This window comes from Thermobia domestica, chromosome 4 (assembly GCF_964235325.1).
Source record: "Thermobia domestica chromosome 4, izTheDome1.hap1.1, whole genome shotgun sequence".
NCBI lineage: Eukaryota > Metazoa > Arthropoda > Insecta > Zygentoma > Lepismatidae > Thermobia > Thermobia domestica.
Genome location: NC_137457.1, coordinates 299,038,946 through 299,284,254, shown reverse-complemented (window position 1 = coordinate 299,284,254; position 245,309 = coordinate 299,038,946). Strand labels below are relative to the sequence as shown.

The following is a 245,309-nucleotide window of genomic DNA, read 5'->3' as shown; positions in this document are numbered from 1 at the left end:
TCACTTACTAGTTCTAAGTGTATCGCCTTCACGGAAAAACATACAAATAATGCTATATATCCCTTGTACGTTTTCTGACCGCGTCCTTGCATGTTTTTTAATGTCACTGGACCAGCAAAGTCCACTCCACATACCTGAAAGGGCCGACCTGGGTTAACACGTGGAGAGGGCAAATTGCCCATAAGCTGATTCTGCAGCTTGACGATGACAGGTGACGCACTGCTTGATTATATGTCGCACTAAACCTCTACCTCTAATAATCCAAAAACGCTGCTGTAGAACTGCCAGCAATAACTGAGGGCCAGCATGTAAATTATTGCGGTGTTCTTGTTCTACAATAAGTCTTGTAAGCACATGATTACGTGGAAGCAAGACTGGATGCTTTGAGTTGAAATTTAAATTTGCGTGTTGCAACCTGCCACCCACTCTGAGAATATTGTGGTCATCGAGAAAAGGGTTGAGGCACACAAGACGACTTTTCGTAGGCGCAAAGGTTTTCCTTCCTTCAAACACTTTATTTCTTGCTGAAATTCATCTTGTTGAGCAAGCCTTATCAAGTAGTGAGTTGCTTGTCGCAGTTCAACTGTAGATAACACTCGACTTAGTTTACTATGGCTTCCTAACTTGCAATTGAAAATAAACCTTTTGCACCAGGCTACAACTCTCTGAAGCCTAATGAATGATGAGAATTTAGCAATAAAACTGATGTCACTTGTAGTGTGCAACACAACAACACTACCTTTCTGCTCACCCTTCACCGCTTCAATGTCACATTCCTGATTCTCGCTGGTTGGCAACACTGTGCTGTATAGCCAACTTGGTCCTGACCACCACAATGGATGCGTGACGAGATCTGACGGGTTAATTCCTCTCGAAGCACAGTCAGCAGGATTTTCGCTTCCTAAAACGTGATGCCACCCAATATTTTCAGACTGCTGAATTTCTGCAATGCGATTACTCACAAATGTTTTCCATTTACTGGGTGGAGACGCAATCCATGCAAGCACAATAGTTGAATCTGAATATGCATGCATGCTGTCAAAGTTCATACGTAACGAGTTCACTACCATGTTCATTAAGCGTGTTAGGAGAATAGCTCCACAGAGCTCCAGTCTGGAAAGAGTTAATCTTTTTACAGGGGCCACTCTTGTTTTCGCACATACGAGTTTTACTGTAACACCTTGGTCGACACATAAGCAACGCAAATACACAACGGATGAATAAGCAGCCTCAGATGCATCTGAAAATCCTATTAATTGCAATTGCACAGCATTTCTTGGTACCATACACCTGTCTATCTTAATCCTTTGGAGTATGGGAAACTCTTCACAATATTTTCTCCATGCACTTGGTATTTTACTGGGCAAAACTTCGTCCCAATCAAGCTGCAATTTCTACAGTGTTTGTATTAACAACCTCCCTTTGATAGTTGTTTGGCTGAGCCATCCTAATGGATCATACAGTTCCGCAATTTCTGAAAGTAGTACTCTTTTCGTTAACACTGAGTAGTTTCGAGGTACCGTTACATAGAACGAGAACTGGTCAAGCGATGGACACCACTGAATTCCTAATGTATTAATCACATCATTCTCACTGAAATGGAATGCCAAACTACTTTCACGAAGATGAGGTGGGATATGTTCTAGTACTTTTACATTGTTTGAAGCCCATTTTCGCAGCTTAAATCCACCTTTCGATAGAAGCTGTGTTAATTGAGTGTATAGTTCCAATGCTTCTTCGGTTGACCGTACACTTGTTACACAATCATCGACGAAAAAATCACTAAGCACAGTTTTTGCGGCAAGAGGAAATGCTTCCTCTTCGTCAGTAACCAACTGCTGTAATCACTTCACCGCAAGATACGGGGCACATGCTGTTCCGTAGGTCACGGTCACTAATCTGAAATCACGAATCGGTTCTTCGGAGCTTTCTCTCCACACGATTCGTTGATAGTCAGTATGCTCTGTACACACCCTTACCTGCCGATACATTTTAGCAACATCACCACATAAGGCTATGAGATGCAATCTAAAACGAAGTACAATAGAAATCAGATCATCCTGTAACTTAGGTCCTATCATCCTCCCGTCAAACACGACACGTAAACTAGTTGTTGTACTGTCTTTCAATACAAAATGATGCGGAAGGTAGTTGGGGTCACATTGATAATTGTGTGCTGTATCAGATGGCACTAATTCCATATGTCGGAGAGACCAATATTCATTCATGAAATCACAATATTGTTTTTGTAGTTCTGGTGACCGTGTTAACTTTCTTTCAATGCTGATTAGCCTTTTGATTGCATTTCTCTGGAAGCACCTAAGTTAGGTTCGTTGTTACGAAACGGCAACTGAACGATGTAAACGATGTACCTTCCATCACTGTCACGCTTGTGAGTTGCTGCAAAATGATTTTCACACGCATTTTCTTCGGGGGACAAATGTTTTGCCGACGGCAACTCTTCAATTTCCCAAAAGTTTCTCAAAATTGAATCTAATGTGCACGACACAAAGTGGGATAACACATGTGATGGGCTAGGATTAGTTTTGATGGGACCTGTTAGTACCCATCCAAGCACAGTTTCTATTGCTACTGGTGTGTCTCTAGAACCAACACGCCTACCACTACTTAACAGATGACCGTACACGTCAGCTCCAAGAAGTAATTCAATTTTTCCTGGGACATGAAACATAGGGTCGCCTAGTTCCAGTCCCTTTATGTGTGACCACTGATCTACGTTTGTCACGACACTTTTCGGAATGTTAGACGTAACTACAGGCACGACGATGGCACTAGTTGCTAACTGAAAATTCTTGAAGAATTAAAATCTTATTGCGTTTCAATTTTTTTTACCAAAAAAATCACAAGTTCAAGCAGATCTTCCCTGCTACCAAACGAAATTAATATTAAGGACAATTATATGTACAAAAATTTTCAGAATGAACGACTTAAACATTAATAATGTTGTTATTGTCCTTTTTAAGGTTTCTTGACACGTCTAGGTGGATTTGGTCACATACACATTTACATTGTATATCAATTGACGACATAATGAAAGTTGTATCTGGAGAAACCAGTTCATTCTCGACATGATTTAGGCATTCTTGTTTCGAATAATACCTAACATTTTTGTCAATACACTGAAGAAAACCCATTTTAATTACTGTGTTCGAATTTTCACGGGCCTCTTCAACTCGGAAAGATCTATGCCTACTGGTAACAAGAGGTAACGCGTTGATCACTGGTATGTCATCTGTGTAATTTCGAAATACTCTAATCCTGGAATCCAATAAATACAATAATGATAAAATTTTACCAACTGACATCCAATCGTTCCTGCAATATGACTCTAATACGAAGAGCTCCTCCGTAGCTAAGCGGTTAGCGTACGCGCCTTTGGCGTGGGAGACCCGGGTTCGATTCCCGGCGGGAGCTCATGTGGTTCGGATTCCACGTTAATCAGTAGGTCCACGTCTCATATAGCCTCGCTGCTGAAAGGGACGCTAAACTAAAAATCAACTCAACTCAACTCTAATACGAAGTCTTCATTGAAATGTATCAATACATTTATTTCGACTTCAATCGTTATAGTTCTTAATATGGATGATTTTTCTGCATGCGCATACTTCACCGCAAAATTACTAGTGTGAACAGAAATGTCATCACTTCGTCTATACATATTTAACAACATAAAAAGTATCTTCCTAGGCGTTTGCGCCAGTAGCGTGGAAAATGAAAGTATCGAATAGCAAAATTCCTCTGACGCTAAGAAGAATCCTGGGAGTTTAGTATGGATGTAATCAACTGTAACAACAGGATTCTTTTGAGCATTCGTTGCTATCACATTCATTTCTTGCCTACACAAATTGTTTCATGGTAGGTAAAAAAAAATCTTGACACATGACTAACTTGTAAGTCAAGTTTCTCACATGTCACATGCACAAGAATTACGTCCCAGTGTTCAACAGGCACATTTAGTGCCTTTAGCACACGCAGAGATTCCGTTGTTATGTCCAAAAGTTTTCTTAATGAAGATGCACACACTTCACTCACTTTCGGTATACCGAAAAGTCTTTTCAGAGTTTGATTTACTATTTCCCTTTTGTCTTCATATCGGTTTTATAACAGAGTACACGCCACTTCGTAATTTTGACCGGTTACAGGAATCGACTGAATGAGGCTTGCTGCCTCACCCCTCACAGAAGCCCTTAAATACTGTAGCTTCTGAGCACCTGTCAATGTTTGGTTATTATGTACTGATGCACTAAATAAGTCCCAGAATGACATCCATTCATGAATCTCACCACTGAAGTAAGGAAGTTCTAACTTCGGGAGTTTTACATCAGATTTAGCATCACTAGAGTTTGTACCATTGCTTGCCTCTTTTAAGTTCAATAATTTGCTCAACATTGATTCTAATTTATCCTGTATTTCAGTAATTTCCTTGTCAAACGCTTCATAGTTCGATTCATCACACACAGTTTCCAATTCATTCACCAGTTCACTACATTTTGTGTCCTGTTCTTTGCATTTTTCAATGTAAAATGACACGTTGAAGACTTGGTTGTGAATTTGAGTCGCTGCTTTCCCCTGAAGTCGGGTCACTTCTCTTTTTACGACTGCCTTTTTTTTTAACGAAATTGTTTTATTGTGAACACACGAAAAGACAAAGGACACGACACGATAAGAAATACTACTTACACTAAATACGAACGGAACACGGGAAGAGAAAAGTTCGATTCACACCACTACAAATCCGGAGGACCTTGGATTGTTTTCATTGCTAGTTCTTTATACGGTCTGGCGTGGACCACTGTACGTAATGCACACACAATAATTGATAGACAACGATGAGAATTTATTTACAAAGGATCAAGACAACAAAAGAGATGTATACTTAAGTTGATTTTGGTAAGATCACTTGAATTTACACGAACACACACACCGTTATACACACTGAATGTGACCTACATTTCAAACAGAAACTACAAGGGCAACAACCTCCAGCGGGAAGACACCTCCCATGCCATGCCATCTATTGAGGCAAACGACAACTACTTGAATTTACAGTTTTTTTAAGAACCAAACACACACTTTTAATAAATAGTAGGCCCTGTCTCTTATACGCTCAGTGATGGAAAAAGTCATGAAACTCCAATCAATAATAATAATAAGAAGAATGTATTTTTCATGTAGTAACAAAAATATGAATGACTTTCCCCTTCCTACTATTATTAGTAGTAGAAATATTATTGTCTAACCAGCTCATTTACTTTCTTGATCAAGCCGAACTATCCGTTTGTATTTTGCAAACACTGCAGTTCATACATTTGTCTTGAGTGTTCTCGGTGCTCACTAAGCAATAATTGCTTACCAGTGAAATTCAAAACTTTTTTTTTCGAGTTTTTACTTTCTTTTCTGCTGCTTTTCTAAAAAACTGGACAACACAAGACAGTATTGTCAAAATGCACATGTATAATTTGCTCCTCCCCGTGGGGAGTGGGAGTGATACATCACTAGCCAATCGTATTTATGACAAGCGGAAGGATACAAATATTGTTTATCGGAGTTTAGAGCTTACGCTGAACAGCGTATAGGTATATTGACGCTCATATTACTTGTAATTTATTTTCTTCCTTTCTTAGAATCTCCTTAGCATCTAATAATCGATTATAGTGTTCAATACATTTTGCACAGTTGTTTTTCGTTAATAATAATATGAAAAAAAAAAAAAAACCTGCCTTGGTTTTCGTTTCAAGAATCAACCATTTCCTAAATGAAAAGCAAAACATATACAGTCGAAATGGCGCCACGAGGAAGTATTATTACGTATGCCTGCCTTGTTTGTTATTGAGTCTTATACTAGTTTTATATGATTGTTTTCAGTAAAATTCTACTTCTAGTGATAAAAGAGTACATGCAGCAAGAAGTCAGCGTGCTGTAGTTGCACTGGTTTTGTTTGTGGTCTTTTAGAAGTATGGCAGAATTTTTAATCAACATTGTAAGGCTAGAAAACAATAAATAATTTATAGAAGTAACAGAAATTTTCTCTTATCATTCGATTTTGTAAGACATTTCGGACAAGCAGTAGTGCAAATATTCTCCCTAATCATGCCAGTATATAATTCCTAGCAATTGAATCCCTGAAATAAATAAATAAATATATAAAAGTTTTATACAGGATGTTTCAAAACAACATCGACAACGTTTCAGAGGTGATTCCTGACACCAAGATAAGATAAAAAGTATGGACAAACCTGGGTGTAGAAATCCGTCATTCCGGAGTTATAGGGTGCCGAAAACATGAAATTTAAATGTCCATAGCTCCAAACTACGGAACCTAACGTAGTCAGGTCAAGACTTCACTTAGGAACTAATGCGTGCGCTATCCAAAGGTATGTGTTTGAGAATCCTGCGGTACTCGCAATTTTTATGGAGGGAGTTTGGCTACGGGCATATAATTTGAAGTACTCAGAAGTACTCACCAACTACTTCTATAAAAATTGTTGTGGAAGTACCGCAGGATTCTAAAACTTGGATATTTCTATAGGGCACATACTAGTTTCTAAGTGAAGTCTTGACCCGACTACGGTAGGTCCCATAGTATTGGAGCTATGAACCTTTAAATTTCATTTCTTCGTGTTTTCGGCAGCCTATAACTCCGAAAGGAAGCATTTGTGCATCCTTGTTGGTCCACACTTTTTGTCTTATCTTGGTGTCAGGAATCACCTCCCAAACTTTGTCGGTGTTGTTTTGAAACACCCTGTATAATCAAAGCTTTTTACTCGCCCAAGCACTCACAGCGTTGCGCACCCACTGACGACGCTACCGTTCACAGGGTGACGTTCGATTTTTAAACGTGAATTAGTGCAGGTATGGATTTTTTCGAATATGCGGAAGATGTGGATTCTTCTAAACAGTGTGTGCGATTCAGTTCGTTTATGGTCGTCGATCAATTGTGCGGTCCGTTAATGAGGCGATTGGCATAAGTACGAAATGTATTCATTACATAGTCAGTTACAAAGAAACAGGGATATCAGAAGGTGATTACTGTATGAGTTCCATTGGGTGCATACGGACACACGCATGGTCATGTGTTTTTTGCAGAATTTGTTCTAGGAGCAGAGGGGTGTCACTCTTGGATCAAATATTAGCAGAAGACAAATCATGGAGCTACTACTTAACTCGGAAACTAAGCGCATTAGCCAACAATCGTATCTATGCTATGTGGTCTAAAAAATTATTTTCTCAGATTGCAAGATCCATTTCAACTTCTTTTTACAGAAAATTACACTTTTTGAGCGACGATAGAAGTATAGCGATCATGAAAAAAATCTAATTTCAGATTTCCAGGGATTTACACTATCATAATCTCTCTACGTCGAAAAGGAGATTTTTCGATGTATGTACATGCCTGAAAGAACGACGAACACAGCAGCGTCAGTATCAAGATGGCCGCTCCACTGTCCACATGCACCGCGTTAGAACAGTGTTCGATGATCCGGTTTTTAAGCAGTGAAGGTGTGAAACCCAATTCAAATTCATCGCAGGATGGCAGCAAAGTATGGTGATTCGTATTTGTCCCTGCAGCAAGTATACGAGTGGTGTAGGAAGTTTAAAAGTGGCGTAATATCTGTGGAGGATGCTTCTCGACCGGGACAGGCTCACCGCGCAGTGACTGACGAAAACATTGCGTTAGCGGAACACTTGAAAAGGAAAACAGGCGTATTACGCTGAACGAAATCGCCTCAATCATGAATATTAGCTTTGGTTCAGTTCAACACACAGTGCATAGTGTTCTGCATTTTAATAAGGTGTCTGCAAGATGGATCCCACGTCAGTTGACTGCTGAATTGAAAGATCGTCGCGTCAACGCCTGTGAAGGTCTTTTCCATCGTTTCAACGCCGAGGGTGATGCGTTTCTGCACATGATTGTTACAGGCGATGAGACCTGGTTTTCATTATTACCAACCAGAAACCAAAAACGCAAGGAATGGCGGCATATCTCCGACGAAACCAAAAAAGAAAAAAGAAAACCCTGCACTCAACCATCAGTAGGAAAGGTCATGCTCACTCTTCTGAGATGCAAAGGGAGTAATTTTGGAACAGTACATGGAAAAAGGAGTGACAGTAACCAGTGCCTCGTATTGAAACCTGCCAAAAAATCAACTTCGCCCTGCAATCTGGCGTAAACAACGAGAACTTCTGTTCCTCAAGTGTCCTGCTACTGCATGACAACGCCCAACCACATACTGACCATTTGGCGTTGAGACTACCGATGACATCAAATTTAAGTCTCATTTATCCACCCTATCCACGAGACCTTGCCCCCAGTGACTTTCATCGGTTTGGACCACTCAAAGAAGCAATGGAAGGCAAGCATTTCAATAGTGATGAAGAGTTGAAAGATGCGGTGGATGAGTGGCTACAATCTCGACCAAAAGAAGTCTTCTAACGTGGTATCCATGCACTTCCGAAGTGGTGAAATACTTGCATTGAACGTCAAGGGGACTACGTTAAAGATTTCCGTTTCGTTGTTACACTTTTAAATGTATTGCACTTTTATGGTTTTCTTTCATAAATCAATATTTCATTAATAACTCCATTAAGCCATTTTTCTGGGACACACACACTGTTAAGAGCATGAGGCAGGTGGGAGGTGCTTTCAATACCCATCTCATTCTCTCACCACAGGAATGTACAAGATATGCAAATGATATGTAAATGTAAATACTTAATAAAATTTAGATTAGCCAAAATAAATATAAAAAAATAAAAATATAATTTAGTATCGGTAGAGCCAAATTATAATAAAATTTAGAATCTACATTCCTGTAAACATGAGTTCTATTTTAACGTCCCATTGCCCCGTTAGGGACAGTAATGCTGCTTGAAGTACTAACTTTAGGTCAGATACTATCTTACTATTAAGATAATGTGAATTTATCATCAAATTGCATTAGTTAACTCTGGCAGACACAACAAATCCTGGAATGCCTGAAAGGTAAATAAAATTTTTCTTAAAAAAATTACAAGTTATTTTGTACTCACCCTGCGGCTAAGTATTCAATTAAAAACTCCACACACTTTCTAGAAAATGCACACATATTTATTTTTAATTTCACTAATGAACACACAATAACACCACACGCAATATATAGATATATATACACACTAGATATTCAATAGATATATATTTTTTTATCAACTTGATAACTGCTTAAATTAGTTTCTTTTTATAAAAAAAATAATAATAGAGATCTCTCTCAAATTCAAATGTTCACTGTCACTAAACCGTTTAAACAAGACATTTCATTTGTCGTCACTGTAATCACACTTCACTACAGATGATTCTCCTGGAGAGGTCCTATTATCCTTCTTCGGGAGTCACTGTCTTTAGATTTTGTCTTCTATTGAGAATAAAGTTTCAGTTTCAGAGAAACTGCTGATAAAACACATTGGCATCTTTAACTCAGTCTTATACCTTGTGTTTAAATAAATAACATTGCACTGATGTCAAATTGAAGTTCAGCAATGCAAACATAGTGTTTTACTATTGGTATGCTAAACTGATATTCGTTAACTTTCAAACACTTTCAGCTGTAAAGTTGTCATAAAGATTATTCATTTGAGAACCAAATAAAATGTGGTTCTTCAGAATTAATATCTTTTTATAACAGATGTCCAAGTGACCTGTGCTCCATTATTTACTGCTGAAGTTATGTATGTATGAAGATATGACTTCAACTCTCAGTTTCTTAAAAAAAAAAAAAAATGTCTGACATTGGCGACTGTCGATCTTCAACTAACTGAATGTTTTACTCTCATTTGCTTTTGTTACACACACCAAAGCTAGTTTTTACCAAAACTCGCCTCCTTCGCGGGCTACAAAGGTTTTTTTTTCATTGTCAGAGGATAGCGGGACTTTCTTTCACAATAAGGGTTGCTTGCGAGAGGCCTGACAGGTGTATCCCTCTAGCGGTTACTGTTTCTTTTTCGAATGTAAACAACCTCTCTCAGTGACCGATATCCTTTTCTGTTTGCATTTATAATTAATGATATTATCGTTTAATGAATTACAATTGACATGTAACAAAAGTTGAAAACCAATATTTAAATATCCTATTTTACATTTATAAACTTGGGTGGAGTTGTCATTGTTAAAAAGCAGAAAAAATACCAAATAACTTGTTGGTGGTAGACAATTGTCTTCTGCTACCCTTCATCACACTCCAAGGCATGCCGGGAGTGCCAGAATCAACATACTGAGTTTAAAATTAAGCAAAGAATAGCAAACTGCCAAAATAGCTATTCTATAAAGAAAATAAGGTAAGGATCGCGATTCTACATACTAATATAACTATATCGGATCTGTCCAAGAATTGTTATAGGTTGGAATTTATATTCAAAAATATATTTCATATATCAGTCCTTCTGGTAACCTTGGAACAATATGAAAATTGAATTGATGAAGGTTCGCTGACTAGGCACCCAGATCCGTTGAACCACCCCCACCGGAGAGGTAGCGGTTCCATTAAAAGTGTAAAAATCGCGGTCAGTGAAACAATTTCTCACGTATTGTATTCGAAAATTCGTATCTAGGTGTGTATAGTTTAACAAAAGATTGCTCAGCGACTTTCTGTCGCCAATTTTGTTTTGTCCATCCTTAGAGTTTCTTTCCTTTTCTTACAATATATTTCTATAATAGTTATAACACATTGAAAGAATCTTGTTTATAGTATTTTCTAGTTACTATAGGTTGGCAATATTTGGTACTCTAAAGGTCACTAACCTCTATCTCCCTGAAGTGTCAAAAATCATACAGAACTTTCCACAAATATATATTAAAAAAAAGTTTTCTGTTATGCTACTAAACTTAATGAAATTTAAAATAAAATAAAATAATATCAGAATGATTAGCTTGAAATCTAATGTATATAAAATAACTATACTAATTAAATATATATATATATATATATATATATATATATATATATATATATATTAAATCTGAATATAAGATTTAGATTGCTTATGCAAATTTTATGAATAATAAAAATAAAATAAATAAAATATCTCTGTTAAGCTTGCTCATAACAAATCCCCCTTTGGGAAGGTTGGGATATACTTGTGAAAAGATATCACAACGTTCTCCCTTATGCTAATTAAACATGAATAGAGTTACCTAGAGTGAATAATATATATGACACTTGGATTAGAATTAATAAAAATACAACTATCCTAGCAAATTTATGCGTATTTTTCTACCTATCTATCTATAGACTTGTATGAAAAACTATATTACTAACAATACTATATATATAGAAATATGCTTTAACCTAATATGATTATATGTGTGAATATAATAATATAAATACTAATTAATTAATATCTATGTATCCCATGATACGTTGGAGTTCCCATCTTGAGAATTTATGTTTCTGCATTCTCCTTTCCAGGTGTATTTTCTCGCATGTTATATTTTTTTTTTAATAGAAAAGCATTTCTCTTAATTATCTCCTTGCCTGTGTTGAGGTCTGCAAGTGTATAGACATTGGTGTCTGTCTTGTGGACTACTTTCCAGGGGCCACTATATAAGACCATTAACTTTTTGGACACCCCTGCCAAGGCATCTGATTTTGGAAAGAGACGAACGAGTACAAGGTCTCCAATATTATACTCTACAAGCCGATGATGCTTGTCGAAGTATGCTTTTCTTGCTTCCGCCTTTTTCTTCAAGTTTTTCTGCGCAATTTCCACGTAATACTTGGTTTCAGCAGATCTGTCCACTTCCGGTACCTCAAACAGACGAGCTATATCACTTGTTTGTGAGATGTTTAGATGTAGCTCATAGGGAGAAAATCCCGTACTTAAATGTTTTGCTGTATTTAAGCACCTTTCCACTTTAGTAAGTAATCGTGGCCACTCTTTTTGGTTATGAGAGCAATATTTACGTAGCATACGGACTGTAGACTTTACAGCTGTTTCCGCAATTTCTCCCTGAGGAAAGTAAGCACTACTCATAACATGCTTAATTCCTAATTCTTTCATTGCATTTTTCCACTGTGTGGACTGGATCTGGGTCCCTCTATCCGTAATGAGCATTTCTGCATTTGGGCATAGTTTGAGAAAATCTCTCAATTTTTGTAATGCAATGGATGTAGTTGCTCTCTTACAAGCATAAAGACTTATTAATTTTGAAAACACATCTAAAAATACTAATATGTATTGGTAACCACCATATCCTTTAATGATTGGACCGCAGAAATCACACTCAGAAAGACGCCTGGCTTCTCTGCTATAACTGAATGCATAGGACCTCTATAATAACAAGTAGGAGGGTTTGCTTTCTGGCATATGGAGCATGAGTCACAATATTTCCTAATTACAGTGCGCATCTTTGGTCAAAAGTAACTCTCTGTCAACTGAGGCACAAGTTTGCTAGCTGAAAGATGTCCACTTTGTTCGTGATAGTAATTTAATAAAGGTTTGACTAAGACTTCCGGGATACATATGCGTATGCCCATGTTATCTTACATAGCCTACCATTCAATATTTCATACCGGTGGCTTTTCCCACAAACTTTACCATTCTTTTCTCCATTTTCTACTTGTCTTTTAATGGGACCTAGAAATGAATCTGAAGTTTGTAGTTCAGGTAACATGCTAATTAAACTTCTCATTTCACATGGAATCTCTTCTAAGATACCCATTAATGATTCTTTCAAAACTGGTTTGGCTTCAATGTCAAACTCAACATTACTATGTGGTGGATATCTTGAATGATAATCAGCCATATTATCTTGGGACCTTACATGCTGAAAACTGAAGTCTAAATTCGCTAATGAGAGTGCCCATCTTAAAATTCTCTGATTGGTGAGTCTACATAGTAAAATAAACCTTAAGGCCCCGTGGTCTGAACGTATTATGAATTTATTTCCTATCAAATAGTGTTGAAATTTTTTCTACCCCATCAACCAGTGCCAAAAGTTCCTTCTCCGTCGTCGTATAGTGTTTCTGAGGGCCAGAAAATATTCTCGAGGACATTCCTATCACTCTTTTCTCTCCATCATCATCTATTTGATACAACAAATTGGAACTCGCTCGATCAGACGCATCTACTTCTAAAATAAATTCTTTGTTAGATAGTGGCTTTTTAAGCACTACTTTCTCTTGAAATACTTCTTTAATTTTATTTAGAGCTTCCTGATGCTGTGAACTCCATTTAAACTTAACATTTTTCTTTAGCAACTCATAAAGAGGATACAAGACATCCGAATATTTTGCACTGAAACATCTGTAAAATCCTAAATAACCTAACAGCTTACGTAACTCTTTTACATTCTTAGGTGGTCTAAAATCAATTACTTTCTTAATTTTATTCTCATCCTTACCAATTCCTTCTTGAGACAATTCAAAACCAAGTATCTTAATTTTTGGTTGCGCGAACTCACATTTTTTTTAGCCGGAGTGTAACTCCTCCTTCTTTCAATAAGGTCAACACCTGGTCCAAATGAGACAGGTGCTCTTCGAAGCTAGTAGATACTATAATTGTATCATCAACATAAGTATTACAGAATGATTTGACATCATTTCCTAGAATTTGATCAAGTGCTCTGATGCACGATGACACTGGTTTTTGTTCCAAATGGTAGTTTCATGAAACAATACGATATACCTTCATATACGAAGCCTAAAAATTGTTGGTCTTTTTCCCTGACTTTCACGTTTACAAAGAATTCAACTATATCGAGTTTACTGAAATAATTCTTATTACTAAGTGATTGCAAGATGTCAAGAGGGACCAATGGTTTGTCGGTCTGTCCTTTTATAACTTGCGAAAGCCTCCTCCCATTCACACATAGACGAATCTGTCCATTTGGTTTCTCTACAACAAGTGGATGACTATAGCTACTAGGTGATTTTTTAATTATCTTCCACGCGAGCCATCTGTGAATTTCATTTCGAATTTGATTCTGAAATTTCATGGGAAAATTGTACATTTTTGACCTAATGGGTGTGGGATCAATTATTTCAATACAATGTTCATACCCTTTGATTGTTCCAGGTCTCTCGTCAAATATATCACGATGTTTGATTAATAAAGAAGCTAACATGGCCTTTTGATCATTATTAAGTTCTACATAAGCGTTTACATGTTCGTGGATTTCTTCTACAGTGGTTTTCGTATCCACCTGTAACCATTCTGAGGGTGACAATACTCTTTCTTGCAGTTCCTTGATTGTTGGAAACTTTCTAAGCTTCAACTGTGGCTTGGGGTCAGTCTCATTTAGCTGCTCCCTTGAATTGCCATAAACCATTTGCTGCAATTCATCATGTCTCTCTAATTCACTAAAATTCTCTACCGTGATTGCATTATCAGCATCACAATTAATTGTCTCCTCTATATATCTCAATACTAAATCTTGGTTATCTACTTCCACGTCTCGAAAATTTATTTCTACAGTGTGTGGCTTGTGTAATACTAATAATCCTCTAGAATAATCTAACACAGCATGTGCTTCTACAAAGAACTGAGATCCAAGGATTAAATCACGATTAAGGTTTTTCACTATGATCCCTACTGTGTGAAATAGTTTCCCATTAATGTACAATGCTAATAGAGTTTGCCCCAATATAACAGCTACCTTTCTACCAAACGCAGAAGTAACTTTCATATTGTTACTTTTCAAAAAAGGAGGTGCGGGATTACTGTCCTTAACTGTGTTCCAAAGATTTTCACTCAATGCTGAGATGGATGATCCACTGTCTAGCAATGCATTGATTGACTGCGCATAAATCATTACATTAATTTCCGGTAAATGTATAATATTGTTTCGAGTCACAGGCTCGTCTCGAATATCAAGCAAATCATCAAATATCCCGTTTGCTTGTTCAAATACTGGTTTACTAATTAACACACTTTTACCATCTTTTAATACTAACTTAACTGAGTTATTTTCTATGTCACTACTTTGATCAAAATATTTCTTTTCTATTATCTTTGCACAAGTGACACAATTTTCTTTTTCTTCTAATGACCTATCTTCTAAAATCTTCAATGAAATTTCTTTTTCATTGTGTATCATACTACCATTATTACTGTTTTGACTGTCATCGAGCACGCACTGGGGTTGGACCACTAGTTGAATACTGCGTTCTTTATTTCGGATGTCAAGTATCAACTCTTCCTCAGTGCATGCTGGAAATTCTCATTGTTCATTGAGATTGTTTTCCCTTGCACTGGTTGTATTTCCTTGTGCTGTGTAAGTGTTGGAAGTTTGTCTGCTGTCATATGTTTCTAATACTTGAATTTGTTCTGTGTCATCATATGTGTTCCTGTTATTATTATTACTACTACGGCTGTAAAAATTCCTTGTATTTACACCCCGTGTACCTCTCTGTGGTCTCGTGTTTTGATGAGGCGCGTTTTGAGAATTGTGTCTGTTATTTCTGGTGGATTGATTTTCAGTATTTCGGCCACGCCCCCTTGAGGTCTCTTCATTTGCATTTGAATTTCTTTCAGTCCTTTCTACGCGACCTCTTGCATTTCTAGAATAAGGACCACGGTTTTGTCTGTGAACACGATTATTCCGTTGTGGCTGAGTGGTCTCGTGTTGTTCACGTGTGACCTCTAGCATATTAATGCTCCTCCTCTGAAGAACATTAATCCTATCCTGGTATGAATACTGAACTTCCGTCACAAGCGTGAGTAATTCTGAAATAGTTTCTGGTTTTGCGGCTATTATAATTCTGAAAAGAGAAGGCGAAAGTTGGCGCGGAAGAACCTTTGACAGGATTTTCTCTTCAAGGGGAGGGTCTAAGACCGCATTTAAGTGTAGCAAGTGGAGCAAGTACTCCGATGCGCTTTTGTGTACTTTTGGATTGAATTGACTTGTCAATATGTTTGCTCTTAAAGCAGCTAATCTCTCTTGGTTCAAATATGTGGCTTTAAATGCTGTTATAAAGTCTGAATATGTAACAATCTTGCTTCTCATGACTTTAAACCATTGCAAGGCACTACCTTTTAATGTGCGAGAGATGAAGGACAGACGTGCTTCAGTGTTGAAACCAGTTAAAAATAATTATCAAGGTCAACAAGGAAGCTATAAGTCTGGGCTTCATCTTCTAATCCTTGAAAACATGGCAACTTTAAATCTCTATGTAAAAAGGAATTCATAGCCGTTGCCAAGGCAACCTGACTATCCATCTGAGTTAATGACTGTGCAGGTGGTGAGCTTATTGGTTGGAACGTATTATCACCTACTGCCCTTGAGCACGATGGCAATTCTTGTTCTAATTGAAAGGTTACACTGTCTGACCTATTGCCATTGCCTGTATTTTCATTATTGAGATGCATTCCCCTACATTCTTCACCTTGTGTCTTATCTTGTAACCTGCTTATTGAATTACATAATTCTTGCACTTTCTTGTTGGTAACATTATCTAATGCAATAAGTTTTCCTTCTAAATTTTGCACTTTTTCTATTACATCTTGCTTGAACACTGTATTGGCCTCACTAATTTTTTTCTCTATGTCTTCTTGCAAACTGATCTGTCCTGCGATTACATTTTCTAACTTATCTTCAAATTCTGATCTAGTGTGAACTATTTCAATTTGAATAGTGTTATTTTTCTCTTCTAATGTGACTAATTTTGAACCTATTTCCGTCCTAACACTTACAATTGAATTTTCAGTGGCCTGAATTCTATCGTTTACCTTTCCTAATGCGCCATCTACTTGATTCACTGTCTTCTCAAGATCATTATGTAACTGTTGCTTTGTATTTTCGAGAGCTTTAGATAGTCTTTCTTCTAAATACTTGTGAGCATTTTCAAAATCCCTACGCGCATTTCTAATTTCTGTATTTGTATTCTCTAATTTTTCTTCAACCTGCAAAAGTTTACTTTCTATTTCTTTTTGGCAAGCGTTCGTTTGATCTAACTTATGATTTGTGCTATCAATTTTCTGTTCTGTTTCCTTCTGTGAAGCAACTATCGTTAATTTTATAAATTCCATTAGATTTCTCATTTCCTCACTATTTACTCCTAATGGTGGTACTACAGGATTACTTGGCCTAGCTTTCTCTTTATCTCCTTTCCCTTCTTGACTACGTTCTACTTTATCACCTTCTGATTGCCTAACTTCTAATGTTTCTCTCCTATCACCTATTGATACTTCACCTATTTCTTGGACATTTATTATGTCTTGCTCTGAAGGACTCAACCTTTGTGCATAATCTAAGAATACCAGATTTTCATCCATCTTTCTCTTTTGTGACCGAGTCAATACCATTAACTTTCTCTAAAATTTCTCAAAATTTATCTCTAAAACTCGATTTTTAAAATTCTAAAAATTATTTCCCCCTTTATTGTTTAAATCTAAAACATAACTTTTGTATTAATGAGCTTCATACTTAATTATGTAACAATTCTTGGACCAGATATGGGAAAATATATTCGCGAACAGTTAATTTTGACTTGTGATTATAAATTCTCATTTGCAATAAATGACAGATGCAGCATTTAGTCTAGCAACACGCTGGAGAGGTTTTATGTAACACAATGACCAGCGTGATCAAGCCCCACGCTGGGCGCCAAATTCTTGTTAAGAGCATGAGGCAGGTGGGAGATGCTTTCAATACCCATCTCATTCTCTCACCACAGGAATGTACAAGATATGCAAATGATATGTAAATGTAAATAATTAATAAAATTTAGATTAGCCAAAATAAATATAAAAAAATAAAAATATAATTTAGTGTCGGTAGAGCCAAATTATAATAAAATTAAGAATCTACATTCCTGTAAACATGAGTTCTATTTTAACGTCCCATTGCCCCGTTAGGGACAGTAATATTGCTTGAAGTACTGACTTTAGGTCAGATACTATCTTACTATTAAGATAATGTGAATTTATCATCAAATTGCATTAGTTAACTCTGGCAGACACAACAAATCCTGGAATGCCTGAAAGGTAAATAAAATTTTTCTTAAAAAAATTACAAGTTATTTTGTACTCACCCTGCGGCTAAGTATTCAATTAAAAACTCCACACACTTTCTAGAAAATGCACACATATTTATTTTTAATTTCACTAATGAACACACAATAACACCATACGCAATATATAGATATATATACACACTAGATATTCAATAGATATATATTTTTTTATCAACTTGATAACTGCTTAAATTAGTTTCTTTTTATAAAAAAATAATAATAGAGATCTCTCTCAAATTCAAATGTTCACTGTCACTAAACCGTTTAAACAAGACATTTCATTTGTCGTCACTGTAATCACACTTCACTACAGATGATTCTCCTGGAGAGGTCCTATTATCCTTCTTCTTCGGGAGTCACTGTCTTTAGATTTTGTCTTCTATTGAGAATAAAGTTTCAGTTTCAGAGAAACTGCTGATAAAACACATTGGCATCTTTAACTCAGTCTTATACCTTGTGTTTAAATAAATAACATTGCACTGATGTCAAATTGAAGTTCAGCAATGCAAACATAGTGTTTTACTATTGGTATGCTAAACTGATATTCGTTAACTTTCAAACACTTTCAGCTGTAAAGTTGTCATAAAGATTATTCATTTGAGAACCAAATAAAATGTGGTTCTTCAGAATTAATATCTTTTTATAACAGATGTCCAAGTGACCTGTGCTCCATTATTTACTGCTGAAGTTATGTATGTATGAAGATATGACTTCAACTCTCAGTTTCTTAAAAAAAAAAAAAAAATATTGTCTGACATTGGCGACTGTCGATCTTCAACTAACTGAATGTTTTACTCTCATTTGCTTTTGTTACACACACCAAAGCTAGTTTTTACCAAAACTCGCCTCCTTCGCGGGCTACAAAGGTTTTTTTTTCATTGTCAGAGGATAGCGGGACTTTCTTTCACAATAAGGGTTGCTTGCGAGAGGCCTCACAGGTGTATTCCTCTAGCGGTTACTGTTTCTTTTTCGAATGTAAACAACCTCTCTCAGTGACCGATATCCTTTTCTGTTTACATTTATAATTAATGATATTATCGTTTAATGAATTACAATTGACATGTAACAAAAGTTGAAAACCAATATTTAAATATCCTATTTTACATTTATAAACTTGGGTGGAGTTGTCATTGTTAAAAAGCAGAAAAAATACCAAATAACTTGTTGGTGGTAGACAATTGTCTTCTGCTACCCTTCATCACACTCCAAGGCATGCCGGGAGTGCCAGAATCAACATACTGAGTTTAAAATTAAGCAAAGAATAGCAAACTGCCAAAATAGCTATTCTATAAAGAAAATAAGGTAAGGATCGCGATTCTACATACTAATATAACTATATCGGATCTGTCCAAGAATTGTTATAGGTTGGAATTTATATTCAAAAATATATTTCATATATCAGTCCTTCTGGTAACCTTGGAACAATATGAAAATTGAATTGATGAAGGTTCGCTGACTAGGCACCCAGATCCGTTGAACCACCCCCACCGGAGAGGTAGCGGTTCCATTAAAAGTGTAAAAATCGCGGTCAGTGAAACAATTTCTCACGTATTGTATTCGAAAATTCGTATCTAGGTGTGTATAGTTTAACAAAAGATTGCTCAGCGACTTTCTGTCGCCAATTTTGTTTTGTCCATCCTTAGAGTTTCTTTCCTTTTCTTACAATATATTTCTATAATAGTTATAACACATTGAAAGAATCTTGTTTATAGTATTTTCTAGTTACTATAGGTTGGCAATATTTGGTACTCTAAAGGTCACTAACCTCTATCTCCCTGAAGTGTCAAAAATCATACAGAACTTTCCACAAATATATATTAAAAAAAAGTTTTTTGTTATGCCACTAAACTTAATGAAATTTAAAATAAAATAAAATAATATAGAATGATTAGCTTGAAACCTAATGTATATAAAATAACTATACTAATTAAATATATATATATATATATTAAATCTGAATATAAGATTTAGATTGCTTATGCAATAATAAAAATAAAATAAATAAAATATCTCTGTTAAGCTTGCTCATAACAACACACACAAAAAAATAAGGGTTTGAACTAAAGCTATTTAGGGAAGACAACGGATAAATAATTTGACTGCGAGAAAAAGAAATCTGTTTGTATTTACAATTTAGTGACTATCCCTTAACGAGCCTAGCAAGCAGAAGAAAGAAAAACTAGCCCGTAAAACTCTTGATTTTCTTTTAACAATAAAATAGTCAAACGATAAAGAAATAGAATAAAAATAATAAAATTGTAAATTATCAGAAATGTGTAGTCACTATTGCAGATACAAACATTTCTATTAAGCATACAAGACGTAGATAAGAAAATTTCTGAAGCCCGAATAAAATACTAAATTTAGAAAAAAGAAAAGTTTCAAGTGGGAACCGAACTCCGTTCTTGAGCTGTGAAACTAACTTTACTCTCAAAGTAACAGGATTTCTTCCATCAGGTGACCTATTCTTATCTTCACTTTTCTTGTTGTTTGTTGTCTAGCATGTCGTAACTTTTATTTTGCTCTCGTCTTTCTTCATCTTGAATTTGCTGTTAACTAGTTGTTGCATACCGTTTAAACCTACGAGGGTCATTTAACTTAAACTGGCAACACTGCTACGATTGGCGTGTCGTGTGGGCAGGAGACAAATGACGAACGTAGTGTGCTCCGTGGATGTGTACGAGTCAGTTCAACCTTGCTGCGGTCCCATACTACGATGTGTGTGGCGAGTAGACATTGTTAAAGTGATTATTGTGTGAAATACCGCCCTAACGCAATGTTCACGCGTGCAGAAGCGCGTGTGTTTATGAAATTCCAGGTGGCACGAGGTCGAAATGCTAGGACAATTCACAGAGGATTAGTAGAGGCCTGTGGTGAAGCTGCTCTACCGTATCGGACAGTGGCGAGATGGGTTGCAGCATTTCGGGCGGGACGACAGTCAACAGACAAAATGCACGGGGGAGGGCATATGCGAACGGCTACGGACGAAATTCATCTTGCAAGACTACGGACACTGCTTGACGGTGATCGGCGCTGGACTTGTAGTGAATTGGCGCAGGAGCTTTCCGGTTCAGTGTTCCGCATGCTAACACAAGATCTTGGCATGCGGAAAATTGCAGCCTGATGGGTACCCCATGCTCTGACAGAGGTTCAAAAGTGGCATAGGTGGGAATGTGTGCGCGCCTACACCTTAAAAGTTACAATGAGGAAGGTGATGACTTCTTGCACAGCATTATTGCAAGTGAAGAAACGTGGGGAAGATCCTACGAGCCTGAATTGAAACGTCAGTCGAGTGAATGGCGCCACCCAGAATCTCCACGACCGAAAAAGCTTAGACAAGAGCCAACAAACGTGGAGGTGATGATGATAATGTCATACGACCACGAAGGTATTATCCTGTCACATCATGTTCCACTGGGCGTTACCGTCAATGCTGCATACTATGCTTCATACCTCAGTCACCATTTGCGACCAGCATTGCGGCGTAAAAGTCCACACCTCCTGAAGTCTGGACCAATTCTCCTACACGACAATGACAGATGAAATACAGCCCATCCAGTACAGACTCTGTTACGACGATGGGGTTGGGAGGTACTGGAGCACCCACCACACTCGCCAAATATGAGCTCCTGCGATTTTGATCTTTTCCCCAAAATGAAAGAACCTCTCACGGGCAAACGTTTCAGAGATATTCCCAGAATTGTTCGTGTCTTAGGGCGCACGGTCAACACTCTCTCACAAAGTGGGGCTTTGACAGGTATTCAATGGTTATCAGATATCTGGCGAAGGGTTCAACAGGTTATCGGAGACTACATCGAAAGACTGTAAACTTCTTGAGATGAGTGATACACTACATTCTATTTCACAACTATGTTGCCACTTCGAGTTAAATGACTCTCGTATCTCTAATTTTTTCTTACTGTCTGCCAACATTACAATATCGACCGCAAATCTAAGGTGTGTATTTTCTGCCCATGAACAGTTATTTCTATGCTGTGAATGTCTTTGATTTGTTTCATTACTTCTTCAACGTAAAGATAAAACAAAATTGGTGAAAATTAGCATTCTTCTCTAAACCCTTTCTCAATTGCTGCTTCTCTCTCCTTCTACTTCAATTGTTGTCTATTGTTCTTTGTACAGGTTAGATATTATTCTTCGCTCCTTATAGTTTATTCCGACTCCACTCAGAATTTTGAACATTTTGTTCCATTCTACATTATCAAACACTTTTTTTTTCAAGTCCACAAATGCTAAGTAAGTTTCTCTTTCTACTCGAATTCTTTCTTCTAGCAATGCTCTTAATGCAAGTATTGCCTCTCTTGTTTCAGTTCCCTTTCTGAAACCTAACTAATCATCTGCTAATACTTATTCTATCTTGGATTCCAACCTTATATAGATTATTCTTATCAAGGGTTTTGAAGCATATGTAAGCAAGATTATCGTTCTGTGGTTCTCGCATTTCTCAGCACCTACTCTTTTTGGTATTACCATTATTTTGCTTTTCTGGAAGTAAGGGGCACCCGTCCTTCTTCACAAATGCTGTTAATCTATGTAATCTGTTCAGAACTGCCTGTCTCGCATATTGTATAATTGCTGCTGGTGTCTCATCTACACTTGGATCATCTCCATGTTTTGGATCGTGTAATGCTTTGTCGTACTCGGATCTGAGTATGAAGTCATCTCTTCTCTCTTCTACTTCCTCTGTTTTCTAATTCTTGTAATTACTTGTCGCTTCCATACAGCCTTTCTTAATATTTCTTCCATGTTTTCACTTTATCTTGAGCTCCAATCATGTATCTTCCTTCTTTGTATTTTAGTACATTGATCTTTGGTCTCCGTGGTTTGAAGTTCCTCTTAATCTTTTTATAAGCCACATACTTTTTCTGTGTTCATATTCTTTTCTTTTCCTTCACATTATTATTTTAACCGCGGCTCCTGGACAAGTCTGCATTTTCAAATTATCTGACTTCTTATTTTTTATACTGCTTCCTTAAACTCATTGTTGTTGATATTCCCTTAAACTCATTGTTGTTGACAATTTCCTTTGTTCATCCACTAAATCCAGAATTACCTTGATGATCCATTCTTTCCTTGCTAGTTTGGTTCGTGACCTAACACTTCCTTTACTACCGTCATTTTTTTACGACCTTGTTAATTTCTTCCTTTGTTAGTTCTTGTGCTATCTTACCTACTGTCTTTTTCGCGTAACTTTCTTGAATATCTCTGTTCTTCAGCTTGCTTGCAATTTCTATTTTTCTTTTTCCCAACTTCTTAAATTTTAACTTATTCTTCATTATGTTACACTGTCTACATCTGCCCCTATCTTCAAGAATTCTTTATTTATTTCTTAACCTCTCCTTTTCCTAACGAGTATACAGAAGGTTGGTCCACATTTATGGAAACAAATTTGTGTCCCTTACGCTAGGGCGTAAAGCCGTATTTTCACTAACGGTTGTGCTCGATACGACCACCCCTGACTATAAACTATAACCGACACCGAAGTTTCCATTGGAGTAGGCTTCTGTTCAGACAAATTTCATCAAGAGAGCGTTAATTTTTACGTCTCGTGCAAGTCTATACAGGAGAAACTTCCCTTTATGGCAAAAACCTGTAACCACCATGAAGCCACGGGGAAAACTTTCGCGGCACGTGCGGACCCAATTGGCATGGTCCTTGGCATCCTTTGGATAATAGTAAATGGCTCGAACCTGCTTGGAGTTTGACAAATAGATCCAGGCCTCGTCTAACATGACCACATAATTCCATTTGTCACCCGCTAAAGACCGTTCATACAGCCGTTTGCAATGGACCCTGAGTTCCCGGATGTGTTTGGCTGTGAGTGTGTGAGCACGTGGCTTATGCTTCACTTGGGGACGTAGATCGTAGCTGATTATCCTCTCCGCAGTTGATATGGATCTTCTAACATTCCTAGCAATGTATCTTTGTGGCGGCGGATTCTCCTGGGTCACCAACTTCTGCACTTGTCGAACCACATTCATTGTACATTTGGGACGGGGGTGTTGTTTTCGTGCCACTGTGCGCACACCCGCTCCTCTGGCTGTGCATTTTTGTTGTGTTTGAGTACATTGGCAATACCCTTCTTGGAAATGGTGAAACCCTTGGACGAACAGTTTCTTAATTGCACTGTAGTTGTATCCGATGTCGGTGAGAGCGGTGATGTACCCCTCCCAGAATGGGGTCACTTTTGAGGGCATTTTTACACTCGGAGCACTTTACTTCCTGCTACCGAATTCTCCATACAACTGGTTTCTGATTGCTCTGCTGTGCTTACTTTACTGTCTATGCGATTCTAGCGCCCCTGGCGGACGTTCCACTTCGTTTCCATAAATTGTGGACCGACCTTATGTATTGTAAAGTTTTCTGTGTTTTTAGGTTAGAGCTAAAAGATGGTACACGGGAGTTTGGACTTTCCGATCACCTTTTATTATAAAGTTTCCTCTTAAATACAAAATACTACAAGTTCCTCTAATTATTTGGAGCTTTGTTGGTGAAGTAAAAGGAGCCCAATGACCGTGCGTCTTAGGGTGTGTTGGATAGGTACCTCTCAATGACCGAGCGTGTAAGAAAGGTACCTCTCAATGACCAGGCATCTTAGAGAGTTGGTGGTTTGATCAACCGGGCGAAATTCATGTCTTCTGTGGTGTACTGTTTTCTTTTAATCCTAAATTATCGGCTACCTTCGTTGATCTCCGTCACTTGCCAACGGTTGGCGATCAAATTCATGTAAGCTTATTACTTTGTCGTCTGTGGAATGTTTACATCTAGCACGTGGTGTAGAAACACATGAACTTTACAATGTAATCTATCTGTTATTCCTGTGGATCACCTGGCATTCTCCACATATAAATCCTGTGGTTATGTTCCTTGAACAAAGTACATGCTACGTAATAGCTTGTTCTTTGTGCAAAATTCCATCAGTCTTTCTCCTCTTTCGCTGCGCTTTCCTAGTCCGTCCCATGTACATCTTTTCCTACGATCTCATTCCGATTTCCTATTAGACTAAGATTCTTTTTTCCTTTTCCGGCTTTCATGACTTGTACAGTATCTTCATAAACTCACCTTACTTCATTATAGTGAGCTGCCATTGGCATATATGCCTGGATGATAGTTGTATCCCTTGGTTTGGTAGCTAGTTTTACTATGATTCTGTTGTTTATTATCTTAGTGTTATAATTTACATTACCATAATATAGTTTTATAGTATGATGTAACAAGCCGAGGTGAGCCGAACTCAAAAGTTCGTGACGTGCAAAGTTGTCGAACATAGGCTCTGCAGCAGAGTCGAGTCTATTCCTATAGTGTGCTTTATTCCGTAGATGATGGGCTAATTGCCTATCAAATTTGATTCAGATCCAGCCAGTAGTTACGATCATGTAAAGTACCTCATACGAGCCGAGACGAGTCCGTTCCTGGTAGAGTCAGGTGGTCCTGCGTACCGCAGTCGCTAGCGCTCTCACCTTTGGTGCGAGCGGTCCCGGCTTTGATTCCCGGTGAGATACTCGGTCGAAAAAGTGTAAAAGCTTTTTCAAGCCAACCATCCTGAGTTTTCCTCATTCACACCAGGCAAATGGCAGGATGGTACCTCATATAATGGTCCAGACCGCTTCCTTCATTATTCATTTCTTCTTTCCCATTTCCCCGGGGAACACCTGTCCGCTTATTTATAATGAATAGTTTATATATTGGTCGTCACCTTCCTAATTCGACAGACTCCTCTAAGCTACTGTGTTTTTGCCATAAAGGGTCTCTCCTAGTAAGATAGTGAAATCGGCCCTTGATCCCAATTCGGTCGCTATTGACCCAAAAGGCTACCCTTGACCTAAAACTGCCTCAAAAAAGATTGACCCCCTTACCGAATTATCGTATCATACATGCTCAAAATTGAATATTTTTAAATTTTGGTGGGGGTGGTCGAAAAATTTTGAGTTTCACATTGTAGATATTATCTAGATGTAAATGTGCATTTTTTTCAAAAGCATCGATGTGTATTTTCTTTATTTTTTGCGTGATGAAATTTTCATTTTTTGGGGGGGGGGAACACGCTGATTTTTTGGTTAAGTAATTTGTTATACCCTTAGGTACAACATATATTTGTTTCGAAGCCTGAAGGTGATGGCAACATTGTCAAAAAGAAATAAAACTGAAAACAAATGTGTTTTCTGCACAATTTTCCCGAGTCCGTTGAAGTGAAAGTACTGTTGCGGAGATTTATTTGGTGTTTCTGTTCCGAAATGGACACAATTGAAGCAGCCGAAGAACGACAAAAGCGAAAGAGACTCAAGAGAAATGAAAATTGTGAACTTTGGCAAAGGATTATTTGAAGGGGCCCTAAAATGGAGAAAAAAAATTGTGCGAAAAACACGTTTGTTTTCAGTTTATTTCCTTTTGACAATGTTGCCATCACTTTCAGGCCCCGAAAAAAAATATATGTTGTACCTAAGGACATAATTTTTTTTAACAAAAAGATCAGCGACGTGTGCCCCCAAAAAACTTTTTCTACAATTTTTTGAAATTGTCAACACGCAAAAAAATAAAGAAAATACACATCGATGCTTTTGAAAAAAATTGCACATTTACATCTAGATAGTATCTACAATCTGTGAAACTTTCAAAATTTTTCGCCCACCCTCACCAAAATTTAAAAATATTCAATTCTGAGCATGTAGAGACGATAATTCGATAAGGGGAGGGAGTTAGGGGATCAAAAACTTTTTGAAGTAGTTTTAGCTCAAGGGTAACCTTTTGGATCAAGGACCGATTTCACTATCTTACTAGGAAAGACCCTTTTGAATAGTCTATACCCCTTAAGCAAAGTAACATAAACACTTATCTCGAGGTAGATTATATCTATCTTCAAAAATTCAATCAAATGGTCATTTGTTTCCCGTGAAGCGATCCCACACAAGATTACTTTCATTTTTAGCTTTTGACGTAAGCATACGGGAGCTTATTGTAACTCGAGGTGTATATGTGGTATTTTATTTCTCGGTAACTACTGGCCGGATCTGTATCAAACTTAGTGGGCAAGTAGCTGCCATGGTCTAAGGAATGAAGTTCGCTATATTTGGTGGTCAGGCTCGGCCAAGAATAAGATTATATTTTGGGGGCTTTCGGCATCTATGGCCATGTTAGTTCCCCAAATATATAATTCCTAATCCTTTTCTTATTGAGTTGTACTTATTTTTTCAGATGTTCACGTGAATAGAATCATCTCTAAAACGTTGTAAGTCACGAACATAAATAAATGGAGATTGGAGCCATTATTTCTTATGGCTCAAACCTCCATTTATTTATGTTCGTGACTGTACAAAGGATACTAGGAAAGCTATGCAATACACTATTTATGTATTTTTTTCAAAATAATTTTCACTACATTCAATACATCTCTCCATACTCCGAAACAAATCGTTAAACCAGATCTGCCAAGTTTCAACAGGGTGTAAGGTACACTCGTCCCAAGCCTTCAACACACCGTAATCAATGGAAAAACATGGGAACAGTGCAAAGTCGCAGAGAGCAAGATCTGGAATCTAAGGAGGGTGCTCAAAAAGTTTCACTCCTATAATGGTCAATCGGTGCAGACTTTCGTGTGGTGAGCTGGAGCAGTGTCATGATGGAGGAACCAGGCGTCCATTCTTGAATTTACTTGTAGATTCGATGACTTTAAACACTGTTCAGTGTACCACTTAGCTGTGACTGTTTTTTGTGTGTCCAGAACGACACGCTCCACAATTCCACTCAATTTGAAAAATACACCTATCATTTTCTTCTTTACTGACGGTATTTTCTGACATCCATAGGTGTATCCTCATCATCAAAGACCCAACTTTGTTCTGAGTCTTATCGGCACATCATGATAGTACAACCAAGCCTCGTCATCTGTCACGGTGTTGTTCACATATCGAGATTGTCGCTTATCAAACATTTGCAGCATCTTCCGGCACCATGTCACATGTTGTGTCATCTGCTCTTCAGTGAGACTATGTGGCACCCACAGACAACGAAGTTTCTTCACGAGCAAATGATTATGCAGAATTGAACGAATTGCTGGTGCATTTAGAGACCTAAGGTATCCTCAATCTGCTGGTAGGTCACTAGCGCGTCTTCATGAAGCATTTTGCTAACAGCAGTAATGTTTTCCTCCGTTACTGACGTTCGTGGCCTTCCCGCCTTCTCAGCGTCCTCCAGTGTGAAATTTCCCCTTTGGAATTCTCTATACTACCTGAATATAATCGTACGATATGGACAGACATCACCCAGTGCAAGGTCATTGCTTTTAAGCACTGGTCTACGTTTAAACCATGTGCGAAGTTATACAGCGAAACTGCTCGTATCTCATTTCATGACAAAGATGACATAGTAAGCACTTTAGACTGTAACTGCTAAAGAACTCAGCCGATCGACTTGGCGCTCCAATAACTGTGCAAGTATGAACATGTCTCAGCATACACCAAGAAGCAGAGTCTGCGACTCTTGGTTGCGTCGTACTGCAAAACTTTCCTAATACCCTTTGTAAAAAACAGTGAAATGTTGTGTACTCTCTTTCACAAAAATTTCTTTACAGAAAAAACTATATATGTTTATTTATATATATTTATTAGTTATCACAATATACAAGCAAATATAAACATGTTGTAGTATTGCTTTTGGTTCTTTTATACATATATATCTTATCCATACAACATTTATTTTTATTAATACACTAGAACGGATTCTTCGATTTTCATTTATTTTACTTATAGAAAAAAAATAGCACCAATGTAGTGTATATGAGTTTTTCGTAAAATTTCTCAAATTATTATATTTTGTTACTATTTTTTTTAAATATATATAAGATGGAATACTTACTTTCTCATGTATTAAAAATGCTACAATAAATAAATAACAGCTATGTCACAATATTGATTAAACTTCTTGAATTATCTACAGAAGATTACATTGATTAACCTCTATATATATATTTCAAATGTTAAGCTTACCATATATCTATATTATTTATATCTATTTATACGTACCATGTTGTCTTTTTCGTTAAATATTTTGTTTTTTTCTATACATTATTAAATATCACGATTATTTTGATGCTGTTCACATTGCACTGCCACTTAAAACATCTTTATATATAAAAAAAAGATATCCCGTTACTTATTCATTATAGATGGTAACAAACGTTTTCATACATACATAACATCAAAATAAAAACTTCATTGTTCATAGAATTAATTCATCATTCTACCTAGCAACCTAAGGTCTACATTTTTTTAAAATACTCAATATTCAAATATATTTTCTTTACATACGTATATATATGAATACGGGTAGTTTGAACTGAGAGCCATTTAAACAGAAGAATCTATTGTTCTGTATTGAAATACCATATATATATATATATATATATATATATATATATATAAACATTATTAACTCTGAGAGCTTTCTACGAGGGTAAGTCACAAATTAATGGCAATTTTGACCTAACTCTTCTTACATAGTTCATGCTGACCCCTGTCTTCGTTTATTTTATTGTTATGCCGTTGTGATCATGCTGTAAAAGTTTGATCTTAATTCCTCCATTTGTCTTCCTTTCGTTGCAGATAGATCATAGCTGCTCCATTAGAAGTTTACACCAAAGAGGAAACAACGAGCAGTGATCCGGTTTTTGTAGTCGAAAAGTAAATCAGAAAATGCAATCCATCAAAGACTTTCGGCACAATACAGGGACAGTATCTTGCCGCAACAGAGTCTACGAATAGATTGAAAAAATTCAAAAATGATCGCACAAGGAAGGACCCGGACGACCATCTGAGGAAACGATTACAAATAATAATAACACTGAGCGTGCACGTGACATGTTTCTGTTAGACAGACGAATGACTATTAATTACGTGGCACATTGTCTGGAAATTAGTCATGGTTCCTGATACACCTTCCGACTACAAAAACCGAATCATTGGTCGTTGTTCCTCTTTGGTGCAAACTTCTAATGAAGCAGCCATGATCTATCGCAACAAAAAGAAGACAAATGAAGGAATTAGGACCAAGCTTTCATTGCATGGCCACAACAGCATAACAATAAAATAAACGAAGACAGAGGTCAGCATGAACTATGTAAGAAGTCATGTCAAAATTACGGATAATTTTTGACTTACCCTCGTATTACTAATTTATTATTTTATGTAACAATAAAAAAACTATTTTCATTTTTACTTAATGGATTCTGTTATACTATTGTTTTATGTAAAAAAAAGTATTTCAAAAACGATTACTGTTTCCTATGTAGTTAATATCTATTAAATTTCTGTTACTTTTGGAACGGTTGTAAAACACCACCAAGAGAATTTAAAAAAAGTCGAATATGAATTTTTTTAATTAATATTTGTAATACAATTGTGCTAAATACATAAATATACTCTTGTTCCTTATAGTATCCATTTGCATATCTCATATAATTAATTTCTCATTCAAATCGAATTGTGCTTAGAGTTAAGAAATTTCACAACATGAATAAATTAACATTTAAAATAATAGAAAAAACAACTTTTAGACTCATTAAGGAGCATGTTTTGAATTGTATTTATTTGTTCGTTGAAGATCGGAGGCTATATCAGACATGAACTTACCGATATAGTTCAAGGTTGAATCTGAACTACTGTAATGCATTCAAATTGTTTTTCATACACTTCCAGCGGGAATCGAACCCGGGACCACGTATATCAATGGCAAACGCGCTAGCAACTAGACCAGCGACAATGGCCAATTCATACTCTTGCATGTTGAACTAATATACGTATACTTTTAAAAAATAAGAATTTACGATGTGTATAATTTAGATTACGAACAAATGAATGTGGCCGTCACGTACCGCAGCACTATCACACGTTACAGTCTCTGAGCACACAAGTTCTTCCCAGAAACCATTTGTTTAGTTAGGTCAAAGTATTGTGCGAATGAGTAAATGTACAACACAAAGCTATAAGAGAAACATAGGATAAAGTGAGACCAAAACTAGATATCGCGGCTTCGTGAGAGTGTGTGCCTGAGTTTCATTTTTTTCGGGCCTGATGGCAATGCACCTGTTAAATGGAAGGAGTAGAACATATCCTTTTAATGAAAATTAAGGATGTGCAAATTCAGTTTAAAAAAAAAAAAAGCTTCAGGAATGCGCTGGAAGGATAATATAAAGCAGAATCTTCCGATATCGGTAGCGTCTATTTTAACTGGTGAATTGTATTAGGTTAAAATAGGATTTAATGCAAACTTTATTTTTTAAGCGGTTAACTTTCAAGGTTTTTGAACTATCAAGTGAAGTTGCGGCTGATAATTGTTTCGTTGAATTATTAATAGCATCAGAGATATGTTAAAATAACCAGGCTACCAAAAGTTTATAACTCTTTCTTAACTGAATACATTGTTTTCAAACAAATGGTCAAGTTTTCCTCAACATTTGCATTATCATCAAACATAGTTATTTACATTGTTCTGCCCTGTATGTTTACAATGTTGCCGAAGAAAATAGTTGCATTTCCTGGATATACAGAATTTGTTTTCTGTCACTCGTATTGTAAAATAATCATTTATCTTCAGTTCATTAGCGATTCTAGTTTCCCTTAAAACGCACTAAATAAGATAGAACCATCGAAAAACATTTTTAATTTAAATAATACATCGACTTGGATATCTGGGACGTATTTCGACGAGAGACGCTTATTGCACCAAAGAGATCAGGTCAATAATTGCCATAGCCAAAGAAGCATTCACCAAGGAAAGACCACTCTTGAACAGCACGCTTAATACTGAAATAAGGAAGAAGTTAGTTGGAGTATTGGACTGTATGGGCATTACGGAAGCTACAGAAGAAATATTTAGAGCGTTTCAAAATGTGGTGTTGGAGGAAGATGGAGAAGACAAAATGGACAGAGAGTGTAACAAACGAAGATGTTTTAAAACGGATAGGAGAGAAGAAGACGCTTTCGGGCAGCATTTTTCGTAGGAAGACCAATTGGATTGGACATATCTTGCGAAGAAATTGTCTTTTTCATACCGCCATAGAAGAAAAGGTGGAAGGAAAGAGAGAGAAGAACACAAGTGATCGATGATTTTAAAATATAAGAAAATATTGGCAGTTAAAAGAGGAAGCTTAAGCCCAGGAAATGTGAAACAAACATTTCCAGACCTAAACCTAAAATTTAAAATAAAAAAAAAAAAAAATATATTAGTCCCAGGATCTGCCAAAGGGCAATAGACTTGAAGCTAAACCTCACAGCAATTACCATTATCGCCACAAATTAAACAAAAAATTCGATATCTCGCATTTTGGCATTCTTCTTCTACAATTTTGTATAACAAAATGAATACACTTCCAACGTTCATTAGGTGAAACACAAAATGATTATTTTACCATTTTTTGGAAAATATAAATATTTTAAGAAGCTTATGGAAGGATTTTGAATTTAGCTACATATACCAGCGTAGCATAAATCTAATTTTGCCACTATACTCGGAATATATATCTCGTTCATGTCGATTTTCTTCCATACCTAAAAACAAGCAATAAAGGACTGAACTGCCATTCATCAGACATGACAAGAGTGGATAAAAGTTTGGAAAATGCTTCGTCTAATAGCTAGCAACAAGCTCAATGCAAGATCATCTTACAAGAACAGACCCCGCTCCCCCCTCCAATAAAAAAAAAACAAAAAAACTATGCCATAAGTCTCGGGTCCTTTTTCGTTAGTTTTAAACAATGCCATCAACAATATTCTAAATTCTAAAGGAAGCGTTTTATTCGTCACATTAACATTTTTCTCATCTTAAAGAATCATTTTCCAAAATGCATAACTTATTAACACCCTGTATATTATCAATTATTTATAGACTTGCGTTTGAAAGTATAAATGAAGAACTAGTTCCCACCATGCATAATGAAAATTATTCGCAAATAGGAACATCATACCACAATAAATTCTTTTACAGTTTGTGTATTTTTTTCTTTTAAAAATGATCTACACTTTCTAATGAAAATACCGCTTATTGTTGTGTCTTGTACATCATACCAACCAAAAAAACACCAAATTATTTTTTTCTTTTTCTTTTGGAAGACACAACATTGTACCCTGTCGCGTTTTGTGTCGTTTTTCTATATGCCACTGCTGACAGGCAATATTGAGGTAAGAAGTTGTGCTTTATATTTGTTGATTTTTTTTTAAATAAAAAAAATCAACGATTTGATAAATGAAGCTAACTGTACACAGTATGTAGCCAAAAAGAAAAAAAAACAGACAATAAAATTTGTTGACACAGGAAGATTGGTAACGACTGGTATCATTTTGTAGTCTTAAATTTATCGCAGTGCACTAATGTCCTTAAGTACAAAGAGTATTCTAAAGAATATATATACAGGATGTTTCAAAATGAAAATCGGAGTTTTAAGGCTTTATAGTATTTATTACATTTAACGTAAAATTATAAACAATACATTAAATGAAAGAGCAAATCAAACAGTTTTGTACGCACACATGAACACGTACTGTTTCCTCTATCTGTCGCTAGAAAGCGCTAGTAGCAAAGATGGCGATTAGTAAGCAGAAAACTTTTTGCGTTTTACCTTTTGCAAAGACTGAATCTGTAGTTACAGTGCAACTTGCTTTCCATATTAATTTCAATTGCAATCCACCAAGTGATGATAACATCCGTAGATGGTATCATTAGTTTGAAAATATCGGCTGTCTGTGCAAAAGGAAGAGTATGGGACTACCAAGAGTGACGGAAGAACGTGTTGAACGAGTGAGAGAGTCTTTCACGCGTATCCTCAAGAAATAAATTTGAAGGGCTAGTCGTGAATTGGTAATTTCAGTGATGTCTGTGTGGAGAATTTTAAGGAGACGCTTACAACTACGTCCTTATCATTTACAGTTGTTGCAACAATTACACTAAACACACTGATCAGGATTGGGAAGAATTCACCTATCGACACGCGATGTATGCCGTGTGACGGACGAATGGTGCTCACATTCAACACTTGCAGCAAAAACTGATTGAGTTGCTCTTTCATTTAATGTATTATTTATAATTGTAAGTTAAATTTAATAAATACTACAGTCTTAAAACTCCGATATTCATTTTGAAACATCCTATATATATATATATATATATATATATATATATATATATATATATATATATATATATATATATATATATAATCTGATATTCTTTTAAATAGAAATGATGGTGAGGCCCGAACTGAGAATAACAGAACAATAAATCAACCCACTATGGAATGAAAATAATCACCTTTAGTCGAACTGTGTATGCATGATTGTAGGATTATGATATTGAAGTAGAAACTAGTTTGCACCAGGAAATTCGTACGAACTGTACTGCCGTAACAACAACTTTTATAAGCCGAAGTTGGCAAGCGTATCGTACACGATTTGTACTGAACGTTATCTAAATAAATTTCAAGTTATTGACCTGCGTTACTAAACTCTCATATACACTGAATATGTCTGGGCGGAACTGGTCTCGCATATTGACATCTGCTGTGTCACCAAACGCATAATACGAACGTAAGACTACGAGAATTATTCTACTTTTTTTTTAAATTTCATAATAGATACGGTTCAGAAACGGGGGGGGGGAAATTATTATTCTTATTGAGGTATTTATAGTATTTTCTATAATGGAAAGAATTCTATTTTTGTCCAAATTCAGCGAGTTTTCGTTAACAAGCCAGAATGTTCTATTATATATAATTTTGAGGAAAAAGTAAAGTAAAAAACCGGCTTTTGTGCCAGTGTTGAAAGTAGCCATTATCTTCAATACTAGTGCTATTAGGTTATAAGATAGTCCTGAAACTTGACTGTGCGAACTATTACAGGCAATTTGAAACAAACAAAGAATAAACTTGTAGTAAATTTAGTCCCCTTAACAGTACAACATGCTAAAAGATAATCATGGGATTATTTGAAATTCTCACTTTAAACAAGTGACGGATTTGCTTTCAGTTTCAACAAAATTGACTAAAATTAAAAACTGACAGTGACAATACTATTAATCATATGTTTTAAAATTCATCCCTACGCTTTCGCGTAATGCGGAGATTGTCAATATGGAAAAGATCGGTTATGTATGGTATCGGCAGGGACTGGTAGTGTTGACACCATCTAAATGACTGTGTCTTAACGTCTCATGCATTATTAGTATATTTAGGTTATGATGATGATGATGATTCTGCGTTTAACGCCCCTTTCAACAGCGAGGCTATATGAGACGGGACCTATTGATTAACATGGAATTCGAATCACATTAGCTCCCGCCGGGGATCGATCTCGGGTCTCCCACGTCACAGGCGCGTACGCTAACCGCTTGGCCACGAAGGAACTCTATATTTAGGTTATGTCTGTTCTTTTTACAGTATTGTGATTAGGTGACTGGCGTGCGATGAGCCTGTGTACGCGTAAGCTTGTCTAATATCGTAAATCGGAAAGAAGACAAGCCGCTAGAAGCACGTGCATGTTCACCAAATTGTAAACAGATAGTAATTACTATTCGGATTCATGTTAAAAGAAAACTAAAGACATTAGTGCACTGCACATAAAGAAGAAAAAAGTATTAACCATTCTGTTGTAGTATATTGGCAAAAGCACACCCTGTAATAATGTTAGTAACATGTTTGGAAAATTAAATTCCCGCCTCGACACACTGTTCCAAAATAATACAACTTTATACAGTTGTTTTATTTAATTTTTTAATAAAGAAATCCCTGGTTTATTTACCACAAAAAAGTATTTCCAATTTATTCCATTCCTAAATTCAACACTGCTGTTTAAAAAAAACTACAAATACAAAAAAGTACTAAATGCTTTTACTTTCTTAGATTTATTATAGTGTTTTTCTTATATATTTATTTACAAGGACATAATGTAGCTAAATTGTTTAGAAATAAAGATATATATTCCCTTAATATATTTATATATATTATATATAAGTGTGTGTGTGTATTTTTGAATATATATATATTTATATATAATTGTAACGCTATTACTAGAAATCACCACCCAACTTGTCTACGCACATACTTTTATTTATTTTTTTCTTTATACAGATAGGAAAAAGTGAAAAATGGTGGTCGATTGGCAAAAGGTGCTAAATTAATTATTAGGATGAAAGAGGAACTTGATAAATTCTGATCGCGGTGTCTGGAAATCCATCATCATTAACAACACTCATTTTCCTTCATTTGTTTCATTCAAAATTTACACTATAGTTGTTGTATTAAACACAGTTTCATGTGAAATTTTTAAGAAATACTGTACTTGGCAATATGAAGAGAAAATAATGACAATTTTCACATAACGCTTAACAAATATTTCTTTGAAAGGGGTTTAAAGGAGCGCTGATTACCAACAGATGGCAGCACTCATCCCTTCTTTCCACCGTATTTTGTACGGAATCAGGAATAGTAGTACGGTTAGGCTTTGAAATATTGCGAATGATTATGTATAACATGGAGGTGTGTTATAAATATACATACAAGCCACGTTAATTAACGACTATCCATCTCTCCGTTAAACGTCTTCTGTTCACAAATGTTGGTCAATATTTTAATGTCAAGTCTTGTTATAAAGATCTGAAGAAGAATAAAAATACAGCTGTGTTTTGGTACATATCCTCCAATTGATGAAGACTTTTCAAAGTGAGATGGGTGACTTAAAAAAAAAATGTCTATACAGAGCTCAACAAACTTTGAACAAAAAGTTTTACTTAATCTTCCTATCTTCACTTTTTTTTTTTTTTTTTTTTTTGATAACCTTCGTATCACATACACATACATTGCACGCTACTTTCATAAACCACCTCATTAATTTGCAGGAACATAATACTAGCACCTTGTACCAAATAAGCACCGAAACATTTAATAATACAGGTGAATTTTTATACTTATATATACACAAGGTGTAACGAAAATACAGCGACAAACTTTTGACAAGTGATCGCTTAGACCAAACTGAGTAAGAGGTTTAATATAGATCAAAAAATGGATTCTTCGATAACTCTCCATAAAGTCTATACCCATACCCACCCCTTGATTCTTAGAAACGACTGAATATACAGATAAACGTCGACACCATTGAAACACAAAATTTCTATCTGACTGACCTGCCAATAATGGCAAAACACCAGTAATAATTATTATGAGCCAATACAATTTTACTTTAACTGTAGATCTTCCCAAAATTTTAGATAGAAAGAGAATCGATAACACATTGTTAGGAAAGTTCTGACAAATGTAACATTCTGATGTTATCTGCCATTCTGGTTTCGAAATTAAAAACGAAAATCTTTTAAAGGATATTTTACTCAACATAGTTGAAATATTTGAAGTTATTATGTGCACTTTGCTTTAAAAAGCCACCATAAAATAATGTCGACGTTCGTTCATCCTTTTCGTCGCTTTTCAGATTCTGAAGATGGGTAGGCATACCACTGGACATTTTGTACTAGAATGATTTCAATCCATGTTTTTTGATCTTTTTTCTCCATTTGGTCTAAGAAATCAATTCTAAAAGTTTCCTGGTATGCTCACTTTACACCTTGTCTATTTTTTTCTTTTATTCAACACGAAGAAGAAGGCTAGAGCTACAAGAGAACTACGTTTGAATAGTGAAAACCTACATTTGCCTTGCTCAACACGGCTTAAGAGCTCGGAGAAACTACACTCCCAGGAACGGATAACCGTGCTCTTTTGGTTATAAGATTACGGTGGGTACAGAATGGTTGAAGCTACGCTGGTTGGCAGATAACATTTATATATGTTCCTGCCAAGCTTAGGAAAAGCTGCTATTTTTAATTCTTTTTTTTTTCAGTTTAAAAAAAATTAAAAGAATAATATTTCAAAAATTACAATGTACAGTATCTATACACATACGGTTGCATAGGAATCGTATTATGAATAACAGTATTGCAACCATAGTATATAACGTATACTGTTACCATGAAAGTATGCATGGTGGAAATTGTTCTCATTTACAGATTGAAATTTATGAAGAAAAAAAAAACCCTTTCATAAACCAATGCTGAAATGAAGACAGTGACAAATTAACTAACTCTTTTTTTTAATTCTCTATTTGTTACGATTCTCACGTAATAAATGACTCTAAAAGAAATATTGGCTATTTAATACCAGAAACTCCTTACAAATAGTTTTAAAACGACCTTCAAATAAATAATTAATCAAAAACCGACCAATATTAGTGTTGAATCCATAGTCTTCCGGGTCGCTGAGATGAATAGTGACACGGCCGATTCCGTCTAAGTTCAAGTTCAGGCTCCCAGAGATGAGAAGGGGGAGCAGAAGATAAATGACCAAGATTAGTGTCGAATCCATAGCTTTTAGAGCCACTAAGCTGATAGCCCAGATAACATTTAAATCCAAGTTTAGTCAAGAACGTGCATTTTAGATGGCCTGAAAATCGACTGGAGCTGAACCGAAAGGAATGTCTGCTTGTTCACATCATTGGTTTCGGATACTTCTAAGTTACTGTCGCGGAAAGCCCATAGGCTATCTACAATTTTTCACCAGGTACTTGGTACAGATTAAGAACAGATGTACCAATCCAAAAAACATTACATACATCCTACCTTTTCGATAAAATCAATCCTTAGTACCTCCAAAAAATGGTATTTTATAAGCAGGGTTACATTCCTCAGTGCCGATTTACTTTAGGAAGGCGTAATTGTTACTGCTATAAACTCAGCGTGTTCTGGGCAAATCAAGAGGGACCACAGGCTATACACAATATGTCCCGGCCAATGCTTGATATTAAGATACTAGTATTTTGCACAAATAAGAAAAGATGTATTATTAATTCATAACGAAAAAAAAAAATACTTCTTACCTTCAGAGCGAAGACAGAACTCCATATTTAAAAGCACTTTCATAATTAATTTTACATTAAGAAAAATTAGATGAGTAGCATTATTGGATATGCAAATGGATATTGAACAATCGTTACGTACTTTTTAAAAATAATACAACTAAATAAATCTTGTTATAAAAGGATATTAAACAATTCTACTTAATTTTCTCTAACTTCTGATTTTAGAGCAATATACATGCAACGAATTACTTCAAAGAGAATTTAAAGGAAGCAAGCTTTGCCTCTCCCATACGAAACTGCATATTAATATAATCGTCGAAAAAACAAAATAGCATATTTTGTATACAGATTATAAATAAAATAAACTATTTTCTTTTTGCTACAGACTGTAAAAAAACTCGCAAGAAAAATCACATACCTGCCCTACATGTTATTCTTAACAGTAACTTCGGAATGAATGACTTAAACTTAGATCTCTACAATCTATAAAAAATAGTACTCCAATTATTGTTCCATTCCTTCCGAAACTGTTGGTCAACAAGCATGTATGGGACAAACATTCACTTTTGTCGACGAGTGTACATAAATTACAGTAATACTGATCTGCACTACACTTGTACTTCTTTGATTAATGTGCAAAAATAAACAAGAAAAAAAACTAGCGGTCTACTTTTGTTTTTTGTTTTTTAAAAATTAACTGGCCAGAACTCAAGAAAGAAAACATTCATGAAATGCATCTACTGGTGCGATTATTCTGAAAAATTATTACAAATATCCAACGTTAAGTGAATACAAAAATTATAATCACATACAACAACAACTGTTTCGTCCGTTAATGTTAATTCATTGACAAATATTCAACCTCTTCCTGATTACATAACAATAGCGTTTGGCCTAAACACTACTGCATCAAAACAAGTAAATATCTACAAAAAGACTGTACACAACTATTAGGCCAGTCACTTTATCATTGTCCTTAAATTTTCGAATTCTTATAGTAGTCTCCTATATTTAGCACAAGGAGCGGGGTTGTGTTCAACATTGTTTGAAAGATTCACATACAATTCGTAAACGTATTACGTAAAATTGTTAACACATTATAGAAAATCTATAGGTTATTTCAGCAATTTCACTGCACTAAATGTTAGTTAACACAATATTTTACACAATACAACCCCGCTGCATTACTAACGTATACAACACCGGGTTATCAAGACCCGGTTAACTATATTAAATACTTTATACTTACAAATAACGTGAAACGAAAAAAACAAAAAATGGCATGTCATCTCTAGTGCTAACAACATACAAAAATTACGTGCTACGTGAAGAACTCCTTAGGCCCGCTATGCACTATGAGATAAATCCTAGGAAATATCTTAGGACAAATGTTACGACATACAGTGAAACTTGCTTAAACCGGAACTTGAATAAGACGGAAATCTGTCTATAGCGGATATTTTTCAAAGTCCCGGTAGCTCTTATGGGAATTCATTTACAAATAGTTTCTGTAAAACGGAATCTTCCGTAACGCGGAAACGGAAAGCAAAAATAGTCCCAGGAAACCTTTGAAGCTTGCATAAAACGGAATCTCTTTTTCGCAGTGGAAGGCTGCAACATCTTACTTTTCATCTATCTTGTGCGTGTCTTATTTGGAGGTGAAGAGATCAATATGGAATGCCACTTAATGGAACAAGTGAACCCTCCTCCATTAGTTCTTGCCTTTAAATAATGCATCACAAAATACCGCTATAGATTTCACCTCGTTTTCCTATGACGATCTTTTGCTGTTCGGAAGTACTGAAGCAGATGATTGACAGGTTATTATTCATGTACCATTTTTTTCTATATGCATTTGCTTTCAATCCTCCACCTGTGAACTTCACCTGGTCTTAAAATAATGCTGGAGTCCACAAGTGTTTGTGTTTGCGGCTCTCCAAAATCTGAGAACCTTCATTTACAGCTGGTGATTGTTCACAGTTCACTAAATTTTCTCACGCAAATGCATCTCGATCATAATGACAGAAAGTTGTCATCAAAAACAGAACTAGAGGGGGAGTGGAGCGAGAGACAAGTACATTTCTACAGTGTTCTGAATTTGTATTCAGTATCGTGTTTTTTCTTCTGTGGTTAAAACAAGCTGTTTTTTTATAGTTTTTATTTTAGCCATACACACAATGGCTAAAAGACATGTGACTCTCACTTTGGATGATGAAGTACAAATCATTGAATCCAAGGAAAAGGACAAAATTTCGGTGAAAGAAATCATGTGTCGTTTTAAGTGCGGAAAAACACAAATTTATGATACACTTAAAAACAAGGACAAAATTCTGAAGTGCTGGATGGAAGGGAATGGCGACGTGAAGCGGGTAGGAAAAGTAACGGGCAACGATAAAATAAACGAACTGGTATGGGAGTGGTTTGTAAGTGCCAGATCGACAAACTTGCCAATTTCTGATCCTATCTTACAAGCTCAAGCTCTCTCGATCGCCAAATCTTTGGGGAAAGTTGATTTTGAAGCATTGTCGGGGTGGTTGGACAGTTTTAAGTCTAGGCATAATGTTGTGTGGAGAGAAGTTTGTGGTGAGTCAAAAGATGTCGATCCGAAAGCAATTGAAGAGTGGATCCCCAAGGTGCGTAAACTGACACAAAACTATGAACCAAAAGACATTTTTAATGGTGATAAAACTGGTCTATTCTTTCGGGCACTTCCGAGCAAGTCGTTCGCATTGCATGGGGAGAAATGTACAGGGAGGGGGGAAATGTCGAAACAAAGACTCACTGTGTTTTTATGCGCGAACATGACAGGAGATATGGAAAATCCTCTTGTGATTGGGAAATCTGCAAAACCTCGTTGCTTTAAAAATTTAAATGTTAAATGTCTGCCAGTTGTGTGGCGAAACAACAACAATAGTGCTTGGATGACAAGTACCATTCTGGAAGAATGATTAAATTCTTTCAACGCGAAGATGAAGAAAGAAAATCGTCATGTTCTGTTATTCTTGGACAATGCCCCATGTCATTCGCATATAAAATTGTCCAACGTTACTATAGCTTGGTTTCCTGCGAATACTACAAGTGTGTCACAACCTAAGGACCAAGGTGTAATTTTCACCGTTAAAAGTCACTACAGGCGATTGGTGCTGGAATCTCTAGTAAGTAACATGTCAGCAAGCAATTCTGCAAGCCAGTTAGTGAAATCGGTGTCTGTACTTGATGCTGTAAATTAGATTGCTGTTTCTGCTAAAAGAATTAGAAAGGAAACCATAGCTAAATGTTTTATGAAAGCTGGGTTTACTGAAAATTCTTCTTCTGAAAGTTCTGACATACCAGAAATAACGGAGACTGCTGAAGCTGTTAAACTCTTGTGTCAACAAAATGGACAACCGGATGACGGAACATCTTACATTTCAAGTGATCAAGATGTAGGAACTTATCCTACGATTGAATCGAATGCGGGTCTCTTGCATGGACCTGAAACTGAAGAAGAAAAAGACGACAATGTCACCGAAGTTGAAGAAATCAGGGAACCTAAAATTGGTTCTTTAAGAGAAGCTCTTCATTATGTTGAAGACCTCATTGAATTTGCGACTGACTCAAATTATTCAGACCTTCTAGAACCATTCTATTTTGCCAGGGAAGTGTTGCAAAAAAAAAAAAAAAAAAAAAAAAAGTCACAAAGAACAAAACAACTTACCTTGAAAGAAATGTGGAAAATATGTGAATAAGCATAGAGGGAAAAATGATGTTGGTAAACTGCAACTAAATATAGTTTGTGTAACTTTCTAAACTGCATCTTGAGTTTCAGTAGATTTTCTTGCTTTTATTTGAAGTGTTAACATCATTTCAAGTGTTTTAGTGCTGTGAGAATATTAAGTGTTGTGTGTCCTGAAAACTACAAAAAATACAGAATATTTTGCGTGTGTGTGTGTGTGAGTATGTGTGCAGAGTATGAAAGACTGCATTTTGGAGTTCCAGAGCAAATATAAAGGAAACTATGAGACAATTTCCATCTGTCTTATTTTTGTAGCTATTTATTTTCAGATTTGTATAAAACGGAAATCTGTCCAAAACGGAAACAAAACTTGAACCCGTCACTTTCCGCTTTATACAAGTTTCGCTGTATTTCGTAGGAAATCCTATCCTTTTGTGCCATACACGTGAAGATTTTTCCTGTTTGAACGAATGACGTTGCGAAACGTTGATTCATAGTGCATTGTGTTAAAAAAGAATGGCACCTACAGTTGAACAAGCATAAACAACACTATTAATTATAACTCCAGCTCATGATTCCCTCTTAAATATCGTGCACAGATCACTTCGCATCGTGGATAAATATGGTGGCTGGCGGGGAGAAAACAAATTTGTTATCACTTTCTCTCACCTGATGTCGCTTAAAACGAAATCTTATGAATTTTCGTTCCGAAATAGAGCGTGCTTTAAACAAGAGAAGTATCATAGGATCGTTCAGAACATAGGAAATGACATGCGATCTGATGTCGTACACGTTGAGATTTTGACTGTAGGAAAAATTGTAAGAGATTTCCTAGGATCTATCCTATAGTGTACAGCAGGCCTTACTGCATATATCTTCTACAAAATAACTACTCAATTCATTTCTTCTAACGTCAATTCAAAAAGATATTTTCCTTCTGATAAATAACAGTGCGTATAAATAGTGAATGGATAATACTATTTAAATGGAAAATTTTGTTGAGATGATTAGAGTTCAAAGCTCTTCACTATTAAGACATATCTTCAGCACAACATGCGATTGATATCACAAGCATAGGAACCAAAATGAGATCTCATATATTAAAGATGAAAATCCTGTTCACTAAGAATTCTTAAACATTACAATTTTGTCACTGTCATACTCTTGAAGACCAACATTATACAGCTTTTTATTAATCTAAATTCAGCACCGCAATTTGGAGAAGGGGGAGAAAGAAGATATATAAAAATGATCGAAAATAACCATTATCAGTGTTGAATCCATGTCAGTGAGATGAACAGTGACACTTCCGATGCTGTGCTTCGCAACGTGGGGAAGGGGGAGAGATATAAAATAATTGAAAATGACCTATTAGTGCCGAATCCATAGTTTTCGGGTCACTGAGATGAACAGTGACACTTTCGATGCCGTTTAAATCTATATTCAGCCACGCAACACGGGGGATGAGAAGGGATGGAAATATAAAAATCATCGAAAATAACTGATATCAGAGAGCGCTTTAGGAATAGTAAAAAGTGACTGACTAACGGAAGATATTACTATTTTTTCTTAATTTAACCCAGCGAAGTGGGTAAATGATGCTAGTATCTAATAAAAGCCGAACAGCAATTTACTACTAATCAGGATTTGAAATACTCGAGTATTCAACTCTTTTTCACCAATTTGGTCCCAAATGATTATTATTTATTCCCTAAGCTCAACACACATCCGTGTAGCCGAAATCTTTTTATTCATACGGAAATGAAATCTAAGTTTTACGTCCCACCGTTATGCCGACTGACCTAAAGGAGACGATGATGATGAGAAATTAATGAAATAGTAGAATGAAGAAAGTGGGAGAGCCCGAGAAAACCCACGCACACGGTGTTTGTCCACCACAAAGCTCACCCGGCGCGAGCTGCGATCGAACCAAGAACCCTATGCACCACAGAGGTGAACGCTCTACCACTGAGCCACCGCGATCTCTGCGCTGAATATCGATATGAAAGAAAGCCTTAATAAAACCATCATTATCATAAAGCTGCGTTGTTAAGGTAAGTAGAGGAATTATGTAGAAAATAAAAATGCAAACAACCTCCTGCAGCATTTGGAACGCAGCTTTATCGTGGTTAAATGATGAGTGTCTTTTTCTTTGGTAAGGAAGGGAGGACTGAAGTCGATTCTCATTGGAAGAACATACGATTCGGCTTCCACACTGAATTATAGAGCCACGTCTTATATAGCTTCGATACTCTGAAGAGTCATTAAACTCCAAACAAACACAACCATTTGCAAGTATTCCGCTGAGATACGAATTTCTGAACGTTTTTCGTACGTATTTACTTTCCGAGTGAATTGACTCTCTACAAAATTTAGTTTTCTCAATTTTAAGAAATGGATTATCAACTCAAGCTAACAATAAATCTGCTTCTTCTTCTAAAAACAAAACAAAATTGAACTACTTCCATTAAATGAAACAATTTAAATACTGAGAACACCATGTTATAGAATTGTTCTTTTATACATAACACATTACCTTTGTCATACACAACAATTTGAACAATTAGAAATTGGCCAAAAATTGGTCAAAAAAATGAAGTAACAATGCTACCTGATATCCAGTATACAAATGATATACGAGGAACAATCAAAAAGTTCCCGGAATTTCGTTCTAGTTCTTTATTACCCACAATATAAGAAAACAATTTACTTAATTGTCTTCAAAGTAGGCACCTTCGGAGCATATACACTTGCTCCTGCCTTTACTGGAAACACAGACAAAAGTACTCTTTTGGTATCTTTCGGAGTTCAGCCATCGCATTGGTTTTCATCTCTTCTACGGTAGCGAAATGGGCACCTTTGAAGCCAATTTATAACTTTGGGAAGAGCCAAACATCCGATTCTACTAAACTGTTTTTAAGGCTATCCAAAGTTTCAGAACCAGATATCGCCAATTTGTACATGCACTTGATGTTTGCGCGTTGCTCGAACTGTGACACTGTGCCAAGTGATTACCACACACTCCCCCGTTCAGCTACCCTACTCGTACACTGCCTGTTATAACCTGTTCACAATTTTCAAATTCATAACTAGTCAATCTAAGGAGTGTACTGGATAAGATTAATTGTGATTGCTTCACAAGTGCTAAAACTACAACATTCCGGGAACTTTTCGAGTGCTCCTCGTATATAATCCAGATAAAAATATATTAAACTGCACATGAACGTGTCTACTTAAAAAAATTCTCATATATTGCAATCAAAACTTGTAACTTACATCAGGAACACACAAAATGATGAACATAGAAGTATATAATAGTCTCATTCCCAGATGACAAGCTTTCGTAAGTTTAAAACTAGTTTAGTACTGTGGTAACTAATGCACGTCCTACCAACAGTTATGCTTTTTTTAATTTACCGCCCCACAAATGTCAAAAAGAAAGTACCTAATGAATAGGCCGGCATCGCTTTGAAAAAATGAACACACATTTTACATGAGGAAGCTATATCCGAGTAAGGAAAGCGTCCTGATTAATATGTGTCTTTTGGTAATTCATTTAGAAACTAGGATCTCCGAAAAGGTATTTTTGTTTCTGTTTTTTCTCCTCCAGATTTTTGAAAAGGTATAAACTAAAATGAAACTTCTAATTTTAGGTCTCACCATTATGTCCTATAGGGTAAGGGAGACGGGAGGATTAATGAAAGCGAGTGATTATGGAAGAAATTGATGGACTGGGAATGCGGGAGGAAACGGAATAACTCCGAGAAAACCAACGAACACGATGTTGTCCATTACAAACTCACTTAACCGAGAGTCGAACATCGAAAGGTATACATTTTCAACTAGCCCATATATAATACAGGGTGTATCAAAAAGAACTTTACAACTTTGAAAACTCATATTGATTGATTCGTTTATCTTACAGCCATAGTTTCTGTGTCATTTTGTAGCAAAATACATCAAGTTTTGACTCACGTAGTACACTAGTTCAGAAACAAGCCACTGCAAGCGCTAGCACCAGTTGCAGCAAAGATGGCTGCCTTTACTAGTAACGAGCGTGCTAGTTGTGTGTTTTGGTTTGAAGAATCCAAATCTGCGACAACTGTGCAACGTAATTATCGTACAAAGTATGATACAAAGATCCTCCCAGTAGGCCTACTATTTATCAGTGGCATAAGTGTTTTATTGAAATTAGATGTTCGGTTAAGACACAACAAATCTTCAGGTCGTCCCCGTACGTGTGAAGACGTTGTACAGCACGAGAGACTTTATATGGAATGTGTGCCGCATCGCCAATGGAAGCCACATTGAACCTCTTTAGGTATAAAATAAAAAAAAATAATGTATTTTGCTACAAAATGACACCAAAACATTGTCTGTAAGCTAAATAAATAAATCAATATGAGTTTTCAAAGTTGAATATGAGTGTCTCTTTTTTGATATACCCTGTATATGATAAATGTAGGAAATAAACGATTCCTTCATGAAATGAAATTCATCCTTCAGTTTTACAGTTTCGCCAACTAAGCTAAACGAGATTGTGATAAGAATAATGAATGAAATGGTGGAATGAAGAAAGTGAGAGGAAACGGGAGAACCCCGAGAAAACCCATGGACATGGTGTTTGTCCACCACAAAGTCCACACGGCGCGAGCTGGGATCGAACTAAAGACCCCAAGCACCGGAGGTGAACGCTCTACCACTGAGCCACCGCGCCCCCTAGCACAAACTGAGATCAAATTAGATATCCCACGTACCAGAGATTGAATAATTTATTATATATTTGCAGCTTAATTTTGTTTCTTTAGTGATTTAAGAATAAATTGAAACAAAACGAATGACATAGTATCCCATTTTAACGTTTACAGCTTTGAGATTCGCCGTGCAAGGATTAAAATCTTTCAAAAATAAACTTCGTAGGCCATAGCTTCTAAATGAAACCAATACACGTATATATATATATATATATATATATATATATATAAGGACTTATTCTTCACTTTTGTCTATATTATGACGTGGTATATTTCACAAGCACGTTTTACATACCCGGTATACTTATCGAATAAGATACTAGTTGAACACCTAACACTCGAATAATAAACAACTTTTTCACCGATTTAAAACTTATACATTAATCAACAACCTCTTATTAACTTTTCTTCCTCACTAATGGTAAAATGTACGTTGCTCTCAATCTAACTTAAAAAGTGTTCGCAAAATAACGAACAATTCAGGCGTGTTTTAAAATTTCAGTCTTTTGAAAAAATCTGAAATGTACACTTCATATTACGTCTGTAGAAAGATGAATTGCTGGTACTGCCACTCTAGTAATATTAAAAATGTACCCTCGGCAATAGTACGACATGTAAACAGCACTTTATATATATATTTAAAAAGTATTGAGCATATTATAGAAATATTTTAATGACAGATTATCACAAGAAAATATCTAACCTCGCGGACACAGTACACAATCCCTTTACATTACATTCACTATCATGCACAATTAACGTACAAATTTTATGTTATGTATTAACCAAAATCAAATGCTTACAATTATTTTTCTTTAATAAAAAACACTATAGCTATAAATGCACGTTGAAATGTTTGTGTGTGTGTGTATATATATATAAGCAATTTTTACTAACTGTATTTCACAATATCGAATATTTATAATTCTAAATACAAATATATAATTGCCAGCAAGGTTCGACACGTGACTTTGGAAAGAAATATAGACTTCCTCTTATATATTAACTTGTACAGTCACCAGCAAAAGTACGCAACTTTTTCTCTTTATTTGTTGTTCTTTCATCAATAATCTCGACAGAAATGGATCATTCTCAATACACAATACTTATCTTTAGTAATACTCTTCACATAATTGGGTGGGAGTAGTTGTTAATGGTATATGAATTCTGGATATTTAATTAGGATTACCACAGTAAACACAACTTTCTTTGATACAGAGAAATCATTCTTTGCAAATTAACGACAAATGTTCTTAAAATGGTCCATTTTTTTCATTTTTTTTTTTTTCCTGTGACTACAAGTTACCTTTGGAAGACAACGATTTAAAAATATGCAACGACAAATAAATGCATCAGAAGAAAATGATCAATGGATGTTGGTTGAATTATGTAGCATTAAAAAAAAATTTTTTTTGAACAGTAAAATTTTCCCCACAAGTGTAGCCTACTTAAAAAAATAAAGAAAAAAAAAAACGATCAAAGTAGTCAATAGTTTTAATGGCAATTTTCGTCATTTATTTATTTATTTACATACTTCACATTTAATTGCCTCAGAGCAACCAAGGCTTTTAAAATCTTCGGAACCATTGACCAACATCGTTATGAGTAAAGATATGAAAAAATGAAACGAGAAAAAGAGATTATAGGAAATAGATGCTTGTCAATCTAAAAATAGTGAAATTTTTCCAATTGCAATATATATATATATATATATATATATATAAACTTAATGCAGGATGCCTTACCAGTACGGAACGTAAATGAATAATACGACTGGTAAATTTATACCATTTTAGATTGAAAACCACCTATTTTCCACAACTTTGCTCTTTTTCCATTTTCTCGAAATCTTTATTCATATCAAAATTGGCCTGTGGCCCCGATATATATATATATATATATATATATATATATATATATATATATATATGGGGTATACAAAAACAGAAAGCTGCCACTTTTATACGATAGTAATGAAATTTTCAAAACAATTAAAGTTCTCAAGTTTGGGGATATCATTTCACCCCGTCCACTGAAATCATTTTAAAAATTGATCTAGATGCATACTACTACCAAGTTCCACGCAGTTTCGAAGTTACGTAAAATATCCAATTACGTAAAACAAAGGTTATAAAAATATTCAAATTCAATAAAATGATACATAACTACGTATATATCGTGCATCTGTTAAAACAACTGTATTTTTAAGAAATGTAATAGCACAAAAGTGTTAACATTACGAAGGAGTAAGGAAAAATGACTGGAATCAAGAAATTGGCTGGGTGGGTAGGTAAAAATAATGAGGAAGTATCGTAAAACGTAACGAAAAGAAAACCTAAATTATCAAACTGGAATCATATTAAAATGCACTTTGTTTCAGTAACGCAATAAGCTGTTATTAAACTTAAGAAAAAAGTACTAATTTAATGAACACACTATAGAACCTACGTTACCTTTCTTGTTTGAAATCAGAATGTTCTACAACAAAGTAACTCATAATAACAAAAATATCTTTTCAAAAAATAGTATTAGTTTAACTTCCTGAAGATGCAAAAATATGGAACGTTTATAGAAAATATATTATTAAACGTAGATGTATATTGTTAATATTGTTTTTAGGAAGTGATTTATTAGTGAAAACTCGTTTTTCCACAAAATCTGTAGATGTTTTAAATTGTTGTTTTCAGTAGTACTAAATTTTTTCAACGAATTCACATGAAAAGGAATTGCCCTTGTTTACTCGAAAACTTAACAAGCTATTGCTGTTAATGTGTTACATAAATGATAATATATATATATATAAGTGTTAAAACACAGAATAAAAGCACTGAAATTGCTCTTGATCACTCGTACTGTAGATATTCAGAGATAGTGAAACAAGTATTTACATGTTTGGAGGTGAAACAAAGGAACATCTGCTTACATGTCTCAATTGAAACACAATTTCGTTTTTTCTAGAAATGATACTTCAATTCTTTACTTAAACGAGTACAATTATTCGAGTAATTTTGATCTATAATGTTACCTGAGAAGTTCACGGTAATCACAAAAACAGTACTTAGCAATTTGATACATGTTTTGTTAGTAGGTCAGAAGAATGGATCAATTTGAATACTTCTCTATTTAGTAACCAAGATGAAATCATTGTGAGCTACCAAAAACCATACTCAAAATCGTTCATTGTTTCTAGATTATTGTCAAAAACACTTTATCTATTAAAGCGTGGTACAAACTTAATGGCATTTGAAGGCGGTGCTCTGAGTTCCCTTTAAACGCCATTAGAACAATGCAGTGTTGCCAACTCTTTGTACAATGCACGTAAGTCTATCCTGTCACCTGTTCATCTGTTGGCGCTGTAATGTGTGTTCAAACGTATCATAATAACGTTGTGTCAGCAATCATTTCGCTCACTTACACCATACGCCGTCAAATTTGACCCACACTTTTAGTACATAATTCACAAGTGGCCGCCGCTTCACAGAACCACATGAAAATTATGAACTCTCACATAATTGCCTATATATATACACACATTTTAAAACATTAAGAAGGAATAAATATTTCAACATAATCAAGTAGAAAACATATTAAAGAGAAAGCTAACAAAATAATATTTCTTTCTTTTTTATATTAATATCTATAAACAGACGTTTCACATCAAAACTTTTTTATATTAAAAAATGTCTTCTTTGTATTAACGGTAACATATATATTTTATATATTAATATGACAACGTTAGACGACATAAGCCGATACAGAAAACAAGCTAACTACGGCCTTAATGAAATCTTAGTTATACGCTAAATATTAGAAATTATAGAAAGCATAAATTAAGTACTACTGTTACTAAGGTAAGCCAATTTAGTAGTAACACTAAAATTTCCTTAATGAATGCAGTACGCCTGATTTTATGAAGTACCTGTTGCTTCGAATGGCCGCATGAATTTAGTTTATTGCTTCTCATTGAGTGGAATCACATTTTTCAAAACAACAATGGCCACTAACAAGTCATAAAGGTGGTTATTGAGCTGTAGTAACTACTTACATCTTTAGATCGAAGTTACAATCTTTTCTAAAATAAAGTTTAGGGAAATTAAATAGCCCAAACTTCAGGCTCTTCGCTCTTAACTCACCTCACTGGCTGTTTTGAATTAATGAATAACTTAAAAGACAATGGATATATATATATATATATATATATTTACAGGATGTATCAAAAGACTTTACAACTTCGAAAACTCCTATTGATTGATTCATCTATCTTACAGATATGGTTTTGGTGTCATTTTGTAGCAAAATATATATGAAGTTTTGACTCATGTAGTACACTAGTTCAGAAACAAGCCACCGCAAGTGCTAGCGGCAGTTGGAGCAAAGATTGCTGCCTTTACTGGCAACAAGCGTGCTAGCTGTGTGTTTTGTTTTGAAGAATCCAAGTCTGCGACAACGGTGCAAAGTAATTTTTGTTCAAAGTATGGTAAAAATCTTCCCAGTAGGCCTACTATTTATTAATGGCATAAGATGTTTTATTGAAATTGGATGTTCGGTAAGACACAAAAAAAAAAAAAAAAAAAAAAAATCTTCAGGTCATCCCCGTACGTCTGAAGACGTTGTAGAAAAAGTGAGACTTTAGATGGGATGTGTGCCTTATCGCCAATGGAAGCTACATTGAACCACTTTAGGTATAAGGTTAAAAAAAAGTATGTAATTTGCTACAAAATGAGATTAAAACCATGCCTGTAACATAAATGAATCAATCAATATGAGTTTTTAGTTGTAGTATCTATAAAATGTTATTAAAACAAAGTAATAATTGTTTCCAAATCTTTCCATATAGATAAAAAATTTGGATTTGCAATGTATGACACTATAATACAGGGCACTCAAATTTACAAACCACATAAAAGATCCTGCAAACAATTATTAGTTTACGTAACAACATTTTGCAAATACTATCTGACATACTTCCTACTAGGTGTGGCTAAAATTTTCTGAAATCCGAATCTCGGAAACTTATTTCCAGGAATCGGAAATTTCACGTTCTGGATTTCGGAAAAATTCCGGAATTTAAAAAAACTCCGCATTTAGGAAAAATTCCAGGATTTTTCCGAAATCGGAATTTTTCGAAATCCGAAATTGTTCCGAATTCTGGATTTTTTCTGAAATCAGAATTTTCCGAATTTAGGAATTTTTACGATTTTATTTTCCGGACATCGGAAAGTAAAAATTCCGGAACTAGCCATCCCTACTTCCTACATTTTTTTATATTTATCACTGTCCTTAAGTTATTGAATAACTTTTAGAAAGTAGGGTGAGTTTACGACCGAAAAGTCCTACCCGTAACGCAATTCGATTTATTTTCGGATCATGCTTAAATTCCAAGTTCAGATTGTACAGGAATTAACGAAATTTTATGACTTGTATGTTCATTAACAAATACATATCCCATATTTCTGAATCTCTTGTATGTCAGTTTAATGTGGTGGGTTTGGTTACGGAATAACTAAGATTTCATTGTATTAGTTCCGTAACTAATCACACAACACAGTTAAACTTTGGTTTATAAAGCACTTAATTCTAAACATTACACATACTGTATATATATAATATTTGTTTCAACGTTACCGCAGTATGAATTAAAATATGTTCTACACAATACCTGAATGAGAAGTATCACCATCTGGATTATCATTGACCGATCTTTTGGTCTTCCTCACCTGAGCATACATGGCACGCGGACTGTCAAGCAGTGTGTTTTCTTGTCTTGAAGTACCATCACTATCGTTCCTTTCTACAAAATCATGTAAATCACCACTATTACCATCACCACCTAAATCTATCTCTGTAAATTCTGATTCCACAGTTGGCAGTGCTTCAGCGACACGTGTCGCGGAGGAGGGTCCTCCCTTCTTTACTTTTTCGTAACCAGGCACGGTTTCTGTATCCGAGTCTTTGTTCCCGTCTTCATTATGAAGTCTTTCGTACGGAGGGTTGTTATACGAATCGTGCGGTGAGGGCGAACCAAAATATTTAACACTTTCATAGTTGGGATCATCCACATCTTGATCGTTGCTGCTATGATGCAGTGTCTCATAGCTTGGTTCATCGTTACCACTACCTGTTCGATTCATATCAGCTAACACTTCATAATTGGGTTCACTATTTGCTTCATGCAGCTGCCGATTAAGTGAACGAACCGTCTCGTAGTCTTGGTACACTGACGTTACAAAATTTCGCTCTTCCACATTGGACACTTTTTCATAATTAGGATCACTATCAGTTTCTGCTGCGCCACCGCTTCCGGATTTAACAACCTCATAACCAGGTTCTTGCAAGCTATCACTATATACAGGTTTCTTTGGTTTGAGTTCTTCGTACGTGGGGTCGGAATCTAAAGAATTACTATTTCGCTGCAACATGGACTTCACGATCTCATATCCTGGATCATAGCTACTTAATTCTTCCTGTTTTACGCTCTCATATCCTGGTTCATTTTCTTCTACATCGCCTCTTAATCTACTCCCTGCACTCGACACTATATCGGTCTTTCGCTTCACAACTTCATAACCCGGATCACACTCATCGCTCCCGCCTTTCACACTTTCAGTTACAACGCTGCCTGGTACAGTTTCATAGCCCGCGCTTCTACTTTTTCTAGTAACTACGTTATCAAAAGTTTCGTCCACTAGGTCATGGTCAGAACTCGACAAAGAAGTGGAGTCTTTTATTTCATTGGAGTCAGTACTAGGTTTCCGCTTCGGTCTCACTCCCAATACTTCAGGTGGGCGTTCTTCTGGCAGTTCACTGTTTAACCACATGTCCACAGAGTGTCTTTGGAAATTTTCGTCACCGAACGCGTACGGAGATACCATTACCGGTTGGTGGGAGGTCGGTCGCCTACCGTCAGGTGTAGGATCAAGTGTCCACCCACCGCTGCCACCAGATAACTCTAACGGATTCAAACCCGATTCGCTTTGCTTCGACGATGATGCCGATGAATTTGTACTCTTTTTCTTGTTTACTTTGGCATACATCTCCTCGACACATTTTGAGGTAGATGGCGGATCCTCGCCACTTCGAGACAACTTCCGTGTTTTATCTACCACCGAGTAAAGTTCAGCTGCCTCACTGGATGGGGGAGGTGGCAGAGGGGAGTTGGCTTGGCGTTTCTCTGGTTTAGGCGAACCAAGATTGGCGACTGAACTGGTAGCACTCGAGGATGACGCTGAAAAAGGAAGCATCAGTAAGTATGGCTGCACTGACACTTTTAATGTCTATTCAAGAGTAACACAATATTCTTACATCATTTTAGCCCTCTTACCGAAAAGAATTTTGATGAGATTCAAAATACTGGAAGAATTTAGTCTTATGGTTTTTTTTTTTTTTTTTTTTTTTTTGTTTTTTTTTTTTTAAGAATTTATTATACAATATTGCCTTTTCTACGTACAATATTTTTCAAGAGCTTGTTATTTACTTTAAATTCATAGTAGTCTCACCCATAGTTAGAAAGTTCTGTTATTACAGGAAAAACAACATATATACATTCCTTTTATTTTATACTAACTTTTCTCCACTAATAGCACTACAGCCGATTAAAAAGTGGGAGGTTTCATTGAGTATTATTGATAATAATTGTATTGTCAACTGTTATATCATTTCAATACACAACAAAACAGAGTAATTACAAACTCTGTAATTAAATCAGAATAAAGTAATGACAAACTGTTTTCAAAACCATTTTATATTATTGAATAAACAGGTTTCTATCTGCAATATATTTTTTATTTTATTTTTTTTTTATTTTTATTTTTTTGTTTTATTAGCATTAAAAATGAGGGAAGTTTTATTGAGTCACCCTGTACATCTGTACTTGGATTTCCTCCGCTGAAAGAAAGATAGCAATGAATTTTCACAAAACCATTAATGCAAGGAAATTTGCTCGTAGATATTACGCACTTAGATTTCTGCCATTTTAATTTGGTCAAGCACTACATGCATATTTATTTTATTAGAATAAATTGAAACAAGGGAATTTTAAAGTGGGCATAGAAAACGCGTTACTTACCAGAAAAATAATGGAAACATCATCAGGGAAACACTAAAAGACTAAAATGAGGTACAGTATGAACTCTTTCGCTGAATATTTCACAAGATAGGAAGGCAAAGTAGTGTGAAAAACACGTCAAGAGAATTAAAGAACACAAGACTAGCTTTGAGGTAGCTTAGGTGGGCGACTTTTCGGAATTTGAATGCTGTACAGCGACTTCTCAGTTCTTTAATTTCGTTCCCTTTGTTCCTACTTCACGTTCTTCTTATCTAACGAAATACTTATCGAAAGCGTTTATAGTGCACTTCTTAAAGAAACTCATTAGGTGATGATGTTCCAACTGTTGTACTGACTTTTTACTATATAGTACATATAATGACTAGAGTAGTATTTACCCTGCCGTGAATGTGCCTGTGCCACGTGTTTCAAGCTATCCACACTTGGAGGTTGTGGCGGATGGTGAAAATTTTCTCCCGGGGGTTGAATTTGGGCATACGTCTCACTGCCACTTGTATACACTGGGGCAGGGTCCTCAATAGCAGCATACATCTCATCTAAGGAACAACAAAACTCAAGTCAATATAGCTCTAATATTAATACAATGAACGTGACGTTGTTCTTAGTAAAATGAACCTTTGATTTATTATTAAGACACACCACAGTGATACATAGATTTCTTATATAATAAATAAATAAATAAATATACAGGATGTCCAAGAAGTTTTTATTTATTTATTAAGTGTTTAATGATATCTCAGGACGCAGTGGAAATAATACTGCTGTGTGGGAGTAAAGGTTAGTCACATTGGAATGTCGCCAACGAGTTCACTCGCGACTACCTTTGTGTCTCATGCCATCGTAGGACGATTTTCAGAAATTCAAAAAGAACATTGCGTGCGAAGCAATCGGCTCGATTATGACGCCGTCTACTCATCAATTAGCGATTTCGACTATAAACATATGTGAAGATCATATTGAACAAATGTGATTTTGCCTCTGATGCGGGGCTGTTTGCATGCCCTGTACAATAATTATTTAGAATTACGGATTATGAATATGCACACGAAGGGAAGCATATGGAAGTGGATTCCTTGCCATTGATCGATACATCCCTTGCCTCCTCCTTCGCGAAACCGACTTGCTCATTGTAATAAAAAGACTTGTTTTATCTCATGAAAAGGGCAAGTTAAAGATTGTTTCACAGTTAAATCAATGAGTTTGGCCTTATTTTCGTAGAATCTGGCATTTCTCCATTAGACAAACACTACTTACCATTCTATACACTGACCTCCTTTGTATTTGGCAAATTTACCACATTTTCAGTTATAATTCTGTGGTAGTACCAATCTTAGATTTTATTTTCAAGTTTATTTATTTATGACTTCTTTTACGTGGCGAAGTTAAGGCTCTGCAGCCTTCTCCGAACACTTAACCACGTGCATACATTCTTTTTTTATTATTAAAAAAAGCACCAATATATAGAAAATATTAACAATTACAAAAGAAAAGTACTGAAGCACATTAATTGAGGTAGACTGTTCCAGAGGCGTGTAGTACTTACTATGAAGGATTTTGAGTATGAATCAGAATTGTGACTGGGTATAGAGAGCAAGAAATTATCTTGTGATCTTGTGCTTCTAGTATGAAAGTCTGATAAATATAAAAATCTACGGGCTAGATACGATGGTTCTAACGTAGTATTTTGTACAATAGGGTAAGATTATGTAAATTTCTTCTTCCAACTAACGTCAGCCATGACAGTTTTTTATAAAAGGATGTGAGATGTTCCCTGTAAGTTACATTGAAAATAAATCTAATGCAGGCATTTTGCACTCTTTGCAAGCGCCTGGATTGATTTTCTGTTAGATCAGAATAGACTGAGTCGCAATAGTCAAGATGTGGAAACACCAGTACCTTGACAAGTTTGATCTTCAGAGACATTGGTAAGAAATTTCTTAGTTGATTTAACGTATGCAGGGCACCAAATGCTCTCTTACAAACTCCATTTATTTGATCTGACCAGGAGAGATTTTGATTTAGTATGACTCCCAAATTTTTGACAGTTGTGGAGAATGGAATAACAGTATTGGACAATTTTATATTTGGGAGCTGATAGATATTAATAGAAGAGAGAATTTTTGGAGAGCCAAATAAGATGCACTGTGATTTTGTTGCATTTAATTTTAACCCATGAGCCGTAGACCAGTCGCTGATTTTGTTTAACTCAGTATTTATTTTCTCAATCGCATTATTAATATCTTGTTGGGGAAAAGAAGCATATAACTGAAAATCATCAGCGTAAATATGGTATTTACAATAGGTGAGAATTTTAGGGAGATTATTAATGTAAAGGGCAAAGAGAAGGGGACCTAGTACGCTACCCTGCAGCACTCCACTGTTGATACAATGCCATGTCGATATATGATCCTGATTGATCACTACTCTTTGTTTACGTTCGTCAAGGTAAGAATGAAACCATTTAACCACTGGTTCAGAAAAATTAAACAATAATGAAAATTTCTGAAGTAATATGTCAAAATCAATTGTTTGAAATGCCTTACTATAGTCAAGTAGAGTAAGGAGCGTTAGTTTTCTGTTATCAACAGCCCATCTTATATCCTCCGTTACGTTTACTAGTGCAGTGCATGTGCTATGATTACTTCGAAAACTACATTGAAATGTATCTAATAAATTATTTGTTGTTAAGTATTCCCGAATTTGATCATTTACAATATATTCAAAAACTTTTGAAAGCACGGGAAGGACACTGATAGGACGATAGTCTGCGATATTGTCAGCGTTGTTCTTTTTTGGAAGTGGGCGGTTAAATCGGTTAAGCGGGGAAGTTAAATCTGATTTTCATTTTTCGTTTATGAAATAAGAAAATACGGAAATGAGTTTACTTGTAAACAATTGTATCTGAAGAATTATATCACGATGTAACTGTTATACAATCATGTCTGTGAATTTGTCTTATGCGCTCATGACAGCTTTACTTACATAACTGAACTCATTACGAAAAGCTGGCACAAACAATACTTCTTTCTTTCTAAATTCCGAAATTTGTTCTGGAACTTCTAGAACCCGGACTTGGAATATTTTTATTACTGCACATGGCTTTATGCCACGTCCACGAGCTTTTAGATTATCAACCTCAGCAAATATCCTGATATAAAATATTAGGTAATTTCAAGAAAGAGGAGTTCCGAAAGATCTGGGAGTTCATGCAGTTTAGGTAGTTCATGGGGTTGGTTAAACATCTAAGTCTATAGTCATCATAGACATAAGGAAAAGTTCTCTACTCCTTTCAAGTTTAACACCACCGAAACAGTGGGTGTTCAGCATAACCACTATACGACTAGTAAAGGACTACTTATCATCAATAGTCTGTCTCCGAGGTAATAATTCATCACCAACAAGAACTATCAGAAATATGTTTGTGCTAGGCTTTCCAACTGCATAAGACAATTCATTCATAGACACATAAATTTACATTCAAAATTAAATTCTATTAAAACTCTTTTTAAATTTGATATGAAATTTAACTATTGTACATCTCGCTATACACCCTCAAATTAGAACCTAGAATTAGAACAATCTCATATATCAACAATTCTACGCTTTCGAACTTACTAAGTTCATATCTCTATGTTGATTCCACAAACAAAATATTCGACTTTGTACATTTTTACACCGAATTAGAACTGTTACCAGTATGTCGGAAGGCTCTGGAGAAGGCAGGCAAGAGTAGGAAGGACTGGCAATAGGAAGCAACTTGTCCAAAACAAACTAAGTCGTGACGTTTAATACCATATATGTATTTTTACTTTAAAAAATTAAATAAATAAATAAAATAAAACAATGTGGAATGATATTCACTTTCCTTAGGACTATGGACTGTGTAAATGTATTACTGACTGGTAGCCGCGACACCTACTGGACCCGGTGCAGGTATGCTACCAACAACCACTAATTCATTCACCAGACCAATCGTCCCCGGAAAATGGAACTCAAATTTAGCTCAAAGAAAACGGTCCCAGAGTATCTTCCATCACAACTCGAAGTCCGGCATCCAGGCCTGCAGTCTGCTATCCGCAACACGTCGTGAGAAAGGTAACGAACCACAAACTACCAACACAGGATATCAACCTTTCAGCTGAGTTGGTAATGATAACTACTGAAACTGAAAATTTAAGTGTATAATGGCGCTACCAGAAAAAAAAAAATCCACAATAACTTCCAATACAGAATTTTAGCGCAACGGAAAGAAAAAATATAAAAATAAAATAAATAAAGAAACGAAAGCTCAAACTGGAAGAAAGAAAAAAAAACTTCACAGTATTCAGTCGTCTCTTACGTCGGTCGCACCAAGAAAATTTTTATACTTGTGAAATCTTACTTTCCTCTGAAAGTTAAAATACTTCTGATACTGCTCATGTATTTTGCACCTTGACTACATAGCTAGGTTTTACTGTATATATTTTCTAGATTAATACACATTTTTACATTCCCAATTCTACTTAAAAGGAAAATTGTTAGATTACAACTTCTACATTTTATTGAAGAAGCATTTTATGAGTTTATACAAATGCTACAACTATATCTTGAACAGTATTGAAAGGAAATTAAAGAAAAAGAAATAAAAATAATAATAATAATAATAATATTGATGGTTCTACAGGTTGATATTTGATTTCATTGTTTACAGGAAATCTGGCAACATGTATTTAATGTTACATTCTTCTAGTGTAACCGAAATCTTTAACTGAATCAAAATATTTTTTAAGGAATAAAAAAAGCAAACTTGAGAATCAATAACACTAATGACTGACATTAAACAGATATCAGTATACGTAATCATTCATTTATATATATATATATATATATATATATATATATATATATATATATATATATATATATATATATATATATATATATATATATATATATATATATATATATATACAAGTGATTGGTGCTCCATCCGCAAAGCAAAATTATAGCAGTCATCTCGAAAGGTGATGCTCAGTATTTTCGAGGACTACCACGGCGTTATCACACCTGATCACCAGGAAATATTATTGCGACCTATTTATGTTACAGAGTGCTATCAAACAGAAGCCTTCGTGCTCGAATGATGGGAAAAGAAGTCCGGATTTTACCAGACAATGTGACCGTCCATTTTGATATTGTTGCGCTATGAATCTCATCTACCTTATTCTTCGGACTTGCCAAGAAGAGAGTTCTCGCTCTTTCCCCTCCTTTAGTCTGTGCTTCATGGCAAGTATTCCCGTGACGATAAACATGTGATTACTGAGGTGGAACATTTCTTTAACACCCAAATATCGATTTCTACAAACAGGATATCCGGAAGATGATCCATCACTGGAAGAAGCTTCTCACTTTGGGTGGACGAGGAGGATTAAGTATAACACGAATGTTCGTACACATGGTTCCCTTTCTTTGTAGTATTAGTACGAACTTCATCGCCATCTCTTATAATAGTTTAGATTACATTAAATTTACATAAGGAGCTTTAAAAAAATGTTCAAAAATGTATTCTTTTTGCTGTAAGTTTGTTACTTGACAATGTGACTAACAGTATCTAATAGACAAATTTCACTGTACTGACCATAGGTCGATTCCTTTCGTATTGTTATTATAACACAAAGTATTCTATACTATATACCATTACGTAAAAGATAAGAATTAAATTAAATTTTCCCATTCTCACAAAGTAATTAGGGGAAAAAAACACTAGTTATAGACAATTTATCAATGTCGTTATACAATCACCAAAATAATTTGCCAAATTGGGTAAATCTCTGAACAGTTACTTTTGACCTTACCTTACGCGAATTACAAATTGCATAAACGGTAGCTAGTTCAATATATTGCACAGCCTGGCCATACAGCTCTATTTCAAAAGTCGTATTCTCACAATAGCATGTACAACAGTTGTGTATTTTGGTTTGGAATTAGGATTTTACACAGTTGTAGATTTTGATTTTTGCAGTAGGCAGAAAGTGATTTCAGAACTGAGTAGCAGCAGAAAAGAAAGAAAGAAAAAAAAGGAAAAAAGAGACAGACACACAAAGTAAAGTGAATGAAATGAAATATTTTGGTTTAACGTCCCACGATTATGCTCTAAAGGCTAAGGGAGACGAATGATTAAGGCACGTGAAAGATGATGGAATGAGAATGTGGGAGAAACGAGAGTATCCCGAGAAAACTCATGGACACAATGTTATTCACCACAAACTTACTTAGTCGGACAGGGACCCCATACACCAGAGGTAAGCGCTCTACCACTGAGCCAAAGACAAGAAAAGAAAAGAGAAGCAAGCAAGCAAGAAAGAAAGAAAGCAAACAAGAACGAAAGAAAGCAAGACAGAAAGAACGAAAGAAAGCAAGACAGAAAGAAAGCAAGACAGAAAGAAAGCAAGAAATCAAGAAAGAAAGAAAGAAAGAAAGAAAGAAAGAAAGAAAGAAAGAAAAAAGAAAGAAAGAAAGAAAGAAAGCAAAGAAAGAAAAAAAGAATGAAAGAAAGCAAGCAAGAAATCAAGCAAGAAAGCAAGCAAGAAAGCCAGAAAGAAAGAAAACAAGAAAGCAAACAAGAAAGAAAGAAAGAAAGAAAGAAAGAAAGAAGAATGCAATGTACTTTATTTTAGATTTGGAGTCGCAGTTGTTATACCCATAGGATTGTCTTCTTTTGTACAGAACATATTCATGTGTAAATAGCGGAATAAATATAATTAAAATATCATCTCTAACTTGTTTGGATCTGAATGTACGTTATCTTTTAGACTGGATTTCACGTCAATAAAAATTAGATTTCTGGAACTATTTTCCACCCACCACAATTTGTTTAACTCAATTCCAACTATTGGAAAAAAGACAGATCTTTTCAAAGAGGGGTGAATAGCTTTTTATATATATACACAAGACTTACATTCTTATTTAAACAATACAGAACAATTAAGACATACCTGAATCATCAGAAACGGTTGCATAATGCGGATCAGAAATTTCCTGTGTTCTGCTTCGCGCAGTTGAACCTCGAGTCTGCGCTTTGATCTCAGCCAGAGGTTCTCTTACACTAATGCTTGTGTATCCTTCTGAAAATTTTATAAATTTTATTAAAATGATAAATAATTTATCCTATGCAAGTACAATTCACAAATAAAATAATCTTTCCTGAATGAGAGAAATTATATATCAAGTAATGTTAATTGACCAGACATCACACACACAAAAGTAGAGATGCATTTTTTTTCAAATCCTTCTTCGATGGATATGGACAAAAATTAGAGATTCACACGTGTTGAAGAAGGCTAGGTGAGAATTATCTTAAGAAATGAATAGAAATTATTACCATCTGATCGTGAACAGAATGTAGAAACCAAAAGGATGGGCAAATGCTACTTCACTTTCATAGAAAGTCCAGAAGAGATCACGAAATCAACGATAAATCTTGGATTTACAATGGCAACTGTACTACTAAAATTCAATATATGAAACGTGGACCTAAAGTTTGAGGAAGAATCTGAACCACCGTAATGCGTCCAAAAGTTTAAGGCTCTTCTATAGGGAATCGAAACTGATACCACGCGCATCACAGGCGCACGCGTAGCCAGTAAACCAGCGGGAAGGGCTAAGTTTATGGAATGAAAAGAAAAGGCAGAAAATAGAATACTACCCCCCCTCCCCCAAAGTGAAAAAGATGTAATCTATAAGGGAGTATAACACGAAATCGAGTTAAGGACCCTTCGTACTAACGCAATCGTTTCCAACTGGCCGATATCTGGCATAGAAACATGGTATTGTGATTGGAGAAAGGGCTGTGAGAAATATGTGGAGCAAAGGAGGGATAGTATCATAGGTCCATTAACAGTGTCTGCAAAACCATTCACAGACCATCGATGTTCTTAACTGCGTATCATCACAGCAGCAGCTTTCTACGCCATATTTGATGTTTGTTCCTTGTTCTCTACGTGTGGTTTAATGAAAAACTGAGTAGAAAATGTGACGTCACAGGCCATTCACTTGGAAATAACTGCACATGAATGTTCTACCACTATTTGTAAGTCCCTGTGCCCCTATTGTTAGAAGTATACAACTCCTTCTGGAAAAGTGGATAGTAATTTGAACATGATTGCATATACAGGATGTGTGAAAAGTCACAAAGGGGTTATTATAACTGTGAATAACTTTTTTAAAAAAGTTATTATTAGATTCCATTGATATTTCACAGACTTAAAGGACCAAGGATGCAGATTGTTTACACTTATGTATGGAATATAATCTCAGATAAGTGTCCGCCATTATGGGCCTCGCAGACACCTGCAATGTGTAGCACATGATTCATGATAAGAGTTCAACACTTCTGGTCCGAATGCCCGTATTTCTGCACGCATATTGTCATTTGTGGCAATTTGAAGGACAAAACGTAAGTGAACAAACCACAAACAATACAGAAACTCAAGGACAATGTTGTGCAGAAATAGGGCACTTGGACCAGAAGTGTTGACCCTTGTCATGAATAATGTGCTAAATAGGACCCGTATCTGTGAGACCCATAATGGCGGAGACCTACGTGAGATTATAATCCACACATACGTGTAAACAATCTCCCATCCTTGGTCTTGAAGTCTGTGAAATATCAATGGAAACTAATGATAAATAAATAAATAAATAAATAATAATAATAATAATAATAAAAAGAATAGTTATTCACAGTTATAGCCCCTTCGTGACTTTTGATCCACCCTGTATACCCAAAGAACAGAAAAACAGTTACAAACATCTCACAATAGTTTTAAGTTCCATTACAGTATATAAAGTAACTATACATAAATAACTTCCTGTACGATGGTTAAGTTAGAGAGTCGTTGACTGAAAGATATCTAGGTTAAAAGTCTTCGAGTAGACTAGTATAAAGATACGAAAAGAATCACTAGTACCCTTGAAAGAAGTCACAACCGGTAAAAATCAAAATTTTGTCGGTACAAAATAAGAGAAGAGAACTTACCCAATGTAATATTTAATTAGTATCATTCAGGTAAGTTCTCTTCCTTTAGCTTGTACCGAGAAAATTATAATTTTTATCGTTTGTGACTTTCCGTAAAGCCTACTGAAACCATATAAAGGAATATCTGAGAAAGGTAGATTGCTGAAATAGGGTACGATTTACTGGTGGGCATTTCTTTCTCCGGGATTGCACATGCCGAATCCGAAGTCATAGAGTTAATTAACTAATTTTAAAACAAATACTGCACTTGAAGAGTCACCTTATATTTGTTGTCGAAATTAATTAAAAACTTACTGTTAGAATCTTGTGAATCGCCACTGAAGTTGGTTTGCTGATTAGGGAACACAGGAGGCGGTGTATCTCTGGGAATCGGCGGTGTCATATAAGGGAGATCCTGATTGGCAGAGATACCACCGGCAATTGCAGTGGCTGCTGGGATATCAGGAACCGAGGAAGGACTGTCATCATCATTCGATTCTATGCTACCAGGTAGAGCAGCAACTGAAGTTGGGGATACTAAGGAATTATGGGAAGAGGATTTCCGAGTGCCACGTGATCTTGGGGGCGGTACAGGATTATTTGATTGAGAGGACATTGGTCGTGGGGAATCTTCGCTGGTGCTTACGCCACTCGACATTGACTGATGCAGGCTAGTCACATCTTCTGTCCTAAAGTAATAAAGAGCACAAGATATAAGTATACGTAGGATTGATAACTATTAGAAACAGAACGTAAAAATGTGCAGGATTATGATCAATTTTGTCAAAATATTTACAAAAATATCATCTTGCATGCCATTCTGTTACAGAGAACACACAATTTCTTTAGCAAAAACCAGTAAAAATTTGAATCCAGGAAAAGTACATTTAAAAAATTGTAGTACGTCAAAATATCTCAATATATCAAATATAGACTGATTTTTTTTTTTTTTTTTTTTTTTTTTTTTTTTTTTTCTGAGTGCTATGATTATAGTCCAGCTTCCTGTTGAAAACGTGCGACCAAGCATCGAACAATGAACTCTGATAATGATGTTCACACATTACATGATTTTTGCATGCTGTTTTTGTTAAAATAATATCGACACAATTTTTGAAAAGCTAACCAGTATTTAAGTTTTTTCAACATCAATTCCGAAACTATACTGTGCAAATACCACTAAGAGAAACTGATATAAATTAAAGTCACATACATTATAGTCTGTTTTTACACACAAATCAGTGGCATGACATATATATATATAATCGCAATACATGCACCAGAACATGCAACTAGAATAACACCATGCATTGTATTGAGATTATGATCAGTATTTGAAAAAGATGTGTATTTGTTTGAAAATTGTCGGAAGTGGGGTCTTGAAGTGCAGCCGTGTAGACTAAGGTCAACATGCAGACAGTGATAAATGTAAAGAGCTATAAACATTTTTAAAAAAATTTAAAATCAAACGAACATGACTATCCAGTGCTTCAGAAAGCAACTGAAACTAGCGGCGAGGGGATATAAAAATATTAATTATTACGTAAGTCTCAGGAAATAATAGTATTCTGAAAAAATCAAAATATGTATTCGATATTGGTCTATGACGAATCTATAACTTACAATGTGATCAAAAACTTTTTTTTTTATTGAATCCTAAGTCTAACTTTCATCTTTCAAATAAAATAAACCATATATAATTTAAATATTACTACTAACATTATAATTGCAGTGACTTTCTAGATTCCACTAATTCCCTCATATTCGCCGTATGAATTCGTTTAATAACTGCATACGCACTAATAAGAAACGTTTATGCTAGCGAAACTGCATACCCTCCTTCATCTAATCTTATCAGTAACTTCAGAAAGAATAGATCAATTTGAGTTCAAGTTTCTTTAACATGCGGTAGATATAATTCTCTACAGGTTACTGGAAACTCCATTTAAATAGCGAATTGGTTCATGAATTATTAGTTAAGCGAAAATATATATATAGGGAAATGACATCCAGTTTTACTGGAGACTGTAAGGTGATTCAGTAATAGAGCATTCATCTCTGGTGGAAGGGGTCCGTGGTTCGATCTCAGGTTAAATGAGTATTTGGTGAACAACATCGTAATCGTGATTCGTTGTTTTATACTTTCACGATGAGAGTTCAACATTTCTATCTACGGTTTTTACGTTATATGTCATGTGGTTTAAATTCTCAACCAATGATAATTTTCGCTGATCTTGTTGTCGGTCTTCTCAGAGTCAAAACAAATGATCATCGGTTGAGAATCAAAAACACATGACACGTATCCTAAAAACCTTACAGAGAAATGTTAAATCGTATTCGTGAGTTTTCTCGGACTTTTCCCATTTTCTACCGTATTCTCATTCCATAAATTTTTGTATTATCATTTCCCTTTAGCCTAAGAACATATCTGGGGGGAAGAAATTTTTCTAAAACAATTTTTGGATCTGTAATGTTCTATCTGCAGTGAACTACCGTCGCTTGAAGCAAATTTGAAATCGCTGAGTGCGAGCATTACGGGGAGGTCTTAAATTGTCAAGTTTGCTCTTTAACTTAGTGCAATTTCTTTATTCCCTATTAGATTGCTTTCACAACTAAAGAACTTTTTGTTAGCGAAATACTCTGCTATTTAAAACCATGAAATGAAAAGTTTTATTTTCCATATATATATATATATATATATATATATATATAAAACATAACAACAACAATATGTTATCCTTCTTTTGTGTAATGTTGCAAATGTATAACTGAAACATCCATTCGAGTGGCTTTCTAGTCACTACAACAGACTTGATGAAGAAAAGCCATATCCTTCACTTCTTCCACGATGTCGTTGCTCCACTACCTACATAATTAAACTTTTCGATATTGATGTTACTTCATACCTACAACATAATAGTATGCTAGTCATTTGACTAATGTGAGCTTTCCAACTGCGCAAAAAGTCGTCCTTCATTGATTTTTAAGCAAATCTACTTGACTCATTTGACCAGTATGAGTTTCTCAATTGTGAGAATGTCGTCCTTCACGGATTTTTAAAGCAAATCTTTATTAAAATTGTTTTACGAAAATGTCATTAAAGTGCAAATCCAAAATTTGAGAGTTCATACGTCGAGAACCAAAAGCCTGCACAAAACCTGCCATAATATTTCAAAAATTGTATACCAGGTTAAAGTCCATCATATGCCAAATTTGATTCAGATATATTTTTTTTTGGGGGGGGGGGGTTAAAATAATGTTTTCGAAAATGTAACTCTCACTTTGAAGATGTTAACTCGGGAATGAAAAGCCTACACACTATAATACTTGATATTGGTACTAAGGTTGTCAAAGTCTACCATCATACAAAGTTTGATTTACATGTGGTGATTTCGGTTGAATTCGTACGATATACAGGGTGACCCATAATTTTGTATACGATGGTTGACTGATTGTAGTATTTGTAATTCTGGACAAAATGTTTCGATATGGCAACACTGTGTAGCCTGAGAGTGGGGATAACGGTCCACAATGTCATACCAATGGCGAGAGTTGCTGAACGAAACACTCCCGAACCGATGGATCGGTCGATGTGGATCTGAGGAGTGGCCAGCTCGATCTCCAGATTTAACACCACCTGACCTTTTCTTATGGGGTGTTTTAAAGGACAAGGTGTATCAACATCACATACGCAATTTGGCCGAACTACGGGAAGCTATCACAGAAGGGTTCCATAGGATACCACTACGGGTCTGTCAAACTGCTTGTGCCAACGATGCTCTTCGTCTACAAGCTTGTATCGATTTGGATGATGTATTAGTGGACCATGGCATGGAGAACAGAGATTAAAATTCTTGTAAGGAAAGGTATGAGAGTAATGAGTTTATGTTCAATTTTATATGAGAGTAATGAGTTTATGTTCAATTTTATATGAGAGTAATGAATTTATGTTCAATTTTATATGAGAGTAATGAATTTTATGTTCAATTTTATATGAGAGTAATGAGTTTATGTTCAATTTTATATGAGAGTAATGAATTTATGTTCAATTTTATATGAGAGTAATGAATTTTATGTTCAATTTTATATGAGAGTAATGAGTTTATGTTCAATTTTATATGAGAGTAATGAATTTTATGTTCAATTTTATATGAGAGTAATGAGTTTATGTTCAATTTTATATGAGAGTAATGAGTTTATGTTCAATTTTATATGAGAGTAATGAGTTTATGTTCAATTTTATATGAGAGTAATGAATTTATGTTCAATTTTATATGAGAGTAATGAGTTTATGTTCAATTTTATATGAGAGTAATGAGTTTATGTTCAATTTTATATGAGAGTAATGAGTTTATGTTCAATTTTATATGAGGGTAATGAGTTTATGTTCAATTTTATATGAGAGTAATGAGTTTATGTTCAATTTTATGTTCAAGTTATGTTGCTAGTTTCTATACCGCAATCTTTGAAACTTCACATACATAATTATGGGCTACCCTGTATAATATTCTGGATTTTTCACGAAAAAATTAATAAAGGACGAAAACATAACGTGTTTTAGATCAGTTTATCAGAATGTGTTCCCCAGTGGCAACCTGATACCTAACTTTCCGAACGCACATTTGTTTTACTGCTAGTTTACACGTATATGTGCACTCATGTCCAAAATAATTGTCGCATATCTATAACTGTCTTTTTGTAAGAATATAATTTGATAATGATGTTACAGGGTACTTTTAATACTGATACTATGTGTATAATCGGGAAATGTATATTTGTGGTAAATTTCATAAGAAAAGAATTATAAATACGAAAATTAGAATGAGTAAAACAAAATGTTATTGAATGAAGAAGAAAGCTGTATTTTCGTTTTATTGTTCTTATTTACTGCTCTTTTGACATTAGATGTGCCACATACATGTCTTTGCCGATTATACACATACTAACATTATAAGAAATACTGGGCGAATTCGTTATCAAATTATATTCCTAGAACATACTTATAGACTTGCGACAATAATTTTGGACATGAGTGTACATTGTTTTCAGCGAAATATCATTGGTTTTACTGAAAATATTATTGCAATTTCTGCATTCGCAAGCCAGTTGCAATATGCTTGGCTGTCAGTACAGATGAAAATTGTATACAGAAAAGCCAAATCTGCTAACAGCTCAAAATTGTGTTTTCAGAAGGGAATTAATTACAAACAAAGGATAGAGAGAAAGGGAGGATGCTAAACATACAAAAACTGGGAATCTGTACTAGAAACTTTATTTGGTCAATGGAGAAGCAGAAAATTATCAAGTGGACGCAAAATTATCATACGGAAAGAGCATACAACAATTCCAAACAACAATTTGCAAGCACGCTTGCTAAATCATGCTTTCAGTTAGATAAACTGTCCTGCATGAAACGAAAGGACAGCAGCCAAACCACGAAAATACACTAATCATCATCTGCGATTTCACCGCCACGGTTCAAACTCACCTGGCTATCATAGGCTGGGATCCACTCTCGTCTTTGGTAATACCTATGTCCCAAGCTCTTCCGAAACTGTGTGGTGTATTCCATCTCGAACAGTTCAAAGATGATTCCATACCCATACCAAGACTAAGAATGCTAGACAGAAATACGGAAGCTTCAGCATAATAGACCCAGTCCCAACTACACTAGCAAGCATCAGATAATAAAAGAACTTTCGAGAGAAAAAAGAATGGGCCGATTCTAATTCTACATTGTGTAGTCCACTTTCAAGATAAGTATGCAGATTTGGATCAAAACTATAATAATTAATCTTCAAGCCTTCGTATGAGACATATACCGTATTAGCCCCATATAGTCGCACTCTGAAATTTGAAACAACGTGGTAAAAAGACGATACCCGAACATAAACCGAGAGGAAGAAATTAAAATATAGGCAATTGTTTACCGACATATTCAGGAAAATAAAATTAGATAACTAAATGTTTTATTTTATGGCAGGCTTGATAATCGTTTGTCCTTTAAACGATCGCTCATACTGGTGACAAACCGGAAGTTCCATTTCAGTAGAAATGAATACCGGTGAGGCTTCGAGAATAACGAACGCAACCTTAACGGTAAATTCACAGAGTATGTTATCAAGAATGCCGGTAGCTTCAACAGTGCTACTAACTAACTAACTCTATGGCCTGCGGAATCAATGCTGCGTTCACAAAAGCTCTCCATTGATTTCTGTCCTTAGCCAACTGGATCCAGTTTCTGCGAGATCCATCTTAATATTGTCCTCCCATCTACGCATACGTCTTCCTCATGGTCGTTTTCCGATTGGATTTCCGGTTAAAACTTTGAAAGCGTTCTTAATTTCTTTCATTCTGGCTACATGACCTGCCCACCTGAGCCTCCCAGACTTGATGATTCTAACAATGTTCGGTAAACGGTATAAATTATGCAATTCTTCGTTATGAACTTTCCACCATTTCCCATTCCCGTTACTCTTGGGTCCGAATATTCGTCTTAGGATCTTGTTTTTAAATATTTTCAGTCTCCGTTCAACAGTAGTAGCATTGTTGTTTCAACAATGCTACAGTGCGTAACATTACGATATCTACAGTGAAGCAAGTGTCTACAGGGTGGTCCAGAAGTGGGCGTACCCTTCCCCTTTAGTTTTAACAGTATAGTGTCAGTTATGGTAGAATGTCTGTACACAGTTACCTTGAAGTTTTAAGAGTCTTAAGAGTCATAAACATTGGTATAATCACCATCCATCGCTGAATTCTGCGCCAAGTTCTCGTAGATATTTTGCAGATATACTCCGGAGTCACGAGGGTGAAGCTGTATTCCACAGCTGCTCGTAATTCCTGCGTTGTGTGATATCGAGTGTTTTTACTTGTTGCTTTATGAAAACCCAAAAGAGCATAGTCTAGTGTAGTCAGACCAGGATTTCTTGGAGGCCAGACAAAGGGAGCTGGTGAAGATGCACAACCTCCTCTAATCCAGCGGCCTGGAAACGTCTGATTCAGGTAATTACGCACGTGAATCGTGAAGTGCGCTGGTGCTTCCGGACCACTCTTAAGACTCATAAGAGTTCAAGGTAACTGTGTACAGACATTCTACCATAATTAACACTATACTGCTAGACACTACACGCCACTTCTGGACCACCCTGTACAATGTCATTGTTGTATTATAGCATACGATACGACGAAGTGTTATAACTTTTGTTTAAGTTTGCGAATATAAGATGCATCCTTATTTTTTTTTAATTGAAATTTGAAGTGTGTGCCTTATATTTGGGCTAGTACGGTACCTAATGACTAGAACACACAACATTTAAAGGAAGCCATTGTTAATGTAAGCCGCTTGAAAAAATAGTTATTTTATCGATAAACGCAAAAGATATCACCCTACTCTTTTCTTCACTGTTACGAATTAATGAATTAATGAAACCAATCGTTTCCAACTGGATGCGTGTGACTTCACAGTTTAATGCTAGGATTTTTAGTAAATTACTCACACAGAGTATGGAAAAGGCAGCAAACCTAGTTTTGATACAAGACAGTAGTGATAAGGCATATAAAGTGTGGTCGATGGTTTTGCGGATTACATTCCTCGTGGATTCATGAATAATTGAACACTGTCAACTTGCTTTATTCCATTCCATCGCCTCTAGATCACAAAATATCGCTTGCAAACGGAACTGACTACACTGATTGATTTTACAGTTCTAGAAAAGAGTTCATACTTAAACATATTTTTTAATCAGGAAAAGCATTTTCCGATTATCCTCAGCATATCTGAATTATTGTTCGATATTATTATTATTACTATTTCCATTGAAATGGGGGTGAAGAGAACTAGTATTTTTGGGATGGTGCTAATAAAAATTTTAGCAATATATCTTTCGCATTTAGCTTTAACAACGAGCTTCCGAATTTCAAAACAGTCTTATTCTACCTCTTACGTTTAGAAAAGATTAGCGTGACAGAAATGTCAAACTTCACAGAACCAATAGTGGTTCTCCTTAGCTCCAGATCTGACGAAGCCGCGAAGTTACTTTAAAAAACTGAGAATTAAGAATCGGCTCATTACAAAGGAAGTTAAAAATACAGAAAGCACCCTTCAACTTAACAACTTAAAAAACAATTTTTAAAAAAATAATAGACAAAATAGCTGTTAGCACTTACAAAGAAAGAGGGAAAAAAAGATGTTTAATACCCATATAAAAGTATCATCAAAATTTCCACACGAAGAGGAAAAAAAACAACAACGAAGAGTACAAGTTTTTTGATAAAAAAAAAGTAATTGTTTATTCTTGTTCAATATGTGCTCACTCACCTTCGAAAGACCCTAGATATAGTTGCATTCTCTTCTTTTTGAAGTTTGTGATGTAAGAAGCATTACTGAGAGAAAAGCTATTTTTCTTTCCTCCAAAAAGGAGATTTAAAAAAAAAAAATGAAAATTTGAAACATTTTAATGTTATTTTATTGTAACTCTACCAAAAAGTGAACTGTAGGTGTTATCACTCTCCAAAGCACAACGTGAAATGCAGATTTTTCATCTGCGAATTCCAAACGGTAGATAAGGTGGAAAATTGATCAATCACATACAAAGTATAACAATTATAATATACGAATGCAGTTTCAAAATGTCCCGATGCAATGGTTAAAAATTTAAATTTAATGCTGGTTAATGTTATTAATTTCTATCCCTTGCCCGTTACTAAGCGTACTATTTTGGACCTGTAACTACACGAACACGGGATAATTATTGTACATCAATATATTTTTTTCTATATGTATCGATTCTGCTGTCACTTCGCTTTGTAATTAAAACAAGAATTTTAGGGAAAATAATAATAAAAAAAAATGGATCGAAAGATTGCGATCTTGGCCCATAATTAATTTTTGGATCAGGGGCCACAAAAAAAAAAAAAAAAGTTTTGAACGGCCTCTAAATCGAGTTTTCGTATTTTCTACGGAATAAGCATACCATACCGAGTTAAGTGATAGTTTGGGTTTGAAAATGAAATGAAATCTTTGAGCTTTACGTCCTACGGTTATGCCGGTTAGGCTGAAGGAGGCGGTGATGATGAGTAATGAATGAAATGGTGGAATGAAGAAAGTGGGAGGAAACGGGAGAACCCCGAGGAAACCCACGCACACGGTGTTTGCCCACCACAAAGTTCACTTGGCGGGGGCTGGGATCGAACCCAGTGGTGAACGCTCTACCACTGAGCCTCCGCGGCCCCTTAGTTTGGGTTTGGCTACACTATATGTAGTTCTCCAGATATCAGGCGTACAAGAAAATTTTTGATTGAAATATATTGGATCTTTTGATCCAAAACACTTCAATGAGAAGTTATAGGTTGCCGTTCTTCCCCTCCCACTTCATTTACATCTTTACGCGATCTAACAATTTCAACAGCTACGGCTTTCAATCGAAGATCTTATGTGCATCGAAACCCAATATTTTGGAAAAGTGCGAAGATGATTTACGAAGAAGCAGAAGTGGATACAGCTGGTATAGATTAATAACTTCGATTTGACATGGGTCATAAACATTTTTCATTATATACGAGGTCTGTCCAGAAAGAAACCAAATTTTGGAAAAAAAAATCAACGAAAATATCCTCGACTTTCTGCTTGCCAGCGCCGTGCAACGGGATTCTTCCCAAGCATTTCAACGGTAATTACATCATCTTGCCTTGTGGCATTGTGAGACTACGAGCGTTAGAATGAAGTTATGTTTCGTACTTGTAGCGATTTGGCGGTATTACGAAAACGAAGATTTTGAAAGCTCAACATGTGTGCATCAAATTCTATTTCAAACTAGGCAAGACATTTACAGAAGCTTGGAAATATTGCAGAAAATGCACGGGGAAAAATGTATATGTGGTACCCAGTGTTATAAAGGGTTTCAGCGTTTTAAAGAAAGAACATTCATCGAAGACGAGGCAAAACCTGGACGTCCATCAGCATCATGTGGTGGTGTTCTCGTTCAGAAACTGTTCGATGTTATACGGAAAAATAGTCTTTTGACCGTTAGCGAAATAGGTGAGGAAGTAGAAAGTCAGTAAATCGTCCAGTCATGTGATCTTAGCTGAAAAATCAAACATGCATCGTGTTGCTGCACAATTCACTCCACTGTTGCTAACAAATGAACAAAAAAAACACACACATCTGGAAATCTGTGAAGATAATCGTGCCAATGAAAATGACAGCTTGTTGAAAAACATTAAAACAGGTGACGAAATTTGGATCTATGGCTATGACGTTGAAACAAAGACATAATCATCCCAATGGGTGGGGAAATCTCCGCCGATACTCAGAAAAAGCACAGCAAAGTCGCTTAAACACTGAAGTAATTTTTTTTTATTTTCTTTAATTTTCGAGGTGTTGTTCATTATGAATACGTTCCATGTGATCAAACCCCCCAACAAAAAGTTGAGTTGATTTTGAATTTAACGTCCCTTTCAGCAGCGAGGCTATATGAGACGTGGACCTCTGATTAACGTGGAATCCGAACCACATGACCTCCCGCCGGGAATCGAACCCGGGTCTCCCACGCCAAAGGCGCGTATGCTAACCGCTTACCCCCAACAAAAAGTATTACTCACAAGTGGTGATATGTTTGAGGAAAGCTGTGAAGAAGGGACTGGAAATTTAGAAAACTGTATGCTGCATTATTACAATGCTCTTAGCCATTCCATGCTCTTCATTACAGAGATTTTGGCGAAGAATAATACGAACTACATCCCAAACACTCTACTCGTGTAATCTGGCATCTGCAGACTTCTTTCTATTTCACAACTTGAAATTCATTCTAAAAGGTCGGCGTTTTTAATTTATAGCAGAAATGATATTATATTAATATATATAAATCACTACAGGACCTCCAAGCTACTCCTAAAAAGTGTGTTCCAGCAGTGAAAGAAGAGCTGGAGATGATGGCTGAACTAACAATAGAGGGAATTATTTTGAAGGAAATATATCTGAATAACTTCCACAAACGATAAGTAGCATTACATAGAGTGGCGCAGGAAAGCGGGAGATTTTGAATGTACGATTAGTAACATTGTAGCGTCAGCATTTGTTCGAGATCAATGCGACATTACTGAAAAGGTTTTACCATTCAATAATGATGGAGCATTGTAGTGGTATAGAACATGTATTTACTGAAAGGCGAGTCACTTTACGTAACGGTAACATTTCATGGCTTTCGGGATCCCCTGAACTCAGTGTTTGTCGTACCTTTTGTGGTGAATCTGTTAAGACATCTCGAAAAAAAAGTGCATAGAAAACTTTCTGCAATCAAAGGTAAACTATGAGACTAAAGAAGAAATTACTAGCATTTCTCGAAACATGAAGCATCGAGTATTACACAGGAGTCTGTACAGCGAAATGGAACACATCTTTCTGATATAGTTTTCAAGAAATAAAGTGACATGTAAATATCGAGTTAACGAAGTCACTAATAGCATACTCTGTACATGCATCTCCATTATTAAATGCATATTTTCCTGTCCTTATTAATGATTTATACGTAAATTCAAATCTTCTCGTTTCTCTGTGCCATCCTAAATTTTAAAACTTCAGTTTCTTTCTGGATAGATTTTCCATCTCGGGATCTCTAAAATTTCTTGGGAAAAATGGGACAACAGTTCGATGTAAACGACTAAGTTAATGCAGCTGTACCAGTTGAGGCTTCAATAATTTATTGTATTAACAATTGATTTCCTTATGGAGTTCTCCATTATTAATAATAAATTAAAAGTTTCATATGCGCATGAAGCTTCTACCTATATAGCTTGTAACATAATATAATATATGATTATTAGTTACCGGTAAAGTAATATGTGGATTAATATTTTGAGTATTTTCTTATGCACAGAGAAAGCTTTTTCGATCCTTGTATTTTTTTTTTGTTGTTGTTAGTGCTTCGGTGGCATTTTCGGGTACAAGTGATGGGTTTCCTTTATAGGCGCTCATAGTTGTGCTGGAATGTACCCTGGGAGGAATAACAATTTTACTGTCCGCTACTGTGGTTATGTAGGGTACTGTTATAGCCTAATTACTGCATTCTTAATTGAATTGGGATTAATATATATAATAACTTCGAATGTTGTTTAAGTGATTAAACATATGAAAGTGGGAAAAGTCGTCGAATATATGTCATTGCCGGTAACTTTTGCAAGCTTAACGTTTGAAACCATTAAATTTTTGCCATATTACCAGACATGCTGTTACGAGTTACAACGAGATAGCTGCTTACGGGGAAGAATAGTAAATACATTTGATTGGTCAGTAACTTAACATTTAATCGGGTCAAAATAGTGGTTTGCTTTTAAAAATTAAATATATCATTTTGTTGAATTGTTTTATATGTAATTTTGTTCAACAACCATTTGAACGTTAAATATATTGTTCAATCTAAATTGATTGATAGTCAAGTATTATTTTACAAAAATTTCTATCCTATTATTAATGTTGCAATACATTACATGGATTTCAGTAGCGACTATATTTGAATGTTACGTATCCTTTTCCATATTCAATGTGGTAGTACCTATCACTAGAATTCAGTTGTGGGGAACCGGCTTTTGAGTTGTCCTTTCCCACCCGTACGGATGCGCCATTTTTCGAAGATTTAGGAAGAATAGAAAAGAATCTCGAAAGTAATCAAAATACAAAGTGGCGTAACGCAAATATGGTTACAAGCTGCATTAATGTATCTGTCATTTATATCTAATTATTGTGCCTTGGGAAAAAAAAAATACCGACCCGAGATGCATACCACATGAAGTGTTTATTGCCCGTATTGAATCGAAGCTCTCAATCCATACCCACTGTATCTACTCTTCAGTTCCCTCTTAAGCACCACTACACCAAGAGTACATCAATCCGAATACGTCCTCTTAATGAACTGTGATAGCGTGCACACACACACCAAACTGTGTAACTCATCAATCAAATAAAGTGAAAAACTACAATAATAATAATACAATTTTAAAATACGCATTGGCCACTAATAAAGGTAGAAAATAGTTCGACCTGCCTCTCACAGTTCTGCAATTCGCCTGTCCGCTCACAAAAATTAACCGCGTTTGCGTTTACCTTGCTGTCTCTAATGCTTCAGGCTTCCAACGAAGGTAGCATTTGCTTGGTGCTACTACGAAAAATTAAACCAAGATTAGAATGGCTAGCTCTGGAAAGTACATTTTTTAGTCGTTGTTTTCCGGTTTAATTAATGCCTCTCTTTCCAACAGAAGTCTATATGAGATGAGCGGTTTGATGTGGGATCCAAATCATAAAGGTTTCCATCTAGAATCGACCCCGGATTTCTCGCACCAATGCCGGCAATGCAAATCTACAAAAAAAGTGGAGACTTTTGCTCTAACGCCCATCAGTATGTTTTACTTTTTGTCTTTTCAAACTGAGTCTACGGAACAAGAAAAATACAGTGCACAAGTGCAAATGCTTTGTGGGAGTAAAAATAAGAGAAAGTTCCTACACTGTTTAAGCAGAAAGTAGAAACAGAAATTATCTACAAATGTGCTCTACAGTATCACCACCACCAACTTCTATATAATTATACTCAAGAACTGAATTATTACACAGTAAAGTGAATGTTGTCTTACCTAATAGATCCTCTTCTCTCCCCATACTCCTGCGAAAGGTCACAATTCTCGGTGTCTGTCTCCATGTCTTCGTCAGTTTTTACCTGCGCGTACGGATTTTCACCTGAAATATTCAATTTTAGTGTTACTACAAAAATAATGCAAATCCTTTACTCCATGCTACAACGAATCTATCATCAGGTATTCAACTACCTGGATCACCTGTAAACAAATTTCAAGACTTTTTCTAAGTAACGAAAAAGTCTTGATTTGTCTTTTATCAGAAGGTGCTGAGTCTTGTAACGATTACGCGGAATTACCCAGCTGGTTATCCTGAAAATAATCTGCAATTACGAAGTCAGTCATCTAGGGTTTTTTTTATTATTATTTATTTATTTATTTTTTTATTCTTGAATTTTCTTCTGGTAGTTTAGTGCTTTACATCTCTTAGGATAAAGAAACTCAAGCATGGTCAGATAAAAATTAAAATAAGAGGTACTATATTAACACTGAAGACCTAATAGGGTTGCCAACTGGCCGGTTTTTCATCGGCCTGGCCGGAAATATTGCTGTTATTTTGATTAAAGCCGGTGACCGGTACAAACTTCTTACCAGCCCCTTTATGACCGGTTTTTTCAAATTCGTATCTAGTTCGAAACAATTTCATCTAGTTAGAAGTATAAATTTAAAAAGTAACTTTCATTCCGTAAATCCAAAACTGTCACCTTTCACCATCTATCAATTATTAATACATTTTGTTCATGTATTTAGATAATTTTAAAGAGATAACAGGGACTGTATCAGGGAAAATTTGAAATTTACTTGTAAGGAATTTTATACATTTATTGAGAGTGAAAAAGGACTTCGTAAAGCAATTTCCTGTAGTTGAAGTATACGTTTAAAGAATAAATTTCATTTTCCAAATCCAAAGTTGTCACGTAAAGATTAATATACTTTGGTTCATCTGTTTCGATAATTTTAAAGTGGCAAGTTACTGATAAATACAATAAAATGACTAATACCGACTTCAGTTTCTCATTTTTAGCACAATGTATCTATTAAGCTTATTAGTGAATGTACTAAGAATATGCAGAATGCAGGTGTTAATGCACTTTTGTTCACGATAGTACATTTCCTTCCCATAGATTGGTCCGAACAGAGATACTTTACACTTAAACCTATATCATAGGGAATTTTGATGGGGTGTCGGTTTTTTTATGCTCCAGTGTTGGCAACCCTAAGACCTAAATGTACAAATTAGCATTTGAATCTCGAATAGCTTGTCAACAGAGTGTATAGAAAAAGGAGAGTAGAAAAGATAGGGAATAGTACACAAAGTGTTACAAAAATTTCTCACAATATTTTGCGAATAGATCTCTCCCATCAAAATAAGCAAAAAGTTCATATGGACCAGTGGTCGAAAGTGCACAGTTTCGTAGTTCTAGGGTGCCGAAAACGTGAAAAAATTAACTTTAAAAGGTCCACAGTTCCACTACTGATCTGATCGTAGTCCGGTCAAGACATCACTGAGGAACTGGTATGTGAACTATCCAAATATTCATCTTTCAGAACGTCCGGTACTTGCACAATCATTTTTAGAGAGGCTGTTTGGGAGTACTTGATCACTCTCCATATACTTCTTTAAAAATTGGTGTGCAAGTACTGGAGCATTCTTAAACATGGATATTTGGATAGTTCACATACCAGTTCCTCAGTGATGTCTTGACCCGACTACGATAGCTCCCATAGTAGTGGAGCCATGGAGTTTTAAAATTCACTCGTTTCAGTTTTCGGCACCCTAGAACTCCGTAACTATCCACTTTTGAGCACAAGTCCACATGAACTTTTTTTTTTCTTTCTTATTTTGATGTGAGGAATCTGTCCCCAAAATATTGTGACACATTTTTTTAACACCCTGTGGAAAGACATATTCTGGCCAACTTTGTTTATAAGCACAATAAACATTTTACACTGCTCCAAAGAACTCAAAAACTTAAAGTTTTCTGAGATAGTTGTTAATAAATTAAATATCAATCGTGTATCTTGTAATTGCATTTTTTCATTTTATATTTTTAAGGTATGAAGAATGGGACGTATATTAGTATGATCCGAATTAGTACTCGAGTTTTTACCCGAGATGCTTTGTAAGCAGAAGCAGCTAAAGGCAGTGAGTTAGTCGCTAGGCTACAGAAGTGTTCCCTCCCGACTGTGTATAATCTTTAGTCAAATACAGACAATAAATATAATCATAGTTAGATATCGGATTTTTACGCAAATGCATATTGCTTATATGTATCTCTGTTAAACTTAGTAGGGATTACTATCAACAATAATATAGCTTGAATTTGAAGTTTTATAGTGCATATAATTGCGTATTTCAAAGGTTAATGCATATATTAGTGCTTAAGAGCATCTTTAGCATATTCTATAAGTTACTTTTATTTCAGACATATGCTTATAGTATGCAACAAATCCAGTTTTAGTTTGCATTTTCAATGCATTTAAACGTCTATGCTACAGAATGGCTTTTTGCTTGGGACGAGGGAAGAATGTCTGGTTTATGGAGGACCAATATTGTTAGCGCCAATCAGCAGAGCAAAAACGCTTACGATTGCCAAGACATTAAGAGAAATTTGATAAAGAATTATTCTAATATCGTGTCGAGATCAACTCAGAAACAAGAGACGCGAGGAATTGTGCTCTGTAAATGCTTACTTCTAGTTGATGAAGTTCAAGCACGAGCTCCAGTCGGTTCCTCGTAAATTTGGGCGCTCTGTGGAAAAGAAATTGACGGACGTTCTTGCAGAAAATCCGACTACAAAGCAATTGAAGCAACGGAAAAATACTTTCAAGAGTTAAGTTTCAACTTGCCAGAAAATATACAGATGGTGATCAGAAAAATGGAAACACCTGAACGAAATTGCAACTTAACAGATTAATATGGTGTCGGGCCACCTTTCGCCTTCAGAACAGCCTTGATGCGACGTGGGATGGAGGCATAGAGGTCGTGAATGGTAGCAAGTGGAATTTTACACCATTCCTCGTGCAGGGCATCGGCCAGTTCTGTGAGAGAGGATGGATGTGGAAATCGTCGCCGGAGTCGTGTTTCCAAGACGGACCACAGATGTTCAATTATGTTGAGATCTGGGGATTGGGCGGGCCAGGGGAGGTGTTGAACTTCATCCCGATGTTACTCAAACCACACTGCAACAACGCCAGCTGTGTGAATGAGTGCATTATCATCCTGGAAGATGGCGTCATTGTCCGGGAACAACATCCGGACCATAGGATGCAAGTGGTCTCCTAAAATTGCGACATAATCGTTGGCAGTGATTCGTCCGCTAAGTGTGACCACAGGACCCAATGAAAACCATGATATGGCGGCCCACAGCATCACCGAGCCGCCGCCATGTTTCACAGTTGGGCGGAGACACTGCAGATCATAAGCTTCTTTGGGCGTTCTCCACACATAAACACGGCCCGTGGTTGGGAATAGGGTGAAGGATGACTCATCCGACCATATCACACGTTTCCAGTCCTCAACGGTCCAAGTTGCATGGTCGCGGCACCATTTGCGGCGTGCAAAAGCGTTATGGTCCCTGATGAGCGGTTTGGCCCGTGCAACACGACCCCGTAAGTTCATGTCATGTAATTCGCGGCGGACTGTGATTGTCAAAACAGGGTGGGGGAGGTGCTGATTGAGTTCCTCCGTCACTTGCTCCGCAGTGACACGACGGTTCTGCGTGACAATGCGCTTTAATACCCAGCGTGACCTGTCACTCATGATTTTCTTCCGCCCACTGTTCCGCTTCCCCGATGTGGTTTTCCCGTGTGTTGTGTAGGCCGTCATCACCTTCGACACCGTCCCACGCGACACACCTAACACAGTATCCACTGCCGTCACACTCACTCCACATAACCGCGCACCAACAATTTGCCCTCTGAAAATCTGAGAGGTCTCCCATTTTACACTACCTCCGTCTGCTGCAGCCACTGGACACTGCTGTTCCACTGCGCCTGACGTAGTATGGAGATCGACCTAACACACCACCACCAGCGGTCCGGCGCTGCGGGCGCCACGACACCACTGCCAACCCATACATCTGACGTGTTGCCAACTACAGGTGTTTCCATTTCTCTGATCACCATCTGTAGATACTGAACTTCCTCTTGTCTATAGATATTGTCCAATCTGTTGATATTGAGAGACCATTTTCTGGCTACAAACGTTACTAACTGACACCAAAGAATGTAGAGAAGCATGTCGTGATATGTGAGACTAATTAAAGCAAGGAGTAAATCCTTATTTTTTTTAAGTGAAAACATGTAGGAAAGTACGGCTCGTATTAATTCATGTAAAGTAAACGTACTCTAAAATATACAATTGCAAAGAGAAATTAGAATTCATGTTCTCATATCGTTGTGTCTATTTTAATTTCATAATATATGTGTGTTTTAAAAAGTCAGGAGTATATCAACCGTAAATATTATGAAAATAAATCTTGAAACGAAGTCCCTAAGGTGAAGTACATTTTTGATGTAATATTTCACTTACTAAACTTTGTCAGAACTTTGCTACATGTTTGAAAATGCTCTTCTTTATTGCATTGTTAGTGCATACTAATTGCATATTTTAACACATTTAACAGCATAGCTGCATGCATGTTTCATGAACATTAAGTGACAAAAAATCTGATGTCTAGTCAGGGGCGGACCTAGGACGGACTTCTGGGGGGCAGTGGGTTGTAATACTGCTACTTAGAGGTACTTTTAAGAGCTCTAAACTCTGGAATGGGTTTTATTTATATATAATTTTTTTTAAAAAAACTTTCCTCTTCTGGGGGGAGGCGGGTGGCGATCGCCCCTCTGGATCCGCCACTGTGTCTAGTCATAGATTACAACAGAGAAAGAGGAGGGGCAACTTTTGTTGTTACTGTTGTTGTTGTTCTCGGCCATTCAATAGTGGTAATCTCAAGTGTAGATCAAGCGCTATTATATAACTATTCAAAGGACTCTAAAAACTGGAAGATCTAAATTCAAGAACGCTTTGGAATTTTTCGTAGAACATACAATGGAACTACTGCCGAAAAAAAGTCATTACACACTTCTCTACAGGCTCTTCTGTAATAACTTTGGATTGTATTCATCATTCTTTGTCGAGGTTTACATTATTTGTATGGCAAAGAGAACTATACTCAATTAGATCATTTCATTTGGAAATCGTGTATAGGGAGGTTCTGCATTTTCACTGGTGACTCTATGTGTTGCAGTATATGATATACCGTAAATATTGAACGATTAAGAATAGCAAATACATCCTACTTTGGACATTTCAAGTTCTTTAACTATTAGTGAATAGTACAGTAAAAATTGCAATAACTTAGTCGTAAGTAACGACTATTTATTTACAAATTTATTCTAACTGTATTTACATTCCACAAAGAGCAACATAAATATTTCACTTACTCTTCTTCACACGATCATATGGATGCTCCACTTTCAAAGGTGAATATTGGCTTGTATTGTCCCCACTCTGTCTACTGGATCCTGGCGACGATCTCGCTTTTCCGGGATTGCCCTGGCCAGGAGTAGCGGGAATGCCTGGAGCAGGACGTTTCTTGCCAGGACGAGAAGAGGGAGGCCGGACTGATTCTTGAAGAAATATAAAAATACATGTGAATCGTATTTCGTACACTGAACTCAAGCTAAAATTCTCTTCTCACGATTATATTAATGCAAAATTCTTATAACAAAACATTAAGACTACGAAAAGAATATACATTAATAGTACAAGTGACATTGTGGAGCCTCCTTTTTACAAGAAAAGATTGGAAATTACCGAAACTATGAGCAACGGAACAGCGATACAGGATACATCATTGATAAGTTCATATAAAACCTGATTAGTATTATTAGTTTCTTATTTGTAAAGATTAGATGTATAAGATTTGCAGACGATACGGCGCTTGTTGCAGAATCTGAAAAGAAAATCAATAGGATATTAGAAAACTTGAGGAAGGGCTTTGAAGAATATGGGATGAAAATAAATGTTAGAAAGACAAAAGCCATGGTGATTGGAACGAAGGGATAAGTGTCAAATATAAAAGTGGGAGGGGAGAAAATAGAACAAGTGAATAGTTTTGATATCTGGGTAGTATTCTTAGTAAGGACATAAAGTGCAAATGTGAAATAAAAGCAAGGATAGGAATGGCGAAAGAAGTCTTTAGGAGGAAGAAAATTCTGTTTTGTGGGATCTTGAATAGAGAGTTGAGGAAAAGACTCATAAAATGCTTCGTGTGGAGTGTTGTACTGTATGGGGTGGAGACGTGGACATTACGTAAAAGTGATGAAAAACGTCTGGAAGCATTCGAAATGTGAGTGTGGGGAAGGATGGAAAGAATTAGTTGAGTCGAGCGGAAAACGAATGAGTGGGTGTTAGAAATGGTGGGGGAGAAAAGAACACTTTTAGATGATATTGAGAAGAGGAAGAAGAACTGGTTGGACATTGGCTAAGAAGGAAGAGGGACGTGCTAGAGGTTATGATGGCAGGAAAGAGAGGGAGAGGGTGAACGAGGCTACAATTGATGGACAATATAAAAACAGAAAAATCATACGTGAAGACGAAGAGGTTAGCGGAAGACCGTGGAGGATGGAAGCTTCTCAGTTGCAAAAAGTGACCTGCCAATAAGGGCAGAATGATGATGATTTGTAAAACGGTATCTTAAAATATTACTCTACCAACTGTACGCCTATCTACGTATTCAAATTACACGTCTTAACCTTTCCCAAATTACAAATCGATATTCAAACAACGTAACCTAACATAAGTTTCAATCGACAAACGGTAAATTATGTCCATAAAAGGTTTCCAAAACAATGAAGTGATTGTCTATAAGAAAAGAAAAAGTACGATTCTTTCACAAAAGAAGACGTGTCAAGATTAGATAAAAATAATTAAATTTGTAGTCTGTCCAAGTTAAATAAATAAAAATTACATGTTAATTAACTGTGGCTTTAAGAAACGGAGGCAGTTACTTTGGGTTACATGCGTAGGATCGAAACTGCGTAGCATCGAAACTGCGTACGACCGAAACTGCGTACGATCGAAACTGCGTACGATCGAAACTGCGTACGATCGAAACTGCGTACGATCGAAACTAAAACCGGCGTAGGATCGAAAACAGATAAGGTCTTATGATCGAACAATAAAAAAACAATTATTTTATAATCACAGAATATTAAGTAATAGTATTTTTTTGAAGTTATATGGGGAAAAATCGGAGTAGGATCAAAACTGTATACGACCGAAACTGCGTACGGTCGAAACTGCGTAGCGTCGAAACTGCGTACGATCGAACTGCGTAGCGTCGAAACTGCGTAGGATCGAAACTGCGTAGGATCGAAACTGCGTACGGTCGAAACTGCGTACGATCGAAAGTGCATAGATACGAAACTGAGAAATAAAATAGTGACAAATATAATTAAATAATCATACAGGGGTGTACCCAGGAAGTTTTTCTTGGGGGACTATGACTTATTCAGGAGGACCAAAAAAGCTAAGTCTTGTCTCAGCAGGGAGAAAGGAGAATCCTCCCCCCAAAAGCCACTACTTCTGATCAAGTTGGCAAATTCCTTGTTCAGAAGATTGCCGTTAAGTTCAATTGACTTAGCTTAACATTTTCTTAGTTACCTAGTTGCTGTGAATTGTCACTTCTTTTATAGACTTTGCAGGTGGCACAATCGAAGGTTCATGTAATTAGTTCAAGTTTTTGCTAGTTTGGGCTTCGTCCCAAATTTACTAACTTCCAGGGTTGTTTTGTTTAAAACAAAATATTTAAAACAAATGATTAAAACTTTTTTTTAACAATTGATTTTGTTTAAAACAAATTTTGTTTATGTTTTAAACATTTTGTTTTAAACACGTTTATTTTGAAGACTTGTCTTAAACATATGTTTATTTGCATTTTATTTTATGTTCGTAAAAAAAAGAAATCTTCCAGAGCAAGAGAACTGTCCAAAAGTGCTCCCCAATCAGAAGACTATTTTATTCCCATGTGAATGGTTTGATTTCTCGTGGCTACAGCAGGTCAATGTGGTGATCTACAATTTATTTTGTCTCTTTTCCCCCTTATTTTTAACGTATATTGTATTGTTTAAATGCTTCTCAGTTAACTTGCGAGAAAGTGTCGTAGTCGAAGGTTGGACTACTTATAGAACTGATATTAAAAAATAAATAAAATAATTATCACGGAAACAAACTGTTGTGTTGTATTCATTGCGACGTTGAGGTTCTGAAATTAAAATATCGCAAGCATTCGTTTGTACAGTACATGTTAGTTCTGTCTCCGTACAACATGGAATCGTTTAACATGGATTATGCGTGAAGAAAAGAAGGACATGATTTGATACAAATTTATTAGAGTAACTCAAACTCAATCAGGTAAGTAAACGATCAAACGAGTTAGTCACAAAACGTGTAAGAAAGAAATGGGTGGTTTAGTTCCAAGAACGAAAATCATTATAAAAAATGCAATGCTTGGTAAAAATGGAAACCCAAACAAATGGTAAAAATGTTGATCCGAAAATTGCTTCTGATGAATCTAACGTCAGTGGTGTGGCTGAGATGCAACTGGAAACTTCAGGTAACAACTAATTTTGTATCAACAATATCTTTTTCATTATATTATGAAAATTTTATTTCGTACCTCTTCCCCACCACAGTTCTAAATTTTCTTTGAAACTTTACAACTTGGCATAGCTTGTATGAAGAGACCAGGTGAGAAACGCAAGGTATGGCAGTCGATCACGTAACTAACCAAGTGTGATACTTATTATAACGTTAGTGCTGAACGTCAAGGTCTGGGACAATTTGATCTCAATTTGTTTGTTTGTATGTATGTACCACGCTACAGGGTGCAATATTCAGTCTTTTAACATTAATTTTTGAGGATAGAGACACGAGGCGTCGGAATTTGCTGTATAGATTTTGACTGCGATCCCACGTAAAATTTCAAAATTAGTGGGTCAGATCCCACTTTAAACAAAAAGCCCTGTCTAATATAGCCTTGCTACTGATGCAAGATGTAATCAATCAAACTAAACAAACTAATTTTATATGTTTCGAACAAACTTGGGTTGCAGGATAAATTTGGCTTCAACTCAACATTTAGAGCACAAGGGACCCAAGTTCATTTTCAGAAAGGTTCACTTTTGCTCAGCAAACGTAATATCTTCGTAGCATAGGGTATGAAATAAATGAAACAAAAACCACGGGAAAGCGTGTGGACTAGAGTTTCATAGGACAACCGCTAGACAAGGGCGTTGACGGAATGGGGAGGAGAGCTAATTTTCCCTTCCCCCTCCTTGCTCATACATTTAAGATATTAACATTATACTTGTATTGTGTATGTTGCAGCGTTGGAATGATTAACAAGTCAAGCTCCGAATGTCATAGTCAATGATGCATAATTACGTTACATAAATGCAGAATGTGTCCAAAAGAATACATCGACGTAAAATGTCATATTTTCACAACCACGAATCCGAGATGAAAGAAAGAAAAACTACCTGAAAAAAAGGAATCTAGAATTTTGTATGATTGCCGCTAGATAGGGGCGTTCGTTTAGAAATCATCCGTCTTCTACCCTGAATTTCAGATTTTTGGGGCAGTAATGCAGATTTAGAAACATTTTGCTTAGCAAAGTCCAACATTTAAAAATTGAAGTCCTTGCACCGAATAAATACGGATTTTGATCATTGGCCGTAAGGAGCTATAGGCCTATATTGCTTTCTTGTATAATTTTTTTACCCAAGGATTTCAAAGGTGGCTCTACTTTCGAGTTTCGGGCCTGCTTAAAATTCAGGAAATTGGACCTAAGCAACTTCCCAGTTTTAATCATCTGTATGTTCTTCGTATTTATTCGGTGTAATTACCTCAGGCTTATTCTGTTGGACTTTGCTTATCAAAAGATTTCTAAAACTGTCTTACCGTCCCCAAAATCTGAAATGCAGGGTGCGGATGAGGGTGGTTGCCCTCCTGTTCCACTGACGCCCTTACTAGCGGCTGTCATATGAAACTATCCCACGCCTTTTCGCATGGTTTTAGTTACATTTGTTTTGGATTCTTGACTGCGAAGTATTATTTTTTGAAATAGAATTCATTTGCTGAGGAAAACTGAAGTTTATTGAAAATGGATTTGGATCTATTGTACTCTGAACGCCCCAAATATTACCTTTCGTCAATAAATTTTTGACTCAAAAAACAACCAATTACATAGACTTGCAGAAAATATAAAGTTAGCACAATATGAAGTGTGCTTCAAACATTACTTTTCGAAAACGTAGCCCTATTATTATAAAAATAATTTTATTAGCACCAGTGTTATGAAGTAGTAATCAAATTTTGCAACAAAAATCTCACCCGCCTCCACGAAACGCTAGCTTAGCCCCTAAAGGCATAACTACAAAACTTTTAGAAGCGGTAACTCGAAATGATTTTCTTTATGGTTAAAATAACCGCACAACAGCATTTCTGGTAAAATTCTAGCCCTCATGTAACATGACACCATTTGCATTTGAAATTTCGAATACTAAGCACAGATGTTCGCCATGATGCTTGATAGCACCATCTGATGTGTCAGACCACTTCCAAGATTCATCATTCTCCCTCAACCCGTTGTCAACGCACAAGGATGGTGAGGACTTTTGTTTTGCCATGTATATTGATAGATTGTGTGAAATCTCTATAGTTGGTAAATTTTAAAATCTACCTTAAAAGCTTACTATATCCAAGAAAATACTTACTGTATGAGAGTCACTGGCAAGAGGATGTAATAAAAGGGGTCGTTATATGAAATAAGTTGAAAATTACTAATCTATACGGAAATGTTCTGTACCCAACACTGTGTAGTCTTAAAGAGAATAAAATAAATGAAAAGATCGGTTGAAAGAGCAAAAAGTCTTAATAAATACGTGATTACACGATTTTGAAATATGTTTAAAATAATATTTTAAACTGTTCAAAATGTTTAAAACATGTACTTTTACTTTTTTGTGTGTTTTTTAAAACATCTTTAAAACATTTTAAACACTTTTTTCATGTTTTAAACACGCGTTTTGTTCTTTTTTTTTAAAAAAAAAACTGTATTTTTTCCAACCCTGCTAACTTTTGACCAAGTTGGAAAATTAGAATGCGTTGCTGCCAATATTTACTTAAAAGACTTCCGTTTCTTTCAATTGACATTTGGATTAGCATTTTCTTACTTACCCAGTTGCTGTGATTTTCAATTTCTTTATGAACTTGGCAATTGGCAAAATTAAATGTTTATATAATCAGTTTAGTTTTAAGTAGGTGGGAATTTGTCGCCAGATACAAAATTTCTCATCCTACGGCCTCGCGCCTCATAAACCTACTAACATACCAAAATTCCTAGTTTTTATTCCGATTTCAATTACGGTACCTAAAATATGAGATTTTGTACATCCAAAAAGTCTATTTAAATTACACAGTTTTTTGTCTCTTTAAAGCTGCTAAAAATGGAAAATATTCACTTTTGGAAATTTTCTATATAGTCCCAGGAGGCTAAAAACTTTGCCAAATTTAATCCTTGTAGTTCTACTGGAAGTGCCTATACTGTAAAAAATCGTTGTATTATTTCAACGACATGCCTCATCCGATTCTGGAAGCCTCATCCTTGACTTACACAACGCACTATAAAAAGTTTCACTTGGATAATTGGGGACACTACAATTCCGGTCTTACAGTATACCATATTACATAATTTTAAGGATAATAGTGACTTTCTAGGAAAAATGATATACTTTTTAAAATTACATGCTTAATTTGAGAGATATCATCATGATACTAGCTGAATATATTATTGGTGGGCCAAAGATTACTTTAAAATTGTTTGCTTCTGAGTGGTAGCAATGTTGCCAGCTACAGAAAATGTTAATTGTAATTGTTTGTAAAAAATTTGGGAAGTTTATCCTTTCCCCCCTATTATTTCAGTGTCCTTGGCTATATTCAAACCAACGTACAACTGTCTGGAATAATTCTTGGCCTACAAAACGCACCATAGAGGAGCACGATTGAATAATTAGGGAAGACGGTGAACCACCATGTATGCTGATTTTTGCTTCTGACGCGTAAGAAGTGCCAAAATTTGATGTGTATTATGAGAGAGTTTTTTTCTTTCTCTCTTTGTATGGCAGCCAGCGACTTCAGGTTTTTACTGTACCTTGTCAACATACCAGAAAATTCTTTTTAGGTGACTTGAACCCCTGTGGCTTCGGTGTTCCCAGCTAGAAAAAATCATGAAATTCGGCTAGGGATTTTTTTTTTTAAATTTCACTCCTACATTTCTTCAATAATCCCTCCCGTTAGCAACACTGCAATCTAACTTACACCAAAAAATAGCCATGTCCCTCTTCTAAAATACAAGACGTAAACGATATCAATCGGGATAACAGTGTTTGGGCAATAAATCATTAACTGAAAGTCTACCAAAAACCCCAAAATCGATTTTGTCCCGAAAGGGTTAATGAGATATGCGCGCCAAAGATTTCGGGCTCTAATTTAACGTGAGCCCCCTCCCCCCCCCCCCCCCCCCAAAGTTTCTGGGCTGGTCCAGAGAATGAATGGCCTACATAGTACTGTCTACGGGCTGGATAGGCTACCAAATTTCAGCTTTCGTTCTCCCATAGTTAATGTGATATAGGCGCCGAAAATTTGGGGGCTAACTTCACCAGAGCCTCCCAACTTTCTGGGCTAGTCGAGATAAAGATCGATGGGCTAACAAATTTCATCTTTTGGGCCAATATAGTTAATAAGGTGTGAAAATCAAAGTTTTGGGGCGTTAACTTAACGTGAGCCCTTAACTTTTTGGGCAAGTTGAGATAATGAGTGTACCAGGTACTAAACTTCATGGGCCTTCCAACCCATTATTATTTAGCATTTGGGGCACTCAAGGAACACAGATACAGGGTCTCCAAATGTGAAAATGAAAATGCAATCTTTAAGTTTTATGTCCGACTGTCATCCTGGGTAGACTAAAGGAGACGCAGATGATGAGAATAAATGGAATGGTGAAATGAAAGAGTTGTGGGAAAGGGAAACTCCAAGAAAACCCTCACACACGGTGTTTGTTCACCACAAACCCCACTTTGCGCAAGTTGGTATAAAACCAGGGCCCCGCAGCATGTGTGAACCCTCTGCCACTAAGCCACTGCGGCCCGGAAGTCCTCGAGACGAGACACATAGGCGTATACCTAACGTGTAATTTGTTCGTAGCGGGAATTTCTGTTATGGTATAGTTAATTACATACAATGAAAAACCGAAAATGTGATGTGGACAATCGCGAACAAGCAATAAACAATCTGCGTGATTTGTTTTAGATTTCGTAAAATAGGTTCTGCCAGATTTACGCTTATCGACTGTAATCGTTTATTTATTTATTTATTTATTTGGGAGGGAAGCAAAGTATAATACATTTCAGTCATTACACATGCAAAGAGATGTTTTATGGTAATTGTTTTTTGCTGAAATATAACTTCGGTATCTTTTATACGTGTTTAGGAGCTGAGATATTTATCTAATAATTATAAGGAAGATACTTTTTTTTTTTTTTTTTTTTACGAAGATACAAGTTTTTCACCTTCGTACAACAATTCATGTTTAATAGGCGTATAGAAGGGGCTCATGCCCAAAACATTGGGACTCCATTTCTGGGGCCCCATGTTGGGGGCCCGGTTCCTGACCACCACTGTGCTGAGGGGAATCGGATCTTTCCAACGTCACCATCTGTATGCAACAACTCCATGCTGAAACGAGAAATAGAGTGGACTCAAGCCCAACATTTCGGAACCACATTTTCTGGAGCTTCGAGGCCAGGGCCCAATTTCTGACATTACCGCTTTCGTTAATCGACCCCGACCTTTCAAACGCTAACACTATAGTACAACACCATGTTAAATAGGCAAATAAAAGAGACCTGAACCCAAACTTTTGGGATCTCATTTCTGGAGTCTCAGGTCCCGGAGCTTTCCAACACCACAATATGTATCCAATAACTCCATGCTTAAAAGAAAAATATAATGAAGCCAAGCTCAAAATTTCGGGACACCATTTTTGGACCTTTGAGACAAGGGCCCAATTTCTGACGTTAACACTGTGCTCAGACGACCCGAACATTTAAAAACTTCACCACCCACCCACATACAATACCATGTTTAATAGGCGTATAGAAAGAACCCGCGCCCAAAACTTCGGGACCCCATTTTTCTGGAGCCTCATGGCTGGGGCCCGGTTTCTGATATCACCACTGTGCTCGGGAGACCCGGACTTTTCCAATGCCACCATCTGCATCCACTAACTCCATGTCTAACACGGCTTCCCCATTGTAGGAGGATTTTGACGAATTTTCTGCAGGTTCTTTACAACTATTTACAACGTTTCAAACTATTCATAAGAAATGAAATTTCAATACATTAGAAACTATGTTCTTTTAAAATGTTCAAAATGGATGACAGCATTGATTTCCAGTAATAGTTGTAAACTTTCGTAATTTTATTCTCTATTTGAATAGTAGTTTAATTTCGAATCTTTTACGGTTAAAAATATTTTTGTGAAATGTAACGGAATACATTGAAATGCTCCTACCCCCACGGGTACGTGTTCCAATTATAAATCGATTTGAGGTTCAGCGTACAAATGAGAAACTCCCAAAGCGAAGTACAATATTGTAACGTTGTTGACATACATATGAATAACTGGTGATTAGGTCGTTAAGCTGTACATAAAATCATATAAATTTTCATTCATATTACGCAGACAAGTACACACAGAACAGCATATGAATCTTTATCTGACTTTTGTTTCTCTAACTTTCTGATAGCCTTTAGAAATAATATCTTTACAATCGAAATATTCGTTAAACATTATTATTATTATTATCCTTCAATATTCATTATACATCATATTCTTCATTACTTTAAATTCTTCATATTACATAACTATTTTACATTATATTCCGTCGAAGCTGTTTCAAAGTTAGTATTACACTTCTGACATAGTCATCATTACAAATCATAATTGATTCTCAATCCATACGCCTGTAACTTGTCCATCCTACCTGCAGTGTGGATCCTACGCAGTTTCGATCCTACGCAGTTTCGACGCTACGCAGTTTCGACCGTACGCAGTTTCGATCGTACGCAGTTTCGACGCTACGCAGTTTCGACCTACGCAGTTTCGATCCTACGCAGTTTCGACGCTACGCAGTTTCGACCGTACGCAGTTTCGATCCTACGCAGTTTAGGTCGTGTGGAGTCCATGAATATAACCCTAATTTATAGCTGCACAGGTTAAACAAATTAAAGAGAGAGAAAAAAAATATATTTTTTGAGCGCATGATTAAAACTTAAATTATTTCAGGGCAACTGCGTAGGATCGAAACTGCGTACGGTCGAAACTGCGTAGCGTCGAAACTGCGTAGCGTCGAAACTGCGTACGATCGAAACTGCGTAGGATCGAAACAGGTTTTGAGCTGAATTTTTCGATCGTACGCAGTTTCGATGCTACGCAGTTTCGATCCTACGCCGCATTCCCGTTACTTTAGCTGGAAAGCAAAGTACTTATTTTCTCTCCTTTCCTCTTTTCTTACCTGGAAGAGGAAATTAAACAAGCATCAGTTAAAATTATATTCTTAAATGTGTGAGAAAAATACACGACTGGACCAGGAATCCAACACTGGTCTCCGGCTTACTACATTAATGCGCTAACTACTACGCTACCTAGTCTGCTCCCTGAGCAACCATACAGTCTAACTCGAAGTCGATGTTTTGCCACTCATAAGCTTATCAGAAAAGCTGTGATCTTTTGTCCGCTCCCATCTTAACTGAAAACTGTTCCGACTCACCTGGATCCAAATAAAATAAAATAAATAAATAAATATAAGTAGAAGGATCTTTGTAGTTTAAATTTTCATTATTATTATATTATTATTAAGTAGTCTGTTATCTGGCAGGTTCTGGGACTAATGATTTTTTTTTAAGGTTTAGGCGTGGAAATGTTTCTTCCACGTTTCTCAATCTTCCCAATTCCCAAGATTTACTTCTACTTTTCAAGTCATTGATCAGTTGTGTTCTTCTTCCTACTCCTCGTTTTCCTTCCGTCTTTACCTCTATGGCGGTGTGACGAAGACGACAACTTTGTAAAATGTGTCCAATCCAACTGGTCTTCCACGAAAAGTGCTCGCTAAAAGCGCCCTCTTCTCCCCTATCAGTTTTTAAAACATTTTGATTTGTTACTCTCTCTGTCCATGTTATCTTCTCCATCTTCCTGTAACGCTACATTTCGAAGTTCTCTAAATATTTCTTCTCTAACTTCCGTAACGCCCAAGCCTCTGAACCATACAGTCCAATACTTGTTATATAGCACTTGACCAACTTCTTTCTTAGTCCAATATTAAGCCTGATAGTTAAGAGTGATCGTGATGCTTCTTTGGCTATGGCAATTCAAGTTTTTATTACACATGGGATTTTTTATAAAAAAATAATACAGCAATATGAAATTATCTTCTAGTCGACATACAAGGTTTGACAATGAAGTTCTAGAACTGACTCGTTTACTGCTAATGACAGAAAGTTCCTTAACATGTGAGATTAATGCTTCTCTTCTATTCTGTTTGATATTCTTCTTTTGCAGATCTGATAAACGGAGTATCTATGCCCTTCTAAGAACATATCATCGAAGACACTCTGGTTCCCATTCGTCGCCTGTAACAATGTGTTTCAGTAATGAAGTATCTGACTCAATTGATTCAAGGAGCTCTGTGCAGCACTCGACTGAACTTGTTGCGCCAAAGAATGAGACACAAGTCTTCCATTTTCTCGTTTTCTTTCAGGTTCTGCCGAATCGTTTCATGGTTAGTGTGCAACGCATCTTCCATCATCCAGACAGTCTGACTGCAGGGGGTGGCAAACACGTTCCACATTATTCTTTCAACGACTGGTTGACGGACATCCACTTCTGGAGTCATCAAAAATGCCTTCATGTAGATCACGAGGTCGGGCATATCAATCAAACACACGACCGAGATATAGCGCATTCTTGCAGTAAACAGTTCTGATTGTCTCGTAAGTCTTTGTTGCTGATTTCCATAATTTACAACAAAACTTAAAATCCATGACAATGCGAAATAAGATATCCTGGGTGACCGATATTTAGAAGAAGATTATCATAGCGTTAATCTCACATGATAAACCATTTTCTGTTATTAGCAGTTACGCAATATCATCCACCATCAGTCCTGGAACTTCATTGGCAAACTTTGTATTAACGTGGAAGATATACTGTATATACAACAAGCGTGGAAAACTCCTTAAGGTGGTAAAGAGGATGTTAAATAAATACTACTACTGTAGATGGTCTAAATGAGAGAAAAGTTATTGATATTTGTTCGGCTATTGGACTGGGCAATAAGAACTGAGTATAAACTAACTGTATGTCAAATATTGGAAAGCAAGTTTTCAGTGGAATTACGTAGAAACAAAACGTAACTGTGGTTGCTAAGGTAAAACTAAAGGAAAACTAACATAAAATCTTTACTTTGTGCGTACAGTGCTTAGTTTAATCAGCACTATAGTTTTCACTGTTCTTGATGCAAGCTGAGGAGACTTCAAGTGGTTTGTGGAAGTTGAAGACCCTTAAATAGTATTTGGTGATGTCACTGGAGCACAGTCGGATCTTTCCATATGTCGTCTGCCAGATGTCAGTATGTAGCTAGCATTATATACGTAAATGTCAACTAACAGCACTTGTTCTCTACTTTGCCAATAATAATGTTTCCACACTGGTTCTTTGTGTAAACATATAAGCCTAAGTCATACTTTTAACAACTGATTTTCGAAATTCTGTTCTTACCTTGAAGAGCTGCATTGTCTCCGACTGTTGCATAGAGCTCAGAACTCGTGTCTCCACTAGGTCCATTAGCTTCCCAGTGAGCTTCGCCATCGACAGGAATTGTAGTTTCACAATTTGGAACTGGAATAGCTGGCAGACTCCTGTTTGCAGTTGAAGCCCTGCGAAAATAGTTTATACATGCTATATTATGCCTAAAGATTGAAAAGAGAAATATTCTTGGTGATATAATGGATATATAATATATATATAATTTCATTAAAGACAATTATATTTAGTCAGACAAACTAACCGTAGTGTATTGCTTTTTAGACCAGAGAATTAAGCTGTGGCTGGTCTTGTTGGTACTTGGATAGGTTTTATACATAAACAGATTACATTCACCTAGTGTAGTAAGGACAACTGGGAGCTACCTGCAACAAAAAGCAGCGGACTCCAGTCAAGGAAGCCAACAGCTGTGATGGGATTAGCCATGTGCTTACTACACATTTCCTACTTGCAAATCTTCTAGTGATCGCCTTACTTTTTGCAAAAAGAAAGAAAAAAAACTTTTCGCTTCTATTGCAGTTTTTACACTACAGCGATACACGTTACAACCGGAAGTGGTTGATTGAATACAAGGTGTGATCAAAAAATACGGTAAATAATTTTATTAGAAACAAAGTAATAAGTTTACATAGAATTTGATTTAATCTCCTTTAAAGTACTGTCCTTGGCTAGCAACGCATTTATCCCAATGTTCAATCTATTACTGGAAGCATTTGTGGAAGGGCGTTCAATTGCTCTGTCGTGGCTCTCTCAATGTCAGGAATGGTGTCAAAACGTTTTCCTTTAAGCATGGTTTTAATTTTTGGGAAGAACCAGAAGTCGCATGGTGCTATATCTGAAGAGCACAACGAATGTGGACAGACAGGAATATTTTTCAGTCAAAAACTTGCGGATCAAAAGCAAGGCGTGGCACGGTGAGTTTTCGTGGTGAGCGAGGAAGTCATGTTTAAATGCTTTTCACAGACCCATACGAGTATTTAGTTCTTCGGAAAGCTCCCGAATAGTCAATCGTCTGTTTGAACAAATCATCTGTCCCATTTTTTGCACGTTTCCATCTGTTTTTGACGTCGAAGGATGTCTTGAACGTTGCTCGTTTTTAACCGACTCCTCGCCGGTTTTGAGCCGCTCATGACACTTGTAAACAGTCTTCAATGCCACCGCTTCATCACCATAAACCGATTTTGATATTTCGTGAGCTTCTTTGGCACTTCTTTTTGTAGCTTAGAACAAACCATAATGTTGGCGCGCAACAGACACTTTTACACGTCCTCATTCTTCTACCTCTGGAAGCCAACTAACATGTCACAACTAGTTGAAACTTGACATTGACTGTACCAAAGGTTTAGGCTACGGGGCTTACTAGTTGAAATAGATACAACATCGCTAGATGGCATTGTGCAACTACATTCATCGTACTTTTTGACCACACCTTGTATAAGGTTATAAGATAAGATGGTATCTATTCTTAGAATGCTAAATCGCTTCCAAAAAACACCCTCTTGCTATCCACTACGAGTTTTGCTGTATAGTGATCAGCGTTGAAACTCGAAATGGTTCATTTCTCCACTTCCGGTTTGAATATCAAGTCCACCAACGAATTCTATTCCTAATTTTTGACCCTCTACATTTAGGGCAAAAATTAATGGAGATCCATCAAGTAGGGGTCTGAGAGTTTTTGTCTCCCGGGCGGACAGACACACAGACAGATGGGGTAAATATATAAAGGAGTTTTTGTAGCTCAAAGTCCTTAAAAATTGTCATGAAACTTTAGAACAATACACGGTAGCACAAAAGTCTGTTTACCCATACATAAGAATCAAGTTTCATTGGAAGAGTCTCATCGTGGACACACTACAACAAAGTGGACCTCACTATCGACAAAAGAATAATAGATGCAATGTTACTGAGGTCACATGACAATCTGACCAATCCTACACGGTCAGAGATATCACTTACAGGGTTGCTACTGATCTGGAGAAATCTATTTCCCTGACTTCTCTCTGATCTTTGGCAGGAAATTCCCTGACTTTCATGACAGGTGTCGGATGACGTTGATATACGAGAATAAATAACGGTGAATATTTATATATGAGAACATTTATTCTATAGAGACAAATAGTAATCAATTGCTCATACGTACATTCCACTTACCACACACAAAAATCTGAGTAACATTTCATACTGTGATCATTAATGGTTGGCTAAGCTGAAATTGGTGTGCAATTAATGTTATAAAAAACATATTTTATAAAATTTCCCGGACTTTCCCTGATTCCCAGTCTTTTCCCTTGAGTTTCCCTGTCCTGCACCATTTTCCCTGAGTTTTCCCTGACTTCCCTGATCAGTAGGAACCCTGACTTAGCACGAACTACATTTATATCTTAATATGTCTTTCTTTGGGTAAGAGTGTAAATGTATTTAGTTACGACGTTGTTTGAGATGAATCATATTCTAAAGGAAGGTGATAAATGGCTGGTATGGTAAAAGAGGGAGAGGAAGAAGGAAAATGCCATTAATACGAATTTAGAGAAAGAAATGTTTATGTTGAAAATCTGTTAACTAGAAGCAAGACCGAAACATCTATGTCTTATATTTGCAACTGTACTTCAGGTTAATCAAGTGTCTAATTTTCGAGTTATCTAAAGTAACAAAGTTTCTAACTATACACGGGTCTCCCTTCAATCGTAGATAAGAAAAGGTAAAAATACGGAATTTCAAATCGATTAGTGTCGGTTATAATCCAAAATGTCGACTTGGATAATACAACAGCCTGACGTTCGATTTAAGATGAGTTTGCTTCTTGTTTATATTATGATAAATTATCACTATTCCAAAAGCGTTTTAATTGTGTTTGGTTGTTAGTGTTAATTTTAATTGTCAATTCCACTATAAATATCTTTTAGACTGGAAGTCAAGAATAGTTTAGTATTACTAACAAATTTTTCTTAACTTTTACTATTGGGATTATCATGACTAAGACGAAAAGAAAGGAGGAAGTAAAAAGAAGAGTTACTAAGGATACAATACAATCAAATAAAGCAAATTACATACAATCAATTAGCACCATCGGTAAATCACAAATAGAGTGGCAATAATTTACAAATAACAGCATTCGGTAAGAAAGCCTGTTGTAACTATGTATTTCGACAATCTTTTTCGTTTTAATTTTATTTTAGCTAGAAGAACAGTAATACTTCATAACAGCAAGTAAAAGATGACGCTTCATACCAATGCACTGCTACAAATCGCAAAACAGTAGCACTTTCGAAAGACACGTCCTCCGCTTCATACAAAATGGTTTGTTTACTTCGAACAACCACCTCTATTCTTTAACTTTCACACACGTGCTTACCTTTGTAGCCTTTCTTCAGATGACAGAAGTCAGTTGAAGATGAGAGCCGTCCTCGAAAATGTTACTATTCTGTGATTTATGGCGAAAAGTATGAATATTATATTTTACTTGCTATTGCGACTATTATCACTGCTCGCGGTCTATATTACTATAGTAATATTTCTAGTTTACTGTACAGGTTATTCGGTTTATACTGGACCAAACTGGAAACACCACTGCCATCTTGGTACTGACGCTCGAACGACGAATCTAGTGTATTTGAAGTTAGGTAGATGGATATCGCCAAATGGCGGTTCAATTAAACCATTACTAATAACGCTATATCATGGATCTTTCTCATGCTCGTTTTTCCTACATACACTCGGGAGAATGGATTCACACTCGGGGTAACTACTGCAAAAGCTACTGTAACCTGTCATACAAACCATGAACCCTGACGAAACAGTCGCCCACAAAAAGCACCAGCGGAGTAATATAAATAGTCCTGAAGGGAATCCGCCGATTGATTTGTCAGAGAAATCCACTGACCGAGCCAGCGATTTGATTTGGCACTTTCAACTGTGAATTCGTAAGTGGATCCAGCTGAGGTGCGTCCGTAAGACCTATTCCCGCGCCACATTGAAGAACGAAAAACGAACTGCAGGAAATTGTATGAAAAGTCTGGAGGAGTTAAAATGATAGACAATCGTCACAAAACATACATCCATATCACTCCTCGTAGTAATATTCGGGTTCAGATACCATGACAACGATTTTAAGAACCGATGCAACTTCGTTCACCACAGAAGAGGAAGTTTTCAATGTCGGTTTACGGTTGTTACGGGATTCTGTTATGCAAAGAAGTTGTTGATACGCGAAGTTCATGAAAATATGAAAGTGAATGAAGCATACTTTCAGGAATTCATTACGACACTGGTCTTTCGGATCGACATCCCACAATTGTACGGTGCAAACGCAAACCAACTAAGAATCCACATAAAGAAGGCCAGGTGTCTACTAAAATTCCAAACTGAAATTTCGTGACTTTTTCGTGACCTTTCCTTTACCAAACCATAAAATTTCGTAACATTCAAAAACTAATAACAGCGTCTATATTTTTCAGCACTTATCTTTACCTTATCTCTACTTTCAAAGGTTGTTCCCTGAAGCGATAAAAACTTGGCTGTCTTGTCACAGTTGAATAAACTGGTTAAATACATAGGTGGTTTCGGCGATGCGATGCGATTTGCATCGCCACTGCTCAATGATGCCAGCTAAAGGACAGTCTTAAGAGCAAATTTGAAGTGAATTAGGCCGAATTTTCATGCATGCGATAGAAGCGTGTTTGCTTGCGATTTGGTAGCCTCTAAAGCCGAGAATAGACATTTTTGGTGGTGAATTTTACGTTGCATAAATTAAAATTTTCCAGTCTGTACTTATATTCGTACAGATAAAAAAAAAAATCGTGACTATACAGCTAAATTTCGTGAGTTTCATGACCGTTTTCTAATTTCGTGACTTTTTCATGACTTTGGTGACCGATAGACTCCCTGAAGGCTTCAAATTATACATCCAGAACATCTCTTGAGTTTTTATCAGAATATGGGACAGAAATCAAGAATTTACGTCATTCAATTTCAAGATATTATTGTGAAGAGAATTTAATACCAATCCAGTAAGTATTAGTCTCTGAAAAGCTTGCAGGAAACAGTGGGACCGAATTCCCTTACCATGCTTCGCCAAAGCTAGCTCCAATGGAAACTGCGATGGTGGCCGATAGTTCACAGTGCTAGCTGTCCACCAGAATATCATCTGTGATGACAAAGATTCATGTAAGGTGAGTACCGTTCAAAATCGATTCGATATAAACCGAACAACCTTCTGTTAAGAAACTTCTCAAATAACGCGAATAACAACTACAGAAACATGTTCATAAGCAGGAGTAGGACGAAATACGTAGGCATAATTGTAAAGAAAAAATAAAAGTTCTCTATTGAATCTGGAAAAGAACCCCATACAGCTTTAATTAATGTGGATGGTATTTAACGTGCCTTTAGTGATGTTTAAGTGGTATATCTACTTCTTATCATTTCAGGATCAGGTGGTTAGGATGTGTGACTATGCCGGCCATTAGAATCTAAAACACACTTATTACAGCAAATAAACCCATTAACAAAATATAGTTCTACAATATGTTTGCTAAAGATTTTTCTCTAACCTACTTGTGGTACTCGTAACAAGATGAAATTCCAAGTGAATAAAGATACATGTTTACATGTGACATAGTGCACGTTGTAGATCTGAACTCGTCATGATTTTGTTTTATAGGCAACGAGATACAGAAAAGTGTAAGCATGAAGCCGGTGAAATACAGTGCAGTTATCAAGGTGGCAATTTTATTGAAAAGTCATAAATACTGGCAGCTGCAATTCAAAGTCTGCACGCGTAGGGAGTCTGCTATTCCATATCGACCGTAAGAGCACGATCGAAAAGACGAAGAGCTGCCGAGTAACAATTAGTAGAGTAGCTGACGGTGTCAATGTGAGTGTAAAGTTAGAGACAATAAAAAAAGCAATCCAGGGGCATTCGCATATAATGCGGATAGGATTAGCATATGGGCCCCCATTTGCTTTCATCTTTTCATCTGCTTCCATGAACTTTTAACCATATACAACACTAGCAGCGTTCACCCCGCTTCGCTGCGGTCACCCCGGAACGCAATAAACTTTGTTACTTAGATAATTTTTACTTTTTCGCTTTCAAGTGATATGATAAAAACCATAGAAGATTGCAGTAAATCTTAACATTATATCGCCTGTCATTTATGTTAACCCGCCCCGCTTCGCTGCGGTCATCCCGGTGCTGGCATATTGTAAAAGTGTCTGTAAAAATAAGCAAATCAATTAAAAAATTTTAAACAGAAGATTCAAGCTATTTTCCGCTGTATATCGCCTGTCATTTATGTTAACCCGCCGAGTGACATGGTCATGCGGGTTGCATATAAATACGTTTATTTTTACCTATGATGAACTAATAACAAAGGATTTGTACGTTATGGACACTTGAATGGTCAATTATCTCAAGACACTGGTAATTAAAAATTAAAGTGATATGATAAAAACCATCTAGGGTCCAAATCCTAATAACCCCCCAAAAATGAAAGAAATTGGTTCAGCCGTATTAGCGTGATGAGCGGACAAAATATTGTACGTTCTCTTTTATATATATAGATACACAGGATTAGACATAAGCTCATCACCGAAGTTCATCTAAATAGCGGCAGCATTATACCTCCCCATCCTCTAAATGACACATATCCAACACTCTGCTATGAAGATTATGCTAACTAGGCTGGATTTTTTTCTATTTTTTTAATTTGCTTTGAGCAAGTTGCGGAAAAGTCATTGGGTTAGAGTAGTTTGCATGCGAAACTGCAGATATTTTTGGTCAACTCCTTTCCCTGCCTCAAGGAGACCAAAGTTATCACCAGTTAACGTCAGGCAATAAACACGTCACGGGTCTCCCTCACCCTCTTTTTTCTTTTAAACTTCTATACCAAGGAAACTGCTTTCTAAGGTAGGGCTTGTAAGCTTTAATGTTTTTAATGTGATTTTTTAAAACTAATTTTCACGCTATGAAGCGACGATGTATAAACATCATGTATAAAAATGTAGTTTTGTGTAAGTTTTCTTGATTTCTTTTGGAGATTTGTACTTTCTACTTGTTTTCAGCGACCTATTATTATTATTATTATTATTATTATTATTATTATTATTATTAATGGCATGTCATTTCTCCATCTAAATTTGAAAAAAAAATGTTTAGTGACTCTTATTTGGATCGTTCTTGCAGCTTTTCGTTAATTTTGAATCCACTCTGTAATGTTCTGAAATCACCACGAGGAGGTGGCTACACTCGAGTTCAGCTTATCCACCCTCCCCTGTTTTTATTCATTCTTCTGTTCAAGTTAGCTAGCTTGTTCGTCTTCACATGACAAAGCTTCATTTCAAATACTGGCATATGCCAAGGAGAAGTCAGTTTTGCTTGGTTGTGATATTTTCTCGAATCCTAACACTGCCTTCGAAGCCTCCGTTACTACAAGCACGATTGTGTCAACATCTTGAGTATGGCATGGACATAACACAATGTTGTTATAATCTGCCTGCAGCATTGCGTTCTTGATTTTTTTTTTTTTTTTTTTTTTTTTTACAAATTAGTTCGTCGTTATCAATTTGGTCAGCGATGGTTCATTATCTGGATGGAAACCAATTAATCATGTAGTAACTGATTGATGTAAAGTTTGATTTCGGGGACGATGAACTCCTGTTAAGTTCTTTTTTTTTTTTTTTTTTTTTTTATCGGCATTTCTTGATATGATTCGATCTCAATGTCCTATTGTCAATGCTTTTGACCGTTCCAGGATGAGCGAAAAATCAATTAATACGTACGGATGAGTGGACAAATTATTTCATGTCTTCTGGACGAAACAGGCCAATTCAATGAGTTTCCATAAGTGCCAGAATGTCCACAGTGCGATGAGTGTAACTTAATTTCGAACCACACAGGAGCATAGACTTGAACCACGTACTAAACCAGCCAAAGTAAAAGTCCTTAAGGCACAAGGTATTCACGTAAAGATACCGTCCAATGAGATTGTACAATTGATCTAGGGGTTTTCATCAGCAGGTTTGGCGAACATGTGCCACTAGAGACAGTTCAATATATGATTAGTATATATTGTTGGTCGTTGGTCGGTAATCAAATCTTTGAAATCAGCATTGCTTTGACAAATTGGACTTCAATCGGTTGGAAAGAAATCAGAAGTAATTTTCACAGGAAGTCAATCTTTTTCCAATCGGACTAGACAGTGCCTTAAAAAGCAGTTTGGCAAAGCACCATCGAAGTGTTCAACTAGTGGCGGAGAGAGAGTTCTAATTCGTCTATATGAAAGAGAGACACAATCCTCTGCAACTCCTTCCCTAACTTTTCATCCACACATGACATTACTCTACTAAATTTACCTGTATTGTCCATTCCAAAAGATAACAGCTTTGTCTCACACAACTACCAAAAGGGCAATTCAGGACGGTGGTTGTTAGTTGTTGCCAGATGTCCGATGTTATTAGGTAGAAGAAGAAACAAGAAAGAAAAAAGGAAGCAAGTGAGAAATAAAAACATAGCGTTATTACTTTTTGTGATAAATTAAATAAAAGAAATTGGAGAAAAGGGGACGTTTGGCAACTTCCGCTCTTTCTAATCAAGGGTCGCCTATAGTTTTCTTAGATTTTTGGCCTATTGACAAAGGACAGAGCCATGTGGATGTTCCGTGCATTTACATGAATGGGGGTTCTCTTGTTCTAAAACCGTCTATATTTACATTAGTTCTATCGCATCCAATGCTAGTTATAAAAAGTCTGTTCCACTTTATTCACGAAACTGGAGAATTACTTTCTCCTAGTATGTCTCCATGCCCTAAAAATGGAACAATCCGTTCAAGATATTTTGAGTCGGGTTCCTGTACTAACAAATAGTGCTCTTCTTGTATCTCTCTTCTGTAAAATTTGTTTCTAACTTCCTCCTGTATTCGTGGGAGACCCGGATTCGATTCCCGGCCGGAGCTCATGTGGTTCGGATTCTACCTTAATCAGTAGGTCCCGTCTCATACAGCCTCGATGCTGAAAGGGACGTTAAACTCAAAATCAGCTCAATTCCTCCTGTATTTGTGGGTCACGTAAGAGCTCTTTCGTGGCTAAGCGGTTAGCGTACGCGCCTTTGGCATAGGAGACCCGGGTTCGATTCCCGGCGGGAGCTCATGTGGTTCGGATTCCACGTTAATCAGTAGGTCCACGTCTCATATAGCCTCGCTGCTGAACGGGACGCTAAACTAAAATCAACTCGTGGGTCACCTTTCCATCCATTAAAACCCGCCAAGTTTATATTTCGTACCAACGTCTTTCTTCAAATTACACACTAGTTTGTCCTTCTCCGACGATTTTTCGATTTATCTACTACGTTAGAACCGTCTTCCAAAGTGACAACGACGGTATCCTGAAGAGCTGTTGATCTGTCTGAGATTCCTACACGAAAAGCAGCATCAGATACGTGAGACAGTGTCAAGGGAGCTTGTGAAGAAATATTCTTTTTGTATCCAGGTCCAGCTTCTAATTAAAATCAAGTAATAATATTTGATTCACCCTGTTTAACCTCTCCTCACTCGTGAGATCAACGATGTTGGGTTTGTCACACGTTATATTACGTTCGCTCTTCGCTTCTCATTCTTCAAAATTCTTAAACGCAGTGAAAATTCAACAAAGGCGCTTCCAATACAAAAACTTCAGAAAAATTCAATAAACTAACAACGATTCGTGGTTATATTTATTCCATTTCATTACAATATTGAATCGTTAACAACAATCTATATATTAAAATACTAGGTTTATATGTTTGTGGTCAAGAAGAGTTTATATGTTTGTGACCAATGCTTTTGACAATATCTGAGAAACCATAAGCTCTAGAAAGATGCCGTTTTCACTGATCGATTCCAAATTTTGTGTAGATTGTTCACTTCTAACAGAATGTTTTTAAAAATTGCCGTTATTTCTCTATTACATTTTTAGGGGTGCACTGGAAGTATTGAAATTTTAAAAAGTAAAGCGCCATATCCTACGAGTTATACATTCCAATACCACATATTTATATACGGAGTTAGTATATCTCTCCGGTGTTTGTTTCATGGCCAAATGATAATGAAAAACAAAGGATAATCATTTCTCTAGCCTAAGAATCTTTATTGTTTGGAGTGTTTTGTCCAATGAACACCACATATTACTGATATTATAATTAATTGTGTGGCTAGTGTATTTGTTTATTACATACTGTATGCAAGAAGAAAGAAAACACTGATCATACATGAATTAGAAACTCCAACCGAAAGTAGGCCCAAATCTTGCAACGGTTCAAGATATTGAAAAAATAATCGAAAAAATTTTCCTTTAATTATGATACCCCTTGCCGATTTTTATCAAGACGTCTTTCATTTGTGTCTGTAAAAAACATATACAGATGTTGTGAGGAATGACAAGGAGATTCATGCTCATATGTGCATGATGCGCTGTGTAGAGAGCGCAGGTTCAGCTAGTAATAATTTAAAAAGTCACACTTTTTTTATTTTAAATTTATGATAAACAACATGTTCTACCTTAATTTTTCTTTTATTCAGTGCTTAATAAGAAAATTGCGGCCCGTGACATGCTTGTCTACCTTCGGCAGCTGAAAACCTTGACCTTCTTGAGGCAGGGAAAGGAGTTAACCAAAAAATCTGCAATTTTGCATGCAAACTATTATAACCGAATGGCATCTTTTCTGCAACTTGCTCAAACGAAATTAAAAGAAAAAATCTAACCTCCCCTAATGCTCACAGTCTTGGAACCACCAAAAAAATAGTAATTACAGATTTTCTAGCAGAAAGGACTTATAATAATTGGTACATCATTACCAATACATACAGCTGCCACCCCCCTCCATAAAAGGAAGGGGTATGTCCATGTCTAAATATGTCTATGCATTATAAAACATTGCTCCTGACCACAATTCTCATGTTACAGTAATGGATGCACTGCCCTACGGTTAAGTCATTTTTAATCATCTCCTGATTTACCCGAATCTGCGTCGCCTTAATTTCACAATGTTTTTTTCTCTAAAGATACTTTTGAAAGGAAAGCACTTCGCAGATGACCGACTATTCGGGTGTAGTAACAACTGCATTTCCAAAACGCAGAATTCTACAAAACAGTCATTTTACTTACAGATTCCTGTAATTCCTAAATCTTCTTTAAACTTTCCAAGTTTTCGACTCTCCCCTGGCGTCTTAGTCACGAAGGTTAAAAACAGGAAGAAAAATAATAGAAACATCAAGGAATAAAAATGGAACGGACTTACCAAGGGAAGGCCTGTGTTGTATGGAAACACGTTGTCAAGTACGTCGGTAATATCCAGATGAAAATGATGCCACTTCTACCTGATGGAGATTACCAACGTACTTGACAACGTGTTTCCGTAAACACAGGTCTTCCTTTGGTAAGTCTGCCCCATTTCTATTCCTTGATGTTCCTATTCTTTTCCTTCCTGTTTTTAACCTCCGTGACCAAGACTCCAGGGAGAGTCGAAAGCTTGGAAATTTAAAGAAAATTCAACAATTACAGGAAATTGTTAGTAAAATGATAGTTAGAATTCCTGAGTGTGGTTTTACATTGTCTGAAGTTTACAAAATATGTTTCTGCAATTCCATAAAACAATGTGAAGTCTGTGGTTCTGAGTAACAGTCATTCAGAGAAGGACTAATGTAGCCACGCCAACTTACGTACTACTTCTTCCACCAGCTTATGATATGAGAGGGAATATCTTTATTGAATGCCTCTCGTAATAGATCAACACAAAAGTAAATTATTGACCCAATTTATCTTCTGTCCTTCTAGGTTAAGAGTTCACAACTTCATTCAAATGATTTCCCACTAGCCCTATGATGCCAGAATTTGTCATAAATGTATGTATTCTTCCTGTTTATTATTTTGTACAAGTCGAATGAATACACAAATTTCTACATCTACATATATTGGGTATAGGCCTCTATATACATCTACATAGGGTGACTCTATTGATATTCAAAATAATAAAGGTATTTCGCGAAACAAAAAAAAAAAAAAGCAAAACTAGCATGCATTTATCATGTTCATGCAAACGTGGTTTATCTAACTACAATAAGAAAGGGTGAAATCATGCAACAACTACACCACCTCTTGCTGGCAGGACCAATGTCAGTGCACTTTCCATCCACAGCAATTTGACCATCTGCCACCACAGCGGGGGCACTCGCATCATGTTTATAATTAGCTGCCTCTTCAGGATTCGTTATTTTCACTCGGCCTTCAACACCTAACAGGTCATTCCTGTGTCAGAAACGATAATACATCAATACACACATACATATACACATAGTACATTTGCACAAGAAGCAAAATTAACAAATATGCACAGCACTATACAATAATAATTCAAGCCACATAAAGCAATACGCTGTACATTATTGAATAATACGAAACTAATACAGTATTTTAAATAAACATATTTGGTAAGGATGATGCAATGTCTAAATAGTAATGGTAATTTCTAGCGTCTCTGTTGTATCAGCACGGCAACCTTAATTGTGAAGCCATGATACATTGTAGAAGACTGCAATTTGTGTACCTATAATCTGAACTACCACTGAACTTCGTTACTGATTCTTGTGGAATATTTAACCTTTAGACGCATGGACCGTACACTTCTATACATCTGATGATAAGCTTTCCCGCGAGACAGGTAACACACCGGAGTCTGAAAAGATACGTTCAATACAAAAGGCCTCAACTGTGAGGCAAGACGGTGCACTTGCGCCACGACAATATCGCGCCTGAATACAGTTCATACGACAGTGCTGTTATGCAACGGGGGGGCTGGAAAATTCTTTCGCACCCACCGAACAGCCTGAATCTGACCCTGTTTGATTTCAATCTTTTCCCCAAAATAAGAGAACATCTGCGTGGTAAACGATTAACATCATTCCATTTGACTCAATACCGCAAGATATTGTAGGAGAGCCAAAGGAACAAAGCCAGAAACTTTGAATCAACTGGAGATAAGGATTTCTTCCCATTAATTAAGAGTCTGCTCAGGTACAAATGGTTTGCAACCAAGATTGTTACTTCTAGCAAACTGAACAAGATTATACAGGTACATATCTTTTTCCGACCAGTTTACGAGTTGCGTCTTTAAGGAAGAAAGAAAGAAAAAAACAGTAGACTGATATTGACGGGTATGTTTCTCACCGTTCTCATAATGGAAATATCTATCTATCTATCTATTTATATACAGGGTGTTTGAAAACAACACAGACGTTTGGAAGGTGATTCCTGACACCAAGATAAGACAAAAAGTATAGACCATCGTGGGTGCACTTCCTATCGGAGTTATAGGCTGCCAAAAACATGAAAAAATGAAGTGTAAAGGTTCATAGCTCCAAAACTATGAGACTTGCCGTAGTCGGGTCAAGACTTCACTTAGAAACTAATATGTGCCCTATCCAAAAATCCACGTTTCAGAATCCTAAGGTACTCACGAAGCAATTTTTATAGGGGGAGTTTGGCTACGGTCACATAATTTGAAGTACTCTCAACTGCCTCTATAAAAATTGTTGCAGAAGTAACGCAGGATTCTTAAACATGGATTTTTGGATAGGGTTCCATACTAGTTCCTAAGTGGAGTCTTGACCCGACTACGATAGGTTCCATAGTTTTGGAACTATGGACCTTCAAACTTCATTTTTTCAACTTTTTGGCAGCCTATAACCCCGAAAGGAGGCATTTATGCACCCACGATGATCTATACTTTTTGTCTTATCTTGGTGCCACGAATCACCTCCCAAACGTTGTAGGTGTTGTTTTGAAACACCCTATATATATATATAACCCTATATAACAAACTCGTGCGTAACTTCTCACGGGTGTCGCCAGAAATAGCAGAAGGAGCCATCGCATGCACGAGGTTGATGGACGATAGTTTGGACGCCTTCTGTACGTCTGCATTACAGGATCGCGAGAGGGGAAGAAATTGACAAATATAACTATGTACTCAATTTCACCTTTTTTTTTTTTTTTCACTTATGATCGTTGCTAATTTGTTACAATGGGAATTTAAAGACGTACCGTGTCGGCAAAAGTGACAAGGTGAATTCCGATTATCAGATTAACACCTTAGAACCTCGCCACGGTATCCTTCGTCCTTATGGGAGATAGACAAATCTAGTATGGCTGCATCAAGACAAAAAATACCTCTCACTCGACAGTTCTCTTCCTTCAACAAATGACAGAAGAAACTAGTATCGGAGCCACTCTCTTCACCCACATTCCAGTGAAATATCTGGATGTCTTACTGATGAACTATTCGGTTTTCCCAAACGGGCCTTGGTACAGTGGAAATCCCAGCACCATTGATGACCTGCGGAAAGTGTGAAGACGAGTAATTGTGACTGGACAAGTCTACACTGTGTGCCAGCCTCTTCTGATAGAAGGATAACCACAACAGTGCAGTGTCATCACATGCATCATCATCAGGAGAGCACCATGAGATCTGAGATAGGTGCATGTCAAATCGTCATTATAAATCGAAAATAACCTCTTTATACGTTTTCTTTGGCTAATCATTTTATAATTCAGCACAAAATATAAAGGCGTTTTAGTAAGTTAAAATACTGTTCCCTAATTTCTTTGTACGAAGAATTTTTATGTCCTAACATTTCATTACTAACTTCATCATGCTCACAAATACGGTTGACTGAGTAATTTGATGCAGAGAACACTGCAGTTGCCATCTCCCTCGTAACAACTCTCTTCGGCCTCGGTGCAGTAAGATATTTGGAGGACCTCATTTATACATATGGTTTCCTGTTTGGATCTGCAGGACATTCTCTCCTCGGGAACACTTCTGCAGCAATGGCTGGCCTTCAACTTCTGGGATCATGAATGGAAAATCTTTAAAAATTCCACCTTATAAAACAAATTTTTATTCGAAATCTTTTACAGTACGCACTATAAGGCAATGGGTTTAATTCTGGATCCAATTTAAAACACTATTTTACTATTTAAAAGGAAATTAAAACATTTTCTTGAGGCAGATTACCAGTTATCAGTATATCACCTAAGTTATTCCCCTGTGCATTTTCTTCTGTTTTATTTTTCTTTATTTATAATGTTCTTTCTATGTATTTTGTACATTTTCACTTGTATTTTGTCATTCTCTCACGAATTATTACACGGTGAAATGTAAGAAAAGGTAAAGGGCTTTAACTTCGTCATTTAAAGTAAGCTAATCAAGAAGTAAATAAAGTAATTGATTAATTAATTAATGAAACCAAGTCAACTTATTAGACCTGCCGACTTTAACAAAAACATATAAAGTTTTAACGCTTACCACACCGATATATTGAAGAGTAATTTCTAGCTATTCTGCATTCAAGGTCCCAGCCTAAGCTGGCTATCTGCAGGATATTGTGCACTGTACAATGCAAGATGATCTAATTGTTTTAATATTTAAATGATGTTTTACTTTTTTTGAACTTTTAGTACGATGTGCTACCGTATACATATGGAAAATTCTCTCTATCGGTATGTCTTTGTAAGACATATTACCTGCCGAAATTACCGGCCTTGGTTCGAAAAAAAGTTTTCTTCATACCTACTAATCGTAGTTCAATGAAACCCGTGGCAAGTAAGACTATATAGTAGTATTCTTCGAGGTATCATTTGAGTTTAACGTCCCTTTCAGCAGCGAGACTATATGAGACGGGATCTACTGATTAACGTGGAATCCGAACTACATGAGCTCCCGCTGGGTATCGAACCCGGGTCTGCCATCGAGGTACCTACCTTTTGTGCAGGTACCTAAATCTGCGGTCCAGATAAAATTTGTCAGAATTTTTTAACAAATGTCCTTCGAGAATTATTTCTACATAAGAAATAAAACCCTTTTACGTGCAAAACTATTGGTCAATTCTTGTGTATTAAAATGGATTTATTAAAGGTCTTTAGCATCTATTCTCCAGTAACAGTATGTCTTGATCACTGAAAAACTACAGGCGATATGGCATACCACCGCACACAATCTCACTTCGACCACTGATTCAAACGCTTGATTTAATCTGAAGGCAATGACGTACGAATTATGAATTTAAGGCAATTACGGTATGAACACCAGGTTCATTTTATTTTATTTTTACGGTAGTAAATGCTAAAAGAGTAAAGTTGTGCCCCTTAAAAAAAACCTCCATAATAACACAAAATTCTTGGTGACTATTAATATTGTTCAATCCATACATGTCACACGAAGGAAAGAATTTCCCACAAGTTCTAAAATACCCCCCCCCCCAAATTTTCAAGATACATAAGTACAGTGGCGGATCGAGAAAGTAAAAAGTAAGGGAGGATGCAGCCAGAACCCAGACTATGATAGGTTTATCATGAGTTTACAATTTTTGATGGGTCCTTCAGAAGTTTCCAACCTAACTCTCTCCGAATGGATATTATGGCTAGATTGGGCGTTGACATTGTGGATCTCAAGTATTGTTTTACACACTGTACAACAGAAAAACTGAAACTATCTGATGTTTCAAAAATTTTACAATAAAGAATAAAAAGCAACGCTTACTATAAACTTTATAATATATATATATATATATATATATATATATATATATATATATATATATATATATGGCCGGATTTAAGTGGGTGCACCGGTGCACGTTCACCACCACTCCTTCGTTGTAAATATACACTATCTAAAATCAGAAGCTAGTAGTGAAAATAGCAACATTTTCCGAAACTTTCTGCCGTTATGTTTCCGTTTGGGGCTTAAAAGGAAGACGAGTTTTGCAAAAGCAATAGTTTAAGTCGGTTTTCTGAAGGTTGAAGGAAAAGGATTCAACAAGCAAAACAATATAACATTTATCAAATAGGGGAAGAAAACAGAATCCAGGGGGAATTTTTTTTTTTCCTACATATCACTTGCGACCCTGGTTAAAATACTCCCACCTCCCCCGTTCTATCGTCGCATGGCACTTTGTCCAGTTTCAGTGTGATTGATTATTTTGATAGTTATTGGTACACCCCACTCAGAAAATCCTGGATCCGACCCTATATTTTATATATATATATATATATAGCTTAAATTATTTTTGTCGTTCAAAAACTGGGGGGCTTTGGCTAGATCCCTTCTGAAATCAAGGAGATTGTATAAAGCACTACTGTACTGCTAAGCGATTGTAGCCACTTGAAAGCACAGGAAAAAAATAAAGATACGGTGAATATCAAGGTTAATTTTGTACCTGCGGACGAGACACGTCAGTTTAAACACAAGAAATCACATCTATATGCCATAAACATACATCCGATAAACGTTTTCAAGAAAAAAGTGTTAACAACAAAATCCGCTGTTTCACAGTTCAGCGAACTTGTAGTAACAACGAAAATATTTTTTTCTCTCTTTCTTTTTCAACGATAAATTGCCGAAGGAAATCACACGATAAAACACTTATACCCATTCTTAATCAGAACGGAAGATTAATTTTAATGTTGCGTTAACTGTACACTGCACAAACGAGTTAAAGGCATTTTCGATCATAAACTTTTAAGTTATTACGACTGTAGCTCAAGTCTCCCCAACACAAGCACACAACACATTAAAGGAAGAAAGAAAAAAAAAAGAAAGAAAAAAGTGACACATATGCGATATAAACAAGGCTTAATTTGCTTGATAGGAAGAAAGAGGCTTGGTGTCCTGTGCCACAGAAGACCAGAGTAAATGGAAGTTGTACGAGTAATCCCAAACCATTTTATGTAATCTAGAATGCAACGGCTAATAAAGAACGATGAAACCGACGATTAGCCAATCAATATGTCCGAAACACATTTCCCACATACCCCCAAAATGGCTATGTTACTATTCGCGTAACTTCCACATACCCTGCACAAAACAAAGGAGTGGAAAAAAAAAAAGCCAATTCTTTGAGAAAAAAAAATCTGCCAATTAACAAAGTTATAAATCAAACTACGAAAAAAACGCTGCACAACCAATTTGGCCTACACTGCTCTAATGAAATTTCAAGGCTACCCTCTTAATTTGCAAAAGCAAAAAGTACTAGAAATAAAAACGTTTATCTTCTTATAGTGCGTAAGTTTTAAAATATACATAACGAAGATGAAGTCTTGTCAACGCTTCCTAGACCTAATGAACCATGGTCACGGTAGATAATTATATTTGCCACAGATCACTTCGCGAAGGCATCAACCTGTTTTTCCAAATTATTTAATTTATTGTTCTTTCATAGGTATACTTACCACTCGGTGGACCGAGTGGTAAGTACGAGGAGTGATCAGAAACTAAGTTACAAATCCTGCAGTGAAATGTGTATATTATTTCATACAACCAATACAGCCAACAGGTAATACATACATTAAGTTATTTTTCGACAGTCTCCATATCGGTCAAGGCATTTCTCGCATCGTGGGATGAGTTTCAGGATTCTCTTCTGGTAAAAATCCTGTTCTTGTGTGTTCAGCCACGTTGTTACGAAGTGTTTCACCTCCTCGTCTGAAGCAAAGCGACGGTCTCCTAGCCTAGTCCTAGGTGCTCCTTCAAGTGCGGGAACAGGTGAAAGTCGCTTGGAGCGAGGTCCGGGCTGTAGGGAGGATGGTCACTGATATCCCAACGAAACTGCTTTAACAGTGTGGTGGTCTTCTGAGACATGCTGACAAGACATTACTGTCTCTCCGTAAATCTCTACCAGCTGCCGGTGAATTTCAGCCGCGGTTACACGTTTCGCCCACAGAAACCGAATAACTGAGCACACTTCTTCGCGAGACCAGTTTTCCTAACGAGTCGCCATTTGTGTTTAACTACAACTAGTGCCGTAGGTGGTGGGTGGCTGGAACTCTGCACAGTTGCCAACTCTATGTATTAAAATTACCGCACACTCCTCCCCTGCACATTCTTATATAACAGACGAAACTCCTGAAATACGGCCTTGTAACTTTAGTTTCTGATTGGTATACCTACCTCCTATCGTACTAAAGGGGAAAAAAAAACTCCCTCGTATACCTAACCAAAGGAAAAAAAACACAATAAATAGAAAAATTTGGAGGAAATAGCATATTTTTCCTAAGAGATCGGTGGTAAATATATACGAAGATATTTCCAAAAGTTTCCGACTTGACACTGAAATATCTCGCCACTACGTAGTAATGAGCCATGAGCCAGTTCATTGGAGGTAGTAATATGAATCGATCATTGAGTGTTGAGTTCACACAACACATGATAATGCTCCAGTGCACACGGTTCTTGTTGTCAAGGCTGCAGTGCTAAATCTGGACAGTAGGGTGGGTGTTAAGTATTCTCGAAGCTATAGTCTTTCACAATAACCGAGTTTTGTTTCACATTTTGCGGTAAATTCGAAACTGTGTCAATTCAATACTGAAACCGGTAGTAGGAAATGTGTAACTTTCAGCTGCAATAGGGGGAATCTTTACGGTTACGAGATGGAATCTGTTCTACAGATGCTAAATTCATATCAAAACAGGAAGTTATGCTACTTCTTGCTACTTCCGGTTTCACTACAAGAGTAAGGAATAAAATGAAATATATTACTGGGGTCCTGAATCCATTCGTAAAAAAGCCGTTTTTGGTCCATGGAGAACAATATCACAACTGGACGGGTTAGTAGAACTGTACCACTTACAGTTGATATAGGAAAATAAAGTCGGTGATGAAAGTTATTTTTGTAGTACTGAATCAATATTAAAATAACTTATTGCTATCTATTACTGTTTTTTCACTATTTCGAACTGGGAATCACAATTTTTTTTACCACTTCCGTTTTGGACAGAGGAATATAGGTCGAAATTAAACTTACTCATGGATAGCTGAACCCATACCAAAAAGCCGCTTCTTGCTAGCTCGTACCATTTGTGCTTTATGCAGTTCAATATTGAAACCGGAAATGGATTTCTACCACTTCCGGGTTTAGTAGAGATATAACGGTGGAGATGGAATCCTTTCAACGGTGAATCGATTACTCAAAAAAAAAAGAAAGAAAGAAAAAAAGAACGCTTCTTCATGTAACTTGTTATTGTTGCTCTGACACCTGTCAACAGACGAACATAACCGTTCTGTAAGACTTCAAGGAGACAGTGCCAGCCATGGCAGTGGTCGAATGCTCAGCTCTAAGGTCGCATGGAGTTTCTGTAGTGACCGCGACGACTCGTAGAGCCTGGATCCTACACCAATCATAGAACTGCTTTGCCTCACGTGTGATGCATCGGAGGAATTCGGTACGATTCGTGGAATTACCTTCCGAACGCACACTTGAGAAAACGTCAAACAGCAGAAGTGCACGAACAATGTTGGCAAAATTAGAAGATATGGGGAACAAACGATAAAAACACACACACACACTTAAAGAACTGTATAACACGAACACTAACAATTGTAAGAATTAAGCGATAACAATAATAATAGCAAAAATATAAAACAACAACAAAAATGAAAATGAAACCTAGTGGCAGTCCAACAACACTGTACCCTCGGAGATGTTCTCTGTTTAGCATGAGAAATGACACTGGCAAAATTTTATGGCTGGAGGTTGACGACCCGGATTCTATTAGCTCGTGAAATGATAGACCCAGGTCAAGCTTCATGACTCCGTGCGATCACAATAGTTCGAACCAAGCTCACGCCAAACGGAAATGGTGTGGAGGACAAACACCGTGTGCGTAGATTTTTCAATTTCATCCCACTTTCTTCATTTCCATTATTATCTCCTTCGCTTTGATGTGTGATCGTGAATGTTAATCTATATAAAAGACTTCCATACTTATGCATAGTTCGGAAGCCTAAAAACAAATTTGCATTGATACTACCCAACACACCTTGGGAAGAGTAAGAGCATAAAAAGTCAATTTTTGACATGTATTTAACTACTTCGTATCTATCTCCTATATGTATAAAAATGAAAGTGACTATGTTGATCTCGATCAAATTTTCAACATAGATTAGATTCGGGCCTGGGATGTTTTTTATTATTTCACTTTGACGGTGCAACTTAGGGGAGGAGGAAGGGGGAAATATTTTAAAATGATCGAAAATGACTTACATTAGTACCGAATCCATAGTTTTCGGGGTCGCTGAGATGAATAGTGACACTTCTAATGCCGTTTAAATAGAAATTCAGTCTTACAACTTGGGGAGGGGAATATATATATATATAAATATATATATATATATATATATATATATATATATATATATATATATATATATATATATATATATTATCGAAAATGATCAATATTGGTATCGAATTCATACTTTTTGGAATCGCTGAGACGAACAGTGACACTTCCGCTGCCGTTTGAATTGAAATTCAGTCTCGCAACTTGAGGAAGGGGAAGGAGGAGGTCACCTAAAGTGACCGATATTAGTATTAATTACATAGTTTTCGGGGTCGCTGAGATGAATAGTGACATTTCCGATGCCGTTTAAATCCAAATGTATACTTTTATGTCCAAATGAAACGTACTCTCCCCGTACAAAGGACAGATACTTGGCAAGTTGATGATAATAACTTTTTTCACAAAATCGTTAGACATACATACCTCAGTACGTTGAACATATCTATCAGGTAGGGGGCGCGGTGGCTCAGTAGTAGAGCGTTCACCTAGGGTGCTTGGAGTCCCTGGTTCGATCCCAGCTCGCGCCGTGAGGACCTTGTGGTGGACAAACACCGTGCTCGTGGATTATCTCGGGGTTATCCCGTTCCCCTTACTTTCTTCATTCCACCATTTCACTCATCTCTCATCATCACCGTCACCTATCTGGCATAACTGTTGGACGTAAAACTTAATTTCATTTCATTTCATAACTATCAGGTAATCACTTAATTTATTTATTCAAGATAAGGAACGCTACCCATTAGAATACAGGGAAAGTGAAAGATTACAGGAATAAAGATTATGAGATTTTCTTAAGAAGTGTTTGACGTTATACGTGAAGAATGATTGATGACACCAGGCACCGTGACTCAAAGGATACGTGCTCGGAGGCATTTACTGTAAATATTTTTCTGCTTTTACACTTACTCAATATATCTACGAAAACCTGTTGACGACGAAGGGGACGTACTAACGTTATTAGAAAATTTACTGCATTCCTTTAGCTGGCTGCGTCAAAGATTTACTTTGCGCACAGTACGGATCTGAAATACAAATACATGGTAAAAGAGAAAAAAGAAAGTCCTGCTTGTTTGGCAGGCATTTAAAATTATTTTTGAATTGGCGGCATTTAATCAGATTTAGATTGTTTAGCCCTTTGTTTTAAAATAAAAACTTTCTTTAAAAAATAAAATATTAACAACCTCGAAAAATGTGCTAAAATTACAAAAATACTTTTTAAAAAACGTTAAAAAAAAGAAAATAATTATTACTAACCAGGGTTGCACCCAGAATTTTTGGTTGGGAGGGGCCTAAATTTTTGTAGGAATCCAACACGTCTATATATTATACCGGTGTTATTCAGCATCCGAAATATATGTAATTGTTAATTTCTGCCACCTATGCTCTTAGAAAATCTGACAGAACTAGATTATTTTTATAAGGATAACTAACTAACTATGGCCTATGGAAGTCGGTGGTTCAATGCCGAATTCACAAAAGCTCTCCACTGACTTCTATCCTTAGCTAACTGCATTTAGTTTCTACTTTGGATTCCAATCTCTGCGAGATCCATCTTAATATTGTCCTCCCATCTGCGCCTAGGTCTTCCTAATGGTCGTTTTCCAATTGGTCTTCCAGTCAAGACTTTGAAAGCGTTTCTACTTTCTTCCTTTCTAGCTACATGACCTGCCCACCTAAGCCTCCTAGACTTGACGAACCTAACAATGTTGGGTAAACCGTATAAATTATGTAGTTCCTCGTTATAAAGTTTCCGCCATTCCTCATTCCCGTTCCTCTTGGGTCAGAATATTCTTCTCAGGATCTTGTTTTCAAATACTTTCAGTCTATGTTCTTTCCTCAGACTAAGCGACCATGTTTCGCTACCATACAGAACAACAGGCATGATTATCGTTTTGTATATTTTAAGCTTCAGATTCCTCGATAGAATTCGCGACGACAAGAGATTTTGAACTGAATAATAACACGAATTCCCTGCTTTTAGTCGACATTTAATTTCTTCGTGAATATGATTTTCCTCTGTTAATATTTTTATAAGGATAGGAAGATGTAAAATCAAATCTTTAGGATACATCAATCATTTCTCTGTGAAACAAGTATAATTATGTTACGAAAGTGTACAAAAGTTAGTCGAGTTACGAAGTTTTGGGAGGTCCGGACGCGATGGACCCTCCCTTGGGTACGCCCCTGCTACAAACTATAAAAATTCTGAAGTTTGTGCCAAGCCAAACAAAATATAAAACAAATGAAATCGTTCAGTTTTGCGTCCACAGTTATGCTGTCTACATTAAAAGAGACTAATGATGATGACAAGTGAAGTAGTGGAATGAAGAAAGTGGGAGGTAACAGGAAAACCATGAGAAAACCCTACACACGCGATACTCGTTCACCACGCTCTGACGCGAACTGGAATCGAACAAGAGAACCCACGAACCAGAGGTGAACGCTCTAAGATTGAGCCACCATTGCCACGCCAAGCATATTAATATCTAATGTAAAGTTACAGTTTTAATGTTAATTTTAGGCTAGTACACACTTCAAAATTTGTTACAGATAATAGTAATGAATTATTAGGTTGTCTAAAAAGTCCTGAGCCTTTTGACTTCCAAATTTGAGAATGTAAATTTTGTGATTTATACAGAACATTATAAAACCACATAATGCATCAATTTATTCGATAGCCTTTTGCCACTTTTCTGGTATCATAACAATGTCGCTACAGAATTTCTGTGCTTTCTGGTCAAAAAATTATGAAATGTGATTTTCACAGTCCGCTTTTGAACTAAGACCAATAATAGTCCGACATTACCAGGTCCGGACTATATGATAAATGCATTAAAACCTTCCAGCCAAGTTCTCTCAATTTATGATGGGTCGGTAAAGAGGTATGTGGTCTTGCGCTGTCAACACGGTATATGACACGCTTTCTGTTAGTCAATTCCGGCCATTTCTTTCGAATTGCTAGGTAAGGTCGCGCCGGTTGTCGACAGCACCGAGTCTACATATCGTTCTGCCCGGTGGCGGCAACACCTGAATCTCAATGTCCTTCTAATCCACCAAATGAACAGCTTAGCTGTCCTGGGCGTCAGTTTGGGATTTGCTACATACTGTAGATTTCTCCTAGCTTTGATCCTTTTTTTACACATTGTTGTCGTAAGTAATCCACTTTTCATTACTTATGATCAACAGCTTCAGAAATGGCTCGAGTTCTTTTCGTTTCAGTAGAGGTTCACAGATAGATATTCGATCGAGTAAATGTTTTTTGATTCAGATCACGTGGCACCAGAAAGGTTGAGTTCATTTTTGTAGTCAGCTTTATCCAAATGATTTAACATGATTTGGTGATGGAAGTTTATTTAGGTCATTGGCTGTGTCATGGTTGCTTATATACCGGTCTTAGTCGACTCTTGCAGAATTATCATCCACTTTTGCTGTAATTGTTCGCCCACTGCAAGAAGCATATTGGATATCGAGATTTCCGGAGCGAAAGCGACTGAAATATATTTTGGCTATTGTTTTTGGTAACTTATCTTGCCAATAAACACTATTTATCACGGGACTACACAGCATTTGTGCCTTTATTGAAATAATATTGTAAAACTAGCGCAGTTTCGCGAAAGGTTCTTCCATCTTCACGGCGCACTACTTTACGTCTGATTACTAGAATCCTACAACTGTGACAATATATGAGGTTATATGCGAAAACTGATGGCAGAGCGAACTCCTTGCGACGAATCGAACTTTTGTGTTTTTCGCCGTGCAGACAACTAAAAGGATTTCAACAGTTCATATAGAAATATGCTTGTCTGTACAGCTACGTATTTTTGTGTCTTGTCTGTGTAAAGGGACGCGTACCGCCAACCCGGCGTTAAACATGTTGAACTGTTAAGGAAAGTAAGTTACTGTTACCCAGTGGTGTCCACCCCCCCTTATGTCTATGACGCACCCCCCCCCCAATTGTCTATCCGTAGGTGTTCTTCCATGAAAAAAATCTTCTTTTCGATTAATTTTACCCCCCCCCCTCATCAAACATATTTATATAGATTTTAACCCCCCCAAATATTTCAATGGCGCAGTTTGCGTCATAGCCCCCCCTTGTGGGCACCCCTGCTGTTACCGGGCTCCAGTATTAAGTTAACAACATGGATGACGCTGTATGGTTCGTCACGGTTGTGTATCATCTCATGGTGCGGTCACATTGCGCGTTTTTAAGCTTGATCTCACCGTTTCACCATAAGTATGATTGTCATCGCAATAACTCGCCGAACAACGTGTTATCTACCATAAACTCAAATGGATCAAGGCACCAGAGGTTAAGACCTACAAAGAACCACCGTGCCGCCTCAAGTTCACTATATTCATAACAAAGGTGAAGAAGAATATCGTGGTAGTAAACTTTATAAAAAATTATTCGTGTAGCTATATTTGGAAATACCATTTCTCAAACAAAAGTTACTTCTACTATCAAGTTACTTCTTGCAAATATATATTAAGAAGACACCTACCTTTGCTATTCAAGGAGAACCGTATTCTCCTTTCTCCTTCTAGAGTATACAAGATTTGATCAAAAAATGCGGTGAATGTAGTTGCACAGTGCCATCTATCGATGCTGCATCAATAGCCCGGTAGCCTAAACCTTTGGTACAATCAGTATCGAGTTTCAACGAGTTGTTACATGTTAGTTTGCTTCTACAGGCAAAAGAGTAAGGGCTTGTTAAGAATGTCTGTCGCGCGCCAACATTGTTTTTTCTAAGTAGCAAACGAGTGCCAAAGCAGCTCATGAAATATCAAAATCAGTGTATGGCGATGAAGCGGTGGCATTTGAACACGGTATACAAATGATTCAAAAGCGGCAAAGAGTCGGCTGAAAACGCGCAACGATCGAGACATCCTTCGACGTCGAAAACATGCAAAAAGTGGCACAAACGATTTGTTCAAACAGGCGAATGACTATTTGAGAGCTTTCCGAAGAACTAAACATCTCGTATGGGGCGATGAAATACATTTTAACCACAGATTAAATGGGCAAATGGCTTTCTTCTTCGCCACGAAAACGCGCCATGCCACACCCTGCTTTTGATCCGCGAGCTTTTGGCTGAAAAAAGTGTTCCTGTCGGTCCACATCCGCTTTACTCACCAGATTTAGTACCATGTGACTTGTGGCTCTTCCCAAAAATTAAAACTGTGCTTAAAACACATTTTGACACCATTCCTGACATTGAGAAGACCAGACAGATCAGCTCAACGCCCTCCCATAAGAAGCCTTCCAGAAATGTTTCCAGTCATAGATTCAACGTTGGGATAAGTGTGTTGCTAGCTAAGGACATCACTTTGAAGGAGATTAAATTAAATTCCATGTAAGCTTATTACTTTGCTTCTAATAAAATGATTCACCGTATTTTTTGATCACACTTTGTAGCATGTTCTTGTTTGGCCTAATACCTTGTATCAGTTATGAAAGACAATCAAAAAAGAGAAGCAGTGATTAACACAAGTCTGCTGCGATCTTCTGAACCTTACAAACAACGAAAAATCAGACTCCCAACTCACATCAACAAATGGAGAAGACTATCCAGAATCACCTACACCATCTCAAGTAGAGAAGTCGACTGAAACTTCAGGTGTGAAAGTACTTTAAGAAATTAATATAAGATCAACCACATCACGCCAACATGATCACTCATAGGTTATCTACCCGACTCACCACTAACAGAATTGTAACTCTCAACATCAAATTAATAGTATTATACAAATATCATAAAATATCTGAAAACACGAAAAAATCTTTTCAATATATCGTGCCACTTAATTATATATCATTAAAATGTATAATATAAATATAATACTTTTGGAGAAAAAGAACATGCAACATGGAAAGTTCTGTGTGCTAAACGAAAGTTTTTAGAATATTTTTCTACACTTCTTTTTTTTTAAAAAAAAAAAAAAAAACTAAACTTTTAGTGATGTGCAAGTGAGTTTGAAAAACTCTCCGAAAAGTGAACGAACATCTGCTGATTTAATCATATAAAAGAAAATTCCAAGGACTTCACACACGTAATGTAAAATAATTTCATGCGTAAGAAGCAGTACCGGTAATTAAAATTGAAAACATACCTTAACATTTTAACAATCTGCATTTCGAATTAAATGTGTTGGCGTGTTTCGTCGTTATCGATCCCTTACGATTTGGATCTGGTTCACCAACCTTTCCAATTCTGCGTATTCGCTCTTTTATAGCTAGTCATCCAACAATATTTTCTGATTCATACAATACCAATATATGCATTAGATCTTATAACATTTCTAGTTGGCGTGTCACACACAATATCTCTATGTTAACAAAAAAGTGTGTAAAGCCATATTATCACAAAACTTGCACAATCGTTTCATGCAATGTAAGTAAAATCAGTTAAGACGAGGATGATGTTTCTAGCAGTCAGGACATGAGAGGGAAAACTCACTTTGCCGATGAAGTTTTTTTAAGAACTTTTTACGAGGTTTCTTTGAAGTTTACTTTAGCGAGTGTAGTTCCTACTCTATCGAACGCAACGAATTGCGAAGTCTGGGCTCTACACGAATCATAGAATTGCTTTTCCCTCATCGGAAGAATTCCGTACGATTCCTGTAGCTGCCTTCCGAACACACACTTCGGGAAAAGTGAAACAGTACAAATGTACCAACAACGTTGCCAAACTTAGAGGATATGAAGCGACAAAATATCAGCACTTAACGAACTATAAGATAAAACACTAGAGCCTGTCGATTTCCGGCGTGCCCTCGGAAAATATGCGAAGCATACTTCGGCCCCACCCCGGCCAACCTCTGACGGAGGAAACCCTCCCATTGCGTAGGGAAAAGAAGTGAATGACCTCAGCCATATTGCCAACTTGTCATTCAGTCGGTTGGTCTCGACGAGTGAAGATTGTAGGCTACTTAGAATGGCTAACAAGACAGAGCACAGCGAAGTCCATGAAATAATTCATTGTGGCAACGCTTCCGCATTCAACAATTGAAAGATTTCGGCCGCAACAAATTGTCCCTTCTCTTTCGAGGGAGGTACAGGAAAACGCTTGGGGTTGTGCAAGTTATGTTTTTCGTGTGTATATTAGACATTTGCTAACTTGGATGTTTGATTTCATATTTACTAGAAATGTAAGTTTATAGGCAATAAACAAATGTGAGATTAAAAAAAAAGTTGGTAGTTCTTTTAGTTGGTAACTCTCAGTAGGATTTAGAAACTGTTCTAGAAGCTTCATAAGTTTGGCGACCTGGTTTAGGTGAACTAGTGTTACCCACGAGATTTGAAAAAAATGAAATGAATTTTTTAAGTTTTACGTCCCACGGTTATGCCGGTTAGGCTAAAGGAGACGGTGGTGATGAGAGATGAAAGAAATGGTGGAATGAAGAAAGTGGGAGGAAACGGGAGAACCCCGAGAAAACCCAAGCACACAGTGTTTGTCCACCACAAAGTTCACTGGGAGCAGGGTTTGAACCCGAGACCCCTAGCACCAGAGGTGAACGCTCTACCACTGAGCCACCGCGGCCCGCCCATGAGATTTGAGACACTTCTCGTCTTGTCTCGAAAACGACATGAGAAATGTCATTGTCTCGTTTTGAATTAAAAAAAAATACTTCTCGTGTCGTTTGCAAGACGAAGACATTTCCCTTCTCGTGGGCAACACCACACACGAGTTCGCAGCTAGAATTGAATCCACGCCTCCGGCGTCGAACGTGCGTACACTAACCATCTAATCAGGAGGAAGCCCCCTCGATAACATGAGATCGGTATTTCTGTCACTCAAAGAACAGGTGAAAACATGATAAGCAAAAGCTGAAGTACCACATTCCTTCTTATCAGACTGATAAACACGTATGAGAAGTGTTTATGCTGTTTCGATATGTACGTATTTGAGAAATCAATGTACTCCTTATGTCCTACCATTATCTGTGTAGTACAAGACAATTATATTTTTAAAAAAGAAGAAAGAAAAGAGGTATTTACAACATTATGAAGATACGCTTAAACCTTCAAACAGCCTTCGGGAATTATTTCTTATGCTTAATAGAAACAATGGGTTATTTTGATTTCAGATCAAAAAGTAACCTTGACGAAAAGAAAAAAGTTTTGTCAATATATACTGAAATTAAACGCAAGAAGTAATTGCTAACAACTCGAAACTTTTTCTCAGTACCTGGCAATGTAGTGAGAAATTGGGGGAAAATATGAAGGGTGAAAGAATCTTTTAGGAACAAAACAAGTGCATTTTGTTCACCTTTTTTTCAATATAAAGAGTTAACAAAAATATCAATTAAATATTTGGTAAAAGTAGGAGGTGCACATCACAAGTACGCCCGTTTCGTTATTATTTCCAAGAAATACAGGGAACTAATCTCTGTCTATTTCTCAACAAACTCTCCCTATTTACTGATACACGATTGTCATCGCTCCGTCAATTTTGTGTATAGCGTGTGACACACACATCTTTGTTTCACACAACGATCTTATAAAATAGAGGATCTTGAAGCCATACGTCACAGTTTCGCCACCCCTACTCTGCCCATTCCACCCAATAGGATCACAATGTTTTGAGCCAACAATCATGGCAGAAAGGAAAGTAGCCAATCAGACGATGGCAGAAAGGAGAGTAGCCAATCAGACGTGCCGATGCTCGGTTGTTTTTTGGCTTCATCGATTTAATAGGATGAAGATACATATGGGCAGATCCTCTATTTATAATATCCTTGGTTTCACATACTGGAAAACAGCACTTCCCAGGGATGATCTATTGACAAAATTGTTTCTACGAAGAGAATCCTTAAGGTTTGGTAACAACCAGAAGTCGCTCGGGGCTAAATCTGGTGAGTAGGGTGGATGACAATTCAATTTGGTGCATTATGTATAATTCAATAGACTGCGAATCATTTCTCTACGAATTTATCAGACAGGTTAAAGAGCTGAATTTATCAGGTTGATTGGTTGGATTGGCAGCGTCCGCTTCAGCACCGGGGTTATATGAGTTAAGGACTAACAGTTTAAGGTGAAATCCGAACCACCGTAATCAGGGTTCGAATCTTTTTTTTTTTTTTTTTTTTTTACGAGAGGTGGTAATTATTCTAGATATGAAATGGGGCTAAATATTTCGTTGGCAAAGTAGAAATTATTTAGAAATTGAATTTCTGGGCTTTCAGTATCTAAGGCCATTTAGCTCGTCACGTATGAGGGATGATGTCTCGGGGCGATCAAACTATCCGAAGAAAGGGAAGGAAGTGGCCTGAGATTTGTATGTTAGGTACCATCCCGACATTTACCTGGTGATTGAGGAAAATCCAGGAAAAACTCACTCAGGATGGCTGGCTGGCTTGTAAAGCTTTTTCTACAATTTTCAACCGACAGCACCCACCGGAATCGAATTCGGGACCGCTCGCACCAAAGGCGAGAACATTAGTGACTACGCCACGCAGGGCCTAGAAATTATTTTTTGAGCCGAGGAAAACTTCATGAGGGGGAAAATCCCCTCATCCCCCGTTGAATCGAACCCGACGTAATGCAATCAAATTTCACGATTTTTCCATCATGAATCGAACCAGGGACACTGTGCAGTGTGCACCAAACGCGCACGCTATCGTTACTAGACCAATGAGAAGAGCGCAAGCTGAAATTAGTTTTTAAAGCTGTGTACATTATTCACGTAAGTAATTATCCTTGAATTTTTTGCTCTTTATAATTTTAAAGGTTTACACAGAGAACACCCATAAAACTCACAACTACAGCATTTCATCCTATGAAGACAATAATTCTCAAAGCATAATAACAGCACAAGGAAAGCATTTCCGCCTTTCGGATGCAAAGTACAATACACTGCTATGCAAATTCCCATTCTCTTGCATTCATTGAATCTTTTGTTTTGCAGTTATTGAAGCAGAAGTGAGGAAACAGGGTCGAATGCTTTAGCCTTGGAACTCTACCTCTCTTCTCTAATGAACTTCGTTTCCAAGCTAATCCCACCGGAAATCTGTAGACGCACAGACAACAGTGAGAAAGCAACTAACGCACTCCTTTCGAAATTAGCACAGAACTTCCGAAATTTAATCAACCTAACTGAATGTGGCTCCTCTATTTAAAAGTCTTGCTGCATCCAGTTAAGTCAAATAAGCACCATAACCTAAATGTAAGTGCAAAAGCTTGGATGTTACAACTTTAACCAACACCTGCATGGAATAGTGTTTACCCTCGTGACTCAAAGATTTCGCGTTCGACTTCTTGCAACTGGTCGAGCTCCTTCGTGGCTAAGCGGTCAACGTAAACGCCGTGGGAGACCCGGGTTGGATTCCCGGCGGGAGCTCATGTGGTTTGGATTACATGTTAACCCTACAGTGTATTTTTTTTTTTTTGTATTTAAGTGAAATAATATACATGCATATGATAAGACACTTCTAATTAATATCCGAATAGAAAAATGTCCTAAAGTAATTTTTCGTTCTAAAACATAAAAATACTTTGTATCATTTATGATACATTATGCATCAACAGTTCATATTCCTCTCTCGTACAAAATCAAATTACAGCATACGTAAAAAAATGAACTTGAATTTTTGCAACTTCGAAACTATTCTTTGTCCTTCAGAGTAGACGGTCCATAAACTCTTCTATTCTCACCTTCGCTAGACACGCACACGACTTCTTTCTCTCTGTACTGAAGCAACATTTTCCTGACATCTACCGGATATATGGTGAACTATGTGCTCAGGAGAAATATCAGATACGATACAATATGTATTTTTGATACAGCTCACGACCTGAACACTAATACTAGCCATAATTTATTTTGTGTCAAATACGATACAATATGCATTGTAGGGTTAATCAGTAGGTCTCGTCTCATATAAACTCGCTGCTGAACCAGACACTAAACTCAAAATCAACTCAACTCTTGTGACTGGTCATCTCGATATCTTTTTGATAGAACTCACAAACAGTAGTTTCATCTGCGGCTAATCTTTTACCGTAATCCTCACTACCACAAAATAGAAAATGAAAAAAATATTTAGTTTAACGTACCACGATTATATGTGCATTAGGCTAAGGGATACGATTAAAGCAAGTGAATGATAATGGAAGAACTGGTGGAATCCGAGAAAATCCACGGACACAATGTTACTCACCACAAACTTACCTGGCAAGGGATCAAACCAGGGGCCACACAACCAGAGGTAAGTGCTCTTCCATTGAGCGACCATGCCCCCCTCCAAACACACACAAAATAGAGAAGAAAAATAATAGATAAAGTGGGTCGTTAATGGAGTGTTTCTCTCTTCCATAAAAATTTCGAAGTTCAATTCCAGCCCACGTTAGAATGTGAAAGACAAAACCGTATCCGTTTATTTTCTTAGCACTCTCATTTCTTGTTCCACGTTCTATTTGCCATCTCTTTCCCAAATTCTTTCATTATTCGCCTACATTAATAATTCGCCAATTTGCTTTCTATCGGCCATAAAATTATCGTGGAGGAAATCTGTGTCCACAGAAATTCAATAATGTTCAAGTCAGGAGACAAAGCGGGCCACACAAACTACTGAACAGGCCAAAGGAGGTTCAAATGGTTGATTGGAATTTAATTAATGTTTGTTTTCAGCACCGAGGCTGTATGAGGCATGGAACTAGAGTTTAAGATGGAGCTCGAACACGTAATGCATTCAAATTCCAAAGTCTATCGATGGGAATCGAACCCGCAACCTTATTCTTCCGCGCCAAACGCTCGCGCGCTAGGCAGTACATCAACGGGAAATTTGGTCCAGAGAAAGTATTGCAATTCATCCTGATGTTCATGGCAAGTCTGGACCGTTGTGGCTCTATGCATTGGTACAGTGTCACCTTAGAACCACTGGGTCATTCTTAGGGAATATTTGCACTCTACGATCTACGTCGTCACCTAAAATGTCCACAAATCACTGACAATAATCAGTGATGCCAACTAGGGATGTCCAGAACAGGTTCCTGGTGGAACCGGTTTTCGGCTCTGAAAGGGTCCGATTCTAAAAGATCCGGTTCCGAAAACGGTTTTTCAGATCCACATCTGGAACCGGTGAACCGGATTTTCGGATCTAGGTCTAGAATCGGTTCTGAAAACCGGATCTCCAAGAACAGGTTCCGCCGGAACCGGAACTTTGTGGCCATCCCTACGCTAAACTCCAGTTGCTGGCAGGCTGTGAACAGTGCACTAGATGAAATGGTTGAAGCGACAGGCAGGTGTCCAGGCGGCGGCGGCTTGTCTCATTTGACCAAAAAAACTGGGTAACTGGCTAACTCAGTGGCTGAACAGGAAAACTGACAAACTCATTTGGCTAAAAACCCACTGGTGGACCAATTTTTTTTCTGGAGGGCACAAGCGCATGATCCTCTTTGCAGTGTTTTCAAGGTGAACTTTGTGCCTCCTTTACGGGTCTTTGGGGACTTTCGGATCCAGGTCTGGAACCGGTTCCTAAGATCCGGTTCTGAAAACGGGTTTTCTGATCCAAGTCTAGAATCGGTTCCTAAGATCCGGTTTCGGAACCGGGTTTTCTGATCCAGGTCTGGAACCGGTTTCTGAGATCCAGTTCTGGAACCGGGTTTTCTTATCCAGTTCTGAAACCGGTTCCAACCTCCAGATCTCGCGGGAACCGGAACCTTGTGGCCATCCCTAATGCCAACTTCAAACGTTATAAAATTCTATCCAGAGTGTCAGAAATTCCCATTTTGCCCTTGAATTTTCCATGCTTTAAATTTTCAAAATTTATAAAATATGAGAAGTGAAGCTATTGAATATCACTCACTTTCTTCAATATATGAGTAAATTCTGACTTTCTAGGTTAATCAAACAGTTTATGAATAAGTAATTAAAAGAAGAGAATTGAAAATGTTTAGGAAAACAAGTATATTTTCTTGTTTGAAATTAATATTTGCATTTACGCATTTGTGTCGAAATCTTCGATGGAACGTAAAAGAACTAGATAAAACAAGTTTCATTCTCCAATAATTTCGAAGTGGAACGTTTTAGATGTTTGTTTCTCGTTTAGTATTATTTTAAAGTAGAAGAGTTGTTAATAAGTTCCACGTACTTACTTTGTTTAAATTCCCAGTAACTGTATAAATCGCTTTCATACTAGCATGCATTTTACAAAATTAAATGAAATGAAATTTTAAGTTTTACGACCTATGGTTATGCCGGCTGGGCTAAAGGTAACAGTGATAATGAGAAATGAATGAAATGGTGGAATGAAGAAAGTGGAAGGAAACCGAAGAACTCCGAAAAAAAACTCACACACACATGGTGTTTGTCCACCACAAATCTCACTTGGTGAGAGCTAGGATCGAACCAAAGACCCCATGCACCATGGACCAAAGGATCTACCACTGAGCCATCGTGGCCCCCTTACAATTTACAGTAACAAAAATGTGTCAATTAGCAATGACTTCACGTTTATTGAAGACTCATTAGTTCCCCCAATCACGTTTATTGAAGACTCATTAGTTCCCCCTAATCAAGTTTATTGAAGACTCATTAGTTACCCTAAATCACGTTTACTGACGACTCATTAGTTCCCCAATCACGTTTATTGAAGACTCATCAGTTCCCCTAAATCACATTTATTGAAGACTTATTAGTTACCCTAAATCACGTTTATTGAAGACTCATTAATTCCCCCAATCACTTTTATTGAAGACTTATTAGTTACCCCAATAACGTTTATTGAAGACTCAGTTCCCTCAATCACGTTTATTGAACTCATTAATTCCCCTAAATCACGTTTATTGAAGACTCATCAGTTCCCCTAAATCACGTTTATTGAAGACTCATCAGTTCCCCCAATAACGTTTATTGAAGACTCATTAGTTCCCCCAATAACGTTTATTGAAGACTCATTAATACCCCCAATCACGTTTATTGAAGGCTCATTAGTTACCCCAATAACGTTTATTGAAGACATTAGTTCCCCAATCCCGTTTATTGAAGACTCTTAGTTCCCATAAATCACGTTTATTGAAGACTCATCAGTTCCCCTAAATCACGTTTAATGAAGACTAATTAGTTCCCCCAATCACGTTTATTGAAGACTCACTAGTTCCCCCCAATCACGTTTATTGAAGACTCATTAATACCCCCCAATCACGTTTATTGAAGACTTATTAGTTACCTCAATCATGTTTATTGAAGACTCATTAGTTCCCCCAATCATGTTTATTGAAGACTCATTAGTCCCCCCAATGAGTAGGCGTAGATGAAGTAAATGTATGAAAAATCCTATATATGCTGGCACTTTCTATAAAGTTCCCTTTATCCCTATTGGAGAAATTAATATTAAAACATCCTACAAAATGGGATTTCCCCCCCGGGTTGGCATCACTGGCAGTAATGCATCCTGTAAACTTAACAGAGATCTCTAGTCTATGCACTGCACTGTTTTTTTTTTGTTTGTTTGTTTGTTTTTTGTTTTTTGTTTTTTTTTTTTTCCTCAGACGCGCCTCTTCGGTTTCGGCACCTGAAGATTTGAACCGAAACGGGCTATCATCATTACAATATCAGTCTTCAACCTTTATTTCATCATTCATATTTATTTCAGGAACGGGGACAAGGACAAGGTTGGATTTGACAAACCACAACGTTGAACAAGAAAACAAGAAAACGTGGCCTCGATTACCACAAACGTGGCTGAACCCTCCTCAAACGAAGTTTCGACTCGGAGGTTTTTAACACTTTAAAGTCAGGTTGGTACAATCCGCAGCAAAAAACCTGTAACATGAGCATGTAAGTTTATTGTGAAACTACGCTTAACAGCGCAGGGAATCAATATAACGTCTAAGAGGCACGAATCACGCCAGGATAAACATCGGCGTCCTCCCCTGCACACTTATTTTGGAGCAAAAGACTTCGTCGTTTCACAATGAACTTATATGCTCATGTTGCAGGCTTTTTGCTGCGAACTGTATCTTTACCGTTAAGAACGACTATTTTTGAGGGACCAATGCACACATCTGACTGTCAAAATCTATTTCAATCCAAGCATCACAACTATAGATATACCACATTGAGTTGACATCTTGTCTTCCGTTCTGAGCGCTGCTGTCGACTGAAGGAATTCCACTCCCTTTCGCTATGGCTCTCTCGCTTAGCAACAGTTGAACCCTTATTGGCTCAACGCGTGGGCGTGTCGAGAATGAACTTTGGTTCGTATTTTTGCCACGGTTCAAGACATTTTGGTAGCACTATAGCCACATCGAATCTCGCTCAGAATGCAAATAAATACAGTACTCAATCGCGCTCTATTTCCTTGTATTTGTAGTTATTCTATTTTTTTTTTTTTTTAATGAAGTGAAGATTGGAACTAAATAAATTTCAACTGCGTAAATGAAATGAAATAAAATTTTATTGTTATTAAATTATTGGAGCATTTACAATAGTTTTTTAAATTCTTTTTTCAGGGTGTCTGCTATAATTCCAAAATGAAATTTCGTGACTTTTCTTTACCAAACAATACAATTTCACAACATTCTCAAAAGAAAATTTGGGTGCGAATTAGGCCGTACTTTCATGCATGCGATAGAAGCACGCTTTGCTTGCGATTTGGTAATGTCTAAAGACGACCATACGCATTTTTGGTAGTAAATTTGACGCTTTATAGAACAAAATTTTCCAGTGTATACTTATATTTGTACACATAAAAAAAAATCGTGACCTAAAACCTGAATTTCATTACTTTTTCTTGACTTTCATGACCGTTTTCTGATTTCGTGACTTTCTCATGACTTTCGTCACTTTCGTGACCGATAGACACCCTGTTTTTAGTTTCAATCACAAAGATTAAAATATGTAGAAGTTCCACGGGATTCCACTCACATTTTCCCGACTTAAAATTATTCTTTATTTATAAGTTATGAAACAAGAAGTACTTGCTCCCGCTTGTTCCATTTTGTTTAATTCAAGCTTTTCTGTGGTGATACAAAAATCTGACTTTGGGCGCGCATTATAAGCTTTATTTTTATTTGATGTAAAATCACTCAATAAAATGTAGTGATAAATTTATTTTGTTATTAATACACCTAAAATTGATAATCACCACCCTCAGAAACCCCACAATTTCGATTTTTGTTGAACTCGAATTATTTTTAGACCGCCATATTGGATCCAGTATCTTATGTTGTGAAAAAGTGATATGAAATTCAAAATCAGTTACCTCGGAAATCCCGCAATATCAATTTTTATTTAAATCAACTTACATGAGTCAACAAACAAATTTGAACTTTTTGACTGCTGCATGGACGAAAGTAGTCATTTTAACTAAACCAACCCCTCCTGAACACGAAAATGGCAATAAAAAGTTCCTAAAACGTGAATTTTTGTGTGACAGAAGCGAACTGGATTCTGGCTTATAAAACTACAAATGAATTAGTTTTGTTATCTCACAATTTCAATTACGTCATTAATATACTTATTTAACTTTGAAATCTGATTAGAAAATGAATCCGTTTTGCAGATAAGATAACACGAAATGTAATAACCTAATTTTGCTTTCGTAAAATTATTCACAGACTTAAATGCAACTCATTAAGAACTCTATCTTTGATAGTTGCTTAAACTTGGTTTCATGTACTAAATGAAAAGTTTTAAATTACATTTTTTTAAATCAATATTTAAATTTTTATTCAAGCGTTTTTGAAAAATTATAATTTTTACAACTATAAAAAATCTCTGAATTAATTTTTATATAATGTCTGTAGCGGTACGAACCAAAATATACAGCTAATATAAAATATAGAAATGATGAATGTATTTAAAATTTACAGTTCTTCCTTTTTCTTGCTGCGCTTCACCTTCTAGAAAAACCAGCAGTAGTAGCCCATCATGGGAGGATTACATCAATATTGATACATTCACTCCATTTTAAAATGCCATGATGAAATTATTCTTTTCGCTCATAGTCCGTAAGTCTTGGGAAAAGATCTGGCTGAAAATGTATGAAGTGAATTTTCAGCCGAGTTGTCCTGTTTACTGAACAAGTACCAGGCAATAGTTCTTTTGAATTTACTGAAGAAACATCTTTAGCACTCTGATACGTTTTCCCTCATAGGCCAGTTCTTTTACAATATAATGCTACTGAATTTCCCTACTGTCTCAGAACCCAAGAAAACAACTACATTTTCTCAATTATCCCTGTAATAGTAGTAATATAGGAATGACTTTTAAAATTTCTACAAATTTACCAACAGCATTTATAATAATGATCCATATCCATAGACATATCATCATGTGTTTCCTTCCTGTCTACCGAATATGCCAGTGGTATTGATGGTTTAGTTCCCGTTGTATAATAATAGCTTAGTTTAAAAAGAGATGATGAAAATCTTTATTTTTCAGGGGTTTATTGGGAATTTTGTGCCTAGATCAACCATCTATATCTATACAAGTAAAGGACTCTTCCTTGCATAGCACCCCGAAAATTATTCATGTCGGTTTCTTAAAACAATATTATTAATAACTTTTAGTGAAAGAATCCAGTAAATTCCACTTCAGCTTGATGCTTAGTGTCTGGAGGCAACATACCATCACCATCTGCAACACTACCAAAACTGAAGTGGCTGAAATTTATTAGTACTGCCGGTTTCAAAACTGATTTCCATAGAGCACAAACTGTAAAATATAACGAGAAACTGTATTCAGCAATCTATTCAATGCCCCTCAAAAAGATTTCATGTTCTCGGCTAACCCTTTATTCAAACAAATTGGTAGAAATAAATCATTCCCGGTTTCCATGTGTATCGACATAGAACAAAAACGATAACAGATAGCGATAACTGGTCTCTTGTAATCGGTTTAGCGTCTCAAGAGAATATACAATCACCACATGCAGCACAATACCGAAACCGGAAGTGGTACAAATTTACTATTAATAGTACTTCTGGTTTGAATTTTACTGATTTCTACATGGCACAAACGGTTAGAGATATCGAGAAGCGATTTTTTGCAACCAATTCAGCGTCCCAAGAATGGGTTCCATTTTTCCATTAATCTCTTATTCAAAGCGGAAGTTATAGAAATTAGTCATTTCCGGTTTCAACTTTCTGCCGTAAAACAAAAACGGTAAAAATAACAAGTGGTTTTTGCAATCGGTTTAGCGTCCTAAGAACACATAACACTAGTTAACAAAGGTTTTGTTACATAAAAGGAAATACCTGTTCTTAAAGGAACTTTTTGCGCTGAATTCGAATATGCACTCGGTTTTTCTCCATCACGTACGATTTTCCCGTAACAGAGGGGGAAATCCCTCAAAAATTTCCCTTTTCGTTTATTTTACACCCCAAGATCTTGTCCCCTTGCATATACTAACATAGAAATTATACCTAAGTATACTTTGATTCATATTTAACAAACTCTCCAAGTTCCGTAATAATCGCTTTATTCTTTCTAGAGAAATAAATATGTTTGTATGTATACTGTGTGTACTGTTTATTGCACCTTATAGTAATGCTTTCAGATCTCTTAAGTTGAGGTAAAACGTTTTGCTTTATTACCACAAACACATATATAAAATATAATACAATATAATTTACAAGTGTGACAATTTACAATAAACAACAATACAAATGTACCAAAAGGTCATGAAAAACAATCAAAACTATCACAATATATGAAACTTCCATTGGGTTACAAAAACGTACACTACTTCCTTCTTTTGTAAGAAATGTTGCATTCTCTAACAAGACCCCAACAATAGTCCCCCATCATTGAAGGATCCCATCGTTCCTGGTACCTTTTCTCCATTGCCATTATATCTTGGTGGAATCTTTCCCCCTGTTCGTCGCTGAGAGCACCTAGGTTAGCACGAAAGAAGCTGAGGTGGGAGTGCAAAAAGTGGATTTTTAAAGACATCCTACAACCCAACTCTTTGTATTTCTGTATCATGTCCTGTACGATTTCTGTGTAACTCTCAGCTTTGTTATTGCCCAGAAAGTTGCGCACAACGCACTTAAATGCTGTCCAGGCAGCTAGCTCAGCATTGTTTAACTTGCTGTCAAAGCTATCATCAAGCATTAATTTCCTAATTTGGGGACCAATAAACACTCCCGCTGAAATCTTAGCATCACTCAGGTTAGGGAACTTATCTCGCAAATACTTGAAACCTTCACCAGATGTGTCCATGGCTTTGACAAAGTTTTTCATAAGTCCTAACTTGATATGAAGTGGCGGTAGTAATATCTTATTAGGATCTACCAAAGGAGCGTATTTGACGTTGCATTCTCCAGGTACGTAATTCACTCTAGGTTCCCATTCCTTCACTTCATAATGTTTGTCATCAGCTCGGCTATCCCATAAACATAAAAAAAAAAATTGGTACTTCCTGTAACCGCACTGCAGTCCTAATAAAATACCAACTACCTTGAGATCACAACATATTTGCCAACAATGGTCCTTGTAATTTATAAGATTTAGAGAAGTTGACATGGTGTCATAGGATTCCTTAATCTTCACTGAGTGCGCAAGTGGTATAGAAGGTTTTTTATTTCCATTATGTAAAAGGACACCTTTAAGGCTGACCTTTGACGCGTCGATAAATAACCTCCATTCTTCTGGAACGTAAGGAATTCCTAGCTCCGCCATCAACCCATTTATATCCGTACATACGCACACATTATCTTGCATTGAGAAATAGCTTGAAAATTGAACATGCCTTTTCCTGTACACTGATATGTTCGTTTCTGCATCCAATAAGTTCCACTGCTGGAGCCTTGATCCCAGAAGTTCCGCTTCTTGTTTTGTCAGGTGCAAATCACGGACTAGGTCATTAAGTTCACATTGCCGGATGAAATGTGGCTCGCGAACAGTCAGGGATGAACGTTGGATCCTTGGATGTACATGTTGATGTCGATGGTTCATCAAGGTCATGATCATCATCAGAGTCTTTTGGCCATATCTCTTCCCAGTTGGTAGGGGGCTCGGGAAGTGGAAGTTCATCCCCGTGCGGAATAGGTCTAATTGCGGATTTAACGTTGGGATAACTTATTGTGTATGTACTTTTTTTAGAATGTCCCTTAACTACTGTGAGACAAAAATAACAATCATCCAGATGGTTGGTGGGTTCTTTCCACACCATTGGTACAGCAAATTTCATGAACCTCCGTTTCCCTTTGGCCCATGCAAGTAAAGTGACGTAGCACGACGCACAAATTATGTTGGGTGCCCAAGTTTTGTCCTGATCTCCCACACGACATCCGAAATATATATAATATGCTAGTTTCACCGATGGCGTAATGGATCTACACTGTCCTTTAACTACAAACTGGCCACACACATAACAAAAACTATTTGGTGAGTTAACACACGAACGCCGTCCTCTTGACGCCATTGTACTGATCACAAACTAAACTTCTGGTCTTAGTTGGGTATAATGCCGTTAAGATCAAACATGAAAGCACTCTTAGCAGCAAAGACGACTTTGAAAGTGAAGTAGTGTTAAACCACACGTCAATATAAAAATGTACAAAACTCCCTCACCATGTCAAGAACACAAGAAGGAAAGAAATGCGCGGGGGGAGGGGGAAACGATACCGGGAGGGGGGAAAGTGTGTTGTTGACTATTGTAAATATTCATTTTTATGTCTGAGTTTGTAGTAATAAAGCAAATCGTTTTTACCCCAACTCAGGAGATCTGAAAGCATTACTATCAGGTGCAATAAACAGTGTACACAGTATACATACAAATATATTTATTTCTTTAGAAAGAACAAAGCGATTTTTACGAAACTTTTAGGGTTTATTAAATATAAATCAAGGTATACTTAGGTATAATTTCTATGTTACTATATGTAAGGGGACAGGAGCTAGGGGAATAAAATATCTGAAAAAGGGAAATTTTTGAGGGAATTTCCCGAAAATCCCTCTGTTACGGGAAAACTGTACGTGATGGAGAGAAACCGAGTGCATATTCGAATTCAGCGCAAAAAGTTCCTTTAAGATCAGGTGATTTTTCTCATGTAACAAACAAAAAGTTTAAATTTGTTAACTAGTAAGGCTTTTAATATGTTAATTTGTATCAGCTTCTTAACTCTGTTAGTACTGCACGTACAGTCTTAAATACATATCGAATGATATATGCCAAATTAATTTTGAACTTCCAGAACAGGCTGCAAGTGGACTATCTAGATAGAAAGTCGAATATATGACTTGTACGAGTGCTAGTGTAAAACAGATACACTATCTATATTTCATAATTGTCATTCTCAGATTTAAAAAAAAAAAAAAAAAATACACCTTTCAGAAATTACTGCACATTGCATTATAATGAATACACAATGAAACAACTGTATTTTGAAGATAATTATATTATTCCTCTTATAGATACCGGAAGGACTTTTAAGTACTTAAAAACCTTTCGGAATCGACGTAATATTTGCAATTAATTCAATAGGACATTCCATTTGATAACTTATCTCTACGCTCTTTCTTTCAATGTAATTTCTAACAGGGACTTCAAGGACGATACTTATTTTCTAAATTTATACTTTAGTAAAGTATTATTCGCAATGATCTGTGTTTTAAAAAGCGAAAGAAATATCACTTACACACGCACTTTGGAAAGTTACCTCAGGGCGGATATGTTAATATGCATTTTCTATGCACTATACGCAGCATATTAAATCTAAGGGCACTTATTAGCTGAAACATCCCACGGTTATGGCCTGTACGCTGAAGGAGACGCATAATTAATGAAAGCGAGTTATAATCAAAGAATTAGTGGAAGAGAATGTGAGAGGAAACTGGATTATCTCCAGAGCATCCATGGGCACCATGCTGTTCACCACGAACCCTCATGTCTGAGGAACAAACCCAGTAGTAAGTCACATATCCTTTAAATACATATTAAGTCACCATACTCCCTGGTTTGATTTAGGATTTAGATTTCTGGGCTCTCGGCATCTATGGCCATGTTAGCTTGTCACTAGGATTAAAATTAGGATATAGATTTCTGGGCTCTCGGCATCTATGGCCATGTTAGCCCATCACTAGGATTAGGATTAGGAATTAGATTTCTGGGCTCTCGGCATCTATGACCATGTTAGCCTATCACTAGGATTAGGATTAGGAATTCGATTTCTGAGATCTCGGCATCTATGGCCATGTTAGCCTATCACTAGGATTAGGATTAGGAATTAGATTTCTGGGCTCTCGGCATCTATGGCCATGTTAGCCTATCACTAGGATTTGGATTAGGAATTAGATTTCTGGGATCTCGGCATCTATGGCCATGTTAGCCTATCACTAGGATTAGGATTAGGAATTAAATTTCTGGGCTTTCGGCATCTATCGCCATGTTAGCCTATCACTAGGATTAGGATTAGGAATTCGATTTCTGGGCTCTTGGCATCTATAGCCATGTTAGCCCATCACTAGGATTAGGATTAGGAATTCGATTTCTGGGCTCTCGGCATCTATGGCCATGTTAGTCCATCACTAGGATTAGGATTAGGAATTAGATTTCTGGGCTCTTCGCATCTATGGACATTTAGCCCGTCAAATATGAGGGATGACGTCCCTCGGCGAGCACACTAGGAACAAAGGAAGCGGCCTGGGACCTATTAGTTAGGTACCACCCCGACATTTGCCTGGTGTGAATGAGGAAAACCCAGGAAAACTTCATTCAGGGTGGCTGCCCTGAAAAAGCTTTTACACTTTTCCGACCGAGTGCTGGTTTCTTTTATTCGTAAACACAGGGTTTGACGACTTGGTTCCATGACTGATGCTGAAACTCTGTAACTATTAATGACAAAAAATCGTTTATCACATGAGATTAATACTATGATATTTTTCTTTCATAGGACATAAGAAGATTTGGTATAAAGAGCACAAATGCCTCGGTCATCAAAAACACAGACTTAATCAGCTCTGTCTAATACTCTTCCCTCTGAGGTTTTTTTCCCTTTCAGCCAAAGAATGAGGCACAAATCTTTCCTTTTTCCCAGATATTCTCTCAGAATGGGTCGAATTGTTTCGTGATTGGTGTGTGGCACTTCCTCCACCATGTGCATATAGTTATGCAACAGTCTGACCCAGTGATGTAATGCTAGAATTTTTGGTAGGTATACGCTCGATCGTTTTCAAAAGTATAGCGTATACGCAAGACTACTTGGCGTATACACACTCCAATATATATTCATTCTTTCGTAAATTTAAGGTGAGTGTACGGTGGACTATACAAATTTTAGGTGGGTATACGCCGTATACTCCCGTATACGCCCCATTACATCCCTGGTCTGACCACAGCAAGTCGTAAGTACGATCTACATTATCTTCTGAACGACTGGTTGATGGACGTCTTCTTCCGAGGTAACCTGAAACGCCTTCATGTACATCATAAAATCGATTCGGAACCATTCGAACACACGATCACGAGATGGGTAATTCTCGCGGTAAGTAGTTCCGATAACCTAAGAAGTCTCTGTTACTGATTTCCCTAACTTAAAGCAAAATTTCATGTTCGGTTCTGGGAACCAAGGTGTATGGACAAATGAAGGTTCTGAGTTACCGTACCGTTTATAAATCCTACTGTGAGTGAGCTACCAACCAAGAGAACTACCAACTTAAAAAAAAAAAAAAAATGCCTATGAACTTACATGAAATCAAACTATCCAAGGCAACGAATGTCTAATATACACACGAAAAACAACGTGCACAACCTCACGCGTATACAATGAACTGTGAGATTGGATAATGAAGATAGGAAGAGATAAGCTGATGAACTGGACAGGGGGCTTACCTATTTATGAATTATAGCAGAGAATTTTGGATAGCGTAGACAAGATGAAATTGAAAAAGGCCCTTACAAGGACCAAATATGGCGGAACGTGATTGGTTGGAAAATGGACACGAGGACCTACGGGATTGGCTGAAGGCTTCATAAGAATGATTATATATATATATATATATATTTGTGTGTATGTGTGTCTTCATTTATGTTCTAGAGCAGCGTTTTCCAACCGGTGTGCCCTGAATAGGCCGCTGGTGTGCCGCGAGGAATCGAAACAAAATTATTAATTTTATAGCAATCAAAATGGAAAAGGTAGGGAAAAATGTATATTTGTATTTCACATTACTATGAACCTCTACTATGAATCTACAATTTTAAGTTTTATACCAGGTTACTGTTCTGTACATTTCTAATGTTGAAAAAAAAAAAAAAGTTATCATTGTTATGACCATTATTGCTTCTTTGTTATTGCAGACTATTTCGTAACTTGAAAATTATAAATATCATTCAATCCTTTCGACAAATTACCTACATTTGTGTTTTAAAAGTAAAAGAGATTTATTTGTTCGTTCGTTATTTAGTGATCTTCCTTCTTAGTAAAAGGTTGAATACAGTTTTTAAAAAGAAAGCGTATTTTTAGAAACCTGAGTCCAATATTTCATTGCAATTGTTTTCTATTTTTAAATTAGAATGTAAAATAAGCATAATGATTTACCACGGGGAAAAACCAATGATAGAGCTCTCTTCTCTGTAAGAAGGAGATCAATAATCACAGAAAAATACCACTGTGTTTTATATTTACAAATAATATCTATAACTGTGCCGCGAGAATCCAAGTAACACCCATAGTGTGCAGCAAGTTGAAAAAGGTTGGGAAACGCTGTTCTAGAGTGTCTATATAGTGAAGAATATGTTAGATATCCAAAGCTGTAACATTTTAGAGTTTAAAATACAGTGTGTGTTGAAGCTTAGGTCAGTGTTTCTTTTGTTACATTAATATCACATGATAATTTACTGTAATTAACAATTACACAGTACCAGCATGTCCTGGAATTTTGTCAAACTTTGTATTTCTATCTCGAAATAATACTATTAGTCTCATGCATAAATTATTAGGCGAAGAGGTAACTATTACTATAAAAAGTTTCACTCTCTCCTCTAATTTCTGTTTTCAAGATAATCAATCTGCGAGATCACACATCAAGAAACAAGATATTACTTCCTTATTGAACCCATAATTTATGAACGTAATCATATATGTACTTCAAATACGTACGAACCAGCGACTAAGAGTTCCAGCAACAGCTGCTGAATATAATCTCTAACCTTATGTATATATGTATAAAGACTCCCTTGTTGGTGTTACTCATAAAGATCACATACGCTGAACAAGCAGTTTGCTATTTGCAAAAACAGATTCTCATAGTAGATAATTGCTTCAGCTGTTGCGGAATAAACATAAAACAGACAACAGTAGTAGCAGCAAAAAAAAGTTTTAGGATATCAACTTCTTTACCCTGTAGTCTTGTGTAGTTATACTGCCTAATTGAGATATAGCTGGAGAAGTTCTCTTTTAGTTCTACCCGATTTCTAGAACTACGAATTTTGCTCTTTAAATAAATTTTATTATTACTATTTTAATCAGGGTGTCTACTAAAATTCCAAAATAAAATTTCGTGACTTTTTCGTGACCTTTTCTTTACCAAATGATAAAATTTCATGACTTTCTCAAGAGTGAATTTGGGTGCGAATTAGGACGAATTTTCATGCATGCGATAGAAGCGTGCTTTGCTTGCGATTTGGTAGCGTCTGAAGTCGACTGTAGACATTCTTACTGGTGATTTTTGATGTGTTATTGAAAAAAAATTCCAATCTGTACTTATATTTGTACAAATTAAAAAATCGTGACCCAAAAGCTAAATTTCTTGACCTCCATGACCGTTTTCTGATTTCGTGACATTCGTGACCGATAGACACCCTTGACTTGACTTGATTTTGAGTTTAACGTCCCGTTCAGCAGCGAGGTTATATGAGACGTGGACCTACTGATTAACGTGGAATCCGAACCACATGAGATCCCGCCGGGAATCGAACCCGGGCCTCCCACGCCCCGATAGACACCCTGTTAATGGAGTAAATTACATAAGGCGGAACGGATTAAGACTTGGGTATAATGTTTTATAGAAATATAAAATTTAGCTATCATATTAATGATATAGTTCCAGGGACTAGAAGAATAAATAGGGTTTATTTTCAGACAATGGCCTGAGTTTAAAAATGCCAGCTCAATGTATATTTATACAAGATGCAAGATCACAACTAGAGTTTGTTACAGTTATTTGGAATAGTATAACATTGGCAAACAAAACTGAAAAAAAATGAAATGAGATCTTTGAGTTTTACGTCCCACGGTTATGCCGGTTAGGCTAAAGGAGATGGTGATGATGAGTAATGAATGAACTGGTGGAATGAAGAAAGTGGGAGGAAACAGAAGAACCCCGAGGAAACCCACGCACACGGTTATTTGTCCACTACAAAGTTCACTTGGCGAGGGCTGGGATCGAACTCGGGACCCCAAGCACCAGAGGTGAACGCTCTACCATGAACCACTGCGGCAAACAAAATTGAGTCAGTCCAAAAATGTTTTATTAGGCTACTATGCCATAAAATGAATAGAAATTACTACTCACGTAGTCATAAATACTAGAATCAATTTTAAGGATTACAGGCATTAAATGACTGTAGAAAACTTGTTGAAAGAGACTTTATTAAAAAAATATACTAGATAATAGATATCATAGTGAATACTGCTTGCATAACATAGGTATGAGTACCAATGTGTAATACGAGAAACGGACCAACACTAGTTCCTTTGAATTCAAAATAGGAAGAATGTCCAATTCTTTTAATTTAGTTTAATTTATTTTTATCAGTACAGAAGCATAAATTTTAAAGTTCGACAAATGTTATTTGCAGTATTTTTGACGGTGTATTTATCTCGAGACTGAAAATATTTGGTATTAATTTGACAAGGAATTATTGTTTAAACCGATATCATTTTATTATTATTTTTTAATGCTTCAGTAGGTAGGTTATATTGTATGCAATATATGTTTTAATTTTGTTTGGTTAGGTGTTGTATTTTTGCCATTGGGCTGTTCATGACACAAAAATAAACACTGTATTATTATTATTATTATTATTATTATTATTATTATTATTATTATTATTATTATTATTATTAATGTGGTTAATCATCTGGTTTGACCTCAAAATAAAAATAGGGTACGTCTCTACTGTGGGATAAAAGCTTAAGTTGACCCAAAGACTGAGGAAGGATGTTTTATGGTTGAGCTAAAGCAAGTTGAGAAGGCTGGATTATTATTATTATCAGGTTTCATCCGATGTTTTCCTTCTTATCCTGAATCTTGTTTAATACTCATTACCTTATTCTTGATCCGTCATTTCCAACTGAATGCCCTGTTACCATTGCTGCCCAGGGGATGAGACGTAGGTGTACTGGTGTTCCCACGAGATTGAAAAAAAATTCTTGAATGGTGAGCAATAATAGGTCACCTAAGTCTGAGATCTCAAAGACCTTTTCAGTGTTACAACCTCTGTAAGGGTCACACATATGGACATTACGCAAAAATGATTATAAACAACTTGAAGTTTTCGAAATGTGGGTGTGGAGCAGAATGGAGAGAACTAGCTGGATCGAGCGGAAAACGAATGAGAGGGTGATAGAAATGGTGAAGGGAAAAGAACAGCTTTAATTATTATTAAGAAGAGGAAGAGAAGGAACTGTATCATGAGTGACGTGCCAGAAGATATGGTGGCAGGAAAGAGAGGGAGGGGGCGAAGGAGATACAATTAATAGACGATATCAATACAGAAAAATCGTACGTGGAAGACCGTGGAGCTTAGAAGCTTCTCATTGAGTTGCGGCAAGTGACCTGCTAATAATGGCAAATATCTGATGATGATGATGATTCAAAGTACAAAGTGATTGTACGAACACAATGAAGAAGATAATAAACATTTGAAGATACGCAAGCCATTACAGAATATAGTCTAATAATAAATATAGTTTGAATTTTATGTCACACCTTTCATGGCTGTCTTGTGACGCGGTAGGATTCAGATAACTTCTAGATGACCTTAACAAAAAAAAAAAAAAAATCAGAGCATATATTTAGTACATAAATTTACAAAACAAGAGAAGAAAATTCTAAGCGAGACGAGAAATCATACTTCTTGTCTGATTGGCAAGACTACTTGTGGCGTCACAGTTTCTTAGACCCCTTCTGATGAGTAAACATAGTGAAGGGAAGAAGCAAGCAGGTAACCTAGCATTGATAAAACACAGTTGTGACCAGGGATGTTATAAAATAGAGGATCTGCCCTTACAACAAAATCTTGAAGTCATACGTCACAGTTTTGTCACCCCTACTCTACTCTGCCCACTCCGTCCAATAAGATCGCAATGTTTCGAGCCAACAATCATGGCGGAAACGAAAGTAGCCAATCAGACTTCTCGGTTGATTTTTGGCTTCATTGATTTAATAGAATGAAGATACATATGGGCAGATCCTCTACTTTATAACATCCTTGGTTGTGACTGGCAAACAGGAATGTATATAATGAGACGATTGTTTTGTCGTCATAAAATAAATAGCAGTGTAGCGTGTAGGCCTACACCGCGTGAAGGAGCTTGGTTTGGATGCCGTGATATTTTCCCAATACTGAACGGAAGTTGTAGTACATTTCTACCACTCTCTGTTTAAGTAGAGAGATTAAAGTGGAAACGGAACTTACTCTTAGGACGCTTAATTGATTATAGAAAATTTTCTCTCATTATCTACGAGGTATATGCCAAAAAGAGGCCGATATAAAAAAAAAAAAATGATACATAAATTAGTGGTGGGTACAAAAACCGGTTTTTCGGTGTTTGGTTTTTAGAAAAACCGAAACCGGTTTCGGTTTTCTTAAAAACCGGTTCGGTTTTTCATCGGATTCGGTTCCGGTTTTTTTTGCCAAATTTGTTCTATTTCTGACCAGAATAGTGTTTTGTTGTTCTCCGGAAACCGAATCTGTTTCCACAGAAATAGACTTATGTTTTCCAAAAGTTTTCACCGAAACCAGTTTCGGTGAAAACAGAACCGGTTTTGAAGAAAACCGAAACCGGTTTCGGTGAAAAAACCGAACCCATCCCTAATATAAATACATACATTTGCTATTTTTGGACGTAGTCACCATGAACCCTCACACTTTTCTGGTAGTGTGGTACAAGCTTTCGTATATCCTGTCTGTAAAAATTGCTGCTTGAGAGTGCAGCCGATCCATGAATAACTAATATCATGAGTACTTCACTGTCGTTCAAATGCTTCAATACAAGACACCTTTTCATATGAAAAGAAAGAAAGAAATCGCTGGAGGCAAGTTCGGGGCTGTAAGATGACTGAATAGTCCCCATCGAAATCTTTGAATTGTCCCAACGTACAAGCAGCTGTGTGTGGGCAGGCGTTGTCATGGATCAGAAGAATTACATCAAGCCCGTATCCACGGAGTCACGGTGCCCCCCCCCCCCCTACATTTTTGAGCTGGCTACAGGCTTGTTGTAATTGTTCGCCCTTGTTCAAAGAGTTCCACAAGAATCACACCCTTTTGGTTTCACCGTTGCTATGATTTTGTGAACCGATTATGTATTAATTTCTTCGCTTTATAAAAACCAGAGTTCCGCCATTACGCTGACTGCTGTTCGACTCCCCAGTCATAGGCGCCGACTTTGGGGAGGCAGGACACTTTTGCCCCCCAATATTTATAGATGGGGTCCTCGCCCCTCCAATATAATTCAGTCGAAGAAGAATTAGCAAAGAGCAGCAATAATTTCTATCGTAAACTTCGTCGTGGCTTTAATTCAATATTAGAAACAGCCTTTTTATTCGATAGAAAATGCCGTTTTCAAAACGGTGCTTTTAATAGATCACTGAGGCTTCAACCAACACTCTGGCAGCACTGATATGAAAAGTAAAGATCAATGTGGTGCGCAAAGTTGCAGTGAAGTTCTCAAATTTTGAACTTGAATTTGTTTTAATGCCTTTAAACGAATTTGACTTAGGTCGTGAATTTCGCAGCAGAGTAGTGGACCGAGATATGGGGCAGGTGAGGGGGCCCTTCTTCAAACAGTTGATAGAAAATAGCTGTATATGATGATATATTTGTTCATCGTTTGCCCCCCTCCCCCTTAATATTTTCTTTAAGTCTGCGCCTATGTCCTCAGTGATGTATGATATCCAGATTACATCCCTTGTCTCATGTGAGAAAAGATCATTCCCACCCTCACTCCATCGGGCCAAAAATTCACGTGCAGTTGTCATTCTTTTCTCTTTATGAACGTCTGTCAGCATTTTCGTCACCCATCTCGTACACGGATTGTGATAACCAGCTTGCCAGTTACAATTCGATCCACTATTTTCGCAAACAATTCTAAAAACTCTTCGGCGAGCTCAATTATTGTGAACTGGAAATTGGATCGCACTTTCTCGTTAACATGTTCCAGCAGATAGTCCGACTGAACACTAGGTCTTTCGTTACGCTCATTGTCATGAACATTTGGACGTCCTTCCCGAAACTCTGCATCATTGCCTAACCTTCCCTTCATTCATTACTGCAGTCCGTAAATGACACACAATTCCAGATGGACGTCAACTGAATTCTGTCTCTTGCCGTTCAGAGATTGTATAATAGATCTCACTTCACATCTGGTGTTTTGTGTTACGGCAGCCATTTCACCTTACCGCTACTCGCACGTACGCAACTTCATTCGGGCTACACTAACTCTTGAGGCAAGCACAAAATACTAGGGCATGTTCCTGCGCATATACACAAATTTATCAGAATTGCCAACCCCGCGTTTAAAATTATCGGCCGTTTATCGACATGTGCCTCGTATTAAGGTTTCTAATCTATGGTGATCAAAGTTAAAACCGGAACTGGTTGATTTATGTCTCTGCCGATTTGATTAGAGATTAAGAGGGAAAATAGTACCTATTCTTAAAATGGTAAGTCACTTATCGTCTTCGCTCTATGTAGATTATATAAACCAGAAGTCATAGTGGATTTCTACCAGTTCCAGTTTTAGTAGAGAGTTAAGGATAGAAATAAAATGTATTCTTGCAAGGCTTAATCGATTGCAGGAAAATTCTTCTACCCATTACCGTTGTTACCCTATAGTGGTCATCGTTTAAAACTGGAAATGGTTCATTTCCTGACATTTCTGGTTTTAAGTGAGAAATTACAGTTAAAATGGAATACACCCTCCATTCCAAAAGAAACCCAACTTTTGAAAACAAATAGTACCACTAGTGCCATCTGTTGTAATATTTTACCGGTAGATGGCGTAGTCCCTCATTGACAACTGGCATAAATGTCATGACATTTGGATGCACGGCAACAAAGTTCTTGCGTTTCAACTGTCAGTGTGTTGTGTACATCGGTCGGAAAATGAGTTTCAAACAACGAGCTGCAATTGAGTTTTGTGTTAAACTGGGTAAAACTTTTAGTGAAACGCACCAAATGCTACAAAATGCATATGGTGATGGGTGTCTATCCCGTACGCAAGTTTACGAGTGGTTCAGGCGATTCAAATCGGGTAGAGAGACGCTGGATGATGACGAAAGATCAGGCCGTCTCAGAACCGGATTATCGGAAGAAAACATCGAAAAAGTGGGTGAATTCATCAAACATAACAAAAAATCGTCGGTGAAAGTTATTGAAATGGAATTAGGCATTCCTCAAACAACCGCATACCTCATTTTGACCGAAGTTTTGGGCCTTAAGAAGGTTAATTCGCGGTTTGTACCACACAAACTCACCGAAGACCAAAAAGTTGATCGAATTGCGCATTGCAAAGACATCGTTAAAAGTGCTCGGCAGGATCGAAACTTCTTGAAATCGATTGTAACTGGTGACGAGACGTGGTGTTTTGAATATGAGCCCGAAACAAAGCGGCAAAGTGCTGAATGGAGAGCGCCGGATGAAGGAACACCCAAAAAAAGTCGCTTGGTGAAGTCAAAAGTTAAGGTGATGCTGATTTGTTTTTACGATTCAAAAGGAATTATCCACAAAGAATTTGTTCAGCCCGGCCAGACAGTCACTGGAGAGTTTTACTTGGGCGTCATGAAGCGTTTGCTGGCAAGAATTCGTCGTATTCGGCCCGAATATCGCGAAATCGGCAGTTGGACTCTTTTGGACGATAATGCACCATCACATCGTTCGCGACTTGTAACTGAATTTTTGGTCAAAAATCACATTATTCGGTTGCATCGTCCGCCCTATTCACCAGATCTCGCTCCGTGCGATTTCTATCTGTTCCCGAAACTGCATTTGGCGATGAAAGGAAAGTGGCACGCATCGATTGATGCTATTGAGAAGGCGACGACCGCCGTCCTAAAGACCATTCCAATAAAGGACATGGAGAAGTCGTTTGACAACTTGTTGGAGCGTGCAAATATGTGTATCGATGCAGAAGGGGAATACATTGATTAATAAAAATGATTTGTTCCAAAATGTACATTGCTTTTTTGTTTTTTTAAAACGTTCGGTTTCTTTTGGAATGGAGGGTGTATATTCTTGGGAGGCTTAATTGATTGCAGAAAACCATATCTCGATATCTGTTACAGTTTTTACTCTATAACGATTAACGTTAAAATCAAAACTGGTTAATTTCTGCTCTTATTTATTTTCAAAACCTTTCGTATTGTGTATTTGTGTGCCCAACGCTTATGACGTCACAAACCGCGCAACCAAATTTCTAGTCTACAAGAAAATGTTTTGAAATACAGTGAATGTAAAAAGTATTCATACACCTCATAAAATGGTAACATGTAACTTATCCCGGTGAGAAAACACCACATGAATTGAAAATTTGTATTTTATTTCTTCAAGTGTAGGAAACATAACACAAAAATACACTGATAAGAAACAAATTAGGACTGCAGATAAAAAAGAAGCTACTATTCGTGCAGGAAATTCAAAAAGGTAGTGAAAAGAAAGAAATATCAATCAACAAAAAGTATTCATACATTTCACTTAGTGCCTTTGTTTTGGTCAAATTGGGCCACTTTAGTACTTCGTAGGAGATCCTTTTGCTGCTTTAATAGCTTTAATACGCTTTGTCATTGACATTACCAAAGCCTTGGTCTTTGATGAGAAAATTTTCTGCCATTCCTCTTGCAGAGCATTTTGCAAGTCTTGTTTATTCTAAATCGGTCGTTTTCTAATCTGTTTGTCAAGGTAGTCCCATAGACGCTCAATGGGATTAGTGTAGGGGGATTGGGGAGGTGTTAGCATGTACTTTGGCATATTGTACGAGATGCAAAGGCGCGTGTTTAAAGCGGAATGCTTTGGATCTTTGTCCTGCATGAATATGAAGTTTTGTCTAATGTCCATTTGTCAGCAGATGAATGGGGATTCGATTTTAAAATATCAGTGTAAAGATAATGGTTCATAATACCATCTATAGAGTGCAAGGACCCTACACTAGATGCACTCATACACCCCCAAACCATGATAGAACCACCACCATGTTTCACTGTAGGTTTCAGGTTTTGTTTTCGAAACTCTGTATTCCTTTGCCTCCACACCATGGTTCGTCCATCGGATGCAAAAATGTTGAATTTGCTTTCATCCGTAAATATCACACGGTTCCAGAATTATTGTGGTGTATTTCGGTGTTCTTTGGCAAATGTTAACCTTTTCTTCCTATTGACTTCACTCACAAAATATTTTCTTCGGGCTACCGAACCATGAAAGCCACGCTTTTTCAAGTAATCGCGAATCGTAGAATGTGAGACATGCACTTTAAGTTCGTTATGAAGCTGACTTGCAAGCTCTGACACACTCAGACACAAATGCTTTTTATTTATTGAACTATCAATGACTGACAACACGTATTTAATTTGACTGGACGACCTGTTCTATGTGCATTTTTCAACGTTTTTCTCTGTCCTATTCTATCAATAATACTATGAATAGTCCCTCTAGGCTTACCAACAATGCTTGTGATTTCAGAAAGTGAATTACACTGGTTATGCAGACGAATTATAATTCTTCGTTCCTCTTCTGTAGTTTCACGAGCCTTATGCCCCATACTACCGCACTTCCAAACTCCGCGATAATGTTGTGAACTAGAATGCACTCCACGGGAATGTAGAACAAACTAGAGTGCCTTTATAGGCCTGACATTCGTTTCTGTACACGGAGAGTGAGGTATTCCTGTGAGAGTTGTGGTACTGTATGAATACTTTTTGCACATTAATTTTCAGACTTTTCCATTTTTGTCCCTGTAAACCAAGGTCAAAATAGCATTTGTTGTTTATACTTCCCCCAAGTCTTCCTTCCCGGAACACCTTTTTCTAATTGCCCAGTGAGTTGGATCTACATATCATGGAAGCGGGACAAAATCACATTTTTTTTTACAAAAATATTGCCTGTATGAATACTTTTTACACTCACTGTAGTTCTTAGTTTACTTAACAGCATTTTGTACATGCTCCCTGGTTCACCTTTTACATTTCTGTTATTCTTTATCGTATTTAAGGTAAAAAGAAAAAAAAGTCAGAAACAGTTTAGCGAAGAACTTTAAGCAGAGTGGCGTGGGTCCATAAAAACTTGACCCATGACACACTGACCCACCACCCACCGTAATCCACTCTGACGCACCCATAGAGACCTGCACGGGCCGAATTTTTCGGCCCGAGCATAATCCAGCCCGAATGTACCTAGGTCCGGCCCAGCCCGGGCCCGAAAAGTTTTGGAGATTTTCGGCCGTAGCCCGGCCCGGCCAGATAAGTTTTTTTTAATTCTTGGCCCAGGCCCGACCCGGGCCCGATAAATTTTAGAAGTTTTTGGCCCGACTCCGGCCCGATAATTTTTTTTAAATTTAGCTCGAGCCCCAATCTTTCTCAAAATTTAGTATTAAACTTGACCTAACCCTCAGAAACATTTTCTAAACTCTGGTTCACAACCTGATGCTTGCCTCCGGAATGGTACCATTCATTGCCTCCTAGAACTTTGCCTGATATCGAGAGAACAAAAACTCCATTTTCTGTAACAAAAATCTAACTTAATTGATTTTTAGCATATAGTGACGATGGCAATATTGTTTAGCGACAGGCAAAACTTTCCCATCCCTTCTTGTCATATTTTGGGTTCAGTGAAGGTCAAGGTCAGAGCTCAATTTACCGCGCAATGCCTGCAATCCTCTATAGTGAAAGTGGAGCCGCTAAGCAACACAAACTGTAAATAGCTATTGCATTCTTTGTAACATTTTTCACGGGCACACTTCTTCAACGTTTGGCTTTATTCCAATTATCGTTTAACGAAAGTCAATAATTTAAAGAATTGCAATTAATCGGCCCCAGCCCGGCCCGACCTGAAGAAATAACAGAGTCGGCCCGCCCAAGCCCGGCCCGTGCAGGTCTCTACGCAGCCACCAAAATCCATCAACTCTGGCCCATGATCCACGCCCTTCTCTCCACTGACTATAGAGTTTACACTTGTAATAAAACAAGACTGTGAAAGTATTACTAATCGGAGTTTGTATTTCTCCGCTCAATCACTCGAGCCGCTCTGTTACAATACCGGTGGATCTGACCTTTACGATATAAAATGGTACGCGTAAAGTATTTGCCATGGGCCAAATTATTCAATTATCATCATATGTAATTAATTCCTTGTTCAATTACAGATACGTTCAGTGGAAAATAGGATGAAATTTAAAAGTCTCAAATCAAGATAAAGTAGGCGGAAAAAAGTGTAAAATTCGACTGTCTCGAAAGCCAAGTAGTAAGTCCTATATTGCTATTATCACAATTACAAATATCAATATCCAAAAGTGCCTAAGTTCTTTTTTCACTTAGATATACTCATCTCAGATAAGTACATAGAAACAAATGAAAAATGAAGAAAAATGAAAGCCTTGAAACTAAATCGTTGACAAATTCACCAGTGTTGAGAAAATGTTGTCTACAATGCATTGAGCAGCGTGGGTCGGTGGGTCATGGTGGGCTGCAGTGGGTTACGATCTGTTGACCCACAACCCACTCGCAAATCTTGACCCACTCTATCTCTGACGTTAAGATATTCTTTAAGATCTCTTATGGGACGCAAATCGACTACTTTAGTCAATCTCAAACAGAAGTGGGATTTCTAAAGAACAAGCCCCATAGTTTCATAAGCATTTACTTCAGTTTATTTATAGCAACGTCAAAGCAAGAGTTTACAACCAAAAGAACGCATACTTCACGACCAGTCGAGTGCAAGCTTTTGTTCAAGTTTTACTCATTTACCCTAAAGCATTTATTAAGAAATAAAGTGGGGAAAAAATGCGACTTCGCATGTTTTTGTTCATCTAGCAAGCTGAAAAGTACTTCAACTTGAGGCAGTGGCACGAAATAGGAAAAGAGCTTTCTTCCCTTAGCTAAAACCGGAAGTCACACCCAGAACCCCTCTTCAGAACTTTAAGGTGTGGCTTAACAATTCGGTCTCCAGACGACCCAAATTAGGCTCAAGGAAGATATATTCTACAAACGGTACTTTTTTTTTTTCTTTTCAATTGTTTCTTTGCTTTTATTCAATGTTATCCATGCATTTAGCAAAACGAACATGACTTCTTGACAGTAAAATATAGGTAAAAGGTAAAAACGATTGCCATCACTTACAGAAGAATTACATGGCTGAGATGCTTAAGATTCACCTTCAACCATCAAAGGAATGAAGCAAGGGAAATCCACAACAGATGGGGAGGAAATGGGACAAAAATAAACATACATCACGTCAAACCAGAATAACTGGTAACTGTACTTCAGGATCTTCACAATATTCATTCTCTTCCTCAGACAAATGTTGCTAACAAAGCGCAGAGACTGCGTTCGACTCCCGGTTCAGGAACAGTATTTTTGATACTAATTAAATTCATGAGCAGGGGCAGGTTGCGCCTATGTCATTTTTGGGGGAAGCTTAATTTTTAAATTGAAAAAGCAGCAATCAAACCTTAAGTACATTATAATGATGGTTTTAAGAATGCTAAATTCAATAAAATTTAGTCTAACAAGCAAAAACAGAAAAAAAAATCTTGGCCATCTTTCTTTTGTCACAGCCAACTTTGACCGCCTCTACTACTTTTCTTTAGGGGGGGGGGTAATCTGGAGAAGTTGTACGCATGAACTTGGGGGAAGATAGGCACCACTCCTCATGAGGCAATTTCGGAATTAACTTAAGAAGTAGGGAGCTCAGAGCTAAAATCTAGACATAATGACGACAGGCCGTAAGTGTTGTCTTTGCATCATCCAGTTGAATATGCGCCATCTTGAAACTATAGCGCTAGGCGTTCATGTTGCAAGCCACTTCCTCTGCATTTTCACAACACGCATACAAACTCTACTAATACATACTTATTGATACTTTTACGATGATTAAATGAATTCAGTTTTATAATTAAAGAACTCGTTTTTTTCGGTGGGGTGGGGGAGGGGATTCGGTCTATCTTTAATAAACCGTAATTGTTTTCACGATCATTTTGTCAGTTACTCAGGGCCGGATCTACGGGGGTACTACGCGTTCGCAGGAGGCGCCAGATGAAGGGGCGCCAAACTGGAAAAGGAATTTTGTGTTTTAAATGTAAATATTTATTAGATAATTTTTTTTTCAAATAGCAATTTTGTACAGACTGAGATACAGATAAAATACATCAAAAGGACAATAAAGTCGATTCTTTTCGTGGTTGGTTGTAAAAGCTCCTTTACAAATGAAATGGATCTGTACATCAATGAACACCAATTCCACACTCACAAGTAATGCTAGTTTGAGGAAAATTTCCCGCGGCGAAGGTAGAATTGGGAAAGATTTTTTAAAGAGGGAAAAAAGGAAGTTTTCGCTAATATGAGATCAAATGTAGGGAAATTTAACTTTTCAATAGATGTTATATTAAGCACTACGGGCTACGGCAGTACGACTAAAGACGGCGGCATTTTTTACACAATCCCTCCATATGCACAAAATACAAATGCAACAGACTCTTCTTTCCTCTTCCAACAACCCTCCCGCGACCTTGCTAGAGGATGTCATTACCAAAATATGTCTGAAATAGGAATGAATCAACAAACGAAAAGAAGTCAACTGCACTGTTGCTTATGAACTGGGTGGCATTATCACAGTAGAAAGAGATGTCTTCAAGGGTGCTCCGCCCTATCGTAAACCATGTCCGCGCATAGTAGACCTATTTTGGTTCAATGACCACAATTAATGGTTGAGAAATGTCAGCATAAATGAAATTACATTATCGACCTTCAAGAGACTAAGCTTTTGTTGTCTATTGCTCCAAGAATGGGAGCGAATACTACGAAAAGACAAGCGGTATAAATTGAATTTTTGATAAATTGAATTTTAACGCTGGCTCACAATCGCCTCCACTACTTAATGCTCACTTTGTTAATGTCTATTAGTCCATTTGTCACTCGTCAAAATTTTCGTTTCTATCCTGAGTCGTTTTGTTTTGTTTCTTTTATTTATACTTTTAGACATTTTAGTAAAATTCAGGAAGTGTACAACTTCTTTTCAGCATCAAATTACCGCTGGGGCATTCTAACTAAACATTCATCAGCATTGACAGTAAAACCTATCAACAGCACTCGCTGGGAGAGTAAAATTGAAACCATATTACCCTGAAGATATTATCCAGAGTAAATTTATGAAACAGCGTATGAAGCCTCCCAAGACAGACAGACACAGGCAGACAGACAGATAGACACACACACACTCTCTCTCACTCACTCTCTCTCTCTCTCTCTCTCAGTAGAAACACTGCTTTGGGAATTTTGAGAATTGCTAGAAACTTGCAGAGTTTCGTTTCTTCGCTGTAGAGTCACCTGGCATTAGATACTGTTTAAATTAATGCGTTAGTAAAATGTCACCTCCGGTCTACAGAGTTCAATTAATCTCATCAAAAGTGTTCAAGGGTTTATTCAAATAATAATAATAATAATAATAATAATAATAATAATAATAATAATAATAATAATAATAATAATAATAATAATAATAATGTCTGTTGATGGAATGAATGGTGCAATTATAGACGCAGCAGAGTTTGCACACGAAATCGGAGTCAAACTCAATTTCGCCCAAGAAACATGAGAAAACAATTATCTCATGAAAGTGAGGATAAACTTATTAAAACAGAAAAAACATCTTTCAAAGTCAACTTTCTTAATGTTATGCTTAACAAAACAATCACTTCACTGAAAAAAGTTTCCAAATTATGGAAAACCATAATAAATGCATTGAATTTCTATACCAAATACACCATCCGGAAACATGGGGTAAAGAGGCTTTGAAAAAAAGCATGTATGAATCGTGAAAGTATGTTGAGTAATGAAGAGGAACGTGATATTGACGGAAATGATCTCTACAACGAGCTCCAAATATTTGCATCTATATTCACCTCCTCTACCTTTCGTGTCAAAGCCTTGTTCTTCATCATAAAAAATGACTGTGTGGATTCATTTCCAAACATTTTTGTAAGCTTAAGAATATTCCTCACTCTCCAAATGTTAGTGGCCAGTGGTGAACGGAATTTTTCTAACCTAAAATTAATAAATAACTATTTGAGATCAACTATTTATAATCTCAAGCACGATTAGATGAACTAGCTTTGATGACCATTAAAAAGACATATTCAGTGAAATGGATACGAAGTAATGAGATTTTGCCAAATTGAAAGCCAGAAAAGTGTCTTTACAACATGGACTTTCCAGTAACAAAAAAAAACGAAAATTACTTGTCAAAGTGCATCTTAAGTATGTATCTTAGTTGTGTCTTGTGCTTATCTATTAATTATTAAAATTGAAACTTTGTTTAGTACTCACCCACAGTCAATTAGATATAAATTCGCCATTTTTCGTTAATATTTACAGTGAGACTATAGATACTGCAGAAATTTGCGATTGTAACAATTATTTGAAGAATTTTTGTCCATTACAAATTTATACTTTTTTATTATAATTTAGGTAGGGGCGCCGAAATATTGTCTGCTTACACTTAAGAAATGTCTAGAATCGGCCTTGCAGTTACTGCACTAGTTTCCGGTATTTTAAAAGCTGTTTAATCATGAAAATAAGTTGGCACATATTGATCTTATTGAGGTACTATAAATGAAAAGTAATCAATATATTGTATTGGATATTAACACTGAAAGGATATTTGAGGATATTATCCATATACAAGTGATAAATTTTTATGAAAGGATTTCGAAGCGTACTTCTCTAGCAACTGAGAGATCCTGTGCTAGAATCCCGAAACTCCGAGTGTTTCTCAGACCCAAGAAGCGAATGCTGAATATTACCTCTAGCATATCTTCTTTCTAGCGAGGACACGATAGCTCATAGGTAGAATGCTCACCTCTCGTGCGAGGAATTCCAGATTCGATCCCTGGCCATGTCAGCATGAGCCCCCCCCCTCCAGCTCACGAAAATGCATACGTAATATAGCAAACCACGTACCACACGTAGGTTAATATAACAACCATGGTCTGGGCCCCCTAAAATAAAACGAAGATAGCCTGTAGAGTCGTTTTGACATATGATTATCGTCATACTAAAGGCCTGATTACTGCAGGAAACATGTTAGTCGAACTCTTTAGTATGGCACTAATCATGCGCCAGAACGACCCTGCATAGGCCCAGCAGGTTTACTTCTTTCAAAACAATCCTTTCCGTTTCCATGGTCATGTTCCCAGTTTAAAATGACATGAAATTTCTAGTTTTACGATATGACATCTATACCTAAACGTTAAAGGTGACAGACGATTAATGGACTGAATGATCATGTAAGATTTAGTGTAATGAGAATGTAGAAGAAAACGAAAGGACCTGAGAAAACCCACGGGCATAAAGTTATCCACAAATCAATTTGGCCTAGGAAAGAACTGGGGACCGCAAGCACCGAGATAAGCGCTCTAAGCCACCGCGACCATTTAGTGTTTAAAAAAAATGTATATGGAGCACTGTGAATAAAAATAAATAAGGGTACTTACTTTGGTGAAGTTTTCTTGCAGCCACAGACGCATGCTGCTATAACAGCTACAAAAGCCACTGTGCTCCCAGCAACCACAGCCCACAACCAAGTCTCTGGTCCATCCGAGTCTCCAACCATCCTCAATCCACAGCCCGGGAAGGCTGCACCTCACCCGGGATCATCGTGCACTAGAAAGCAAAAAGGAACGAAATATATTCAACCATATCTGAAATGTATTCTATAATAATAAAAATAACGGGTTTATTAAAATCTTAATTATAATGGGCAAACGTCAAAGCCTGATGAGTATGTAATAATAAACATTCATACCAATACATGTTGCTACCTACGCTATTGGGGTGTTTAATTGTGAAGACAATTTGCAGATTTAAAACTATTAAAATGACCGCGGATTAAAATGCAGATTCTCGGGAATGGTCCGGAAGTGAACATCACGAAGTTGTTCCTTCATTATTTTGGATTAAACCATACTTACAGGGACCCAAAGTCCTTGTGAGTATGATACAAAAGATCCTGTTGTTATGATTTAATCCCCAATGCAGATCAACCCAAGACTGGTAGGCCACACACGACGACGGACGAGGCAACAACTGTAGCAGTGTTGGCATTATTCAGTAAAAGTGCCAAGAGAACTAATCGTGAAAATGGTGTTAGTCGCACCTGAATCATGCGCATGTTTTGCCTTGAATACGTGGCACCTTCATAAACAGAAGATGATCCAGATTGTCGTCCGGAATTTGCTCAAAGGGTCAGAGAGCAGCTACGACTGAACTCCACATTTGCCTCTGATGTGTTGTTTATGATGAGGCAAAAAAAAAAAAAAAAATTAAGTGTAGAGTGAGACTGACGAACAAAACATGCGCTAGTGGTCGGATTGTATTGTGGATTGGTGTGACGCATCCGCAGGTGTTCCCGGCAAGATGAAGTGTGGTGTGGCGTGCCGTATGGGAAACTCGCGTTCTGTCCACTCTTCATCGACATGACTCTAACGGTGATGGATTATAGGAATGTTCGAAGATGATATCTTACCATTACTGCTGTCGGAGGATGGGTCATAAGTTTTTTACCTGCACGATGGCGCCTCACCCTATTACGGTACATGTGTCCGTGAGCACCTTGATAAGCAGTTTCGCAATACGTGGATTGGTCGGCAAGGTGCTATGAAACGGCCATCTCATTATTCTGACATGACCCCACTATTACTTGTGGGGTCATGTGAAGTTCGTTGTGTATGCGGTGAAAATTAGAGATGTTTAGCGTCTCAAGGAGCGAATCGTGGACGCATGTTACAACATTAAAGCTAACACTTTACGCAAGGTTTTGTATAACCGGAAACTCAAAATGCATCTGACAATCGACTGGAATGGGGAACACATTGAACACGATCTGTAAAAGTAAGTGCTCACCGGTATATAACCAAACTCACTTGTTGGGAACAAAGAAACAGTCATAACTTCGCGATGGTTCGTGTTAAAGCAAAAGTAATAATGTTATTCAATTTCTACGAAAATTTGCTATTACAATGATGTATCACATACTATGGTTTCAATGTAAGACAATTGCGTAAAATTCAATATGACGGACGTCATTATGATGTGTTGTCAAACATTTCCCTTATCCTTATTCACCAACATTGCTACTTTAGTTATATGTTACAGCGTTTACAACTTGTTAGGGTGTGTCCATACTTTTGGACTACCCTGTATAAGTAGTACCGGTATATGCAACATGGAATCGAACCAATTACTGAGTTTTACAAGTGAGTGCTTTTATGAAATAGCGTATCTCATAAAACAAGAAACAGCTCGCAGTAGTAGTTGGATTGGGTCTAAGAAACACACTACAAAACAACCACGAAGCACAGCTATCTTTTTTACAACATTCGAAGTATTTCGAGTGGCAGAATTCGTGGAAGTTCAAACGGATGATTGCCATGTTTTCTTTGTAATGTAAAGGTCTGCTATGAATGAACTCTGAAATCTTGTACGTCCAGACTAACAACTATCGTCACTACGGTCTATAATTATCAAAATATTTCAGCCTGTTTCTCCACAAAATATATTATTACGTATTTACGTCGTGCGTGTTCCTTTAAATGCTATTTAAAGAAAAACAGCACATTGTATAAATAGCCCACAGAATAAATATTACTGTATGACATTCAGCCTTTCCTTTCCCATTTAAAAGTCGGAGAGTTATGCTCAGAAAAATCTAAAATTTTATACGTACGAAACCCGTTCGGAAAGTAACCTCCGATGGGTTAAAAAAAAGAAACACCAAAGTAAAGAAGAATAATTTATTATATGCATTTGAAAACTACTCATTGCTCTATTTTTCAACATAACTAAACTAACTAACTAACTCTATGGCTTATGAAACCCGGTGGTTCAATGCCGCGTTCACAAAAGCTCTCCACTGACTTCTATCCTTAGTAAATTGGATCCGGTTTCTACTTTGTATTCCAATCTCTGCCAGATCCATCTTATTATTGTCCTCCCATCTGCGCCTAGGTCTTCCTAATGGTCGTTTTCCGATTGGTCTTCCAGTCAAGACTTTGAAAGCGTTTCTACTTTCTTCCATTCTAGCTACATGACCCGCCCACCTAAGCCTCCTAGACTTGACGACCCTAACAATGTTGGGTAAACCATATAAATTCTGTAGTTCCTCGTTATGAAGTTTCCGCCATTCCCCATTCCCGTTCCTCTTAGGTCCGAATATTCGTCTCAGGATCTTGTTCTCAAATACTTTTAGTCTATGTTCTTCCCTCAGAGTAAGTGACCATGTTTCGCAGCCATAGTTTCCATAAACATTCAGGTAATTATCATATCTCTACACTAACTTAGAAATTCCATCAGCATAAAATCTCCCGCCTGTGTCTTGAGCCAGCCTAACCTCCATGCCATATAATACAATCCTGGAAATTTGTGGAAATTTATCGGGAAGGCCCGAGGTTGTGAAACGTCGATTTTCACGAACTGTTCCATCAATCTTATGAACGAATTCATCAGTGACTCCTGATGGCCTGCCACTCCTCTCTTTGTCAAGAATGTTGGTTCGTCCACTTTTAAATGAACGAACCCGTTCACAAACAACCCCTCCACTTATCACACTTGGTCCGTGCACGGCAAACCTCGCATTTGGCGGGGTTTTCTATTGCAGTACACAATTTGAACTAGTGACCAGACTACCTTTACTCTACCACAACTGGATGCAGACTGATTGATCTACCGCGCATGTCTGTGCAAAATTGGTAGCGCTACCCCCCACTACTTCACGCATAGTGAACAATCGGAGGTTACTTTTCGAAAGCGCCTCGTATAAAAGATTAATTGTTAAGACTTACTAATGCTGTGAACAGTAATTTTTAAAATGAATGTATCGTTAAATAGCATTCAGGTATGACGAGTCTCGAAAACGAGACGAGAACATTTTTAATTCAAGAATTCGAGATTTTTTTCGTCTTGTGGACAAGTTACACGACTCAAGTATTGGATTTCAAACAGTTTTTAGTGTTACATGACTAATGATAGGGGAAAAATGGTAAATTATTTTCTTTATTTTTCATAAATCAATATCTTATTACCCTTGGACAGTGTATTTTTTTTCTCGGAAATATCAAGAACAGGTAGTTAGTTTATTCTTGGGGTTCAGTTGTTTTCGGACAATTTACTCATAAACGACTCATTCGAATTTGTTCATATTTCATAATTGTCTCACTAACATCCCTACAATATGAAATACATCATTTCTGAATAATAAAAATGCACTAGGATTCGTTTAATCTCTAAGGTAAGTTTTTGTCTTCGGGCAATTTTGTCGTACCCTAGTCGGCTCAAGACTTCACTTACAAACTAGTATGTGCCCTATCCAAATATCCAAGTTTCACAATCCCGCGGTACTTCCGAAACAATTTTTATAGACGTGGTTGGTGAGTACTTAAATCATATGCCCATAGCCAAAGTTCCTGTATAAAAATTGTTTCGTGAGTACCTTAGGATTCTGAAACATGAATTTTTAGATAGAGAACATATTAGTTTCTAAATGAAGTCTTGAGCAGGGTTGGAACGTGCTTAAAACATGAAAAAGGTGTTCAAAATGATTTAAACATGTTTTTAAAACACATACGAAAAAACATGTTTTAAACATTTTAAACAGTTTAAAACATGATTTTAAAGATATTTTAAAATGTGTAATAACGTGTTTAGTAAGACTTTTTTGCTCTTGCAACCGATCTTTTCATTTATTTTATTTTCGTTAACACTACACTCTGTTGGGTACACAACATTTCAGTATAGATTAGTAATTAACTTATTTTATATCACGACCCCTATTTACTACACCCTCTTGCCAATAACTCTCGGGGTAAGTACTTTCTTGGTTGTAATAAGCATTTTAGGTAATTTTAAAATCTACCTACAATAGAAATTTCACACAATCTACCAATATACATGGCAAAACAAAAGTCCTCACCATCCTTGTGTTTTGAGAACGGGTTGAGGGAGAATGATGAAACTTGGAAGTGGTCTGACATATCAGATGGTGCTATCAAGCATCATAGCGGACATCTTTGATTGGTGTTTGAAATTTCAAATGCAAAGGGAGATGAGATCAAATGCATGATGAGATTTTAGTTGCAAAATGTGATTACTATTTCAGAACACTGATGCTAATAAAATTATTTTAAAATAATACATTTTTGAAAAGTAATGTTTGAAGCACACTTCATGTTGTGCTAACTTTAGAATATTTTCTGCAAGCCTATGTAATTGGTTGTCTTTTGAGTCAATAATTTATTGAAGAAAGGTAATATTTAGGGCGTTCAGAACACAATCGATTCAAATCCATTTTCAATATAAAGTTCAGTTTTGCTCTGCACATGAATTCTATTTTAAAACGTAATATCTTCACAGTCAAGAGTCCAAAACAAATGTAACTAAAACCATGAGAAAGGATGTGGGATACTTTCATATGACAACCGCAAGACAGAGGCTTCAGTGGGACAGGAGGGCAACCGCCCCCATCCCTACTCTGGATTTCAGATTTTGGGGGCAGTAAAGCAGTTTAGAAATATTTTTAATAAGCAAAGTCCAACAGAACAAGCTTTAGGTCCTTACACCGAATAAATACAAAATTATACAAAATTCTAGATTGCATCTTATCATGTAGTTTTTCTTTCTTTCATCTTGGATCTGTGGTTGTGAAAATATGACGTTTTCCGTTGGTTTTTTTTTTTTTTTTTTTTTTTTTTGACATCCTACATTTATTTAAAGTAATTATGCATCATTGAGCTTGACTTTTAATCATTCCCACGCTGCAGCGTACACAATATAATGTTAATATCTCAAATTTATGAGCAAGGAGGGGGAAATTAGACTCCCTCCCCCTCCATCAACACCCGTATCTAGCGGTTGTCCTCTGAAACTCTAGTGCACACCCTTTCACGTGTTTTTGTTTAATTTATTTGTGGTTAAGTGCTTAGAACTTTGCTGCCCTTGCAGGAGCCGGGCAGCAGAACTTCATTTTGTCTGCACACACATCACGATACAAAGTATGATAAAAGCCAGTTTGCAATCTCGTTGATAGCATAGGATGCACAGATATTCTTTTTTTTTTTTTCCTCTACGTTCTTCTTTTTGAGCAGCAAAATAAGAAGTGCTTGCTTACTATTAACAGCCATTTCTCAAACTGGAGTAACTTGAGACGGTGGGAATGCTTCTACGAACTATATGAACCGGATAGTCGCCGAATGGACACTGAAATATCGAACCATGAACGTCTATATGTGTTTCTGTGTGTTCCATATATTTCTATGTGTCCTGGCAATACCATTCATAATTTGGGCAATAAAAAGAGGAGGAGGATAGAAAAGAACAAGAAACCTCAGTAGCTGCTGTCGGTTGCCTGTCTTTTCACAAGCAATGACGCAACTAAACGTCACTCAGTGACTGCGAGCGAAGCGACCCTTAGTGTACGTACGGATGGAATCTGCCCTTGATAAGTTCACGTTTTAATACTCTCCCATCGGGAATTGAACTCAGAACCACATGTACAGCGGTGGACACTTCTAAATGGTACACCTTAGCCGTAAATCTCCATATGGCTGTACCATTTAGAAGTGTCCACCGCTGTACCAGAGGGCCACGCGCAAGCTGCTAAACCAGTGAGGATGGCTATTTATAGTACTTAGCCACTAATAGGCTTTGCTACTAATTGTTTCGTATCATGTAATAATTTATCAACTGACTTGTGTATAGCGTAATCTAAAGGCAGTATAGTATTTCCACAACCATGAGAAAAGATTTTTTTTTTTAAATGAAACACAAGCAGCGAAATGAGTATGCACGTAGCAGAAAACTTTTTGTCTTTAATCATCTTCACAACTCCAGCCAGCCTTACAAATACCAGATATTCAAAAATCCTAAGGCGTGTTTCCTGGGTCATCTAACAGTATAAATATACACGTGTGTATATATATAAACGAGGATTCTCTTAGGAAACAGGTTCCATCCATATATTGCAAATAATGTATCCTCGCTGTCGTTTCGGCTTTTGTTTTTCCCTGAAGGGAAAGGCCCGAAGACACGTGGAAGGTATGACTACAACATGAAAGATTCAGTACGCTTTATCTAAATACTGTCTCATTTATTATATACAGTGTTACCAACTTCTGTATTTGGGAGGTATTATGAGTGTCTGGGTCAAAAGTTTCTTTTTTTTCATTCTTTTTTTTTCAGTGTTTTCATTACGTTTCTTCCATTTTGTCATATTGTTAGAGTCAAATCTTGCAACTTAAACTTAAGGCACTCCATACGATCTAGGATTCTGAAATTCTGCATAAATATTGACCATAATTTTCGCTGTAGCTTATCGTTGGTTAGTTGAATATGAATTTAGCCCCCCTTTCAGCACAGAGACTATATGAAAATGGACATGCAGCTTAACTTCGGATCGGAAGCACATCAGATCCCGCCGGGAATCGAACCCAGTTAATCTGCGCCGAAGAGACGCGTACGTTAACCATGAAGCTCGCTGTATCTCAATGAGATTCGCGTTCAATCGGGTTAGCTATGCTCAATAGAACTCACACTTAATCATGTTTGCGCTCACTAACTTCACTGGGTCAAGCACGCTCGTACCTGGGCTCTGGCTCGATATTCATTTATAGGGTTCCTGCTCACATAGACTTGCAATGATTGAGCTCTCGATCGCTTGACCCAAGCTCGAGATTTCTGACACCACTGTTCAATGACGTGTGTCGTCGTCGACCGCCGGATTTTGAAAATCAGTGGAGGTACTCTAATTCACTGTACACAACAGGAGTTCTGAGGATGCTTCCAGAGTTAGCAGAGGATTCAAGGGTCTTTCCGAAAAAGTCTGAAATTGACTCTCCGGAAAACAGAATGTTCGGTATTTTATATATATATTTTTAATAGTGGAATATATATATTATTCAACGAGACCATGAAGCTTGTAAGATTTTAAAGCCTCATCTTACGATTTTTCATAGTGTTCTGAGCGTTAACCTTTCGATTTATAGATGTCAAAAGACAATAATTTTAATGAAATATTTCGGCTTAATATCCTACGAATATGCTCTTTAGGCTGAGAGAGCCGAATGATCACGGCAAGTGAATGATGATGGAATGAAAGTGTGGAAGGTAACGGGAGTACCCCCCGAGAAAATTCACAGACACGATGCTGTCCATCACAAACTTACTTGATCGGTGATCCCATGCATCAGAGATAAGAAATCTATTATTGAGCCACCATGCCCCCTTGGATAGATATTAAAAGGAGAGAAATCAAATGAAGTTTGTTAAATAAAAGAAAATTCATTCGCATATTTTTCAATAATGATAATGTATACAAGGCAGTGGATTGTAATGAAATGCTTTAGTTCATAACTTAAAAGTATTACATCCCTTTCCCCCTATTCGCTACGAAAAAAAGACCCTATTATAACAGAAAATACGACGAAAGATAAAAATATCATCCTTTTCTTCCTTTCTTTTTCACTCTTTTTTCTTCTTCTTAGTTTGTGTGGAGGCTGAGCATCCCCCTCAAAAATTCTGAGGGTTGCTCGAGCACAAGAGCACGTGGTGTTTAATTCATCACTCAAAAATGATTGGGACTAATCCATTACCTCATATGGCTAGGTAAACACCGAAAATTTCAAATGGCCATCATGAAATGAATCCTGGACCACGCGAACACGTAAACACGCAGAAGCAACTGTACAAGTCTTGAAATAATCTGACATATACTGTGCTAAAAATTCTGTTTAAGAAAAGATGCTGCTTAGTAAAAACTTTTAATCACTTTTCCTCAACTTTTCTTGATTGGTGCGCAAGCACCAATACCGAATACTATTCTATTCAGAAACACAATAAATGTGGTTAAATTTCACCTTATTTTCCGCATCTCGCTGGCAGTAATTCAATGGCACACTTATTATTCCAGGCATAGGCGCCGACTTTGGTGGCGGGGGGCAAGACACTTTTGGTTCCCCAATATTTATACGTGGGGTCCTCGCCCCTCCCATATAATCCAGTTGACGAAGAATTAACAAAGAAGAGCAAGAATTTCTGTCGTAAACTTCGTCGTGCTTTTAATTCAATATAGAAAAAGCCTTTTTATTCGATAGAAAACGCCACTTTCAAAACTGTATTAATGGAGCACAGAAGCTTCAATCAACACTTTGGCAGCACTGATACAACAAGTGAAGATCAATGTGGGCGCAAACTTGCAGTGAACCTCCCAAATTTTGAACTCGAATTCGTTTTAAAGCCTTAAGGCAAATTTGTATTAGGTTGTGAATTTAAATGCAGCGGAGTGATGCAGTTTACCGAGAATTGGGAGGAAAGGGGCCTTCATCAAACAGTTGATAGAAAACGGCTGAATATGATGATATATTTATTGATTGTTTTGGCCTCCCCAATATTTTCTTAAGTCGGCGCCTATGATTCCAGGGAGGCGCTGCGGGTACTATTGTTTATTATTATATTACAGACGTATTATTTTGGTCTCTTCCAGGAAGGGGGCACTCTCAGAGCTCCGGGGGGACAGTGCCCCCAAAAACATGTCTGGAAGAAACACAGAAACAGTGACCGCAAAAAAAGCGAAGAGAATGGTTTAACCAGTTAGGATCTCCGGACCCAATCCAAAAATAAATGCGCTATACAAGTTGCTGGACACTGGCTGAATAACAGTTTGATCTAGTTTCTGATTTGGTAGCAATAAAGAAATGTTTCACAGTGTGTAATCCTCTACATTCTAAAATTGTCCGAAAGCTTTTTTCAGGAATATTCAGAAACTAAATTCTTGCTTTAATGTTTGAGGTTACGTTCTGAGTAACAGTACAGGACGATAAATGAAAATGAATGGAATGCATGTATTGATAGAATTAAGCAAGTGGAACAAACGGGATAACCTCAAGCACGTGCGACCAGGAAAAACCCACGGACGGACATGATTTTAGCCACTTACAAGCTCAAGGAACTGAGAAAGAAGGTTGCAAAGCAGTTTACAACATTATTAGCACTTAAGAAAAGAAAATGAAATGTTTCAATTTAACCATGATTAAGCCCTTTAAGGCTAAGGGAGACGATGATTAGGGCAAGTGAATTGGAGAAACTAGAATGTGAGAGGAAACGGAAGTATCCAGAGAAAACTCACTGACACGATGTTGTTCACCACAAACTTATTTGACCGGGAATCGAACCAGGAATTCCACGCAGTAGAAGTGTGTGTTCTACCACTGAACCACCGTGTCCCTTAGCGCTTCACGAGAAGAAAAATATATCAAAAGATAATGATATGGGTTGACTAAACTTATGTCGAATTCTCGTCTCGTCTCGTCTCAATTATCAAAAAATTATTTTTCGTCTCGTTTTGTAAAGTTCATGTACATAAGTTACGCCCCGATTTCTTCCTAATTTCATCTAGAGGTTATCAGAATCCTTTCATGAGATCAGAGGTCCATGAAGAGTGTGATATAACAACATTTAAATAATATTTATTACAGAAGTGTGACTTTTGTATCTTTAAATATCGATAAATGTTCTTTCATCGAAATCACATTGTCATTTTACAGTTTCTTTTCTTAAAAAGAAAAAAACAAAAAAAAACTATGAATCACACAATACTAAAACAGTGTTTAAAATGAAAATAAAAATAAAATATTTCAGTTTAATGTGCCACGATTATGTCCCTTAGGCTAAAGGAAACTATGATGAACGCAATGATAGGATGAGAATGTGGAAGGAATCGAAAATACCCCGAGAAAAATATTTGTTTTACTTCCCACGGGGTTGCGTCGTGTGGACTAAAGGAGATGGTAATAATGAGAAATGAATGAAATGGTGCAATGAAAAAATTGGGAGGAAACGAGACAACCCCGAGAAAACCCACACACACGGTGTTTGTCTACCATAAAGCTCACTTAGCGCCAGCTGGGATCGACCCAACGACCTCATGCATCAGAGGTGGACGCTCTACCACTGAGCCACCGCGGCCCAAGACAATACCCCAAGAAAAAACTTATTTTGCTGGGAATTGACCAATAGTAACGAATGCACCAACGGTAACAGTTTCACCACTGAGCCACTGTGCCCCCTCCCCTGAAACTGTATTCGAGAACTAAGATGTGGGTGAACAAGTGTTCCCCAAGAGACTAAAAACACTCGCGCTTTGAATTTGAAAATCCGCTTCTCGCCTCGACTTATCTCGTGAACAACACTAGAAGAGAGCGCTCTACCAGTTATAGTCAGTCCCATACTTCTCCTCCTAGTTACAAGGACTCAAGTTCTTTCAATCACTTATTCCTAATGTTCACGTTTCTACTCAGCAAAGTTAAAATACTTCATATGAACCCTGTCTGCTGGTTCAGAGGTTAGTGCGCTTATATTTGATGCACATAGCCGCGATTAGACTTTCGGTGGCAGCAGGAGCAGGGCCGCAACTAGAGAGGAGACCCGGGCGCGTGGTTGACAGGGAGTCAAAAGGGCAATATGTACACGTTGAGGAGCCACTGAATTTCGTGTTTGCCTTGGGTGACAAAAACCTTAGATGCGCGCCTGGGTAATGTAGAGGTGTGTTTAGGTTTTAAAAAAATGTTATGGAAATGTTGTGTCAGTACAAGATAGAAGTAGAAGAGGAAATAAATTTGTTAAAATGTTATCATTCTTGTTCTTGAGTTTTTAAAACCGTTCTTATTTATTATCCTTGTTTACTTCGTTGTATTTAGTTTGAGTTATATAAATTACGTAATATAAACGTGTGGCGATGTTTTTACTTTAATCCACGGTGCAGATTAAGTTGGAAAGCGTTACCCTATGCGATTACTTAAAACAATAATATTACAAATGGAAGAGAAACGTTATGGTAGTTCGGATTCCACCTTAAGCTACAGGACCACGTCTCATTTAGTCTCGGTGCTAAAATAAGATGCTAAACTTCTACAAACAAAATATTCTACACAAAATAAACCTATCCCGGAACTCATTCAATGACTCTCACAATCCCCAGTTCTTCGTAGAGTTCTTACGTAAATCATAAAACAGAAAAAAATCTCATCTCCGTGTTATCAATCATTAAATGAAATGAAATCTTTAATATCATGCCGCACATTGTGTCATTTAGGCTAACGGATACGAATGACTAATGGAAGAGAATAATTATTAAATAATTGGTGGAATGAAAATGTGAGAGAAACAGGAACACCCTGAGAAAACTGTCGGACACGATGTTATGTTCCCATGGCTCTACCATATGTACAACACGTCCATTTACACGGGGCAGCAAAATCAGTTCTATCTATCTATGTATTAAAATGCTACAAAACTAATATAAGCGCTTTTTTTTGTCGTCATCCCGTTTAAAGGGTAACGCCCTTTCTTCGGGTTAGAGGAGTAAGAATTATCAGGAGAGGGTGAATTATTTGTTGAGGGGTTTGGGTAGTTTTCTTTAATCATTATTATTTTTTTCTATTTTTATTTTTTATATTTTTTTATTTTATTTTGGAATATGGGCAAGGATTTGGAGGGTTCTTTCGGCCAGGGCCTATGTTCGGTACCATTCCGGCATTTGCCTGGTGTGACTAAGGGAAACCCTGGAAAACCTTAGTCAGAATGGCCGGCCACAGCAGACATGTGCCTGCTCGACCTTTTGGTGTAGGAAATTTTGGGTGTTCGGTATCCTGGTATAGATTCATGCATAAGACGGGTAGATGTCGGATGATAGTTCTTGAGGTCTATAGATGTTTAGAATTTCGGGGTCTATGGTAGCGGGATCTTGGGAAAGATGGCGTAAAGTCATGTAATGTTGGAGAGGTGAATCCTGATGGATTGGCGGCGCGTCGTGGTTTGCATCATATTGGATGATGTCTAGGATCATGGGATGGGCGGTTTCGGTTCTATTGTTGATGTATTTTTGGCGAAGGGTTTCAAGGTGTAACAGGATGGGAGGGAAATCTATCCGGTCGTAAAGCTCTCTCGTTGGGCTGGGCAGGCTTATTCGGTATGCGAGGCGGAGTGTGTGCCTTTCTAGGATGGCTAGTTTCTGGTAGAACTTGTGGTTTGCTGAGGTCCATGCAGTATGACCATAGGTGAGAACAGGTCTTAAGAAGGCTTTGTAGGTGTTGGTGGTTATATGTGCATTGAGTCCCCAGGCTGTGCCACATAATCGCTTTAAAAGGTTTAGTCGGTTTCGGGCTTTTGAGGTAATGGTTTGCAGGTGTGGATTCCAGGTTAGCTTTGAGTCGTAGGTGATCCCAAGATAGGTGAGTGTGTTTGTTGGAGGGATTGGTGTATCGTCGATGGTGATATCTAGGAGTCGGGGATTTCTCCGGATCTTGCTACGTGTCTTAGGGGGTAGGAATACTAAGGCTTGGGTTTTGGTAGGATTTATCTTTAGGCGCCAAGTGGAGCACCACCGGGCAAAGGTATCGATGCTGGTCTGTAGTGTTTTGTTAATCTGTTGAATGGAGTTTGCTGTTGCGAGAAAGGCTGTGTCGTCTGCGAATTGGAAAAGGTTTAGGTTATTTGGGAATTCCGGGAGATCGGCAGCATACAGTATGTAAAGGAGAGGTGATAGTGCAGAGCCTTGCAGGACTCCACAGTGGAGAAAAATAGGGTGTGAGAAGGCTTCACTGATGGTAACATATGCTATTCTGTCGGTTAGGAAGGAATGTATGAGCCGAATGTAATTGTGTGGTAGGAAGAAATTGTGGAGTTTGTGAATTAGTCCGGCGTGCCAGACTTTGTCGAACGCTTTTTCTAGGTCGAAGGTTACAAGGCATGAGGGTTTTGATTGGTTAAACTGGTTGTAAATTGCTGTGCTAAGACGTAAGAGCTGATCTAGGATGCTGTAGTTGGGACGGAAGCCTGCTTGTTCTCGTGGCAAGAGATTGTGTATGGATAGATGGGTATGTAAGCGTCGGACCAGAATGCGTTCCAGTATTTTGCTGAAATGTAGATGTGAGTTGGATGGGTCGATAGGATTGGGGGTCTTGGGGAGGCTTTTTTGGTTTCAGGAATACTAGAACTTTCGAGACTTTCCACTCAGTTGGAAAGTATCCAGTTCTGAGCATGAAGTTATATATTGCGCAGAGGAGAGAGTAAATGGAAGGGGGTGATTCTTTGATATGGCAGTAGGATATGGAGTCAAGTCCTGGTGCGGTGTTTTTCTTTCGGGTATGATGTTATGAATTTTATTTGGTAATATAGGAGCTGTGAGAGGATCTTGTTCATTGGCGGTATGATAATTGCTCGGGGTTAGAGTAGGTGAGTGTGGATCGGATCTTTGGTTGATGATTCGGGATAGATTGCGGGGTAAGGTGCGTCCAGGAAGGGGTGTAAATATATCTTGCAGGTGATCTGCGAATATGTTAACTTTCTCGGTGTCTGTGGTTGGAGCTTGGTTATTAACAATGATAGGATATGGTGAATGGCTATTTTTGCCTGTAAGTTGGTTGAAGCGCTTCCAGTATTTAGTGGGGTGAGCTTCTGTGGAGAGTTTGTTCCATGTGAGTATCCATTGTCTGCGTTTGTAGGCTATTATGTAATTATGGACTATTCGTAGGTATTGTCGGTGGACGCGAAGGGCTTCAAGGTTTCGGGTCAAAAGGTATTCTCTGTAGGCACGACGAGAGGCTGTGACTAGGGGTAGGTAATTTGGGGGTATTTTGGGTTTATGAGGAGTGATACTTTGAATTGGAATATGTTGATCTGCTGCTGTTTGAAGGATATCTGTGATAGATTGGACGGTTTGTGAAAGTTCTTCGGAATTTGTAGGAGGTGCAATATTTACAATGGAGTGATCTATTTGTTGTCGGTATGAGTTCCAGTCAGCATGGTGGTAGGCGTATATTTTTCTCGTGGTTGGAGTTATCAGGGGAAGGTGGTTAGGAAATTCAAGGGTAACTTTTATAGGAACGTGGTCGCTGCCAATTGAGTCCAGGACCTCGAGGGTTGTATGTTGAGAAAGCGTTGAGGAGGTTATAACTGTCAGGAGATGTATTGCTAATTGGTCTGGTGGGTTTTGGTAGTACATGGAATTCTCCGTTGGTTTGTTGGTCTATAAAAGTAAGCAAGTCCTGTTTATCGGCTTGGGTTCTGCTGTGGAAGTTAATGTCAGCCATGATTATGTAATGTCTATTGTTCCTATCAATGTGTGTGAAGAAATCAGTGCGGATCTGGTGTCCAGGGCGGATGTAAATTGTTCCTATTGCGATAGTACGGTGTTTTAGATATAATATTTCTATGTTATATTCTGGTAGAGATAGTTGGGGAGAAAGAATGATTTTTCGGTGTGGTATGTAGTTTTTAATGCCTATCAATGTTCCGCCATGGATTCTGTTTCTGTGAGGGCCATCGTGTCTGTTTATGTTGTATTTTGGTATGTAGCACGATATCTGGGGAGCCAAGTAGGTTTCATTTAGGGCGAAGGCAGTTATGTTGTGTTCCTGCAGTAGCTGGGTATATATGATTTGGTGAGTAGGTAGAGATCGGATGTTGAGGAATAGGAAGTTGTATGTTGAGAGAGCTTGAGGTCTTGCCATCATTTAGGATGTCTCGGTAGAATGGATTTCAAAGTGTACATTCGGGCCGCTGTAGGTGGCATGCAGCTGGAGGTTGTACATGCTTTTGGCGCAGAGGATGATTTGGGTGAGAATGTGGTCCCTGTGGAAAGGATTGATATTTTGGAGTGCAACAACCATGAAGCGGAGAAGGTCTTCGACTGTCACGGGGTCTTTCAGAGAGTTGCTAGGAGGAGTGGGAGTGTCTATAGGGCGGAGTGGTACCACTAATTCGGGTTTGGCTGAGTCGGGAGCAGGTTTACCTTGACAGCGGTAACTGTAGGTGGGGTGTTTTTCTCCACAGGTGTTACATTCTGGTGGGTCTTTGAGGTTGGATGGTTTTTTGTTGGATGGTTTTGCGCGCAATAGCCACATTTGGTTTGGTTGATGCAGGATGAGGTGGTGTGGTCGTTGTAAATCTGGCAGTTTTCGCAGCGTACAGGTAGTGGGGCTGGAGTTTTGGAAGGTTCGACTTTATGTCGGAGTCTATAGATATAGGCGCAGTTGGCAAGAAGATGATCGATGACATCTTGTTGGTTTGTTAGGATACGGACTAGGTAGGTAGGTCCTCGGTCGTTTTTGATGCGAAGACTTCTTCACTTCGAGTCCTTCTTGACAAAGCTCGTCATGAATTTCGTCATCGGAGATGTCGGGATCTACGCCGCGTATAACGACAGATAGGAGTGGAGGCCTTCTGGGAGGTGGAGGAGACTTTGGAGAGCTAGGATTTAAGGGTTTCAGGTTTGCTTTCGGTCCAAATATTTCAAATGTGGCCTTATTGCGTACGTGGATGTGGAAATTTGGATTTTGTGATTTCAGAATGAAGCCATTGTTGGTCTTGATAATTTGGTGAAGTTCGGCCCTAGGTACGTACTTGGAGATTTGGAGGAAGATTTCTCTCTCGGATTTATATTTTGGGTCATAGCCGGTCAGTAGGAAGTTGTGAACAGAGGTTGGAGTTGTTGGTGTGTTGTTGGCAGTAGCAGAGGTGGATGGGTTTGGAGATGCGGTATCCATGGGTATTGGAGTTTGATGAAGCAGTTGGTCGGTGGTCTTAGCTTTTTTGATGGTAGCGGCTGGAATGGTAGTGTCCTGTGGTGATGTTGGTCTGGGTTGCTTGGAGCGTATGACATTGGAGTACTGGTTTGGTCCCCCCTTAACCCCTTTAGAAGGTTGGTTGGAAGAGTTGACACACGGGGGAAGTCCCTTGTGCATCTTTGGATGGGTGTAGGTTTTTAGGTAGAAAGTTAGCCGTTCGGATACTAACTTAAGTGGGCTGACACGTCACACAGTCAAGCGTAGATACTTTCTGCGCTTCACTAGCTCAGTCTCGCAGAAAGTACACACCGCCTGGCAACACTGTGGCAACCAGGATTGAGGACTATGCCTCAGGTGGGTATGTAAGCGCCTTAGCTCCAACTTCTAACTTATAATTTCAAACTTTTGATTTACGGTTATTTGTGATTTCACGTTTAAGAAAGACAAACGTTTTAAAGTATGTGTACTTTAAATAAATTATTTAAATAGATCTTTTTAAATAAACTTTATTTTTTAAAATTATTGTTCAAAACCTCCGTATTTTAAAAAGCCTTCTCCAAGTTCAATGCAAATGCATTGTGCTGCCATCTTTGGAGTTCTTTTAAACTACATGTTTGTGGGCGTTTATATGTTTTGTGGCCAATTCTTTCGACAATGAGATATCGGAAACTGCAGGCTCTAGAAAGACGAAGTTTTCACTGATCTTTTTGCAAATTTTGTGTAGATTGTCCTGTAGTGTGCCACACGCGCCATCTCAATTGGCGCCAAAATTTTTGCCACACTCCACAATTACTCAAACAATTAACGACAATTATTTTTCTAATTGCGTAGACAAGTTTATTTTTTTTCTTAAATCTTAAAACAAGGAAGAACGAGAGAACAGGGAAATGTTAGTCATTCTCTTCGCGCATTCAAGTTCCTTCCAGCTGTCTTTATTTTTTTTGTTGGATGAAATATTATGTCTGCTTCATCCCTCCCAGCCAGCTGACTGTCTGCTCAAGAATCAGTTAAACTATAACCTTTCTCGTCTAGAGAAGATAATATTTTCTCCTACAGGAAAGTAATAGATTCCTACTTTTTGGTTATCAAAATCTTAAATAAATAGAAACGACAGAATTAATCTGAAATTCGTTTAGTTAACTTAAAGGTTAAAAAGGTTATTTTGTTAGTCAACCATATATTCAATAACTATGACACAGAGTCTCATCTTCCCGTAATACGACCACAAGTGTTCGATTATAAATTTGATTATTCACTATGTTTTTGGACGTTTTAGTAATATAAATTGTCACAGACCTAAGTCGTTAATTTTTAAAGCACACTTGCAAAGTTTGAACTTTTGAACTCTTGAAATTTTATTGAAAATATAATGTGTCTGGAGAGTCACGGTGTACTTAAAATTGTCTTAGTAAATTGTACTATCTGTAACCAAAATTGACTCTTTGTACACATGAGGTCAAATGTTAACCTTCTCAGGTTATCAGGGTTTTTGTATCAATAAATTTTTCCATGTACAGGAAGCTTTTAGGATACGCCCTCCGCCTGCTTACGCAGTCGCAGAAACTTAAATTCGTTTCATAAATAATTTGAAATCCAATCAGGTAAAACCCTGACTTACCCCTGCCTTCACACGTCCCTACCCTAGTGCCGTGTGAAAATGATAAGGTCGAACAAAAAGTGAGAACATCTCTCTAGAGAGAATTAGATAGAATTCGTCAATTCGGGGGAATCATCAGCATCTAGTTTTCGAAGAGGCGCGGGCCTCCGCCCGTTGCCCCCTTCGGGGGAATTCCGATCACCTTTAGGAGTGGCACAAGCTCCAGCTTGTTGCTTCCTTCAGTTAAAGTTCCATCAAACTCCACGACATGGACTTATCGTCCACAGTCTAACTTGGAACTACGCCGGAACGTTGACACTCTTGTTATAGCCCGTTCTTCGGTCGGGAGAAACTTTGTTACATCCCTCACCGACTTGTGCTATTGTGTCGGCAGTGACTGTTAACTTCCATCATACGGCGTAAGGACGGTATTCCTTCCACCACGGATATTTCATAAAGATTCATCATTGGAGACGAGCAGTGTGTGTTATCACTAATTCCACCTTAAGTGCTCAACTGGACAGTACCTCTGTTCTCACTGTGAGTATACAGTCAACCTACAAACTTAGTTATTACTACTCAGATTCTGCTTACCTAATCTGAACTTTGGCTCTACAAGGATCTCTTTAAGATCTCTCATTAATTCAACTTTTGTGTACCTAAATGCTTCCTAAAACAATATTCGTTAACCTGTGCTAACGCTGAGTTACGTAGAAGACCTCATGTAGGAAAGTCACCCTGTAATGTATTCAGTCTACGGACTTATTCGAGCCAGCTAATAAAATTCTTCCTAACTCGAACTTGCATTGTTTACGTCATTCCAAAAACATTCTCAATACTTCCCTTTTGGTGAACGTTTCATAATTCTTTCTCAACATCTATATTAACGCCTCGTATCGACGTGCCCATGTTGTAGTCTACTGGAGAAGGCAGATGACCTGTGGAATGAAATCCTGTTGGACGTAGTTCGAATCTGGGAACTGCATTCACCATTCGTCTCACCTCTATTCCATCATCCATCCAGGAGAAGACCAGCCTGTGCGAAGTCCCAAATATTCCGAAGACTTCTAATCCCGTACGAAGCTCAGTGACGACATCGTCTTACATGAAGTCCTGATCATCGTCCGTCTATCCTGTTCTTGTATTTCAGCCGCTCGAAGTACAAGTAAGTTTCTCGTAATAGTGTTCTTAGTGCTTTTAAGTGATTGTGCTACCTGGTGCGTACGAAACGGCTACAGCAGCGTCGAAGATAGCCCCGGAGTCTTCCCATCTCGACTTGGAGTGCCTGGAGGTAGGACCACGGACCTCAGGTGGGTTATCACTGTTTATTTAATGTTTTCATGTAACTGTCATTTGCATTCTCTTTTCATAAAGTCGCTTAACTGTAAAGGGGATCACCTCCCAAGTAGTTTCAAAATTACTTTGAAACCTTTTGTTGCTTAAATATCGTTTGTGTGAATTGCTAATTACTTTTGATTTCCTAGATCTCTATTAATTCGAGCAGCAATCTCGTGTCTAATTATAATGATATAATATGTCTTTGATATGCTAATTTGCCAAGTATTCTGAACTGGCTGATAGCAGTGGTATTCCAACTCGCTGACGCCTTCTCGCTAATATCGTAATACTCGTAATTATTGTTCTTTTGCGTACTGACCTCACTCGTCCTCATTCAGACGAAAACCGCCTTGCTTTTGTTATCTGTATTGTTCCGGGACCCTAAAAGCTGTCCCCTTGACGAGTGGTCATTCGATAGCCTGTTTGCTTGAGATGGACATCTGCGCCTTTGCGCCTTCACTCGGTTGTTATTGAAATTGTATGTCATTTAACCATCTATCATCCGAGCTGCATAGCTCCTCTTTGACACGGACTAATTTGAAGTCCCAATATAAACAGCCTTTTTCAAGGCTACCTCTTGCTATCAATATAAACAGCCTTTTTCAAGACTACCTCTTGCTATCAATATAAACAGCCTTTTTCAAGGCTACCTCTTGCTATTGTTCATTATTATTGTACTAATAACAACCTCCTCCACCAAGACATACTTTGGTGACAGATTGGTGGAATGTGCACGCGCAACATAATTGTTGTCGGCCTGTGACATGCGATACCTCGCGTCACGCACATAATTTGATAACCGAATCGTTGGGATATGTACCCGCTGACTTAAGTTGGTGGCTACATTGAGACTCGAACCCTGGCCCACATAAATAGTGGCCCTGAAATGAATTAATCTTGTTGTGATATAATTATCCTCTGGCGGTATATAAATACTTGTTGTTCTTGGCTATCGTTCTCTATATCGGTGTCTTCACACCCTGTCAGTACGCCCATAAATTAGTTAAGCGCTCGTGTATATAAAACCTATATTTTGAATTCTACCTGAGCTTACTTGGGAGCGTGAACAAACTATTCGTTGTTCTTTAAATGCAAATGATAGAATCGGTGTTCTACAACTTTCTAACACTGAGAATCCTACCAGTCCACCACGAAGGTCTAAGCTTCCCCTTGAGACCGTTCGTGGCCGCGACAGAATTGGTGGCAGCGGTGGGATGCGAACCTGCTTCACAAGAGTAAATTCTGTTAATTTTGGTAAATTTTGGTAACAGCTTGTGATAGCGAAAAATTTAATCTATCTTGTAAATTGTTACACTGTATTGATTTAATCTTGTAATTTTAGTTAAAATTTAAGGAAAGTGTGTTTCAAAGTAAATCAAGTTAATTTGTGTGTTTTTGAATAGTTTGCACACCTCATTCAAAAGATTTTGTTCATTTTTAAATCACAAGATAGTTGTTTGGTAGAGACACAACAAATCTCTCATTTTGCTTTGTTGACGTAAACGTAATCTTACATTCTTTTACAAATTTAAAAAGAGAGTTAGGTATAGTTTCATTGCAGAACTTATTGTTCCAATCTTTTTTAAGCTAAGATAACACTCACAGAAACATCTTGTTCGTTTATTCTCCAACCCCCCCCCCCCGTGGTAGTTGTAAATAAAGAAAAACAAGATCAAAGAAGGTTCACACCTAGAAAGAAAATAGGATAGAAAATTGACCGCGACAGGAAGTTTTCAATCTTTTGGACAGAAAGCCTCTCCTTTTGCGTTCGCCGTCAACCCACGGCTGTAAAAAAAAAGAAAAGAAGCGAAAACCGCGGAACGAAATACTTGTTTCCCTCCGCAACCTTTCGAAAAACGATCTGTTTTCTTTCAACTGGTGAAGTTTCTTTCTTCTTCCTAGTAACATTAATAAGAAGGTATAATAGTAGTAGTAAAGAAAAACGGAGGCGTGAGAATTCTTAACTCATCAAGTTAATTGCAGTTATTTGATTCATGTAAAACTTAATTACTTAAGTCATTAATCATTGAGAGAAAGTCAATTTGTTTTATGTATGTGACGATATCCACTCGTTCGTTCATTTATTCGTCACTCGTTTGTATTTCAGTAGTTTAGTAGAGAGAGAGAGAAAGGAAAATTAGTTGTCAAAATGTTTGGCCATCATAAATTGTATTACCCTGTCTATAAAGAAGACAAAGTTCTCATGCAAGATTCTTCATTTAAATACCTACTTGCGCAACGTTCAGTTTTGCCTAAATTTGAATTGTTTAATCCCACTTACGGATTAGCAGAACAAGAGGAAATTGTTCAAAATCTAAGCGGCTTACGATTCCGAAAATGGTATGAATTACATTTCCAGACTAGCCTAGCGAATAGTTCAGAAATTATATTTCACGGCATCAAAACCATGTCTTTACATTATCTCTCTGATTTAATTGAGTATCATGAAGAGTTACGACCTTCAGTTCTTTTCGCATTCTCTGGTCCGAATCCGAGAATACAAATTGTTGCTTTATTACCGCTAGTCGCCAAAAATCTTGTTGTCAAACACCTAGAATCAACTCTTATTGATTTGCGTTTAGTTAAATGTGTCAAAACGGATGACCCTTTGAAATCTTTGAAGTTGTACAACGATTTAGCGTTTTTAATCGTTTCCAAAAACAGAAGCTATCTAAACCTCACGGCAAACGTAGAACTTTTCAAGGAAAATGTATCCATTTATGAGTATTATTAGACATGAAATGAGAAATTGCGTGCATTCATGTATGTTTGTTCAGGAATATTGAAACCTATTAATTAATGAAAATGTAGTATACCGTTCTAGTTAAATCTCTTTGTATTGCAATGGCCGTATAGTATTAAAGTAATGTGGAAAGTATCAATTCGAAAATCTAATTGCAAATGTGTCGGACGTAAAAATGTCGTCAGCCCATGTGACGTAATCATCAAACTCAGGTGTTTCCGCTCAATTTATAATCTCGCTAATTTTCAATTGTAGTGTTTTGGGTTAAGTAGTACTTCCCTCGCATCTTGAAGAAATTCATATAAATTGCGTTTGATGTGTAGAATACATATCTCTCTGTTGTGCTAGATTGCTATTGACAGTGCCTTCGAACTGTCCTCGAAATAGCGATTGCGAATTGCTGCCTACTCGCGTAAAACAGCTGTCGTCATCTTTTCGGAGTGACCACACCTCTTTGCGTCAGTCTAGGTCCAGCCATGCTTATGTTGATTCAATAGGTCCGTAAATTTACCGACCTGGGCGCATTTTCTTGCAGCCCCTCTGTCTTCTCCCAGAAGGCAAAAATGCGATTAAAAGGCGAATAAAAGCAAGGAAAAGGAGGCCAAGTGTCTTGTTTCCTTTGCAGAAATATGTAAATGTGGTAAAAGTGCGAATAAGCGGCCCCTTCTGAACAGGCCTGCTATACTGAGTAAGTTTTCTGTTGTATGAAAGTAATTCCGAGCGCCATCCGCTCCAAGGTTAGTGTCAAGCGAGAAAATCTTTCAGGTATATTGAAGTTAGTATTATGTGTTATTTCATTACGTATTAGTTATCTAAGGAGCACCAATGACAAGTTCCATTCTTTCTTCCTTGAGTAAAAGGTTGTCCGCACCAGAAAGCCTAGTAAAGTTGCCCACGGCCGAGTTAATTGTGTATTTGTCTAAATGTTCTACTAAATTAAGCCATTATTATCTTTTTCTGCGTTAAAATCAGACGCCTCAAAATTGCTAATGAAATTCATGCAATCATTACTAATCGTAACCAGTCATCCAATCTCATTCAAAAAGCCAAGCCGCCCCTCTCAAAAAAGGAAAATCTTAATGTAAAACTCTCTCATCCGAAGTTTAATTATCGTTAATTTGTTATTTGAAGATCAATTGTTTGATCTACAGCAGTGACTTAAGGATTCTCGAGCTCTCGCCATATGTAAATGAAAATCATTTAATCTAGAGGTTAATTGTAATGCGAATTTAGTAAGAAATTCAAGTGTAGCGATATAACTGTGTATTATTTGTGCCCTTAAATAAGGATGAAAAATGTATGAATTTAGTATGATTAAGTACCCTTATCTGATGCCGATTAATTGGAAACCAAATATTGATCCAAATAATCGCCTATGCTTGTTTACAATGTAGTTATAATGTAATGAAAAAGTTTTAAGGTAATATGTATAACTAATTATAGGCAATACATATAGAAATATTATGATAGTTTAAAGGTCTTCTAATCACTCACCTAGTCCAGTAGCGTGGACGAGCTCACATTAATTAGCTATTAGCGAATTAAAAACATTAGTATTTTATCGTTAATTGTAAATGTTCAATTATAACTCAAATATTACTATTTCAAGCGAGAAGTGTCTATGAATTGCCTAATCATTAAACTTTAGTAGATTTATTTATGTTGAGTCATTAGTACGAAAGGCATCATCATCCCTTTCTAGAATACTCTATTTAAACAAAAATTGTGCAACTTGCGTCCCACGCGCAAAGAATATAATTATTTCAACCATACTAGAAGTCAGTATGTTAATTAATTTTAGAGCTATCTATTGTTTGTTGTTCAGAAATCTCCTTCAATTACCCGTAAGTTAACATCATTGAAGTAACAATTAACTTACTTAACTTACTTATGCATCATTTAACGGATTCATAAGATCATAACGCATAAATAGCTTATATTTTTCATATCTGTAATTTCTTGCTCTGTATCTTCATAATATCATTGTGGCATAGTGATTTTATATTTCCCATATAAATGTACAAAAGGTCTTTTACCTGTACTCTAAAACTCTTTCTGTGAGAGAATTAATTTTCATGTTATCTCGTAAGCTTTGCCATTTTGTAAATCAATTATGAAGGATTCATTATCAATTTCTATAACAATTGATACAAACTGATCAAACTAATGCTTGTAGCTATAAATTCGAAATAATTAAAGTAACAAAATGCATAAGAAATAGCCACCATAACATTGTTGCTAGTAATAATAGTATTAATATTGATGTTGCCAACAACATCCATGCTAATAATAATCGTATTGAAAACGATAATGTTTCCAATCAGGAGGTCTATAATACCTCGTACGTTATATTAATTATATAAGAATAAAAGTGTGACAATAGTATTCTGTCTAATCCAAGGCAATGATAATTTGCATCATTAATTTGTTAAACGTACATCTAAAAGGTAGCTATAATTTACGATTACAATATATTAGTCATATGTGTAAAAGATACAATCTCGAAACATCTGTTTCCAAATAGAATGGTTCCGTTAACGTAGGGACAAGAAACAGTTTAAAAAAAAAAAATCTCAAAGGTTAGTTGTGTAGCTGAAGAATATATATATATATACGTCTATACACAGATTCTTGAATTCTTTCATCTTCTGTGGTTTACCCCTCTGTAGAAAATATCATATATCAGCTCGAGGCCAAGTTGAATGTGTTAATGGTTTAGGGTAGTTTCTTTTTTTTAAAAAAGAAAAAGAAAAAGTTAAAAAAGAAAACGTACCGTTAAAAGTCTAAAAAGTAGGTCAAGTTCATCTCTTATCCCTTAATGGTTTGTTTGGGTTCAGTAAGGTCAACTATGTGTCTACTTCCTTATTATGTTTCCGTAGATAAACAAGAATTTGGTAATTCTGTTTCCTTTTGTTTTTGTATCTTTGCAAATACAATTCGATATTGCTACCGCCTACGAATTATTTGGTCTCATATTATTTTTATTCTATAAGCACATTTGTCAGAAAATCTTAATAATTTTGGAAATTATTATTAAAAGGAATATCATTTAAATTTACATGTAAAATTTTAAGGTACATATGTAGAAATGCTATAAAGTTTTAAAGAATTAACACCTTTAGTATAAGCTCATATACATACTTTGTAAATGTCTATAGGTAGCGTATTGATTAGTATCATTGAGTTTATGATCCAATCATGTAGTTTAAAGTTCACTAATCGTGTCATTTCTTAGTTTTATGTACTTATTATGAAATTGTCACTATATACTATATGAGTTCTCTTATCTTGAGTTAGGGTATGTTCTATTTCAATTGTAATTAACTTTAGTATGTAGTATTGCTCGAACATACAACAGTGTTGCAACCTACCATAGGTTAAGTCAATGTTGCCAACCCAAAGTAAAAACTCATTTAACATGAAAGTGTTGCCAACTCGGAAATTTAATTTGCCATTAGCCCTAAGTAAAAAAAATGTTTAGATTTGTCGGAGCAAACTAAATTTTTTTTTCCTTAAGGGGCGTCGACTGTAGTGTGCCACACGCGCCATCTCAATTGGCGCCAAAATTTTTGCCACACTCCACAATTACTCAAACAATTAACGACAATTATTTTTCTAATTGCGTAGACAAGTTTATTTTTTTTCTTAAATCTTAAAACAAGGAAGAACGAGAGAACAGGGAAATGTTAGTCATTCTCTTCGCGCATTCAAGTTCCTTCCAGCTGTCTTTATTTTTTTTGTTGGATGAAATATTATGTCTGCTTCATCCCTCCCAGCCAGCTGACTGTCTGCTCAAGAATCAGTTAAACTATAACCTTTCTCGTCTAGAGAAGATAATATTTTCTCCTACAGGAAAGTAATAGATTCCTACTTTTTGGTTATCAAAATCTTAAATAAATAGAAACGACAGAATTAATCTGAAATTCGTTTAGTTAACTTAAAGGTTAAAAAGGTTATTTTGTTAGTCAACCATATATTCAATAACTATGACACAGAGTCTCATCTTCCCGTAATACGACCACAAGTGTTCGATTATAAATTTGATTATTCACTATGTTTTTGGACGTTTTAGTAATATAAATTGTCACAGACCTAAGTCGTTAATTTTTAAAGCACACTTGCAAAGTTTGAACTTTTGAACTCTTGAAATTTTATTGAAAATATAATGTGTCTGGAGAGTCACGGTGTACTTAAAATTGTCTTAGTAAATTGTACTATCTGTAACCAAAATTGACTCTTTGTACACATGAGGTCAAATGTTAACCTTCTCAGGTTATCAGGGTTTTTGTATCAATAAATTTTTCCATGTACAGGAAGCTTTTAGGATACGCCCTCCGCCTGCTTACGCAGTCGCAGAAACTTAAATTCGTTTCATAAATAATTTGAAATCCAATCAGGTAAAACCCTGACTTACCCCTGCCTTCACACGTCCCTACCCTAGTGCCGTGTGAAAATGATAAGGTCGAACAAAAAGTGAGAACATCTCTCTAGAGAGAATTAGATAGAATTCGTCAATTCGGGGGAATCATCAGCATCTAGTTTTCGAAGAGGCGCGGGCCTCCGCCCGTTGCCCCCTTCGGGGGAATTCCGATCACCTTTAGGAGTGGCACAAGCTCCAGCTTGTTGCTTCCTTCAGTTAAAGTTCCATCAAACTCCACGACATGGACTTATCGTCCACAGTCTAACTTGGAACTACGCCGGAACGTTGACACTCTTGTTATAGCCCGTTCTTCGGTCGGGAGAAACTTTGTTACATCCCTCACCGACTTGTGCTATTGTGTCGGCAGTGACTGTTAACTTCCATCATACGGCGTAAGGACGGTATTCCTTCCACCACGGATATTTCATAAAGATTCATCATTGGAGACGAGCAGTGTGTGTTATCACTAATTCCACCTTAAGTGCTCAACTGGACAGTACCTCTGTTCTCACTGTGAGTATACAGTCAACCTACAAACTTAGTTATTACTACTCAGATTCTGCTTACCTAATCTGAACTTTGGCTCTACAAGGATCTCTTTAAGATCTCTCATTAATTCAACTTTTGTGTACCTAAATGCTTCCTAAAACAATATTCGTTAACCTGTGCTAACGCTGAGTTACGTAGAAGACCTCATGTAGGAAAGTCACCCTGTAATGTATTCAGTCTACGGACTTATTCGAGCCAGCTAATAAAATTCTTCCTAACTCGAACTTGCATTGTTTACGTCATTCCAAAAACATTCTCAATACTTCCCTTTTGGTGAACGTTTCATAATTCTTTCTCAACATCTATATTAACGCCTCGTATCGACGTGCCCATGTTGTAGTCTACTGGAGAAGGCAGATGACCTGTGGAATGAAATCCTGTTGGACGTAGTTCGAATCTGGGAACTGCATTCACCATTCGTCTCACCTCTATTCCATCATCCATCCAGGAGAAGACCAGCCTGTGCGAAGTCCCAAATATTCCGAAGACTTCTAATCCCGTACGAAGCTCAGTGACGACATCGTCTTACATGAAGTCCTGATCATCGTCCGTCTATCCTGTTCTTGTATTTCAGCCGCTCGAAGTACAAGTAAGTTTCTCGTAATAGTGTTCTTAGTGCTTTTAAGTGATTGTGCTACCTGGTGCGTACGAAACGGCTACAGCAGCGTCGAAGATAGCCCCGGAGTCTTCCCATCTCGACTTGGAGTGCCTGGAGGTAGGACCACGGACCTCAGGTGGGTTATCACTGTTTATTTAATGTTTTCATGTAACTGTCATTTGCATTCTCTTTTCATAAAGTCGCTTAACTGTAAAGGGGATCACCTCCCAAGTAGTTTCAAAATTACTTTGAAACCTTTTGTTGCTTAAATATCGTTTGTGTGAATTGCTAATTACTTTTGATTTCCTAGATCTCTATTAATTCGAGCAGCAATCTCGTGTCTAATTATAATGATATAATATGTCTTTGATATGCTAATTTGCCAAGTATTCTGAACTGGCTGATAGCAGTGGTATTCCAACTCGCTGACGCCTTCTCGCTAATATCGTAATACTCGTAATTATTGTTCTTTTGCGTACTGACCTCACTCGTCCTCATTCAGACGAAAACCGCCTTGCTTTTGTTATCTGTATTGTTCCGGGACCCTAAAAGCTGTCCCCTTGACGAGTGGTCATTCGATAGCCTGTTTGCTTGAGATGGACATCTGCGCCTTTGCGCCTTCACTCGGTTGTTATTGAAATTGTATGTCATTTAACCATCTATCATCCGAGCTGCATAGCTCCTCTTTGACACGGACTAATTTGAAGTCCCAATATAAACAGCCTTTTTCAAGGCTACCTCTTGCTATCAATATAAACAGCCTTTTTCAAGACTACCTCTTGCTATCAATATAAACAGCCTTTTTCAAGGCTACCTCTTGCTATTGTTCATTATTATTGTACTAATAACAACCTCCTCCACCAAGACATACTTTGGTGACAGATTGGTGGAATGTGCACGCGCAACATAATTGTTGTCGGCCTGTGACATGCGATACCTCGCGTCACGCACATAATTTGATAACCGAATCGTTGGGATATGTACCCGCTGACTTAAGTTGGTGGCTACATTGAGACTCGAACCCTGGCCCACATAAATAGTGGCCCTGAAATGAATTAATCTTGTTGTGATATAATTATCCTCTGGCGGTATATAAATACTTGTTGTTCTTGGCTATCGTTCTCTATATCGGTGTCTTCACACCCTGTCAGTACGCCCATAAATTAGTTAAGCGCTCGTGTATATAAAACCTATATTTTGAATTCTACCTGAGCTTACTTGGGAGCGTGAACAAACTATTCGTTGTTCTTTAAATGCAAATGATAGAATCGGTGTTCTACAACTTTCTAACACTGAGAATCCTACCAGTCCACCACGAAGGTCTAAGCTTCCCCTTGAGACCGTTCGTGGCCGCGACAGTCCAGTTCTAATTGAATATTTAAAAAAAAAAACATGACCATTATTTCTTTATTACATTTTTTACGGGTACATTGGAAGTGTTGAAATTTTAAAAAAACTAAAGCAGCATATCCTATGCATTATACATCCCAACACCACATAGTTGTATATAGGGGTTGCATATGTCTCAGGCGTTTGATTCATGGCCAAACAATAATAAAAAAGGAAGGACACTATTTATCCTGTCTAAGATGAATCTTTATTTTTGGAGTGTTTTGCCCAATGAAGAGCATATATCACTGACATTATAATTAATTGTGTGAGTAATATAATTGCTTATTACATATTGTATACAAGAAGAAAAAAAAAGCACTGACCATACACGAATTAGAAACTCCAATTGGAAGTAGGCTCTAATCTTCAAACGGTACGAGATATTGAAAAAATAACCGAAAAATCTCCCCTTTCTTGTACCTCTTGTCGATTTTTATCAAGACATCTTTCACTTGTGTCTGTAAAGGGACATGTACAGATGTGAGGAATGACAAGGAGATTCATATGTGAGTGATGCGATGTGTAGAGAGCGCAGGTTCAGCTAGTATTATTTAAAATAAATATTTTAAGTTGGAAACATACTTCATGATGATGGTAGTCAAATTTACTAACCTGAGCTATTTGAATACTACATTCATAAATCATGTTTAAGTTGCGTTAGTTTAAAACCACATGGACAGTGCTAAAGCAAATGGTCACACAAACCCCAGCATGACTTGCTTGATTATTGTGAAATACAAAAAGTCAGTTCTTGAACAGTAACGAAGATGTGTTCCATTTAGTTATCCAAGTTTTGATATGAAAATTAGTCTTATATTTGTCACAAAAAAAAGTTCCTTATAACTGAAAGTGGAAAGAAGTCTCTTTTTAATTTTTAACAGATATAGAAGGAAAATTAAGAAATAAAGATAAAAGAGCTAGCTGTACTGGAATTGCAAACTAATAAATCGTGATTGAAGTTCGATATTGAATTTTATAAAAAGGATTACCATCTTTCCTCTGCAGGTGTGTTTGCTTCATCTTTCACTAACATAATAGATTCTTATATAGATTATAAGAAGAAACAGACAAAACGAGATTGTATTTGAAGTGTTGAGGCATTTGTGAGTGCGAGTGCTTTTCCCTACCCTTCGTTGTTCATGTCAGGATGGCATTTGATCTTTCTGGAGAAAGGGGGGCCAGCAAATAATGACATTGCACGGAGCGGCAAATTGCCTATAGCTGTCCTTGTATCTACCACAAACCCGCGTTGGTTGTGATCATACTAGATACACTTCAAACCAGCAGTGACCGATCTACCACTGAGCCGCCAGGGCCGGGTTTAGAAGGAGTGCAAAGTTTTACGTGCACCCCTCGTTCATTGTAAATTACCTAAAATGAGAAGCTAGCAGTGAAAATAGCAACACTTTACGAAAAATTCTGCTGTCATGTTTCCGTTGGGCTTAAGACAAAGATAAGTTTTGGAAAATCGATAGTTTAAGTTAATTTTTTTAAAGGCTGAAAGAAAAAGATTCACCGAGAACAGACACTTAGGATTTCCAGGGCATTTCCTCATTCACACTACAGATGCCTAAACACATTTTTAAAAATTCCAATTCAATTCAAATAAGCTGGTAGTTATTGGTGCAGCCCACAGAGAATCCTGGATCCGACCAATTGGCGTCCTAAGGGGAGGGCAGGGTGTGCCCCCCCCTTTGGCTTACGAAAATGTATATGTAATATAGTAAACCACGTATATTAAATACCAGACTTAATACAGCAATCACGGAGATAGGCCCCTCTTTAGAAAATTTTCTTCGGGTGCCCCTGGATCCGACCCTGAGCCCATAAATCATTAAATTCAATTATTTTGCCTGTACTCCTTAGATTTGTTTTTAAAAAAAGTTGACATCAAAAGCTGAACGTAATGATTAATATATATATATATATATATATATATATATATATATATATATATATATATATATATATATATTTATTTATTTATTTATTTATTTGTTTGTTTGTTTGTTTTACTAATAAATTCACAATAAATGGTTTAAGTCATCTCTCATGCATTTGATTGTTCTCGAACGTAAGATTCTGTCGCTTGAAGCTCAAGAGTTCTCAACATTAACAAAAATCACTGGAGCATCTCTTGTAAGAGTCTGAATTAAATCCTTAGCGGTGGAGTTTCAGCACATTTCTGCCCCTCATAAATGTGCTGAAACTCCACCGCTAAGGATTTAATTCAGACTCTTACAAGAGATGCTCCAGTGATTTTTGTTAATGTTGAGAACTCTTGAGCTTCAAGCGACAGAATCTTACGTTCGAGAACAATCAAATGCATGAGAGATGACTTAAACCATTTATTGTGAATTTATTAGTAAAACAAATATATATATATATAAGCTTTTTGTCTATACGCCTTTCTTCCGGGCACAACCCTTTGATACACGCAGTAATGTTAAGGTAAATTTGACTCTCCGCTATTCCATCTTCAGTACGACAGTTCGTAGATCAAGTCTGAAATAAAATTATCCCAGTATTCGATGATTATCATACACGATGGCAACGCTGGATTACACGTAATGACATAGTTGTCAAATGCTACACCCTAAACGTGACAATAAAGCATCAAATGTTGCACTTTCCACCTGCGAAAACACGACGACAAAGAATGCCATCCAACAAGTTCGTTTTTTTTATTTTTTATTTTTTGAGAGAGAGAGAGAAAGAGAGAATGGCTTTGCGTTCGACTTCTCACAAGACAAGAGCTATGTCATATCCCTTTCATTTCTCTCTGAACCTTGCAGTATTACAGTGCCTTTCCTCCGAATCATCCACAGCCACACGATCACAAACAAAGTACTGTACTATCTCTCTTCGTATTCACGCATACTTCTTAGAAAGAGTCGCTGGACCACGTAACCTGAACCATGAGGCAACCGGCACCAAGCATTCAACTATCTGTGCCACAACACCGCTTTCCACTCTTATCACCATATCAAGCTTATAAATCACTTCCTGATAATGGATTAAAATTCTATTTACACTACAGGAACACAAGTGATTTCTCCTTTCAGAAAATGAATGATTCTTGAGAACAAAAGATGTTCCTATATATATATATAAAAAAAAGAATCATGTTTAATAAAAAGAATGACCGATCATTAAAAGAAAATACGTATTACATCATCCGTACTGTGGAGTGTTTTATACTATACGGAAAAACTTAACTTCAGAACATTAAACTCCCTGAGAGTTAGTATTTATATCACACTACAAGAATGCTTGTTGATAATCTTATTCAGAGCCGCGCCGAGGTGGCTCAGTTGTAGAGCGTTCACCTCTACTGCATGGAGTCCTCGGTACGATCCCAGCTCGCGCCAAGTAAACTTTGTGGTGAACAAAGACCGCGTGCGTGGGTTTTCTCAGGGTTCTCCGGTTTCGTTCATTTCTCATCACCTCCTCCTTTAACCTAGCAGGCATAAGCGTGGAACGTAAAATTTAAAAGATTTCATTTCTGTAAGTTTTCACCAAAACAAAAAGGTTAAATGAATGGTTAATGAAGCGCCTAATACTAAAATTGTTGTTGCAAGTTCGATAAAACCGCGTAAACAGGCAGAGTACTAACAATCATGCTTTAGTTGCGGAGTTTATTATCTGACTTGCTATGTTTCATATCCATCTTAAATGGCTGTAACGTTTAATAATGCTTGGACTTCATACGATATATGATTTTAATGAACGCTTTTACTTTTTATGACTATAAGAAGCTGAAAAAGGATTATTTTTACCCACGTTTCTTAATAACACTTCTAAATCCTATGTAAGCGATGTATGTCTATGCATAGTGGCGTATTTAGGAGGCTATTGGGCTTAAGCCACGAAATAAATTTGTTAGTTTTTCGCACGCCACGTAACGTACAACAATAATCCTTCTTACCGTTTCTAAGAATTTCATTGACTTTCCATTTTTCTAATGCTCTTTGTTCAGAAATAATACTGTATTTATCCAATTTCATTTCATGTAAGAACTGCGTTCTTTTTTCTTTCTTTCGTCCACTCTACTCTTCTGTTTCCCTTATTCTTAGTTGTTACTTTCTTTCGTTTCTCCTATCATACTTTCAACCGTTGTTAATTATGATTCAAGTCGGCCGTCGTTGCCAGTAGCACCAAAACTAAGAGGAACTGATAAGCGAAACTGGTGTTCCACACCAACTTCCACGGGAATCAACATAACGGGACTTTAGTTATTATGGCAAAGGAATATTTACATTGTTTAGTTATAAAGAAAGGTAAATGTTTGAAGAAAATCAATAAAGGGAAAAATTAACTCAGGAAATTAGGCAAACCAAGAGGATCTCACTTTTTCTTAAATGAAAAGAGTAAAAGGTTAGGTTCACTGTTAAATTTTTGTATCATATCACAAAATTCACCAGTCTGCAATTCTTGCCATTAAAACTTCAATTTATGCATAAATTAAAATATATCTAATTCTCAAAACTCAGGTGGGCTATCGCTCCCCTGCTTTCCCGTATTGTGCATAGCCCCCGAAACAAAATTCTAAATACGCCCTGCTTTTGCATTAATTATGTTATATGCTAGTCATTCAATATGAATGTCTCTATTCTAACACTTCGTAGAAAATACTATTCCTTTGATTAATCAATGAAAAAATTTTGCAGTTTAGTTCTATTGAAAATAATCCTTTTTATTTTATTTTTGCGAGAATTCTCTCCAAAGTATTGCTCACCCAAGGTGACGACAAGAAATTACGATAATGAAATGAACGGTGAAAGGGAAATAGATACTATCCATGTCCACGCAGGATTCGAACTCGCGACAAGCAGGCCTTTGAGATCGCCAGCTGTGTTAACCGTTCTACCCGCTGAGGTTCTTAAGAGTCTTCATCCCGGCGAAATTAAAATTCCGCTAATTTTACAGTTATTATGTGATATCTTCAAATAGATAAAAGATAATTGAAATATGGAACAAGAGCGCCCTAGACAATATTATTTTGCGTGAGGTACCGTTATCACAAGTCACCTAGCGGCTTTCCGTTTTCAGCTGTTTAGAAACGCGAAAATAAATGCCGATTTTCAAAATGACTCGAAATCGAAAGCAGATAAGTGAGTCGTGATAACGGTTTTTCATGTAAAATAATATTGTCTAGGGCGCTCTTGTTCCACATTTCGATTATCTTTTATCTGTTTGAAGATATCACATAATTACTGTAAAATTAGCGGTATTTTAATTTCGCCGGGATGAAGACTCTTAACAAACACCGTTTAGTGAAACAAACAGACTTTTGCTGCTGACTGTACAACTGATTTTTTTTTCTTGTACGCTTTCTTTTTTCTTGTAAGTTCAAGAGAAAAGGATGACATATTACATCAACCATTGAGGTTGAGTTGGAATCCAATGTCTCGGTTCAGTTGACAAATAACTGGAACAGAACTGCTGAAGATTCAGAATCTATTCTTCTCTCTCCCTTTTCTTCCTTGCTTCATTCATTCAATACAACAATCCTTATCCTACCACAATTCAAATTGTTGTCAGCAACAATATTATCTTTTAACCAAAATTCGAAAAGTCCTGGGTAGTAGGTCAATTCCGTTACGAGCACAGATACCAGAAAATTATTATTATTAAATGGGGTCCCTGGTTCCATCCCAGCTCCCGCGTGGTGGACAAATATCGTGTGCTTGAGTTTTCTCAGAGTTCTCCCGTTTCTTGCCCCTTTCTTCATTCCACCATTTCATTCATTTCTCATCATCACTGTCTCTTTTAGCCTAGCCAGCATAACCATGGGACGTAAAACTTAAAGATTTCATTTTTTTTCTCGAGTTCTCGCTTAGTAAACACAATATTCAATATTGTTTATACACAATGAATACACAGTGCTGCATATTATATACAGTATATATGCTCTCATTTACACAAAGCAAAATCGTGCTAAAAAATTACATTTCTTTTAATGACAGGCAATAAAATTTTTTCTACATAACCAGAACAATTATATATTTTCGAAAAAGAAAAAAAAATAAGAAAGGAAAAGAAACTAGTATTTGCGTGTGAACGTGTGATTTTTTTAATTCTTGAAACGAACAAATGAAGGAAAAAAGAACAAACAGTTGAACCAGAATTTCTGTGAAAAAGGTTAACTATTAAAATTAGAAACAGAAATATTTCGTGATGCTCCTCTGGAACGTGAAATAGCTGGAAGCTTGCTTGCTTTGCTCCTCTTTACTTGTTTTATTCTTTCTTTACACATTTTTTTTCTTCCTTTCATTCTTTACCATGGCCTCCCGACAAAAATCGACCCGGCATGGAATATGACGTCACTTTGTGTCCCGTTACGTCAGAAGTACAAGATGCGGAGGTTCATCAACCTGAAAAAAATTCCAATAAACTTTTCTTCCTTTTTTTTCTGCATTATATATTGGTATGGCTAAATAGGTGCTAAATGAATATACATCTCTTATGCTTAAGCCAACACCTGACATTTTGTTAACCTCAACGGAAAAACACTTTATTCGGAAGATCCGGGTAAAGGCTCCAGGTCTGCTAGCAATTCCGTATGCAATGAAAACTTCTTGAGATTTAATGAATATTCAAATTAAATTGCTGGAGTAAAATCCCTTCCCTTTCTTCACCGTTTCTTTGTGGAAAACCTTCCTCTGGACTAATGAGGAGGCTTCCAAGTTTTAATTTCTTCTTAGACCACGTTGAATGAATCTACGCTGCATAAGAGAACAAGAAAATGCTGCTGCATATAACAACGTACTCGCAAATGAAAGAATTAGGGATGTATCGATACCACTTTTTCACCGATACCATTATTTTTGGGCATTTCTTATATATTATCATGGATGTTCAGAATAATGAAATGATCATTGTAATAGCGTATATTAGATATAAGGCCAAAATTTGACATACAAAAACAAAAAAGCAAAATTTCATATTAGGTTCCACACAAAAAGTATATTTGCTCTAAATTTAATCAAGCTCACATAAAATGAACTAAAAAGCAGCAAATACTTATATAGTGTAAACATAATTCTAAGAGTCAGTGATTGATATTTAGAGTGATACTGTACTTTGATAGTTACCTTGTATTTACTAGTCTCTATTACATGCATGTAATGCGAACGGATATTACCGTTACTAATTGTTATTGTCTACAAAATTATGCGTGCTGAACCAGATGTTGCTGCGTATGCCATTAAAAAAAAAAAGAGAGTTAATTAAGCGAAGTCGAAAACAATCAAACTATTTATTAACTTTAGAACTAACTGTTTTTACCCAGTAAGTAGGAGAAAATAATGACAAAGTGAGCGTCTTGTGGGTTTCTTCCATAGCATTTTCTTCTGAATCGAAATCTCTGTCTCGTTTCGGATTCAAATTACGGGTCCGCTATCCTTACCATGGGCGCCCGAAGGGGGAGGGCAGGGTGGGACCCCCCCTGGCTCACGAAAATGTATACGTAATATAGCAAACCACGTATATTAAATACGAGACGTAATATAGCAACCATGGAATGGACTACTCTAGAAAATTTTCTTCGGGCGCCCATGATCCTGACTGGCAAGTAAAGGGTCCAAATGGATGAATCGAATTGCGGGATGGGACTTAGTTAGCTTGATAGAGGATGTGGAAACATGTATATGTGCAAAGTTATAGCGGCTGAGTGCCATAAGAAAGGGTCAAAGTTGGTGGGAGAAGGGCTATGCTATGTTATTAAATACATCAAATAAACTGTTGAATCGTGAAAATAGTGAAAGCTAGATAACGCAAACGGTGGTAGTTTCACATATTGGCAAAAGAAGAATGGGCAGAGTAGATCACGAACCTCCGCTGCCATCTTGAAATCCGCCATTTTGAAATCTGTGATATTTTTGAAATGGAAAGGTAGTCATGTGATATATCAATTAGGGCCAGCATGTTCTCAAAAAGTCAATTATGAACTTTACTGATCGTTATCTGCACTTATTTCGAAGATTTAGGATCATCTTTATAGTTATTTACGAAAATCTACAAGCTGAACATATCTACAAACCAAGAAAACTAACAGTGAATTTACTGTTAGTTTTCTTGGTTTGTAGATATGTTCAACTTACACGTATATTCTTGATAATCCAGACTTTCAACATACGAATATCAGTCTCCTAGATTTTCGTAAATAACTATAAAGATGATCCTAAATCTTCCAAATAAGTGCAGATAACGATCAGTAAAGTTCATAATTGACTTTTTGAGAACATGCTGGCCCTAATTGATATATCACATGACTATCTTTCCATTTCAAAAAATATCACAGATTTCAAAATGGCGGATTTCAAGATGGCAGCGGAGGTTCGTGATCTACTCTGCCCATTCTTCTTTTGCCAATGTGTGAAACTACAACCGTTTGCGTTATCTATATTTCACTACTTTCACGATTCAACAGTTTATTTGATGTTTAATAACATAGCGCCAGCCCTTCTCCCACCAACTTTGACTCCTTCCGTATTTTATGGCGCTCAGCCGCTATAACTTTGCACATATACATATTTTCACATCCTCTATCAAGCTAACTCAGTCTCATCCCGCAACTCGATTCATCCATTTGCAAACTTTACTTGTGAGGACCTTTGGCTTTTCTTCACCACTATTTGCGCATCGAGAGACTAAAAGTATCAGCTGAGTATGAGTAGTGCACATGCGTAAAGAAATCGATTGTATAATTGATAATAATTTTGATCAACTTTTAGTCTAAAAGAAGCCGATGAAATATGTGTCACTTTTAATATTTAAAAAATTGAAAATCGTTCGGAAAATGTATTGGTAAATATCGGTAGAGGTTTGCGCGGATGCGGATATCCGCATCAAAATGGGTATCTGCGTATACATATTTTTTCTGTGCGGATAGCGGATAAAGTTGCGGATATGGTTTCCTACATCTTTTCCTTACCTATGAAAACGTTATGAAATTTGTGATGATGGTGGAAAGAGCACTAAGAAACGTTTGTTTTGAATTAAAAGTTTTAAAAGCGGTTGAAAAAAAACTGAAATCAAAATAAGTGTGTTTGAAGCTTGTGACTCAGTGACAGCAAAAAGACAAGAAGTGACAAGAGAGAATTGTCCTTTATTGCTGTTTTCAATATTTTTAACAGTCGCTTTGTAGGTGAATGACATCTCTGACCTAAACAGAACCTCTGAACCTCTCTAGTGACGTGCTCTAGAGTTACTTTATAGAGGGGATATCACCTACCTGGCATTATTTTAGTTCTGGCATTATATTAAGTACATAGATCTTCATTATTTCTAATTTGTATCTGCACAGTATATTGCATTGATCACGAGCAAACTGATATAATGTATTGTTTCGTTTGGTTCAGAAAATTACAAGAGAGAGCTATTTAAAATGTGTTCAAAAATATTTTTGAAATCATGACCATTATAAAATATGTAAGGTTTATATATTTGTTACATTTGTTACTTCATTATCTGCGGATACGGATAGAGATGTTACGGATGAGATATTTTATATCCACGCAAACCTCTATATATCGGTACATCCATAGAAAGAATATATCAAATAACCAATTCAAATTATTGTTTTAAAATTATCTATCCCATAAACAAACATAGTCCCTGCAGTTTGGAAATAAGTTTTGAATCGCCAGTATATAATTAACCACTTCTTTTAGGCTGTTTTTTCCCGCTTACGTGGGTCGACACTTTTAATGATTTGCTTCCATGTTGCTCGGTCCCAAACAACATCCTATATTAACCCATTTTTTTTTAAAAGTCCGTAGCCTCACGATCTTCTTTTTGGCCTTCCTCTCCGTCTTTTGTCTTACATCACCCCTTGTCTCTTGCTGAAATAATCACTATTTCTTCTTATAGCATGCCTGAACTATTCTCTTGTACTTCCGACATCTCAGTCACTTTAACGTTGCCTCTTATTCTACTGTTTTTGACCTCGTTGCACCATACATTCATGTGAGTATTTTCACTTCGGTCACTTGTAGTTTCTTCTCTTGCGACTTCTTGATCCCGCAAATTTCTGTTCCGTAAAGCATTGTGTGTCTCAGTGTTCGTAGTTTGAGGGAAATTTTCCTACTATAGGGAAATTTTATAAGTTAATTTGGAAAAAAGGAAATAGCTCGATAAAACGTGAACATACAGGAAAATTCTCATGATGACTGATTGACTAATGTAAATGCTTAAATTTTTCTTTGCTCTTCAGAAATAAACGAACACAATAGCAATAGTTTGTGTGTGTGTTCAAAGTAGCAGAATTTGCACCATTGTTGGCCGAGTGTATTAGGATTAGGATTATGAATTAGATTTCTGGGCTTTCGGCAGCTATGGCCATTTGTTGTTGATTCGATGTTTAGCGTCTCTTTTAGCAGCAAGGCTATATGAGATGTGGACCTACTTAACAGCTTAACGTGAAAACCGAACCACATGAACTTCGGCCGGGAATCAAACACAAGTTCCTCACGCCAAATGAGCGTATAGTAACAACTTAGGCACAAGGGAGCTCGCGTCTACGGCCATGTTACGCCGTCAGGTATGAAGGAGACGTAAATCGGCGATCAAACTAGCCGAGGAAAGGGAAGGAAGGAAGCTGCCTAGGACCTATGTTAGGATACCATCCCGGCATTCGCTCGGGCTGAAAGAGGGAAATCCAGGAAAAATTTGAATCAGGATCGGTGGCCTGAAAAAGCTTTAACACTTTTTCGGCCGACTGTCTTAACCGGGAATAAAATCCAAGACTGCTCGCGCCAAAGACGAGAGCTTTAGCTACTACGCTACGCAGGACCACGGCTGAATATATCTGTGTATATTCTTTTCTTTAGAAAAGCAAAGGAAAAAGTAAAAACAAATAGAAGCAAAAAAGCAAATGAATAAAACCAATGTGGTAGGCACTTCCTTTAATATAACTAAACAAATCTTACCACATAACTAGTGTTGTAAATAGAAAAAAAACGGTTCGTATTTTTTCAGAAATTTACGTTTTTTTTAGAAAAAAACATTGCCTCTCGTTTTTATTTCTAAATTTCGTTTGTTTTCAAATAGTCATTTGTAATGCATCTTACGTCCATTTAAGTACGAAATATTTTTATGTAGGTGTAATTACCGTAAAATCCAACATAAATTATACGCTAGATACTGATACGCTACAAATATTTTACAATTTACATGAATACCATACTTATTAACAATTCGGGTTTCAGCAGTTTTCATCAATATCAACTAAGAAATAAAAGTAGAAATGAATTTTTTTTTCGTGAAAGCAGGCCTTTAATAAGTACAAAAATAATGTCACGAACAGTATCCAATAACCTGTCTAAAGGTAAAAACTAATATTAATTTGCCTAATATTATTTTTCTAAATGTCATATATAAATAATTTGTCAACTAGATATATATGATATGCAGAGCCGGCTCTACCATATATGCAACACGTGCATTTGCGTGGAGTGGCAAGCTTGGATGGTCCGGCAAAATCTGTGATAAGTATATTATTTAAATTAAATATTTCTTGTTGGAAACAGACTTCATGATGATGGTAGTTACATTTACTAAGCTGACCTTCTATTTGAATACTACATTCATAAATTATGTTTAGGTTACATTAGTTTAAGGCCACATGGACAATGCTAAAGCAAATGGTCGAATAAATCCGAGCACAAATTGCTTGATTGTTGTCAAATGCAAGAATTCAATTCTCGAATAGTAGTAAATATCTGTTCCATTTAGTAAGTTATCGCAGTTTTGATATGAAACTAGTCTTGTTTTTGTCAGAAACAAGTTCCTTATCATTGAAGATAGAAACAAGATTTTTTTTAAAAAAAAATGTTAGATGTAGAAGAGAAATCAAGAAATAAAGATAAAAGAGCTAGTTGCACTGGAATTGCAAACTCATACATTGAGATTGAAGCTCGATAGTGAATTCTATAAAAAGGATTACCATCTTTCCTTTGCAGGTGTGTTTGCTTTATCTTTCACTAACATAATAGATTAATATTTAAAGAAAAAAAACAGACACAACAGGATTGCATTTTTAGTAAGTATTTAAGCCTCTCTGAGTGCAACTGCACTTACCCTCACCTTTGTTGTTCATGCTGGAGTAGCATACTTAAAATCATGACTTTTAAGATTTGTTCTTTTTGGAGAAAGGGGGAGGCGGCAAATTATGCCATTGCACGAGGCAACAAATTGACTAGGACCGGCCCAGATGATATGTATATATAAGACATGAATATAAGATGACTCAATTTGAAGTAATGCAGGGTGTTTCAAAATTAATATTAGGGTTTTGTAACTTTGTAGTACCTATTACAATTAACTTACAATTATAAACATTATATCAAATGAAAGAGCAACTCAAACAGTTTTGTACGCACGCATGTACATGCATTGTTTCTTCTGTCTGCCGTTAGAAAGAGCAAGTAGCAAAGATGGAGACTAGAGAGCAGAAAGCTTTTTGTGTTTTAATAAAGACTGAATCTGTACAGTGCAACCGTCTGTGTGAAGAATATTAAGGAGACGCTTGCAACTACGTCTTTATCGTTTGCAGTTGCTACAGGTGTAAAGCCTACAGACTGCGGTTTACGTGCCAATTTCGGAAGTGAAATATTCCTGCATAACAAGGAAGATTTTCTGGATCGTGTCGTCTTCAGTGATAAATCGACCTTTCACCTAAGAGTTAATGTGAACACTCATAATGTTTGCATCTGGCCGTCAGCAAATCCTCAGGAGATGGTACACTTGAAACGAGACTCCCCTAAATTGAATGTGTTTTGTGGCGTATGGCGGAAAGTTTATGGGCCTTTCTCGCCTACCGACTAGATGTGTGCCATGTGACGAATGAATCTCACAAAGACTATTTGAGGTGCTCTTTTACTTGATGTATTGCTTATAATTGTACGTAAAATGTAATAAGTACTAAAAAGACTTAAAACCCCAAAATTTATTTTGAAACACCCTGCATTTCTCAGCAACAGTGTTGGAACTAAGATGTAAAAAGGAGAGAAAATGTTCCTTATAAAGTTATTGTTTACAACGATATTATTATTAGTCGAGACTATAACTACAACAACAACACGGGTTAGTAGTCAAAAAAATGTAATCAAATATATACTCGGTGGCCCAGGTGGCCAAAGTGGCACACACGGAAGTGGCACTTGTTTAACCCGCTCCTGTGTGGACACTAATTAAGATATCGGGATATTATTCTTGCCAAATATGGCTGGACTATAGTTTATCATATTAATTTTCTTTTCTTCTGATGTCGAATTTCCTTCTCAAATTTCAACCCAGTCAAAAATTCGAGAATTTTCTAATTTCGAGTTTCCTTTACTTCTTTTTTCCCTGTAGCTTCCTTCGTTGTAGAAAGACATCCTTAAGATTTGCCAGGTAGATACCTCGGATGGATACCTAACTGTTGATATCAATTGGACGGGCCTGCGCGCAGTGTTGCCAATTAGGGAAATTAAAATTCTCCTATATTTGGACAAAAAAAATTAGAATTTTTTGTTTATAAATCCGTACCTATACGTACGAGTGCAAGTTAACTTACGCCAATCGAACATTTGTCCTTACTTAAAAACGCAAGTACAGATCGTTACAATGGGGTAATTAGGGGGCGCACATAAAATTCGTATTTAGGTTCCAACCTTTGATTTCTCTAGTTTTTCCCTACTTTTCTGTTTACCGTAATATATTTTTGGTAATTAGAAACTTTATTCCTTAAATATCGCCATAATACTTGTAGGAAATATTAGTGGTGTACCAATGTTTAATTTAAGATAGTTTGCGTCTGTGTGGTAGCAGTGTTGCCAGCTACAGAAAATTTTAATTCCAGATTTTAGGGGGAAATTTTGGAAATATTATATTTTTGTCTCTATTATTTCCCTCTTGTTGGCTATATCGGAACAAACGTACCAGTATATGGAAGTCTCGTCTTTCCTCTACACAACGCACTATAGAAAGTTTCAATAGGATAATTAGGGGAAGTTCAGTTGAGGTTTACAGTAGACCTTGTTCTCTAATTGGAAAGATAACTGCGATTTTTTTAAAGGTAGAATGAGATATTTTTTATTAACATGCTTACTTTATTAGACATCGTCACAATACTTCTAGGATATATTAGAGGGATACAAAAGCTTATTTTAAGATAGTTTGTGTGTGTCTGATAGTAGTGTTGCCAGCTACAGAAAATTTTAATTCCAGATTTTAGGGGCAAGTTTTGGAAAAAAAATCCCTTTTCTATTTCTATTATTTCCTTCTTGTTGGCTACATTCGAACAAACGTACCAGTGTCTAACAGCCTCATCCTTAGCCTACACAGCGCACCACAAAAAGTTTCCCTAGAATAATTAGGGGAAGTACAGTTGAGGTTTATAATAAACCATTTTCTGGAAATGGTAAGAAAATGGTGAATTTCTGAGGTAGAATGCGATTTTTTTTTATTTCATGCTTACTTTGTTATATATCGCCATGATACTTGTAGGATATATTCTTAGAGTAGTACGGTTTATTTTCAGATAGTTTTCGTCTGTCTGATGGCAGCGTTTCCAGCCAAAACAATTAATTCCCGCTATTAGGTGAAAAATTCGGAAAATTTCCCTTTCCCCTCTATTATTACCCTCTCACTGGCTACATTGAAACAAACGTATCACTACCTGAAAGGTTCCTCTTTGCCCTACAGAACGCACGATAAAAAGTTATCAATAGGATAATTAGAGAAGCTGTAGCCCCGGCATATTTGATTTTTGCTTCTGAGGCGTAAAGTGTCAAAATTTCATGTGTATGACAGAATTTTTCTTTCCCTCTTTGAATGGAAGCCAGCGACTTCAGGATTTCACTGTACCTTCTCAACACACCAAAGATTTGTTTAGATGACTTGAACCGATATAGCAGCAGTGGTGCTAGATACAAAAAATTTTGAAATTCGGTTAGGGAATTTTTTGTAAATTTTCACCCGTACATTTCCCTCAATGATTTCCCACCCGTTGGCAACAATGCAATGCAACTTACACCAATGCAATGCCACTTCCATTTTCTAAAAAACAAGACCTTAACCATATCAATAGAATGAATAGTTTTTGAGCAATAAGTCACTAACTGGAAATGTAGGAAAACGCCAAAAAGACCTGGGTCCGAAAGGAATAATCACATAATTTTGCTCGTATAGGTACAAAGAAACAAACGATTTGTAAGTTACGAGGGCTTCGACTCAAGTTCTGTTGATTATTTTAATAATCTGCAACATAAATCAATAAATCATAGTTGCCAGAAAAAAAACAGACATTTGAAAAAAAAAACATGAAAAAGAACGGTTTTATTGAAAAAAAAACTTCACAGAAAAAAAAACCGTTTTTTTACAACACTACACATAACCTCTGTTATACGAACTGGACACTCAAAACATTAGGAAAAATTTGATAAGACAAGCGAAAATGTTTCTGTCGAGGGAAATTTTCTTAAAACCTACGAACACTGGTGGGCCTCACTATGGTCTTGTAGGCTCTTCCTTCATCTTACCACTTAATATCCTTTTATAACAAAGAACATCTGAGATCATCTTCTAGTTCATCCCTCCGCCTTTAAATCTAAAATACTCTACATATTCTTAACTTTAAAGAAAATGTTAGGTCATGGCTGTCCACGCAACTTCTTCGTTGGGTGAAATCTGTTGATGGGATAAAATATTGGACAAGAAGTGCCCCATAATGCGCACTAATACTTATAATTGTAATGCAAGTATGTTATATTGTGTAACGTAAGTGAATACTAAATCCTGGTCACTTCCGAAACGAAATAAAGGAAAACCTAACTAATGATGTATGTTACAATTACCTATGACTATGTAATTAAGTTAGAGAAGAATTACTACATATCAAAATTATATATAACATTTCATTATTAAGTTCTGGTGGAAACATATATGATACTTATCCGGACAAGTAACATTAGGACTAATGATACTGACATTAGGCTTAGCAGCATATAAAATGGAATATCTAACATAGCCATAATTTTATTTTATACCCACATTCATAGCATAGAAACAATCGTACATGCACAGAAAATATACACGCTAAGATATGCGTGGGAAATTTTCTTGTCGGGCAGGCAATGAAACAAAAACAGAAGTAGATTTTAATGGAATGAACAGGTGCTTACCAGCAAATTCAACATGAAGATAAAGGAGACCAAAACATAAGTTATTAAATGCGCAGCATGAATAGAAACAAGGAAAATTATGATTAAACGACCACTTAGAGAAGACATTTTCAGCTCGCAGATGTATGACGTAGAAGCGGCTTTTATGATCAGAACTAGGAGAAAGAGAACAGGCTGAAAAAAAAATGGAACGGAACAAAATAGACGGAATGGAATAAGATTTACAGTGTTCGATTAATCATGAATTCTCGAGTAGTGTTCGATTTGTCATGAATTTATGAGTAGTGTTCGATTAGTCATGAATTCATGAGTAATGTTCAATTAGTCATGAATTCACGAGTGGTGTTCAATTTGTCATAGTATCATGAGTAGTTTTCGATCCGTCACGAATTCATGAGTAGTGTATCTGTCAAACCATCCACTATGCCTTGTTTGCTTGTGAACACTATCAACGCAATGTTTAATGACTTCTCATGGCTCTCTGTGAGTAGTTTACTGAGAATATGAGTAGCAACCTGTGACGTTATGGAGCATCAAATTGGAATTGACAGATCTAAAGGAAGAAGTGCAGGAATTGTTATTTAGGAAGTAAAATAACAATCAATAATTGATGAAAATAAGATGTAAAACCCAGAACAGCTTCAGGCGAAGACGGCATTTGAATGAAAAGAAAAGCTTTTAAACAAGGCACATCAACATACACTGGCCAACCAAAACATCGACATACTGCTACTTTTTGAACGACGTGGTTGAGCTGACGTAAAAGTCACGAGACATGACCGAATCGCCAGACAGAGACACGGATCTCACTCAATTAGTCGGTATGACGCTTATGTGTAGAATGGCGAATGGCAGCAATGTAATCAGAATTTGATATAGGCTAGATTGTGATGGCCAAACAACTAGGGAGAGCATCTCGAAACCAGTTCGACTTGTCGTGTGTTAGCGAGATGAATTGGTTAGTGTCTTGCAGAGGTGGGAAAAGGATTGTGAAACCAGCATCACACAACACGGCTTGCAACGGCCACATCTCACTTCATTTAAGATGTCGAACGTCGTAGGAGAGCATTGAGCGCCAATTACGGCACAACAGATTTTAACAGTGAACAAACAACGAGTGTGTCTGAGCATACAGTTTACCGTATACTGTCAGAAATGGGTGACCACAACCGATGTCTCACATGCTGTACCCATTTTAACCGCATGGTAACGTCGATTACGACCAGAACGAGTACATGTCCATCGTCATTGGTCCCCAAGCAATGACACAACGTTGCATGATCCAATGAATCGCGATACTTCCTTAACCACATTGATGACCGGAACAAAATTTGTCGTCTTCCGGAGGAACAGCTAGTCGAGAGTAATAGGAGGAAGATAGGCCGGCGGTGGCTCCATTATGGTTTGGGAGCCTTCACATCGTCATCCATTGGTCCAGTAATGCGCGTGGAGGGCACCATAACGGTACCTAGCTATTGGTAAGTCATTGCTGATCAAGTCCACCTATCTATATTGTATATGTTTCCAGCTGACAATGGTATGTTTCAGCAGAATAATAATCCTTGTTACAAGGCCAACGCTGTGATGCAGTGGTTCGAGGTGAAGTTCAATTGCTAATGGTTCCCAAACTCATTCGATCTTAATCCAATTTAATACCTAAGTAATTGTATGTGCAAATGTGATTCGTCACGTCTCCAGCCACCTACCAAGGCTTCATTGCTTCATATAACTTAAAGGTGAACACACCAGCTATTAGGTAGGTGTTCATATTATTTTGGGGTTGAGTTGAGTTGATTTTAGTTTAACGTCCCTTTCAGCAGCGAGGCTATATGAGACGTGGACCTACTGATTAACGTGGAATACGAACCACATGAGCTCCCGCCGAGAATCGAACCCGGGTCCCCCACGCCAAAGTCATAATATTTTGGCAAGCCAGTGTAGAAGTGAAGAAAAGGCAGATGAATGGACATGAATCGCATGTGACTTATATGGATATGAGACATGGACTCTAGAAGACCAAAAACCGGGATTGGAAGGCTTCAAAGTGTGGTACTACAAGAGGAAGTATGTTGAAAATTAGATGTGTGGATAAGGCATCAAATTAAATAATATTGAAATGAAAAAAAAAATGGAACGGTAAGAGAGAGAGAAAAAAAAAGACTGTTTCAAAAAGAGAAGGTGGGATGACCGAACACATTGTGATCTATAGAACGAAAGTCAGACGGGAAAATATTCAGAAGGCGGCCGCGACCGACCAAAATCACACAAGATGTACTGAACAGTGATGGAATGGGCCACAGAGTTCGTCGGGCCCGCGGTCCAGAAGACTCAGAGGCAATCAGCCGTATGATCCACCAGACTCGGTGATCTGAGCTGACCCTGGGTAAGGTATGAGTGAGGCTCCTAACGTAACTTTAAGACACACGATGTTCTCCCCTTTATCTGTCTTCTCACCATATTATAATTTTCTTTCTTGTTTCGTGTTTGCATCTGTCAAACATTGCACTGAAATATAACTACAAGGTTTATCAGAGTATAAGAGCGTGAGACTCACAGAAAAGATCGGCTGTACATTCTTCTTATAAGGGGTCGTCAAGGTTAAAGCAAACGAAACAAAAATTTGTCGCTGAGAATACAAAAGATACCGGTGAGCTCAAACAGTGTTCTGTTAAATCTTTTTATGAAATGTTTAATAGTGTAATTTTCAATAGTTAATGTTCAAAAACTTTTGTAATATTTACCAGTATAGGAAGACGAATAAACATAAAATTATATTTAAACATTCACAACATGGTGGTACCTTGACTTAAAAATGTCACACCGGGAAAGAAACAAGTAGTGAACATCACTGTTTAATTATAAAATTCTGAAGAGCTGACTGTTTTCGGGTCATCGGGTCTGTCTGGGCCAGACCAGTCTGACAAGTGAAGCATGCCTGAAATAACACAGCGACGCATTACTCTTTCCACCACTAATACGAAAAAGTAAGTAGATGGAACGAAAAAGACTGACTCAGGATAAGGAAAGGTGGACAGCTGCGCCAAACCAATCGAAAGATTGCTGAAGAAGAACTTTATAAATGGCGTACACTTCAACTAATGCTGTATCTCAGAAAAAGGGTATTCGAGGTCAGAAATAACGAACTTCACACGGCAAATATATTAATAAGAACCACATTTTGTTACCTTTTATCTGTCAATATATATATATCAGTGACAAAAGTAGCACAACTGAGAAAAGTTAACAGTAACCAAGTTCTAAATTACAAAATTTACCAATACAAATACTTACACACACCCACAAACTAACTAAATATGTCATAGCTTGCAACTGAGTTTCAAAACAGCTAAATTCCTTAAAGCTGGGCGCGTCCACAGAACGCATTCTCAGAAGAAGTTAACGGTTGAACAAACACCCAGCTCACTATGCAAACACTCCACAGGCAAGTTAAGTACTTGCACAAAAACTTTCACATCTTATGTTGATACCTTGTTGTAGGTGAGGCTCAACTGCAATTCCACAGCTTCAAATAAACTTTGCTAAAGACAATATAGAGGGTCGCGCCCAGAAGTTTCAATTTCGACCGGTAGATGTCAATCACTGGGATGTTTCGTACCATCTAGCGGCGAGATGTGTAACTTCTAGTATTTGTTTCAATAGTAGAAAATACGATATGGATAGCTTCTGATAAATGCAACGTTATCCGTGAAGATGTTCTCCATTAACGAACTCGGAACACATGACATCTTGACATCTGTCAGTTTCATGTACCACGTTTATGCCGTTTAGGTTGAGACCGACAATAAAACAAGTGAATGATGATGGAAGAATTGGTGGAATGAGAATATGGGAGGAAACGGGAGTACCTCGAATCAGGAACCCTACGCAGTTGAAGTAAGCACTGTACCAATGAGCACTGTACTACGAACTCGGAAGAGTTAATAGTTTAAAAAAAAAAAAAAAAAAAAAAAAAAAAAGAATTCACAAATTCGCTTTCGTTCCAGAGCTATTGTCTGAAACAACGGAAGGACGCACAAACATCGCAATCTTCTAAGTCTCACTTGCATGATCCTAATCTTGAAAGCCAGGGGTAGTTCGACAGTGATATAATCAGCGGAAGTACAGGGTGTTCAATATACAATGCAACCCAGAGTTTGGGATAGTAGAACTTTTGAACCTGAAGCGATACACAAATAATGGTTATACCAAAATGAACCTTTGTTCATGCACATATTTTTAAACTAGGAAGCAACAATTGAAGTACACTAGGAACGAAACTCCGGGTTGCATTGTATATTGGACACCCTGTATTTTGCCATCGAAGCATCACGATGCCCAACTAGCCTCTTTCATCTTGACGTAACAACTTTCTGTTTTAACCCATTTAAGCTCACGTTCCCAAATTGAAACAATTTATTTTTTTTTATCCCTTTTTGTTGGTGGATTATCTGTTATGGATTTATTTCGCCTTTTACAGTAAGGACCTGGTACCAGTCTATCTGCTGGCACTAAAATCCTCAAAGTATATTAAATGAGGTCAGAAGCAATAAATTTAGGGACAATTACGAAATTCTGAAATAAAAATAAGTTGGGCTTAAATGGGTTAACATCGCCCATCAACTGTAGTTTCTTTTCCTCCTCCTTTTTCCCTTTACCGTACCTTCTATCACGCCCCTCATGATATAGTTAATTATAAGCCAATATTCCAACCCGTTTCTCTTCATTTTAAACTACGTCTAATAAAAGGTCCTACTATTGCTAACACTTCATCACTAGTTTTCTGTTATACCAGTTTATTTTCTCCATTCTTCTCCATACTCACATTTCAAAGTCTTTTTTTCGTCACTTTTGCTGTATCTACGTTTCTGCCCGATAAAATAGCGGTTCCCAACCGGTGTATCGCAAAATCATAGAATTTAAAAATCATGATATATTTAATTAATTAGTTAAAATCAATTTTGAAAAAGATTGTACCAGTCAACGCATCCAGCGGTAACCACAGTGCTTGTACACTGTGTCACTACTTATAGGCTTACAATATTATTGTTAATTTTTAAAATAATCAAACAGGTTGTCGGTACGCTGACACAGCGACATATATCATTTTTCTCGAAACTGAGTTACTGACACTTTGATGTTGCTCAAGTTTATATTTATCACGTTACACGTGGCGCACCTCAAGCAGCAGACTCACAAGACTTCAAAGGATTTAGCAAATTTGAAAATGTATTATTTCAGCCTTTTGCCAGGTCCTGGAACTAATGAGGTGGTGTTCGTTTGATTGTGTTTTAATTCTACATTTTGGCCTGGCAATTTTTCTTCCACATTTCTCGATCTTCAGTTTCTTCGTTAAACTTGCAATATTTTTTTTTCTTCTATTTTTCAAATTATCGATCAGTTGTGTCCTTTTTCCTATTCCCCGCTTTCCTTCCATCTTTTCTTCTATGGCGGTATGAAGAAGACAATTTCTTCGCAAAATGTGTGCAATCCAATTGGCCTTCCTACGAAGGATGCTGGCTAGGAGCGTCCTCTTCTCTCCTATCCGTTTTAAAACATCTTCGTTTGTTACTCTCTCTGTACATTTTATCTTCTCCATCTTCAAGCAGTAGAAAATTTACAAGCAACAGATTTGTTTTACTTTGGACGTTCTATCTAATCAGTTACTACTAGTTTTCGATGCTCATGTAAATATGTTTTCCTCCCTTATTAATCTTCGATCTATTTGCTAAGAAACAAACAAATATTGCAATTATTTCTTCCATTATGATCTTTATAAATCAATCATTGTAAGTTCTATATATACAGCTGACGACTTTGGAACCCAGCGCCAACACACGAACAATAACTATTTGCGGAAATACATCAAGCTTAACCTGTCCATTATGATGTCCAGAAATAACGCAGATGAAAGTTGCTAATACGCCGACAATGCACAAGTAACTAAAAGCTGACAGCAGGCGACGAATCACGCAATATTTTAGCACTGTGTGTATATAGTGCAACATTATTTTCCAACTCTCAGTATTGTTACGTATTTTCACACGCTTCAAGAAAGTGCTCCTTAATCTTCTTACAGAAAATGAGTTTCGATCAAATCTGCTAACTGCTGATTCAGAGCCCTAACTTCCTTTTTCTTTAAGGAGGGGTGTCAAAGTGAGGTTTAATTCAAAACCATAAGTACTTCGAAAGAGCAATTTTACTTGATAACGTTCTTGCTTCGCAATCAGTGGGTTTCGGGTTCGAAGACTGTGACTGGTCCTGTTGATAAACATTTTCCTCGAGTCTTTCCTCAGTTCTAGCAGGCAAAAGGAATAATGTACCTTTAAATATACGTAGTGACTGATTTCCTTTTCCATTGTTGACGTTCGTTATTGTAGAGTTCAATAATTCAAGAGAAATCGATTAAGCAAGCCGTAGCTGGAAGTTAGTTGTTGTTTTTGGGTTTTGTCCCAATTGAGACATATAATCCGGACCTCGAAAACTATAACATGTATTAATTTAAGCACACTGACCTCACACATTTTATACAAAAATGTGTAACTGCATCTGCGGCCACGGTGCCTCAGTGGTAGAGCGTTCCTCTCTGCTGCATGGGGTCCTTGATTCGATCTCAGCTAGCGCCAAGTGAACTTTGTTGTGGACAAACACCGTGTGCGTGGGTTTTCTCGAGATTCTCCTGTTTCCTTCCACTTTCTTTATTCCACCATTTCATTCATTTCTCATAATTAAGGTCTCCTTTAGTCTAGCCGGCATAACCGTGGGACGTAAAACTTAAAAGATTTCATTTCATTTCTGTACTCAAAATCGCATATATCGTGCACTTGAATAACTCTTAGTTTCGTGCCTATCAAAGTATGAAAAATTACAACTTTAATTATTTTATGAAACCTTATTTAAACTGACTTTTTAAAAATCAAAAGTTGCTTTAATCTTAAAAAATCATTTTTAAAAATTCTACATGAAGCCGAGATTGTTAATTTATTAATTTTTCCACAACCAAATTTGTCTTCTTGCTTTTTCTTTGTTTCGATTAAAAACGAGACTCCAAAAGCTAGTAAGAAATAAAACGACTAAAATTCTCCTACCGGATCTAGCGATTTTGTAAACATTATCTTTCAACGTAGCATACAACACACTTTAGTGGATATATATTTTTCCCTGGTTCTCTACTTAGGCAAATATACAATATATATATATATATATATATATATATATATTTAACTATAGATATTGACGTGTACAGGACAAATTTGATTCCATGGAACCAGAAGCTTCTCACACGAGGTAAGCACTGTAGAATTGAACCACTGTACCTCCCAAGGGAAGTCCTTCTACAGTCACCGTCACAAGAAAATAGCATATTTTATAGGTATGAAGACTCAATGAGAGGTGAATAAGAACTCCTTTTTTAAAATCATGAAGGTGAAAAAAAAAGTACATTTCTATTTCACCCCCAAAGCAGAACTGTTTTCAACTTTCTGCGACGAGTTACGAAAAATCCAAAAACTTGCTTCAGGTATTTTAGTAATGCTGTAATAAAATTATAACAAAATTTCCATGCACATAAAAGCAAAGAAATTTTTACATTTCTATTTTTCTATTTTTTTTAATGCCTCTAGACTCCTTATTTAAAAAGAAATAGACAGGGAGCTTATAGAACTATGTCATAACTGAATAAGTAAACTATAAAGAAATCCCCACATATATTTCGCGACTCTAAAGTTTATAGGTATATTATCATGACTATCAAACGTTGAATTACTCTGAATCGTGTTTTATTGCGGGGAAGAAAATTTTTCAACTGTAATTTTTATTTATAAAGTAGACGATCTTTCCGAAACAGTAGTTTTCATCTAGAGGTTAGCCAATCTTTCTGCAGCCCTCATTTTTTTTCTGCGACATTGTTGCACCGTCGCGTGTTGTTGTTGTTGTTTTGGGGTATTTTACAATAATTTCAGCCAGCTGCAACCCTTTACAAAGATTATCAAATTAACTATTTGATTTTTTCCGCTACGAATAGCATCCATCCATATGGACACAAATTTCAGAAATAAAGAAAAAAAAAAGCATGTAGTACGACTAATTTAAAAGAAAGAGTTAAAAAATATACGACTGGACCGAGATTCGAACCCGGATCTCCAGTTTATCATACCGATGCGTTAACAACTACGCTACCCACTAAGCCTCCTGAACATATGGAATTTGCATTGGCATGGTAAACCGGAACCGGGTCAGAATCTCGGTTCAACGTACAATTTTTTTCCTAACTTTTTGTACATCATTAAGTTGGCATCTACAGCGGATCTCACGTACTTTAAAATCATTTCCTTCTTTTCCTCCACTTACCACTCATCATTCTTCTAATAGGAAAGTAATCACAAGTCAGAAACATCACATGTTCAAAAAAAGCGATATGAAAAATGAAAATCTTTCAGTTTAACGTCCAGCGGGTATGCCGATTAGACTAATGGAAACAGTGATGATGAGGAATGAATGAAATGGTGGAAAGAAGGAAGTGGGAGGAAACGGGAGAACCCCGAGAAAACCCACGCATACGTTGCTTGTCCACCACAAGGTTCACTTGGCGGGGGTGGGATCGAACCCGGGCCCCAAGCACCAGAGGTGAACGCTCTACCACTGAGCCACCGCGGCCCCAGAAAACCGATATCAATAGTTGCACTGGCGCATTTTACGGGGACGGACAAGCAATAGAGGGAGAGAGAGAGAGATGTGTATCTTGATTTGCGATATTTTTACATACACAACTCATCAACCTTTAGGAGCATTTATAACACTTTTACCATTCTTTTATTACAGGAGCGATATAATAGGACCAAATACATGGGATACCGACAAGCGTATACATATATTTTAAGACAGCAAAATACAGAAATCCAAGCAATTCAGCCTCACAATCAGATCAGTAGTAATGTTCGTCGTAAATTTTTACTAAGTACGAAGAAAATGAAACCCACCTAAACTCACTTAACCACATAGCACATCCTACCACATCTAATCTTACGAGAGATATCAGTTCTAAAGGTTAGTAACAGAAGACATGGCTGCTCTTTCGGAATACAGTGCTGGAAATTGGTATAAAGGCAGAGGGATATTTGAAAATAGAAGAAGGGAAGAATGCCGAGGATGGATAAAGTTGATATATTTACAAAGTAACATTGTAGACTGCACAAAATCAAAGGCATATCGTTTGTTAATACGTCACTGGCACGCGTAGTTTATACAAAAATATAAATTAGACCATTTTCGGGTGGAAATTAGTATAAAGGCACCCATTGTCTTTGGCAAAAAATAAAAATACAGTGTACGGTACAGAAATGAAAATAGATGTTCAGTACTTGATTGACCCTCCTTTCTTCTGAATGAGTTGGAATATACGCTTCGGCATTGTGTTTATGAGATATGTTAGTTGTTGCAGTGGAATAGCTGACCACTCTTCTTGTATCGCGTTTTTCAACTCAGCAACCGTCCCAAATTGCCGACCATTGCGATAAACATTGCGCGCAAGGATTCCCCAGAGGTTTTCTATCGGATTAAGATCCTGGCTTCTCGTTGGCCACTCCATAACCTTGATGCCCTTACCTTCAAACCACAGTCGGGTTGCTGCTGCCCTTTGAATAGCAGCGTTGTCCTGCTGGAAAATCAGGTTCTGATCGTCTGACTCCTCATACATCCGCACCAATTCTATTTCTAACATCTCTATGTACGTAGATGAATTCATTTTGGTGTTGAGCCATGCAATGTTGGATGCACCTTTAACACAAAACGCTACCCAAATCATAACACTTTCTCCGCCAAAATTTCTGCTCATTTGCACTTGCTCCTCTTTCCTAAGGTCATGTCAATAGTATTGAAAACCATCCGGACCATCTAAATTGAACTTCTTCTCATCACTAAACACAACGTGATTCCATTCGGATGTCCACGACATATGTGTTGCCGCAAACTGGAGTCGCGCCTGCTTGTGCTTCGCACTAAAGGGGGGTTTACACTTCCGTTTCTTGAATATAAGATGTGGATCTTGATTCAAAATTTGACGCACTTTTCTGGATGTGACAGGTAAGTTGCAAGCAGCAACAATTTGGGAAGATGACATATTTCCGGCCCTTGCCTTGCGCACAATTAATCGTTTCGTAGCCTCCGAAAGTTTTCATGTTCTACCATACTTCCCGTTCTTTTCGTATTGTGCGCCCAATCGAACGTAATTATTAATTACACAACTTAAACGATTTAGCTGTTTAGTAATTTGCCGATTTGACAGGCCCATGTCCTTGTACGCACAGACACGTGCTTGTTTCTCGCTGGACAACAACTTTCCACGAGGCATGGCCCACACAAGCTCACAGACGTTCGCACCCGCACTTCTCTTATCGCACTGTGTCAGCTGATTCCCAAAGTGGCATCAAGAGTAATGCTGAACGTGTAGAGGGCGCCAAACAACGAGTAACGGTGGGTGCCTTTATACCAATTTCCACCCGACAATCGTCTCATTTCGCTTTTTGTGTAAACTATGCGTGCCAGTGCCATATTAGCAAGCGATATGATTTTGATTTTGTACAGTCTACAATGTTACTTTGTAAATATATCATCTTTATCTATCCTCGGCATTCTTGCTTCCATCTATTGTCAAATGTCCCTCTGCCTTTATACCAATTTCCAGCACTGTAGCGTAGCACAAATTTAGAAAACTCAGGGATCCAATATATAACTTCATAAAGACCAATCAAAGAAATTAATCTATGCAGGTGAGAAAATTCTAACTTTAAAAAAAAGGGGTAAATGGAATAGAATTTCTATTGTTTCACCCCACCCCCCATGGTTATGGCCATCAAACTATAGGGGACTGACTATTAATTAAAGTATATAAGAATTAAACAATTGGTGGGACCAAAATGTGGGAGGATACGAGAGAAACCCAGGAATACGATATTGCCTACCACATACTCGGTGGTCGAGAGTCGAACCAGGAACCCTTGTAACAGAAATAAGCGCTATACCACACTGAACCATCCTAACCCCTAAAAACAAAAGCATACAAGCAACATAAATAGCCATTACGATGTAATCCTTCGCAAGAAAAATTTACATACACTACACACCTCGAATAAAATTTTGTCTGGATCTAAGCAACAGACATTCTTAGTCTTACTAACATCAAACAATACATTTCTCTACGCTCTAAGCCTCTGTCTTATTCGCGTCTCTTTGCTCCCTTATTTTGAGATGGGTTACAAAGCAAACCTTTGAATTTTTGAACGCTTCACGATTATGCACTATGCTATAGATGATAATAAGTTGGATGGTAATGGTAGTATGGCGAAAAAGGCAGAAAACGGAAGAACTCCGAAAAAACTCATCCACATAATGTTATAAAGCCATTCCCTTCAAAACCAAAACAGTTCTGGTCATCATATTTATGTCCCCATTATTCGCAAACTGTACGGTAGCATGTTTTACATATTCAGCAACTTAACTAAGCGCTGCCACTATTACACTAAACATGGAAATGTCAATAACTCACATATTTTCAAATGAAGAAAGAAATAGCTACTCTTACTATCCGAAAAATGAAATGAAATTTCGGGTTAGTGCCGAAGAGTATGTCCAAAAATATGAAATCAAACCAAACCTAAACTAACTTAACTTAAACCTACCACCGTGGACATACTTCGCGGCAGAAACACTTAATTTTTTACTTTTAGGTCCCAAGTTGATGTCCTTCAGGCAAAGGGAGACGGATGATTATACGCTAACTGACAAATTGAGGATGTGAGATGAAGTAGAAGAATCTCGAAAAAAACACTTGCACACGATGATGGACACCAAAAGCTCACTTAAACTAGGAATCTACCAGAGACATTTCACATCAGTGGTGAGCGCTCTACTATTGAGCTACAGTTCCCCTTACTTAGTATCCAAGGAACCTGTTACATGTACACACACGCTTCAGCACTGCACTGACAATTATGATCGCATTAAAAGCGCATAGTAAAGTTTGCTAGGGTAGGGTCAGGTTAGCTTAGGGTTAGGAAAGTTTAGACTCATTTTGTTAAACTTAATCGAGTGTAATTTCCTGTGTCGGCATAAGGATACCAGCTGCAGCGGTTACTGTAAAGTTCACCCATCACATAATAATAAACCTAGAAAAAATCAAAATAATATGCTCCTACTGTAACGTTAAAAGCATAAGTAAATAACTTGCATTATTACCCGTTAATAACGTTTAATACATGATTATAATGAAATCAAAAATAGGACAACGTCCTACGCTACCATTATACAATGTATGGAATTGATCTGAATGAAAAACCACTCCAGAAAAATTCAATTCATACAATAACTGTACGCACATATAATTTTCTTCAGAATACATTCGTCTGACGATACCTTACAATTTACCCTATTAACAACTTTACGTATTTATCACGAATATTTATGTGAAAAAATATCTGTGTAGTCTAAAGTATAGCACAGAGGGGATAGGGCCGAACGCATTCGGACAAGTTACTATTATAGGGAGCTACCTTTAATGCGAGGATGAGGAATTCAGAGTTGAATGGCAGGTTCCCCACCCCGCCGCCAATAAACGGTCACTCGACGGTCCTGGGCAGGGTTGCCAGTGCGTTGTCAAAAAATTCAGCTAATACTCACTTAATTCAAAGAGTTTATGCAATTATGCTCTCCCTATCGAAGATCCCTGTATACGTGGACACACGCAAATTAGGCTGTGATAACAAATGCTTCAGTTTTTTATCCCTCGCTTCTTCGTCGCACTGCACTATGGCCTTCCATATTACTTCTCTCGCTTTGCTGTGTATAGTTTGCCCTCTCTTACGCTGTGAAGCCATTGTCAAATGAATAATAAGCAAAAAAAAACGCAACCACAACAGCACACAACAAATAACCAACTCACAGTAACTCTTCAGAATGACATTCATGTGACAAATTTTTAACCCTGGCAACGCTGACATATAGAAGGAGGGTGAGGGAGTATTGCAAGAGTCAGGCAGAAAAACTGTTGAAAATTTTCCCCCTTTACCTCAGCCCCCGCTGGTAAACAAGCTAGCTCCCTATAATACTTGTAATCGTGCAGGTGTAGTTTTGGCGCAGCTCTAGAAATAATTGTTAAAAAAATGTAATTCTTTCACTAATTTACTTCTTATTGTCCACTAAAAGATTTCAGTTAGGCGACATGAAAATATCTCACTTGGCATAGATAAAACCCGAGGGGGCCACCAGAGATAATTGCTTAAAAATTACAACTCTTTCTCGATCTGCGTATAAATACTTTTTCCGGACGTATTGCATAAGAACTACAGTGCAAAAGCACAAACCAACCTGTGGTAGGTGGCCACTAAAAAAAGCACAAATGCTACCTAACCGAGTCAGAGTAGGGCGAAGCTGGTAGGCCCGCGCGGGGTGCGTCCGAAGAGAGCAGGCGCATCAGCGATGGTGGGTATAGGCGTAAGCGAGGACAGTGAAAAAAAAAAGAGGATTTTGGCAAATATGCGAGTTTCAATAGCACTTGTTATGCCTTTACACTAGTAATGTTCCACTTGTAAACATAAAATACAGCTACTGTGCAGAAATACACCACAGGCGGAAAATAACATCTTTCATATGAACTCACTTATTTTGACCACCGTAAAGCACTTATAATGATTTTACACTTGCAAACCTGAAATTCAGCTGTATTACTTTGTATAAAATTTTGTCGCTTGCTGAAATATGTTCCTTATGAATATATCTTTCTGTACAAAGTACCTGTAAATCTTCCAAAATGGAAATCTTCTGTACAAAGTACCTTAAATTTCACCTGTAAATCTTCCAAAATGTGGTGCGCCAAAACTACCCAGCACCCTTGTAATTCCACCTCTATACTGTGTGTAGTAATATATTACGGTGGATTTATTTATTACTACGTTACTACTTAGTTGAGATTATTATTTATGAGGCTTATGTACTGCATTATTTGATACAAAATCCAAATATCAAAAGCTATTTTCCAAAGACTGTACTCCACTAAAGGCACCATACAAGTACGTCACAATAAGCTAGAGCTTTTGTAAAGAAAAAGAAAAAAACTGCTCCTAAATACATTTCGGGATAAATTCTTTGCAAGGGCCAAAAAAAAAAAAAAAAAGGAATAAAAACTGCGCCCTCAAAGCATGACATCATACCCCACACACAGCAAAGAAATTTGTTTAAAAAAAACTGACAGTGAAGTGTATTACTATTAATTATGTTACTTGGCGCACTGTCCAATTAATGCCATGCTCCAGAAATAAACAATATAAAATGCATTTAATTCTTTCAAAATATTTCTTAATATCACACGCCCTCGTTATTTTTCATCCGTCATATGGTATACCGTTTGACGTTTTATTTATATTTATGTTTACCAAGTAATACGATCAAACCAATTACTTACCTTTCAGGTTTCATCTTTCTATGAATAAACACTTTATAACGCCTAAACCTTGTTTAAAATATTAAACATATTCATGCACAGCACACTACACTTCCATCACTTCCACACCTACTATTACACTACGGGAGCCATCTTCAAAAACGGAAATCTGCTGCGACCTCGTGGGAAGTATCCGAACTACTACCTACGATAAACAACTGTCTGCTGCTCAAGTGGGAGAACCACACCATACAGCGAAACGTCGAAATCGTAACGGAAGTAACGTCACTTCGTCCTCTATACATTTATTTGTTTGTAAAGAAAAAAAAGTGCAATATCTTATTGGCAAAACAACCTTTGTTTAACACTAGCCATAAAGAAACGGTATTGATCATGACTTTGAATAAGACCCATGATTTAGCACTTACATGAATAGAAATCACCACTGAGCAACGCGTGTTAAGGGCCAAAATTACAAGCTCTCGTCGAAACCTCCTTTTAAGAATGAATGTTAGTAATTTCAGGCGATGAATGGTTTGTTACATTCTTTAGTGACAGATCTGACGTTTATACTTAGTGATACTCAGTTGTCACGCAACTTAACGTTCTTAGGAATTTAAATACTTGCAACTTCAGAGAAAGTGTATCTTTATTTCTGTTCATGGTAGCATGGTGTTCGATGGTAGGCCACTTAATTGTGGTACGAGAAATCCGTAGTTCGATCTCCGGCCACGTGAATTTCTGATGGACAAGATTGTGTTCGTTGCTTTTCTCAGTGTTCTCTCGTTACATTTCGTTTGTCCCACTCCCGCAGTTAGTTCATCATTACTGTTGTCTGTTATTATTAACCCTCTTCGAACAGTCACAAGCAATTTCTAGTGCTGCAGCTGCTGCAGAACTGAATGATGTGAGAGCTCGGCCTGAACTCTACGCCGTCTACATGTCTGCATATAAAAGAGGTCCTGAGTGCAGGGCCGTTTTTAACCTCCCCGGCGCCCTAGACACTTTAAACTGTTACGCCCCCATTATTTACAAAGCACCCCCATCTTCAGTTATTACCATGCCAGTTTTGATTCGGGAGGAATTTTCCCTTAACTTTCTTCTTCTTTTCGCTTTCTTTGTTTTTGCTCTTTGGGGAGTCTTTCCACTATTCACTTCCATTTTCCAAGTAATATAAATTTCTATTTTCAATTAACAAAAGTAAAATTATACGTATTACATTTATATTAACCGCCGAGATCTAATTTGTTTGTAACCAGGTAGCTCAACCAGAACGAAAATGACATTTTCTGCACTAGCGTATTTTAATTTTTTCTCTTTTTCCGTTCTCCAATTTTTTGCGTTCCTAAATATTTTTCGCCCTAGGCACGTGCCTAGCGTACTTAAGCGGAAAAGCGGCCCTGCCTGAGTGACTGAGTGACTGAGTGACAGGGGAAAGATACCCTGTTTATCTTGTTTCAGAGTTGGGACGGCGCAACGGATTTTATAGAGGAAATTGCGGTAAAGGTTCCGCTCTTCTCCACTTCTCTTAAAGCATATGCGCCAGTACAACCCAACTCTGAAATATGGTTAATTAGATAGACAGTGTACTAGTTCAGGAGCGTCATTTTAGATTTTGCTTGGGGAAGGGGGGGGGCAAGACCTCTTGATATAAGTAAAATTTTGCGTTTTTCACTTATTTAGTACAATTCTAGTGATAAAATGTATATAAATCTCAAACTCAGGAGGGGGCAATTGCCCCTCCCTGCCCTCACTAAATGACGCCCCTGTACTAGTTCCTCTAATATTTCTTTAACCGCCTTTGATATCTCTCATAGTTTTCGAGCTAGGCAGCCTCAATGTTATAATTTTCTCGATTTCGGCATCTCGTTAACTTTGAAACAAAGCGTTTTTCGCCCTACGTTCATATGTACTGTTTTTCATTGTTTAGATGTAAGAATTTCACCAGTAGATTTTGGCTACATAATAAATGAACACCCGATAGATAGATAGATAGATAGATAGATAGATAGATAGATAGATAGATAGATAGATAGATAGATAGATAGATAGATAGATAGATAGATAGATAGATATGAGAGAGAGAGAGAGAAGATAGATATGCAAACCTCAAGCATTGTGTAGCATTCTTGGCTGAAATGTGGGCCATACAATAGGCTCTTCATGAAGTTCAGTATTTACCTCAGCACATAGGGGTGAAAGAAATAAGAATGTTTAGTTTTCTTTAGTTACACAGTATTGAAATACTTATGAAATTTGCTAAGTAATAAATTGAACTTCCTGACGCTAATACAGTCATGAATGAGTATGACCGGCCAGACGGCTCACGTTAAACTGGGTGATGAGTAGTCAGCTCATCGATTCCCAGGTATCATTATTTCTGGCTTTCTGGATCAGAGTTCGCTACCTCTTAGATCAGGTAGCTCCCGAATTGCGAGAATAGAACTATGCGACTAAACTGAAACTTTAATAATAATAATAATAATAATAATAATAATAATAATAATAATAATAATAATAATAATAATAATAATAATAATAATAATAATAATAATAATAAAGAAAAACACAGCTTTCTTACAAGGCTGGCTAGAATATTTAATATAAAAAATAAACTAGAAAAGTAACGGTTTCGGAAGTATAGCACTTCCTTCCTGAGACTACACTGTACAACTCTGTAGTGTACCGTTACAACTCTGTAACTTCCGAAACCGTTAATTTTGTAGTTTATTTTTTATAATGAATACTCTAGCCAGCTTTGTAAGAAAGCTGTGTTTTTCTTTATTCAAGATGGACACAAGACCATATTGTCATAATATCCATCATAATAATAATAATATCATTCGGGAGAAAAGAACAAGAAACAATTATTCTCTTTCCTCTGTTCTTACCATTTTTACTTTCGAGCGATGATCGAAGAGAAAAAATATGCTGATTATAAAAAAAAAAATGGACTTCGGGGTTTCAGTTGTTTTACGCATTTCATGGCCTTTACATGACGAGAAACGGATTTTTGGGATATCTGTTGATCTGTTTGTCTGTCTGCCTGTTTGTCCCGATGTAAAAAAAAAAAAAATCACTCGTCTAGGAGCCATATCATTCAACATATCACGTCCAAATTTAAAACTTAAAGGGCCTAACGCAGAGTCGTTCTGACGCTTGATTAAAGCTATACTAAAGAGTTCGACTAATATGTTTCTGCAGTAGTCAGGCTTTTAATATAACGCTAATCATACGACAAAACGACTTTGCATATAGCCCAAAGTGTTTACAAGATTCTCTAAGGGAGTTTTCTTGAATTTTCTTCGTATCCCTAAAATAAGAGTAGCTCCCTTAAGGGTGAAAATTAAAATTTTTGGATTATCTCAAAAACAGCTCCAACGATTTTGTTCATATTTCGTAAACCAATATTCCATTAACATCCCTATAATCTGACGTAAGTCGTTTTTCTAGGAAAAATCCAGAAGGGATACTTTATTCTTGAGTGTGAGTATTCCGGACTACTTTCTAGTAAATGATTTAGGAGATTTTTTATATATAATAAATAAATGTTTCATTAATAACCTGACAACATGATGTAACTCATTTGTCTCGGAAAAAAATCACAATGAGTAGTTATTCTAGAAGGTGAGTTTCTTCCGAATTATTTTCTCAAAAAGACTAAGATAATTTTGTTTAGATGTTATTAATAGATATTTTATCAATAATCGATAAACATGACATAATTAATTTACCCTTTAAAAAAGTCGAAAGAGGAAGTTTACTATTGGAGATTTTTTTTAATCAGGCGATTTTGTTTACGTTGCGCAAATCAGTTTACAAATGTAGTTTCATTATTATTATTATTCACTATTTTCTCAAATATGAGTGATGCGATTTTGTTGATATATCATAATTAATGTTTCATAAATAAAACTAGTACATGATAGTCATTTGTCATTAAAAAGTCCACAAACCGTAGGTTACTTTCCAGGCTGAGTTTTCTTCGAACGAAGTCTTCTGAAAACATACTTTGTTTGTATTTCATTAAAAAAAAGTTTCAGTAAAAACTACAGCATAACATTATTTAGTTTAAGAAATTAGAGAGAGAAAGTTTAGTGTAATGCACCGTTATCTTTTCTTTGCACACACAAAGACGAAATGAAATAAATGGACTCCCTAATATTTTTTTCTTTACCTATGAATAGTTTATAGGCACATTTCCTACCGATGCCCACCGACAGGAACGGAAGGATATGGGGTAATGCTCGGAAGCTTGGGTGTACTTTCCACCTAAAGCAGACCAAAAGTCATCATGTACGTAGGTACCGTACAGCGCCGTAACTTAGGTTTTTTCTGGGGGGAGGGAGGACAAACATTAATATTTGGGCTCTCCCGCAAAAATTCGAAATATGCCCTTCTTTCCATCTTTCTCTTAATCTTTGTGGGTCCAGGAACCTGTGAGCCCTCCCTCGCCCGTGGGCCCGTTTCATACATGACAAATTAATTAAGGGGACAATATTGACAAATCTCAAAGCCATACCAATAAATATTATTTCTAGGTGTTTCTAGACAAGATTCACATAATGAAGAATTTCAGAATCAACTCGCAATATTCAGTATTAACCTGCAGAGGCGGACTGGGCTGCCCGGATACCCGGAAATATCCGGGTGGGTCCTGCCCTCTGCAAAATCACTTAAGATATTGTTCGATTAGTTATACCTAATTCAAAACTGTCCTCGTTCATAGTAACCAGTAGCGTAACTAACGAGCACGCGGTATTAGCGAGGGGGTGCACAAGAGAAAGGGGTCCCTTGTCCAACCCGTAGCCTTGTTTCTTGAAAAATCAATAAGAAAAAATCTTTAAAAAAAATACATGTACGTTATCAACTCGAAAATGTTATCTCGTCCATAATTTATGTATTCAATAATGTGATGTGTAATAGATAATATATAAAGAGCATGGAGCTGATTCTCCTACGGTAAGGAAACCGTGTTAGACATGGAGTTGTTGGACGTGAGTGGTGGTGATAAATAATGGTCCCCTGATCACAGCGGTGATGTCAGAAACGGGCCCGAAGCTCCAGAAATCGGACCCCAAAGTTTCGAGCTTGGGTCCCTTCTATTCACCAATTAAATATGTCGTTCTTGAACGTGGGAGGTGGCAATCGGAAAGGCGTGGTCCCCTGATACACCGGTGGTGTCGTGAAGCTGGCCGGGGCCCGAAACCCAAGAAATCGGGCCCCAAAGGATGTTCATGTCATATTTCCCATGTTTTTTGCTCACAAAAGTAAGTTTTCTTATTATCCTGCCTAAATGTTATTCAACAGAACATTACAAGACAATAGTGTGATGCTGCATGTCAGTAAGGGACAGCACAATATATTTGATATTGAATAGAAGGGACCTGAGTCCAAACATGTGGGACCCGAATTTTTGGGTTTCAGGTCACGGGGCCGATTTCTAACATCATCGCTGTGCTCAGGGGACCCGGTTCTTTCCAGCGCCATAACTCGCATTTCCATCTCCATGTCTAACAAGGTTTCCTTACTGTAGGAGGATTTTCATGGAATATTCTTCATATTCTTATTCAAGAGTAACAACGATATTACAAAGCTGTGGGAATTAATAGGGCATTAGATTGGGACAATCTCTTTTCATCGCATGTACAAAATACACGAGAAATAGTAAACCCAATGGAAACGCACCACTCCTTTCTTGCAAATCTCCATTTTTTAACTTGTGATTTTTATTTTATTTTATTTTTTTAAACTTGTTTTCAGAACTCGAGTAGGAGGTCTCCATTGCTGATGCATAGTTTTTTTTTTTTTTTTTAAGTTCGAGTCGATAAAGAGGATGGAGGATAGCAAGATGGGGGTGTCTAATTCAAAATACCTAACAATAGTGCACGAATATTGACGGGGGGCATTTGCGAATATTGCGGGGGGTTGGGAGCACGCGATCTTAGTTACGCTACTAATCGTAACATTAAAAATAATTTAATTTGAATTGTATTTACGCATGTGTTATGTAGAATAATTAATCATAGAGAAATGTATGGATATGGATAGGTCATATGAGTCTTTAACAGAGTTGGCGTGGGTCAATGAAAACTTGACCCATGACCCACCACCCACCATGACCCACGGCCCACTCTGACCCACCACCCACCATGACCCACGACCCACTCTGACCCACCACCCACCGTGACCCACTCTGATCCACCATGACCTACCACCCACCATGAACCACTCTCATCCACTGTGACCTATTCTGACTCACCAAAATCCATCGTCATCAACTCTGAACACGATACACGGCCTCTTCTGTACTGACTAAAGAGTTTACACTTGTAATAAAACAAGACTGCGAAATTGTCACTAATCGGAGTTTGAATTTCTAGTCAATCGCTCAAGCACCACTCTGTTAAAATAACCGTGGATGTGACCTTTACAATATCAAATGGTAAAGTGTTTGTAAGTGAGGAAATTGAAACACTTCGAGTGGTGGGGAATTAGTGTGTGCCTTAAATATACTTGCACTAAGAGAGTATTCTTGCAAGTGTTAATTTCTGAACGCATTCCAAAAGAAACTTCTATTCGCAGGAAAATACCCCTGTACAACATGGAAAAGGTTATGGTTTCTTAGTTCACAGCATTTTTCTCATAAAAGACTTGAAAATCAGTTGTTCATAGGGTATAAAGGTGCTCGGGTACCCTATGTGAGAGCATTTCCATAAAGTATGCTCATAATTGTAATTTGTGTAATCACTAAAACACCACGTTAAATTTAAGTTAAAATATGCATAATTGCAATTATCATGAATATTTATTCAAAGTAGTTTACCTAAAGCATAGAAGAGACTTACTAAAAAAATAGGTACAAAGTTGAATAACACAAATAAGCCATTACTAATACAAGTATACATTTTCTATAACTCGTAATTTTCCACCTTAAAACAAACTTGAAATCGGGTTTATTTCCTGTTGGTAACTTTTTCGTAGTAAATCATCCGCAGCGGAATGATGTCCATTCTTCAGCCAAGAAATAACTAGCTCGTGTACTTTGAGCTTGTCTAGCGGTGGGCCATTAACATTGATGAACAACAAGTTAGACAATGTTTCAGCACTTAGTCTATTTCTAATATGTCATCTGTAAATTCATAAGGGGAAATCCCCGTTCGCACTCTGTCGTGAATATTGATAATACTTCTACCCGATTTCTGCAACTCCTCATCGATTATCTGCTTGTTAGACTTAAGTCTGACAACGATTTCTCTTAGTCAGTTTTGAAATACTCAGCAAGAAGTACGTATAATCTCTCTATCACCATACAACATCTTTTCCATATCGACCATGTCAGTTGGCAATGTCGACTCATGGAGAACAGAAACTTCATCTACCACGCCTTCGATAGGGAATCTTGTGAATAAATTATCAAATAAAGCCTTATAAACTGATGATTTCTTATTTGTTTATAAATTTAATTTTTACACATGAAGGTTTGATGCCATTACCAAGTTCCCTCCCCCGTCTAGAAAGCGAAAGGGAACGAGGTTCCTGGAGTGTTCAGAGGTGAATGGGAATTTCCCTCCTTCTTCCGCTTCAATTACCACACTGCTGTTTGCCATGTGCCAAATTACGATGAGTTTAAATTAAATTATCATAGTATAATTATTTCCTTGTTGAATTATCAATACTTTTCAGTGGAAAAAAGGATGAAATTTGAAACCTCCAAATCAAGGTAAGTAGACCAACGTAAAGGGGAAAAAAGTGTAAAATTTTCCATATAATTATGCATACAATCCAAACTTAAAATTTCCGTGTAACAACCTTACAGTACAAATTTTATGCCTATTTTAGTCAAGTTTTTGGGTTGATTGCCCTGTGCTGTAAGCGCTCCATATAATAAACATAAGCTTCAGCAATTATTATAGTAGAAAGCAATGAATATATGAAGCCAAGCACTGTATTTTTTGTTTCTGATTTTTTTTCTTAAATAACATCGATCGTTTTCGATCATTTATACAAACCAACTCACTACCAATTTTCCATATATAGAAAATGCCCCCATAAAAGAGAATTTAAAAAGAATGCTAGGACACATTCTGTTTATTTTCAATAAAGAGTTAATAACTGAATTTCAGCTCCGTAAGTTTAAAGGTTTGCGAGATACTATTTTTTTCGCAAAAATTCGGATCTTCTCTATCTCCTTAGGATATTATGCATTATAATAAAAGCAATATAACATCCCAGTTTGGATTAAGGCCTAAGTATATACCAAAAGTAATTTCATTTGACTTTGCAATTTGACCGTGATGATCAGGCACACATAGTTACATTCAATTTTTTATATATAATAATTTATATATTACAGTGATTCAAAAATGTATTTTTTCCAGTAGTTAGCTCCTCTAAAAACTCACAGATCTCGAAAGCCAAATAGTAGTGTAAGTCCTATTGCTATTATTACTATTAAAAATATCAATATCCAAAAGTCCTGAAGTTCTTTTTTCACTTGGTTAGATATACTCACCTCAGGTAAGTAGACAGAAACAAGTGGAAAAAGAAGGGAAATGAAGGTCTTGAAAGTAAAACGAAGACAAATTTACCAGTCTTCAGAAGATACTGTCTACAATGCAGTGAGCAGAGAGGATCGGTAGATCATACTGAGTCGGTGAGTCGCAGTGGGTCATGGTGGGTGGTGGGTCGCAGTGGATCACGGTAGGTGGTGGGTCGCAGTGGGTCACGGTGGGTGGTGGGTCACAGTGGGTCACATGCTGTTGACCCATGACCCACCCAGAAAACTTGACCCACTTAACCCACCGACCCACTCCAACTCTGGTCTTTAATACGAAGGCCTCCCGAAGGAAACAGGTCACAGAAAGATATTACAGTTAATCATTGTCGTAACTTTGAACCCGATTAACGATGATTTTTTTTTGTGTGTGTTTTCTTAACACTTCATTTCGCAGCGTTTAGCAATAAAGCATAATTTCACCCTTTCCAATCCCTAGAAAATACTGTTTCCATTTTCCAAACATTGTTTTCTGTATACAAATATTTGATAACTCTTTCAGTTACTCAAGTACCGTGTAAGCGAGCATTCAGTTATCTTAAATTAATTAAAACTTGTCTTGTACGCGTTCGTCTTTGTCAAATCATATTCTAGTATCATTTATGCTTGTGGCCATTGAAAGGGATATTCTGCAAAAAAAAAAAAAAAAAAATCTCTAATGATGAAATTATCAATGAAATTGGGACATCTTCTTCTGTCTTTAGAAAAATGCTGCTGTAAAAGTTGGTTTGATAAATGAACTTCATTACTCACGTATTTTATAAGAATTACTAAACGCATCAAAACATGACTAACAAATACGTTGTCACCTTTGTGTAGTCAATAGGTATGCGAATTTTTACATCAAAAGTTCGTGGTGTTCGTTCCGTTTTTCTTTCTTGATTTTGAGAGGATGATTCCTAACTGCCGTTAGTAGAAAAAATAATTTAGGCTGATGTGCTAATAAATGGTAGTAATGTTCCAATTTAATTACTGTTTAAGAAGTCAACAAGAAGTTAATTCTTATCAAATTCAGCGTGCTTTGTCAGAAATGTTTTAAAATCGTTTCTCTAAACTTTCAGTGTTTTCAAAATGTTACTTTCTTTTCTCTCACCTCCATAATTGGATGGTTACTCAATGTTCTTCATTATATATCATGTAAACAAATCTACAAGGATAGACTGTTGTTTTACGCAATAAAATTAAGTTTATTATAATTTATTCACTCATTTGCATGTACCATTCATGAAAATTAAATTTCTCATAATTTTGAAAATAGAATCGTATCATATTCAGATCTCTTTCAATATAAATAGTTGCTGCTTTGAAGGCACATGTACGATTCATTACAAAGATTTTTATACTGTAGAAAATAAAGAAAGTGAAATAATACTTGGCTATAGATACACATACACAACTTTACATTTCGTGTTGCCGGGGGTTTAGCCATCCAAGTCTTCAGCTAAGGATTCATTCCTAAAAGGGCAGTCCACATTCGGTATTCATCAAGGCTCTTAAGCACCATTCTCCGGGCGGGCCCTTATACTCCCAGTCCGCCTTTGCTACCCTGGGGTCCATCTACGAGCAGGAGATAGCAGAAATGTACGGAAACTGGATCAGCATGACCCGCATTCATCAAGACAAATCTTCATCACATACCTTGAAAACGTCAGCCATATTCTACCAGAATATGGATGCTACTGGTACTCGAATACAGCCATACCTTTCGAGATACCTGTGAAGTTTTTAGACGTAAGTTCAATGCACCTTTGTGGATTTGGACTACCCACAAAAGCATTTCGAAAGAGTAGTGTGACAACTATGACTGAACTCTGCATGTGAAAGAGATGTGGAACAAGATCTCCCTTTAGTTTTTCAATGGAACCTTCTGCAATAGAAACTATGTTCCTGAGCCCTAATGTGAAACCGAAAGACACATCAAGCATTGCCACATATCTTCGTAAGTATTTGGTAAGTACAATTTGATCACATACACACAGAATATTCTCTATAATACTATTTAAATAGCATGACAATATATAATCAAGAAGGGTAATTACTGTTCCCAAAATGAAAATGTATCTGAATAGTCATTTGTTTAGACAACTAAGAAAACTATTTTATAGAAAAATAAAAACACGAAAATAACTGAAAGAATTGAGGGCCAAGCCCCCTCAACGACAATATTGGGGGCTTTCAAGGAGTCTGAGTCTATAGGACCTATAGTGCCTGTGTGTGTACTAATAAGCTCAGCGTCGTGGCATCTCAAATTCCAGCAGCCTGAAAACACATTCTCTTTTGTGCAAAGCTTAAAGTGACTTCAGAAAGTAACTGGAATATTAACCACACTAATTTGCTGGAATGCAGTCAATTATAGGAGTCAACAAGAAGCGAAAGTTCCAGCTCAGTTCTAATTCGCATACTAATAATGATTTGATGGATAAACTCAAAATATAATACTAACAATAATAATAATTAAATTAAAAAGAAATGTCCAATGTTGCACACGAACCCAGTTCCTATAGGACAATGCTGTGCAGGAACGAAGTTCCGATGCGTCTCGGCCCATTTTATGCATCGAAGTAAGCCGCAATGATTTCCATGTGTTCTTGACTTTATATCATTCAGTTGGAAAGTTAAAAAAAGAAAGTCCTGAAAATATGGGAATCTTATACATAACTAACTCTATGACCTATGGAACCCAGAGGTTCAATACCGAGCTCACAAAAGTTCTCCATTGACTTCTGTCCTTAGCCAACTGGATTCAGTTCCTACTTTCCATTCCTATTTGTAAGAGATCTATCTTAATATTGTCCTCCCATCTGCGCCTACGTCTTCCTAATGGTCGTTTTCCGATTGGATTTTCAGTTCAAACTTTGAAGCGGTTCTTCTTTCTTCCATTTTGGCTACATATCCTGCCCACCTGAGCCTCCTAGACTTAATGACCCTAACAATGTTTAGTAAACGGTACAAATTATGCAATTTTTCATTATGAAGTTTCCACCATTTCCCATACCCGTTCCTTTTGGTTCCGAATATTCGCCTCAGGATTTTACTCTCAAATACTTCTGTCTGTGTTCTTCCCTCAGAGTAAGTGATCATATTTCGCAACCATACAGCACAACTGGAATGATTATATCCTTTAATATACTTTTAACCTTCAAATTCCTCGAAAGAATTTACGAAGACAAAAGATTTTGAACTAAATAATAACACGAATCCCCTGTTTTCAGTCGACGTTCAATTTCTTTGTGGATATGGTTTTGATCTTACATATTCGAAAGTATAATTTTGACGAAAGCATTATTTGATATTTGGACGTATCCATAATTTGGCGAATTTTCATGTATTTAGTTTTCTCTGCATTTACTTCTAAACCCATGTCCCTGCAAGCGTTTCTTTTTATTGTTCTTCTACCATCCAGCAATCAGATTTAAACATCATCAGCATATGTCATAACGTGGTGATGACCACTCAGCTCCAGGCTCTGGTTGCTATCTGGAATTTTCCTTGTAGCGTACTCCAGAACAAAGCTGAATAATAATAGCGAGGACCGCATTTCCTTGTTTCAGGCCATTTTCGACGTGAAAGCTCGTGGATAAGTATTTCCCTACTTGGGATTATTCTTAATTAATCTATTTTTTTCGGTATTCCAAATTCTGTAAGAAAGTTGTATAAAGTTTCCCTCCTAACCGAGTCGTAGGGCTTTCTAAATCAATAAATAGTTGATGTACCGGGGTATTGTATTCCCACTTCTTTTCGAGTATTTGTCGAATATTTGGTCGAGAGTTAATCGATTTCGCCTAAATCTGCACTAATAATCTCCAATAATTTCATCTGCGTATGGAGCCAATCTTGCTAACAATGTTTGAAAGGATTTTATATTATGTTGACAGAAGGGAGATGCCTCTGTAATTTTTCAATCAGTTTTGTTACCTTTCTTGTGCATTGGAACAAAGATTGATTCTTTCCATTCTTGTGGCAATGCCTCCTTGTTCCAGATAAGGATGAATTTGTGTATCTTGTTCCACAATTTTTCCCCTCCAGCCAAAATTAGCTCAGCCGGAATTTTGTCTACATCCGGAGATTTGAATTTCTTTAGAGCAATTTCTATTTCTGTTCGGTTAGGCTCTGGAATATACGGTTCTGCTGTGTGCGCAGTGGCAGCACTAGCTTCGTAATATTAGGGCCAAGAAAAATTTTGGGGAGGCGAGGCAACCATACTTGTTTTACTTTGAATATTATTATTCACCGGTTGTACATAGAAAAATGGGGGTGGAGGAGGATCGATAAAAAAAATTATTGGGGTGGCGGTCGCCCTTCTTCGCCCCGCTGTGGTGTCGCCACTTTGTGTCCACTTTCCTTCCTCCATGAATATCAGTTTTGGTTGCGTGAAGCAAATTATCAGAGAGATCTTTCCATCTATTCAAAATGCTATACTATACTTAAATGACATCTGTGGGATTTTTAAAAGTATTTCATAACGTTACAGCAATAGTTGTTTTTATATAACTGGACGGTGTTATTTTTCAATTGACCAAGCGCCATTTTTCGATTTTCGCGATTTTTATATCAGTGTGTAGGAGACAATGTAAATACGTAAAAAATAAATAAATAAATAAATAAATAAAAAATGAAACCCTACTATTTGCTTAAACGTTCAGGAAAAGCTATTCGACCAAGCGCCAAGTACTTGATCGTAATGGTAACATGTTTGTGTTTCCTTCAATATCTCAGAACCACGTGTTGGCGCTTGGTCAATTGATGCATATCTTCCAACTATAATATTTAATAATAATATATAACATATAGATACTATATATAACATAGAAGACTTTCAGCGGCACAATACGGGGAGAATATGTTGCCACAGCCGACTGTATACTAGTGGACTGAGCGTGTGTAGTCCTGGGCTCCCCCACCATCACGCAATCATTCGAAAACAATTTCAATCGTTTGTACTTCGTTTGCTCTCATTTGCCCCGCAGTAGCTCCGTTTGCTCCCTTACCGTTCCCGAGAAAAGGGAACATTAAAGTGTGGGGGACAGAACATCGTCCCAGCTCCCCCCCAACTAAAAATAATCGCTGAGGGGAACGGATGGTGGCATTCGTTTGTACTTCGTTTGTTCCCATTTGCTACGCAGTTTCTCCGTTTGCTCCCCAGAAGTTCTCGAGAAAATAGAAATTTAAAGTGGGGGGAGGAGGGAGAACATGGTCTCAGCCCGCCTACCCAATAGCAAAGAGGAACAAATTGTGACATTCGTTTGTACTTCCTTTGCCCCCATTTACTTCGCAGTTTCTACGTTTGCTCCCCTACCGTTCCCGAGAAACCGAAACATTAAAATAGGGTGGGGGCAGAACAAAGTGGTCCCAGCCTCCCCTCCAACTAAAAATAATCGCTGAGGGGAACGGATGATGGCATTCGTTTGTACTTCGTTTGCTCCGCAGTTTCTCCGTTTGCTGCCATACTGTTCCTGAGTAAATAAATTTTTAAGGTGGTATTTATTAGTACTTCGTTTGTTCACATTTACTCCGCAGTTTCCACGTTTGCTAAACTATCGTTCGCGAGAAAATTGAACTAAGGGGGCCGCAGAACAAACTGATCCTAGCAACTCATCCAGCTAAAACTAATCGCAGAGAGGAACGGATGGTGGCATTCGTTTGTACTTCGTTTTCTCCTTTTTGCTCCGCAGTAGCTTCGCTTGCTCGGTTACTGTTTCCGAGAAATTGAACATTAAAGTGGAAAGGCCAGAACAACGTGGTCCCAGTCCCCTCACAACCAAATAAAAACTATGGCAGAGGGGAACAGATGTTGGCATTTGTTGGTACTTCGTTTGCTCCCATTAGTTCCGCAGGAGGTCCGTTTGTTCCCTTACGGATCCCGACAAAATGGAACATTAAAGCGGGGAGCCAGAACCATGTGTTTGCTTGAGTAACGTTCCCGAGAAAATGGAATTTTAAAGTGGGGAGCCACAACAACAAATTCCCAGCCCCCTCCCCACCCAACTATATATAATGGCAGAGAGAAACTAATGGTGACTTCATTTGTACTTAGTTTACTCCCATCTGTTCCGCAGTTTCCACGTTTGCTCCCCTACCGTTCGCGAGAAAGTTGAGCTTTAAAATGGGAGGAGGCAGAACAAAGTGATCCTAGCTCCCCACCCAACTAATCTTTGTTTCACCCTAGGAAGAATATAAAACGGAAATACGTCAAACGCGTCAAACCAGTGTAGCCAGTAGCAAAAAGTGCACTTTTCTGTCAGAAAGGATGAAAGACTATTGTCCCTTTATACATGTGCATATAGTCTCATACAACAAGGTTACAGACCTTACGGTTGCCTCTATTCATAGAACAAGTGGGAAGTGAACAACACAAGTCACTTTATGTAGTTATTTATATCTTTACTTAAAATAACTTAATAGCGTGTGTAATCCAATTTTATGTATGGCCAAACGGCAAAGCAGAATGAAAAGATTTTCGGTTTATATTAGACCCCAATCCCAATTAAGATGTTATCATATCACATTAATTATAATAGCATACCAAGGAGGAGTGGGGAGGAGTCCGAATTTTTGCCAAAAAAATTAAGTATCTCACTAGCCGCTCAACTTAGAAAGCTGAAATTTGACATTTTTTAAAAATAAGCAAACAGCCCAGGAATTTTAGCGTTTTTGAGAATTCCCTTCAGATTCTAAACCCTTCTAACATTCATTTTTTTTTTTACATACCCCCCTGGATAGAAAAGGAATCCAATTCTTTCTTCAAATCCAATTCCATCAATCAGTGTTGTATGTTTATTGCATCAATTAAAAAAAAAGGTTTGCTAATTTCTTTCCTTTCAAAATATGAAGTAAACACATGCTCATGTCTGGTTTTGTAAAGCACATGATTTCATTGTTTCGGAGTTTCGATCAAGACAATCAACAAAATAGAAATGCTTAATCCTTCTCTTTTGGGCGCCGCAGTTCCTTCCGAGAAATAATTAAGCTTTTTTTTTTTTTTTTTTTAAAGGAAAAATGAAGGTTGAAAGGGAAGAGACCATTAAACCAGTTATCACTAATAGTTGAGTTACAGAATATATTGCTTTGTGAATACACCCTCTTTTGTTTTGAACATCCCTGTAAGAAAAAGTTCCTGGCGTACGTATTGACTCCCTTTTTAGTGGGAGGTCGCGCTTTTAGTATATTACGAGTTGGTAGTGGGTTGATATGTAAAAATAATCGGAAACGATTGATATTAGTGTCGAATTCATAGTTTAGGGGTCACTGAGATAAATAGTAACTCTCCCGAAGCTGTTCAAGTCTAAGCTTAGCCCCATCCACATGGTTTGGATGAAAATTAAAATGTCCAAACTCATTAAGATTAGTGTAGAACTCATAGTTTTCGTGGTCGCTAGATGAATAGTGACAATCTCCAATTTGTGCAAATAGTGTTGCTCACGAGACGAGAAATTAGGTTTTCTCGTCTCGTCTCGATCATGGAAGACTTACTTCTCGTGTCAATTATCGAAGGATTAGTTCTCGTCTTATCTCAAAATTTATTCGGATTGTTTTGTAAATTTATTTATGCCCTGAGTTTTCTTAATTTCATCCACAAATTATGAGATTCCCTCCTCATCACGAAAGGTTTACGAAAGGTAACAAAAATTTAACTATGTTAACTTTTGTAGCAATAGTGTGGCCAGGGAGGACGATCCGGGGCTATACACCCCTAAAAGTTTTTTTTTATTCCTGCATTATTATTTTTGTCAAAGTTATAGGTAGCCAATTTTAAAACTGTCAAAGTTAATAGCCTATGCTATTCTTATTTTCAGTGCACTGTATTTTTTATGTATTTTATTGTTATTTACGATATAGAACCTGTTTAAATGCGCTTGCCCTTTCTCTATTGAAAGTATTTAAGCAAAACTAAATTCGCTTGAACAAGTCATTGAAGCGGTGGGGGAATATAAATTTGTAAAAAATGAAGCCTGAAACAACTTTTGCGGGGGAGGGTTCCGGACCACCCACTGTCCTGTGTGGTATTCCATACTACTGGTGCGTAAAGAAATAACGGTTTTTAAAAGAACCGACAGATTTTTTTCAAAAACTGGGAAGATTATGAAAATTCCGAATTTCAGAGAAAATTCTTTCGAATTTAAAAACTGTTGCGTTTGTAACTGATGCCGATTTTAATAGAAAACCGAACCGTTTTTTAGTAGAAAAACGAGCCGGTTTAAGACCAAAAACAGTTTTGGTGAATTCGATTAGTGACAGAATTTAAAATGTTTTAGAAGATTGTGGTAAAAACAAATTAAACTTCAGAGTTGGCAGTTTATAATTGTTCGTGTGTCCAGCGTAGCTGGTAAGTTCATCTAGCATATTAATATAAGTGCTTGCAACCCTAACGGTAGCCGACAACAACAGCAGAAGCATGACACAAGTAAGATTGTCAGATTTACTCTCACTCAAATATTAGTGTATCGAAAAACTTTTTTAAAATGGAGCTACTTTTGCAGTAGATACACGAAGAAAGTAAGACTGACTGTTAGAATAATAATAGAGGTATGCAAACTCATTCTTTATCAGTTAAACTTCTTACGATAAGGTAAGTTTGGCAACATGAGCTCAGTTGTTGCCACGTCGGCGGAAGCGGGATGACAGTTTTGATTCATTGTGTTCTGTGATAGTTCAGTGAATTTTGTTGTGCAAATTTCTTCTGTTTTGTTTTATTTTGTTATTTTCTTGTTATAGTTATTCCGTGTTATCTGTGTTATTATTAGTGCTGTTAGTAGTTAATTTTGTGTTTAACTGCTATAGTGGTATTTTTGGAGACAGTGGCTAAAAATTCCCACATTGTTATAAGAAGCAAAGAAAGAAGGGAAACCTCTTTCTACTGGTGAAAAAATCATGTTATTAAACGTTTATTCATATTTTCGAAACCAGGCAGTGAAGCTGGAGAGAGGGTTTGTCCTTAGGCGTCGAGGCATCTCTGAAAAAAAAGGGGGGGAGTAATAGTGTGATTCATACCATGACTGAGAGTGGGTAAATTCCTGGAGCTGACCTCGTTTTTCGCGGCACAAAAACAGCTGATTATCACAAAGAATTTGAGCAGCAGAATATGAATATTTCCAAGAAATACTCTTTCCGAATGTACCACCAAATTCCGTGATTGTTATAGATAATGACCGCACATACTCAATAAAAGACGAAAAAATCCTTACGAAATCATGTTCCAAAAAAGAAATTGTAGAGTGGTTAAAAAGAAAAGTGTTGAATGTGATTCAAGCTGCAACAAATTTGAAAGTTGCTTCTAACACAGAAGTCTCCTACAGAATAGAAGGCATTAAGTTCTTCGTCTCCCCCTTATCATTGCGAACTCCCTCCCACTGAACTTGTGTGGAGTAAAGATTTGGGTGCTTCTTGCCTCCAGGAATAGATTACGTGAGATAAGTAATTACGATTCCTCTTCTATTATTATTATTATTATTATTATTATTATTATTATTATTATTATTATTATTATTATTATTATTATTATTATTATTATTGAGTCGCTTACCGCTGCGCAGTTTGATTTGTGTTCTTTTTTATTTTCTCAAATCGGCTTCCTCCTACTCATAATAAGTGGCAACATCGCGCTAGTTGAACGTCATTTCCGTTTTATAATCTTCCTAGGGTGGGACAGAGAGTAAAAGTAATCGCAGAGACAATTGCGGAAGGATAACTGTCAGAAACGTGTACGAGGGAGGACCCAAAAGAAACCGGACTTTCGTTCTAAAAAAATAATTTATTACATTTTTTACAAAATTCTTTCAGTCTCCTTCAAAGTACTCTCCATTAAATGCGATTCATTTCTCCCATCTTCTTTCCCACTGTTTGAAGCACCTATGGAACTCTGGAACTTTTATATCGTCCAATGCGCTCTGCGAAGTTCTTTTTACAGCCTCTACACCATCAAAACACTTTCCTTTTAAATTTTGTTTAATTCTCGGAAAACGTCATCATGTTTGTCAAAAAGTTTGGATCACTTTCAATCTGATTTTTCAAGTCCTGGTTCAAATTCAGACGAATGATTTGATCCTGTGAGCAGGCGAGAAACAAACTTAGCGGCAACATGTCTCATTTGCAAAACCTCACGCTGGCACGAGCTCCAACTCACTCCTGCCTGTTTTGAAATATCATCGATCATGAAACGAATATCCTCGCTGATTTTGAGGCAGATTTGTTCGATGTTTTCGTCGTTTCGAAATGATGAAGAGCACCCAGAACGAGCATGATCTTCAACACTCATCTCACCACACCTAAAGCGCCCAAACGACTCAAAAAATTGTGTGCCGTTCATAGTATCCTTCTTGAAAGCCTGTTGAAGCATTTGGTAAGTTTTCGTTTCCGATTTTCCAAGTAGGAAGCAAACACACTCCTTGTATTTTTGAATCTGCCATAACGATTTCGCAGGCGGCAAACGAGGACAGTTGAGAAAAACAATAATACGATCAAACGTTAACCTCCTACGCACGCGCCGCTTGGCCAACTGATCTGGGAAGGTCTCTACTAGACCCACCTAGCAGAACTCTCTATTACGCCTAGGAACGGCAGCGCTCTTTCAATCCGGTTTCTTTTAGGTCCCCCCTCGTATATTACTGAATGTGGCTTTTGAATAATATCAAGGATGGTTTGTTAGATCCTTACAATTACATCATAATTGATGAAGCATGGTTTCATCTTTCCGGTCTTGTGAATTCACAGAACACGAGGTACTGGGCAACGGAGAAGCCTAACATTGTTTTTTTCAGCAACCATTCCATGATGGAAAAACCGGCGTTTGGTGCGGTGTAACAGTAACGCGCATCATTGGACCGATATTACACTACCATCAACACGGTTGCATACATGGAAATTATTTATGCATTTTGTGCTCAACTCACTGAAAATGAAAGACAATATTGTTTCTTCAAGCAAGATGGGATAAAATGCCACAACTCTACGGTATCCTTGGAACGAGTCCATGATGTCTTATCTGAGGAATGAACTGTCAGCAAAGGTATGTGGCCACTACATTAGCCTAATCTAACAACATGAGATTTCTTAGTGTGGGGACACCTGAAGAGCAAGATCTATGAAACTAATCCACACATGATACAGGAACTGAAAGAAAACATTAGCCATGAAGTTGCCGCCATCGATATCCGAACTTTACAGCGGGTGTATCTGAATATGTTTGCACATGCATTTTTCACTGTATTTTTCTTTCTATTTTTCATTGTAAATAAATGGTAAGTTCATTTTAGCTCTTCGTTTATGTAATTTCATTGCATTTCCTTTATTCTAACACGGGCTACTTTTATTTGTATATACTATCCAGTATATACTACATGAGAAAAAAGCGAATGCCACCATTCGTTCCTCTCTATCACTGGCTGCGGGGTGGGGAGCTAGGACCACTTTTTTCTGGCACCTCAGTTTAAAGTTCCATTTTCTCGGTAACGGTAGGTGAGCAAACGTAGAAACTGCGGAGCAACTGGGAGCAAACGAAGTACAAACGAATGCCACTATCCGTTCTCCCTTGTACTTCGCTCCCCACCCGCTGGGACGACGTTGTTCTGCCCCCCCCCCCCACCTTAATGTTCCATTTTCTCGGGAACGGTAAGGGAGAAAACGGAGCTACTGCAGAGCAAATGGAAGCAAACGAAGTACAAACGATTGAAATTGTTTTCGAAGGATTGCGTGATGGTGGAAGGGGGCAGGACTACACACGCGTGGACTGAACATGGTCGAAGACGTCCAGCTACAGCAACAACTTGTGACAGTTTTGTCCTGAATCAAGGCAACGAGTCTGTGCTTTGATTCTGAATAAGACAAGTGACTGTTGATGAAATGGCAACCCACATGCAGATTAGTCATGGTTCTTCATATGACATATATATAATAGGCTCGACTTTCACAAAGTCTGTGCGAGATGGGCTCCGAAAACTATGAAGAGAATAAGCGAAACCGTGTGAGGTATAAGAATGTAACCGCCTTCGGCAGTCGTTTTGACGTATCATTAGCGTCATACTAAAGGTCTGACTACTGCAGGAAATATATGTTAGTCTTTAGTATGGCACTAATCACGCGTCAGAACGACTCTGCATGAGGCCCTAAGTATCTACTGGACCGTTAGCTAACGAAGATGAAGCGTTTCTCAGGCGAATCATCACTGAAGATGAAATGTGGATTCATCAATTTGAACTAGAGAGCATACGCCAGAGCATGGAACAGAAGCATTCCAGATCTCCCGTCAAGAAGAAATTCAGGAGACAACCTTCTGCTGGGAAAGTGATGCTCACATGTTTTGGGACTCATAAGGGCCAATCCTGGAACATTACCTGGAAAAAGAGTCAACAATAAACAGTAAGATGTACAGTGATATGCTGGTAAGCAAGTTGAAGCCTGCAATTTGTAATAAACGTAGAAGTTGATTATCAGAAGGCGGCGTTGTGTTGCATGACAATACGCGTCCACATACCGCCGCCCACACCGCTCAAACTCTTCAGACGCTGCTGCGTTTCGACGTGTTGAAGCATCTTGCATAGTCCCGATCTCTCTCCGTCATATTACCACCTGTTTGGTCCACTTAGAGATGTCTCAGAGGCCGTCGATTCAGCTCCAATCAACAAGTGAAAGAAGCGATGCATTCGTAGCTTACTGCACAATTAAAAACCTTTTTTTGCAGAGGGTATCGGAAAGCTTATGCTACAATAGACCAGGTGCATTGAAAAGCAGGGTGCAATGTTAAGAAAATGATATAAATAAAAACATTGTACTCTTGCGGTAATAAATAATAAAAATTGATCGCAGATATTTATTGACTTACCCTCGTATTACTGTTGTGTTGGTAGTCCTGGATATTGATGTACAAAGCAAAATTATTTAGCATTGTTGGTTGTTTAGATTTGGAATTGATTTATTACTATACGTTTCTGCTGCTTCCTGATGTTAGCATTTGAAGTGAAAAATTTGAACTCGCAACTGCGTTTAATTAGTTTTAACTACGTCACTATAAATATTTATAGCTCAAAGGAGGAGTCGAATGTAATATTTCGGTATTTTTCTTGTAACTTGGCTGTGTTGAATGTTTTTCTGCGACGTCCTATTTTTGGAACATTAGGATAATGTGACTGCAACTGGTATAACTTGCATAAAGTATCATAGCTAATGAGATGTGCCAAGGTCCCCAAAAATAGGACGGCCATTTGTAAAGAACCTAAGCCCTGAAAAATTAAAATAATAATAATTGCTGTTTCAATATACAGTAGTATAATCATCAGTAAGTCAATAAGTCAAACGTGTATTGTGAATAATTGACAGAAAATGGGTTAAAATTGAAATATTTAAAAAGGCCACATTTCACAGGCCAAAACCCGGAAAATACTGGCTTTTTTTCAGTCTCTGCACCTCTAGTTGTAAGTAATGTTACGTCTTGCTTTGTGGTAACCTACCAGGATAATTCCTTCGCAACTCAGAAATACTAACAACATTATCTCCTTTGTGGATAGTTGATTTTTTACTAATTTCGACGTGGAATAATTTTATGCTCATCATAATGAGCCCAACATTCATCAGTCAGTTTGGAAAAACGCATCACTCTCCTCAGGACATCACCAACATGGGGCCTCAAATTACTGCTATTTTTCCCCTAAAAATAAAATCAAGAAATGCACAACCGCAGGAAAATAAAATTATATTTCCATGTTTACGTTCCACCGTTATGCCATATAGCTTAGAGGAGACGAATGATTATGAATTAATTGGTGAAATGAGGATGTAGAAGGAAACGGGAGAAAAGAGGGATCGAATCAGAGATCCCTACCAGAGGTGATCGCTCTACCATTGTGCCAACCGATTGTCACCTTTTTCACATAAGACAGTGGAAAACGAAAGAAGGATGTCTGTTATGCAGCCTTGACATTGAGTTCTTAACAAGCCAATTTAGATTTCAGGGGCCTTAGGCAGAGTCGTTCTGACGCGTGATTAGTGACATACTAAAGAGTTCGATTAACATGATTGCTACAGTAGTCAAGCCTGTAGTATGACGCTAATCGTACATCAAAACGACTCTGCATAAGGCGGCAGTAGTTTTACAACCTTTTATAGTACAAGGGTGTCAAAAAAAAAAAAAAAAAAACAAAACAAAAAACGAACTTTTCCAATACTTTTATCTGTACACGAAAGCTCGGTCTTTGACGTAATCAGCTCCTTTACTTATACACGTTGGCCGCCATGTGCATAATTCTGATGCACAAATAGTATGGTGCTAAATACCGCGAAATATGGCTTGGCGGCTAACGTGTTAAATGCTTTTTCGAGGGATGGCACAAGTTTCTCTACGTCTTCTGCAAAGATTTCCTGTCTAACGTCCGATTATCATTGTTGGGTTAGAGTTTTCGCCTTTCTTTCATGGGACCAGAGAACATGGAAATCACAAGCTGTCAAGATCTAGGCTGTAAGGAGGTGATCCCACACTTTCCACCAGGGTTGGCAAAAACCATGGTTTTTATTTAAAAAAAAAAACTGTTCTTTTGGTTTAAACTTTTTTTTTGTTTAAACCATTTTGCTGTTCAAATAATCTGCTCTATATATTTATATTACATATGAGCAAGAATAAGTTTGTTTCGCCGTGGTGTATTATGCAACAACGGAGTTATGCTGGAAGGTGTCACATAAGCTTAAAGCGGAATCGAAACCGCTTCTTGGCTTACATCCGAGACACATTGTCATCCATTTGGACTCGAAACCGGGACTAATTGGCCACAAAGGCAATGAGTGCCGACTCACTCACGAAGGATTCTGATAAAAATACGTTGTACTGACCTTTACATACAGATGGTGATCAGAAAAATGGAAACACCTGTAGTTGGCAACACGTCAGATGTATGGGTTGGCAGTGGTGTCGTGGCGCCCGCAGCGCCGGACCGCTGGTGGTGGTGTGTTAGGTCGGTCTCCATACTACGTGAGGCGCAGTGGAACAGCAGTGTCCAGTGGCTGCAGCAGACGGAGGTAGTGTAAAATGAGACACACCTCAGATTTTCAAAGAGGGCAAATTGTTGGTGCGCGGTTATGTGGAGTGAGTGGGACGGCAGTGGCTACTGTGTTAGGTGTGTCGCGTGGGACAGTGTCGAAGGTGATGACGGCCTACACAACACACGGGAAGACCACATCGGGGAAGCGGAACAGTGGGCGGAAGAAAATCATGAGTGACAGGTCACGCCGGGTATTAAAGTGCATTGTCACGTAGAACCGTCGTGCCACTGCGGAGCAAGTGACGGAGGAACTAAATCAGCATCTCCCCCACCCTGTTTCGACAATCACAGTCCGCCGCGAATTACATGACATAAACTTACGGGGTCGTGTTGCACGGGCCAAACCGCTCATCAGGGACCATAACGCTTTCGCACGCCGCAAATGGTGCCACGACCATGCAACTTGGACCGTTGAGGACTGGGAACGTGTGATATGGTCGGATGAGTCATCCTTCACCCTATTCCCAACCACAGGCCGTGTTTATGTGTGGAGAACGCCCAAAGAAGCTTATGGTCTGCAGTGTCTCCGCCCAATTGTGAAATATGGCGCCGGCTCGGTGATGCTGTGGGCCGCAATATCATGGTTTTCATTGGGTTCTGTGGTCACACTTAGTGGACGAATCACTGCCAACGATTATGTCGCAATTTTAGTAGACCACTTGCATCCTATGGTCCGGATGTTGTTTCCGGACAATGACACCATCTTCCAGGATGATAATGCACCCATTCACACAGCTGGCGTTGTTGCAGCATGGTTGGAGGAACATCTGAATGAAGTTCAACACCTCCCCTGGCCCGCCCAATCCCCAGATCTCAACATCATTGAACATCTGTGGTCCGTCTTGGAAACACGACTCCGGCGACGATTTCCACCTCCATCCTCTCTCACAGAACTGGCCGATACCCTGCACGAGGAATTGTGTAAAATTCCACTTGCTACCATTCACGACCTCTATGCCTCCATCCCACGTCGCATCAAGGCTGTTCTGAAGGCGAAAGGTGGCCCGACACCATATTAAGTAAGTTGGTACGTTGCAATTTCGTTCAGGTGTTTCCATTTTTCTGATCACCATCTGTTGTCAAGGGTCATTTCAGAGGAACAAACAGATAAACAGATGCACAATTGAAACCATTATATAGAATTATATATAAAGCGGGAAACTCCCGCCTTAGCCGTTGGGAAAATCCTGTTATTACTTTAAATGTAAAGCAATAATGAAAAAATCTCGTTATTGCTTGGCATGTAAAATTTTATAGTCAAAGTATCATAATCAGTACGCTAAAACTGATCATTTCAGTATGATTTGTATTAAGTTACAAATTTAGTATGTAGATATTCAATTAAAACTGAAAGTCTAATCCAAGCTAATGTTGGAAGCTACATAGTTAGTCGACAAATTTTGCCAATTTCTATCAATATATTTAAGCAACCTTGGCTTCTTTGTAAAATAATAATTTTAGGAATGATCCAAAAAATGCATATAAAAAAACATTCTGATTTTGGCCAATAATTAGTTTTGGATCAGGGACCAAAAAGCTTGGAACGGCCCCTAAATCGAGTTTTCGTATTTTTTACGTAATAAGCATATCATACTGAGGAAATTGTTAGTTTTGGTTTGGCTACACTATATATAGTTCTCAAAATATGGGGCGTACAAGAAAATGTTTGATTGTATGAAATATACTGAATTTTGTGTATCAAGGGCAACTAAATTTTTGAACGGTCCCCAAATCGAGTTTTGGTATCTTTCTACGGAATAAATACATGAGTAAACTGGTAGTTTTGGTTCGGCTACACTATATGTAGTTCTCAAAATGTGAGGCGTACAAAAAAAACAGGGACCACAAAATTTTTGAACGGTCTCTAAATCGCGATTTCGTATTTTTTACAGAATAAGTACATCATACTGAGTAAATTGTTAGTTTTGGTTTGGCTACACCATGTGTAGTTCTCAAGATATCAGGCCTACAAGAAAATTTTTGCCTGAAATATATTGGATCTTTTGATCCAACAACAGGCATTCAGGCATACAATTAGGTTTCGTTTCGTGTGTTTAGGCTTAACATCCTTATGTAATACCAAACTAAAAAGAAGACTTTCGCTTAAAGTGACATCCGAACCTGTAATTGGTTTACACTTGAAAGAAGGGTTATGGTTCGACGGAGACTTGAACATGGGACGTCTTGATTAAAAAGTGAAAAGGAGATAAAAACTAGTGCAGATGGTTTGATATGTGGAAACGTCACCATTAAGTTCATACGACTAAAAGCATTTTTTCGTTCTTTTTTCTTTTGGTTTAAACCAGTTGTTTAAAAAAAACACACACACACACACACACACACACACAAACACACACACACAAAAAAAACAGCTGGTTTAAAAGTTTAAACCAGCCAATCCTGTTTTCCACGTTTGTCGAAGTTAATAATCTTCTCTCGCGATAAGCGTCACCAATATCTGTACGTCTGTTCTCAATCATGTTGCATCACTTCGTAATATCTTTACGCGAGATTGCATTTTCACCATACACTTTGCGCACCTGCCAATAAATTTCTGTAGTTATACCTTTTTGTGCACAAAAAGCAACTCACTGCAAACACTTCCATTCTGCATGTCACCTGCAGATACCGAGATATGTTCACAACTGATTAGCAAGCAAACTAAAACTGCCGCGTCAAAACCGCTACATCTCGCGCTGTAGATAAATGCTGTTACCAAGTTTAAACAAAATATATTTGAACCAAGAGTGTTTTTTTTTTTTTTTAAACGAAGGTGTGCAACTAACATTTTGATTGACCCACGTAATTACCCATTCTTACCTTGCTTGTATCTTTTGATACTGCCCATGTTTAAAAACAAAACATATCGTTTTATTATGTACACTCATGTCCAAAATTATTGTCGCATGTCTATAAATATGTTATAATAGGAATATAATTTGATAATAAATTCGCCCAGTATTTCTTATAATGTTAGTATGTGTATAATCGGCAAAGACATGTATGTGGCAAGTTTCATGTCAAAAAAAGCAGTAAATAAGAATAAAACGAAAATACAAACTTTCTTCTCCATTTAGCAACATTTTGTTTTACTCATTCTATTTTTTGTATTTATAATTCTTTTTCTATGAAATTTACCACAGGTATACATTTCCCGATTATACACATAGTATCAGTATTAAAAGTACCCTGCAAAATCATTATTAAATTATATTCTTACAACAAGACAGTTATAGATATGCGACAATCATTTTGGACATGAGTGTACCTTTTGAAGAGATTTATCACTGTTACAAGCACAGTGGAGCTACTGATATCATTTTATGACTATGGTGAAGCTTAATGATCTTTAACTGAAATCAAGTCACACTTTCTGACTCCAAAATAATAAAGTAAAGTATTTGTTGACTATCTGTCAACATTGACGAACATATGCTGCAACGGTATTATGTATTAAACAGCTGCTTACTCTATGTTTTTTTTTCTTTTCTTTCATCTAGTGTGAAGCAAAAAGATGTCTTCATTACAAAGGCAAAATTTATAGCTTCATACGTCTCTCACCACTTGTGAAATAGGACAACTTAACTATAGCTAGTGTTCTCATACTATCTTATTTTACAGGATTGTCCTTTAAAAAGTCAACGAAATATCGCAGCTTTTAGAATCACCACGACGAACCACTCGGGTAAACGAATTTTTGACTTTTTATAGATTTACCTCTATCTATATATTAAAATGCTAGGTTTGTATGTTTGTGGTCAAGTAAAGTTTATATGTTTGTCTCCAATCCTTTCGACAATGAGATCTCGAAAACCACAAGTGCTAAACGGCGTGACAAACTTCTTGGCATTTGGAGGCGGCGCTCCAAGTTCCCTTTAAACACTGCTAGCAAATGAGGCCAGCGGTATTGCCACGTTTATTTTGTACACATCCACGTCTATCCCCTGCCACCTGATCGCGCTGTAGTTTGTCTACTTAGCTACAGCCACACCCCTTTACCATTTGCCAACGTCGCGCCAGAGCTTGCGTCTTATTTGTTTAGCTCAAATGCCAAGATGTTTGTCAAAGTCTTTAGAAACATAACGTTTTCACTGGTCGATCCCAAATTGTGTAGATTGTCCAGTTCTAATTGATTTTATAAAAAAAATCTTTATTACTTTTTTTTTAGGAGTACACTGGAAGTGTTGATTAAAAAAAAACATCGTATCCTGCGAGTTATACATTCCAACACCAGATACCTGTATACATGAGTTGTATCTCTCTCAGGCGTTTGTTTCATGGCCAAATAATGAGGGATAACTGTTTCTCCAATCTACGATGAATCTTTACTGTATGGAGTGTTTTGCCCAATGAACACTATATATAA

The 245,309-nt window shown here is 37.1% G+C and overlaps 3 protein-coding genes across 5 annotated transcripts in view; 1 reads left to right on the top strand and 2 right to left on the bottom strand.

The window, feature by feature from the left end:
• Positions 1 to 5,073, top strand: part of LOC145684239 (uncharacterized) — a 20,468-nt gene extending 15,395 nt beyond the window's left edge. For both annotated transcript variants that reach the window (XM_081756345.1, XM_081756343.1), the window contains exon 4: positions 1 to 5,073. This exon is cut by the window's left edge and continues 5,088 nt beyond it. The gene's annotated coding sequence lies outside the window, so the exon portion shown is untranslated.
• Positions 396 to 1,286, bottom strand: LOC145683181 (uncharacterized). Its single transcript, XM_081754546.1, has one exon. The coding sequence runs from the start codon at positions 1,284 to 1,286 to the stop codon at positions 396 to 398; it is 891 nt and encodes a 296-aa protein (XP_081610672.1).
• A 40,011-nt stretch (positions 5,074 to 45,084) lies between the features above and the next one.
• LOC145684238 (uncharacterized) lies at positions 45,085 to 217,599 on the bottom strand. Of its 2 annotated transcripts, XM_081756341.1 has the most exons (11): positions 217,388 to 217,599; positions 158,017 to 158,185; positions 108,126 to 108,278; positions 95,958 to 96,115; positions 83,500 to 83,685; positions 78,055 to 78,157; positions 69,923 to 70,054; positions 64,753 to 65,126; positions 62,417 to 62,545; positions 55,820 to 55,978; positions 45,085 to 54,602 (listed from the first exon to the last, which is right to left on the bottom strand). In XM_081756341.1, the coding sequence occupies exons 2-11, from the start codon at positions 158,133 to 158,135 to the stop codon at positions 53,026 to 53,028; spliced, it is 3,090 nt and encodes a 1,029-aa protein (XP_081612467.1). In that variant the 5' UTR covers positions 158,136 to 158,185; positions 217,388 to 217,599; the 3' UTR covers positions 45,085 to 53,025. The 2 variants fall into 2 exon arrangements, with proteins under 2 accessions (XP_081612467.1, XP_081612468.1); XM_081756342.1 differs by lacking the exon at positions 69,923 to 70,054 and having other exon boundaries at positions 217,388 to 217,598.
• Positions 217,600 to 245,309: the final 27,710 nt, after the last annotated feature.

What these genes read in the sequence shown, in the direction of transcription:
- LOC145683181 (XM_081754546.1), bottom strand. Translation starts at nt 1,286, where the DNA reads ATGGTACCAAGAAATGCTGTGCAATTGCAATTAATAGGATTTTCAGAT.
- LOC145684238 (XM_081756341.1), bottom strand. Translation starts at nt 158,135, where the DNA reads ATGGTTGGAGACTCGGATGGACCAGAGACTTGGTTGTGGGCTGTGGTT. An exon ending in AGACAATGCAGCTCTTCAAG is followed by an intron (nt 83,686 to 95,957) that starts GTAAGAACAGAA and finishes TATTTCTTCAAG; the next exon opens with AATCAGTCCGGCCTCCCTCT. An exon ending in GAGAGAAGAGGATCTATTAG is followed by an intron (nt 70,055 to 78,054) that starts GTAAGACAACAT and finishes ATTTCTGTCTAG; the next exon opens with CATTCTTAGTCTTGGTATGG.